A 288358-nucleotide genomic window follows, 5' to 3' on the forward strand; every position below is an offset into this window, starting at 1 on the left:
TTTGCTTCTCATCCAAGAAGCTGAAGAGCTGAAGAAGCTTCTTGGATGAGAAGCGAAACGTCTTCAAACAAGTCCAGTTGCCTCTTGAAAAAGCACCTTTGGGACAACCATGACTTGGATGACTGAGAATCTCCACAGACTTTTATGTCATAGTTCACTAAATAATTCATTGATAGATTGGTCTGATATATATATGTTGAGGCATAAACGTGACTTATCTTTAGTTTTATGTGCTATACAAAATCAGTCACTATTTGTTATTGAATAATGGTTCATACCTTACCATATTGTGTCGGGACTATCATAAACGCTCGCTTTCTCTCTCTCCCCTCTCCATCACTAAACGCCCGTATTTCTTTTAATCCCTATGGAATAAGGGTATTATTTGAAGCTCAAGCAGGCTCCTTTCAGACGCCACTTCTGAGCTTGGGGCTCAGATTAGATCGTCTTCCGACCACCCTCTTGATCCAAAAATCCTCCACCTCCATTACCTAGGAGTTATCATGATTAAACAGGAGCTTACTTTTAGCTAGCCATCGCTAACACAGCCTCCATCGATATTTTTTTTAAAGTGACGTCCACCCTCCATGACAGGACATGCTGTTTGGGACCAAAAGGGAAAAAAAAAAGAGCGAAACTTTTTAAGTAATGGAAAAAACGCAAACGCGGCACAGTCCCCCCACCCCCAACACCGCCTCTACTTAGTTTTCAAACTAATTAACTGTGGACTCTCAGCTCTCACGTGCGTGGGGGGAGGGGAGAGCTTCCCCAACCGGACGCTGTACCGCAAGGCACGACGGGTAGTGTTCATTGGTTACCGTTGCTAGGGCCGGCCTTTTGTCCGCTGGCTTGTTTCTTGGCCACGGAGAACTTGATTCGCGGAGATGGTGAAGCAGACGATCCAGATTTTTGCCCGGGTGAAACCCTTGGGCAAGAGGCAGACCCCCGGGGTAGGTGAAGGACAGAACCCATCAGGCCGGGCCGGACTCGTTGTTGGGGAGAAAACAGTGGGTGAGAGAGCCAGGCCCGAAGCTCCGAAATATTGTCTCAAAGGTGCTTTAAAAGCCATGATCAGGATGGGTGAAAATCTCCATAGACACCCCGAAATACTGAAAAAAACAGAGAGACCGCGCGAGGATTAGAACAGGGTTCTTTAAGCTTGGCATGCTTAAAATGTGTGGACTTCATCTGCCAGAGTTTTCCAACCAGCATGACCTAAGGTGAAATCTGCACGTCAGAATGTCAGGAATACAGTATTTGAGTGGAGTGCACCTTGTGATGGATGAGATGAGGGAAAGCTTTTAACAGATAACAGATGATCAGAGTTGGAAGGGACCTTTCAGGTCATCTAGTCCACACACACCCCGCCCAAGTGGGAGACCTTCACCATTTCTGACAAATGGCAGTCCAGTGTAGAGGGTGGTGGAGAAGATAAACAAGACGCAACACAGGACTTGGGTAGCTCTTCCCCAGGAAGAGGAGGACCTGGCTGTTTTGGAAAAACTAAGTGGCTAAATTTGATGCTGGGCTGCAGGCAAGCTCAGATGCCCCTGTTACTTTAATTATTTTTTACATCCCTCTTTCGACTCTGGTGAGCTCTCAGGGAGGCTTAACAATATGAACCAACTCTAAAAATAATAATTTTTAAAAATCAGCTAAAACTGAGTAAGTGCTACAATAATTTCCCAAGTGAAAGCAACGTGAATGAGGTTATTTAGAAATTGCCTAAATGTTGAGAAGCCAAACACACGTTCCAATTAACTGTTTTTGTCTTGGTATTCTAAAACCTGAATCTCTTAATAGGAAAAAAAAAAGCTTTTATTGCTGCCTGTTCAAATGGTAGGCCCGGAAAAGATTGCTAAATGCAATCAGATATCGCTGCTGTTGTTTTTAATCCATCAAGAGCTTTGTTAAAGGGTTATAAAACATTTCATTTAAAAAAGCATGTTTGGAAATGTGGCTTTTGTTATTTAGTCTTCCCATTTATTTGTGAAATGATAGGAGGAAATAACATCTCTATAGTTATAAATATTCCATCTTTCTTTTCTACCAGTTTTATTATTGCTTACTACCTGGAAAAAAAAGGGGGGGATACAGGACTTAAGTTCATAACAAATACTGAAGGTCATCAAATTAGAAATACTTTAAAGAGACATAGATTCTGTACACATTTTGCTGCTGTGAACCTATGGCTGGGATTCTGAAGTGTGATGAAATGGTATTACTTTGGTTTCTATAACTTCGATAGGTAGGAAGGTTTGTTATTTAACTTTTCTTTAGCCTTACATTCAAAATTGCTTGCCCTACATAAATTAAATTGAGTCTAAATAAAATAAATGTTGGAATCTTATTCATAGTTACTCAAAATTATATACTACTGAAATGCAGTGATTACTTCTAGAAAATATCAAATTTTACTGGAAATGATATGGAATAGTATGCATTTAACTCATTCCTATATTTTAGGCATTATTTTACCTAGAGTTAAATCTCTTGTATACCTGTTATGAGAATTGCTTGCATATCTATTCCTATTAAAAATTATCCAATCTAAACAAGACTAAACCATGGAATGTTTACATTAATTAATAGAAATATTTTCAAAAGGTTACATGTATTTTGTAGATATATTCAGTTGATGAAATTGAGACATCAGCATTTGGTCTGGAGATTATTGTTCCACGAGATTTGTCAGATGGATTTGTCAATAACAAACGAGAAAGCTATAAATTTAAGTAAGTAACTTTAATACTTTGGTTGTTTGCACATTATTATAAAATGCTTAATCATTTTATCATATAGTTCCAACTTTTTGTTTTATTTATTAAATTTGTCACCCATCTCATTTCGAAACTACTTACTGTTTTTATTTATGAATGTTTGAAATATTGTTTTACATTTCTAAAACCTTCAAATGTTATGTAGTTTAAATTTTACTCTATGTACAAAGTTGATATCCCACCAAACCATTTTACATAAAAAGTTTACTGAATATTACTGAATATTACTGAATATTACATATTTATGTTGTTTATAACAAGAAAATCAATTCACATTTCTACTTCTGAATGAATAAAATAGAATAAAATCATTACAAGTAGTCCTCGACTTATGGCTGGACTCCAAAAATAGGACTTATTACCCAGATTTGAAGTTCCAATGCCCACCCACCCATCCTCCCCCATGATCACAATTTGGGCACTTGGCAACCTGTTTGCAGCCCCCCTGCAGTCACTTGATGGCAATTTACATTGTTTTTGCTGAAAGCCAATGTTTACTAATTGTTTCTGTCAAAACCACGCCATAGCAAACAATGGGTTTGCTTAACAACTGTAGCATTTGCTTTGTGTCTCTGGTGTTTGCTTAATAACCAATGCAAAAAAGACCATAAAATTGGGCATGGTCACATGCTGATGTGCTTTATATAACTTACAACTGAAATTATGGACTCCATTTCAGTTGTAAATTAAGGAATACCTATAAACGAAGTCTGCTCAGTAGAGTAGTGTGGCCTCCTGTCAGAAATGGACTGTTTTGTCAATTTTGATACAAATCACAGGAGATACTTCATCTGTGACCAACTGAAAACCATTTTTCTCTTTCATCAATCCATGGTAGCCCTTCAGATATTTGTCAATGGCTAACATCTTACTTGACTTTTCTGAAGACTACTTTCTTCAGAAGTTCAATTCCTTTAATTTTTTTCTTACAGGTCATGCTTCTGATTATGTTGCCTTCCTATAAATATGTTCCAAATAGTGCTACATACCCAACAACAAACTTTTAACATCTTTATTAATAGATATCATAAAGTTCCTTCATAAAGTTTCTGTTACAGCATTTTAAAACTTTCTTAAAGTAACTATATTCAGATTGTTCTTGTTTTTTCTTCCAATTCAATGTCAGTATTATGATTGATGATCATGATGAAGCAACATTATAATGCTTACAGCTTTGACAAAACAGAACAGATTGTGAAAAGCTATCTTTTACTGTCCAATCTAATGTATCTTTATTGGAAAATAAAGTTGATGGATTTGGATATGAAATGTGTTTATGTGTAGCCCGCTTTGTACATCTAACAGTGGTATGGAAATTACTATTGGAACATATTTTTTCTTCAATATGCTACTTTCCTTCCCAGAATTCTCTTGGACAGGGTGTGATGCTCTTTGATGTCCAAGGACTAGAGACACCACAGCATAGGAAATCTGTACAAAATATTTGATTGCAACAATCACCTTTCCCAACAACAGGCTATTTATTATTCTCTAGGCCAACTCCACCCTTTTGGGTTTTGCAAGGTATTGTTGCCACATAAGTATGTCTGTAATACTCCTTTAATACTTATTCTTTTACTATACTTAATTCAAACTAAAGTCTCAAAGTCTTTACAAAATAACACGCAGTTTTTGCCTTTTCCCAAACATTCTTGCATTAATTGGGATGAAGTGCTGTTTCAGTTTGGTTGTTCCTCTTCTAGTTGTTATTGGGCTCCTAGAAAAACACAGGCAGGAATCCCACCAGGATAAGTCTTTTTGCCTTCTTATAATAGCTGCCAATCTCTGCTTCCCAGCCTTCACCTTTCCTGCTACACTGTGCACCCTCTCCTACTCTGTCTTAACATTTACTTTTGTAAGCTCAAAAGACTGAGGCTGCCTCTGGACGTCAATGTGTGTGTTAAAATACCAGGGTGTGGCACAGTTAGCCAGGCAGCTGGAAGACCAGCTTGAATGCCTATGAGTAAAGTTCTGAGGAAATGGAGAAATGGATGAATGCCTGAGGAGAAGTGGGGAGGAGAAGCTTTCTGCATGAGTACAGCTAATTTTGAAAAGAGCAGACAACCCCAATTTCACTCCCTCACAGAGGAGGAGGTAGAAAACATTCAGAGAAAATTTAGGGATAAGGAAGGTGAGTTAAATAAGAGGAAGAACATGTTTCACTGAACAAGCAGAAGTCTGTTTTGTTAATAATATTAAATACTGATTTTTAAAGTATGAGGCATCAATATTAGTAGCTTAGAAATGGACTTCTAACCAGGTAGTGGATAACTTTTTGTATGCATGCATGCACGCATGCACGTATAAATGTATGTATGAATGTATTTATTTATTTATTTAATGTACCCATAAAAATATGGATGACCTATAATTCCTTAATAGGTAATTGGGATGAAAAGCAAACAAAACAGGTGGTATTCAGTAGGTTCTGACCAGTTCTGGAGAATCGGTAGCAGAAATTTTGAGTAGTTTGGAGAACTGGCAAATACCACCTCTGACTGGAGATTTTACAGTATCCTTCCCCTGCCACATCCTCCAAGCCATGACCACAGAACCAGTAGTAAAAAAAAATTGAATCCCACCACTGAAACAGAAATACATTACTTTTACACACACAAACACACACCAGTGAATTTTCACCCACACCAGTGAATTATAATAATACTAAACAGAGGGTCATGATTAAAAACAAAATCAACTCAATATTTGGAATCATAACCCAGCTTTCCTGGCTTGAAAAAAACAATAAAAGAAGTTTCAAGCAGTTTTCTGAAGACTATCAGGACCCATAGCATACCAAGGGAGGGGAGAGATTAAATTTCAGACATAGTTCCATGGCCATGAATATGGCAATTTCTAATTGAAGGAAGGCAATTTCTAATTGAACACCCTGCACAGGGGTCTTCCTGCATAGCCCACATATCTCCAGCCCACAGTGATATTTGTATATTCAGATTCATTCCCCTCATAGCCGCCGCCTCCCCTATTTCACTACAACCATCAGTGAAAATTGAATTATTTTCACCTGGTTCTATGACAGGAAAAAAGAGATATATGGCTCATTCTTTCCTCCTAGAAAATAAAATTAATTTTGATTTTATTTTCATTTGTTTTATATGGAAAGAAAAAGGTTCTGTGAACATCATATTGGTGTTATAATTTTAATATAAGTATTGTCATCTATTCCTCTTTCCCTCTTCTTTCTTACCTTCCCAATTAACTTTAAAAAATTCTTTTTCAGCACTTCTAGTAAAATGGAGTAGGAGCTGCAGGTGCCTAGTGATTAAATAAACGCAGTTAGTCCTTAACGTAGCACAGGACTCTTTTGTCCACTACAGTGGATCAACATAATGCTTTTAAGTCATTTGCACTAGAACAAAATTGGTTCTTTTAATGGTGGGAGAGTAGAGAGAGAGTTAAAACATGTATTTAGAAGAACTGTTTATAGAGGTGCTAAAACATCAATAATTTATTAATGTTAGATTATAGAAATAAGGTATTATGGACTTTGAAAGTATTTGACTTGTTGTTAAAGTAAGTTCCTTAATAGTTGCTTTTCTCTTCCAGAGAAGAAAACTGGAAATAGTTTGCACTGTTTATATATTCTGTTTTATTTTTGTGTTTCTTAAACATGTTCATGTGTGGGCCTTTGGAAATGTTGATCCCCATGACAGTAGTAAAATACAGTTTGCTTTTTCTAAGCAGTAACATTTATCACAATATTTTATTGTACACATTTTGTAAGCAGTAGTGTTTAAAGTCCTTTGTGGATTCAGTAGCACAATAACAGTGTGGAAAAAGCTACAGGAGAAAATTGTTCAGGATTATGTAAAGCAATGATGTAAACATTGATTTATTTTTAATTTTTTTTAAAGAAGGAAATGAATCCAGTATTGTTTTAAGATTTTGCATGACCAATTATTTATAATTTGCAGATTTCAGAAAGTATTTGATCAGGAATCAAAACAAGATGACATTTTTGAAACTATTGCCAAGCCAGTTGCAGAATGGTGAGTTTGATTTTTTTTAATGACCCATTCACCTTTTTAATCAATAAAACCAGTTTGTGTTAATGAACATTTTTTTAAAAAAATTGGATGGTAGAGTTCATTGAATAGTTTCTCTTATTCCTTTTTTAGTAAATATTTGATAGCAAGGGGCAGATGAGATTCAAAATGATATGCATTTTGTTAAAAATAACAATAAATAGTCTGATAGAGTCTAAACTGAATAAAGCAAGATTCACTAGTGAAACAAACTACAATATAGTATAGTGTATTGTAGTACATAAAACAGTAGTATGTACATGAGAGCCAGTTTGGTGTAGTAGAGACTGTGCACAAAACTGGCTGGGAAATTTTGGGCCAGTTATTCTCTCAGCCCTAGGAAGAAGCAATGTTAAACTTCTGAAAATGTTGCTAAGAAATCTACATATATTTGTCCAGACAGTTATCAAGAGTCAAGGCTGACTTGAAAAAAATGTATGTGTTTTAATCAAGTATGGGTTAGTGTTGTAAATTCCGTATTCAAAAAAGGTTTTGAAAATATTAGGTTTATGTATTGGAAGTGTGCAAAAAGATAAATTCACATTTTCAAAGCACACTTACAATTAAAGAAAATGGGTCTTCATACAATGTGCAATTAATGGAAAGTAAGTATATCTATCCATTATGCTTACTTCTCATTTTCAGACAATATTCCCTTGAATACAGATTTTGAGATCAAAAAAGGAAAGTATGTTTAACTTACAGAGTTTGTAGCTAGTTTTGGTCAGATATAAGATTATGTACAAGAATGGACTTTTATCTGTTGATATACATAATTTCTTATAGCATTTTATAATATTTTATCTTTGTACTTTGATAAGCCTGTATAAGTTTATATGGAGTGTCCTGAGCATTGTTTGATCTAGGATGAAACAACTGGTGCATCTTGCAGACCTTAGAACTTTTCTGTAAGGTCTCCAAACTCTTTTCTTTCACTTTTCCTACAGCCTATTTTCTAAAAATTTTAGTCTTTGGATTTGCACTTTTTATTATAGCTGTCACCTCTTTTCATATTGCCATTCGTATAATATGTACGGTAGACCTCAACTTAAAACAGTTCATTTAGTGACTATTCAAAGTTACAGTTGCACTGAAAAATAATCAGGTGTTCTAGTACAGGGGTCGCCAACCTTTTGGACCTCAGGGACCACCAAACTCATAATTTTAGATCCCAGGGACCACTAACTGGTTCTGTGGGCATGGCCTAATTTGTGGGTGTGGCTTGGTGGTCATGTGATTGGCTGGGCATGGCTTGTATGTAAATATTATAAATATTTATATAAATATTGAATTTTTTTATAAAAAAGAGCAACTTTTACCCAAAATCAGGCAAAGCAGGCAGGCAGATTGAGTTTCTCACAGAATCACAGATTCATTCAGAGATCTATCTGCCATTGGCTAGCTCAGTCTGTCACATAAAATTTGCTTGCAAGCAAACTCACAAAATTAACTCACAACATACCATGCATATAAATATTGATTTTTTTATAAAAAAAAGAGCAACTTTTATCCAAAATCAGGCAAAGCAGGCAGATTGAGTTGCTCACAGAATCATTCATTGATCTATCTATCTGCCATCAGCTAGCTCAGTCTCTCAAATTTGCTTGCCCTGAGTCTGCACTGAATTTGCTTGCAAGCAAACCTTCAGTCCTAAAGGAGGTTCAGCTGTGCTTAGCTAGAAAGCAAGAAATCCAACCATTTCCTGCTTCCTAGCTAATCTAAATCTCCCGGCAGAGCAGAACAGATGGTGGTTGGAAAAAGGAAAAATAGCAACTTAGCAGACAAGTTTGCTGGGTAAGGAATGAGTGGGCGGGAAGGGTTCCCACAGGTCATGTGGGCTGAGCAGCCTTGTGTTTCTGTGCAGCCTGGATTAATTGCTTTGGGGGGATGCTCTGAGGATGAGATTTCTCTGTGGCCCACCAAAATTTTCTCATGGCCCACCAGTGGGCCATGGCCCACCGGTTGGCAACCGCTGTTCTAGTACATTTATTAGCTTTTAATATGCTCTTTTTGGCACAATCTAACTGCATATAGCAGGATACAGCCAGGACCTGCTATAGTCAATGAAATAAAGATTAAATTTCTTATATTCTTTTGTTCTCTCCATTATCTATCTTATAAGAACATCAATTCAAGGTTTACCCTATTTCTATTTTTCAGTGGCTAACTAGATGTCTCTGTGCTGCTTATGGACAGGAGATAGAGACATACCTCTCTCCTGCCATTGTTCACATACAACTCATGGGAGGCATGCTGTTCTCAAATCTGCAATAATACTGAGTCTTCAGACCTGTTAATCTAACATTTAAATTGCTTAAATTAGTTTATATCTTGCTTACCTGGTAGTTTCTTTTGACAGCATCCTGAGGAAACCTAAAAAAGCTGTATAAAGTATAAATAGGCACATTAATTATAACTTTTCTGATGACATAAGGATTGTTTATATATGCTCCTCCACCTCTTTGCTTACCCAAATATCTGAGGTAATTTTATCATACAAAGATAGAGCCTTTTTGGTCCAGAACATCCTTGTTGGATGTGGGTACGCTACAGATGTGTGGACTTCAAATCTCAGAATGCTCAGCAATGGTCATTTTGCCATAGAATTCTAAGAATTTAAATTCATAAAACTATAAGATGCCCAAATTAGGGAAAGCAATCTAAGCACATTATTCTTCTCAGTCTATGAAGTAAAAAATGACAGTATGAATAAACTGAATACAAGTTTGGATGTAATTCAGAAACTATTATGCTAAATTTATATTTAGTATAATCTTAATTAAGAATTATACAAATTGCATTTCAAATCACACTGATACCATTAGGATAGAACTAAAATGAATTTTATGATTTTTGCTTTTTATATCAACAGATAACAATTCAAAGACCATGGCCTTCTCTGAAGAGCTTTGAATGCCTAGAGACAGAAATCCCATTTCATTCTATGACATTTGGATATTTTCTATTCTTATGACATATATTTTGTCAAATGAAGGAGATAGAAATCACTGGAATATGCTTCTGATAGTATTTTTTTCCACACGATCATTTGCAAGTGCACTTTGATAAACATCTCTGCCCAATCTTTTTATCATGTGCAGATTACATGTTTCTTGAAGCATAAGCAATTTATATTGCAATCAGAAGTCAAGCTAGTTGTTGATATGGACAGCATTTTCTTTTGTTTTCCTGTGGATTGAGTAAAGCGTATTCAGAACAAAGCTGTTTTGGGCTCAGTAAGAATGATAAATGGATAGCTTAAACTTCATTTGAAATCATTTTAATTTTTCAGTGAAATTCTTTCTTTTGTACAGTGTTCATATTGAGGGATCCTTGGTGCTTTCTGAGGTTGGTTGTTTTCTTGCAAACATTTCATTATTCAAGCTAGGTCTAGCACTGATGATGTTTACCTAGTTTGGGTAATGAAATGTCTGCAAGAAAACAACCAAGCTCAAAAAGCACCCCCTGATTTCAGCCCTGAGCTATAAATATTCTCCTTTATTCATATTTGAGAATGCAAGGATCCTCTTATATCTAATTCTTCCAAATATCACTTTTCACTCTCTTTGGAGATGCAGTAAACGTGAGTTTGATAGTTCAAGAAAGAACACATACTTTATAAGAACAATGTTGCAACAGCTAGTTCTGAAGTTACATTACTTGTTTCCAAGCTTCTTTTTTATTTATAAAATTGCAGGATGTGTTCACTTGATAGTAATTTTAGTTTTATTGCAACATATCTTGTTATCTCAACAATGCTTTGTAACTACTATTTTAAAATAACATCGCGTACACATATAATTTCAAAATATGTTATTTACAATGCCTTCATATTGCAGTGGTGTTTGCTAATAATACATTTTGGTTGTTTTCATTTATATTCAAATGTGCCAAAATTCCTTGTTAAAATTAATTGTTGCTATTTTGGTATTGTTTAGTTCCTCATGAGGGTTTTTAAGATTACAAAAACAAATTCATTATTAATTTGGCAACTCATCAACTGAACATATTCTTAAAGTGAAAAAAGTATCAGTAAGGGAAGGAGGAGCTTTGCTGATCTATTTCCAGGAAAATGACAAAGCAGAAATGTCAGTGAAGTTTCTCGGTAACATTCCAAAGCTATTTCTTGTATGATCACATGGAAAGTAAATTACAGCAAAATAAATCCACAGCAATAGCAGAACAATAAAAGAAGGAACATATGTGACATTAATTATAGATTTACACTGCTGGCATAAGGCGTTCATTTTTCCTCCTTTTTGTATTTCTTTGAACTTTTTTCTCTGTTGTTGTAATCTATAGTTTGTTTTAATGTTTAAAGTTGCAATTTACTCTGGTTGGGAGTTAAATCCCATTGAACTTACTGTTTCTGTTTGGAATTTCTGAGTTATTTCTCACTAGTACAGGGCTTTTAATTTACTGCCTATTTTAGATCACTTAAATTTTACTAGCCACATATAAAAGGATTCACTAAAGATCAAAAATAGCAATAGCATCTATATACCACTTCACAGTGCTTTCTAAGTGGTTTACAGAGTCAGCATATTGCCCCCAACAATCTGAATCCTCATTTTATTGACTTAGGAAGGATAGCTGGTAAGAATTGAACTGCTAAACTGCAGGCAGCCAGAAGTCAGCAGACGTAGCCTGCAGTACTGCATTCTAACCATTGTGCCACCTGAGACATTATAGGCTTTCTTGAGTGTTTTACGTTGTTTTTCGATGTGCTTTTGAAAAAATTGATCACCAGTTTCTATTTTAGTATTAGTAAATTAGTAAATTGTTACATTCTCCAAACTCAAATCCAAGGATCAGAAGTAGGTTTTGTCACATGAACTTGATCAATCACAACTCACTGAAATGTCAGATACATATTTTTATGTAATTTTAACAGAACTTAAGCATTTTGTTCAGTGAGGAAAATGTAGTTGCATGCGATTTTTTCCACTTTTGTAGTGTTATTGTTGGGTTAAATTATATGTGTGATTGGCACATTTGGAATTACCCAATAACCAAAGCTAAAATAAAGACTTGTATAAAAGTATGATTTCATATTTTGATTTATAAATTTGGTGCAGCAAAGCATGGATGACAAAGACATAATCCCACCATATTTATTTATATTTTGAGGGGGGGGTATTAATTTAATTGCTTTTAGTGGAGTAATATTGCTACTCCTTTGAAAGTCCTAAGAATATTATTCTTAAAATGGAGACAAGCCATCCGTATATCTATCAAAATAGAAATAAATCCAATGAATCATTTATTGCAGATACTATAGTAACCTTCAAAGAAGCCAAAAAATATCTATGTACCTGATATAACCAGATGGAGTACATAGAAATCAAATCGAATATATTGTTGATACAATAAGGTAGAATAACTCAGTTATAATAGTAAAGATGTAACAAGGGGATATCTGTGGGACAGTTTACAAAAAGCTTACAAAATCCTTATGTTCACATTTCAAGTCAAGATTGTCAAAATAAGAGTCAAAATCAAAGTGGGGAACAGAACTAACCAGTTTCCATAATACGATTTTGAACATATAACCACAATTTTCAAAGAGAACATAGGAAATTATTTTGAAGTTCTGAATTTTGTTAAATAGAGAACCAGAGGAATTGTGGAATGAAATTTTTAAAATTGTTGAGGAAGAATATGGGAAAAGATTGCCAAAGAACAAGAAGCAGAAAAAATAGATATCAGAACAAATGGTGAATGTTGTCTAGAAGAGAAGCCAAACCAAGAGAGAGATCTTAGAAAAACTTTTAGAGAACTGTTAGAAAAAACAAGCAGTATTGTCATGACATCTGTACCAATATTGAAAATGAAAATAGAAAATCTTCCAAAAGATCTCCAAACTCAAGAGGTTTCAACCTTGAATTTGTATGCTGAAGAATACTAATAAACAAATAATAATAGATTCACAGTAGATCAAACACAGATGAAATGAGTATTCTCATCCACACTGCCTCCAGAGTCCTGAGCTGAGCCAAAAGATATGGCATCAGAAGGAGGAGCTTAACCCATTCCTGGACTCTCTTGCAGTGTAGATAGAAAGGGCGTTCTCAGGAAATTATACCAACATCCATTCTATAGTATAGAATGTTAACATCCATGTTAGAAGGTATTTCCTAGTTACAAAAATTGGAAAGAAACTGGAAGTACCTTTTCAAACTAACACATTTTATTTGTTATCAACAAATAACTTCTGATTTTTGACTAGATTTTTCTATTTATAAGAACTTCTAGTACTAGAAGATGAAGTTATATTTGCTCTCTGGCAAGCAATGGACCCATAATCAGTAATTGTTATAATCTATCTATACCAACAAAACTGGATAATTTAAGAGACTCTGAAAACTATTGTATAATATCCAAAATCTCATATACTAGCAAAATAATGCTTAGGATCATCCTATACAAATTAGAATCCTATGTGGAAAGAAAGATGCTAGATGTTCAAGCCAAGGAATATCACCCATTGTTGTTGACACATACTGGCTGATTGAAAAGGCCAAACAATGTAAAAAAATAAATCTATATGTACTTCGTTGATTATAGAATGACCTTAAATTGTGTTGATCATGTCAAACTATAAAACAGAGGAACTATGCTTAGGAAAATGGGAACCCTAGAACACTTCATTATCCTCGTGCAAAATCTGCACACAAAATAGGAAACCACAATCATACTGAAACAGACTGTTTCCAGATTGAGAAAGGAGTAAAAATAGTGGGGATTTAGCTATTTTAATAGCTAAAAATACAAAGGATTTGGAAGGTCTGAAAATGAAATTTTCAAGGAGCACAATGAAAAGAAGTAGGATTGAAATTAAATATAAAGAAAATCAAACTAATAACAGATAAAGTAACCAGAACTGACAATAAAGATATTGAAGTGGTGGAGATCCTGTGCCTTTTAGGTTTAACTGTCAACAGTCAAGAAAATAGCAGTCAAGAAAAATGCCAAAGTCTAGTGTGGTAGAGCTGCCATGAAGTTCTTGAAACCCAGTTGAGTCAAAAATGTCCAGGCTGAAATTATCCTATTTCAGTCTTCATTATGTGAAGAATTACCTTTCTTGAGAATACTAAAAAGATAGGAAAGGAGGAAGTAATTAGAAGACACCCAGCTGCAAGGTACATGGACTTGATTATAGTAGCAATGGGTGCATCATTGGGAGCTCTGAAAGGGCAAGTTGGGCACAGACCATCCTGGAGAATATGTTTATATATGGTCACTAAAGTTCACATCCACTCATGGCACATTGTCCAACATATCTATTAAGTGTCAGCAGGTGGCAGAGCTTGGCTGACCTAGACTTGAAAATTACAATGGCTTGCTTAGGACTCAAATGGGAGGTACACCAAGCTAGACAATTGGGGAAAAAAGAAAAATCACAGAATAAAGGCAATAGCAACCCACTTATGAGTGTCCAACAAACTGTATATGAAGATTCAAAGGAGATTTCATATCTGTTGGAGCATATATTTGGATATTTAGATAATGCATGAATTTTTTGCTTTTATTATGCATGCTTGTGTAGGAGAAAATGTGTCATTCTTTATTGCCTTTTCCCACAAAGAACAGTTATTTCCCATTATTCTTTGTTCATTGTCCCAGCCATTCAGCTGTGGTGAAGCATATCACATTTTCCATCCTCTTGAGCTTGTTTTGTGGCTCGATTAAGTGCAGCTGTAGCATGTTGATTCTGGATACGTAGGTGCTTTTTGCTAGTATAATAGGTTGCTGGGTGATTTAACAGGCAGACAAAGAGGTTGCCAACACAGTGGCTGCCTGAAAAAAAGGCTCTTGATATATACATGCTACCTGAATAGTGAAAATTTGGAACAAACTGACAAATTTTCAATTTTAGATCTCTTAATGCTTCTGTTGTTTTCCACTGCAAATTTTCCTGAAAAAAGACATAATTTCACATTATGTTTACACAGTATATAAAACAATACATTTGTAACCAGACTTAGATTACTTTGTCTCATATATTCTAAATAGATTTGTGGTTACACATTTATTATAGCACAATTCAACTAGAATAATTGTAACCTAAGCATCTTTTTTTTAAAAAAAATAGCATCTTAAAGCAGGGGTGGCCTTCAAAAATTTTAGCAATAGGTTCTCTGCCTGGTTGCTGGATGGGCATGGCCACGGTGGGCATGGCCTAGACGGCCTCCTGCACCACAGTGAGAGGGCGTTTTTGCCTTCCTCGGGCTCTGGAGGCTTGAGCCTCCGGGAGGGCAAAAACTGCCTCCCTGGACTTCAGAGGTGCTCTGGAAGCCAGAAACAGGCCTGTTTCCAGCCTTCCCGAACTTCTGGGAGGCCCATTTTTTGCCCTCCGCAAGCCTCCACATGCGCCCTGCACTTACCTGCATCCAAAACGGGCCATGTGGGGACTCCTGGGAGTGGAGGGGCAGGGTGGGTGGGGCCAGCTAAGAGTGGGATTTGGGGGTTCTCTGTACTGTGCAGAATCTTAGCTAGAGGATCTCCCAAACCCCTGCGAACCCCAGCCTTAAAGTGGAAACACTGAACATAGGTATTTTATAAATATATAGCCATAGATTAGTTTTCAGTGTCTTATTACACTGGTTTCTTAATTGTATCTTGGTCTATGATTATATATATCAGAGTCACATTGAAGGAAGAAGATTGGTTTGCCAGCTCTCCATCTCGCACAATGGTATGCAAACAAAATTTGCTACTAAATCTCTAGTCCATCTGTACTCTTTTTTTCTTTTTAATCCAACTGGAATTTCCTATACTTTAGATTTGGTTGTGAATTTGGCCTGATGATTTGTCTCAAAATATATTATGACTGGGACAATCCTGAAATAATGGTTCAGATCTCATGTGAGCTTAGCAATTCTCTGCTATTCATTACAGCAAACCATCCTTTTTTCAGATTTCCTTCAGAGCTAAAAAATATACAATTTGCACCCTTTTTCAGGCTTGTTTCTTTAAAATAATTTTCAAAGCACACATGGCTTCAGTGCATACGTAGTCTAGGCTAAAGGAGTTAATCTCACATTAATAACAATTTTATGAAATGTGGAAGAAAAAGAAGTTAGAGTATTATAGATCTTGTGTTTCTGAATTGAAACAAAATATATTCTTGCTTTGAAGCTGCCTGCATTATGTTAATTCTACGCTATGGCTATGGCTGAGGAACAGTGAAATACTGGAAGGAATCATCATTCTTGATCTTTTTATATCTCTTGGTTGACATGGTGAACTGGTGATATTTTATAACAGACAAACATGCATCACATCCTTATTCTTATTAGTATAGGTGGTTTTACATAGAAGTTTGTAGAATCTATTTACAGCATAGTGGAGGAAGAAAATAATGCCCTTTTTTGAATGCCACTTCACATGATTATAGGGTTTTATTTTAGCAAGCTTTAAGTGTTTTTTTTTCTCTTTTTAAATTTTGGCAAAGTAAAGTGTCAGAACTATGGGATTAAAATAGTTATGAACCTGCAGTTACAAATCTACATCAAACACCCGTTTTTATCAAATTTCTATGGTAAGATATCTTTTTTAAACATTTCAGCACAAATGGGACAAATTGCAGGTGCCTCTTCCATTGAAGTTATACAGTGTGACAGGATAGATTTATAAATTATTTGGAAGATACTATTTTATCTCCCATATCACTTTACTTTCTTTACTTTCTCCTCCATCACGTTTAAATGTTTCACACATTTAAAAATAATTTAAATGAGATCTATCTAGGGGAATGTTTATCTACAATTCAAATAAAATAAAATAGAGCCAATGGCATAATGGGTAAGATATTGGAACAGGAAATTGAAGGTCTACCTTCAGCTACAGAAGGTGACTGGATTGTTTTGGGGGAAGTCACTATCTCTCCAGCCAAACTTACTTTACAGATTTATTTGTGGAAAAATAGGAGGGAACACCAAGTGTTCCACTGCGAGCTCTTGAGTGAAAGGCAGGATAAAAATCAAGTAAAGGTGATAAATATTTAAATACAGTTCTTTTCCATATATTTAAGTGGAGTTCTCTACTTGGAAAATTAAATTTGATAATAAATTTTACTTTTGTCATAAACATTACTTTGTGAAAATATCATGCCAAAATCATTGTACGTAGAAGATTGTAGAGATAATGCTGATGAAGGAAGGAACTGTTAGCAGAATTGTTAAAAGATAATAAAGAAGACAGTAAATGATATCTCACAACTAGGAAAGGAGGGACCATGAGAAAGAGTTTCAAAATAAGCCCACCTTGATTCTGGACAGCGGGGGCAGAGGGGAATTCTGCAGGTCTTCAAAACTCTGTTATACCCAACAACAGTATTGTTCCAGCAGTTCTTGTAATATGTTTCTTGATCTGATCTACCCTGAAAGACTGCTATTAAAGTTCCCAAAACTTTCTGTGATGGACTAAATGAAAGTAAAAAGTTGTGAAAAAAATCTTAGGAAGTATTATACTTGGTCTATTTCTTTTATAGAGATTTGCATGCTCATAGCTTTCCAATCTCCCCATTTGCAAGTTTGAAATACTTCTAGATTTGATTACTGATTCATTAAAAGCAAAGTTAAGAAATATCTTTCTTCTTTCTTATTATTATTTCATTTTAATAGTCAGTATAAGTAGTTCAGTTAAAGTTAATAACGTATCAGATGTTTAAAATGTATTTAAAGTAATTCAGTGATTTTAGATATACTGTATTATATGTTTTCCTTTTGTGGCACCCAAGTTATAGAAAATGAGCCCAAGATTGCTCAAATTACACAAAGCCAGCCCAAGGTTGATGACTATATTGATGACTTAATGTGGGGTTGCTAGCCTCTCGTTTTTATTACTTTTGATTCCTGTTTAAAATAGTTTTATTTTAAACGCTTCTACCAGTACTCCCTTATTCCTATAAATGTTTAATGATGGGATCTACTTTGGGGCCCAAATCAGTTAGCCGTGTTCAGAATATTAGATTTTCACTTAAAGCTGTTTAGTCTCTGAATGTATTATACAAGTGAATTAGGTATATGCTATTGAGGAATATTTATTTCTAGACTCTTAGCAAAATTGTATTAGATCTCTGTCATTAGTATAGCCAGGCTCAAATTTATAAACTTTTAAACATAGAATGCTGTAATGTTGCAAATGTTTATTTCAGTTTGTTTTAACAAGGTGTTCTTGGAGGATTGTAGGCATTTGTTATTTTTTTTGTCTGATGTATCATTAATTGAATCTTTTTAAAAGAAAACATTGTGGTTTCTAATTATATCAGTCACAATATAGTGTTTAGAAATTGAACCCATTGTATACACGGGATAGAAATAATATGGTTGATTGGCTCCTGTTTCCAGACTGTCATTTTTTGTTTTGTACACTCTTTCTTTGCCAGTTTAACCAAATGTATGTTAAACAGCTGAAATACCTACCTCTTCCAATTCTCAGAAGAATATGATTATATTTATTAGATTTCCAGTTTCATGCTTTACCGTCATTCATTGCATATTGATGATAACCAACTGAGCTAGATCATATTTCTTCAAAAGATGTATATATATCAGCTTAAAATTTGGTTACCTTTAAATCTTTATTTCAGTGACTAATAAAATCCTTTATTCTATATAATTAAAGAAATAAATGATTTGTCTTGCAAATTATTAAAACAAACATAACCATAAGCAGAAAGAGAGAATGCATTTGGATCCAAAGACGGCACTATTATAGAGAAATAGATTTGTGTTTGAAATACAAAACCATTGGCTAATCTTTCTTACAGGGATTCAATAGGAATCAAATGGAAGTAAGCTATTTCAGATAAATGTGAGAAAGATCTAAATGAAATGAAATACCTTTAGTTTAATTTAAACTGAGTTCATATCTAACATGAAATATGAATTGAGCCAGTGTATTTGTAAAAATAATACATTTCTTGCTATGCTCTTTATGTAAGGAAAACTAGGTTGGGAAGAGAGGAAGGGTCTACTTTTGAACCTGCATTCTCAAAATTGGGAGAATGTTAATGTAACATATTGGCACCAACTTCATTTTTCATAATTCTTTAACCTTTTTCCTGAAATTTAGTATGTTTTTTTTTGTCTTGGAATAGGTCTATGAGATAAACCATTTTCATAAAACTCCCCTTTATAATAGAGGTAATTATAAAGTAAATAATTTCCCCCATCTAAGTATTTGAAGATTGCTCTTATACCAAAAATATTGTGTTCATTTTTTGAAATACCAGCTTTCTCCAGTTACAAAGGCCAGTGGCTTTAGAGTTGGAATCACAAGAAGGACAGATCCCTTATGTAAACATGAAACAGATGTTTACAACTCCCAAGGCTGGAAAGAGAATAGTTAAAATCTGTTGACTCGGAGGGGAAGGAGGCAAAAGTCAGGATTTAAACTCTGGGCTTCACATGAAAAATATTGATTCTTATGTACTTTTTATGTTCTTTTTTAGCAGTAAAGCATGTTATCTAGCCATGTTGAATCTGAAAATTTTGCTTTTACTCAAGGTAGAACTTAGTTTCTAGTAGCTGGTTTTTGTTGTGCCTAGAGTGATGTCTGATACCAGTTAGGTACATCAAGATGGGGAGAGTGGCTCCCAAAATTTCTCAGCCATCATATTTTTATGGAAATTTTTGGGAATACATTTGGAGGGCACAAGTTAGAGAAGACTATACATTGTATCATATTCTACTGTATAATTATCTACTATAGAGTTTAGGTATATGTCACACTTTTTTAGAATGTATAAAACCTGTTTTGGTCACCTCAATATAACCAGGATGTTGAGATTATAGAAAGAGTACAGAAAGTACTACAGTACTGTAGTTTCATTTGTTCCTGATGTATAAACAAGCACTTCCCCAAAAGCTGCCAACCACATGTATCCCAGCTCTGTAACAAGTAACTAGGGTTGATTAGTAAGTCTCCATTCAGTTTGTCTGAAATTGAAAAGACTGTAAGCAGTTACAAGCACACATTCCTGCAGTTGAAAACCTAGTGTTTTTGATACTGGAAATGTAATATTTTGTATGTCTTTTATGTAAGTTCCATATATGTCTGTCTGTCTGGAAAATGTAATCTTTTATCTATATAAATCAGTCAGTCTGCCTGCCTGCCTGCCTGTCCGTCTGTCCATCCATCCATCTATGCCTAATTCTTTTTTCACCAGTTTTTACTGTAATTTTTGTTGCTAATGCCAAGAAAGTTAAATAGTGTGTCCTCCTTTCCCCCTCTACCATTTGTTCTTCTTTCTAATTGTCCATGTCCACCTTTGCCTGTTCAGATATCTGAAAACTCTTTAACTAGCTCAGGTTTAACTTCAGATTTATTTAGATGAGATCATGCTAAGCGATACAGCCCACTAGATTTATCAACTGATGTGGGAAACAATTTTTCTCCTGATTTCTTGTTCAGAGCTTGTGACTAAAAGGATAAAATAACTTGGAGAAAAAAAAATGCCCTGTTCAGTTAATGAAATGCAGTAGTCCAAAAGGTTATGTTCTGATTAAGCCAAAGATATCCAGTGACTATTTCATTCAATATTGCTTGAAAATGTGCAATAGCTTTCTTCCAAACTAAGGTACAATCTTTGCCTGATAATCAGGCAGAAAACAAATGTATTTGAAAATTCTGGTATTTTTTTATAAGTGGTTCTGACTTTCTTTGGAATCTTGTATGTTTTTCTTTGACATTTTGCTATTGTAGATTACATTGAGCCATCTGGCAAATGCTTAGGCTTCCAAATAAATGAGTTGGAGGCCTTTGCCTTTTCCATGGCACCAGACTGGAAAGGCCCCATTCTCCAAGGAACAAATATTTTGTTTTTTAAAGACTGACCTGTTAAAACTGTTCTCATTTGAAGTACAAACATAAATATTACTTTTTCCACTTATACATAACATATGCCTGCTCTGAGCTGAGTAAATCCGGTACATTGTCTGTATAAAATTGGATAAAGTTTTGAACAGTGTAGTTGTTCCTTATTATATTGTCAAACCTATGTTCTTCACTTACAGATGATTGAAAAATATATGTACTAGATAATTTTTCCTAGCTACAGTACGGCTTGCACAGAATTCTATCATTCCTTATAAAGACCTGGAGATTTTATAAATGCTATGTTACAGATGGCCCGTTTTGAGTTTTAGAACTTTTGGTATCTCAGATGTTACTGGACTATATTTTCTAACAAACCCTATTGTTCCACCTAATGGAAATTGTAATTCAGGAATACACCAAGAATCAGAGCTGACCATAGGTATACAATTAGGCAGGGCATATTTTGGAAATAATTTAGAAAGGGTGCTTTATGGTACATGCATTTAATCATGGGTGTAGATTGTGTTTGCAAGTTTTTGACTGGTGTGTTCTTTTCCAAGTTTAATTGTTGTTGCGCCATCTGCAGAGACTCATGATCCTAGAAAAGATTAAGTTGCTTTAAGGAGGTGTAACAGATGCCACATTTGTATGGCCCTGCATATCCAGAGCACATTTTTCAGAACTGAATCTGAAGTACTGTGCAACTCTAATACTCAGCATGCCTGGAATTTAATTGTAAACTGTTTTTGGAATGTTTGCCTGGCTAAAGAAAATATAGTATCGCTTTTCATTTTGCAACAAAAATAATGATTATTTCTTTTTACAAGAGAGTCAGTTTGATGTAGTGGTTAAAGTATAAGACAAGACACTGGGAGAACATGCGGCTGCTGGGTGACTTTTGGCCACTTGTTCTGCCTCTTAAGCCAAATCACCTCACAGGGATTTTGGGGAAAATAGAAGGAGGATGCATTATGTATGCTGCCTTGATTTGTACAAATATAGATGGAATAAAAATCAAAGAAATTGTTAACAGATTGAAAGCGTAAAAATGTATATATATATGCACATTTTGTCTCCATGTTCAGTGCTCTGTCTGGCTATAATGGAACTATATTTGCCTATGGACAAACAGGCAGTGGCAAGACTTTTACAATCACTGGGGGAGCAGAACGTTACAGTGATCGGGGGATAATTCCACGGACCCTGTCTTACATATTTCAGAGGTTGCAAAAGGTACAGGCCATTATTTCTGTTCTTTTATTATTTATTACTTATTTATGGAAATGTACAATTATGTAAATAGATTTCATGTTGTTTTCTGCAGCCTCAAGAAGATTAAAGGTTCTATACTTTTAACAGGAAATCAAAGAACTAAAAATTGTCAAGTTACAACTGTTATTTTAATAGACGAGAATATCTGTAGTGGTGGAGTCCTTTGCCTGTAGATATTTCACTACCTGACTAGATAACAACGACAGTACTAGCTCTCACTAGCACTAATAATGTTACTTAGTTGGGTAATGAAATGTCTACAAGTAAACAACCCAGCTCAGAGAGCACCAAGGACTCTATGGTGTTTTATGTAGGAATGGTATTGTATCACAGAAAGCTGGCTAGAAGTTTTAAGTCAGCCTGGCATCATTCAGTTTGTATGGCCACCTGCTCAAAAGTTTGTTTTAAAAGGTTAATATTTATGTGATATTTCTTTAAAACTGTAGTACAGTTAATGCCCGAGTTTACAATAGCTCAGATCTGAGTCTCCCTTGCTATGAAGAAGCAGATGTGTTTGGATTTCTCCTAGAGTACTCTTGCAAGACAGAAAGCACACCTAGATAAACTAATTTTACCTTACTGTAAGGGTACATTAACAAAATCTTGCAAGTCTGAAAGTACATTTGTTCCCCATCATCTTTACAGCCCAAGAAGTATCCCATACTAACATTCCTTCTGCAGACTAAACTGCTTTTTATCTGGATATTTCTTTGTCAGTGGCTCTTCCCTCTGTGCCCCAAGGTCATTCCCATGTAGAGACTCTGACCAGGTGAGCATTTGGCCAGGAATCTTACTTGGAATTCAAGGACTTCCCAACAGTAACTCATACCCTCATAAAAATTATTGTAAAGCATTCTACATAGGATTGTCTTTGAAGATCACTCAAAAACTGCTGTTGGAACAGAATGTGGCAACCTATGACTTTCAACTTGGCACCTATTACTTGCAGGACTGCGTCCCTAACAAAACTGACCTATATGCAATATTATACTTGTCCCTGGTAAAACTGCTGGTTGTTCCCCACTTCAGTGAAGTGAGGGAATCTGAGGCCACCAGGCATTTCTTTTTGTTCATTGCACCGGTTATAGGGGTTAGGGCCTCTCCTTAGAAATTAGATAGGCTCTACTTTAATAGCTTTATACAATATGATAAAAATGGAGGTTTTCTGGAGAGCATTTGGGAGTTAACTGGTTCATCTGTTATTATAATTATTGAAACTTTTTTTCTTTTGAGACTAATTAGTTGGTTATTGATGATGGCTCAGTCCAATTTATTTTAACATAGTATCAATAGGATGGATTGTATTTTAATGTTTTATCTTGCTCGAATTCCTTAGCACGGGTATTTGTTGATGAAATAGACTGGAGATATCTAGCTAGATAGAAAAGAGATAACCTAATATCAAGTTTATATAGTACTAAAGTAAAAAAATAAATATAGGTAAAATTTAGATTTTATACATTTATTGATCTTTTTTCCTTTTAATTCAGGATAGCAGTAAGGCATATACCACACATATTTCTTACTTAGAAATTTACAATGAGTGTGGTTATGATCTGCTAGATCCACGGCACGAAGCCTCCAAACTGGAAGACTTACCGTGAGTAATGCAATATTTGTAAAAATCAGCACATCTTTTTTTCCTTTTGTCCCAGTTCTAATTCTCTGTGTATGTCTGCCTGCCTGCATATCAAAAGAAGTTAAAATTTAAAATTTATATCAAATTAAAGTTTCTGTGACATTGCTGTGGCAAACAATACTGCTGTTTTTCCCCTTTTTCAAATGTCTTATTCTATACAATGAATCAAAAAAATACCATTAAAATAAATAATCAAAGACTACAATGTAGTTTTCCTAGATTATTCATGGACAAATAATAATAAAAAATTAATCACAGCTATGTGTTGGACAGTGCTTCAACAGTTTTGTAACTATTTGCAGAGAGAGTTTTGGCCTGCAGAGATTTGACCTGCAAATCTAGGTTGCTACTAGACTTGTATATTTGTGTGTATTAATATAAGATATTACTGTATGTGTGTGTGTGTGAATATGAATATTGGAATAGTACAGTAAATACAACATTTTTTCACTGTCACTCTATATTGGTGGAAATACTATTTAAAAGATCTCCTTGTCAACATAGAAACAGAAACATTAACTAGAAATATTAGTACTATCTAATATTTTATCTCTCACATTGCAATTGTATAAACAGTTCTATATCTAATGTTCTGATTCCTTTCTTTACGTAAAAATGTATATATGTTTTAATGCTAATTTGGATCTTGATGTGGAAAAATACTGCTAATTTATTCATAATGACAGAGGAGGCAGAAGCAAGGTTTTTGTTTTCTTTATAAACAAAGAATGTTTTCCATTTGGCTAAGTGGATGGAATTTGTAGATTCTTTTTAAAGCTAAGCGGAATTTGTATAAAACAATATTAGCCAAGTTGAGCTGGATAAATTCATCAGTTACATCAGCCAAGTTGTAGAACTTTAAGAAATGGAACATCTGAGGACTTCTTTTAGAAAAATTGTGGCCTTTACTGTTCCAGGTCCAAAAAAGTACCATAGTTCTCACAATTACTTATTTTAATACTGAAATCAATATCCCAAAGGTGCTTTTCAAAGAGGCAAATGGACTTTCTGGTTTTTCTTTGAAGACATTTTTCTTCTCATCTGAAGAAGCTTCTTGGATGAGAAGCAAAATGTCTTCAAAGAAAAATCAAGAAAGTCCAGTTGCCTCTTGAAAAAACACCTTTGGGACAACCATGATCTGGATGACTGAAAATCTCCATAGACACTGAAATCAACATGCGCTTAGTTTCAGTAATCTGGCCTGTACTTCCTTTTCCCATAAAATTCTTCTTCCAGGCAATCCAATGTTTAAACACGCCTGTGGCAAGCTCATTTTGCTAAATTGTTGAGCAAAGTAGAATTTTATTTAAATTCATTTTCCTGGTTTACTATTATAACAAATAAAGATTTCTCTTCCTAATCTTGTGGAATAGGGCAAGGTAGTATAAAGGAGATTGTTAATGTTACAGTTTTATATTTTTAATTGCTAATGTTACAGTTTCATATCTTTAATATTGAACAATTCAGTTTTCTCCCGCAGTAGAATAAGTAATTCTGAAATATATATTTCATTTACTGGGAAATCTTGCTGTTAGTAGCTAGAGTTACATAAACATTAAAGCATTTGAGATATGTTTATATGATCAAGAAATTAATACATTTACTTACTAGCATTTTTTTTTGAATAAATATTCCTGTATAATTTATAATTAAAAACTCATACATGTTTTCTTTTTTAATTTTTTCATATAGAAAGGTGACAATAATGGAGGATCCTGATCAGAACATTCACCTGAAACATCTCTCTTTGCAGCAAGCAACCAATGAAGAAGAAGCTCTGAATCTGCTTTTCTTAGGTGACACAAACAGGATGATTGCAGAGGTGAACACGTTATCAACATCTCTTATTCTGTCATCACCAACAAGCTTTATAGCAAAATATAAGTTTATTTATTTAAAACATATAAATAATCACCTATTTCATATATTCTGGGTGCTCCTCTTCAGCAATTTCAGTCAATTTTTTTATTTTTTTAAAAAATAAACTTTATTTACAAGAATTAAAAACATACAAATTTAAAAATATAAAACCAATAATGTATATATAACACATTCCTCTTTACATTTGATATCAAATTTGATATGTCCTGATAATCATTACGAATACTTCTCAAATTTCCATTAACTATCAAATCTTAATCACTACGTAACTTGCAATACTCTACTAATCTTCTTGTTGGATTATAACTATCTATTAATTAATAATAAATTCATAATTTTTTTTAAAAAAAAACAAATTTTATTAACTTTACAGAACAATACACAGACAATCAAGGCATAATAACATAAAAGATCTTTTCTGGAAAAACCAGTAGAACATACAAAATATTTCCAAATTGTAATATGTATATTTACATTATCTGCTCAACTTCATATCTTATCCAATTTCTCCTTTTCATTCTATTATCCAAATTATATTTCTTACTAATTAAATTTTTTTGCGTTTCAAAAACAATACACAAACATACAAGACATAAAACATAAAAAACATAAAACATCTTTTCTGAAAGCTGCTTGATCCCAGGTTAAAACTCTTCGCACAGATGCAAATTCAAAAATCATATTTACTTTATATATCATTCCATATCATATTACCATTTTCAATTTTCTATATAGCTTCTTCCCTCTTTTATCTTTCTTAGTTTTATTTTATTTATCTTATCTCAATACAATTCATAATACTTATCATTCTTTGTCTGTTCTTTTCCAGTTATCCATTCATCTTTTCTCTTTAAATATACTTCTCCTGTACACTGCTTTTATTTTGTAATTGTAGTGTTCTTGCTTTTCTTATAAAACTTATTGTGTAATTTTAGAATGTACTAATCAGAATCCCAATATAATGTAAGTGTTATATTAAGTATTATTAAGCTAGGGGAAAGAGTCAAAGGCGTCACTCCAATCAGTGTACAGAATAAATTCATAATTTTTGAATAGTAAATAAAAAGATATAGTGAATATAATGATAATAATATAGAAGAAATGAATATTTAACACCTTTGTTATTCTTGTACATTTCATAAAGACAGTTGCATATAATTTGTTTTTAGGGTTCATTTACGTGTTTTCCCTTTACGGTCTACCCAGTTGTACCATTTGTCCCATATCCTATAATAATCTGTGTCCTCCTTCGCATTGATTTTGAGTGTGAGCCTCTCCAATTGGGCACACTCATGTGTTTTTTGAATAGCAATATGTATCGGTGGTACATTTGGATTCTTCCAATATTGTGCTAATGAAATCCATGCCTCTGTCAATAAGTGGATGGTCAGATATCTTACTTTATGGATATAATCCCCTTTAATCATTCCCAACAAGAACAGTTCAGGTTTCCACTCCAGCCCACACTCTATAATTTCTTCTATCCGCTCTTTTATTTTTAACCAATATTTCTTTGTCTCAGGACAGGTCCATCATAGATGGAAATAAGTACCAAAATTACCTTTGCATTTCCAACAGCATGGGTTTGCTGTCGGAAATATTTTGGCCAATCTAAAGGATGCCAGTTGCCATCTATGCAACATTTTGTACAGATTCTCCTTATGTGCCACTGATTTAGTTAGTACGAGATTGTTTTTGCCAGATTTCTTCCCAGTCATCCAGATCTATACTGTGACCAAATTTTTTTTCCCAGACTAACATAGGTCCTTTCACAATTCTTTCAGCCGTTTCATGTTCTAATATATAATTATATAGTTTAGAAATCAACCCTTTCTCGGGACTTGAGAGTATTTTGTCTAAATGCATATCTTTTGCCTCAATTCCTTATTCATTTACATCTTTATTATATCTCAATTTTACTTGGAAATATGACCAATTATCGATGACTATCCCTAGTGCTTCAAGTTCCTGTATCGTTTTAATTCTTCCCTTTATCTAATATTTGATGGTACTTCAGTTTTTTACTGATATCTATCGTATTTAAGTGGAACATTGCCTCCATCATTGAAAACCACCTCGGAATTTTGGTATAATAATTTCTTCTAAAGTCAGCCCAAATCTTAATTAATGACTTTTGGAATACGTGTTTAGTAAAGTATAGATTGTTTTGGCAGAAATTTCAGTCAAATCTATTGTATCTTTATGAATTTTGTTCTTAAAGTATCATTGTTTTGTTTTTGCTTCTAAATATATTTAAATATTTAAACATTTAATTGAATTTATGAATCCAATGTAAATCGTATTGTACACAACCAGGTACTTTATAGTAGAAGAATTGTACTTTGGCAGAGAAATCATGTCTTCCCAAATGTAGTTTTTCAATGAGTTTCCCAAGTTAGGAATTTGGAGAATCTCAATGAATAACTCTCTTCTACTTGGCCCTTGGAAAGCATAATGTGGGACTTCCATTAAGTGATGGAAAGGGCACTAAAATTGAGCCCAAGACTAGAAACTTTCAGAAACGTCTACTGGAAATCTGTTGGTGGAAACGGCTTCAGTGGTATCGTTACATAATGATTCATTCTTAGTGGTGGTGTGCTGAATTTCTGGGTAGTTTTATTCAAACTGAAGCTAGCCAAAGAGAGCTGAACTGTTGTTTCCCTTGGTTTTTTCCCCCCATGGCAATACTAAATGTAATATCTCTTCTAGTATTTAAAGAATATTGTACTGTTAAATCCATCCACATGAAACTAGATATTTTCATTTTAGTCTCTTCTCATAAATCTTAATTGTCAGTTCCCTAGTTATCTTTACTGCCTTCCTCTGAATTTGTATATGTGTTGCAACACAATTCATATTGATAGATGAACATATGCTTAGGTCTTAATCTCAGTTGAACAAATGTGAAAATCAAAGTAGATAGGGATTAAACTGCTTCATTTTTAATATGACATGATACAATAGTATATGGTGAAAGAAAGGTTTTATGAAGCTAAGTAATGAGGAAGCAATTAATAAGTTGATGTGTCTTTCCTCTGGCATGAATCTGGCCAAGATAAATTTTTGTGGCAGGTTTTCTAGTAATAGTGGGAATTCTTAAAAGATCTGAAATCTTACTATTCAGTAGGGAGAATAACTCATTATTAAATTGTAAGACTTTAGAATGGCAAATAAATATTTTTTTTTATTTTTTCATAAAAGCAGCCCTGTACATATCACTTTGCAAAATGGCAATTCTGAGGATTGACTCTTCCTTCTAAGGAATTGTTATTCCTAGAAAAGAATTCTATTTTCATTTCTTTGATCTTGCCTTACTGTATTTGGCTTTACTAATTAAATTTCAGGCTGATGTAGAGATTCAGAAATAGCAAACTTAGAATAATTTAAGATTTTTTTTAGGTGTAACCAGAAACACCAGACAGGATACAAACTGTATAAAAATAGAGAAATTCTGCTCACAATAGGAAATGGTGGTGGAAGTAAAATATAATTTTAACATGGTACATTGTAATTGTAAAAATTGTGAATCTTTTTTTCTGAAAGCTTAAGAGAAGGCAGACTGTACATCCATTCTGATAGAGTTAATAATCAAGAAATAGACCTTGTTTTTATTTATTTATATTTTATTTATATCCCTTGATTATGATTCAAAGCATACTTTATAATCATGTTTTCTTACTATTACTTCACAACTCAGTGATTTGTTGAGACCGAGAAACTTCCATCACATTGAATACAACCCAATTTCACATTTTTTTAAACATTCAGCCAATAAAAATGAAATGGAACATAAACCAAAGATTATAGTTATTAATCTCTTTACCATACATTCAAAGCAGTGTAAGTCTATCAACATGAAAAACTGTATCATTGGCATCAGCATTATTTTAATGAGACGAAACTTTTCAGTAAAATGTTTTATTGCAGTTCTTCTCTGTTCGTTCAGTTTGGGAAGACATATCTGTGTTGTATTTGTTTAGCTACTTGTGTTTGGAAAGTGCCTAGAGCTAATATTCTTGGCAGTTTTCACATATATTTAATGAATGTAAACATTTTAAATATTTAAAGATGAAAGCAATACTTCTCTTTTATCTACTTTTTCATCTGTGAGTATACTATCTATGTATTCTGCACATTTTAGCATATAAGGTGTTTTACCACCAAAGCCTACAATGTTTTCATAAATATACTGGTTTTAGAGATGATGCATAGGTTATCAGGCTTGTTGGTGATACTAGATTATTTCAAGCAAAATTTTCTCCCAATTGGGGAGTTTACATTGAAAGAGTGAATGCATTTCAGCGTAATCAAATGTTAAAGGGACAAACAAGGGTAAAAAAAGGAAATTAAAGTAAATACTCATTAAAACATGGAGTTTGTATGTAACTATTGAGAAGATAAATTCTGTATAAGGGCTCAGTGAAAAGGAATTGAAGATGAATTTCTTGGTGCTGTAATATTAACACAAATCTGTGACCTATAAATGGTATAACTACACGGTTCTGCTCCTATTCAGGTAGCCCTCAATTTACAAGCATTCAAAATTATAATCACCCCCAAAACTACTTATGACCCGGTTTTTAACATCCAACATCCCCTCATTCGATGGTCATGTGATTGGATTTTGAGCACCTGGACTGCATTTATAGCTATTTGTGCACTACTTTCAGTCATGTTGCACAATTTACAAAGTTTTTATTTTGATTAAGGAACTCTCTTGTACTTTTACAGGGATATGTAGTAGGACAGATTAATCAACCATTTTTTTTCCCTTCCTCCAATCCAGCCCATTGTAAATGGAATTATTTTGGGATGTTTGGGTTAAGCCCAACAAGTTTCAAAGTATCATTGTGCTCTGTTTTATCTTGAACCACTTTTTATTTCTAAATGATCAGTAGCATTTAGACTGAGAATTAAAAAGTAAGGCTTAGGAAATGCTTTCTCTCACAGACTCCAATGAATCAAGCCTCCACACGTTCACATTGCATTTTCACCGTTCATATCTCAAGCAAAGAACCAGGATCAGCAACCATTCGGCGTTCCAAACTACACTTAGTGGACCTGGCTGGTTCAGAGCGTGTTGGGAAGACTGGAGTTGGAGGCCAGCAACTGACAGAGGCCAAATACATAAATCTGTCTCTACATTATTTGGAACAGGTAAAGTTGATCCAGTTTCCATTTTTTCTATTGTTTTATAATGTTCATGATCTCTTGCACTTGGCATTTGAACCACTGAATTTTGGTTTAGACATGGAACACAATGGATCTCAGGTAGCTACTTTGTGGCAAAATGTCTGTATATACTTCAATCTATTTTACCATTTGATAACATTATTTAGAGATCAATTTAATAATAATAATTTTATATATAGGTAGTTTTCACTTAGCTACCATTGTTCAGTGACCCTTCAAAGTTATGCAAGTGATTTGGGGCCAAATGCAATTGGCAGAGATGGCAAAGTACTGGGAAGCCAAAAGGGCAGAGATGGGGAGGGGAAAATAGACAGGAAAGGAGAATGCAGTATGAGACCTTATATGCTTTGTGGCAAGGTAGATGATAATCCATCTTCAGTGAAGATATTTTCCAAATCAAATTATCATAACTTCCAAAGTGCTGGCTCTGGAAGGGAAAGGGACAATCCCAAATGTCCCAAGCACAAAAATTTCATCAATCTAGCAATGCAATTGCATGACTAATCATGCCACCTGTGGTCTTCAGAGACTAAGCAAATATAACAAAGTTATAATTTCTCATCCTGGCCTTCAAATATGGTGTCAAGATTGATGAAGTCTGGAAGATGCATAATTGTGGAAGTAGATGTGCTACAGTACTTCTTTGTTCACTATTATGCTCTTGACAGTCTTTTTAAATCCATTGTCAAACAGAATATGATGCTTCCTGAAAACATTCAGTAAGATTACATAGTCAGAGTAACTTAAAAATTTCCTTTACATAAATAAGTTTAATTTTTTTGATCTACTTTTGTTATAAAACAATGAAATGATTGTGCCTAAACATAATCATCAGCACTAGGATAGAAGGATCTGGGTGTGTAGTATGTGTGTCTTTGCATGTAATTTCTATATTGCCCTTGTTGCTAACATCCTACTCAAATAAACACTGATTAATATTACTCCAAGCATATTGTATAATTATACAGATTATGTTTTGTGCAACTGTATGAAAAACACTAAATTTTAATGTATTTTTTTAATAATAGGAAGATTTGTCTTAAGCAAGATATTAGTGCTTAAGCTTTTCTAATATTACCTATACTGCAGGTAATCATTGCTCTGTCAGAAAAAAACAGAACTCACATCCCCTACAGAAACTCCATGATGACTTCAGTATTAAGAGACAGCCTGGGTGGGAATTGCATGACAACAATGATTGCAACGCTCTCAGTAGAAAAAAGGAACATAGATGTATGTTTTCCCATTTCCCATTTTAATTGTTTTGATATTAATGTAAAAATTTTATGCTAAAATTTCATTGCATAACTGATACAGTATGATTAAATTCTAAGAGGTTTTTTCCTCCATTTTTAAGAACATGGCTATTTATTAGATACTGGAGTACAGAACTAGACCTAAAATAAAAAACAGTAAAAAAGGAAAAATGTTGAAAGCTCGCTAATATATATAGAAGAATATAGAAGCACAAAGCCAAAGACACAAGCACCAAGCCGAAGACACAAGCCTGAAGATGATGAATGAGACTTCATTGAAACGTTGCCTAGATACTTCCAATTTTACGCGGGAAAAAACCTGAATAACCAAAGATCCACATACAAATACCCGCGAAAACCTCAGAAAACACACACGCACGCACACACACACACACACACACACACACATATATGTATATATATATGTGTGTGTGTGTGTTTTCTTAAGTTTTCGCGGGTACTTTCATGTATGGTATTCAGCTTTGTTCGGGTATTTTCCCACATCATTGTAGTTGTGTTTTTAAAGTTGTAGCAACGTTTCGGCAGAATCTCATCTGCCATCGTCAGGCTTCTGTATTGTATCCGTCTGTGAATATATATATACATTCTTATATATTGGATTTGTTTTCTATATATATTGGATTTATTCACTCTCTCAATTCTCTGTCCTCTACCCCACTCCATATATACTCACACAAACTCTCTGTTTTTGTTGATACCACCTTTGTTGTTATCTGAAGTAACTGAAGGATGATAGGGAGCTCTGAATAATGCAATATTTTGCCATATGATTATACTGAACATTCAAAACATTTTGTATTCTTCACTAGAGCCTTATCAGAGGCCTACAGATGAAAGAAAATTTTAAATGGAGGAAAAGTTTATCTTTTTTCTGAAAATTGCTTCAGATTCAGGGATTAGATTTGGATTAAAAATTCTTTTTCATTATGTTTAATATAAGATCAGGTGATAACAAGTAGTAAAAGTCATTGTGTGGATGATTACAATACAGTTCATTTTATAAAATGAATTATATTCAGTACATAGTAACAGTCAGTCTGAATGTATCTTAATTCACATAATAATAAATAATAGTCTTATGGCATTGTTGTTTTTAAAAAATTAACCATGATAGAAGTATAACTAAATTCCTTAGCAACATTGAAGCAGAATAAAATATATTCTAGTGCTGGTTAATAACTTGTTTATAAAAATAGTAGGCAATGTTAGTATAAACCATATGCTAGTGGATCATCAGCAATTTAAAAAGAAAATATGAAATTAAGTTTAAAAAAGTTAATTTGTTTTGAAACTAGAGATAGATACTTAAAGTTAATGGAATTTAAGACTTCATTAGATCTTTTTTAAAATTGAAAATACATCATTAAGGGCTAATGTCTTACATTGCACTGTACATCATTACTGATTTATTATTATTTATAAAATAATTTAGCATCAGTCATGTACATAATTATAATTTTGAAATAATGTTTATAGTGACTAAAAGGGTATAATACCAAATATTGATTTATTCCTGAAAATTGAAAGCTCACCTAGAGGTCCTTTGCTTTTTGCCATTACTCTTTAGTCATTGAAATCTACTGTTTGATCAATTTTATGTTCTACATTAGCATCAACCTATTAATTAATGAATACAAAAAATAAATCTCATAATAATTTAATTTTATGAAGAAATATGGGAGTGGATCTGGGGCTGCTGTTTTTGCTTACAAATGATGCATGACATGTTATCTAATTCAGTCCTAAGATGTAATAGACCGAAAGTATTTTTATCAATATATAATTTGTTTGGTATTAATTTTTGTTAAAGTATATTAAGACCATTTTAAAGATTTTTACTTTAATTCTTCCCTTGTTTACATGGTGATATGTTAAGATATTTTTTTTTCCTTTTAGGAATCTATATCAACCTGTAGATTTGCTCAGCGAGTTGCTATTATTAAGAATGAAGCTGTTCTAAATGAAGAAATTGATCCTGGATTGGTAAGGCTGCTCAGTCACACTTTATGATAACAGTATATAATATACTGTTACTCAAAGAGTCTAAAACATACAATGAATGGTTGCAGGAATTGGGCTTGGCTAGTTTAGTAAAGAGAAGGACCAGGGGAGACATGATAGAGGTCTTCCAATATTTGAGGGGATGCCACAGGGAGGAAGGGGTCAAGCTATTTTCTAAAGCGCCTATAGGCCAGACAAGGAATAATGGATGGAAACTGAACAAGAAGAGATTTAACCTGAAAATAAGGAGAAACTTTCTGACAGTGAGAACAATCAACCAATGGAACAGCTTGCCCTCGGAAGTTGTGGGAGCGCCATCACTTGAGACTTTCAAGGAGAGATTGGACTGCCATTTGTCAGAAATGGTGTAGGGTCTCCCGCTTGGACGGGGGTTGGACTAAATGACCCACAAGGTTCCTTCCAACTCTGATTATCTGTTATCTGTTATACCATGACAGTGATATTCATGTAATAATTATTCCTAATAATTATTATTCTGTCTCCTGAATATGGTAGTGGAGGCCTATTTGTCACAAGTGATTAAAAATGTTGCATACTCAATGCAACTTACATAGGGTAGTATTATTATTATTAACAATAACTAAATTGCACTATTATTAATAATAAATATTTTTTTAATATACAGACTGATCTTATGCATAGTATTTTCAATGACTAATATTAAGCAATCAGTTTGTTTTCATTTCTTGAAGTTCTGTAGTGTAGTTGTATGTAGTGGTGTATGTAGTGTAGCTATATTTAACTTGAAAGTAAGCTCTTGTATTTTCAATAGAATTTTTTCCAGATACATATTCAGAATATTGCCTCATTAGAGAACAAAGATGCTGAAAACATATTGTCCTTGATTAATCCAGAACTATGTAGATATGCTATGAATACAAATTCCAAATGCTTAACCAGTAAAGAATTAAATCTCAATTGTTTACTGCTTACCATCTTTGAAAGGAGTTTCTTTTCCCCCAAATCACTGTTCTTCATTTTTCCAAAGCATGCCGTTATTTTAGTTCACAGAACTATTTCATTTTTATATGAAATGAAAAAAGTTTAATTTTTTTTGGGTGGGGGGAATATAATAATGAACAATTTGGTATATATAGAAAAGAGCCTCACATAACTTCTGAATCAGACATTCATTGTTAATCAGTGTGATCCAATTTATATTTCCAGATGATTATGCGTCTGAAGAAGGAAATCCAGGAATTAAAAAATGAATTGGCAATGGTGACTGGTGAACAAAGGCTTGAAGAACTCTTAAAAGAAGAGCTGCTAGAGTATTGTTTGGTTTTCTTTACATCATCTTATTCTGAAATATATATTTTTTCATTTGCATAATAAGCATGGACATCCTAGTTGAATTTAGTTTCAAATAATGCTTCAAATTAAGAGATATTATAAATTTATCAGAATGAGGAGTGAATTTACAGCAGCTGTAGTATTTTCACTGTAGTATTTTTGCCTTATTAATGGTAAGGGAATGAGAAAAGGTGAAAGTTGTGAGATCTACTGCTATTTTACTATTATGAGACACTGATTTTGGCAATAGAAGTGAATTTCCACATAGATAATTATCTGAAAAGTAATTGGCCGGAGTAAGTGAAGTGCAAGAATAACACTAATGATCTAGCTGCTACATTGAAGCATATGAGAATAATAAATTGATGAGGAACATGAATGGGGCTGAACTATCAATGATTAAATTACCTCTAGGGTGATGTGAATAACATTTAAGGATTATTTTGTTTAATATTGTGAAATAAGTGAATGAATACTGTGAAATAAATGAAGTGAATCATGCTTTCCCCCCCGATATTTCTTTTGAGACATTAATACATACCAGTTGAAGAAAAGGTTCAGAATATGCATAACTTAAAAAAGGATTTAGGGAATATTTGTAGCATTGAGAAATGCTGTATTGCTAATTGTTATCAACGAATTTCTTACATGCTAAATTCCTGTTTATAAAGTTTTTTCCAATATAAGACTGCAGAGAGAATGATCAAAAATAACCCCAAACTTTCTGAATACCATAATCTAGGTACAAGCCAGTAGATTTTATTATTGTTTTGCTTTCTATCTCTAAAAAAATTCAAAATTGGGCAAGGAGCAACAGTATTAAAAATTCTGCTGCAAAGATTTTTTTGCTATAGACAATGAAGCCTATGTTGCAAAATTGAAGACATCAGTCTGTCAGAGGAAGAAAGTCTCCAGACCAATTAGTTGAATTGGATTATTATATTTCAAAAGAAGCTATTGAAGTTTTAGTACATATAACTATGCTGAAATAAAACTGAACAAATTAATCTTTATAAATACCTGAACATAGTTTTTTCCCCAAAGTAACAACGTACAAATTGGAATGTACAAATTAATTCAGAAATATCAAAAGATAGCAATTTTAAAATTTTAAGCAATTTTTCAAAAGGAGGGGGGAGTTACAGTACATTCCATCAGCCTGAAAAGTTTTTAATGCCAAAGTTATAATATAACCAATATGCAGCTCACAAATCTGTCCATATAAAGACTGTCTGGAGACTATAAATTAATTTTTGAATAGGCATGGTTTCTATGCCTTGTTTCACAGTGCTGTGTTTTGAAATAGAGATGATTTCAATCATGACCTAAATACTGATTTTCTATTTTAATTTTTGGTGTAAAATATTTTTTCCTGACAGAAGTCTTTTGTTGGGTGGGTGTGGAACATTTCAGGCTCGGTGATGGAAACCTGTAGAAATTAGAGTTAACAGAGTTACTTCCAGGATGCTGCATACAGTGATGTTATTCAGGGAAACATAACTACTATTTATGCAGATTGTAACTGCATCACATTTTTGACCCATATAGTTTGAGAAGCTAAATTTAATTTAGATCTGAATATACGCTCAACATGATTCAAGGCATCAAGAATTTCTTAGAAACTGATGTGTATAAGTCAGTTGGATAAATGAATGCTTGCTTGCCCTTGCTGGGCAGCTAGCAAGTTGTTTACTTGCTTATTGAGGCAGGCTGGAGAGGGACAAGGGAGAGAAAGGAGCTAGGTGAATTTATGTTTGCTGATGCTTTCAAACAGAGATGAGAGAGGTTTCTGGGGGGTGGGAATTAGAGGTAGTCCCTTACCTTTCTGAGGATCAGGTCTGGGAGGGACCAATCCTGGAGTGGTTTCTATGGATTGAGTACAGCTAGTCCTCGATTTATAGCCATTCATTTAGTGACCATTCAAAGTTACAAGGGCACTAAAAGTGACTTATAACCATTTTTCACACTTATGACCGATGCAGCATTTCCATGGTCACGTGTTCAAAATTTGGATGGTTAGCCACTGGCTCGTATTTATAATGGTTGCAGTGTCATATGATCACTTTTTGCAAACCCCTGACAAGCAAAATCAACGGGGAAGCCAGATTCACTTAACAACTGTGTTCCTAACTTAACATTTGTATTCACTTAACAACTGTGGCAAGAAAGGTTGCAAAATGGGGTGAAACTCACTGAACAACTGTCTCACGACGATAGAAATGTTGGGCTTAATTGTGGTTGTAAATTGAGGACTACCTTTATTCATATATCACTAATTCAGTTAGATCAGAAGTAATAGGGCTTATTCAGAAAGACATTTATTTTTGAGTTCAAGGATTCCAAAAGAAAACATTTTGAATGGAATATCTTACTTTTCTTGCTACATCATAAAATAAATATTTTTTTTTACCAAGCAACCTGAAATATTTCCTAACTATTCATCAGATCTGAAAAACAATATTACAAAATGGCTGTTTTTCAATCCATTATTTTTCTCTCTTTGATGTTTGACTGCGGTGTTTTGAAGGCTATAGCCAATGATAGTGGACATGCAGCAAATACAGTGAACCGTGTACTGTATATAACTCAATGTATCAGGGTTCTGTAATAAAAAAAGGAGGAGCAGCCATAAGTGAATCATAGTTTATATATAAGGTCAAAGTGAGGGCTTCCAAAATTCCTTCATGAGTTAGTTAAGTCTCTTTGCTTCCATCGTATATAATATTGAATGTTTTAAATATAATCTTCCTACATATGGAAAGAAGCAATTTACTATTTTGAGTTACTTTAAAATATTTCACTAAAATATTTTATAAAAGTTTTTATTAAAGCTGGTTGGACAACTTTACAAATATCTAGCAATGAAGAGTGCTCTGTCCTGCAAGGGCGTGTAGGAGAGAAGTTAGTCATATTGAAGGCCAAAAGCCATGTACACTACTACAGCAAACAGTTATTCAAGGCAACCTCCATGGGGGTACGAATCTAAATTTAAGTAAAAATCTAAAATCTACTATACTACTTACAGGAAGAGAGACTAAAAATGTGGTCTTAATGTAGATGAAAGTCAGTATATCCAACAAAATAGTTCAATCACAGGTTCTGCAAAATAGGCTGAGGTGAACATTATTTCTATCAAATATCTTAGTCTCTGATATTGATACTTTATAAAATTTTCAGAAAAAGATCTATTTCCAGATCAATTATGCTCATTATGTTAACTGGCTCCTGAGGGGACCATCTCTTCCAGGAAGGCCTACTTGATAGTCTGACAGCCATCTACAGTGCACATGTTCCTCACTTGGCCCTACATTGATTTTAGAAATCATCAATAAATAACCAAGGAACAAATTGAGTACAAACCAGAGTCCTTCCTTCTAGGAATTTTTGATAAACAAATATCCAAAAAATCGAAGTATATTACAATCCATATCTTAACCGTGGCCAGACTGGCATTTGCCCAGTGCTGGAAACTACCCTCTATCCCCACTGAACTTATGGTTATTCAGAAAATTTTACAATGCGCCGAAATGGACAAACTAACCCAAGCATTAAAAAATAAAGAATCCTCAACCTATTATAGCAATTGGAATCCTTTGTATATTTGGCTAAACCAAAGATAGATCACCTCTAGGAAAATTAAGGCCGAGGGCCTCTGAAGCAGAGATAAAGAAAAGCACCGCCAACGATAGTTTTGAAGAAGAAAGGACCTTACAGACAGTCACAAAAATATGGTTTTATTATAATTGTTTTCCCTACTCTTTCCCCCCCTTCCCTTACCTTTCCCTCTTTCCTCTCTCAAGCCTTCCTCTCTTTCCCTCTTGGCCTATGCCAAGACCTGTTTGTCTTTTTGTTGTATATAATTTGTAGCTGTGTTGTTGTTTTTTTAAAAGTAAAATTAATAAAGTCTTTTCTAAAAAAAAAAAAAATCATCAATAAATGCAAGGCTGTTAAGTAGAATTACTTTCAAGTACTTAAAGATTCAATTCTGTGGACCATTAATTATAAATAAGTCTAATTCAACAAAATATAATTTTATTTTGGTTAAAAATATACTTGGTATATCATATGTTTCTTTGGAGTTAGAATTTATTAGACGGAACACTGCTATTTTAAATATATTCAATTTTGATTTTAAAAAACAACACCTCCTCAATATGTTGTTTGGACATAAACAGTAAATTTGCTTTCTATGTGTTGGAACCAGAGTTTGTTTCCTGCAGATAGAAAGGTTCTTTTCATCCATAGGTGACTTTTGATTCAAAGAAAAAATCCCAGTGATACAAGAAAAATGCAGCTATATTTGTTAACTAACTTCCCCAATCTGCTTTCCGCTGTCATCCTCAAAGTTTATTCCAAAGATCTAGAATCCACAAGAACTGAAATAGCAGGTATAAATTTTAAAATACTGTTTTTCCTGCTTCCTGCATTTTGCTAAAATTCCACTTGCAGAAATTTTATAGTTGTGATAAACTAGCAGGAATCTAGAGTTTAGTATTTATATTTGATTTGTTCTTCTGAAGATCTGTATATTTTCTTCAAGGTAGCTCTTTGTTTTATCATGTATATTTAGATTAGATGAGCAAGTTAAAGAATTTCTGGAAGATCCTGATCCTGAAAGCATTTTGGAAATTGGAGCTGACATGCGGAAGATCAAATACTGTTTCAGCCATTTAAAGGTATGTTGCATTGTGTTTTTAACACATTAACATATGTACCATATTTTGATTTATGAGGCAATTTTAAAAAAGAAGAGGAAGTATGTGTTTCTAATTAGACCCTAATTAGTATATATATTAAATAAATTATGTTTTTCTTGTAGCAGTAATGAAATTTACATATTGTAAATGAGAAAATTATAATTTTCCATGTGAAGTTTGATATAGGAAACTAGAGTTATTAATTTTTGTTCACATGCTCTTCCTTTTTGCATTGATTTTGTTCTTAATATTTTTGAAAGATTTCCTGTTAAGTGTAAAACAGTGAAATGTGATTTGCTTTTTTAATAACCAGTAGCTGAAAAAAAGCTGGAAACTGTAATTTAAAGAATGTGCAAATTATTTATCTCCAAATTGGTGGGTATTGCTTCTTAAATAAACCATTATTTATTTAGACAGGAACTTTTTATAAAAAGAAACTCCACAGTTAGCTTATGTCATATTTTATATTGTTGGACATTGTTTTATAAACTATTCAATTATTTATAAAAAAGTTGTTTCATTCCCCCTCCCCCCCACCAAATAGGAAAAGAAAGTTGGGTGGGGAAATTTCATATGAAGTTTAATTAATTTGCTCGGACTTATATACCATACTAAACAGAATTTAACGAATATATTAACAAAAACAGTAGTTTATAACTATTCTAAAATTTGTGATTGAAGCCTCCTTTGGGGTTTTTGTGTGGTGTTATTTGATTATGAACCATCAGATCAGTATTGCCCCTTAGCATCTACAAGCATACAATATGTTTTTCAATAAACTTTTTAATGCAGATATATGTTTTAAAAATTAAGTAATTAACTGAAGTTAATTTGCTTATTTGCAAATGTTAAAGCTAATGTTGAGGCCAAATGACATAACTGTTTAAAAAAAGATCAGTATATCTTACTTACAGGAACCAAGTAGTGGAACAATTTTAAGTTTAAGAAAGAGGAATTGAATCTTTGAGAGGAAAGAGAGTCAGAATCTTAGGAAGGATGACTGTATAGTTGACCAAAGGAGAGACGGTACATGAAAATTATTCTGATTTTTTAAAGGAGAGGAAGCTATTAAAACAAGATGATCCATAAGGGAAATCTTTACAGTAGCTTGGCATGCCAGCACTACAAGTTTGTGAAATCTCCTTCTTACAGAAAATGAAGAAATGGATTTCTAATTAAAATAACCATATTGTTTTTGATTCAACAGAGACTAGTAAATGATGCAAAACTTCCTGGCAACCAATTACTTGGACCAGATGTTCAGGAAGATAAAAGTTCTAATACTGTAATTGGCAATGAAGAGTTAAAGAAACTGAAGGATCTTTTGCAGCAACGAGATAATGAAATAAATATCCTTTCTGAAATCTTTATTGGATAAAAATCTAGTTGCTATTCCTGTGACAGACCTGTTTCTGTAAGGAACTTGGCAAGATTTCATTCTGTTCTTTGCCTCATGATCCCAGGTCTCTTCCAAAATGTCCTCATAAGCAGATGGGGGGAGCTAGAGGAGGAGTATACTTTATTACAAAATGCTTTAAAATTCATTGTATAATACTTTTGATTTAATAATAACATGGAAAGGTTTCAATATTGTTAAGTGAATGTAATCAAGCTGAATTCATCTATTTTCAGTTACCATCTGCTCACTCTGGAACAGCTTGCCCTCTGAGGTCAGGATGACCCATGCCCTGTTAAAACTCAGGAATGCAGTTAGAAACATTTTGGAGAGGAAAATAGCCAACATCTTATGGAGGGAGGGGTGTGTGTGTGTTGGTTTAGCCAGCATAGGGTATTATGATGATTAATTGATTTTATTGATGTTTTTAGTATTTTGAATTGTAAACTGGTCAGAATTAGTCAAGGAAGCAACATAAATAAATACATTCTTAATAGTCTACTTAAAGTTTGAGTATAACAGTTGTAATTTGTACTTCTGATCAAACTGTATGTTTTAGTTCACATAATCTCAACATGGTACCAAGTTAAACATGACATTCAAATAATGAGCTTCCAGGCTAATTATTTTGACAAAATTGATGTATTAAAGAGCCGTGGTAGCACAGTGGGTAGAATGCAATATTACAGGCTAATCCTGCTGACTGCCGATTGCCAGCACTTCGGAAGTTTGAATCTCACTGGCTGAAGGTTGACTCGGCCTTCCATCCTTTTGAGGTTGATAAAAGGAGGACCTAGACTATTGGGAGCAATATGCTGACTCTGTAAACTGCTTTGAGAGGGCTGTAAAAGCACTATGAAGCGATATATAAGTCCAAGTGCTATTGCTAAATATCACATTTCTGAACATTTGAGTATTTATTATTTATGTGCTGTTCACTGATACACAATACACAAGACAATAGTGTACAGAACTGACACTTTTTCAGTTGTGTAATGAAATGTGGGGATAACCTTGGAAGATGGAGTAAAAAAATAACACCTAGGGAATAATCAGGTAAAAGGAGGAGAAACACATAGCTAAATGGGCAGAAAAAGAACTTTAGAAAGAATCATCCTAACTTGTCAGGAAGTAAAAAAGAGAGATTGGAAGATTTTTATCTGTTTTATTTATTTATTTGGACACCAGCTAGAAGATGAAAGATACAATGATGACTCCTTAATTGTACCACACATGGAACAACTTCATCATAGTTTCAATTGAGAAACTGAGCATCCTCAACCAAGCTAAGTCTAAAAATGCTAGAGAATTCCTAGAAACCTGGCATTCAGACAAATCAGCCATCAACAACCACATAGCATTACAATAAGTAGAATTAGCTCATAATTTTTTGTTAACATAAACTTGTTATTATTAAAGCTGTTAATAACACTGAAAGAAGTAATTCAGTCATTAAGATTACAATTAGGTGAAGACAATTCCATGGCAAATGCTCTGAGCTAACCTTTTATTTTTTAATCTATTATGACTGCTTTCAGCAATTACAGATTCCTTCTGTACTCACCTGCCTGACCATTTGAAAATAAAGATACTTTACTCATATAAGCAGGTGAAAGTTGAAAAAAATGCTTCTAAACACTCTCAACTAGAAATTTCAATAGTGAGAAATATTATTAAGAAATGAAAGTTGCATGGAACTCTTGAAATCAAGGCAAGATCTGGAAGACAAAAATATCAGCTGGAACTGCTGAAAACTGGTTATATTCACAAAACAGAGACCCACAGTACAATGTTTCTGATACAACAATAAATTTGCATGGGAGAAATATCAGAAGACCTTTTCTTGAAACTTAACCACAAAAAGTAATTGTCCAAAATGTTTGATTTAGAACAAAGTGCTTTAGATTGATGAAATGGAAATTGAATAGCTCAGCCACCAGCTACAAAATATAGATTTCAAGAAAAATAATGTGAAACATTTGAAGAAAAAAGCAATATGGCAAAATATTAAACATAGAGATTACTCTATTGGCTCGGTATTGACATTTAGTATTGTGTCACAATCAGTGGCACAAAATATACTGTGCAAGTATGAGGAAGAATATCAACTGAATGTCAACTAAATATCAATATATATTAGAAGATAATATCCTATAATCAGTAAGAATATTGAAGCTGAAACTGATTGGATATTTCAGCAAGTCAAGGATCTTTAAAAAAGACTAAAAAATTTTGGAATGGCCTTAATAGCCCCAACAGTTGAATATTATTGAAAATCCTGGGGAGATGTTAAACATGGACTGGGTGCAAAGATACCGCAGAGAATTCACAAAGAAAGTGTGGAAAAAACTCCCAAACCAAATATCTAATTTCATAAAGATTGGTTGAGAATGAAATATTTTAAAAAATTATTTCAAAATGCTTTCACTTTTTGCTTTCAGTTTGAATAGAATAGAATAGAATAGAATAGAATAGAATAGAATAGAATAGAATAGAATACTTTTATTGGCCAAGTGTGATTGGACACACAAGAAATTTGTCTTGATGTAAATACTCTCAGTTTACATAAAAAAAGATACATTCATCAGGAGTCAAGAATCATAAGGAATGACACTTAATGATAGTCATATGGTAATCAATCATAGTCATAAACAATCATATTAGGAAACAGTCAATATAAATCGTAAGTATACAAGTGACAAAGTTACAGTCATACCGTCACAAGTGGGAGAGGATGGGTGATAAGGAGCGATGACAAGATTTAACAGTAATAGTAGTACTTTGAAATAGTTGAACAGGATTGAGGGAATTATTTGTTTAGCAAAATGATGGCTTTCGGGGGAAAAACTGTTCTTGTATCTAATTGTTCTGGTGTGCAGTGCTCTATAGCGTTGTTTTTGAGGGAAGGAGTTGAAACAATTTATGTCCAGGATGTGAGGGGTGTATAAATATTTTCACAGCCCTCTTTTTGACATGTGCAGTATACAGATCCTTGATGGAAGGCAGGTTGGTAGTAACTGTTTTTTCTGCAGTCCTAATTACTCTCTGAAGTCTGTGTCTGTCCTGTTGGGTTGCAGAACCAAACCAGTTATAGAGGTGCAGATGACAGACTCAATCATTCCTCTGTAGAACTGGATCAGCAGCTCCTTGGGCAGTTTGAGCAGTTTGAGTTGGCGCACAAAGAACATTCTTTGTTGTGCTTTTTTGATGACATTTTTGATGTTAGGTGTCCATTTTAGGTCATGTGATATAGTAGAAACTAGAAATTTGAAGGTCTCTACTGTTGATACGGTTTTTTCTAGTATTGTAAAAGGTGGTAGTATTGTAAGAGGTGGTAGTTTCTTCTAAAGTCTACCACCATTTCTACAGTTTTGAGTTTGTTCAGTTCCAGATTGTTCTGGTTACACCATGAGGCAAGTTGTATAACCTCCTGTCTGTATGCGGATTTTAGAGGTTTTTGTATTACCTCCTATACAAAAGAAACCCAAAGCTGTACATATCTTGATTTTCCTCATACTGTATGGTTTATGCTTGGAATGTGGTTAGAGCAGATACACTGGTTTTCTTAGACACTAACCAACTTTAAAAATAAGTCCATTGTGATACTGTAAGCTAATGACATAAGGAGAGAAAAATGGAGAATCAGTCAATATAATAAAACATACAAAATAATTATTCCTGTTCTGTATAATTAGCAGTGTTTTTACCTAAACATACTTGTGCTAATCATTGTTACAAAGTATTTTAAAGCTTTCCTTAATATAAATATTAGATATTTTAATAAATATGTTAAAGAAAGAAAAAAGGAAAACTCAAGATGCTCTTCATCTCAGTGCTTCATCCAAGGAAATATCAGCAACAGAAAGTTCCTTTGATTTGAAAAACATGGAGACTGAGCAGATGTTGCCTGTCATTTTGGAAACAAAATCTAATTCTCACTCGAAAAGCCAAGGTCAGTCATACAATTTATTCACAAATATTGAATTATTGCATAGTCATCTTTGAGTATACTGTGTGGAATAAGAAGACTGAAAATAGCATATCTATGTAAATTATTTGTTTATACTGTGAATATACAAAAATTGTTGCCTAAGTTTCTCAGTATCATAAATAATTTTCATATTGAGAGAAAAAACATTCTCTAAAAATACATAACTAAGAAATCTGTCTCTGTGAACTTCACTGTCATCAGATAGGCTGCTGTCAACTGCTTCAGTGTCTCCATACAGCCCCCTGATTCTCTGTCATCTTCTTTTACTCTCAATCGTTCCCAGCATTAGGCTTTTCTCCAGTGAGTTTAAATAATAGTATACAAAAACTACAGTTGTGGGAGACCTTCTCTGTATTAGTAAAAAGTGTTATGTGACTGTCCTGACTATCCAAGGAGAAAGAAAAATTGAATAGTTCAAAAACCAATGCTTTAAAACACCCATTATACAAATCCCGTTTGTTTTAATAACCTATTAATGCATTAGTACAATGTTGAAGAACTTACTTGTGTTGCAGAGATGGTTGATTTAGCTTAAATTAAACTACATATTCTAACCAAAGTATGTTGTTTTAATACTTGTTTCTATTGTCCATATGTCATAAAAAGTTCTCTAGCAAAAGTAAATAAGTGCTGCTGCTTTTGTGGATTGCTCTTGAGAGAAGCTGTGTATTGTTATAACTTTCTTTTCTCCTTTCTTCACTCTTGTCCTTATTCTCCAAAAGACAGGCGTTCTTTTTAGAAAATAATATAGGCAAGGTCCCAATGTTTTCCTGTTCTATGGCACTCAATCAGAATAGGGCTGGAAGGGACCTTGCAGGTCTTCTAGTCCTGCCCCCTGCTCAGGCAGGACACCCTATACTAATTTCAGATAAGTGACTGTCTACTCTCTTCTTAAAAACCTCCAGTGATGAAACATCTACAACTTTTGAAAACAAGCTGTTCCACTGGTTCTCACTATTAGGAAATTTCTCTTTAATTCCAAGTTGCTTCTCTCCTTGAGTAGTTTCCAACCATTGTTTCTTGTCCTGCCTTCAGGTGCTGTGGAAAATATGACCCCCTCCTCTTTGTAGCAGCCTCTCAAATACTGGAATATAGCTCTCATGCCCCCGCCCCCACCTAGTCCTTCTTTTCTCTAGACTAGCTATACTCAAATCCTGCAATTGTTCTTCCTATGTTTTAGTCTCCAGGCCTTTAATCATCTTACTTATTCTTCTTTGCACTTTTTCCAAAGTCTCAACATCTTTTTTGCAATGTGATGCACTATTCTAGGTGTGGTCTTATTAAAGTGATACTAATACTTCTTCACATGATTTTGATTCTATGCCTCTGTTTATATAAACAAGGATTGTTATTAGTTTTTTTTGGCTGCTGCCGCACTACTGACTCATGTTTAAGTGATCTTACAAACTCTCATTACTGAACTTTGGGACTATCCTTAAACAGGAGGATTACCTACCTGATCCTATCACAATATTGATCAGAAATGCAATATTTGATTTCTATGGTATTTATTAATGCATGCAGTAAAAAATAGAAAGATACATTCAGCAGCAGCAGCTATTTCAACATACAACATTGTACGTTTTAGCAGGATTTGTGTCTGCAAGCAGTAAGGAGGTATAAATTTGATTTAATTAGGGTTCCTACACTGAGCATGAAGTTGGATTTAATGGCTTCTTCCAACTCCTTGATTCTGTTATTATATTGTGATGTGGTAGTGAATTAGGATAAAGATTATCTCTCCAATAATAAATATTTGTGATGTAAAAATAAATCTGGATGCACAAATATCGGAATTTGTTAGACTCAGAAGTGGAATGTTATAACTTTCTTTGGGAATATAAATATTTTTTGAAATATGGAAAAACTGATGTTAGAGTTGAGGTTTTCTAGACAGAAATCTTTTTGGCTTTTAGCAGGTTTATTTAATTAACCAGATATTGGTTCAGAATTATTTACAGCTGTACGATCTATCTCAGTATGCTTCATGTGAAAAAAACAATTTAAAAGGGTAGAATATTCAGGAGTTTCCATACTGTATTCTGTACCTTTTTTATCTTAACCAAAATAGACAAAAGAATTCAGATAGCAGAGAGATAAGCAGGTATTTGAAAAATAATTATATTTTATTAGTATTAATAAATCTTGATAGTCCATGAGTCCATATCAAAAATAAGTAAAATAAACCCTTGCTAAATGTGCTAAAATGTCATATTTTATTATTCATAATACACTTTCTTATTTTGTCTTTAGGAATTCCCCTCCCCGCTCCCCCCTGAAAATTACCCAGATGCAGGGAAAGAATTGATTTTGTCTAACACGCCAGCAAACTTGGCCAAACCCAAACACACTATGTTATAGTTTAGTATAAGGTTCTTATCGACGACATAGAAATGTGAGCATAAATTTTAAATGTTAGATTTAAATGAATTATTTTATTGATTTGGTAAAAAATATTACAGAATATACATTCTGACATTACAACTCTAAAAATGTTTCAGGGACATTGACATAATATTTAAGCATCCTTAGCATTCTGTTGTTTCATATTCCTTAACACATGTTTTGGGACATTGTTCTTGATATTATTTTATTTTGCTACAATGTCCGCTGAAAATTCTGCAAAAGTAGCTTGAAACTACACACTCAATGGCAAAAAAAATAATTAAAACACAATTGAAATAGTGTAGGATTTTTTTCCTGTTCTCTATGAACTTAAGCTACATTAATTTCTTGAAATGGAGGTCATGAAAAAATATAAATCAAGATGTCATTTCCAGACTTATTCGTGACAATCAGTTTTGCAAGCATGAAGGTTTCTAAATTAGATTAAAACTGCCAGTTTAGGGGAGACCTTAATCTCCCCAAAGCCTTAGGGAATCTAAAGCATTTTAACTTTTTAATTAATTGCTGTAATCTGCTTCAACTGCAACATTCTTTTAGAGTATTCTGTAATGACCAGATGAGTTTAAAGAGAATAGAAAGTTAAAAAGATTCATGGAACCTCATATAATGTTTCATGATTCATCTTGCTTGGCTATTTAAAAAGCAATTGTTTTTCTACAGAAATATTGAAGAATTAGTGAGAAATATTTCTGTTTTTTTTTTTACTGGTATGATTTGATTTACTTCATGACGTTTAATGAAATGAAATGTCTACCTAAACTACCGATAATACATTTTGGAAAAACTGAAGACACTGTTTTCTATATTATCTAACATCCAAAAATCACACTAATAATTTCCACATTTTTAAACATCTACCAATCACCAAAGTCATATTTATTGACCCTTGTTTTTAAATAATGACATAACAATTCAGTTGTACATATAAATTGCTAAAATATGTTCTATTGATTTTAATATATTTCCTTTTCATATAATGAAAGTGGCAGCTTTTTGTATAACCACTTTCAAGAAATATTCTACATACTAGTTCTCATGACCCTTCTGATATGATTAAGTCACTACAAGTTGACTCTATTACACAGCTTGACTCAAATGAAGTAGTTATGAAATAACAAGACATTTCAAAAATGCAAGTTATGACATATATAGCTGAACTTATTTTTTAAAGCCTTTTAATTTTAAGTTGAGTTGTAAATGCATTGTTTGAGGAAGCCATACATGACCTACAGTAAAAGTATTACATGTTATTTAATTTTGCTATATTAAAATACAGTTCAAAGATTCATTCAAGGATTTTTTTTCAACTGACTTTTATGGACATCGAATACACTGTTTTTCACAATAATACTTGTATACATAAATGACAAAAATAAAGAGTTTATAGTAATTCTTATCAGGGGTGGGATTCAAATTTTTTAACAACCAGTTCTGTGGGCATGGATAGGTGGGTGTGGCCATGTGACTGGCTTTTTTTTTTTTGCAGCACCCCCTCATTCTTGGCCTCCTGGGCCTCAGGGAAGCCTCCTGGAGGGGCATTTTTGCTCCCAGAAGGCTTTCCTGGGGCCCAGGAAGGCAAAATGGAGCTCAGGCAGTGCATGCAGCACCTCCCTGTGCTCTGTTTTTGGGTCTCTTGGGCCTCAGGGAAGCCTCCCGGGGGCATGTTCTATTTAGTAGTGCATTAGATGTGCAAATAGTGACCTCTAATTAATTATACCAAAAGGGAATCTATGCATCAGAACCCACACTCCAAAAATGAGCAGGCTGAGACATTTTTTTTACTGAATTAATATTTTATTATTAAAATGAATTGCCCCTAAGAGAAAGTATTTAATTTATATGGTTATTCATTCCCCATCTGAATATACCAATCGTTCTATCTCACAGGCAGAAATCATTTTCATACACATAACACAAGTACACAAACACACAGTATGCCCACCTCATGTCTTCCAACACAAACAGCAAAAAAGAAGAAATACAAAAGAAATGGAGGTATTGAAGGTATTGTTGAGAAAAGTTCAAAATTCATTAGCCAAGCAGCTGCAATGAAGTGCTCCTCATTCAAGTTATACTGTCAGGAAATATAAATGACAATGTTCAAATAATTTGGATGAGAATATCTTCCTATTAGGCACTATATTAATTCAAGGTGGAATATATGTTCAATAATTTGTTAAAAGTTTGTGTTTGTTAAAAGTTAAGAGAGAGACAGGGGGAGCAGGGAGAGTGGGAGAGTGAGAGAGATTTCTGATACAATATAAACACTTTTGGGAGGTTTGGATGTGGTAGCAACACTGGGTGGGGCTCATGAAGTTCTTGTGGCTTTGACTTCAGATTTGCTTCTATCTATTCCTACTAGTTTCTGCCAACTCTGACATGCTTTAATCCAGCCCAACTTTCCTCTTTGTACCTACTAATTTGGGGGCTTTTAAAGTGTGTGTCCATATGCATGAAGTCATTGCTTGAGATTCTAAAATTGGCCAAGACAGCCTATTCTTATTCTTGTTTATTCTGATTATGCTGCAAGTCAAAGATAGGGTTTTATTTTTGTAATTCAGTTTCCATAATAAATAGATTTTCCTCTTTCTGTTATTTTGGCCACCTTATCTTAGAAGATCCTTATTGCTTACCTCTAAAATTATGATCATATGTGAAATTATGATCACATGTGAAGAGAACTAGACAACCCATGATCCCTTAGCCATCATTTCAGAGACATTTCTTTACCAGATTACCTTAATGCCTTCAACAATGGCAGCATTTCTAATATACTGCCTTCACTTTAAAAGTTCTTAAAATTTAGGGTCACATTCAGAGCTGCATCTGCCTTGAAAGTAGTCCATGTTTAATTGTATAGTACAGTCAAACATCAGGAATGAATTATAGGAAATGATTTGTAACATTTTGTATTATGTTATAAATGTTTTATGATAATTTATGTCATAAAAACATTTATAAAATTTGGCAATTTCAATTCCACAGATGCAGGGATTTTGGAGGCATTCTGTAAATTACCCCGAAGTACTTTGGTTCAAAAATTACCCTATGATGCACCATTTCACCCAGTTAAAGTTACAGACGCAAGAGGTTTAGTAGTATTATAGATAGATAATGGCAGAGGTTACTGTACAGTGTCAAAGATGCGATACATTGAATCCCCTCTCTCCAGTGGCAGATTAAGGCTCACCTGTCCCCTAAGCACTGACAAATCTTGGTGCCCCTCTCCTTTGTACATACTGTACAAATAAAGCCAAGCTTAGGCTACATAAAAGTGTTTTTGGTGCTCCCTTTGGGCCTGGTGCCCTAAGCACATGCTTAGTCTGCTTAATGGTTAATACGCCACTGCCTTTCTCTTTGAAGATTTGTGGTAGATTCAAAACTGTCCAATGTAGGTATCCAGATATCTGTATATGTCCCTTATGATAAAGTTTGCTGAAACCTTCAAGAGGAGTGTTATCAATATAGATCCTTTCCTTTTTAAATCTGTATTTTGTTTGGTTTAGTTTCATCTATCTCTGAAATTTTACCATTCCCTTTTTTCAGCAAATGGAGAAGATGATATCAGAAAAACTCTTGCAGAAAGTTGAGTTATTACAAAACAAAGTATTTCATACAAATGTTATTTAGCTGTTTATATAGAATGCTTATCCATGCATGCACAAATATGCCCACACTCATGCATGCGCGCGTGCATGCACATACACACACAGATGGACATGGTAGTACAGGATACAAGATACACACAAATACCATCCAAAGGTGAAATTTTTTAAATTATATACAAACATACCAATAGCTTCCTTAGATTCCTTCAGAGTTTTTAGAATATTATTTATTTATTGCTACTCTAGATTCCTTCTGTCTTTAAATATTACTAATTATTACTGCTATAATTTGACGAATTGACAGTTGAATATCATCTGACACTATCTGAACTCTTAATATTCATAGGAAAAGAATGTATTTAAGATGCATTTATGTCTAAGGACCTCTTCCCAACAACTCTTTTTCTTCCTAAAGAACAGTGGGGAAACATATTCTGACTAAAACATTCTGATTTCACAAAAATTTAGGAGGACAAAAGATAAATATTACAGGTTAACTGAGCTAGGAGGAGTTTTCAGACTGAGAATAGCAAAAAAGAAGAAACAAAATAATGTGTGGGATGAATATGTTCGAAAGTTTTATAAATATCTATTATTAATGAAAATATATCAGCAAGAGAAGAATGTCTTATTACTAGCTCATCAACTTTCCCACATTTCTCAGCATTTTCTTGCATTGCGTTGATTTTGTCATTTATCCCATTTTCTTTGTTACTAATGTGTCTTCAGTATCTAACATTTTCGTGCAAACTGTCTTGGATTGAGAATCTATATAAGTTTTTCTTACAATTCTGATTTGTCTTTTTGATCTGAGATGTCCATCTCCCATGCATATTGTTGTAATATAGGTTTAATGGATCAGGTTAAAAATATTTCTAATAAAAAAGTCATTCATCCTATCCTATTACTATTGATTTAAACATTTTTTTTAATAATGGGCATCTACTGGTCCGTGCGTATAACTTCTAGTTAGTGAGATGTGGATAACACAAAGTTAGTTGCAAGGTAATCTGTAAAGATAACCTTTTTACATAGACTACTTTGGAATACACTGAGTTTTGATTGCACATGTGGCATACTGCCGAAAGTATGCCCGGACTATCATAAATTAATGTTATTAAATAGGTTCTGTCACTTTATGTTTCAAATCAGCCAGATAGAGTTGCTGTGGGTACAAGGGACCTTAGGATTTGATTATTTACCACTGTTGATTCTGGATGGAGTTGCACTACCCCAGACAGACCTGGTGTGCAATTTGGAGGTTCTTCAACCTGCCCGAGGCAGTGATAGCACCCACCCATCCGCGGACAGGGAGGCAAGGCGACGGCCCACGCCGCATCCTCCTCCGAGCTGAGCCCCGCCGAGTGAGCGCTTCTGCCCGATGCCTCGCCTCCCTCTCCACAGATGGGTGGGCGCTATCACTGCCTTGGGCAGCCTCCCCGATGGCCCCTTTGGGATCGGGCTGGAGGGACTTGGGAAGAAAGCCAAGCTCGGGTTGGCCCGGTTCTTTCGCTTGGCAAGTGGCTGCACACTGCTCGCTTTCCCAGCTCTGCCCAGCCCGCCCGGCTCCGGCGTGGCCCTGGTGGGATGAGCGGAGGGCCCGGCAGGGAGGTGCTTGTTGCCTTGGCCAGAGCTCTGCCACCAGGCAGGAGGCCCCACCTGTCAGCTGGGCTGGGCGCCCCAGGTGAAACTCTTCGTGCTCTGCCCAGCCCCAGGCAGGGATGGTAGCTGGGCGCTTCTCCCGAGGTGGGCCCCAGGAGATTCACCTCCCCACGTGGGGTTGGGCTGCCCTCTTGGGCAGGGGAGGCTTTGTCGTACCGGTAGTAGGGCGTCGTTTTTAAAAGAATGGGCTTTGCCTTCAAACGATGCCCGGGAAGGCGGTGACAGGAGAGCCTGAAGCCGAGTGTCTCCGCTGGGCTCTGGTTGCAGGGAGGAGCCCTGGCCGGCCCTGCGTGGCTGTGCCAAATGCCACGTGGCTGCACCAAACGCCACGGCGTTGCTCTAAACGCCATGGCAGTACGGGGAGAAGGGAAAGCAACAGTGGTGGAAGCTCGCCTGATACGAAATGCCCCACCAACACCAAGGTCAATGCAGACAGCACCATATCCGCTTGTGCAACAAAAGTACTTCCTAACGGCAACCCCCCCCGCCATTCCCCCCATTTCACATGTTTTAATATAGGCCTTAATTTGGGGGGAGGGGCTTAATTTCATTTCATGCCTATAAAACATGCTGGGACTTCCTATTGGGGAAGGCCTTTTGTTGGAGAAACATGATAGTTCTGGTTGCAATATAATTTTATAGCTCAGTATAGTGTAATAGTTTTTCAGTATGGTTTTTAAAATCTTAATCTGTGTAGTTTTAATTTTTAAATATTCTAATTACCTTCCTACTTGTTTTATAATTTGTAAGTTGTTTCCCTTGTAAGGAAGAGGAGCAGCATAAAAATTTAATAAATAAACAAACCAATAATCTTTTAACAATTATTACTCCGGAGATATCGATCAATAAGTTCCAATGCTGTAATGCTCAGAACTGCTGTGGGTATGCTCACATTTCATGCTAAACCAGCTTTTATCAATTTGGATATCATCCAGATGTCTGGACATCTAGAGAGTTCTCACGTTAAGTATAAATTGTAGGAATCCAGGTCTCTATATTACAATTGGAGTAAGTTGTAATTTGATTTAACATTTTCTTTGATATAATTGTTGTGATTTATGTGTCTGAACCTACATAGATTTTCCACAAATCATTATTAAAACCAGCATGCAAATGTTCAACACTCTGAAATCTGGCTAAGCTAATTAGAACAAAAAATTACCATCATTTTCTATCACTTTTTGATATGGAATAGACATCATACTTTATAATTTAATGCCATTCATATGTATTTTGTGTCAGATATGTTTTGTTTTTCAGTCAGGTTACCAACTGTAAAAGTGTGTACAGTGCATATAAGGAAGCCCCAAACCAATATATAAAATAGAATAATTTGCTTTTGTCTCTTTTTGTGCTCAATTCAGTAATGGTTTCTGCAGGCATCTTGCAAAATGCATATTTAATTGGGATTTGTATTAAAACTGAAAACATGTTTCGTTTCAAGTTCAGAACAAATAGTCCCCCTCCAACTATTGAATTCACATTCTTCAAATGGTTTTGTTCCCAACTGAATAAAAGTTGACATGGCTCCAGTATCCTAACCATATAAGCTAATGGGAACTTGGAGCTGAGGTAACTACCCTTGTTTCTTCAATTGCTACCAGTGATTTTATTTTATAGTATGATACTGGAAACCAAAATAGTAAATCAAAGAAAAATGTTAGGAAAAAAATCCTTCCTGAAAATATCAGTAATTTTGGAAAAGACAAATTGCTTTGAGTTATGACCCTCAGATTCTAATTAGGGAGACATTAATAGCTGTTTAAGAAGAAACACGCAAACTATTTAGACTCATGAATCTTCAGATGACATGAAATAAACGTGATTCTGTCATTTTAGATATACCATTGAATCTATAAATGACATTTAAGTTTCCATAGACTACAGAAACTGATTAATTTAATATGAAAGTGGTTGCTGTGCTGATTCCAAAAAAGACAGACAGGACCCAGAGTGGTTTGGGGAAAAAAAAATTGGCCAACAGTATAAGTAAATTAGCAAGATGTTCATTTCCACATAATTTTTTCATGTAGTCCAATTTGTATATTTTCTCAGAAATTCTAATTAATCTTGAGGAACGCTTAGTTTATCTTGACTGATCTTGGAAGCTAAAAGTGCTTGGCCCGGATTAGTAGGACTATGTAACTTGTAAAAGAGGTGCTTCAGAATATATGGAGCCAAGTGAAGCAGCTATAATTTTTCCAGAATGTTTTCCTGACTGTCTCTGCATGTATGTCTTTTGCACAGCCAGTTTGCTTCATCAGAAAAAATAAATAAATAAATGCAGCTGTGCATGTGCACATATGCAGAGAGAGATGGGAACATCTGTTAAAGCGGCTATGAAAATCTGGAAAAATAGGTGGTTGCTTTAACAATTCAGAAATAAATGTTTCATAAGTGACCCTCTTTGCACACAAGCATCACTTTGAACTTATTGGTACAGTATATTGATTTGAACATGGATTGGGAAATCACTTGAGAATTCTAAAGTTGTTTTCAAAAGGAGAAGACAAAAATCTCCCAGAAGAGTGCATTGGCAAACCATTCCTGCAATAACCAAGTAGTCTGTTTATTACTAAAGGTTGAACTCCACTTTAACTATTTTTACTTTTAAATATTATTTCTACAAATCAACCCGTTCTGATGTGTTCCTTGAACAGGTGTGGGAAAAGAAATGTCACTTGGACGCCAAGAAGCCTTTGAAATTTTCAAAAGAGATTATGTAGATAGCATAACTATTGAAGACAATAAACAACTCCTTAAACAAAGGTAAGATTTACACTCAACCGTAAAACTCAAAAGTTTTTGTAGGCAAGATGTAGATGATTTAAGCAAATAAGTATACTAACAGCACAGACTGTACTAAAAGGCAAGAATGTATACACCTAAGGGACATTGTTTAGAATAGGGATTACTGTAAAATATATCTCTGTGGAAAACTTTCCACAAATTTGTGAATTACATGACAGAGTAGCAGTGTAGGATCTTTAGTTCTATTCAGTTCTAGAGGATCAGGGATCTTGCAAATTGATCTGATAAGCAGAGATACCAGAATACCAAATATCTATAATAAAAAGTATTCTGGGAAATGTGTTCACATAATTAGTTTTGAATGAATAAAAGATGTATACAAACAAATGTAAAGACACATTTTATCTCTTAGTGGCTTTTTATAAGTAAAAGTAGATACACATTTTATGTTTCAATTTATAAATAAAAACTTGTGCCATAAATATGGATATGTGTGAAGAATTTATTTGCCAATTGGCTAATGTAATTGTGGAAAAATATGAATAAAAGAAAAATATACTGTACCATTTTAAAAATGAGAATATGCTACTCAGAAATCTATCTATGTTTATTAATTTCTTTATAACCTAAGATCATACCATATAATATTCAACTGCAGTCAGTTATGTAGCAAAACTGGGATTATACTATATAAATATTTAAATGTTATGTGTATGGGAATTCTCAGAAACTTCAGAGTAATGTCTTAGGGAATTTCCATGATAGGGTAATGGGAAATAGGGCTTTGAGCATGTTCTGCTATTAGTAAAACGAAATGAAATTCAAGTCACTCATCTTGAAGCTCTGCAAAAACTTTTAGGGTTTTGGAGAAAGGAACAGTAAATGTAGAATTCCAGTTAAAGAACAATAAAGCAATTATTATGAACTTATTTTTCTCCAGTTTTCCAACTCTCCTGTATAAATAAAAATATTTTAATAATACCATGTTTCTCCAACAATACGGCCTCCACCAATAGGAAGGCCCAGCATGATTTCTAGGCATGAGGTGAAATTAAGCCTTGCCCCAAAATTTAGGCCTATTTAAGCCATGCGTTTCCCCACCATTTCTCACATCTTTTGTTAGATCTACACTCGGTGAAGAAAAATGGGGGGGAAGGGCAGAGGGCAAATGGGGAGAAAACTTGCCTTGAGGAGTGCCCTGCAGGTAGCCTAGGTTAGAATACCCCGATAGCCGATAGAAGCTCCCTGAAGGCAGAGTCCCCAGACGCTTCAGGGCATGGCATGGCTGCCCGTGTCCCCTCGCCATTAGGCAGCCTCTTTCGGGCAATGGAAGCTCCCCAAGTGCAGTCACCAGCCACTTCGATCAGCTAGTAGAAGCGGCCTTGGGGTGAGCACACACACACACACTCCTCTTGCCGTGAGGCCGTTTCTATTGGCTGACAAAAGCTCCCTTGAAGGCAGAGTCCCCAGCGGCTTTGGGGCATGGCATGGCTGCCCGTGTCCCCTCGCCTTTAGGCAGTCTCTTTCGGGCAATGGAAGCTCCCCAAGTGCAGTCACCAGCCACTTCGATCGGCCGGTAGAAGCGGCCTCGGGGCGAGCGCACACACACACTCCCCTTGCCCCAAAGCAGCTGGGGACTCTGCCTTCGGGGAGCTTTCGTTGGCCAATAGAAGAGGCCTCACGGTGAGGGGAGTGTGTGTGCTGGTGACTGCACTTGGGGAGCTCCGTCACCTGAAAGAGACTGCCTAAAGGCGAGGGGACACGGGTAGCCATGCCACACTCCAAAGCGGCTGGGGACTCTGCCTTCAGGAAGATTTTGTCAGCCGATAGAAGCAACCTCAGCAACCTCGTGGCGAGGGGAGTATGTGTGTGTGCTCGCCCCAAGGCCGCTTCTACCGGCTGATCGAAGTGGCTGGTGACTGCACTTGGGGAGCTTCCATCGCCCAAAAGAGACTGCCTAATGGCGAGGGGACATGGGCAGCCATGCCTCGCCCCAAAGCAGCTGGGGACTCTGCCTTCGGGAAGCTTTTGTTGGCCGATAGAAGCAGCCTCGTGGCGAGGGAAGTGTGTATGGGCTGCTCTAAGTGGGGGAGGAAATTAAGTCACCCCCCAAAAGACGGCCTAGCCATTTTTTCAGGGGTCTTATTTTGTGAGAAACACGGTAGTACAATAATTAAAATTCTTCAGGGGGCATAACCCAGAATACATTAAAATATTCAGTTAATAGCCCTTAAGGAAGTTTAATCACACTCCAACGAGATTGGCTGACAAACTTTCCACTTCTGTGCAGACATGGCAGAACTTCAGAATTCATAGTCCTCTTAAACTTTAGATTCCTTTAGCTGTCTTGTGCCATCTGTTTTTGATTTTTCTCTTCCTGGTTATACCTTCCATTACTGTATTATTTATTCTGTTACCATCCTCCAACCTTTCTTCTTAAGAATTATCACACAAATGATCAGTCATTATCTTTAGCTAAAGTAATAAATGCTGTGCAATTGTACTTGTAGTTAAATTTTAAATAGAAATACTTTTGCTTTCTGTCCTATTTATTCTTCCAATGTTGTTGTTGTTGTTGTTGTTGTTGTTGTTATTTCTTCTCCTCTTCCTCCTCCCTCCTTCCTCCTCCTCCTCCTCCTCCTGCAGGAAACCCTATACCATTTCAGACAAATGGTTGTCTAATCTCGTCTTAAAAACCTCCTGTGTTTTACTTCTGGAGGCAACTTGTTCCACTGTTTAATTGTTCTGTCAGGGAATTTCTCCTTAGTTTTAGGTTCATTCTCCTCTTGATTAGTTTCCATCCATTGCTTCTTGCAGATAACCTGGTATAGAGAAACAAAATATTTAGGTACTTAGATGTACATCTGAATAATATCATTTTAATATAAGCAGTTTTCCCTGTGTAATTCACATTTTGCTTGTTTTTTATACTGTGTAATCTTTCTAAGTTTTGCAGAATAAATATCCATTTGAATGAATCCAGTATAAAATAAAAGCAGGATTTAAATTTGACCTTTGGCCTGAATCCTAGCATCCACATGGAATAAATCAAATTGGGATGTTTACTGGGTAAACATGCATAGGATTGCATTATTTTTCTGTATTCATGGTAACTGCTGTAGATATTATGATACAAAGAGCACAAGGAGTGCTTTATTGTATGTGAAAATCCATTAGCAAATGACATTGGGAACTTTAGATACATCACATTTGTTTAAAACAAACTCTTCTCAGATCTACTCTGTAATTTGGAATGTAACTGCTGAACCACCACTTATACAAAAACTCAGTGACCAAGCCACTATTCAAATTGCTAGGTAAGATTATATATACAACACATTTCAGAGTTAACAAAACTCCCCTAAATGTAAATCTTTGTTATGCCAATCATATATATGTGATAGGATTACTATCTTTTTCATTTTGTGCTGGAGTTTTGATTCAAAATTACTTTTTCTTTATTGTATGGTTTTTATTTGTTGGCTTTTCCTGTATCCCTAATTGAAATGGTTGCATTCATTTTTCCATAAACCAGTGGTGTAATTCATGCTTTGCACTACTTAAAGATGTCCAGAGAACTGCTTTTTATAGATTTTTCTTAAGTCTTCTGTGGTAGGGTGGCACCATCCTCTCCATGCAACCACACTAGCATTACTTCCTCAGGCACCTTATTTTTCCTTCTCATCCATTTCTAAATTGTTTCCAACTTGTCAGTATTTTTAACCATAAAATCATGGGATTGAAAAGGATCAAAAAGGGATCCAACCCAAGTTTCTGACATAAATTTCATCAATCTGCAAACATTCCCCAACAGTTTATAGGATCCAGATCACAGTCCACCACAAGTAAATACACTGCTCAAAAAAAATAAAGGCAATATTTAAACAACACAATGTAACTCCAAGTCCATCACACTTCTGTGAAATCAAACTGGCCACTTAGGTAGCAACACTGATTGACAATCAATTTCACATGCTGTTGTGCAAATGGAATAGACAACAGGTGGAAAGCATAGGCAGTTAGCAAGACATCCCCAATAAAGGAGTGGTTCTGCAGGTGGTGACCACAGACCACTTCTCAGTTCCTATGCTTTCTGGCCAATGGTTTGGTCACTTTTGAATGCTGGCAGTGCTTTCACTCTAGTGGTAGCATGAGACGGAGTCTACAACCCACACAAGTGGCTCAGGTAGTACAGCTCATCCAGGATGGCATATCAATGCGAGCTGTAGCAAGAAGGTTTGCTGTGTCTGTCAGCGTAGTGTCCAGAGCATGGAGGCACAACCAGGAGACAGGCCGGTACATCAGGAGTCATGGAGGAGGCCGTAGGAGGGCAAAAATCCAGCATCCGGACGTCTACCTCTGCCTTTGTGCAAGGAGGGACAGGAGGAGCACTGCCAGAGCCTTGCAAAATAACCTCCAGCGGGCCACAAATGTGCATGTGGCTGCTCAAATGGTCAAAAACAGACTCCATGAGGGTGGTATGAGGGCCCAACGTCCACAGGTGGGGGTTGTGCTTACAACCCAACACTTTGCAGGATGTTTGGCATTTGCCAGAGAACACCAAGATTGGCAAATTCTCCACTGGCGCCCTGTGCTCTTCACAGATGAAAGCAAGTTCACACTGAGCACATGTGACAGACGTGACAGGGTCTGGAGATGCCGTGGAGAATGTTCTGCTGCCTGTAACATCCTCAGCATGACTGGTTTGGCAGTGGGTCAGTAATGGTGTGGGGTGGCATTTCTTTAGGGGGCTGCATAGCCCTCCATGTGCTCACCAGAGGTAGCCTGACTGCCATTAGGTACCGAGATGAGATCCTCAGACCCTTTGTGAGACCATATGCTGGTGCGGTTGGCCCTGGGTTTCTCCTAATACAAGACAATGTTAGACCTCATGTGGCTGGAGTGTGTCAGCAGTTCCTGCAAGACGAAGGCATTGATGCTATGGATTGGCCCACCCGTTCCCCAGACCTGAATCCAATTGAGCACATCTGGGACATCATGTCTCACTCCATCCACCAATGCCACATTGCACCACAAACTGTCCAGGAGTTGAGGGATGCTTTAGTCCAGGTGTGGGAGGAGATCCCTCAGGAGACCATCTGCCACCTTATCAGGAGCATGCCCAGGTGTAGGGAGGTCATACAGGCACGTGGAGGCCACACACACTACTGAGCCTCATTTTGACTTGTTTTAAGGACATTACATCAAAGTTGGATCAGCCTGTAGTGTTTTTTTTTTTCCACTTTAATTTTGAGTGTAACTCCAAATCCAGACCTCCATGGGTTGCTAAATTTGATTTCTATTGATGATTTTTGTGTGAGTTTGTTGTCAGCACATTCAACTATGTAATGAGCAAAGTATTTAATATTTCATTCATTCAGATCTAGGATGTCTTATTTTTGTGTTCCCTTTATTTTTTTGAGCAGTGTATATTATAAAAGGTGCCAATATTTATCATTCATTCCTGAGTCAAATTAGGTATTTATTCTTAAAGTTCACTGAGGAAAACATGTTTGCCTGTTATCTATTAAATTAACTAATAGATTTTTGTGGCCTAAACTTTAATATCTTGAGCCAATTTCAGGAGTGCACAAAGTATGTACAAATATTCAACAAAGATGATTGAATAGTTATTAGGATAGCAAGAGGCTGCTAAATATGATTGAACAGGACAAGAGTCATTATATCCTTTGAGGAATTGTAGTGAATCTGCAACTTGGGGGTGGCCAGCTAAGGTTTACATGACCATCACACATCCCCTTTCTCCAGTTGCCCTATATGTGCTCAGTAAATGTATGCCGTTCTTTGAGTTCAGTGTGTGTGTGTGTGTGTGTGTGTGTGTGTGTGTGTTCACTCGTTCATTCATTTATTCATTCATTCTTTGGTGGAACTGATTTATTTTGGCTAAGTTTATTCTACTTTTCAAATGAAATCCAAAATTGACGTATACCTCACTTCGATTAATTTACATTTTCCATGCCAGATTTCTTTCATTAAAGCAAAAAAGCATTTATCTTGAGGAAGGGATGCTAGACACCAATGGTGAGAACTTAATGCACTCACAAACCACTGGCTGCCAGAACATAATGCTTGATTATTAGTCCTATAAACTGAACAGAAAATGAGTTCAGAATTTGCCACTAAAATATATATAATTTGACCTTTTTGCAGTATTTCATCATTCATATCTACTCCATTTTCTTTCTGCTGTTTTTAATAGTAGGAATAAATAGCTCTTGCTCCTTCTATTTACTTTATCAGAAGCTAGCAGCCGAAGGGCAGTTATCAAAAGCTTTTCATTTCTTCATTAAATACTAATTTATGGTAAATCTGTAGCTCTGTAGCTCAGAGTGCCAGGTTTACCCATCTATAGAAAAGCTCTGCATTGGAAAAAACTGAATCAAAATATCCAAGAAGTACATTATCTTTTACCACTACTTAAGAGTCCAGAGAAACAAAATAAGACTGATAAGTCTTGAAAACTTAAAAGAAGAGTTGGAGAGAAGAAAACAAAGAAGTTGGTGCACTGCTGAAAGGAATAGCTCTTTTTATCTAGAAACCTCATGACTAGCTAGTATAGGTGAACTTTCCTACTATGCAGGGATGTGTGCCCGTACCAATAAAAGCCTGCAGAAAGGGGGACCTGGAGTTAGGAGAAAGCTGCCCAAAGTTATGCTTGTATTAGAAGCAGAAAAACTGACCAGGGAGGGCCCAAGTATCCAAACTGTGTTAAATGTTTAGAATACTTTAATGTGCATAAAAGTAAAAATGACTTAAAATACTAGGTGCTAAGTGGGTTTTTTTTTTAACTTTGTTCCATGTCCACTGTTGTCAGACAAAATGGAACATATAGCTTTTTCCAATTCTTCATCATAGACAAATTCTTGCCCAGATAATCATGTAATGATGTTGTTGATAATAAGGCTGATTGTACATATATGAGTAACCATAAAAAATTCATGACAAGGAACTTGTCCTAGCCACAAAAATCATAACAGTTCATCCCAAAGATGTTCTTGAATATTGGAATAGTGTTTTCTCTTTCTTTTTATCTTGTAGGTTGCTTTCTATTATTATTTATAAAAGAACAAGCATGATACATGTTTTTCCCAAGTTAAAATCTCAATCCCAAAGGTGCTTTTTCCCCTAGGTGGCAGCTGGACTTTCTGTTTTTTCTTTGAAGACATTTTGCTTCTCATCCAAGAAGCTTCTTCAGTTCTCAAAAAGACCTGAAGAGCTGAAGAAGCTTCTTGGGTGAGAAGTAAAACATCTTCAAAGAAAAAACAGAAAGTCAAGTTGCCACTTAGTGGGGAAAAACACTTTTGGGACAACTATGACCTGGATGACTGAGAATCTCCATAGACATTTAAAATCTCAATAATTCTATAGGCTGACAAAAAGTTGTTAAATACCTTTGCTAGTTCCGGCAGAGTCTGTCATTATAATTTTTATTCAACAGTAAAATAGCTAGATCACTTAAATGCAAAAGGTAAATGCATAGTCTAAAAGATTATTTATTAGGGGAGCACTGAAATATTATGGATCAACAACCTATCATCAGTGATCAGAAATCAGGATCAATGTCCTTTCTTAAGGACATTGTGGAACATGTTACTTATGCTCTAGTCAGGTTCATTTGCTGGAGACAGTTTGTCTAACAGTGGTTATTTGGTTATAACTCTTAGTAAATACTTTTTATAATGCTTTAAAAAAGTATTTTAAAAACTAAAAAAAACATTTTGAAAAAGTGTGTTCAGGGTGAAGAATTTTAATACATATTAACTCCCTGTAATCCCTTAATATAGTAGGGATGCAGTGGCTAAGACACTGAGCTTGTTGATCAGAAAGGTCGGTGGTTTGGTGGTTCGAATCCCTAGCACCACGTAAGTGATGTGTGAGTCCTGTTACTTGTCCCAGCTTCTACCAACCTAGCAGTTCAAAAGCATGTAAAAATGCAAATAGAAAAATAGGGACCACTTTGGTGGGAAGATAACAGTGTTCCATGCGCCTTCGGCATTTTGTCATGCTGGCCACATGACCACGAAGACATCTTCGAACAGTGCTGGCTCTTTAGCTTTGTAACAGAGATGAGCACCGCCCCCTAGAGCTGGAAACAACTAGCATGTATGTGCGAGGGGAATCTTTACCTTTACTTTTAGTCCCTTAATTTGGGGTAGAGTTGTGGCAACTGGATGGAGCTGAGCATTTACTGGCCAGATGCCCTTCCTGATGCCACATAGAGTTTGCAGCAGATATTTGTTTCTTTATACCCTAGGAAAGAAACATCTGTTGATCCTTAGGATTGAACTCTCAATCTTCCCAATAGGAGGCGAGAATCTTTACACTAGACTAGCACACTGTTAAATTTTAGTACGTATTATAACCTGTAACATATCTGCTACCTGTACAGATATCTCTACATCAAGGGTGAATAACATGCAACAAGATCATGTTGGTGAACTTTAGAACAAAAATTAATAGAAATTGATAGCACTGTTTTTAACTCCAGAAAGAGCGAAATATAATAATTTGTACTTGTTCAAAGTCGCAAAAAGTAGATGTTGGAAACTTCATGTATATAAATTGCAATCCATGCAATTAGTTCACTTTGTTATTCGGATGTAATTTCATCTTGTTCATGTGATAAACAAAGTTGTAGACACCTTTAAAGGATGAAATTTTAAAGAACCATAACTCCAAAATCCTGGCAGTGAAATTTGGCATCTTCATTCCAGTCATTACAATTTAGTTTGCTGCAAATTTTATTTTGCTTGTAGAGGAAACAAACAACAAAAATGAAAACAATTTATTCTAAAAGACCATGAGACATTTTTCTAAACTCTTTTCTTGATTGAAGCACCAAATCAGATCAAGGAGTAACTAAAAGTGTAGAAAATAATTTACAGAATTCTGGGTTTTGTTACTCTGAAATAGTTTCATGATTATGCAATCTTACAAATAAAATTTAAAAAAAAACACTGACTGGTCTCTGTATAAAATGTTATTATTTTTAATATACCTGTAAAAATTAAATGGGCTTGCATATATATACAAATGCAATGGTAATCGGACCAGAATTTCAATTGCAAAGCAAGTAAAGTGGTCACAAGACCACATTGCTTAGCAACCACAATCTTGGCACTTCCCATTGCTGTCATTAACTGAATTCCACTGAGCCACCCCATATAATGGAATGTGAAAATGACTTTGAGGAATGAGGGGAAGAGATGCTATTTGAGAAATAATCAGACAAAAGAAAGTGGCGCCTCCATTGCTCAAAGGGCAGAGGAAGAAACTTAGGTGAATCAGGTAATTAAAAGTGGCAGTGGATGTTTTTTCCATTCAGACCTGCCAGATTCTGTTACAATAAAGTAGAATTATTTCATCTAGTCATTTTTCCCATCTACAATTATTTGCCCAGGAGGGCTGACATCTCACTCCAACCCATTCCAGACTTTTCCCTCCCAGTTCCAAGTTCATTTTTCCCCAAAGTAGGGAACTTCAACTTTTCCCAACTGTATATTCCCCCTTCTGTGCCCTCCTCCCCTCTTCTCTGCCTTTTGGTTACCATGGCCCCTGCCTTAAGGAAGTGGCAAGCAGCCCCCAAACTGCATTGCTCTGGGATTACTAGCCATGCTATGGCTCAGGGGCTTCTTGGCATGCTGCGGGTCTGGGGCTGCAAGAAGCTCCTGAGCCATAGCACAAACCCACAGCTGCCCCCAAGAAGTACCACTGCTGAACCTGGCTCAGCATCACAGCATGATGTAAAGCTGCAGCCACCCAGGAAGCCACAACTGCTTCAGTCCAGTCTCAACCACAGCTGTACTCAACTTCCTGTACTCCAAAGCCCATGCTGCTTGAGCCCTGCCATCCTATCTATCCTTCACTGCTGTCTTGCTCCCAATGTCAATGAGGCATGTCCAGCCTGCCCCTTTATAAGAAAGCTGCTGTCCATACGAGGCCAATTTCCCCAAGTCTTGTGGGTGACCATGGGTGATCTGGGGTAGAAAACAAGTTGCTAGCAGCTGCCTCATGAATGACCAGACTGCAGTGGCAGCAAAAGGACAGCAATGATGGGCCAGGGCCAGTGGTATATTAACCATTAAGCAGACTAAGCACGTACTTAGGGCACAAGGCCCAAAGGGAACACCACAAAAACTTTTATGTAGCCTAAGCTTGGCTTCATTTGTACAGTATGTACAAAGGAGGGGGCACCAAGATTTGCTACTGGCCAGGGCAGTAGGGATGAAATAGGCAGGTGGGGGAACTGAAGCACCCCTGCAGTTGTAAGTGCAGGTAGGTTGCCACATGTCCAAATTCTTATCATGCAGTTCTGAAGACACTACAATGACCGTAACTTTGGGAACTCGTCTTAAGTCCCTTTGTTCAGCACTGCCATAACTTCAAACAGTCACAGAATGAATGGTTGATAACCAAGGAACACACACAGAGTGAGACACTGGTCCCTGTAGTTTTCTTAGTAAACAAATAAAAAATAATGATCAAGTACTGTAAAATCATAGACAGGAGTCATCTGCAAAACCAAAATAAAATAACCAGTTTGGGTAAAACTGGAATTGAATATAAAGATGCCTAGTCTATTTTGGAAGCTGCTGAGTAACTACCTCCTTAGAATTGCCCATTAACAAACAACAAAGAGATCCCCTTCCAAGTATCTCCTAGGCTCAGTTATGACATACTAGGGGAAAAATTCACAATCTTTGAACCCAAACAACATAGGATCTTCCAAATCAACATCAAAACCAGCAAATAGGTTTAGCAGTAAATAGGCGGGCTGTACAAATCATAGAGTAGGTGTAATATGACTCTTGCATTGCATGCTGGTCAGTAATTTAGTGGTAGCATTCTGTACCAGCTAAAGCTTCCAAACCATCTTCAAAGGTTGCCTACATAAAACACATAATAATTTAGATGCAAGATTAGTCAGACATGTTTTATTGTCAACAGGTTTCCTAAGCTGCATGGCCCTAACCTGTTTTAAAACTGAATTGGAATTGAAAATAAATAGATTATCAGAACAACTAAGCATTTTGGTAATATGTTTTTTGCAACAGATGATTCTTTGGATTCTGGACCAGTTGAAATCCACATATAGTTTTCACAAACATATTCTATATATAGTTTCATAGAACCATAGAATGTTAAGGATTGAAAGAAACCTTGGAGATTATCAATGCCTGGAATACACTACCTGACTCTGTTGTTACATCCTCTAACCCCCACTCCTTTAACCTCAAACTATCCACAATTGACCTCACCCATTCCTAAGAGGTCTGTAAGGGGCGTGCATAAGTGCACAATTGTGCTTACCGGCCCTGTTCTATTGTCCCCATTTATTTGTATCTATTTCCTGTATTCTTACTCATGTTTATTCTTATACCTACTATCTTGTAAGCAGTTGACAAATAAAATAAAATAAATAAATACATAAATAATCTAGTGTAAGAATTCACTACAATAGCATTGCTGACAGTTGTTACCAAACTTCTGTTTAAAAACATTCAGCAAAATAAAGTGCACCATACTTCTGGTACAATTTGTTCTATGGTTGAACAGTTGTTATTATTGGGAAATTTTCTCAAGGGCCCAAGTAAAATTTTGATATTTGTCCCTGAATTTCTTGTCCAATTATTTCTTGTCCCGTCTTCTAGAATAATTCTAGACCCATTTTCTACATGATATCCCTTCAATTACTTAACATAGATGAGGTATTTCCTTCACCTATAATCCTTCCTCCTAGAATTATCTTTCCAGACCTGTTACCTTGGTTAATCTCTTTTTGGTCCCAGTTTATTATGATCTTCCTAAAACGCAATCCCAGAAATGGATGTAATATTTTGAAATCACTAGTTTGACCAACAGAAATTAGAGAGGAATAGTGGCGTATTTTGATCTTCGTTGATACTGTACTTCCATTGGTGCAGCCTAGAACTGTCTTTCCTTTCCTTCTTTTCTTCTGTGTCAAATTTGTGATCCATCAAGACATGCAGATCTTTTTTGCATATGCTGCTGCTAAATATGATCTCTCCATCACATACTCTCAATATTTATACTTAGTTTTTCTTAACCAAATAATAGGAGTTTTTATTTGTCCCGGAATCTTGATACTGTCCAAAGTGTTCCTGTATCCTCTATTTTTATGTCCATGCAGAATTTATCAACTGTCATTAATTTGTTAAATAGCACAAAGCCCAAAATAGAGACACAACTCATCAGACCTTTAGAGTTGTTAATACTGGATTCAACCCACACTTACCCATCTAATGGTGGAATAGTTAAGCACATATTTTGTGATCTTCTCTACCAAGAATGTAATGGGAAACATTATTGAATGCTTTGCTAAAGTCAAAATACGCTGTGTCCACAACATTTTTGTGGTCAACTAAATTGGTCACACTATCAAAAATGAAGATCAGGTTAGTTTGGCATGATTTATTCTTGACTAAATCCTGCTAACTCCTGCCAAGCAATGCATTCTTTTTTAAATACTCACCAACCGACTGGTTAAAATCTGTGCTAATGTTTTGCCTAGTAGTAAATTAGGGTAGCAGTAAAAGAGTCTATAGTTACCTGAATCCTCTTTTTCCCATTTTGTGAAGATAGGAACAACATTTACTCTACTCCAGTTCCTGGCATTAAGACCATCCTACATGATTTCTTAAAGATCACCAAAAGAGCTACAAGATGACATTCTTGACCTCCCTCAAGATTCTTGCTTGTAGCTACGGTACTTTGTTCTTGAAGATGTAAACTCATTCATATTAGCAGAGTATTATCTACCTACTTCTTAACTCTTGGGGTGGAACGTAAAATATGGTCTCCTGTAAGTACTTTTCCAACTAACAGATACTAGGCATAAGCTTTCATGAGCTGTAGCTCACTTCATCAGACACATAGAGGGGCTAGACTAAGGTAGGGGAGATGTCCTGGAGCAGGGGTGGGATCCTACTGGCATAACAACTGGTTCAGTGAGTGTGTACTTTGCAATGCAATACAAAATATCTGCATTGCAGCGCAATGCAAAATATCTGCAAGGTCTGATAACAAAAGTCAATGAACATAATAAAAACATGGGATTAAAATTAAATATAAAGAAGATCAAACTAATGAAAACAATACAAGGCTGGATGAAATGGGTCCTTATAATTGCAGCTGTCTCAGTGTCCCTACAGGACATGATTGCAATTCTGGCACTTTGGCAACTGGGCTGCAATTACAATATTGCAGTGTCTTGGAATTACCTGATCACCATTTGTGACTTTCACTGCCAGCTTTTGATAAGCAAAGTCTTTGGAGAAGCTGGCAGGAGGTTGCAAGCAGTGATCACATGGCCATGGAACACTGCAACCATGCATAATTCTCCTAGGAACAACTGGGACTGTCAAAACTGCGGTGGTAATTTACCACAGTCACATAATGTCGCACTTTAAAACTGGATCTTACAAACACGTTACTTAGGGATGGAGTTGCTGGTCCTACTTACCATCATTTAGCAAGGGCTAGTTTTATTTGCTGCCATAACTCTTTGGTGACTGTTCCCACCCTCTATTTTCTATATACACTTTGGATTCTAAATTCAGTTAAAACTGAAAAAAGCTAATCATACAGAGGGGTTTCCTCTGGAGCCCTCCTATTTTTCCTTCTCAGAATAGTGTGCATTTATACCTTCAGCATCTTGGTTTTGAGAAGTTCCCAACTTCCCTGTAGCAAATTATGGCTGATGGTGAAAAAAGAATCAGACCTTGTTAGAGCTTGCATGCTAGGCCACCAGGAAATTCCAGAGCTATAGGCTAGACGGGAAATCAAAACACATTCCAGAAGAAGGCAACGGTAGATCACTTCTGTATAATTGACAAGAAAACAATGTAGCTCTGTCCACACAAATATAAGTCAGATTTATCTTCAAAGACATGTTGCCTTCTTTAACTCGATACATACAGAGTTATTGTTATTTAGAAAGCACGTAGAAACCAAATGTAACAAGTAGAAGTGATGTCATGTAGGACATTCTTACCAACAAAGTCTGAATTCACTCACATCCCAGTCTGAGAGATACTTTTTTTAGGCCATGGAGAGATTAGCACCTGTTGGTTTAGAACAGATGTTTGTTTGTTTAATTAATTAATTAATTAATTAAATATGTGACTTGGGTAGCTTGCAAAATTAAAAATGTTTCTTCTTTGTTTTGTTCTAAGAAAAAAAATCAGGGCCTGAAAAAAGAGTAGGACTTGGTCTAAATCATACTTTATGTTAAGAGGCCTGGTAGTGTAGTAGTTAAAGTGTAGTATTACAGGCAAACTGTTCATAGTTTGATGAAGCTCAAGATTGAGTCAGCCTTCCATCCTTCTGAGGTCAGTAAAATGAGGACCCAGATTGTTGGGGAAATTTGCAAATAATGCTTCTACATTGTAAATTTCTCTGAGAATGCTGTAAAGTACTATGGGGCAGTATGTAAGCCTAATTGTTATTGCTAATATTTCTTATCTCTGGCTTAGGATATTTGACTGATTATTTCCTTCCTTCCTTCCTTCCTTCTTCCTTCCTTACTTCCCTCTTTCCTTCCTTCCTCAGAATATTTGTTTTAAAGAAATAACATTAGCAAAATACACGGACAATCAAAACACTTGATTTGGTGAGTGAGGATGCTGAATAATTTTAACAATATCAGAATGTAGAATGAACACAGAGCAAAGTGATTCGCCTCTTTCCTGTAGTAATTCTCTCATATTTTTAAGTTCCATTTTTAATTCCCGAAGAGATATCATCATTACATACTCTTGTATTTTATGATCGTTAAAGTCCACAAAAACAACAACAACACACTTTTACATTCCTTCTTTCTTCTTTCAATTTTCTAAAGTTCTCAATTATTCCAGCCCAGGGTCTATACCAAAACATCAATCAATCCCACAGTCAGTCTTTCCTTGGTTTTTTCTTTATTCTGGTTCTGCTTTCACTTTCTAAGATTCTTACTTTGTTTCAGTATTTCTTTAATGTTATATCCACACAAGTTCATTCAGAAACAGGATGCTTTCCATTTTGTTTGAGCTCAAGTTTTTGTCAAAAGGTGGCACTTTCCATTATACAAAGTCTTCACCTTTTCCCCCTATTTTTGGTTTAGGGTTTTTTGAACCTCAATATTCCAGCCCAGTCCAGTCTCCAATTTATAAACTTTATTATTATTATTATTTGACAATCTTAAGTCCAGCGTTATTTTATGCCTGTTTATTGCCAAAACATTTTAGTCCAATTTAGTTAAATCTTTAGTTCTGGCTTCTTCTTTCCCGGTTCAAAGCCCCGCTTAGCTGTCAAAAATATTTTCTTATTTTTTTCCTGTCCCTTTGTAATTTCGCTGCTCACTTTTCTTTTCTTAAAAATTCCATGTTACCTTAATCCTGAGGTACTTTTGTTTAGTTGTATTGCCCAGTTGTCCCGGTTCAGATGTTATCCATCTCTTTCTTCCCTCCTGCACAAAGCTTAATCCAGCTGAGTCCTCCTCTGCTCTGTGTTAGAAAAAATGGAAATGGTGATTGAAGAACAAGAAGAAAGAGCTTCAGAGGAGGAGGAGTTGACTCAAGGAGAAGACATTTTAAAAAGACAATTAATACAAAGAACACTACAAAGAAGTGGGGAAAGAAGGAAGGCTAAAAAGTTGAGACTTAAGAAGGCAATCAAAAGAGGGAATACTTGTGAAGTCAGGAAAGGCAGAAAGACCCAGCAGAAAAGGGGAAAGGAAGATATTAAGAAAGAGAGGGATATAAACTGGAATGAGAAAAGATATGAGGAAAAGAGGGAGAGGAGAAGCAGTAAGAAACAGGTGCATGAAATAAAGACGTACAGAATTACTAAAATGTTGAAAAGAAATGGTTTTTTCAGAGATAATGGTTGATGAATTAAAATGGGGATTCTGCAGGGTGACATGAGGTAATAAGAACATTTCTACAATTAAAAATATTTAGAAAATAGGGTAATATACATACTGATAACTCTTATTAAAAATCTAGGGGGGAAAATATGCTGCAGAATCCAATTGAAAAGATGTAATTATTATTATTGTAACTTCTTAAAAATAATGGTTTATTGGAAATCAAGATGAGGGAATAAAGGTATATTTTAATCATTGAGGTGTCACACTCAAAACAGTAAAAGGGGGGAAACCTATACTTGTTTTTTTTTTAGTGTTAAAATTTGTATTAATCTAGAATTTACAAAAAGAATGTGTAATGGAAAGGGAATATGACAGACTAAAGAACCAGCTAAATTAATAAGTTAATATAGACTATTAAAAGCAAGGAGAGACATTGGTAACTTTATTATTATTATTATTATTATTATTATTATTATTATTATTAGGCAAACACATATTGTTTATCTTTATTTTTAAAATAAATATTAAAGGATTATATTTGAAATAATTGAAATGAAACAAAAAGAAGTTTCAATTGAGATTAATGAAAGAGGCTAGAATTAATGTGTTTGTTTCTCTCCTTACTGAAAATTTGGAGTGGAAAAGGTAATAATAGAATTAAGTATGCATATATGAATGTATAATTGCTGTCATATTTGTATGTAAGGGTGATGACCCGGAAATATGTTGTCCACTAAAAAGAGATTTTTGTTTTTAATGTGAAAAACTGAATAAAATTTGTTTAAAAAAAAAGAATGCAGAATGCAAAAGATATAATTCAGTAATAGAGCTTGTATGCACCTGCGCCCGCACGTACATATATACATACATACATAAATATTCAATACAAAATATAATGTCATTTGCCACTTTGTCAGTCTAATGTGATTCATCGCCATAGATTCAGCTTAACCTAACGGGCAGGCAAACCACAACTGAAAATAGCACTGAAATGTTGACTAGTTGTACTATTCATTAGTAACAATTCTAAACTCGATTGCTTTTATCAGGTTTGCTGAAGCAAAATCTCTGGGACAAAAAGTAAATGATGTAAGAAATCAAATCAGTAAGTATGAATATTTCCTTTTTTAGTATCCAAATTATATTACATATTACACTGACTAAAAATTATACCTGCCGCTGGAATTAGTTAATCAGATTTTTCCTTATTCTATCAATCAGCAATATTTTATCATGTAGTAATTTTCCTGTTGTTTAGAACAGGGATCACCAACCTTTTGGACCTCAGGACCACCAAACTCATAATTTTAAATTGCGCGGACCAGAGACCCTGGGAAAATCCCCCCAAAAGTCTGCAGGAAAATTCCCCACTCTGTTTTCCTACCGATTGATCATTCTTTATTTGGGATTGCAGGATACTGTCTCCAGCTCCGTTCTCAGGGAGAGAGAGAGAGACTTTTGGCTTCATATAAGGAAAGCAGCAGAAGCAGCAGAAGTCTTTCTTTCTCTCCCCCAAACTCCACCAGAAATGAATCTTTGTGAGACTTGTTGCGCTGGCATAGCCTCTTGGAGCAGGATGCCTTGCAGGGTCCCAAAGACTCATTTCTGGTGGAGTTTGGGGGAGAGAAAGAAAGGTTTTTGCTGCTTTCCTTGCGTGCAGCCAAAAGCAGAAGAAGAAGCAGAAAGAAGCAGCCTGGTGGCCAAGCAAGGCATGTGGGACGAGTGGGGCAAGTTCCCCCACTCCACCCTTTTCCCCCTCCCCTCATTACCTTGTGTTGTTTGCAATGCAAGCAATGCAAGCCTTGTTTTCCCACGGGACATGTGGTCGGCGCAGCCTTGTGTTCCTGCGCAGCCTGGATTAATTGTTTTGGGGGGGGTGACATTTCTCTGCTGACCACCAACATTTTCTCACGGACCACCACTGGTCCCCAGCCCACTGGTTGGCGACCACTGGTTTAGAAGCTTGTTTCTTCAATTTCAGTCCATTCTGTTAATTTTAGTCATACACATCCAATTTATATAAATCTCAAGGTCAAAAGAGTTTTCTGTTTCAGAATTCTTTCTCTTAAATAGTTGGACAATAGAAAAGGTATGACTTGTTTGCCTATATAGAATGTGATTATGTAGAATGTCGTACATCAAATCATACGTGGCTACTTCTCTGGTAGAATTATACTGAAAAATCAGCAAATAAGAATGTGCTTGAAGCTAGATATTTATGTTCCTTGTATTTTTGTTTTGGGTTCCTTCAAGCATTCCTGGCTACACTAGAATGCTCAATGAAGTCCAGATCATATCAGTATTATTTTATATTTGCTAGCCAACACTTAATAATATGTTATTCTTTACCACAAAGGTCATCAGACAACCTTTTGGTGAGCCACTTGACGCAATGTAGAATCTATATTACAGTCTTGATGATTTGTAATAGTCATGACAGACAGTGGTTGACTCTATTTTTAAATTCTGCCAGAAATTTTTTAACATTCTGATTTTCCACTGGACCAATGAGTGTTTCTCAGGTATGGAAAAAATGTAGCCACTTTCCATGATATACACTGGTATGCTATGATGCCTGAAATGGGGTAATCATAGTTAGATATTTTATTTGTTCTCCCAACTTTACAAAGGGATCATAGTGTAGAATTCACAAGTGCAAAATCTACAACTAAGTTGCAATCACCAAAATATACTACTGCAAGATGAATATTTTTCTACTATTGTATGATAGAACAAAAAATGAATTTTGAATATGTTTTGCCACCATGAATATGTTGCTTTGTATCTGAAAAGTGATATTAATCATTATAATGAGAACTGAAGTTGAGACTTGTCTAAAAGCATGTAATAATATACTTATAAAAATTGTAAGACTGATACATATGGATTTCTGTTCTAAATTAAATTAGAAAATATTATCTGAAAGGGGAACTTTTGAAAAGCATGCATTAGTTTCCCAGAAATTAAAGGAAGTTATCATCCATACCTAATCCCAAATGGGAAACGGTGGGAAGGGCTAATGAGGAATGTTAATAGCATAACATACTATGCTAATACATATTATCCAAAGTCTTACAATCTTGGCAAAAGTTATACCTATAGAGAAGGAATCATTAAATCCAAAGAAGATGAAGACAATATTGCCCTCAATGATCAGAAGGTACTATAACTTTTATACACAATAAATTTTTGTGTATACATATAACATTGGTGATGACAGGTAAGGCTCAGTCCCCATGATATTTGTGATGTTTTCAGTTCTTCAGTGCTTTACAGTTCTAGAATGTCAAAGACCAGCAGTGGTTTTCACCAAGTCCACTTATAAACTTTTTTAAAAAAACTACCAAATTCTTTCTTTTAATTGGGACAAGAGTACTGTCATATTAAATTTGGGGAAGGCACTTGATATTCTGGAATGTGGAACATGCTAGAGTACCTTTTACCCATTTTTCATGGCTTGGGAAACTCAATCAATATTATCTTTCTCTGAATGCTCATTCCTTAAAATAAATTGACATTACACTTCCCTTATACCTCTCATGTATAAAATACTTGGTTGCTGGCCAAAATGGTACCATTCTGTTTATTTGTTTGTTTGTATCTTGCCTTTATTATTTTTCCAATGTTCTACAGAGTTTGGTAATAAAAGTCCAATAATAAGTTGATTTTTCCATCAGAAAATATTTTTTTAAAAGCACCACAATTAGAAGAGCCTGATCTGTGGTTCAGGTTGCATAATTTTCTATGGTACAATAATGTTAAGGTTAATTGTGGATTTTAAGAATCTTTAAATTAGTAGTATGTTTTGAGAATATGGAACACATATTAAACATATTGAAAGAAAGAAATTATGATATAACCTTAAAAAATGGATTTAAAAAGTCCTTTATAACCATTGTCAAAAAACCTGGAAGCTTCTTTATATTCTTTTCTTTTTTTTATTTTGTTTCTTACTTATTTTGTATTCTTTTTTAACTTCTTTCCTTTAAATATTTTCATTGTTTTTATCTTATTAAATGTTTCTTCAATAAAAAGTACATTAAAGAAGATATGAAAAAAGTAATGCTTTTCACCGTGGGGCTCAAAATGTAACTTAATATTTTTAGAAATGCACTCTAGACAAAAGCATAAAATTGGACAAATCCAGGCCACAAGATCCTATCTTATTCTTCTTTAGTTACTAAGTAAGATATTTCATTAACTTATTTAGTGCCTCAATATGAACATGAAATTTATTCCTTTAATTGGCCTAAACTTTCCAGAAGTGAAAAAAATCAGTGCCAATAATTTTTAATTAATTAAATTATTTAATTTCCTTAAGGGAAACAGCTGTTCTTGTTATTCTGTGCAAAAAAAAATCAATGAATGCTATAATTGAAGCTGAGTGTAAAAGGAAAGATAAATGATTATTGTTCCAAACTTTCAGTTAAAACAAGATTCCTAGAAATAGGTTTTCCTAATAAGTCAGTAAGAATGTACACCATTTCATTCTTTATTTAATAAATGTTCCTCATTTACATAGAATGCCACTACTACCACATAGTACAATTACATCATTCCATGTGTTATATTAATAGCAATAGTAGAGAAAAAGTGCAAATTCATTGACTAGAAACTTGCTATTTTTCTGTAGCGCTACATAAAACTTAGTCTTTTGTCTACAGGGTTCACAATAAGTATATTTTTCAGTTATCATAAACAATTGGGAACCCACTAAAGGAAAATGTGAACACATTAATTCTTTTCCTTACATTTTTATCTTAATTCCTCATTTTTTCCATTGCATGCCTTTTTCTTCAGTTTTTTAATATGTGGACCCACTCCTTCATCTCCTTATATATACCCTGTTTTGGTCTGCTTTGCTTTGAGAAGCTGATATATTTCAATTTGGTTTGACCGACTACTGATTTAATACTCATTCTCTTACATATCAGTGAAGGAGACTGATGGAAAGAAATAATAAAGAATGAATCACAGGTATCTTCACCTGCTATTAATATCCTGTTTGGGGCTAGTAGGCCTTTTGTATTATTTTTTCAAAATCCACCTGGTATGCAAAACTTCAGCAGAATTTTTTTTTTATTAAAAACTGTGGTTAGTAATATTGTCTTTGCTGAATAACTAAAGTAAGCTCAAATGAAAGCACGAGTTAAAATGAAGCAAAAGAGACATGGGATCATGAAAATAGGATGCAGCTGTTGTAGTAAGTAATGGAATGGAAAGAAACATCAAACAAATGGCAGAGAATAAGAATTTTCAGGTTACAAGGGGAGTCCAGAAGTATATATGGAAATGTATTTTACAGAAATGTCTGGTGGTATAATAAAAGGGATATCTATAGAAAAGAGGGTCCCCATATTTTTATTTGGACTCTTAATTCTGATCTTATAGAAATAAAAAAATGAACTTGTCCATTATAAGAAATAAAGAGAGATTTTCCCTTGTTCTCAGATGTATTGTTTAAGAGCTTTGGAATATTCACTTTAACTAATGTGTTCACTAAACCTCCCTGTATCTACAGCTACAATCACTATTAGATTTCATCTAGCAGAACTCAATGCAATAATAGTGAAACAAGTTGATTTATTTTAGGGGAAATAGAGCCATTATATAATCTTTGTATTATTCAGTATTCATAAATTTAATATCTCAGTTATGATACCTGCCTTTTGGCATGCAATCCCTCACAAAAATCTATGGGGCTCCAATCCTGCTGACATTCTCCAAGATGTTGAAGACCTAGTTGTTCTCCCAGGCCTGGGTTACACTAGATGGATTCCCTAATTTGATATTTTTGCACATGTTTTTGTGTCAAATGATTACACCGCAATCTTCATTACTTAGTTCATATTATATTTTTATTATTTTCAATATTGTGGGTCAGTTTTTAATTGGACAAAATTAAATCATATCCAGTAAAAATATATCATGACAAAAATAAAAATCAATAAACACATAGAAATAAATCATTTACACACCATTCCAAAGAGACATTCAAAAAATACCAGAAAAAAAAACAACACAAAAAATCTAGAATAGGTCCTCTCTAGCAGCCAACTCCCAGATAAACAGGGATTAACACCAGACAAATAATCAAGTAGAAACACAATGCATTAATCAAGGAACTAGATTAGAAAATCACATCTCAACCAACACTGGCAGGGCAAACTATTGTATATAAACAGAAGGCAGTTGGTCAATGAAACATCTGCAAGCAAAAACCAAACTCAGAGTATACCAAGGACTCCACAGTTCAATCCTCAACTACCCTGTTTCTCTGAAAATACAACCTAATCTGAAAGTAAGTCCTAGCTTGATTTTTATACATGCACCCAATATAAGCCCTACCCCCCCCAAAAAATAAGTGCTAATTAAGATCCCGCCCACTCCAGAGTGCATGGGTAAAATTAAGCTAGGGTGGGAATGGGGGGTGGTGGAGCTGCCCTACTACTTACCTTTGGACAGTTGTAGCCAGGAAGATTGCCGCATGCCAGCTGCTGAAGTGACAGGGAGAGTGCAGGATTGCAGGAGGTGAGTCATAAAGCCTCTGCATCTGCATAAAATGCACATTTGGCACAGGGTCATGCAAAAAGCACACCCACAAAGCCACATCCATTGAACTGGTGGTAAACTATTTTGAAATGCACCACTGTTTCATTACCCAACTAAGTAACATCTTCAGTAAAATTGAATTTGGAATTTGTTACCTGTTTATATATAAAACATTGTCTTGCTAATTTTACTGGGAATGTGGTTTCCTCCTAGGTGATTCCTTGATTAGAATGTTGTACTCTCTGTCTGGGGTTGATGCTTACTTATCTCAGTGTTGGCTGATGGAGGGGATCCCAAAGGTGCTTTTTTTCAAGAGGGAATTGGACTTTCTTGTTTTTCTTTGAAGATGTTACGCTTTTCATCCATGAAGCTTCTTCAGCTCTGACTGGATGGTGGGGAATAGAAGGATTTATATTATTTGCAGACAGCTGGTCATTTGCATTCTTTTAGAGAGTGGTTGAGGCCATTTGAAGGTTTATCTATGTCCTCAGGATCACCAGAATAGTGCACAAGGGTGTGGAGCCTTCTTGGAACTGCTGAAAGAACTGTGTTGTAGACTAGAGATAGATGGTGCCGTATCCCTCCCCCTCTGTTGAGAGAAGGCTGTTCAATTTTGACATATATGGACTCTTTAACCCCTCTTTCAAATCAGTGGTCCTCTCTGTCCAAAATGTGAAGTTTGCCTTTGTGTTTTAAATGCAGATGAACTGCTTAAACAAGAAAGTCAGTTGCCTCTTGAAAAAGCATCTTTGGGACAACCATGAACTGGATGACTGAGAATCTCCATAGACAGTGATGGAGGGGATGTGTTCTAATATTTTTTTTTCTTTCCAAGTTTCCTTGCTGTCTGTTTTGAATGGAAGGCAAATGTGGTTTACCTCTCTATGTCTGCTGCTGGATGATTTCTTTGAATTCCCTAGTAGTTTGGATTTGGCTTAATCTGAAATACTAATAGCTTCCCAATTGAAACTGTGGTTGAATCTGTCCATGTGTTATTAGATTAAGAAATGTTTGTCATGCCTTACAATTGCTAGTTCGTGGAAGTGCCCTGCTAGTCTCTTGTCTGTCCTACATAGTAACTGTTACAATCTTTGTATCATATGCTATAAATAGGCAGCAAACCCCTCACTCAAAATCCACTGATGAAGTTACCTAATTAAATAATGAAACATTTGCAGCCAAACACCCAAGGTCAGAGGACACCAACAATTTTACAAAAGCAGTTTTGCTACATGCACTCAGTAGGGAGTGTATGTAATCCTAAATATCTGTTTAGATAAATTAGTCATGAACATCACATGTATTTTTGTTCCATGAGTAAATTTAATTCTGATCTGCTAAGAAAAGCTTTATAATTCTGTGATAGATTGAAATGGACATTGGGGCTCCAGGACTGTAGGTGTTGCAAATGTTCTTCCTCCCCGCCCCCAAGAAATTTAACTCATTTCAATAAGAGGTAATGCAGTTTCTGAAGACTTTGAGACAATACAACTGCAGTGTAGACTCCCAAATTGATTTAGCGGACAAGAATGAAAAATGCCTCTGGGTGAAAAAATGGAAATCCCCTCACAGCTATTTTGCTTTCTTGTATGGACACCCTGTGGCTTTCAGATGCTCAAAAATGTTTTCTAAGGTTCTTAAAAATCCAAAAGGTGATTCTCTTCTGCAGTACTATATGTAGTGCTTGGTTTAACACATCCCACAATGCTTTCTTTTTAAAACATTGGTTAAAGTAATATTTTAAAAACTTGTGGCACAGTGTATAGTTTTAACTCTGTATTCTTCTGATGCTCAGAGTTAGTGCTTTTCTTAATTTCTGACATTCCTTCGAAATGATAAAATAATAAAAATACAAACAGACAACCACATGTTGATTCGTGCAGACTGATTAGTACAGCCTGCAGCATCAGCATGAATACACAATTGACTTAAAGGACAGTGAACCTTCACAATATACAGTCTTGAAGCTATATTGTTTTTGAAGAAATTGTGGTAATGGGCCAATTCTGTATTTAATTCAGAAAGAGACATAATAAACAACTGAAAGCAATGTCCAGATGCACTCCATCTAACTGGGGGAAAAAAGTTATTTACAAGCTTATCATTCATTTGGACCCATACAGAATCACAGAACTGATGGGCTGTGATCCAGTCTATTAGCTGAATCAAAGCAGGACTCAAAGATATAAATAATTGTGCTTTTTCCACAGAGCAACAGGCTTTTTCCACAGAGCAACATGTAGTATAAGAAATTTTGTTGGTCTTGGCAAATGGAATTCTTTAAAGGCTTCGGTAGGTGTTATAGTGTAGTGTTCCAATGCTTAAATAGAGGATAAAATAGTAAAAATGCAACTAATAACTGTCCAAGGCCATGACTTGGATTTTTCTTTGCTTAGGACAGCAAAAATGTAACTTCTAGATACTATGATATATATTACCTTGAGCTACTACCAGGGAAGTGTCATTAGAAGATGCAGAATCTGTCTGCCTTTTATCATTGTTTCTGCAAGGTGAACTATGGCTATTTCCAACATTAATCTGTGTTTTCTCCAAGAAAATCCTTAGAGCATAGTAAATTGGCCCCAGGTAGCCATCACTCTTTGAACGCTTTTTCAAACCCACAGGACAAGGTCTAAAGTGGGTCATAGTTCCCAGGCCAAATAGGGTTTCTGTCCACGGTCTAGACCAGGGGTCGCCAACCTTTTGGATCTCAGGGACCACCAAACTCATAATTTTAAATCCCAGGGACCACTAACCAGTTCTGTGGGTGTTGCCTAATTTGTGGCTGTGGCTTGGTGGTCATGTGACTGGCTGGGCATGGCTTGTATGTAAATATTATAAATATTTATATAAATATTGAATTTTTTTATTTAAAAAAGAGCAACTTTTACCCAAAAGCAGGCAAAGCAGGCAGACAGATTGAGTTGCTCACAGGATCACAGATTGATTCAGATATCTATCTATCTGCCATCGGCTAGCTCAGTCTGTTACATAAAATTTGCTAGCAAGCAAACTCACAAAATTAACTCACAACACACCATGTATGTAAATATTGAATTTTTTATAAAAAAGAGCAACTTTTACCCCAAAATCAAGCAAAGCAGGCAGGCAGATTGAATTGCTCACAGAATCATTCAGTGATCTATCTATCTGTCATTGGCTAGCTCAATCTGTCACATAAAATTTGCTTGCCATGAGTCTGCACTGAATAATAGAACCTTCAGTCCTAAGGGAGGTTTGGCTGTGCTTAAAAGCAGGGCCAAAGATCTAAAGACTAGCTAGAAAGCAAAAGATCCAACCATTTCCTGCTTCCTAGCTAACCTAAATCTCCCAGCACAGTAGAACAGCTGATGGTCGGAAAAATAGCAATTTCGCAGGCAAGTTTGCGGGTAAGGAGTGAGTGGGTGGGGAGGGTTCCCACGGGCCATGTGGGTAGCGCAGCCTTGTGTTTCTGTGCAGCCTGGATTAATTGCTTTGGGTGGGTGCTCTGGGGATGAGATTTCTCTGCGGCCCACCAAAATTTTCTCGCGGCCCATTGGTTGGCGACCGCTGGTCTAGACAGACAATTTTTGATTCTGATGTTGTGGATCAAGCTATATATATATTTTGTATTTCCTTTCATCAATTCCCACCCATTCTTTCCATCCAAGCTCCCATTGCTGCCAACTTCCTTGGTCTGTTTCATATTAAACAGCATAGTGAATATGACTCTTTCTTCACTAATTTGGTAGGACAAATTAGTTTTGCTGTTGTTGTGCCAAATTACTGTAGGTGTCAGAAGTTGATATAATGGCCATATTTAGGGTTATACTCAAAGATTTTCTTTCTCTTATAAGAGGAATGTTCTCTTGATAGAATGAATCTCTGACAAAATTAGGAGAGAAATAAATATATTAAATTAAGTTGTTTGGTAAAGTATCCTAGATATTTTCATTATGTAGTTTCCATTTCACATCTAGCTCTTATATTAATTTTTGTTGATAGCATAGCACAATAAATTAATAATATATAGTATATATATTTTACTGACTTTTGAAAAAAATGTGTTATGCCATAATATGATATGTTTGAATAGAGGTGGGCAAGAAATAAATCTTACTTGTAGTCATTATTTTTTAAAATTATATATCAAAATAATTATAGAATTCTAGCCTTGAATGTGAGCAAATAACTGCCTTGAATATGAGCAAATAACTGGCACTCTCATTCACCAAATCAAGATAAGGAAGAAAGAGTTTCCTTGCCTTAAGTCAGCTTCTTTAAACTGCTCTTAAAATAACCAACAAAACACTGGGAGGCTGTGTTGCTCTTGATTCTTACTCTCCCAGCACGGACACAAAGGTTGAACTGGCAACTCAAATCCCTTCTCCATTATATGGCTGTGGAAGGGTTACACTGTTTTGCATTCCAATTACTTTTAGATCAGGCTCTTCAGAAAGAATTTTTGAGGAAGGGAATCTTTTTGATATTACTTCATTTTGTAAAATATTGGCTTAGGATATGTGAATCCAATCATTTGAATTTCTAAGTTATAGTTTAAGGCAGGTTTCTCAACCTTAGCAACTTTAAGGCATGTGGACTTCAGCTCCCAGAATACTTCGGCCAGCATACCCAAACAAACCAGTCCACTGGTTTAAGGCTTACTATGTTCATATCCAACCAATTATGATGTAAGTAAAAAATTACAGCTGTGCAAAACCTAGCTTAGCATAGCTAAGCTAACATTCGTTGTTGTTGTTTTTTCCTGTCTGTTCCAATACAGTGCCAAGATTTTGCAATTAAACTACAGCAGTGAAATGAACATATATTCACAGTAAACAATGAAGTATGTATTTTCCACTTAGAGATGCCCTGAATTATAAATATATTAATCATATATGAAAAATAGCAGCATGGAATTAGCAATACACATAACATTGACTATAAGAACTAAGAGAATTACACATTGAATATGTAATTACACATTGAAATAACATAAAAGTAGACATCAGATAAGCCTCCCTTTGAATTTTCTAGCCAATGAAATAGTGCGCCTATATAGTATGTTTCACATTGATGAATATATTTTTAATGTTTACCAGACCTTTATCATTATATTTCACAGTATTACTAGGCATAGGCATGAGAAAGAGGAGCTGCAAATCTTTATTTTATTTCAGAAGTTAGTGGATTAAGATGCTCACTAAGGAGTGGTAATAAACATTATGTCTGAATTTTAATTTACATCTTATATGGGTTGTTCAAAGACATTGTTTGATGTTATATATACTTCAGAGCAATTTACTTTATTAACAGACTTTCATTTTGAGCCTAAAAATATTATAGTGTGATGTCATATTTTATTAAAATAATAGTGATAAGTTCTAATCAAATTACCAAATGGTTCATGTAACGGTTATCTTTCATAGGAATTGCTACTTCGAAAGAAGGAAATTGACTCTGGTTTGTACTTATTTTTTTCTGACAATGCCATTGACCTATTCAAACCAGATTTTGTAGCTGAGAAAAATGAAAGCCTTTGCTTTTTCTTCTAGTTGCTAATTAGGGACATGCATTTGAAAGAAAGAGTAATAAATTTAAATTAACCTCATTAATCTAACAAGCAGAGTTCAAAGAAAACAGACTTAGCTCTCCCTTATAATTTTTCTTTCCTCATTTTATCTTCCCTATTCAGGCATGCCTTATGTCTTCTATCAAAAGTGTACAGTTCTTTTGTTAATTTCATCTCCTTTCCATACCTTGGGATGTTAAAAATGTCCAGAAACTGAGGCCAAAGACTACTAGATTAATCACAGTTCCAATGACAGTTCACCGCATGCTAAGTGAATTCCTCAAATCCCCTAAATGATCTTTTTGCCAGAACATGTAGAGCTACAGCATTCAACATTTTATTGGTGCCGTTATCGCCAAACCAAGAATAGCTTTCTTGGAAAAATGGTTTGGTATCTACTGTGGGAATATTTTTAGCAGCTTGTTTGGTGAGATTTCAGAAAATATAATTAGTAATAGAGATGTCAGCTGAGTTCTAAGTTCAATTTTAAGCAAACTCTACTTAAAAGGCACCTTGTCTACAGTTCACATTATCAAGATCAAAAGGTGTATTTCTATAAGAACATACTATTGTTCACTGTTTCTTGGATAAATATTTGTGTTTCTGAAAGTTACAGAAATGGCAGTACTAAATGTTTGAAGCATTTTGTTTGTCTATATAAAAGGTCCCATACATATAACAATTCTGGAAACATTTCCTAATTTGCCTTCGTGCTTTTATTTAGACAGCAGTTTTCTGGGTTCATATCATGCACAAAATTTCAGACTACATTCTCATTATGTATGCTACTACACATGATCAGTAGTGAAAGAAATGCTATGGAAATAATAAGGTAATTTTTTGAACACCTAGTTGTTTACATTGCAACAAAGAAAAAAAAACCACATTAGTATTCTATCAGCTGTTCATGGCACAAGCACATGCTTTTTATTATACAGAGCCTATTTATTTTCTCTTGGTGGTCATGTACAGATGGAAGAAATTACTGTGATTCATACAGTATAAGATGATAGTCCTCAGCCTTTTCCATTCTGAAGCCATTCCCATAACTCTAGTAAAAATGCTTTGTTTTAAGCAAAACTTTCATAGTGATTAGGACAAAATTGGTAATAAAGAATATGTGATATTGAATTGATATTGTAATAGACATTGAACTGAAATGAACAAATGGATCTTGTTCAGTTTGCTTTTGATACCTTGGGTACCTTTAATTTCATTTGAAACTGATATCCCTGGAAGGTGGAAGTTACAAACACCTGTACCATTAAGTCTAATTTAATTGGAAGCTGTAATTCTCTACCTTTGAAGGGGTTTTCTTAATGAATTGACCTGAATATGATTGTGATGTTACAGATATCTTATATTATCTCTGCATTCTTCAAAATTGCTTGACAGTCAGCTGGATTTTGTACTCAACAATGTTTTGTATTTCAACATGTGGATACTCATATGTTTATTGTGATAAACAAGCTTGTAATAGAAACTATAAGCAAAGTTTCAAGGTTTTTGTTAACTAAGAAATAATAGCAATAGCACTTAGACTTACATATCTCTTCACAGTGCTTTATAGCCCTCACTAAGCTGTTTAGAGAGTCAGCATATTGCCCCCAACAATTTGGGTCCTCAGTTTACCCACCTTGAAAGGATGGAAAGCTGAGTCAACTTTGAGCCTGATGAGATTTGAAGTAGCCTGCAGTACTGCACTCTAACCACTGCGCTACTATGGCTAATTAAGAAATCTCTCCATATTTGTACTTATACCTATTCTAAATTCATGTATATCATTATGCCCGCTAATATTCTACAGATTATTGTGTTCATTTCCGTTATACTCTAGCAGCTATATAACAGAAAATGTTGCACTCGGGAAAAATATAATGGTTAGCATCTGTGGTTGGGTAGAAGAGTTGATTGCATTTTTGAGGCATGCAGTTGGCCAGAGGTGTAACCTTTATAATGACCTAATGGTTGAACATCATATTTAAATAGCCCATTAATCTAACTGACCTATATACAACTTTTTTGCAACCATAAATGAAATAAATGGGTTTACCACAGCATAGGTTTAAATGTGTTAAACATTTTTTTAAAATCTTATACTTTCAAGCAGACAGCAGATATTGATATGCAGACATCAACAATTCAACTCTTTTCTGTGCACAAATCCTGAAGAAAGAGTAAATTGCATGTGGTTACAATCATAGTAATCTTGTTACAGAGCAAATATCGTCCAGTGAAGATTGAGGAGCTGTTACATATTGCAAAAACAATTATAATGAATCTTTCTCTGTAGAAATTAACATGACCTTTAAAATGCAATGTAAATGAATTGGGAAGATTCAATGATATATCCAAGAGGGAACTTAACATACACATATTAATGTAGGACAAAGAAAAGGTTCCCCTATTGTTTCAGTAGTTCCTGTTGTCTCACTTGAAGGGCTCTAATAAATGCATCCAATTTCTAATTGAAGATCTCCAGGGAAGAACTTACTTCTTTCACCTGGCAGCCTTTAACCATTCCTCGCAATGCTTGGTTTCTAGATATTTCACAACTGCCTTAACATTCCTCTAACCCAGTGGTTCCCAAACTTTTTCAGTCTACCGCCCCCTTGGTGCTACAAACTCATCCTCGGTGCCCCCCACCCAGTGGCGGGATTCAAATTTCTGTGGGCATGGCCTAATTGGAGGGTGTGGCTTGCTGGTCACATGACTGTGTAGGCGTGGCTCGCTGATCATGTGACTGGGTGGCATAGCTTGCTGGTCACGTGACTGGCTGGCATGACTTGCTGGCTGGGCATGGTTTGCTGATCACATGATGGGGTAGGTGTGATTTGGTGGTCATGTGACTGGGTTGGTGTGGCCAGGTGACTGGCAAACCAAATACAAGTGGTCCTCACTTTATGGCTGGTTGCTTAACAAGTGTTCTAATTTATGACTGGCCTCCCCAGAGATACTTGACCCGTTTTTGGAGTTTTGACAGCCATGCACATACATACATACATACACACTCCCTTCTAACCCTGCTGGAGCAGGTCATTGCACTAGAATTGGCAAAGTATCTCTGATTAAATTCTAGCAGTGAATAAAATCTAATCAGAGATGCTTTGCCGATTCTTGTTGATTTGTTATATTTGTATCTCTTTATTTTATGTTGCTGAATTGCATTTACATGTGTGTCCCTTCTTGTGTACAACCCAGAAGCTTTTGTGATTCTTTGCAGCAAAAATTACCGACCTCTGGCTTTGCTCTACTTTTCAAACACGCTGACACTGCCGCATTCTAGGTGCCAGCCCCACAGGTCTACCCTATTGAGCCCACTGCACAGGAGGGATCTGCCCAAGCAAGTCAACTCAATGGGGTGAGCCTGAGAGAGGGAAAGAGAGAGAAAGAAAGGAGAGAGAGAAGGAAGAAAAGAAAGAGAAAAGGGAAAGAAAGAAAAAGGGACAAAGAAAGAGAGGGGGATGGAAGGAAGGGACAGAAAGAAAAAGAAATAAAGGGGGGAGGGAGGGAGGAGAAAGTTAATGAGATATCTATTCTAGTCCAATCACCTGCTCCAGCAGGGTTAGAAGGGAGTGTGTGTGATCTTGTAATTTACCAGAATTTTGGTTTTGCCTTCTACAGAATTGGCATTGTAATACATTGGGGAAAAGTAATTTTTTAGGGTGGAGATCTGGTTCAATGGATCCTGTTTAAAGCCTCAACAAAATGTGAGAGCTTCCTGATAGTCTTGACCATGTTTTGTCCACAAAACCTTTAATAAAAGCCAAAGATGTTTGCAAAGATGCTGGCAAAGATGTTTCAATGTGGAAAAGGGCCTCAGTCTAAACTAGGCCTCATTTCAATCTGATGCATCAGCTCGCTCGCTCTCTCCCCCTCCCTCCCTCCCAGACTGGCTTTGCTTTACTTTCCCAATGTGCCTATGGGGCTGGCACTTCGAACATGGAGGGATGGATGGAGAGAGAGAGAGACAGACAGATATTTTGGATGGATGGATGGATAGATGGATGGATGGATGGATGGATGGATGGATGGATAGATAGATAGATAGATAGATAGATAGATAGATAGATAGATAGATAGATAGATAGATAGATAGATAGATAGATAGATAGATAGATAGATAGATAAATAGATAGAGAGATAGATAGATAGAGAGATAGATAGATCTATATTGGTAGGTAGGTAGGTAGGTAGGTAGGTAGGTAGGTAGGTAGGTAGGTAGGTAGAAAGAAAGAAAGGCAGGCAGACAGGCAGGCAGACCTTTTGTATGGATGGATGGATGGATGGATGGATGGATGGATGGATGGATGGATGGATGGATGGATGGACGGATGGACGGACAGACAGACAGACAGAACGAATGTGACAGCAGTGGCACTTTGAGGAAGTAGAGCAAAGCCAGAGTGGGAATTGAAGTCCGCACAAGTTGCCAAGGTTGAGAAACACGGGCTGAATATATCAACCTAGCCATTCTGGTTTAGAGTTTAGCATGCTGTTTGATTCCAGCTTAGTCAATGAATAAACCATGGCTAAGATCTTCCTGCTCTTTAATGCAGCTGCCCCTCTGCCCCTTCTGTAGCCCCCTGCAGCTGCCCCTCTGCCCCTTCTCCAGCCCCCTTTGGCATCCAATTTTGCAATGCCAACCTCCCCGGGGCAGCAATGCAGCCAACCTCACCCTCTTTGCTTCAACCCAAAGTCCACTTCCATCGGGCCAAGCAAGGGGAGGTACTCTACACACGCTCAGAAACTCCCAACTTCAGTGAAGCGTTCCGCCCATCTTTATGCTCCGCTCAGGAGGAGGAAGGTGTGCAGAAGCAGACCAGACCAGGGGAGGCGGAGGGAACAATCGCTTGGAAACTAAGCAAGCAAGCGCAGGGCTCGGTCAGAAGAACCCGGCTGCAGAAGGAGGCTAGGTTCTAGGTTCGGGACAGTCACGTAGAGCTGAACTGAACTGAGCCACATGCCTTGGGGAGCCGCAGCTGCACCCACCCGCATCCTGTGCACAAGCCCAGCTGGCTGGAGAGGCGGAGGCCAGGCAGGCGCTGCGCACTCCCTGTTCTCCTCCGGGGAAGGGGGCCCTAACGCCGGATCATCCACCCCTTCCACTGCACGCCTTGGGAGGGTTTTGCTTTCAAGCCTTCTGGCATGCCTCCACCGCTTCCACTGGAGAGGACAGCCTGCAAGCTAAAGCGCCCTCTTTCCACCACTTCCCATCTCTCCCCCCAGGCTTGGCAAGGCTCACCGCGCGTGGGTTCTTTATTCGAGGTGCCGGCTACGGAGCGATGAAACAATCAATGGGCTGCATGGCCAGCAGTCAGTGAGCCTGTGGGGCCAACACCTCGAATGCCCCCTGCCACCTCTTAGCGCCCCCTGCCGGCCCCCTTGTCTCTTACTGCCCCCCTCAGGCATCCCACTCACCCCAGGGGTGGTACTGCCCACTTTGGGAACCACTGCTCTAACTTGCTATACAATTTGGCACTTTTTGAACTGTGGTACCCTATTTCAGAGAAATGTGGTTTGGTAGAGGAAAGTGGAATAATTACTTCCCATAATCTGACTTGGTGCTCCTGTTAATGCATCCTAGATAGCTTTTTTTTTTTTTAGCAGCTGAATAACTCTGCTATCTCCAGCTTACGTATGGTTGACAAGGACACCCAAATCCCTTTCATACCTATCCTTGCCAGGCCAGGTTTCACCACCCTTTACTTAAGCCTTCAGCTCCCAATATTCCCCTTTCCTTTGGATTTTAACTGTTTTGCCTGATTCTTAGAGACACAAAAGCTTGCAATTGTTTTGCAAATCTTCAGCTGGGCTCTAATTGCATCAATATGCCTTTTGGATGCGATGTACCAGTTAATTAAATCTCCAATTACTGGAGAGCCAATATAAGCAGGCTGTTTTTTAAGAGCCATATTTATTACATGTTTTAAAAATGTTCTCAAATCAACTGTTTTCTAAACATTTCAAAATCCTAAATGTAGATGAAACATTAATTTAGCCAGCTCTTTGTTCTTAATTGAGCTAGAACTAAAAACAAAGAATATGAATCAGAGTATATGGGGTTTTTTAATGTTTGCTATTAAACATCTGCTTTATTTATATAATTCTATGCAATATTAAAGGTATAGAAGAGACATACTCAGTCATTTATAAATAATTTTTGTAAAGAAAGCTGCTATTATCATCATACTCTTTCCACTACCTTCACTATTTTGTATCTTTTTCAAATACTTAATTTCAATAAAGTTTACCTAAGAACATCTGTTACATTAAAACTTGGTGGTGACAGGAATTCTTTCTAGCTTATTCACAAAATTGCTACTACTCCCATCTAACACTCCTTCAAGATCAGTGAGCCTCTTGAGGATATTCTGTAGAAGAATACACTGTAATAACAAATTCTATGAGGAACTGTTAAAAAAGTAGGTATATATAGCTTGCGGAAGAGAAGATTGATAAGGTTGTTTAAATATCTGAAGGGCTATCATATTTCAGGGGGTTTGGACTTATTCTCATTTGCTCCAGAGGGTAAGACTAGAACTAATGGGATGGAACATCAAGGATGTTTATATAGATTAGATAATTTGGAAGAACTTCTTGACAGTAAAAACAGACAATCAATGGAATAGATGACTGCAAAGAACCACTTCTTCCCCTTTACTGGAGGTTTTCAAACAGAGGCTGGATACTCAGCTATTGGGTACGGTGTAGTGAATTTGCTATTGTTGGACTTCACCTCTCAGATCTCTTGTGATTCTATGATGCTAAGAATTCTATGAAGTGGACAATACATTTCCACCAGTACTTCTCAGTTCTAACACTAAAATTTCTGAACGTATCTGATAATTTTAATGAAGGAGGTTTTTGTATTAACATTCATTGAGCTCTACAAGATGTTCAAAACTTTCAAACCTTCAAGTTTGAAATACCTTGATTTTGAAACATTCCAGTCCAATCTCACTAAAACTGTTTCAACATTAGAACAGTTTGTTCTAACTTTATCAGTTATGTTCTGACCTCAAAAACAAAAGCATTCAAACCACCAAATTAAGGTCAGAATGGCTCAGGTCAGTGTACTTTTGAAAAGGTAAGGTTAGAAAAAGCTCTTCTGTCATCAAAGAAGATGACATCATTACTTCCATTGATATTGAAACATTCAGTTCCATGGTTGGAACTGGCTGTTTTAGAGGTGTTTCAACCTTGACATGTTTTGTACACTCCTTTATAAAATATGTTGCCAGCAAGTGATAGAATTTGACATATTTGAAGTGGCACAAATTGAAATTGTTATACAAAATTAAACGCCAGTATATTTCCATGCTCCATTTCTCCATTTCATTCAGGGAATATATAATCATAGAAAAGGTTTTATAAAGTCATTAAAAATTGCATGATAGAAAAGCCCAACTGCAATACTAAATGCATATACTGTACTTCTGTCAGCAAATGTGTTAGTGGAATTAATCAGAATAGAATCTACTTTCAGACATCAGTATTATTGTGGGGGACAAATTTGAATCAAGATGATTGCCAGATATTGTTAGTAATAGTTTTCTACCTAATCTCACTGCATATTTGTAATCAATTACCTTGTTTAATTCATAATGAAATCAAAGTTATTCATAAATTTGTTGCAGCTCTCTGGTATTCACCTTTGATATTTTAAGTCCCCATTATAAAGCATTGCATTTGGGATCTGGGTCTAATTTTAGATTTAATTTTATGAGATAACTATATTAAAACATACTCATACACAACATTTTTTAAATATATGCTAGATAATTCTTATCAGTTATAGTTTCCAGTCTTCAATTTCCAGCTGGACATCTTGCAAAATTACATGTGGCAATTACATATTTTTTTAAAAAGTTTTATTACTATTTTTACCCTTCCATGCTTTAAAACTATGTTTGCAATATCTGTGTTTATTTCTAAATAGTAATAGTAAATAAAATAGTTTATTTCTAAATTTCTGAATAGTCTAAATAGTAGTTATTAATGATTCTATTTCAGACATAATTTCATGTTACAAAGTAGTGGCTATTCCCTATTTTATGGGGGAAAGTACACTTATATATCTATAGCAAATGAGATTATGTCAAAATGATAAAGTGCACATATTTGCCCCCGTATGTGTATTGCAAGAGAATCATAACATCATGTTTTCTCATTTGCTCCTCCCTTTCATGGATCCCTATGGAAAAGAATTTTCTTATTTTGGCCTACTTTTGGCCTCTTTTTCCTTGATGAATAAGTTCTCATGAAATCGTTCTCATGTGTACATTATTCATCTTCATGTAACACATAGAATAAAGACATATATTTTAGCCAACACATTTTTTTCCATGAGAATAGCCATAATTATTCTGGAATCTTTTGCGCTCTCACATTTACCATATATGTTGCCCAGGAAGCTAGGATTTAGCATGAATCTTCTAGCACTAACAAAAACATTGTTTACAATGAAATTATCAAGATGATTTCAACACTTATATTGGTATATCTTTTTCTCTTACAGCTATAATCCAATGTAGAATATAAGTATGAAAGCTGTTCTGTATTACAAGCAAACTGGCTTGGGTCTGAATTTTATCTGTTCCTAAAGAAATGCTCTTTTTATTTTTTTTATTAAAAAAAAGATTTGTTAAAAAAAGTTGTGATCAATATAAAAATAATTTATTCAATTATTAACTACTTTAGATGGTGTTTATCAAAAGTTTATTCCTTATAAATGTCTGATATAAGGAAAAATGTGTATAGGAACTATTGCATGGTCAAAAGAAAAGCAGAAGATAAGATTCTTTGCATAGACATTATATGCTTCTTAAGTATATATTGCTAGCAAATTTACAGCTAGGCAAAATTCTGGAGAAGGGACTACCACTCAAATGAGGGGATGCATTATAGCTTACTGGTAGAAAAGATTGAGTCCCAAGCATTTCAGATTAAAAGGAGCGGATACTACACGTTATAGTAGATTTTGGAATATTCTATTATTTAGTAATGGATAAGCAGCTATAAAAAAGGTAATAGAACTCTGCTTTTATTTATGAAAACTGCAGCAAGACTATTATGCTCAGACGTGGAAAGATTCTCACTATCTGCAATAAAGGAATGGTTGGGGAAGATGATAGAATTTTCCAAAACAGTTAAATCAACTTCTTTCATTAGAAAAAAGAAATACATTTATGATTGTCTGGAAAACCTGTATAGACCTTTTGCATGAAACAGAAAAAAATCCACTTATGATTTGTGGTTTGATGACTAAAAAAACAATAAATGGATAATAGAAAAAAATGAGCTTTTTTGTAATCATAGTAATTTGAGTGAGATATGATAGTAGTTTTGAGTGAGAGATAATTTTGTAACTGTAGTTATATTTCTTGCAAAAGAAATAAACTTTCAATTTTTTTATTCTTTCTGCACATTTTGCTTTTTTCTTATTTTTTTTCTTTATTTGTTATGTGTTTTGTAAATCTTGAATAATATATATATAAAAGAATATGTTATTATTTGAGAGTAGTATGAGAGAGAGAGAGAGAGAGAGAGGGAGAGAGATTAAGGAACACCACTGTTGCCATTCTCATGGAGTATTTATTTTCAAAATATGTACCAATGTCTCTAAAGATATTAGTGTCAAAGTAAAGAGAGGAATATTTTTATTAGTAATCTGTTGGGTCAATGTAAGGGAATATGCAAAGTATGAGAGTAAATGGGAATATTGCAAAAAGTATGCAAAGTTATTATTTAAAAATTGAAATCTGAGTCTGAAAATTCTTTAAGTGATTTGGATTCTGTTTTTTGCACAGATCATCTGAAAGAAGAGATAATCCAGCGGCACATGCAAAAGGCAGCACAAGGTATGTATAATATTCCAGGTTAAAGTGTTTTCCCCAATGGTATTTGTTTGTAGAAGTTCACATGGTGTTAATCTTTTGGTGGGGGGAAGGGTTTCTTTCATATTGTTATAGTTCATGCAACAAAATTTTCAGATCTTCTTCCTTCATTGTAGACAAATGTCCCACAATACTCACATTAGCAGCAGCAGCAGATTTAGCTATTTAAATTTCACTAGGGTTACTCTTTACCACAAGTTATGCACTTAATCATCTGAGGCCATTTGGATAATGCTGATTTATGCCTAGGTTTGTTTTTGTTAAACATTATCCTAGAATGAACTGTAACACTACAATCTATGAGAGCAGATAAAAAAAGCAAATGGAATCAAATATTTGCAAGCATCCTTTTAAATACATGGAGCCTTTTCAAATGTTTATGATTCTCATTCTTCTCTGAAACTGATGTGGGAAATACTACATGGAATAAATGTTAAGTAGTCTGTTTCAGGATCATACATAATTGGCAATTTTGAGCAGATATTGACTGTATAATAATTTATATGCCATTAGTATAGTTTGGTAAACTTCCTTTATATATCCTTCATACATTATATTATCAATGGGAGATCACAGTTTCATATGTTAACACCAGACATGTAGTTGTTTTGCTAATTTTGCATCTTCCAAAATTGTTTTTTTAAGCTCATTTATCCTTTTAAATTTATTGTAACACTATTGTGTGATTTAAGTATGGTTATTTGTTTAATGTGCTCTGGGAAATGAAATCAGGTGTCTATTCTTCTGATTTTTCCTGATAACTATAAAAGTATGACATAATAATGAAATAAGCTGTTTTTAGTAAACATAACTATATTTTAAAACCCCAGGATAAAATTCAAGATAATGTTTCCTTGGGGGGTGTTAATGTTGTTAGCTACCTTTTTTTTAATTGAAGTGCCTTTCTTGATGGAGACAAATTATAAACATTTTGAATAATAGCAATCTTTTTTCTCAGTGGGATATCCTTAGGATGCAGAATTCTCATTTAACAATATTCAGCCCTTTCTGTTTTTTAGAAAGATGCTTTATCTCAAGATTCTTCTCATGCCATCTCTGCATGCCAGATGACTGATGGTTAGATAAATGATTAGTATTTCCTAGTAACATATTCCTGAAGAATATTATTCTATATCTACTCCTACTCAGAATACAGAATAAAAAGTATTGTGGTCCCATTCCCAGCCATTTGAAGGGCTAAGAACAAACTACAATTCTATCAGTTACCAAAGGAAAGTTTCCAAAAAATTGTTGTGGATGACAACAATTGCAACTCAGAGGCCAAGGGGAAGTTACTTTGGAGCAGCAATATGGGGAAGGCCAACAATAGGCGAAGTAGTGATGGTGGTGCATGTGAAGATTGAATATGAGTTGGATTTATCTCAGTATTTCATAGTTAATTTCATTTCAGTGCTATAGTACATGTTTCTGAATATTTGTGTTTGAAATTGAAATAATAACAATCCACATTTGTCTGTGTTAGCTAAATATCTACAGCTATTTTTTATCATCACTTTCAATAGTGACTCCTAGAGGCGTGTTAGAGCATTCATCCTATATAAAAAGGGGGGGAAATCCAATATTTCTATAAGCGTAGAATAAAGCAATTGGCATTATTTATTCTTAAGAGTTACTCTTGGAATTCTGAGATTGAAAAAATAGGTTGTTCAGATGATGTTTGTTACGAACATAGATTTTCCATTAATTCTGGAACAAGATTTTGGTAACATATCTGAATATGCACCTCAAAACATTCCATGAATATTTTGCCTTAGGGAAAAAAAGAATTTATTCTGACTGATTTAAATCTTAAAAGCTTCATATTTCTTCAGTGCCATAGCAAATGAGCTTATTGGCAGGAAATCTGTAAAAACAGTGATGCAAGGAAAAATTAAAAGGCATAGAAAATAAATTTTCTTCATTAAAATAATTGCTTGTGTATTAAAGTTGAGTTGAACATATTAATTCATGAGCCAGGGGCGGGGGTGGGGAGCAATATGTTCATCGATCCTGTAAAAACAATTGTAATAATTATGTGCTTCAATTAAATATATGAAAGTAACTGTTAATTAATTATAATTAATAATTATAATTATTAATTAATTATTATTAATTAATTATAATAATTATTAATTATTAAATTTATATGCCATCCATTTTTCAGTTTGCAGGGACTCTGGGCAGCTTACAATATAATTAAATATGTTACCCAATAATTTTGATTTAGTGGAATAGGTCTGAGAAAACTGATATTTTGGGACAAGGTCAATGAGAAGCTAAATTAACAAATATGTTAATGGCTTTAGTTAGTAATAGCATACTTCTAGTCAGTATTCATGTCTATCAATATAGTGTTCACACTGATGTTTTACAGCTATTGGCTTCAACCTGGCATTTTTCACATGTCTTGAGACTGCAGTTCCCAGAAGTTACAGCCAGAATGGCAGGCTTTTTAGAAGTTAAATTTGCATCATATTTGAAGGCATCAGGTTGGGAAAGACTATTATGTACATTAGAATATTTATTAAAATTCTGCTTGTTAGTGGAAATTTTCAATAAATTTAAAATATAAAACAAATTAATTATAAAGACAAAGTAAAGATGAATGATTTTTCTGAATTATATATATATATATAGCTCTACTTTTTGTAGCTCATGTCAAGTTTCAGAGAAAATTATGGCTGCCTTAGCCATTGCTAAGTATATGGCAAGGCTTCCCCACTTGACTGTCATTGGAGATATTGCTTTGGATCCAATGAATAGATACTTTGAGGAAACAAAGATGGTTAAAATTCCTTCCTGTAATTATATTATCAAGTTGTAATATGGCATCTTTCAATAAAGAAGAATTGATTTAATCTTAAATGATATACATGTACAAATTGCATACTTTATAGGTAACGCAGATACTGTGCATTTTAATAGATTTACCAGTTTCATGGGCCACTTCTGATGTAATTGCAGATAAATTCCGATGGCTGGTGTAGATATATAAACATATCAACTACAATCATTTCTCATACATGAATATTTATGTTTAAAAGTTCAGTCTTGAGTAGTGTCTAAACAAGACACATGACTGTATGTTTATTCAAAAAACATAGCTTCACTGTAAATTTAGATTAAAAATGATTATATCTCTCAAGCCCATGAACGTTCCATATAGCTGAGGTAAGCAATGCACATTACGGAGTCGTTTTTAAATTTTTAGCAGTTCAAAATGTCAGTCTCACTATATTAATTTTTGCATTTGTCATAATTTCAGTAATTTGTTGTTTGTTATAATTTTAGCTGAAATGTTTCCTTTCCAATTTATTCTATTTTTTCTTGGCATCTTTGATACATTCTTTCCCAGTCTTCATTTTATGCCCTTCCTTTCCCTTTTCTTTTTTTTTTCTTTTTGTTATCAACCACTTATCACTTCTTCCTTCCCCCCCCTTCTAAATTCTACCAACAATCTGATGTAGTAATGTCCAAACATTGGTTTATTGTGTCATCTATTGTTTAAATTAGGTGGTTGTATCTTCCCTCTCCCTCCGTCTCTCTCTTTCTCATTGCTTTCTACCCATATATCTCTCTGAGCCTCCATTGTTTTTCCTGTCTCTTTCCCCACTACTGTTCTGTTTCTTTTCAATTTCTGTTTCTGTAACTAACTTATATATGTATTTAATTTATTATTTAGTTTAAGTCTGGAGCGATGATTAGAATGTGAAAGAGGTTGGAAAACTGGTACCAACTCCATTACACATGTCTCAGTTTAGAAAAAAAATATAGTAATCTGAGCCTTCTCCCATTCACATTGTATATTTAAGTGGCTGGGTAAACCTCAAGATGTTTCTGTAAAGATGTAGGGAAGGACCATGAACAAATAGTGTTCTTGTAGGATCACAAAGAGATTGAACAGGGCCCCAGCAAAAATGCTGCAGATCTTAGGTTCAGCAGGTCTGATTTATAATACTATTGAAGTTGAAATTTGGTGAGGTTAATGTTATTTTACTGGCATAGTATTCTCTAAATAAATATCCTTTTGAGCTGGTGATTGGCCAAGTTCTAAGAATGTTGCTGCTGTAGTCCTTGAAAAATAGTTGTGATAAAATCTAATAACTATGTTGTGGGGGTTTTTTATTCGGCATAAATGAAAAGCAGAACAGAAAACAACTTAAGAATCTTATATACTATGGACTTGTATATCTTAGGTTTATACAAAATGTTCCTGATGCAGGGAAAGTTAGGCACTTTCCAAATGTGACTTTTTCACACACATGCCCATAAAAATGTCTCAAAACTATTCATTCTTGTTTTTTAACTCTTTGAAAGGTTTTGGGAAAGACACTGTTTCAACCAGATGCAAGATCGTTGTACTAATGGGGCTTTTTTAATCATCTTGAAAGAAGAAGGAACAAAGACTAATTCCTTTGAAAAAAATATTCATATGGAAGACAAACAAAGTCATTTGAAAGACTTTTAGAAAATGCTTGAAAACTAGTGTGGGGCAATTCAGAAAAACAATATGTTGTTAGCATGAAATCAAACTTTATGGTATATAAAGCATAACAATAGGAACAAAACAGCTCTATTACACAAAAATAAAGTAAGAAGCATAAAAAGAACCTTGTTTGCCAACAAGTATGTTTTCAGTTCTGTCTTGTTAGCATAGTGTTATTTTGAATCTAGAAGCAAAGGGTTCCTCATTTTTACTTATATTACTGATTCCCAGTACCTTTTGCAAAGATTTCACAGTGTAACAATGTCCGTAGTTTATTGAAATGTCTTCCAGAAGAATTTCTAATACTGTTAAGCTTGCTTTCCTTTTTCATTTTCTAGTTGTAATAATGTAGTAAAAAATAACATATAAAGTAAATATAGGCCTTTAGTCCTGAAAAAATATCTGAGAAGTTGATATGCTTGCCCCAGATCAGACTATCAGTTGTGAATATTTGATAAACTACTGATAAATTTACATATTTCATCTATATTGATTTCTTCCTCAAGTACATGACACTTAGCAACTAACTAATTAAAATCAAGAAATAAATTACAAATAACATGAATAGCAGCTGAGCAACTGATCTACAACAGCACTAAAAATCTTCCCATAGCCAACACCATCACAACTGCAAAAGCAGGTCTTAAAAGCCTGCAAGGTTGGAGTGAGTCTGAGGGTAGATGACAAACAGAAAAGGCTTTCTTAAACTGTATTTATTGTATTACTGTTGACACCTACAAAGGTCTCTTAGCAGATGCTGAGTGGACACTTGAGTCTAAATTTTGTTTAATATTCCAGACTGAGATATGTTTGTCTCTTGAACTTTTGGCTTTTTTTAAAAAAAAATATCTTTTTCTTTTAAAATTGGTGCCTTTCTTCCAGGAACTCACACAGTATACTTGGCACACCTTCCTAGCCTTTCTCCATAAACATGGAGTAGCTTGAAGTGAGTTAGCTTAGGAACACCAGCAACAGAAGCACGTAGCTTCCCTGTCTGAAGCATGACTTGAATGTACAGTAGGTCTTCACAGTTCTAATCTAACCACATCAACCTGGCTATACACATTGATAGATAAAATGGCATATGGTTTTGCTTACAGCAAAAGCAGATAGATGTTGTCCAAATATGATTTATTGGAATTTGTCAGGTTTTAACCTTCAAATCTTACCTCCTCCATAAGAAACCATCTGACAAATATAAACACATACAAATGCCTTTTAAATATTTTTAATCAGCTGAAATGCTTTATAAGGGCTGTACCTAGAAGTGGTTCATTTCCTCCGGGTCAGAATAGCTGCTTTTATCTGTCACCTTTTGTGTGTGTGTGCGCGTGTGCATACATGGATTTGTGTATTTTAAATTTGAACTGTTTTCAATTATATAATGAAGTTTTACAAATAAGATTAATGTCTGTTACATCACTTATGTTAGGAACAAGTAATTTGTCCTGATTTTTTTAAAAATGTGATTTGTCTGGATTCTGGATACCTCCCCCCCCCCATTCTCTGTAATCCTGCTATTTGAAAGTGAGAAGAAAAGTGAGTGCCTGATGACTATAAGCTGAGCCATACTGTCTGGTTGATCTACTGCCAGTATGGGACAGGAACCACTTTTTGAAGTCAGAAATGGATGCCAGCCTTTATTCTCCTCCCTCTCAACATGAATCCAACTTCCATATACATTTTCCTTTTAAATCTGAAAACAGACACTTATTTTTATGTTACCTTAATTTACCTCTGCTTGTCCATTTGCACTGGAGCATTTTACTTTCTTAAAAGCTAGCTGCAACACTTCAATGGCTATTTGGCAGACGCAGGAAAGACCTTCCAACTGAGCTCACCATTATTTCTAATATTTTCAGAGCTTCTTTTTATCTTTTCTATTGCAAAACTATACCATAGTCAGTATTATTTTGTGAAGCTTTTAAAAATGCTCTTTATTTATTATTTTATTATTATTTATTATTATTATTTTAATAGCTGAAGTCCCATCATTTTCCCAGTCATTTGAGATAAGAGTTTCATTCCCAGCTCCAAAAGGGAATTGTCAATCACTTTCCTGAAAGAAAAAAGTGGAAGTGGGTACTACCATACAGTGATCCACTACTATTTAATGGAGTGGGGAGATATTAAGAAAGATTTCCACAGAAATCAGCAAATTTATGCCTATCAGAGAAAATCCATAAGAATTACAAGCGCATGTGTCTGTTGGTGCACATGCATATGCAACTATGTGTTTGTGTATTTCAATGCTGCAACTTTTTTTTAGTAAATTAAATATTAAGGGTTTACTGAATATCTGTGAGTAAATTTCATTAAAATATGTTAAGGTTGTATATCAGGCCTGTCAAACTGGCGGCCCATGGGCCGGAAACATCATGCACAGGTCACGCCCATCCCAGCTCCACAAAGGCAAAAAAGTCACAGTGTGTCATGATCCATGACACACTGTACATCATTACCAGTGTAGCCAACATTTGAACATCATTAATGTACATCATTACCAGTGTAGCCAACATTTGAACAAATGTACTGGATTGCCCTGTTAAAATTAATTTGGGATTCTAGAAATTAGGAAATTAGTAGGGGAAAATATTGTAGAAAATATAGAAACAATAAAAACAGATAACTAACGGTCATCCAAATATCAGTTGGATATTGAGAATTATTTTTAAAAATAAAGTATCAGAGAGAAACCCAATACATACTAGAGTAGGAACCATGGTAGGTTTACAATAAACCAATAAAGCTTTACATGCAAAATTTCTTCTTGTAATTTACTTCTTGTAGGTTTAGTACGAATCAATCAATGTTTGGAGCTGGGACCAGCTAAGAAACTAACAGTTGATTGTCAGCTTCAGTTCTACTTATAGATGAAAAGCACTAGATTTCAGGATGACCAACCCTGGCAGTTGTAAAAGAAGAAGAATGAATTGGGTTGATGTACTAACTAAACCATAGTATAGTTTTTTAGTTTTGGCTTACCACATATTTCATGCCAACCATTATGGTTAGCTAGTCATGGTTTAAGCTTAGCATGTTAATAGCTAGGTCATTGCATGTTTCATTAAATAGGGAATTATAAGCAGGAGATAAATTTGAAATTTTATTCAGTCCAGAGAGGCACTGAAAAGTAAATTATATTAATAACAATAGATTGTCAGAGAATATTCATAATAAATTCTACAGTGCATTTTGAGGGCATTACTGATCTTTCTTCTGAAGCTATCAACCTTTTTACAATTTACACATTTAAACATGAAATGTATTTGGCTTCCATACCAGTTATAGTTCAAAAGGCATTAAAGGGGATATAAATATAATAAATAAATAAAATAGTTTATTAAAAGATGACATTTCTTCTGTTTACTAAGAAAATATTTCTATACATTTATGAATTATTAATTCAATATCTTCACTTCATCAACTTTGTATGTCTTTGCCAAGAACAGGAAGGATGGAAGAAAATTTTACTGTAAAGGAAATAAAGCACATAGTAAAGGAAATCCCAGGTATTTTCTCAGCAGCATCACTGGGAGAAATGCAAAAGAGTAATATTAAAAGGAAAATAATTTTGTTGAAGACAAGTAAGAGTAGAATATTAAGAGATGAATTGGAACAAATAATCCTTATAGAATTAATATTATATAATGTATTTTCTATTGAAAAAAGGGGAGACCGATACAAGTCCATCATCAGCCATGGAAGTTCAGTGAATGACCTGGGGCCACATTTTGTCTCAGTCTATTTCATAGGCTGGTTGTGGGAAGAAAACTGGAAAAGAGTATTCTGTGCATCACTCTGTGCTTTTTATACCATTTCTTTTTAAGGAAGCGGGGGAGAGAGAATTCCATAACTTAAACTGTGTCCTTTGCCTTTATTTATATAATTGCTAACACTGAGTGATTATAACTTGCAGCTCTAATCAGTCCTCGAGAAATGAATCAGCATGATCCAGTAGAAGAGGCACTTCGAACACAAATTGAACAGAAGAAAATAAGGTTCTTTTACCTATTATATGTTAAAAACTTAAATAACATGTTTCTTGTATACAGTAGGTTGCTGAATAACAACGTGTACATTTTATATACTATAATCTATTGTTAGCTTAATTCCTGTCTATACATGGACCATATTTCAGCAATAGGAAAACATAGATTTGGCTAGATTGTCAATCCATTGAAAAAAGATATTAAATGTACTCATCCCATAATTAGCTAAAGTCCCTTTTCAAAGAGAGTCTCCCCAAACCTTGGTGCCAACTGGTTGCTTTGGGTTTTCTGCTAAACCGGAGCACAAAAATAGTGGAAGCTGGCAAGAGAACAGCTGAACATTGTTCTAAAGGCAAAGACCAAAAGTAGTTCAGGGTCAGAGCAGATGAGAAAATCCAAAGCAGTAGGGTGAGACAAAAATCAAAAAACGATAGAGGAGATCATAATCAGGCAAGCACTTCTATAGAACCGAATAAGCTTGAATTCTGAGTCCTTTCTGAGAATAGACTTGGCAAGTTCCTACTCTCTAAGAGTGTAATTCATCAACATTTATTCAGTGAGAGTTTGGACTCTTTGATGGGCATTTATTTGACAGATGAGTAAGTTGCTAATATTTGGGGAAAGCATTTTCTATTCATATCCTACATGATAAGTTTAACTGACTTTAAATTTTTTTACAAATAAAGAATAAACAAGAGAGAAATATCCAACAAGGAATAAATCAATTTCCCAACTTGCAATGTGTGAGCAGGTAGCAAATGGTGAGAGATGTTCAGTTCTACATAACAGCCTTTTAGTTGCAACATATTTTTGCATCTCCTGTAATAACCTTTTATTTTCCATTTTGCAGTTATAAAACAATGTTTACTCACTTGAAAGGGCTGAAGATAGAGATTGAACACTTGCAGCTCCTCATGGAAAAAGCAAAACTGAAGTTACAAAAAGATTTTGAAGCTTGGTGGTCTGAGGAAACAATAAACTTGCAGGTATTTAGGTGTCTTTATTTTCACTTTCAGAATAACTTTTACATTTATCAGCTGAAAACAAGATTGGGATGTCAGAGTTTGATAAAGTATTGAATGCAGACTCTGCCTCCTTAACTTGACACAAAAGCAGTAATCATTTCACTTCTTCTAATGAAACATTTTAACTTCCCAGATCTGTGTAAAATTCTAAGCCTCTAAGTGACTAATCATCTAATATCAACTGAATGTTTGAAACTTGAGTTTGCCATTTCAGTGCATCAAGATGTAGTGATATAATGAGAGACATAATAGACATAAAATTGTGTGGAAAGTTAAAATTCAAAGTAAGGATTTCAATATTTAGATTTCAACATTAATGAGATGAGAGTTAGCCCCTGATTCATTCCTTATCCTATGGTTTTCTTAGAGCCAAGAAGAAAAGCCACTTTTGCAGAATTCAGCCAGTGTTCTAAAGACTCCTCCCTTGTTTTTTGAAAATCAGCTATATCCAGATACTATCAGGTAAGATGGTTATCTTTCTGCAAGTGTGTCTTCTGATATCTCTGCTTCTCTGAGCGAACAGTAGGTAAACTGATATACCAATTCTACATGGCCATTTTGTAAATCAATACACAATGCAATGCAATGAATCCATGTTGTGAATTCAATTAGAATTATAGAGCTTGAAGATGTCTGCAGCATAAGATGCAACCTGATTTCTCCACTTCTTAAATATCTCTCACTTTATATGTGGCCTGACACAGAATACATTGAAATTATTACCTCTTATAATCTGAATATTATTTTTCTATTAGTCCAGACTAATAGCAGTAGCAATAGCACTTAGAGTTATACACAGCTTCACAGTGCTTTACAGACCTCTCTAAGTGATTTACAGAATCAGTATATTGCCCCCAACAATCTGGGTCCTCACTTTACTGACCTCAGAAGGATGGAAGGCTAAGTCAACCTTGATTCACTTCATTTTTTATCAGCTACATGACATTAATAGATCATACTCAACTATGAGTCTTATATCCAGTGATGGAAATCAAAAGTTTTTACTACCGGTTCTGTGGGCATGGCTTGGTGGGCATGGCAGGGGAAGGATACTGTAAAATCTCCAGTCAGAGGTGGTATTTGCCAGTCCTCTTGAACTACTCAAAATTTCTGCTATCAGTTCTCGAGAACTGGTCAGAACCTGCTGAATACCTTAATATTTTTTTTGTATCTTATTGAAGTAGATTATATTTACCTTTGAATTTCATGTTATTGGTTTCAGGATAGTGTTTCAACTTATATTCTTCCTTGTATTTCTTAACAATTTGTTAACTATAGTTGTAATCTGGTAAATATTTCCTTTATGTTTTTTGTCCAAATAATTTTAAAATGAGCATGGGATTTATGACAAGAGGCCACTCAAGACTTGTGAGGTATGTTGTTCAGTTTATCGTAGATTCAGCTGTGAATAGACCTAACAGCGACAAGGTCTGCCCCATATTTTATAAACTGATAAAGAAGGATTTCATTTTATGTATTTATTAGATTTCTAAGCTGCCACAATCATATGAATCTAAGCCATATCCAAAACAATTATGAATTTAATAAAATGCCATTATGACAGAAAAATTAAAACCAATCTAATTGAAACAATTGAAACATTCCTATGACATTCTGTCAGGTAATTAAAAAAAGCTCTCTAGAACAGGGTCGCCAACATTTTGGATCTCAGGGACCACCAAACTCGTAATTTTAAATCCTGTGGATCAGAGACCCTGAGAAAATCCCCCCAAAAGTCTGCAGGAAAATTCCCCACCCTGTTTTCCTACCGATCAATCATTCTTTATTTGGGATTACAGGAGTCTCCACCTCTGTTCTCAGGGGGACAGAGAAAGAGAGAGAGACTTTTGGCTTCATGCAAGGAAAGCAGCAGAAGCAGAAGTCTTTCTTTCTCTCCCCCAAACTCTGCCAGAAATGAGTCTTTGTGAGATTTGTTGTGCTGGCTAGCCTCTTGGAGCAGGATGCCTTGCAGGGTCCCAAAGACTCATTTCTGGTGGAGTTTGGGGGAGAGAAAGAAAGACTTTTGCTGCTTTCCTTGCATGCAGCCAAAAGCAGAAGAAAAAAGAAGTGGAAGCAGCCCACTGGCCAGGCAAGGCATATGGGGTGAGTGAGGCAAGTTCCACCCTAACACTCGAAAACTGCTAAGGCTAATATAGTTTCTTGGGAAAGGTTGGTTCATAAAATAGGGATCATCATAAAGAAGTTCTTCCATATGGCTTCAGTTTTTCCAACTTCATGGTAATTTTTGAGGAAGCAATTTTTCCCCAAATCTTATCAGGTCATCCTTTTTTTTTTCATATAGAAGGCTGTCTTGAAAATACATTAAGTGTGCTGTACCATACAGGGCTTCTATGCCAAAACCTGTACTCTAAATTGCACATAGAGCTTATGATAAGCCAATGTAGGACCTGCAGCTCAGGCCTGGGCTGTTGCATTTTGAACCAATTGAAGTTTCTGACTAGTCTATAAAGCACACACAAGTATTTAAGTTGTCCACTTCATATAGGTAAAGCCACTTTAGTGTAAGCAATGGTGAGAGGGAAGGAAGGGTCTATTGATTTTTGGAAACTGAAATATAATAGTTAGCACTATCCAATGAACACTCAGTTCCTTGTGGCTGTTAGCCATTGCTGGATGTTATTTCTGACCACATTTTCTGTGGCAGTGCTACCATTCTTTCTCTCACTTTTGTATCAACTTTCTCAGTTTCTGTGATGCACAGTGTTCAGCATATTAATTAATACATTCTGGGATTTGTAGTTTTGATATTACATGCTGTTATCTGAGGATTATAAACCTAATTTGTAAAACTTCCACAGCTCTGAACTGTACAATTAAAACATATCACCAACTAATTTTGTAGGCTTTAATAAATAATGTCAGCATAAGCTGGTCTGTAGCTTTGCTAATGTCAGTTTTCCTGTGACTGTTACATCATCCTTCCATTCCTTTAATTTTTTTCAAAGATAATCATTATAATCAAGATATTTTGTGCTACATTAACTTTTATGTTTAGTCATAGTAAAAAAAGAGTATAATTTTATTTTGCATTAAATGTTTCTAATTAGCACAATCTTAAAGTATATTCTTCCAAAATAATTCTCAGGAACTATAATATACCTTTCTAAGAAGTGCAATGTACATATAAAGCAAAAAGTGTTTCCTTTCTACATATTTAAATCCTTAATGAAGGAGTTCATCATATACTGGGAATATCGGTGTAAACAAGAAAAATCAGAAACTATAGTAGTGATTACTGCTATAAAAGTATGTAGATCAATATATATTATGGACTTCATTCCTGTCTTGAACCAGTTCATGTGACTTTTTTGATATTATAATTGTATGGAATGTCTAGAGATTAGATACTAATTGACATACATATTTTTATGATTATAATTTAAATATATGGAGCAAGCAACACTTATTTTGGCAAATGCATTCATGGCTAGGTATTTTTATTGTTGATTTTAGTCCTCATTTTTGGCTGCTATGTCCCTTAGAAGTTATGATTATGATGCATGTTGAAGATAAGAATCCAAGACCATGAATCAAATGGGAGATTTTGTGAGAGGCAGACTTGGAGTTCTGTTTTTATTTGCAGACATATGATATCCATGTTGTTACACTTATAATTACCTTTTTAAGTTTTCCATGAAAGTTTTCAGATATTTCAAGCATGTTTGTATTATTTTGTGTTATGCCTCATGCCCATTTTTTGCAGCTATGTTCGCTGTATGACAAGCAAATAGAGCTCTTGACATTGTGATAGAGAACAGCAACTTATATCCTACTGTGCTGAAAATTTATTCTAGACCTCTTGAAGCCTGTTTGAGGCATTAACAATTCATAGCAAGGTTTCTGGTTTCCTACATTTAAGGATATAAAATAACAAAACACCCACTTCCTAAAGAGTCCATTGAATCTCAGTGACACAGTGAACTTATTTATTCACTCTTATAATTACATATGATGAGATCTTTGGGCTTTTTATTTTTCTTCAAATCCTTGGACTAAAACACAAAAAGCTTTTTGTTGCTAAATCCATCCAGAAGCAAACTGGTAATTTACTCAATGAACAGGATTTAACTGTAATCTTCTATCTGTCAAATAAATTGTAATAGTAAAAGTTTACACGAAGCATATGGTATGTAAGAGTTACTGTCATTCAATATTTAGTTGAAGGAATTTAGATAGCAGAGAGAATATAAAGGTAGGCCTGATGTAAAAGCCATATGAATATACCTCTACCACTGAAACAAGAATAATATAACTTTTTGTGACAATTTAGTCTCTAAACACTTGTGCTTAAACACTTTTCATTACTCTGAGATATAGAAGATGCTTCAGTGCCTATTACAAACTATGATATATAAGCAAATGGTGACACTTTTAAATATTCTGAAATGTAAATAGAACTTGTACTATTTAATTTGATCTGTATGCAGGTGTTGGCATCTGACAAATAATAATAATGATACTCAAGGAATATAATCACTATAAATTTTTAACCTTATCTTTCCCTTATATTTTAAAAATCTTCCTAACTGTCAAAAGCTAAGTCTATATTCGTATGAGTAATTTCCAATAGAAATATCTAGGTATGTAATTGGAAAGTAAATTTGATGTTTTGGGGCTAATCTGTCAGTATGAATGTATTTTTATGTCTGATGATGTATTGTTTTCAGGGCTTCTTTCAGATCCCCCCGATATTCAATCCCAAAAATACGATGCCATTGATATGATGGTGCTCTCAACCATGATGCATCTGACTCACCATCAATCACATCAGTCTCTCCAATAATAAAACAGTCAATGTGTTTCTTGTTGGCAGCTTAATGCTTTGAGTTCTGAGACCAGAGTATCAGGGCAGTAAGCCAGAGCTGCACCTGTTCTATTTTTTATGACCAACTCTGAAAAAGAAGTACCATCACTACCATACATACTGGACAGCTATGCTCTCAGTTTTCCTCAGGTAGCAATAGCAATAGCACTTAGACTTATACAGGTAGTCCTCAACTTACAACAGTTCATTTAGTGACTATTCAAAGTTACAATGGCACTGAAAAAAGCGACTTAACTGTTTTTCACAGTTACGACCTTTGCAGCATCCCCATGGTCACATGATCAAAATTCAGATGCTTGGCAACTGGTTCCTATTTATGACCACTGCTGTGTCCCAAGGTCATGTGATTACCTTTTGCCACCTTCTGACAAGCAAAGGCAATGGGGAAGCCAGATCCATTTAACATCTGGGTGACTAATTAACAACTGCACTTGACAAATATGGCAAGAAAAGTTGTAAAATGGGACAAAACTCAGTTAACAAATTTCTCACTTAGCAACATAAGTTCTGGGCTCAATTATGGATGTAAGTTGAGGACTACTTGTATACTTCTTCATAGTGCTTTACAGCACTCTCTATGCAACTTACAGAGCCAACATATCACCCCCAAACTGTCTGGGTCCTTGTTTTACCAATTTCAGAAAGATGGAAGCCCTGAGTCGGTCAGGAGCAAATTCCTGGCAGTGAGCTGAATTAGCCTGCAATACTGCATTCTAACCACTGTGCCACCATGGATGGCTCCCGGTACATTTTTTTTTTGAAAGATGGACTAAGATGGCCCTAAACTCCAGGTATTATACATGAATGGATTGTAGAGTCTATCTGCATAGGCAGCCCCACCATGCTCACTTCAGAGTTTCTCACTCTAAAGAACCACCTAGGCTAGACATGATGAATGAGTAAAATGCTAAGGAGCAACAAGAGGTTTTCTTGGCCACCACAGCTCAAAGTTTTTACTGTCATTAAACTTGTCACTGAACTAATTCCTTTAGCAGACATACATGAGCAAAAGTCCAATTAGCAACAAATCAGCTGTTGAAACCTCAATGTTAATCTGAGCAGTGGCTCTCCAATGACCATTTCAAGGGTAGCAATAATAAGCAACACAAATGCTGATACTAAACCACTACATTCTCTCCCAATTGCTGGTATAATCTTCATGGAGATATACCTTCCTTTCAAGGTAAATTGATTAAGCCAGGGCGATTTAAATCAGTGATTTAAGTCAGTAGGAAAAAAGGCCAACTTAAGCAGCCCTTCAGCCATGACCACCCTTGATATTGCTTTATATATTATCTATAGTTGTAGGTCATTATATTCTAGATATATAATGCTATACAAATATCAGGTTATTGGTCACACTTTTTAATTTTTACAACCTGTTCTCATCTACTTTGTCATAATATATTCATTTTTGAGGTTTACCTAAAAGAGGAAAGTGACAAACCTTTCTATGACACATGATTGGAAGTTTAAAGGCATTCTAAATATAAAACATCATAGTTTTATAATTCCTTACAATAGAGTGCTATCGTTTACAGAAAACTATGTAATTTATCTTGCCATTATGGATGAAATTTTCTGTGCCAAGTAACCTGAGTCTTTTGGTGTAACTATTTCACAGTCATCCATTTCTTATCTTTTATTATCCTTAAACTGGAATTAGATAGGCTTGTCTTACAAAATAAATGATGCTTTTAAATCAAGAAGGGTCTTTGACAGCACTTCAAAGAGGCGGCTATCCTCTGAATGCTGAGATATATGGTCGTTCTATTTTTTAAATAGTTTCATATTGTCTTCTCTTCTTTCCAATTGTCTCCTTCTTTGCTTCACTCTACCTCTGGGTACTTCTACATTTTGAGAAATAGCAAACAGAACTAATTACATTTCAGTGATTAATGAGTTGAAATAAATTACTTGCCAGAATAGACAAATCTAATTTTCATCAGGTAAAACTAAAATGTCCCTATTTGATAAATGGTTAAAAAAAACATTGAGAAATTAAATTCTTTCTTCATTTACATAAAAAAACCACTTCAGTGTCTTCTTTCATGTAATATGCTTAACACAGATATCCAATTTGAATTTAGTTATCTTACTGCCAGCACACAATTAACACTAACCAGGTCAAGAGCCATCATTTTAGGAAATATAGAAGTCTCCACATATCTTCCAGTTCTGATTATTATTCAATAAGTCCTTGTACCAGGAGAATATTAAAAAGATTGCAGTAGCCTAATATTCATTCTCCATTGTTCATTCCGACTAGTGTGAGTAAGAAAGGAAATGGGAAAAAGAAGTACTCCAAACCCCGGTTAACCCCAATGTTTAAAATTCAAACCCATTGATTGGTTTTTTTTGTCCTCTCTTTTAACAAGTTATACCTCTCACTGCACACAATCAATTCTTTCATTCTCCAGAGTCAAAGGTAAAATTGCAAGTCACAGTTGTGATATTAAGCAACTGAAGAGGAAGTGAGGTTGTAAGTGCATCATAGACATGTGTTGTGTTGCTTAATGACCACATCCCCTTAGCAACAGAATTGTTGGTCCCACTTGTGGTTATTAAGTGAGGACTACCTGTATTTCATCTTATATCTATCAGAAAGTCACTTAATATCTGTAGGAAACATCCTTTAATTTTTCATTCCACTTAGTTGCTTTATCGCTCCATGTTCTCATGCAGTAAACAAAGCAGACATGCAGCAAGAAATGATGATGGGTTTCAAGTTCTCAGTGCATCTCTACCATATAATTATGGACCCTGGTTCTACCATTCAACTTTTATGACACACTTGACAAACTAATGATAGAGTCTGCACTATATGCATTTTAAAAAGAGACTCCTGTAGGCATTGTGGGGTTAAATCAGTGTTTCCCAAACGTTTTCCTTCATTACCTCAAACTATCAGAAAGTCTTTTTTACCCAAAGTAAGTAAAACATTTTAAGTCAGTTTAAATGTTTTTATTCCTTGCTGTGATTGGGTAATGGGTTTGTGTCATTACCCAAAGAAAAAGCACTTTCACCAAATTTTGGATAACATACCCAAATTTGGGAAGTGCTGGGTTAAAAGCTTGTTCCTGCTTTCTCAGCTGTGCAAGCAGGAAATCTTTGCTTTAGTGGAGTCAAAAGTCTTTGACCCTGTTCTCCAGTTAGGGAGAAATGCTTTCTTGGCTCTTCTGACACTATTAAGAGATGTTATTTTCCATTCCATCTTTATTTATTTTTTTATTTTGGTCAAACTAACTATTTGGAATTCAAAGGGATGAATTTAATTTAAGCACAGAAAAATAAGAATGCCTCAAGTTTGCCATCTAGTGGTTCAATCTTAAAATAGGCATTTACATTTTGAATTGATGTTTAAAATAAGGACATAATGCTCAAACCCAAAGTCACCCTCAGTACTTTGTCACTTTTGTTACTGAGACATGTATAAACAGGAATGTGGATTACAGGCATGAAGAAAAATATGTGAGATCTATTAAAAGATACAGAAGCAATAGTATGCTAAATAGTGTATGCTAAATATTGACATCTGCTTAGAAATTGAAGTGATTTATTGTGGCAATACTGTAGAGTGTATTGGAGTTAATATAGGTGGAGGAATTAATGAAAGCAGTACTGTTATTGGTATCTACTATTGCCAATCAGCCTTGATGATTGCTTTCCACACTCGAATTGCATAAAGTAACTTTCAAATACATATGAAGTAAATGTAACAGGAGAATTAAATTACATGACAACCATAATACTTCCAGGAAATTCCTGGCATATTTTTGCTAAAAAGTTTCTCCTTCAGAGAATAGAGCAATGCATAAACTATCAGCTGTTCTTCAGATCATACTAAATACTAGGAATAAACTGAGGAAACGTGGGGGCAAGTAACCATATAATGCTGATAATCTTCATTGAATAGCAACTAAATTTTATAATGTAGTCAAATGCATAACTTGGACTTAAAAACCCTATTTTAATAAATTCATGTATATATAGGATTCTGTGGCATATCAGAAATGGAAAATAATCCAAATTATAAAGGAAGAATCATCTGGTTTTGTATAAATAATGTTGAAAAAGCTGGAATTCAAGATGGGCTGTTACTGGTAAAAGATGCTAAAAAAGAAACAACAAAAGCTTTCATAGATATATTTAAAGTAAAACAACCTGGAACTAAACATGCTTAAAACTGTACAGATGAGAGTGGATTTTAGGAGGAGCCCTGTCCTATTATACCACCTCTTACTATGTTTGAAGCACAGTATCATCAGTAGAGTCCTTCAAGTTTTTGTGTTCTATACTGTAATCTCTCAGGACTTGAAATGGACAGTTAATATTATAACCATGATTTAAAAAGCACAATAAAGAATGTTCTTCCTGCCTCGACTCAGAAAGTTCAGACTTCCCCAGGAGCTGTTGATACAGTTCTACCCAGAAAATATGAAGTCTGTCATTACTCCTTCTATAAGTGCCTGGATAGGTACAGACTCCAATGGACAGTTAAGACTGTAGAAAGAGCGAGTGCAACCAGCCTGCCTTCCGTAGAAGACTTCTATATTGCTTGGGTCAGAAGGAAGACTGAGAAGATTATCTACAGACCCCTCCCATCCTGAACATAACTGTTTCAATTCCTCCCCTCAGAACGCCACTACAAAGTATTGAATGCCAAAACAACTAGACACAAGGACTTTTCCCCCTCACACTATCAATCTGCTGAACACCTAATTCTCAAAGTGCTGTGTAATGTCTATGTCTATTTACCCATGTAGTATAGCTATATTATTTATCCTTATTATCTTCTTTACTCCCCCATCATATTAGTATTATTATGATTATTATTCTGTTGCTTTGTATTGAAAGCTGCTGCACCAGAGACAAATTCCTTGTGTGTCTAATTACACTTGACCAAATAAAGTATTCTGTCCTGCCTTGTCTTGTCCTGTTGTCCTAACCTATCCTATCCTGTGGGGGGAAAAAAACAGCCTATCAACTTCTTACTGAAGACTTCAAGATATTACTAAACATAAACAGCATCATCTTGCTATCCAATACTACATTCCTGATGTAACTTATGAACTATGGTGTGATAGTAACTTTCAAATCTTACTAGATTAAAATACCTTCATGAAAATATTGTTTTCTGTCAATCAACATTACAACAATACTTTTAAGAAACCATGTCAAGAGAGCATGGGATACATGGTGAAAAATGTTGTGGACTTGGGCAGTCACCATCTGCTGCAACTGTTTCTTCAGCAGCAGACATAGTTGAGTGGACTGCTAATCCTGAATGCAGGTTGTTCATTCAGGTAGCCCCTATGGTCCCTATCTGGGGAATGCATTGCCAAATCAAACATTTGCGTTTGAGAGTTGCAACAAATTCAAAAAGTCATGGAAGCTACTTTGCAATCCTAAAATGACTGTAAATCTCCATCATCAGCGACTTTGCAAATATAGCTACATCACCACAATGATGAATACCAACACTTTCTGCAGCTTGGAAGATGGAAAAAGAATGCACACTGTCTTGCTTCCATATTTTGATTTTTCCTATGGCAGATCACAGACTGTAAAATAGAATGCTGCTAACTTCAATGAAAGAACCCAACTACTACTTTATTCTGAGTTCTTCCAGACTGAATTAGAGTGATGGAACACACTATAGTGTTTTTTAAAAAGAGACTAAATGTTCAGACTGAATTATTATTTAAAACAATGCTAAATATACTGATGAAGTCTCTTTAAGAAATATGTTTAGATGACAAAACTAATTTCTCAGCTGTCAAAATATTTAAGTTTTCACTATCTTTACTTCTCTTCTTCATGAATTTAAATAGTAATTGAGCAGAGTTTGAAATTATTTTCATAATAAAAACTATGGTTAGACTAACAATTATTATATAATTTTAAAGTGAAAATTACAGTAAGAATAGTGTAGAATCTCATGAAAGCAAATGTTTTCTCTAGATATATGGTTGCAGAATGGAATGTTCACACAATGTACATTATAACTTGAAAACAGCATAGGCCCTCATCAGAATAACTATTGTTCAGATACACAAAGAAAACTTCCTTATTGTTCCCTTAGGACAGCATTAGAAAAACAAACAATGTTATTTAATGCATCTCAGTGTCCATTTATTAAGTCTTTAAAAGAAGGATTTGTGATCATAGTGCCTACTGTATCACACCAAATTAATTTTTGAATTGGAATCATTATAAAATTAAATACTATTTTCAATTTTTATAGATTTATTGGGTAGAAAATATCATTTGTAACATATATTTTGTTGTAGCAACCTGAAATGAGTTTAGTACTTTCTCTTCTCAGGGTTCCAAATAACAGCAGAGCCAGCTCCAATGACGAGTCAACTGTGAAGAGCAGTATGAGCAGACTCAGCAACTCAAATTCAGAAATGAGGTATCCAGTAGTTACACCTTTTGAGAATCTAGAATACTCACTGAAGCTGCCTCTGTCACAAGAGAACAGAGGGTTAATGGGGCTGTGCATGCTACCATTGTCATATCTACATCCAGATGTTTATAGATGGTCTAAATTAGGGAAATTATATGCAGTCAGCTGGGGCTTCTGATTACATGGAGAATGATTACATGTAAATTCCTTCTTTAAAACAAGATTATGCCAAGAAAAAACAAGAGAGCTCATAGTCTCCTGCACACTGTTGATCAGTGCTTCAGATTTGAATTCATAAAGGTATTTGGAGGTATATGCGGACAGCTGGAAGAAGATACATATGGAAGAGCATATATGTTGTTTTAAGATGCTCCTAGCATATACACCTATGCTCCAAAGCAATGTTTTAGAATTCAAAATAATAGGTAGCTTCCCTCATTTCAGTGGAACTTGTCAATGAATCTTGTCTTAAGCTAGGTGAAATAAATAAGCAGAATTCAGATAGATGAAATTAATATTCTGCAGAAGAAAGTTCAATATTCAACTCAGTCTGGAACAGCAAAAACAACTGAAAAATGCACTTGGTTATTTCAGGATTTTACCAGATCCAAGTTCTACCATCCCCTTCACAGGAGATCGTCAAACTGATGCTGATATTATAGCTTTTATTAGAGCTAGAAAGAACCTCTTACATAAAAAAGGTAATTCTTATTAAATGTATTAGTTGACCAAGTGATCTGTATAATAAGCTTTAAAAATTCAGTGTTATCCAGATTTATAAAAAGAAATCAGAGAATTACATTTAAATTATTACATATTAGTTATCATTTACAGAGTTTCCTCTCTCTTTTTTCTCTGTGATGGCATTAAGAAAGCAAATTTCCTCTGCCATTGTATTATGTGACTGGATCAGGGGTGTCAAACTCAAGTTGTCATGGCATCACGTGACATATCAGGACTTTTTCCCTTTGCTAAACCCAGCAGGGGTGAGGCCAGCACGTGATGGATCCAGCTTATGGATGTGAGTTTGACACCCCTGTCCTAGATTTTACTTGTGGTGAACCTGGGAAATAGCTGAAAGAAAACCAGATAAGATCTTTCACAAAGAATTTTTCAGAGATGGGGTAAATTGAAAAGGGCTAAGAGATTTGTAAGAAATACATTGTACTGGAATCTAAAAGCATGAGAACAATCAGTAGGAAGTCAAGATGAAATTAGATAGTTTTGAAGTATTGAAGGCATACAGTTACCAGAGTGATTCAAGACCACTTCACAGGAGTTGATGTAGAAATCATTTTACAGAGAAGAAAACATAGTGTGCAATTTGTCTACTCAATAACTGGTAGAAGACAATGACCCAATACTGTCTACTAAATTCAGAATTTACTTCCTCAGAGGAAGTTTTTTTTAATTGTCTATTTTGGATGGTGTGTAAATGTGGTTTATCTCTATGTTGATGGCTGATTTATCTTGAATGCTAAGCTTCTAGGAATTCTCTGGGACTTTGGGATTTAGCTTGGTCTAGAACGCCAGTTGAATCCCAGTTGAAACTATGGTTGAGGCTGCCCATGTGTTGTGAAATTGGGGAGTTTCCATCATGTCTTCTGACTAGTTGAAAGTTAGCTAGTTGGCTGAAATGTATGAAAAGCTGATTTCACATTGTGAAAACAATTTAAAATATTCTTGAAACCAGAGAGAAAAGGTATATTTTAATATCTTGCATCTCTGATAATGCCTCTATAGACTTTAATATATTGTAGAATATTGAATTAATAAGGAAACAATAATATTCTCTCTAGACCATTTGATACTATCTGGATATGCTAATATGGAGAATGACAAGTAAATATTGGAAACTATGTTTGTGGGTAGAAGCTCTATCAGACAAGCTATCTCTATAAGACAAGCTATCTTTTTGAATATTAATGAAAAGTAGCAAATTGAGTGCTCCATCAGGATTTTCTGCCATACTGCATTCCTTAGAATAAACCAAAATCATTTTGTTTTGAGAAAAAAGAAATTAACATTCATATTCATATTGTGAACCATCGATACTTCTCAAATCTAATCTCAAAGCAGGATGAGATAATACTATAAAAATGGAGAAAATGATGAGTATAAATCAATACAAACATATTCATATCAACCAAATTTAACTTTTATAGTGTACTTTTCTATATAGCCTTGCAAACAGTATTTAGATTATGCTCATACAAACTATTTCAGTCTCTTAGATTATATTCTGAATTGAATTTTAATATAAATTGATTCCTATGACTGTCCCTATTTCTACAGGTAAGTAAGTAATTGTAAGTAGGACCTAACTGCATAGGCATCAACATATTTAGTTACAACTTATATTATTTGCGTAGTGTAGAATGATCCCTGGTCCTGGATTAACTCTGCAAGATTTGTCACATTCCAAATATGCCTTTGTTCCTAGATGACAAAAACATCCATTTCATTCTGGTCATTAAAAGCTAGGAAACATACTCAATATCAGAGACAATAGTATCACCTAATGGTAAAAAAGGGAACTATTAATAAAGCAATAGAAGATGACTTTTAATAGAGGTTTGTAATGACAAGAACAAATTATACTGAATATCTAAAAGCAGCCTAATTACTGAAGCAATAGCTTTCCATCTACTCTTGAGTGCTGATGACAGCATTATTCATCAAGCTAGTAGCTAGCACCTGACTTGACAGATGGTGTTAGCATTATCCCACAGTAGTGTTTTAATCTATCTCTTTGGTTATCAGCAATAATTGTTGGGTGTAAATAGAAAGGTTACAAAACTCTTCTCTATCCAGAGCAAATATTCTGCTCACTTAAGCTTAAAGTGTCATATGTCTCAGTTTAATGAATTTCTCATGAAGTTCTTTCTGAGTGTATTATTAATGTTGAATTAATGAATTTTGAATTAATGTTTATTCCCCAGCGATCATGGAATAATTAGAAATTCTCTTGTTTTTGAAACTACCCCATTTTTAGCTCACAAAATTCCAGAAAATTTAACAATATGCTAGTGAGCTCTAGCATATCTCTGTCATGGACTGACCCACATAGTTGAAAAGGATCCCTATTCCATTCATAAAGTTTTTCAGTAGGAAGGACGAATCTTCTTCCATGAATTTAAAATAGTTAATTTACAAGACCTAATTGCCCACTAGCAGGTTTCAGTCCATCAACCATGGATGAAATTCCATCAACTACAGTGTTTTTCATAATAAATGTTGAAATATGCAATTATTATAAGTTCCACTCCTACCTGGATGGTTGCTTCCAAAGTGTATCTCTATTCTGGTCCATTGCACCATGCTTATTATTTGTAATAAGTTTTATCTTTTTCTTATGCTATTTAATGTAATGTTTCGGAGTGCAATCATTCAGGGATTGAATTGAGATTCCATCTGTCTGCCAGTGCCAGCTCCACTCTGTGTTGAATCATTCCATTACAGTCCACTTCTCAGTTGTATTACCATCTGAGATAAACAGGCCGTAGTCAGAGATATCATTTTATTGGATATGTTATATGCATGTTAAATGCCATTCTCAGAATTCTCAGAATTCTGAATATTATTTAGAGTGCAGTAAGAAATCTTGTCTATGTCTTTCTCAGAATGTGGTTTCTTCAAAATAAATATTGAAAGAAAAATGGTTTTGATTAATTTAGACATTAAACATTAAAATTTGATTAATTTAGACATAGATTAATACTAGATCAGGGGTGTCAAACTAGTGGCCCACAGACCAGATGCGTCATGCACAGACCATGGCTACCCTGCTCTGTGAAGGGAAAAACTGCCATGGTATGTCATGTGACATGACGAGTTTGACACCCGTGTACTAGACTGTAACTTATTATTTTATTCCTACATCTCAACAATTCAATAATGCTACCTTAGGAGCCAAAATAGAACCCTATTATACTATGCAGTGGTATACAAAAAATTAGGTCCATATTTATGTTAAATTTATATTAATTACATATTCAAATTGGTTGTCATTTTCTACTAAACACAACTTTATTCATTCAACTCATGACCTTTGAATATTCCTAAATACAGTAACATTTTTTCTGATATTTGTCATCTCTTGGCCTATGGGGGGCTGAATTTGGTGTATCCTAGAAAGAAACTTCATAAACAGGAAAGAAGCATAGTCTGGGGATGCATAGGTTAGTGGAAATAATGTCTTCTACAAATGGTCCAAAAAAGAAGTTGAGGAACACCAAATCTCATTTTGTAGCTTTCTAAAACTATGTGCAGACCAGAGTGATTAAAATAGGAAGATAGTTGTGTGATTATAGTCTTAGAGTATCCTACTGCATCGGTAGCATTTCCTCTTTTGGGAGGAAAAATAAACTGGAGTTTTAGCTATCAGTTTTCAGTAACTTTACATTCTAATATATTTGCTGTCCTGATATATTATTATGTTGTTAGTAAATAATTTTATCTTCACAATTCTATTATCATTACAGGAGCCCTTTATAATCAACTTTCAGTCTCTAAAATCTCTCTCTGGGTGGCAGTAATACTATTCTAAAAAAGACCAGATTTCAGATGAGCTCTGAAGATTTATGGTCATTAAACTATCAATGTGTATAATATGATTCATGCCTGACAGCCTTTTCTTCTCTTTTCAGGATTGGGAGACAAGTAAACCCTGATTTATGCAGCAAGGCCTCATTTTAAAATTAGACAAAGTAACTGTAACATTAGGACAAATGGGATTGCATCTGTATTTATGAGGGAGGGAGGGTAGGAAACGAGAAAATGACTTTCTGCAAGGAAGAACATTCAACCTTTGTCTTCGTTATTTTCATAATATAAAAAAAATGAAACAAGCTCTAACTTGGAACATCAAGAACAAAAAAGCCCAATTTTTTTTGATAGGAATCATAAATGCACTTTATTGGAGCTTTATTGGTTTTCAAATGTCATCGCTTCCGAGCCCCATTTCTGTATCTAACACAGAAGACTTTTATGTGATAATTTTGGACTGGAGTCTGGAATGCTTTATTAGACTTGGAGGTTGGGAAGGGTTCAGATTGTATGTCATGTCTCACTGAGAACTGCAGGTATAGCAATACCCTTTTTTTCCTTACTGTAAGTTAGTATTATTAACTAAGCTAGCATTTTTAAAATAACATACTTGGGGATCATGTACTGAATTGTGTTTCCTTATGTTGGTTCCCCTCCCCCAAGATTTCTATAATTGCCTTTCAGGTGTGGAATCTTGCATCTTTACGGAACGACTTTTCTTCTATGCACAGTTATTGTCCAAGAATATTGTGCTCAAAGTTTGCCTCTGTGTGTCATTTGAATAACAATTATTCCCTTTTATTAAATATAAAAACTACTAGAACATTCCATTGCCTAATATATGTCAAATTGAACCAAGGGAAAAATATGTTTATTCCCTTTTTTCCCTCTTGAATCTATGGCCTAAAACTACTAGGAAAGATACTTTATTAAGGTGCTTTTAATATTTGTAACTGTTGGCCTTCTGGTATGTTGGTTGTATAGAACATCTTCATTTAATAAGACTAAAGCAAAATAATGACAGTCACTTAAGAGATACAGATCTTGTTTGCTGAATCATAAAATGTGAACTTGTACCTTGAAAATTACATTGAAGGCACCCACCTTTAACCACAGTATAACCATGGGTTATACTGTGGTTAAAGGTGCATGCCTTGAGTGTAATTTTAAAACATGATTTCTAGCAATAGGATTAGAGTAACTGATTTTAATCATGATTCCATTTGTCATCTAAAAGTGATTGAGATAGCCTGTCTTATATTTTTTTGTCTGTCTTTTGAATGTAAAATCAGTGAAAGAAATTGCCACAAATGGGGCTGCTCCTCCGCTGTTCCCAGCTCCATTTTCACCCTCAATGTTCCTTCAGGGGAGAGCTTATAAAATGGATACCATAAGATGGAGATTGAGCATTAGGCTGTTTTACCTTTCTCTGAACTCATTATAAATCACCGTGTCTTCCTTCAAATGCAGTGACCAGAACTAGACTAATAAAGCAGAATTATTATTTTCCGTAACCAGGAAACTATAGCTCGATTAATAGCTCTCCACTACATTAGCCTTTTCTGCTACCGATCATATAACAGATGTTTAAATAATTCCTCTTAGGAAAATTTAGGATTCAATTAGGCTGAATGTGCACAACTAGTTTTCAGAACAATGACTTTCTGCCTCAGAATTGTAATCAGGCAACATCTTTAAAGGCAGTCAATCAGTGCAGAAACCACAGACAGGAAGAGGAAGAGATAAATCATGCCAAGTTTCCTACAAAATCAAATAATGAGCATTTAAATTTCATTCTAATTTATCTATTGTTTTTTCTCCCCATTCAAGACGAACATTTGAACCCTGTTCTCCAAAGGCACAGAATTTATTTATGTATTTGGTTTCTATTCCACCAGTCTACTTAATTTGAGCACACAATTCATTAATGATCAAGAAAAACTAGACCAGGACTGTGCAAAGCATTTGAAAAGTATGAATTTGGCAAGTGCACTGGTATGGATAACCAAGGAAGGCCCAAAAAGCAACCATGCCAAGCCTTTCAGAAGCTGCAGGTACTTCCCATTTTGAAGTGAGATGCTTTGCTTACATTTTGCAGAGAACTTCCTTTTGAGAGTTTTATCTAAACACAAAAAAAACAAATAAAATTCAGACAAATACATTAACACCAGTGCAATTGTTCATTCATTAATAAAAGCCTAGTGAAAGAGATGTGTCCTAGTTATTCTTCAAAATAGTGAAGGAGCCAAATACATAAGAGTATATTCCACAGCCTGGAAGCTGATGATCCTCCCCTACATCCCAGAAAGATAGCCTTTAACAAATGGGACATCAGAAAGGCATCTACTGCAATTTGGCAGGTTTATAAAGATATATGTTGGCTTTTGATAGTCTTAGGCATTTATAGTTCTAAAAGTCAATAATACTATTTTAAATTGTGCCTATTAGACAATTGGCTGTGCAGATCCTTCAACAGGGCATCATATAATCCTTGTAGTTGGCACCAGTTGAAGTAGCTACATGTCGCTCCACATTTAATTTTCAGATTTGTTTTCAATGTAGTTCCATTTAGAGTACATTGCAGCAATCTACACAAAATCTAATCTAGGCATGGATAATTATAACTAAATCTGACCAGAAATAGTTGCAACTGACATACTACCTCTAATTATACAAAAGTGGCCCTTGCTATAAAAATCCCAAAACAGCTGAGAATTGATGAGAATTTCCAGATGATAAATCTTTTAACTCCGTCCAAATCAGGCTGAATCTCCAGTTTCCTATTAACCAACAGGAAACTTCCACTTTTCCTGAATTCAGTTTCAGCTTGTTCTTTTTCATCCCACCCATTAATGGAGGAGGAGGAGGAGGAGGCATATGAAACAGTTTTAGATTTCTCCCTATATTTTCTATATAAATATACTATAGTTCCACATACTCCTGAGGGATGTTTACAGTTCAGTACATTTACTTAGAAGAAAATGCCATAGTTTAAAAAGGGTAACTGCTAAATGTGTAAGGATCTTTCATCATGGAGCAGAGACATATGTTGACTTAGTAATGTCCCACGATGCTTAATTGAGCCTACACCCTGGCAACATGCATAGGATTGCATTTTTCAATGTACATACAAAAATGACTTCAATTATTCCCCTACTCCTTGGAAAAACCATTCAGTGCTTACAGAGCAGAAGCTGCAATTCTAAGCATAGGCTTATATTTGTGTTTCAGTCAGCTTAATTGCCAGTGGAAAAGTTTTCCTAGTAAATAATCTCTCATGCATGCTGAATACTAACCAGCATCTATGATATCTAACCAATGGCTGTTTAAACTTGTCAATATAGTAAACACTATTTATCGTTTCCAGCCAGAGCAAATTGCTGTTTTGTTTGCAGAGAAACCCTGGATGAAAAGACACAGAGTGCTGAGATGAACAAGGATTATAAAGGTCACACTCACCTTTCCCTTCTGAGATTCTTATCGGCAAGAGGAGCAAAAGGAAAGCAGAAAGGGAATGCATATGGCTATAATTTCAGACTAATATATTGAAATCATTAATAAAGATCTGAATTACTTGTAGTTTATAAGTAAGTATATATATTGTGTTGACCAAAGCAGGGAGTTCTTGAGGCATTTGGTGATTCTCTAGTGCCATTAAATATGCAAGAGCTACTATGTTTGCTGGTTGGTTTCTATTTCAAGATATGCCTTTGTTAAATCAGAAATCGAGGTTATATTTCTAGCAGAACTAATTTTTTTTTAAAGAAAAACATCCCCGTTGGTCCTGTGTAAAGAATTTAAAAAGAATGCAGGTTTTGTCCCCCAAGCTTCCATTGTTGTTATTGTTATTATCTTCATGTAATACTGATATTATCTTCATTATAGTTATATTAATATTAATACTATAGAATGCTCTTAATTGTTCAAGTTTTGTGGAAATATTAATTTTACAGATCAATCATATTTGAAATCATTTATATATTGGGAAGAATCTCAAATCCCAAAATTACAATGATATGAATTTGTTTAATGAAATATACTTTTGACATCTTAGCCAAATACTCTTCTGCAACTGGATCAGCCAAAATGTGCCTTGCGGAGTATATTATATTTATTCCTTGTCATAATTTTGTAGCATTTACTATTGTTTTCTTTTCCTGATTACCTTATGTTCTTCCGAAATTCCCATCTGTGACATAATTACTTGTATGTCTTAAAAATACTTAATTTTACATTTTAAAATCAGCATTATGATTCCACCTCCCACGTTCTTCAAATGAAGAATTCAAATAGTTCAAATTCATTCTCAGTTAAATTTAGTAAACACGGTGATACATCTAATGGAGCTACTCCTTGAATCAAAGCAATTCACTAACACATTTGGTAGTCTGAGTGTGAGTAATCCTGTGCATATAGCCACTCCTAAATTAGTGACTATTCTATTAAATATGGCTATAGTAAACAGTAATATTTTAAAAAAATCATCTTCTCACAATATGTATATTTCCACCAAATTTCATGGCCTCACAACAGGCACACCTTCAGCGTGAAACTGATTAAGGTGGGATCAGTTTCACATAGCCACTGAAAGAGGACAGACCTAATGAAGGTCACGCTGCAAAGAAAAGCAGCTCATGGTTGTGCAATCTCTCCGTGGGGTGTGTGGGAGACAGGAGAAGAACCAAAGAAAAAAGGGCCAGGCACAGAACTAGGGAATTTCATCTAAAGGTGATGACAGCAACTAGTGATCTTCACATTCTGTCTCATGCACATTTGCAACCATTTTGCTTAATGACTAAGATGCTAGAATAAATTGCAATTGCTAAACAAAGGGAGGGTATGGTTATCATTTTTAGTCAGCAGCTGGAATTGCACAAAGTGAAGCTCTGTTTTCACTGGCAGAGGATTTCAGGAAACTGTTGCAACTGAAAATGGAGCTCACAAGGGTCGTGGGCAGCCCTTCTGAGCTCCGTTTTTGCTGTCAGAGTGCTCAGGCCACCCCAGGTGTCCCCCACATGAATGATGTCAAAATGGCCATGCCTACCCTGGCCAAGCCCACTCCAGCGCCCCCCCACCAGGTCAAACACAACCCTGATGTGGCCCTCAATGAAATCGAATTTGACATTCCTGCCCTAGATGGTAGAATGTTCCAAAAGACTTACAACACAATTTCCATTGGCAATGCCAAACCTAAACAGAAAAGAGCCCTGACATAGTGAATTGAATTGTTAGAAAGTGTTGAGCAGAGTTTCATTAGTTACAGCTTCACATGAAATTCTGTGCAACATAAGAGTCCAGCTTCCCAGTCCAGGCTGTGGCTGTAGCTTCCTTCCTTATATCTGCAAGCCTTGTCCTACTTCAACAAAAGCCACTCACATGGTATATTTTGCTGTTATAACATGGTTCATAGCTTTATCCTTTCTTTCCTTTTCTAATAGCTTAACCATGGCAGCCCAAAGGACACAGTCTAAGCATATCATCGGGGTGGGGTGGGGTGTGCTTTTTTATATGGGGAGGTGCCTGTTTTTTATATTTCACTGGAAATAAATACAAAATGTTCCTGTTTTTTTCTATAGCAACCTTTTTTGATGTTGAAATGAAGTACAATCCAGCAAAGGCTCCATCTAACAGTTAAAGTTTCTCTTTCATTCCTTGCTGGGGTTTCCTTACAACTTTGGTTGTCCTCATTTTTAGTAGATAAGTATCCTGCTTCAGTGTTGAATAAATACAAATCAGTAATTAAGCTTCCCTCCATCAAGTCACCAGAAACTGATAGTAGGCTAGTCCTTTGGGGAAAGCAAATCTGACAAACCCTCAGTATGTGTAGGGTGGAGGCTGCAAAAACAGACTGAAGATCCCAGGCCCTCTTCCAGTTCCTTGCTATGCTTCCAACTCAACAGAAATATATCTAATTGCTTCCAATGGAGATGTATTATTTAAAAACCACCTCCAGAAGAAAACATTTTCCATTTTTCATTCCAACCTGCACACTTAAAATATTTCCAAAGGGCTTCAGTTGCAATGTCTGATGCCAATCAACAAACAATTAACTAGTCTGCAGTTATTCCTAATGAAGAATTTCAAAATTGATTCTCTTAAAAGAATTTTAGGAGATTTAAAATGAGAAATCATCGGTCTCTCTGTGCTGAAATAGAAAGTATGGCAAATCTGTTACAAAAATAAAACAATTGGATCTGAAGACATAGGACAACACTGAGTCAATGAAACTCCAATGAACTGAGAGCAGCTATTCTGGGTTCACAGACGTTGTCCAAACTAATGATTACTAGCTTTATCCAGTCATTGTCTATCCCAGAATGAAGATGCTTAGACAAACAATGTTACTATATAGTCCCAGAGCTCTAACAGAGAAATATGCTTTTATTTTGTACCTGTGTAGGTTTCTGTTTTCATTGTAGATGCAGCACAACTGAGACAAGAGGGGAACTTTCAGTTTCCTTATTGATAATTCAGCAGAAGAATGAAAAGTCTAATCAAAGCTGCAACTCTAATGTCTAGGCTCTGTTTTCATTCCAGTCCATCTTCTTTAGACTTTAGGCTATAGGAAGCATACATTTGGCAAGAACAGCCTTTGCGGGGTGGGGGGGGCGGGGGGGTGTCACATACTGGTGTTTGAACTTTAGATGTAAATGGAGATGTCAGTCTTTGTTGGTGCTCAATTGTTTGTCCAAATGGCTAATCAAGATATGGTACCATGAGGGACTGGAGAGAAAAATAGACTGAAGAAGAGGTGAGAGAAAAGGTACCTGCCTTTTCTAAGATGTTTCCAGATGATTCTTTTTTTCCCTAAAAATACACCAGAACTAAAATAATTCTGTGTATGCAGTTATATGTTCCAATGGACTAGTGGTATACAAATATATCACTTTTCAATCCAGTTGACAGGCAGTTTACACTCCAATGTATTTAGTACTTAAAAGCTACATGTTTAATGTGATTACTGGATTAATCTGTTCCTGAAATCAGACAATACACTCAACCATAATCTAGAGAAACCAGATGAAGGAACAACACACCAGCAGTTTTATTCTATTCAAGACTTACCAGACCTACATACTGAATTAAAATCCTCTACTAGGAATTGAACTTGGGGACATTGTTCTTTAGACAATTATATAGTTTACAGTACATTAGCTTTAGGAGCTATCCAAATCCTGCTCTGGCAAAGTTGTAGGAGGAATGCATAGATTTATATTTAAAATGATATATGCTGTCTGCTGTCTACTAAACTCCACCTCTCTGGTTTCAAAGTTTAAGGGGAAAAAAAGGTTGGTTATATGCATCGGTGTAAAGGCAAATGCCCCAAGAAAAGATCCCAGTTTCTGGCCAGCAATACAAGTAGGAGGCTTGTCTTGTGTGAGCAATATTTCAGGAAAGTGTGTTGGTGCTTTCCACTCATCATGTCTGTGTAAGGAGGCTGAATGAGCAACTGCAGCAGAAGACACAGGAATCAGAAATGCCAGCAGGTGGTCATACTGTTTTGATACTGCCTGGTTTTCCTCTTTCACTCAGGTTTCTTATAACAGGATGGAAGATGGGTATGAAGAAAAGATCTATATTCTACTTTCTAGACTGGCTGATTGATTCTAGGATCCAATGTTTGTTAGTCATCCATCTGCTTGATTAGACCAGGAAATGATTTTTGCACACAATTTAAGAACACAATTGGGAACAGAAAGTCTTTGGAACTACTGAAAGCTGCCTTATTACAGAGGAACCCTTTCAAACATTAACTACACGTTTTTCAAATGAAAGTACAGTGGTAAAATTATTTGCTCTCTGAGATTTTTTGGTGGCATGCATGCCAAATGTGGGCAGGAAAGGGGATAGAAACAATGTAAATTTTATAATTAAATGACATGTATTAGTAATTAAAATGAATTTAATTCAGTGGACTTTGGATACAATGGAAACATTTTTGTTCCGATTTTACACACATCGTGTCAAATTTTTATTTCAAATGAAGCTGTTTATGTTAATTATATATGATTATGTTGATTGTAAAATAAAAAAAATGATGGATGCAAAAGGTAAAATCAGATTCAACAGACCTACAGAAGTTAAAAGAATTCCCTTCTTTTGAATGGTCCATGAACTTGAGAATTTACTGGTATATATCAAGAAAAGGTTGGATAACCATTTGTCCAGGATCAAATTAGGACTCCTGCCTCCAAGGTCTCTCCCAGCTCTGATTTTATGTTCTATATATATTCGCTATATTTATGATTATTATCTAATGTCTCGTATATAATAACCAGCAGAAAAAATGATAAGAATGTCTTCTGAACAAGCTCTATTCAAATGAATGGGACTTATACAAATTGCAATCTTCTGAGATTTGCATTCATTTTATTCCCATGTAGAAAAAACTCCAGTGGAAATGATATTGCAATTTTTTTTCTTTGCTTTCATACAATAATATTTACTAGGATGCAATAATTTGTGCCTGTACTTCCAGATCATTGTGCTTGGTGAGTAGCCTTTGGAATTTGCTATTTACTACTAACATCTATAGCAAATAGGATAATGCAGAAAGAAATATAAGCAACAGGAATCCATCTGAGAAAAAAAAATGTTTCAAAATCAAAATTCTTTGTTTATGCATAGATAGTACAGAGTGGTGCAATTCAAACAGTGTAACGCCTGGTTTGGTGAGCACGCGAGCTATAAGTCACAATGAAAAACCATGTTAAATTGGTGATTTTAAAAACATTTGGTTATACTGAAGGAACAACTATAATCTCAGCTGAGTTGGAGCTATACTCTTAAAAAACAAGTTATCCTTGTGATTTCTTGTGGTGAGCTGCTATCCTCTAATGAAAATACTGAAATAAATCCAATGAATGAAAAAAAAAAAATAACTGCATAGCATAAAGCAGAAACGTCAAGGTCTGAAGGTCAAGGAATGGATTAATGTAGATGCTGAGTACTTAAATGGTGAAAAATAGCATATTCACCTTGTTGGGATCAATTTATGTGTGAAAGTATGGTATATGGTCCCTAAAAATTCTCCTGCACAGCCTTTTGAGATAAAATTGACTTGTACAAGAAGTCAAAACCAAGAGCAGACACCAAAAGGCTATGTGATGTTCACCAAGCCAAGCCAATCACCATAAAGCTGATCTGGGATGACATCCATGGTACGAGCATGCAAACTGCCCAGTTATTAAGATGGGCAGCCATAGAAATTGAATTAATGAATGAATGAATGAATGAATGAATGAATGAATGAATGAATGAAAGAAAGAAATGTCTTGCATTAACAGAACTGAAGAAGCATCAGCCAAGCCAAGAAAACATCATGACTGTTATGATAATGAACAAATATGAAGGAGCAAGCATGCAGATTCCAAAGGCAGTTATTAATCCTTCCTCCTTGAGCAAAATATTTGTATTCCTCCTCCTTATAATATTTTATACCCAGAAAGTGGGTTTAACATTGAAGGACAAGGGCTACTTGAATGAATGAATGAATAAATTATGAATGAATGAATGAATACTTAGTGGAAACCTATGCAAAAAGGAAAAGTATCACATACTGGAGGACTGAGGTTTTTCCAAAATTTTCTTGGAGATATTTGTATTAAAAGAAACAATCCCTATGTTAACCATATATTAGAATTAGAACTTAATGTCTATTATTATTACAAAGCAGTTTTGATGGCTGTAAAAATGGAATTCCATAGCTACACATTTTCTTCCCAATTCAAAGTGCTCATTCACTCTTCCTGTCAAAGCTTCACCAGGGCAAAGCAACTACTCTCTAGAAACCCAGACAATATTACAAGTTGCTTTCTTCCATATATGCTACAGTTCCACGAGCTGACCTAATAGACATTGACCTTCAGTGCCCTCATGACATTGGTCAATTTATGCTCTGCAGTAAATTCCTCTCTAGGAACTAAAACCAGTATTCAGCAGTCAAGGATAATACTTGGAAAGGCATATAGTTGTTATTGTTGATCCAAGAATCCTAATTGTGTAGAAAATTAGGCATTGCAGAATCAAGTGATCACGTCCTTTTACAACAGCCCCAAGTTTTAATTTGTGTATCCTTCTTCTACCCCTGTATGATAATTGAATTTTGCCACTTATTTTTCACCTTGAACATAGACAGCACTTGTCCTATATTTTGGTAAGTTTTGTCTCAACAACTTTGGCACTCAAACTTTCCCATGTTCATTAAATTTATATGCCACCTAAGGACATCAGAGGACATTTGCCCCTTGCAGCTAGGATATATGAAATGCTTTGGGGTACAATGTGAATTTTTACTTTTGTTTAATCTTTATCTTTCTTGACTAAATCTAAAAATCTAAATCATTAGCAATAAATGACAAGAGAATATCAGGAACTCCACATTGAGAATGAAATTTGGCATTTAGATTGCACTTTTATACCCCATTTATTTGAGATGAAGCCCCATTAATTTTAGAATTAGTTAGGCTCTTCTGAATAAACATTTAGGGCTGTGTGGTTTACTTTAATCCTCAAGTCTTTCTGTGACATATTTTCTCTGTTGCCTGGACAATAGTTTTCTTAAAAATAAATATTTCTCCTTGTCTGCTTTCAATCAAAACCTAATGGTAAAACCATCTTCTGACATGTCTTATGTAGGAGTCTTTGTTATTTTTATAAAATACCTCTATTTTATTTCCCATTGATTGATTAGCAGTGCATGCTACTTTAACATTCTTTTAACTTATTACTTCATTCCTACCATTAGAGATAATAATCCTGTCAAAACACATTAGAAATCTCTGCCATTCACCTGACTAAATGGGTTTGTTTCTACACCAGTAATCAGACTTTGGTTTTAACTACAAAATTCTGACTAATGCAATTTGCAGACCTTGAATGAAAAAGTGCCAGTCATTCAAGGAATGATCTCAGATGTTTTTTAATAGCCACTGAGAGCTGGATTTCACTAAATAAAGCTGCTCTGGTACTAGTCATATCACTGAGGCTGACTGCCATGATTTCTCTATCCCTTCCTCCCTCGTAGTAAACTTACATACTACCTTTCCATTCAAACACTTCCAAATGACTAACAAAATTAATTACAATGAATATATAGATTGGTGGTGAAAACATCCACATTGCACTGCTTCCTGATTTGCTTCCTCCTGTTTCTTTTAGGCCACTGGAGCTGCTTCTTAAAAATTTTAAATGTATTTTATAACAATTGCCCAGGACAAGGAATTGTGTGATTCTTTGGAGATTCCCTGGAGAACATCTATCAATGAACGTACAATTGACAATTTATCAGGGTCCCCTAAAGCAGAGTACTTGAAGAATAAGGGCCTCTCAAGTCAGAGAAGAACCCCACTGACAAACCAGACCATCAAGATCTGGGCCCCTAAAGAGTTGGCCAGTGGTGGGATTAAAAAAAAATTACTACCAGTTCTGTGGGCGTGGCTTGGTGGGCGTGGCAGGGGAAGGATACTGTAAAATCTCCAGTCAGAGGTAGGGTTTGCCGATTGTCCAAACTACTCAAAATTTCCGCTACCGGTTCTCCAGAACTGGTCAGAACCTGCTGAATACCACCTTTGGAGCTGACCCTATATCATCTTTTAAGCCTACATGTTATGGCTTCTTGGGTATTGAAACAACTGGAGTATCTCCCTCCATAATATCAGTCAACATAATGTTGAACTAGTTTGTTTATTTAAGAGTCATTGATACTTGGGCAACACACAATTTTATTACATATGATTCTTGTTAATCCATAAAATTGCCAGGGCCATTCAAGTATTAAACAGTTTTACATTCACTCATGCTTTCAACCCCATGTGGAGGAGGAGCATGGAGAGCTTTAAGGCTGCAGCCTAGTTAAATTATTAGAAATTATTCATCCAGATCATACTAACTTGGTTAGGCACATGAAGAAACTGTATTCACCTCAATGTTTTGAAAAAGTGTTGTTGTAATGCTTATTATTTTGTGCTTTATATGTTTTTGCATGTTAAGGTATTTTCCAGTTTTACGTGCCATTTGGAGATGTATTACATGGCAGGTAATCCATTAAAATTTAAATTAATAACAATAATCATTCCCATCCAGCATCATCTGGAGTAGAAAAAAAAATCCCATTGTCCACTAGGCACTGTGTAGATTGAAGTATACAGTGATGTCACTCCTTGAGTGAAGAGTTTGGCCTAAGCTACACCAAGAAGCTGTGTCTGTGTATATGATATGCGGAGAGCCCTTTCCCACAGCAACCACATGTGTAGATGGTAACAAAGCACTTCTATCATAGGTGATAACAGAGGACACATTGCTACTGTACTTTGGCACTAGGACACATATTGCTTATTTAGCTTTTTGCTCTCTCATGTGTGCTCAGAACAGGTGGGAGAGGAATAGAGTAGGTTACCTGAACCTCTCTTGTGAACCCAGTGCAGGGAAGGATTTCAGTTCCTCTTCAGGTTTTCCATTTCCACAGGTCTTGGATCTGATGGCAAGATACCTTATCTGTGAGTTTTAGCAACACTTAAGTGACTTAAACATGGTTGCCCTAAATTACTTTTATGTCAGCTTTTCCTATTTGCATGTGACTTTTCAAATGCACATTTTGGAAGGATACTTGGTTTCTAATTCTGATATCGCCAGGAGTTGCTGTGCCCTGTTCCTGCCCAGTGCTATATAACTGCTATTTGATATGATGTTCCAAATTGCTAATACTGTAGAAATGGCAAACAAGCAAACAAAAGAAAATATGCATCATTCAGCACTGAAGCTAGGAATTATAGAAGTTAAGGTTCAACATATCTGGGAAGGCATGAAGCTGGAGATTGCTACTGTAGCTTATCCTATTGTTTGTCACTGGCAGGACAGAAACTTCCAATGATGCTAGTTAAGTCCATTTATAGGTCTTTTAGCCCAATTTGCTAATTCTCAAATGTGAGAAATACTTTGTCTGTCTTTTGTTAACAAAAATGCATCACTCTTACCAGAAATTCAGCCACAAACCAGTGTGATTTTACCCCCAACTGAAGAAAAGAGGTGGGAGTTAAATCTGTTTGCTTTAGTCTCATGTTGTCTAGACCTGATGCTCACAAGCTGTTTAAACAAGATCTTAGCTGTGTATGCTGAAAAGACAGCTGTGCAATTCTTCTATGCCTTTTGGAGGAAGAACATTAACCCATGGAATAACGCTTGGCTCTACTAGGTCAGGTCTGCCTGCCCACCAACAACCATGCCCTACTTCATTGTGTGTAACCGGCAGCTTAGCTGGACTCTGACACTGGTGCTTGGGTATCTCTTTTACCTCCTCCTGGGAGCCATGATGTTCCAACTACTAGAGAAGCAGGCAGAAGCTCAGAGTCGAAACCGGTTCCAAATGAAGAAGCTTATGTTCCTGCAAAACTATACATGCCTGGATCGTCAAGCTCTGGAACAGTTTGTGCAGGTAAGGACAACCTTTTACTATCAGCGTCTATCCACACAGCCAATATTAACATGGAGTTGCATCTCAGGAATGGATGGCTAATGCATAGAGTGTGCTGGCCTTGACTTGGCCCATCATTTTAAAGAGAATTTGTCTTTTAAAGATTATCAAACCTAACCCCAAATGGTCAGAGAGTTGGAGAAAGTTTGTCCATTTAATATGCATTCCTGATTGTCAATATCAGTTGTTTAATTTTCTGTGTGGTCTAGCCAGAGCATCTCTGTTGAGAAATAATTCAATCTTCATAAGTATCTTCCCTTTATCCAATGAAAGTGCAACAGAAATACTCTTCTATTATAAGGCCTCCTTCTACAGTCTGATTAACAAATAAGTGCTTATCTGTATGGACTTTTTCCTGGCTGTATATTATAATTTCCCATCATTCCAATTGAAATTATATTTCCTTTTTTCCCTTCCTATTAAGGCCAAGCAGTGCATGTAGTTTTCTTGAGAACACTCTGCCATGCTACTGTGCCATTTATGAATATTTATATTCTATTTGGTGATTAGGCTGAGTTGGTTGCATATTCTTTTTTTATTAACATGATTTTTATTGGTTTATCAAAATGCAAAGAGAAATTCAAAAAAAAGTAATGAAAAACTAGGAAGAGAGGGAAGGAAAAGAAAAGAAATATGGTTTAAAGAGGGAAAAGGTGAAGAAAAAGGCATCAACTTCCAACTCTCTTTAGTCCAGTAGAAGATAACATTACAACTGCAACTTCTTTATGCGTAACTGTAAGACATAAACCCTGGTTTACAAACCACAATGCATATTGACAGAACCAAAGCAGACCCATTATGGCTAATATGTGTGAATTTGATCTAGACATATGAACATTATGCATTCTGTTAACAATTCATGATGCAGTAATTCAAAGGAAGCTTTTTCCTTCCATTTAGCTTGGCAAAAAAAATCTGCTATCTTTTCTATCCCCATTGTGATTCTTCCCATCATATTGTAAGGTCTTAGAGCTGCATTAATCTCTTTTCTCAAACAGATTGTAGGTGTTGGGGAAGGTCAACTGACACACCTCTAATCATAATGCACCTCCCATCTCTGCAATTTTGCAAGTAATAACAAGGGCATAGAGTTTTTCTAATTTTGCCTTCTAGCTTAGTTACTAAAGAGCTTACAGGTTTCCATTTTCTTTCCTCTGTGGCTACTATGAGTTAAATCCATGAAGGAATTGTCATCTCCTTTGTTTTACAAACTCTAAATTGAAGGGTTCATTTATTCTGTCTTCCAATCAGACATCTACTATTCCTGAACATCTCTATTCAAAAAAATCAGTTAAGATGAAATGACAGAAAATAGAAATAAATGCTGTTTAATTAACAAAAAACATCAACATAAAAATGTCAGTTCCAAATTCCCGAATATCCATCCCACAATCAATTTTCCATTTCTTTACTGATCCTCAATGTTGGAGAGCATTAATCTAGACATGGAAGAATGTAGGAAATATTTGCAGATGAAACAGTAAATATCATATGATATAATTAACTCCTAAGTGCAATTTTTAAAAATACATATTTTACACTGATTACCATTTTCAAGAATGGTAGTTTCTGAGGAAATATAAAAGTTTCATATTTTGTTTTTTATATATATTTTATTTTGAATACAAATAATACAAACATAATACATTTTGTTTCCTTTCTCATATTTTGGGGGGTTTTTTGGCTCTTGCTTTAAACATTTTAACATTTGATTGAAGTGATAACGATTTACGGCAACAAAATGTTTTTAATTACAGCATTTATAATAAAAGATAAACTATATAGCTTGTCCTCTGAAAAAACTGAGCATTTTGTTCTCCACAATATAAGCAGAAATTAAGAAAATGCCACATATTTGCTGTTGTTGTTAAAAGAAAACTCAATGTTCTGAGGTAAGCGTGTTTCATCTTGGAGCATTATTTTTTGGTTAATACTGTACAAAAACACTAGAGGGCACTGATATTTCATTTATAGCATAAATCTTGATAAATATAATGCATTTGCCAAATATCGGCATTCCAATTTGAATATTTGTTATTATATTCAACTTAGTATTATTGTATTTTGCCCAATACCCTTACTCAATGTGGCTCATTCTCTGCTTACACCAACCATTGCATGGGAATTTATGTGCTGGCACTTCTCTAATTTCTAATGAGATTCAACAAAGGCTAGATCATTAGATAGTATTGGAGGATTTAATCAGAAGCATCATAAAGAAGATCAAAACTGCAGTTAGCATCATTGGCCCATGAAAGTACATTCAGCACTATGCATATGAAAGTATTTTATTGCATTTTAAAGGATACAAAAAATTAAGTGAATACTTTTGAAGCACTGCAATCATAATAATAAATTAATACCAGGCAGATGCATTATGGACTGCCATAATTTCTAAACCTAATGACAGTATTTAGACAATGAGAAATGCAGGCAATTAAGAATGGAACTCAGCTTCTTATGGGAGGCTGGAAAGCTTCCTTATCAACAACTGGCCTTATGTGTTCTCACTACTTTCTTTCAAGACACTGCTGAATGTGAAGTCCTTCAGGATTAGTCTGATAAGCATGCATCTTTATCTTCCTTGAAATGCTGCCAACAACTAAATTTCCAATTAGTTATACAAGGCCAACCAAAGCACAAATTCAACACAGAGCTTCAGGTTTCAAACCGACCAGTATGAACAAAGTTGCTTCCTGCAAAGGTTCCTGTCCCTTTGCTCCTCCTTTATGTCTTATGGGAGGGCCAATCACCTCCAAGACTTACTCCTGAGTCACCCCTTTTGTCTTAACTGTTCTTGACTTCTGGCAGCTCTGCACACACATGCACTGGGAACAGGCTCCCCTTGTTCCTGTCTTGCTGATGTCAGATTCTGGAGGCTCCAGAATCAGCACATAACTCCCAGATGGCCCTGGCCCCATCTCTGTAAGACCCTTGTCCAAGTCCTCCCCAGACTCCCGGACTGGCCCATGTTCCTCCCCACTGTCCAACTTTGCTGCTTCCTCCACAGGCTGTCGGTGGAGCACAACAACATTAAAGTTTATTGTAACTATAACTGACCCTATTTATTTAATCAAATTTAAACAGTACCCATCATACTATCGAAGTCAGTCTGGGTGGATTACAGACAAAAACCATAAAATGATTTAAAAGGGACAGAATTAAAAACATAATAAAGATCAACATATACGAAGTCTAAGAATCTCTCTTTCTACATACCTATGTCACAAGAGTTTAAACCATTTCTCCTGCTTAACATTGTAGGGGCCTAGTAATTACTCCTTAATTAAACTTTTAAAGATACTTATACACCTCTAAATTGTTTACAAATACCCTATTTGCAGTCACCCATTTCCCACAGTTCCAGTCTTTTCTTAAACCCTTTATTGCATTATTCTGATATTAAACAAGTACTGCATCCCTCTTATTGCCCCACTATAGCTGATCCACAACCAGTGGATTCCAGCGAAAGAGTCCCCTCAAGATCTTGCTACACGTACCATGTTTCTCATAAAATAAGTCCAGGTCTTATATTTTTTTGAGCCCCGAAAAAACGGCTAGGCCGTCTTTTTGGGGGTGACTTAATTCCCCCCCTTGCATCCTCATCTAGAGTGCCCCGTGGGCAGCCTTGCCACCAGCTGCTCCTAATGGGTGATCATGGCAGAGCGCGGAGATCTCCCTACTCCCACCAAACACCTTTGCTACAGACCCAAGACCTTTGGCACCCGCCACTGTTGCTTTCCCTTCTGCCAATTCCACTGCCATGTTTGGAGCTGCCGCTTCCATGTTTGGAGTGCCGCTGCCATTTGGAGTGATGACACCATTTGGAGCACCGCCATCACTTTGGGAGCTGCCACTTCCACGTTTGGAGCTGCAGCTGTGTTTGGAGTGGTGGTGGCGCTCCAAATGGCAGTGGTGCTCCAAACAGCAGCAGTGCTCCAAATGCAGAAACGGCAGCTCCAAACACAGCGGCAGCTCCAAACACGGCGACATGGCAACCCCAAACAGCAGCAGTGCTCCAAACAGCGGTGGTGTTCCAAACACGGAAGCGGCAGCTCCAAACACGGCGGCAGCTCCAAAGGTGGAAGCGGCAGCTCCAAACGGAGCAGCGGCATGGGCAGAAGGGAAATCAACAGCAGTGGGCACTGAAGGTCTTGGGTCCTCAGCAAAGGTGTTTGGCAGGAGTAGGGAGCTCTCCACGCTCTGCCATGATCACCCATTAGGAGCAGCTGGTGGCGAGGAATTGCTGCCCGCGGGGCGCTCCTAATGGCAAGTCCTCCCGCCCTTCCCCCCATTTCGCATGTTTTAAAATAGGCCTAAATTTGGGGGGGAGGGCCTTAATTTCATTTTATGCCTGGAAAACATGCTGGGTCTTCCTATTGGGGGAGGTCGTATTGTTGGAGAAACACGGTACTAAGGATAGTTAAATCTTTTATTTATTTTGTCAAACATATACAAAATAGCAGCTAAAAGTATAAACCTAAACATAAACAAAGGAAGTAAATACAGATTAATGGGGATAGTAAGATAGGGATGGTAGGCACGCTGGTGAACTTATGCACACCCCCTTTATGGACCGCTTAGGAATGGGTGAGGTCCAGGGTAGAGAGTTTGAGGTTGAAACTGTAAGGGTTTGAGGCTGTAACAACAGAGTTGGGTAGAGCATTCCAGGCATTGACCACTTTGTTGCTGAAGTCATATTTTCTGCAATCTAGTTTGAAATGGTTTACCTTGTATTGATATCAATTGTTTGCCCATGTATTATTGTGGTTGAAGCTGAAGAAGTTGTTAATAGGTAATATGTTCTAGCAGACAGTTTTGTGTACTATGCTTAGATTGGACCACAGGCGGCGCAGTTCACATTGTCCAAGTCCAAAATTTCAAGCCTGGTGGCATAAGGGATTCTATTGTGAGTAAAGGAGTGGAGTACTCTTCTCGTGAAATACCTCTGAACCTGTTCAATTGTGTTAATATCTGATATACAGTGTGGATTCCAGGCAGATGACCTGTATTCAAGAATTGGTCTAGCAAAGGTTTTGTATGCCCAAGTTAGCAATACAATGTTACCGGAGAAGAAGCTTCGCAAAAATAGGTTAGCAACTCTTAATGCCTTTTTGGCATTGCTGTTACATTGAGGTCTAGGGCAGTGATGGCTAACCTTTTTGTCATTACATGCCGAAAGTGTGTGCATGTGTGGGAGGTTGCGCACTCCCCCTGCCCCCTGTACATGTGTAAGCAACACCCCTGCACTTCCCTCACCCCTGCACTTCCCTCACCCCTTTGTGCATGCGCATGCGACCCTCCGGGCTACCGACACCCCCTGCACATGCTCGTGCATCTCCCGCATGCACCCCATCCCCCACGCATGCATGGCAAATACCCGATAATCAGCTGGCTGGAGGGAGGCATGCATGCATGCACAGTGGAATTTTGCTGGGGTGACAGCTCATGTGCTTCAATATGCATTTTTCCTTAATCTACCTAGTTTTTATAGATTATACAGATTTATATATTAACCATTTGTAGATTAATACTTATCTGATTACTTTTTTAAAGGTACAAACTACACAGCAGAATTTGGTAGAACAATTCAGAATTACACTATTTTGCTTTCATTCATGTATACATTTGAGAAGTATGAACTCTCTACAAGCTCTAAATACAATTTTAATTGTTCTCACTGAAAGAGTGTAGTGACTTGTGTACAACTCTTACTGCATCCAGTAGTGTCAGGCACACACTACTTCAGTTCAATGCATTGAAGAGTTTATTATTGCTATATTTACAGAATCTGAAATATTAACAATCAAAACTAAATTGGCACTAAATAGAAGTTAACAGAATTGATGAACAGTTAGACTTGGATCTCTTGTGGCTACACAATTATTCTGAACTGATGACAAGTTTAACTCCATCTTCCAGCTCAGCCTACTCATCTCCTACAAGCAGTTCCATTTCACTGGTAGAGTAATATGAGTGCTCTCATCATTACTACAGAAGAAACTATCAATAGTGAATATTGGAACTGAATGCATTTTACTACTTAGTTACTATAATCTCCCAGTCTTAAACAATCCATTTGTTCCCCTTCTTTTACAAATGTTTCCATGACAGGTCATTATGGAAGCCTGGGAAAAAGGAGTCAACCCTGAAGGAAATTCAACCAATCCTAGTAACTGGGACTTTAGCAATAGTTTCTTCTTTGCTGGGGCTGTAGTCACTACTATAGGTAATGTAAGTTATTTTTTTCCCCTGGAAATCTTTCTTCTTTAGATTTCCATAATACTTTAGGTTGAATCATGTGTGACTGATGATACTAAGCTGCTTGCAAATCTGCATCAGAAAATTTTCAGACTTTGAAGTATTTTAAAAGCCATTATATTCAACTACACCCATTTTTATGTGATTTTTTTCCCCCTATGATTAATTGTCTTGTCTACAGAATATACAGTATCAGTTGTGTATTTGTAAAATCTGCTTTTGGGCATTCATTACATCAAAAAGTGCATGAACCAGCCAAAGTTCCGTGTTAAAATCCCCATAATTTTAATCATAGAAACAATAAAGATTCTGCAAGCGTTTAGTTTTGGCTGGATCAAAATGATCAAAATAGGATGAGATACGAAAGAAGAATAAACAGAATTCTCTTAATAAAATAATTTTTGCACATAAATTGAGACTTATTAAGAGTTTTGATTTCTTTTTTTTTCCTGTAGGTTATGGGAACTTGTCCCCCAGTACAGTAGCTGGACAGGTCTTCTGTGTATTTTATGCTTTGTTTGGGGTCCCTCTTAATTTGGCATTTCTTAATCGGTTGGGGAAAGGACTCAGCACACACCTGATTGACCTGGACGGATGGGTCCACAAGTCAGGGCGAGCTCAGGTACAATTGCTCATTTATTACTATAACACATTACAGAGGTGATTTTCATATATTCATAGGACACATGAGAGTAACTTGGACAGATGCCCATCCAGGACAACAGAAGACTTTGTTGATTTGAACTTCTGAAGGTTATATCAAGTTATACATTCTTGATAAAAGCTCAGAAGACACAATATGTTGATACAATCTAAAACTATGGGATGCTAAGAAAAGTACAAGTAGTCTTCACTTAATAACCAGTTGCTCAGCAAGTGTTTAAAGTTATGATGGAGTTCCCAAGAGATTCTGACACCCTAATTGTACAGTTCCAACATCTGAGCGCACACACAGTCACATGACTGTATTTCAGGAGCTTGGCAAACTGCTCACCAATATGGCCAACTGCAGTATTCCATGGTCATGTGACCATAATTTATGACATTTTTTGACAGTCACATTCACTTAACAGCCACTGTGTTCATTTAACAATGGTGGTACTTACTTAATGTCTGCCACAAAAAAAGGCATAAAATTGGGTCCAGTCACAGGGTTGTCTCAACTTATAGCCATCACGAATTCTAGGCTCCAGGATGATCTTAAGTTGAGGATTCCCTATATCAATTGGAGAAGTGGAGTCATTACAAAGAGCTAAGTTGCAGCAACCAAGGATACAAGCAGGGGTAGGATTCTACCAGTTCGCACCTATTCGCTAGAACCAGTTGTTAACATTCTAAGCAGTTCAGAGAACCGGTTGTTAGAAGAAATTACTGGCCTAATCCTGTCAGGAAGGCAGGAAGGAAACATTGTGGTGTTGCTTACAGAAACTGCCTCTCCGTTAACCCTTATTACATTCTTGACAGGACTAGACTTCCTGTCTCAGGAACATCTCTGGAGGTTTTTTTTTCCCCCTCCTTTGCTGGTACTTTGCTTATGTGGAGTGACCATTCAAAGTTACAATGGCACTGAAAAAAGTGACTTATGACCATTTTTCACACTTACGGCTGTTGCAGCATCCCCACAGTCATGAGAGGCCAGGCGAGGAGATGCGTGCCTCAATGTGAGTGATGTTGAGTTGGGCACACCCAGCCATTCACATGACCACAAAGCCACACCCACCAACTAAGCCACGCCCACAGAACTGTTTGTTAAAAAAATTGAATCCCACTCCTGGATACAAGCAATATAAGGAGGTAACACAGAAACCCTAGATGGCCAGGCCAGCATTTAACCCAAAGAAGAATATCACTTTCTCAATTTCTTTTGAACACCTTCATCTCTGTTTTCCCTATACTTTGCTCTGCAGTGGTGCATACTACTTAGTCCTGAATGCTTGATAGACTTTTTTGTCATGTATAATTTTGAAGATGTGTAATATGATTTTCAGATATCATAGATGTGGAATAAAGAGAGGGTATGTACATATCATTCTTTCTTCATTCCACATAACTACAGTAATTTGAACACAAAAAATTGGGAGTGGGCATTTGAAGATAGCAATTCAAAAATATAGTAACAATGTATTTCAATCAGTGGTGGGATTCAAAAAAATTTACAACCAGTTCGGTGGGTGGGTGGGTGGCTTGGTGGGCGCGCTTTGCACGCGTGCACACATTTTGTGTGTGCACACTGCCAAACATGCACTTTGTGCAGGCGCAGAGGCATTCCAACTCACCTCCTGCAAACCTGCACTATCCTGGTCATTTTAGCAGCTGCCGTGCAGCACTCTGCTGTGCCATACAAAGCAGTTGTGCTTCAAAAGCAGAGGATAATGGTGAATATGGGAGCCTGGCGGGTGGGTGGGTGGGCCCAACAGCAGAGCAGTGGAGAGAACTGGTTCAATCTCTGCTGCTCATCATTGCTAATGGCTCGGCAAAACAGGGCCGAACCAATAGAATACCACCACTGGTTTCAATACTCTCATCAGCCATAATATTAAGAGCGAACTGTGCATTGACTCATTTATCACCTCATCTGTGACTCTGGAGGTCAACAGACATCTTACTTCTTTTAACTGACATTATGGATAGGACTTTATAGTCCTTTGAAGCCTGAGAAAAGGCTCAAGAATAAAATTTACACAGGAGTTTATTTGTGGGTTTTCACTACTTCAGTTGTTCCAACTCCTCATAAATGGCATAACAACTACCATATCTTAAATGTTGTAGGACTCCAGGTTGGAAAACTCTGTGCTACTTCCTAATACTTTCAAATTTCAATGGGGTATCAGAGACAATAAAGTTATCTTACATCTTAAACTGGCAGCCTAGATAAGAGACTGTGGCAATTTGGCTAGTTAAATATATGGATATTTCCATGAGCCATATGACTAAAGCTATATAGTTACAAATATGGAAAATCAGCATTATTAAGTTAGTGGATTGTGGAGGAGGATAAACAGCTTTAACCAACCCAGCACCTTGGCATAATCTGCTGGAGCCCATATGCAAATAGGACACTGAAGCAAGAAGCTGACAAAGACATAACCAAGGATACTGAGGGCCACTCATGCTGTCCTTCTTTAGCCTTGATATCCATTTCCATGTCATTTCATGTTTCTGAGTATATAATATGCCTCTGAATTCTTGTTTTTGTAAAAAAATAATTGCAGCAGAGTACTGATAGTCCTCGACTTACAACCATTTGTTTAAAAACCATTCAAAGTTAAAGTGCTGAAAAGTCACTTATCCTCAATCCTCACACAAACAACCGTTTCAATGTCATTGCAATCACCTAATCAAAATTCAGGCACTTGGCAACCCATATGTATTTATGATAGCTGTAGTGTCCTGTTTGATCGCAATGTGCAATCTTCCCTGGGAGGCTTCCCACAAGTAAACTCAATGAGAAAGCCAGCTTCACTTAACAACCATGATTCACTTATTGACCATGGCAAAAAAATATTGTAAAAATCAGGTGCAATTCACTTAACAACTGCATTGCTTAGCAACAGAAGTTCCGGTCTCAATTGTGCTTGTACGTTAAGGGCTATTTATAATATATGCCCAGATAATCAAACTATTTCTGTTTCATAGCAATGAAATAAAATGTAATAAGGGAGCCTATAAGCTTTAGGGTAACCTGTGTCTTTCTCCCTTCACATATAGAGCTATGAAAGAATCCACCATGTATTTATCAGCAGCAAACCTGGACATTCAACTCCCGTCAAAAAAAGGACACCCCCCCAACACACATCTCTCCCTGGCAGCCTTTGAAAAATGGTTCTCTGTTAAAAATTGTGTCCAAACATTGATAATTACTTTTACACGAATAAGAGGATGATTCCATGTGTTTTAAAAGGACTTGCCAGGCAATTTACATGAGTTACAGTACATAAATTGGGCAAGATGCACAGCAAAATTCCTTATGTTGCAAGATGTAAACATTACAAGATTTATTACAATTTTTCTTAATACCGGTACTTAAGAGAAAGAAATGCCAGATCAGAAAGCTAGCCTAATCCAGATAGAGTGTTTCGTAAGTTATACATTTCCCCACCAGAAATCAGGGAACATGGAAGAGGCATTATAAATATTCTGCTAATGATGGTATAAAGCTTGGCTGAATTCCTAAACAGGTGAAGACAAAATTGTTACACAACTCTTTGGGCCTCTGCCTTTGACTGAGGGATGTACTTGCCTGGGAGAATAGTCATAGATAGCAATGTCCATTATGCTTTCTGTACATTTCAACAAGAAAAAAAATTCATATTACATCATTTTTAAAATGTAGATGATTCATGATATTTCCTTCTATAAAATGCTTTTTACATTTAAGGACATAATTTAGAGGGAAGGGCAGTTTCCTATATTTCCTAAAAACTGGATTTTCTTCTATTTGATTTAGGAGAACAAAATTCCTAGCGATCCAGAATCTTGGTAGGTAGAAATCTTGCATGGTGTTGTTACCTTGCAGAAAATGAGTTCAAAAGGAGTTCAAAGGAAAAGCAGTTCTTGAATATTTAGCATTGGTACTGAATAACAGTTTTCTGTTGCTGTACCTTTTGGGAGAGTGGTGTTGAGAATTATTTCCTCTTTTCTGGAAATATATGGAAAGAAGCCATATTCAAGAAGTTCTGTTTTGTTTTGCAAAGCTACACAATATACAAATCAGAAATTTCACCCACATTTTCATGAAAACATCATACAAAGTGACTGGTATTCAACATTGCAACTATCATATTCTAGGAATGCTCCATTCAATGCTTTCTGATGAGAGGCTGTCTACTAATCAATCAATCTTCTCTACTGTCAAGAATCTTTCCAAGCTGTTCCACAGTTCCCACTGATTCCTAATTTTTGCTTTTACCTTAATAACTTATGGACGCATTTCTTCAACCCTACCCCTTTGAACCAGAGACATTTCATGTTGGTATCAATTTCATGTTTTGATTTTAAAATTATCTCAATTTTTTTTTTACTTTGTGACACAAAGAGGCTATGACTTGAGTTGCCTATACAACTACTATGCATCGTGTGGATAGAGGGCCTCCACCTTCTGTAGAAATGAACAGAAATGGGACCATAAACTCATACATGTTAAGGTTTGGGTTAACTTTTCTACCCCAAATGTTTTTGCAGTGCTTCAATATATAGAAAATTCTAAGTAATAGAGTTGACAGCTATCAATTCTCTCCATGAAGGCTACTTTCCCTCACTTTTGGACTGTAAGTTTAAAGGTTTGCAAATTCCACTAATTTATATAGTATCCTTCAGAAGTGGCTTTTAAATTCAATAAGGTTGGCTCCCACAAATGATCAGGTATCAACCCACACCTTTAAATTACTTCTAAGTCTACTCTTCCTCAAATGTATTGCCAATGTCAGAAATGTAACTGAATATATCCAATTGTGGCTTCTCCTTGATATGTCTAATCATCATGTCAAAGATAGCCCAGCTAATCTCCAGTGTGATTTGGGCTTTCATGTGGATGAATGTAATATTCTGTTATACTTACTTCTACTCTTTGATAACCAAATAGAAAAAGCACTGCATTCTGAAATAATAGGCATGCCAATAATTTAAAATAACTATGCAGGCCAGGTGTGAGGGTATCTCACTGAACTCAGCTAAACACCATTTGGGGACTATTGAAAATAGCTGTCTTGTTTGCATAGCACTGTTGAACAACCATCCCATCCTTATGTTTCTCAGGTGATGCAGACATTAACCATGCTATTATTTCTGATGGCTGGGACTTTACTCTTCCTGGTTTTTCCACCAATGATCTTCAGTTATGTTGAAGGCTGGAGTTATGGAGAAGGCTTCTACTTCACCTTTATCACCCTCAGCACCATTGGATTTGGAGATTATGTAGTAGGTAATAATAAAAGTAGTAGTTAAGTGCTGTAAGTAAGCCCACACAGCCCATCACACAGCATTGATTAGAAAGAATTCTAGAGAAATCTGTGACACTTATAACAACTTATAACATGGCCATGGCATGTAAATTATATTTATAATGTACTTTTTTGTTCACTTATTCAATCACTCCATTAGGAGTCAAGAATACAGGTTCTTACTTTTTTTTAAGAAAGATTAAAAAAGAAATCAGATGCACATGGCAAGTATCTCTGCATGTAAAGAATTCAAACACATTTTAAAATCGCTCCATATTCAGCAGTAACACACTTTATATTTGGGCAAATGTATCTCTGGTATCTTGTGAGTTCTCTCACAAGGAAACTGACTTTAGATTTTAGCTTTTAAAAAACTTACTTTTCTTTAAATGGCAAGTTCCCCATTGTGGCTGCCATTTTTCTACAAACACTTCACTGACAGACTAGACTTTAAAATAATTTATTATTATTAAGTGATATTAATCTACATAGTGAGGAGATAGTTGTACAAAACACCAGGCTCCAAACATGCCACACACAAGAGTGCTTTAATGTGGACAAAGTGCTTTTAAAAGGACCAGAATCCGTTACTGACTGCAGCTGAGTAAGAAATAAAAATGCTGACAAACATCGGTGGTTTATTTGCTTCTTCTCTATAGATAAACAAAACTGTTTAGAATTACATTTATTTTGAAGGAAAAGGAATGTATTTTCTATTCCAGCAGTATTTCCTGCAGTAAATCAAGTTGCAACTCATTGGGCAGCATCAATTTGACATTCATTTTTACCTGAAATTTGACATTGCAATTCCGACTGACGTAAAAACTCACAAATTACATGGTATAGACACAAATAAGGGGTGTTTTTTTTAAAAAAAAATTATACATTTCCTCTTTTTTCCCTAAGTCATACTTCCTGCATTTCTGGTTTGCATGATGTGAAACTATTCTATAGACAAATGTTCTTCTCCAACAAGCACTATAAAGGATGAGGCTGAGATGCTACGCAATTCCATACTAGTCTCTTCTTCCTTCAGCTCATGGGGAAGAGAGATAATTCAATGGCAGTATTTGTGCAGAAGAGACCTTATGATCTTCCACTGACAGAAGCAAAGGGCAGGGGAGTGCAGAGTAGAGAACTCCAGAGTGGAGAACTCCAGATTCAAGTCTTGCCAAAAATTTGCAGCTCATCAGGTGATTTCAGGCAAGTCACTCCAACCAAACTCACAGGAATGTTAAAAGAATGAAATCCAGGCAAACCCTCACGTACACTACTTTTATCTCAAGAAAAAAAAGGTGGAAGCAAATGCACTGAATAAATTCTTTTTCCTGCCCTAGATCCTGAAACAATTCTGCCTGTGGGATGAGGAAGTGGTGGGCTGGATGGAGTGAACTGAAGGGAGGCAGCTTCTGATGCTGAGGTCAATAGAATAAGAAGGTCCTAGGACAATCAAGGGCTATGAAGAAGGAAGATTCCATGTGGATTGAAACATAGCCAGTTGCAATATTTAAGAGGCTAAGCGACCGCCTTATAAAATGAATAGAAGTTGCAAATCAAGATGTACATAGGAAACAGCTTGTATTCATTTTTTAATATCTCCCTTAAGATGTGGGGGGGGGGGGCACAGGCAATCCACCAAGTTTGTTCTATCTATATGTGCAAAAGGGAAATAGTGGTAAGAGGTATTTTGAATAACTGGAACCTACACATTTTTAATACAGCAATATATTTTTCAGGCTTCCATGCAAAGATGAAATAAGACTCAGCTGCTTTAATGCAATAGCTCATTAAAACAGCGGTCATTGATATGAATGATTTAAGGAACTGCACTTTTTGAAAGCTCCTGCAGAAGTCTGAAAAAATATGTTACTGCTCTGAACAGGAGCTGCATTCACTTCCCTTGTATGTTCCAAAGCAATTCCACTTCTGAAGTATGCTTGTATATGTGTGCACCATATTCAGCTTATTAGAATACTTTTCCAGGTATTCAGCTCTGAGAAATTAAGTTTCCCTTTCTCTTTTTGTTTCCATAGGCACTGATCCTAGCAAGCACTATATTTCAGTGTACCGAAGCTTGGCAGCAATTTGGATTGTTTTTGGTTTAGCCTGGCTTGCTCTGATATTCAACCTAGGAGCAAACCTAATGGAAAAATTCCTACAATTTAATAAGCAAAAGCCAGATCCAGGGATAACAGAAGTTACTATTTCCAAAGTAGAAGATAATCTTGACCAGCCCAGGATCCACATTCCCAGCTGAGTGTCTCTCATGGGTAGGCAGCTTAGAAGAAGTTTTGTGTGCATTCAAGGTGTGTGGATAGGATATACTGCTTTCCACCCATAATGAGTGAGCAATTTCATAAAGGATAGAGGGATTTTTTTCCCCTGAAGAATAAAAACTTTATATCTGCAAGAAGCAGCTGAATGAAAAGCATGAAGGAAAATTCTGAGAGCATAATTTATTACTTTCCATTCAGCTAATTATCTCTCATTGAACTAATTATTAGAACAGGCCTATTGGATGGCTTGTGGGCATTGGGTTCCCAAATTACTTTTTACATTTTTACTGGAGGCAATGAAGGATTATTTTCTTCCAAGAGAACCCTGTCATTTATCTCCACTTCCTGATTTCCCGTAAGCAAGTAGTGAAATCTGTTGAACAGGTTTTCTGGCAGAAAAATGCACAAAATTTTATTAGTTCCATCTATGAAGGAAATTTCCAAAAAGGCATGGTTGCAAGCTACTGAATCTCAATGACAAGATCCTTTCTTCTAGCCTTCTTCTATTATTAGACTATAAAAAGACAAAGAAAAAACAACAACCCCGGAACTTATTTTCCTCAGTACCTTCACTCCAATTTGTAGACTCTGATTAATACTTTTTCCAAGCCATATGGACCTTTGAACATTCTCAGTATTTTCTCCTTGAATATGTCCCAAGGCAGATATTAAAGTTCTCAAAGTTCAGAATGCCAAATTTTAAAAAAGGCTTGGTGCTTACTCTGGAGGGAAAGCAATACAATGCACCCAACTAGGAAATTTTAATTTACATGTTCAAATTGTTATACTAGTAGCTGAAATAATTGGAGGAAAAATAGAATTACAACTTGTGCATCCTCCAGGTCTGGGGCCCAGGCATTTTGCTGCTTAATACAAGTAGGTGTCCCATGTACTAATGCTAGCTGGACTAGCAGTCGAAGGTAAAAAAATATTCTCTACCCCATCAAAAGGAACTTTCTAAATTAGGCAGTCCATAGCAGGTTCTGTGACAGAACTCCATCCAGTATCACCAACTGGAAACAGAGATTAAAAGTAAAGTTCCTTCTCATGTTAAAAGAAAGAACCACCATCCTGATATTTTGCAGAGTAAAACTTGCATTTTTGAACTGCATTATTAAGCTTCATAAGATGAAGCTATGGCCACAAGTGTACATTGCTGAGGAGGAAAGAAAGAAAAAAGTTTGAAGAATGAAACCACTTTGATGGATTTCCTAGGTGGATTGAGCCAATTTGAAAGAATTTCTACAAGTACAATAAGGTAGAACTTTTTTCATCTCTTTCCAAGCAACGCGCTTCGACAAGTGCTGACAAGCAAGATCCAAGAAATTACAGAATACTCCTTGGAAGACCTACTAATTATTACTAGGCAGGTTGAGGCATTTGTCTATGTGCAATGACCAAGAATTAATCTCAATTAATAACTAACTAATGCAAGGCATTCAACCTGTGACATTTCAGCTGATCTGTAGAGAAGAGTCTCTTGATAACACTTCTCCTAACTCTATTTCAAAATAAGCAAGAAGAAGCAATATCTGGCCTTTACAACCTTCGTCTTCTGATCTAAATATCTAATTCAGATTAAAGAGAAAGGAGTTCCCTTGAGGGTCAGATGACCACTTCAATAATAATCACACGCTGATCATCACAGGAGATTTGGGACCTATAGTTTAAGATACATTTTCATATGGTAGAAAGGAACATTATTTAGTATATATTTAATGCCAGAATGGGCATTAAATGCCTGAATTAATGCCTGCACTTAATTTTGTGATTTGCCTTGGGGAATCCTCAGAGTTGTCCATGGGTTATTAAGGGTTTTCCACTACTGATTTACTGTAATCTTAATTAAATGTAAATATAAATTGTATTTATATTTTTGTGTAAAAAATACATTAAAAATACACATGGGGGGGAGTGCAGACCACAGCACATTATTCAAAGACTACAGAAGCCTTTCGTCTGTTAAAAAATTGTGCACTCCTACTTTAAAACCACATTATGAAGTTCAATGCATTAATTTGTAGGTATTATTTCTATAAGAAGGTCCCTTTGGGCTCATTATGAAGTTGTGTTACTGCATCTGATATATTTTTGATGGATGGCTTGTCATCACTCGTTTAGTATACCAGATTCTTTTAAGAATATAAGAATAGCTTTGCCAAGCAATAGCTAATCAGATCCAGGTTTCTTTGTCACATTTTGGCTAACCAAGTACCTTCTGAATGGCAGGGGGTAGAATTCCCTTTGGTTGTTACTCTCTAGAAACTGCTCTAATATCAATATGCTCAATCACATATTAATATATTTTATTGTGATACAGGATATACAACACTAGACAAGAAGCCATTGAAATAGGCATTGCCTTTCACCAACTGTAGAATTCCACCACCATATTTTCATTCAGCTAGACTATAATATTTTAGAGTTGCTGAATATTATGCATGGTCTAACACCACATAAAATATTCTTCTCAAAATATATATTATTGGTATACAGAGGAATAATATCTTCCTTGAAGGATACATACCTGATCTTACAGCTTACCAGAAGCTTTGAACTGACTTGTTTTCTTAGTTACATAAGTCAACTGGGTAGCATGCATGGTAACAATCTTGTTGATTCTTCTTTTGGGATCCCTATTTTGAATATTGTCATCAGGGATACCTAACAAAGTATGTAGAAAACAAGTTACCCCTCACTCATTCTTTTCTTTTGCAGTATAAACAACAAAACTGACTTTATGCAATTTGAGACCAGGAAGCTATGTTACTAATTCTGCAATAGTCCATAATAGTGTCATTCCTGGAATTTAATATTTGCCATTAATTCTTTGAACACTTGCCAATATCAGCAAAAGGGAATGGAGTTCCTATGTTAATATCCTCCTGTAAATTATGAAGACCCCCATATAACAGTCTTCATGGAAAGCTCAGGGCAATTTTCTAGTTCACACATAAATTTAGTGCCGTAATGTGAAGTACTAATTATAGCTTAATGTTATATATGATCCATGCCACAATAGTTTCCTCAACTATGATTTCCTTTTTAAAAAAAAATTGGGCTTAGCAAAATGTGTGAATAAAACCAGCATTGCACCAGTTCACCTTGAGTCCCATTCTTCTCCTAAAAGAATGCTTATGGAGATTTAAAGACAAAAAAAACATCATTCAGTAATTCTCAATAGAATCACTCATGTTTGTTCTAAAAGCCCTCAACACTGTTATAGAACTAGCTATTTTCAGTTTTGGCTTCTGGAGCATACCTGGAACAGCTTCCTGTTCAGAAAATTAAGTTGTGGCAAACTGACAGAACTGACTCTCAAAATAGCTACACAATAGCTTCTAGGATAGTTGGTTTTGCAGAAAGTTTTCTTGCCCAGTGGAAAACATCCTAGATAGCTAATTCTCCTCCAGTAAATGAATTTTCACAACCAGCTATGGTTCTTGTACCAGCCTTTTTGTAAATTAACACACATTTTTAAAATTGCTAATAAGTTGCATCCCCAATTTTACATTATGGTTTAGTATGTTATAACAACTAAGTCATTTTCAAAATAAGTCATAATTTGGAACAATATGCAGACCACAAGAACAAGTTATGATCAGAGGAAGACAAGCCTTGGCCAAAAAACCCATTCTGGCTAATTTCATTGTAGAAAAGCATATAACATTGGAACCGCACTAGTACTTAGTTTTCAAAAGGAGAGGAGTTATGGCCTGCTCCCTTTTAAAATTCTTTATTTCCTGTTTTCATAAAATGTATTAAGCAATGGTTAATTGAAACTTTTTTTCCTAAATTTAATTCATTTGCTTAAATTAAATCAACACATTGAGCCATGGGTGCCCAATCTTTTGACTTGCCTGGGACACATTAAGTGAAGAGGAATTGTTTTGGGCCACATATAAAATATATGATTTTTATAATATAAAATCATATATTAAAATTTCACAATCTTGTGAAGCCACATTATTAGCTGTCTACGGATGCATGTGGCCCATTGACCACAAGTTGAACATGTCTGCGCTAAACAAACCATTTTGGCTGAATCTGCATAACCTATTCAACCACAAGTCAGCCAAGCATCTTTTAGCCTAGCATGTTATAAAAGCTCAGATATCAGTGGCAATTAGTACACAAATTCATCTGCATACATTTTAGGATCCTCTATTTAAGCCACAAGACTCTGAATAACTTTTGGAAGAGAAAATTATTGCAAGAAACGGTAAGTTTGGTGTCACTTAATGTTGACTAGACTTTGGTAGTCCAGCCATGCTCCACCAGCTTAAGGCTGTGTTAACACAAAACTTGTGTGTGTGTGTGTGTGTGTGTGTACAGGCGGTGACCTGTGTGTCAGTATTAACACCTGTTGATTGCTGAGACAAACTTCTGCAGTTTCTTAGCATGGTTTTCAAAAGTGGTTTGCTGTTGCTTCTTCCCCAGAACGTTTGACTGGCCTAAGCGGCTACCAAACTAGCTTTGTGCCCAAGGTGGGACTATAATTCTCAGTCTCTTGGTTTCTGGGATAGGGCTGTAGCGATTATTCCAAACTGACTGGCATCCACACTTCAATTCAAGGTAAACCTACTATAAAGTAAATGCTAAGTAAAGCCCAAAAAGCCAGCGCCGCCTCCGGACACAGCTGTTGTTGTTCTTATGGGACTGAGCCCTGCCAAGCCTTGGCTCGGAAGTTCAAAGCCAAATGGCACATTCAACACAGGTGGTTTACTTACTAAAACGTCCTGGGCCCAAGAACAAGCATTCTCTCCGCGTAAGGCAAGGGTCCTCAACTTGGCAAGTTTAAGACTTGTGGACTTCAACTCTCAGAACTCCTGAGCTAACATGACTGGAGAAGAAGTTCTGGGAGTTGAAGTCCACAAGTCTTAAAGCTGTCAAGTTTGAAGGCCCCTGGCGTAAGGTTTCTACACACCCGAGAGTCAAAGTTAAGCTTAGAGTTAGCCGCTCAAACTGACCCGTTCCCTCCGTCGGGAAAAGCACCGGGGATGCTTCTGCTTTGGCCCCGCCCAGGGAGAGGAATCCGGGCGGAGAAGCGCCGCTGCTGCACGGAACCTTTGGAAGCAGGTGGCGGGCACAACTCCTCGCGGCTGCGCTTCTCCCCGGCGTTTCTGCACCGCCACCGTCTCTTCCACCGCCTCTGACTACATCGACGGCCAGAGTATGGAGCCACCGGAGGCTACCCCGACGGAGTGCCGCTGCGGGCTTCCCTCCACGATGCTGCTGCTGTTCCTCTACCTGAGCTACCTGCTGCTGGGCAGCGCCGCATTCTGGGCGCTGGAGTCGCCCCGGGAACGCGACATGACGGACCTGCTCCTGAAAGAGAAGTGGGAGCTGCTGTTGAACTTTACTTGCCTGGAACGGGAGGCTCTGGAGCGGCTCTCGGAGGTACCGGCGAAACCGAGGTGGCTGGGGCGGGCTGGAAGGGAAAGGAAATGAGGAGTCCGGCCAGTTTAACTTCAAAGGCGCTCCACGTGTAGCCCTGGAGGCAGCCTTTCCTTCACGTGTTCCAGAATAGAATAGAATAGAATAGAATAGAATAGAATAGAATAGAATAGAATAGAATAGAATAGAATATTGGCCAGGTGTGATTGGACACACAAGGAATTTGTCTTGGTGTTAATACTCTCAGTATACATAAAAGAAAAGATACATTTGTCAAGAATCGAGAATCTTAAGGTACGACAATTAATGATAGTCATAGGGTGCAATCAACAATCAAATCATACTAGGAAACAGGCAATATAAATTGTAAGGATACAAGCGACAAAGTTACAGTCCTACGGTTACAAGTGGGAGGGGATGGGTGATAAGGAGTGTTGAGAAGATTAACAGTAATAGTAGTGCAGACTTTGTAATAGTTGAACAGGGTTGAGGGAATTATTTGTTTAGCAGAGTGATGGCTTTCGGGAAAAACTGTTCTTGTGTCTAGTTGTTCTGGTTTACCTGTTCTGGCCTTGAAATCGGGCTGGGGATCAGCTCTGGTGGGAAGGGAAGGATCTTAGGAGAACTGGTTTGTCTAATGTAGAAATGAGGAATTTTCTGAGAGAACGATCAACTGATGAACAGCTTGCCTTCAGAAGTTGTGGGAGCTTCATCACTGGAAGCTTTCAAGAAGAGACTGGACTGCTATCAGAAGTAGTGTAGGGTCTCCTGCTTGGGTGGCGCATTGGACTAGATGACCTACAAGGTCCCTTTCAATTCTGTTATTCTGTTAATGTGATCCTAGAAATGTTCTTTCTTTCCTTTAGATTAGAAACAGGTGTCCAGATCTAGAGCCCAAATGTAGAGTACAGTAGGAGATGAGAGATCCTTTTCAGATCATGATAGATCTTTTTCTGAGAAACTGTCAAATGTTGCCAGTGCACTGACCTACAAAGCATCCAACCAAATTTCAGCCAGGTGCATTGTGCAAACCCAGCCTGTATGTGATTATAATGGAATATGTTAATGTGAACCCAGGCAATTCAGCTATGGAGCAAACCATAGTTTAGTTAGTAAGCACATCCCAAAAGAGCAAACCATAGTTTAGTTAGTAAGCACATCCCAAAAGTGCTACCTTTATTCGTATCAGCTTTTCACTGAAGTAATTAAGTGCTTGAAGGAAGTAAGCAGAATTAGATATTTCTTTCACTTCTTTAAAAGTGGAGTTTGTACTTTGACCTAATACTTGGAATAGAAAAGTTTTGCAGGACTGTTTCCTTTATTTAACAGTTCTTTAATTGTAAGGCTTAATCTGTTTTACAAGTTGGGTATGAGACAGATGGAAATACCACCAAATTCAGTGGAGTTTAAACTGGGGTAACTATGCACAGGATTGAAGTTACACCCCATAAATGTTTCAATGAGATTTTATGAGTGGTTGTTTGTTTGTTTGTTTGTTTTTGGATTTTATGTTTCACTATGATTTAACAAGAGTTAAAAATAATATAGTAAAAAAGGAAAATTTATGACGTAGATGAGGTTTCTTGACAAGGAGGTAGAAGAAAATGTAAGACCCTCTCCAGAAAGAAAAAGAAAAAAAGAAAAAGAGAGAGAAAGAAAGAAACAAGAAAAGGGAAATTAACTCATTGGAAATAATTTTATTTATTAATTTGTTTTTATTTATCAAATTTCAAGAGCATCCAACTCCTTGACAATTCTATGCAGCTTATAAATAAGAAGATAATACATTTTTAAGAAGAACACAGCTGACTAGAGGAACAGGATATCAACTCTAAACCAATTATAATTAAAGGGGGCTCCCTGGAAGAATAATTAAATCTTTAAAAATTTCCTAAACAACAAAAGGGCATACAAATCTCTATACAGCCAACTCCAAGCTAAGGCCAAGTAGGCACTGGCTAAGGACACTAAATTTTAAATTTTTTACCAAAACTAGAAAAAAAACGTGAATAACAACGAAAGTGAAAAATAGTAATGGAGTACTTCCTAAGTCAACATGCTCACTCCAGGGGTAAATACAGGTAATCCTTGACTAATCCTTGACAATTCAGGCCAACATTTCTGTTGTCAAATGCCATTAATAAATATCTATTTATTAAGTGAATTTTGCCCCGTTTTATGACCTTGCCACTGTTAAGTGAATCACTGCAGATATTAAGTTGTTAACCCAGTTGTTAAATGAATCTGGCCTTGTCAGAAGATTGAAAAGGCAATCACATGACCTAGGGACACTGCAGCCATCATAAATATGAATCGGTTGCCAAGTATCTGAATTTTGATCACATGGCCATGGGGATGCTGCAGCAGTCATAAGTGTGAAAAACAGTCATAGGTCCCTTTTTTAGGTGCTATAATTTGAATGGTCCCTAAAAAATTTTTGATAAGTTGAGGACTGCCTGTATAATTTTGCAATGTAAATAGATGAGAGTGTTCAAGCAAAGAAAAAAGAATTGTCTGTGGCTGAAAATCATAAGTGTAAAGCTCAAAAATTAGAAGAATAAAACAAGAGGTGGCCATTTTGAAATTTCTAACAAATCAGAATATGAGTCAAATCATAGGGATGCCAGAATATGACTTTGGCTCAATGCCAAAATATCTATACCTACTCGTGAAGGAGAAAGGGCAGTCATTGCAAAAGATTAGGAGTTCTTCCTGGGTCCTGCAAGATGACCTAGTTTAATCAATGGGACCTTGATTGTGCTTTGCTTGGTTGATGATACCAGATGAATGGACACTACTGAAGATAAGCGGTCCTTCAGAAATCTAAACCCCTAGGCCATGAAGGACTTTAAAGGTGATTATCAGCATTTTGAATTGCATCCAACCAATACAAAGCAGCAGAGTCTCAGGCACGTAACAGTGTTTCTGCCACAGTTCTCTCACTACTGCCTGGTTTGCCACATTCTGGAACAGCTGCAGGGCAGATGACTAAGCATGAGTAACTGTCTCTGAAGGGCCTCCCAGTCCAGGAAGGATGCAATTGGCTCATTAGATGCCCTTGTGCAATGAGTGACCTCTGCTCTTCAAGTAAGAAACTCCAATAGGACCTTAGCTTGTACAAAGCTATCAAACAAGAGTCTGTGATGGAGTATTCTTCTATCTGAGGAGCCCAAATAGATATAACCATTTGAATTTATCAGGACTGAATCCAAGAATGTCCTCTTAAGAAAAGAGCATACTACATCCTCCTTCAAGACTGAGGAAACAACTGCATCAAAACCCACTGCATGGACCCAACCATAGGTTGGATCTAGCAAACAGATATCCAAGCTTATAGATTGGAGAACTGTGGCCTACACATATTTTGGATGACAATTATCCCCTTCCCATGACTGTCTGTACTGTTTGAAGACATATTTGCCTTCATTGCCCTTACTGTTACTTCTACTACTATTAACTAACTGGAGTAATGGGCCACTCTCTGTGATTATATAATTAACTAAGCCAAAAGCTCATCTTTACCCTGGCTAATTGAATTGTGTGCGAACACTAACATTTGAGTTTTAAAGCTGAGAAATCTTCCCTGGAAAAGATTATATAGGATTGAGTGATTTTTCTTTCTTTTTTTTAACCATGGAATTATTGGTGAAAGATATAAATCTGAACTTAATAGGGAATAACTCTAAATTGTAGAGGCCAACATCAGGCTGAAGGTACATTGTTCAATTTTACATTGGATTACTTCATAGCACTGCATTAAAGTTTAGTTTAGCTATTTGATTTGAAGCCATTTTTCCTGAATCATTGAACTGCAGTGTGAAATTGAATGCCTTTGGATTTATTTGATGTCTTTTTTCCCAAATTGATCTGGAAAATGAATCAATATGATTTTCTGAATCATCAAATCAGAAAGGCATAGATCCATATATCTCTTCTCCAGCATTTTTAATCCTTTTTATTGTTGTTGTATAGGCCATAGTGTCTGGGCCTTCAACAAATCATAATAGAACCTGTTACACGATGTACTATCTATGGCTACGCCAATACCTTACTCTCACTTTTTCTCAATGGCTAATGTGGAAACAGCCATTAGAGGGTTCGTCTGTCTGATGTTAATTCCAGTTTATCTCTGTGTAGGCTGCTGAAGGGGATGGGTTCTGATATTTTTATTTCCTTCTTACTTTTTTATGGTCTCTTTTGAATAGTGTATAAAGGCCATGAACAGACATAGACATAGACATTCAAAAGAAAATTTCTTAGTATTACTGTATGACTTTGAGGCCACTGTAAATTATTAAGAGACTAAATATATTTTCAGATGATCGTTGGATTTCTCAAGTTTGTTATTGTCAACATGGGAAAGATCTTGTATAATCTCTGTGATAAGCAATTAACATTTATGGCCTTTTTTCTGTGTTCTTAAACATACATTTAAGATTAATATTTACCTTGTATATTGTTACCAGTATTTTATGTTTTTATAAGATAAGATTAAGAAATCAGAATTTCACTTAGAAAAGGCAAAGGCCATTTGCTTTCAAAACAATAGCATGCTTGACACACCCCATTCTCAACTTTACAGATTTCTTTAAAAAAACACACTTTGATTCAAATGTTACTTACAACATCCTTAGATAAGCCATATTTGGTCTTCTGTTTGTCTTTATAGTCATGTAAATGAAAAATGATTATGATTGCATATGTTGGCTGGGCTCCCTAAATCTTGTATGCACAGCTTCTATTCTCTATTTCATATTCGGCTGAATGTAACTAAAGTTCCATTTTACATATTAGGCAGAGGCAGCGAATAGATGGGGGCGGGGCCAGTTAGAGATGGTATTCCGAACTACTCAAATTTTTTTGCTACTGGTTCTCCAAACTACTCAAAATTTCTGCTACCGGTTCTCCAAACTACTCAAAATTTCTGCTACCAGTTCTCCAAACTACTCAAAATTTTTGCTACTGGTTCTCCAAACTACTCACAATTTCTGCTACCGGTTCTCCAAACTACTCAAAATTTCTGCTACCGGTTCTCTAAACTATTCAAAATTTCTGCTACCGGTCCTCCAAACTACTCAAAATTTCTGCTACCGGTTCTCCAGAATTGGTCAGAACCTGCTGAATCCCACCTCTGAGCTGGGTGCCTTTACTCTCTCTCAGCCTAACCCATCTCACAGGCCTGTTATGGGGGAAATACAAGAAGGAAGAAGTATTGTGTGTATTTGCCATCTTGAATTGTTTATAAAAATAATGAGGGATATAAATATAAAACATAAAAACAGGAGTAAAATACTAACTTGGTAAAAGATAGTCACATACAGGAATGAAACCATTCTAACTGAAGAAATTTTGTGAGTTTTTTTTTTAATATTAGCCAGATATTCCACTACAGCATTCATAATTATCACTACAGAGCCTGGAAAGAGATAGAAGCATTCAATTGCAATATATGCAAGGAAAAATGCCATGTAAGGAATAAATGAAAGTGTTCATTTCAGGTTTCCATATACCTGATTGTTTTAGATATCTTCACGTATGTTTATGTTTGAAAGGTGGTGATAAATTGGTAGGTAGTTTAGAGACCATCTATTCTATCCTCTGCTTGCAGCAACTCCTGCCATTGTGAAATGATCTGTATCAAACGAGAACTCACTATTCCATTTGATTCCCAAGTATAACTCCTGGATAGAAACTAATGAGGAATTGAAGCTAATCAAGGACAGACGCAACCTAGAACTCAGGAGAAATTTCCTGACAATCGGGTTTCCTGCCTGAGCAGTGGGATGGACTAAAGGATCTCCAAGATCCCTTCCAACTCTGTTATTCCTCTTTCAAGTTTTTGCAACTTAGTTTTCTCAAATTAGTCTCTTTGTTCGTCTGATCCATTATCTACTGTGCTATGATATAGAATTATATCAGAAATTCTTATTTGTGTTGTTCCTAAATATTGTTAGTATGATTGTAAAACTACTGAAACTCGTATCATTCATGTAGTTAGTCTAATGTCTGTGGAATAAGGGTCATAGTCTTGGTGGCCATTTTATGTGACTATTTAGATAGAAAGGACTAGAATTCTACAAGCCAGGAATGGAAATTGGGGACAATTAAATGGTCCATATTATCAATAACTATCAGAAATTCTAACAAAATCACAACTGGTCTTACAGATTGTACTGTAGAATATCCACTTGCTCTTTAGCGGTTACATATCTCTAAAGTCACAGTACGAGTTAACATGTTTGCATTATGCCAGCTCTGTCTCAGCCACCAGGGAGTCCCAACAGGAAAATAATTTAGTAGCTAAATTAATTCTAACCTTAATTGAACTGTTTTTTTATTACTATATTTATATTTCAATGTAACTTAAGAGAATCTAAGTGTACTGTTTTCTTACTTTACCTTATTTTTATCCCTATAGCAACCCTTGAAGTTAGATGTAGGTGACAGGTCTTTGTCTTTTTGTGTTACCAAAGGATATGTGAATCAAGAAGAAGTCTTATTTTTAAATGTCCTAATACATCTTTGTAAAATAACCTTTATCACGCATGTTTTTATCTTTATAGAGAACATAAATGCTGCATTTAAAACTTAGGTGGCATGAGGGCTGCGTTTCTTTGGAAGAAAATATCTGGTTTCTGCCAGCCCTCTCATTAATTAAGATAATAGAAGATATCATTTTCTGAAGATTTTTTGAAGGAGAAGACCATTCTGGTCAGGGACTTCGTTTCTTCATCTGCTAATTAAGGGTTTTTTCCTTATCTGCACATTGTAATTGCTTTTTAACTCTGATTGCAGTGGTTTCATTCTTTGTTTTTATCTTTTATTTTCTGTAAATGCTGCCTTGAAAACTGTTTCTCTGAGGGATGGGCAATACGGAATGCTTTAAAATAAAGTCTATTCTCTTAAGGGTTAGTTGTCCATCAAAGTTATAATTTCTTATATTCATTGTTACAAAATTATATAGCAGGGATTCTGCTAAATCTTTAAAGGAGAATTGGGGCAAGATATTAAATTCCTGTCAAGCCAGCTAAACATAGAAGATGAACTAATTTACAAAGGAAACTACATGTCTTGATTCAGAATGAAGTTTGTGTTCAGTGGAATTTATTCGAGGAAAGTGTGAATAAAAATGCAACTTTGGACTACCTTGTGGACAGAAATTCTCATCCATGACTTCTCTTTTTTTAATCTTTTTCACAGAATATCATCTATGCCTACAAGAGTGGACTTTATCTTAAAGAAAATACAAGTCTGGGCAGATGGGACTTTGTCGGCTCCTTCTTTTTCTCTGTTTCTACAGTAACAACTATCGGTAGGAGTCATGGAATACTAATTTGGAGGAAATAATGTGAAATAATTATAGCACAAAACTAAGCCTTTTTATCCCATTCTGTAGCAAAGAGAGGTACAGCTGAAGAAGAAAAGTTGGGATGTATCTTAGATTATTCTTGTAGTCTTTCTCCTGCTGCTTTGTTTTGCATTTGATGGAAAATTTTATAAAAAGCAGATGTGACTCTAAAGATATCTTTGCTTTAAGCTGCACACTTTAGCCATGTTCATAGCATCAGTAGAGTGAGCCAAATAGTACCAGCAGGGGGCAATAAAGATTTCACTCAAAGCAAATGCCACTTATAGATGACTTTCACAGGACTACACCCCCAGTAATTAGGAACATGCACTGAATCATACCAAAAGCTGTTTGAATCCAGTTCTTTTTTGTAATAAATTTTAAAGAAAGCAACATGCTAAAAGATCTTGGCTTTGAGAGTTTATGATCCAAATCCACAGCATGCCAGCAACCGGCTACGCAAACAAGCGAAATTCCATCCACAGGATACAGACAGCATGCAAAACCACATCCCCTCCAATCCATGGATTTTTTTTCTCCATGGAACTGGTCCCTGGTGCCCAAAAGATTGGGGGAGCCACTGGCCTAGATAGAGCAAAATATGCTGCTCACACTCAGATCCTTGATTGTGGTTGTTTGATCTTTGTTCATAGCCTTGGACTTCTTTAGAAGCAGTGGTGGGATTCAAATTTTTTTACTACCAGTTCTGTGGGTATGGCTTGGCGGGCGTGGCAGGGGAAGGATACTGTAAAACCTCCATTCCCTCCCCATCCCACTAACCTGCTTTCCAGCTCCGTTCTCCTGTGCAGGGCAACAAAAGAAGACCCAGCCAATCAGCTGGGATTTAAGAGGCAGAGAACAGATGGGAGTGGGGCCAGTCAGAGGTGGTATTTGCCAGTTCTCTGAACTACTCAAAATTTCTGCTACCGGTTCTCCAGAAGTGGTCAGAACCTGCTGAATACCACATCTCTGTTTAGAACACATGGGATGAAGTGTTCATTTCATAAATTAAAAAGCCAACTCTGTTTATAACCAAAGTGCTTTTGTCTCTGGGTTTTCAAATATTATCTTGGACACTCTGTCTCCTTTGAATACATGAATAGCCTCAATGTAGGCTACAGATGACAAACCATTCACCAAAGGCATGGCTTAGGGTGGTAATGCATTCCTCTCTTTGTGTCATATTGCTCTGTCCTTTTTTCAGTTTGGATGCAAATACAGGCACACGCATACAGTTTCTCTGATTGTGAACAGCATAAGTAATGTATTTCAGGCTACAGGTATCTGATGGGCTATATATTTTTGTATCACTCCACTGCTTGCTCTTTTTATGCTGTTGGGTCTCTTTCCCATTTGGAATCCAGGCATGTAGATACAATAAAGAGCAAAAGAGTGAAGAAGAATCACCCTGCAGATCTTATGCCTCTTCCCTTCCTATATTGTAAAAGGAAAAGCAGGTTGTATCCAGGCTTGCCTGCGTTCTCATGGTAATGTCTGTGTCAACCTACAAAGATCTATTTTAAGGTGTGTGAACTGAGCCTCAAAGGCCTATTGTGCAGCAGGTTTTTAAAAAATCAGCAAAATGCATAGCATTTTAACTCTGGGCTGTGTATTTAATGAGTCACAAGATGGCAGTGTTATCTTACTCTGCAGCTGTATTCCGCTTAAATGGGCACTTGATGATTAATCATCATTTAAGCAGCACATTTGTCTCAAATAAGACTAAATTAGAGACTTGAGGCCTATCATGGGCCATATTCCATGCTTCCACAAATTAATGCTTTTTTCCATGCACAATTGCTTGGGGATATATGCAGAAAACATTTTTTTCCGAAAACTTGTGGAATATATAAACTGAAAGCTATAATATTACAGCTCTCACAGTGTTTTAAAAATCTATCAACTCCCAATTAAGCACAGAAATCCTTAAAAAGGTTAGCAGCAATCATTTTTCAAGCATTTGAAGGGGAAATTTTAAATAAAGACATGTGGAAAATGGGAACATTTAAATGTAGCCAGTTCACTTCTGAGAGAAGAGGTGTGGCATCTGGAGCCCTTCTGAAAAAATTTAGCATCTAATTAAATGCTTTTACTATAAGAGAAAGGAGAAATTATTATATGCATGGAGATTCAACTGGTTAAATTAATGGATTTAATTAACAAATTGCATTTAGCTTTGATTGTGTACCTGATGATTCCATTGTCCTGGTCCCATCCACTTGTTGGAGTCACACATCATAATTAAAGCTCTGTACAATGCTTGGTCCTACATAAGAATATAGTTTTTTTAGATTCCTAACTTGAGGGATGGAGCAATGCCTGATTCCTCATACTAGTACAGCCTAGCCCCTTCCCTGAAGCACAGTCCAAACCAAAATAGAGGAGAAAGAGATAAGAAAGCTGCTAAGACTTTTCCATATTCCTACTTCCATGGAACAGTCCCAAAGGTGCTTTTTCAAGAGGCAACTTGGACTGTCGTATATCTCATACGAACAAAGGACACGAGTCGGTGACTTGGTTCAGCTCATTTATTAGGGTAAGACACAAGTGGGGCGAGTGGGGAAGAAGCGCGGCTTAAAAGCACTTCTGCTGAGTGCTGCGGCCAATCGGGTCGTTTTGAATCGCCCGCGATCGGCTCAGCCAATCGCGGTCGATTCCGAACGACCAATCAGTGCCGCGCACTCAGCCAATCCGGTGGCCGTGCGCTTTAGCCAATCCGGGCTGCCGGATTTCGAGTATTCAAATGTCTGTACAGAACACCCCTCCCCTCTTGGTTTGGTCCTACGTGACGTAGTCCCATAAGTAGGCGGGGCTCCGTATTTTCCGACTTGACTTGCACTGGTCAGTTGTCTCCTGGCTGTCGGTCGGTTCGGGTGGGACTCCTGTCGCTCTCCGTCTCGTTGATGGAACCGCCTGGAAGGGTGAGTCAGGCCTCTCGCCGCGGCTCCCTCCTGGTCTCCCCGGGTTGGTCGAGCTGCTGGCTTCGCTGCTCCCGCTCGGCTTTTCCGGGCTGGTTGAGCTGGCTTGGCTGCTCCCGCTCGGGCTTCCGGGGTCGGTTGAGCTGGCTCGGCTGCTCCTTCCAGGTGAGGCTTCGAGTGGGTCGCTCTCCGGTTCTTCAGGTGGTGAGTACTGCTGGTTTCTTTTTGGGTGGGTTTGTTCTTTTTGTTCTTTGGGGGCTTCCCTCCCTCTTGGTTGGTGTTTTGCGGTTCCTTTCAGTGTCTGGTATTTGCGTGTCGGTTGTATTTCCCGCGGTGGTTCTTGCTCTCAATTGGTCGATGTGGCGTTTCCACGCTCGTCCGTCGGTAGTTTGAAGGCGGTACAAGTGTGGGCCTGTTGCTTGGGTGATCGTTGCCGGTATCCAGAGGGGGTCCCCGGTAAGGTTTTTTTGCGTAGACCCTGTCTCCCGGTGCGAATGTTCTGCGTTTGCTGGTGGAGTCAGGGGGTCTTTCTGGGTTGTATGTGGGGTGCAAACGGTCGAGCGGTGATCGCAATTTTCTCCCCATTAGCTCCGCTGGGCTCTTGTTCGTCGTAGTGCTCGGGGTTATGTGCTGAATTAGTAGCATCCGGTTTATTTTGTCTTGTATGTCCCCGGTTTCGATCTTTTGGATGGTCTTTTTTGTGAATTGGACCATTTTCTCCGCCCTTCCGTTCGCCGCCGGGTGCGCCGGTGCCATTAATGCGTGTCGGATCCCTCGTTCTGCCAAGAATTTCTCGAAGGGTAGCGCAGTGAACTGGGGGCCGTTGTCTGACATGATGACATCGGGAAGGCCGTGGGTAGCGAAGAGCTTGCTGAGTTCTCTGATGACGGCGTCTGTGGTAGTTGTCTTCATGTTGCTTACCTCCAGCCAGTTGGAGTAAGCGTCTACGGTTACCAGGAAGGTGTGTCCTCTGGTTGGTCCCGCGAAATCTACGTGGATTCGGGACCATGGCCCCCGAGGGGTTTCCCATTCCAGGATCGGGGCGGCGGGGGGATTTGGTCTTGATTCCTGGCACTGCTTGCAGGAGGCCACCCAGGCTTCGATCTCCTTGTCCATCCCTGGCCACCAGGCGTGACTTCTGGCCAGGGCTTTTGTCCTAACGATGCCGGGGTGCCCTTCGTGCAGCATGCTCAGGACTTCTTTTTGCAATTTTTCTGGGACTATGACTCTGTCCCCCCACAGTAGACAGCCTTTCTGCGTTGATAGCTCTGTTTGTCGGTTCCGGTAAGCTTTGAACTCGTTGTCCACGTCCTTCTCCGGCCACCCTTTTCCCACCCATCTTAGGACCTGCGCCAGACGTTTGTCTTTATTGGTTGCTAGGGCAATGTCTGACGCGGTCAGGGGTAGGTTGGGTAAGGTCTTGATGCTCAGGGTGGATTTGGTGGGTGCTGGGTCAGCGTCCAGGGTGGGCAATGGTGTGCGGCTGAGGGCATCCGCGTGCGGGATTGACTTACCGGGGCGGTGGATTAGCCGGTAATTGTAGGCGGCGAGAAATTCGGACCACCTTGTCATCCTTGGGGAGAGGATGATTGGGGTGGCCCGGTCTCCCGCCAGTATTCCCAGCAGCGGTTTGTGGTCCGTGATTATGGAGAAGGTCCTGCCGTAAAGGTATTCGTGGAATTTCTTTACGGCTGCGACGATTGCTAGAACCTCTTTGTCCAATTGGCTGTAGTTTCTTTCGGGTTTTGAAAGGGTCCTTGAGAAAAAGGCGATGGGTGCTTCTTTCCGGTCGGCGAGGGTGTGGCTGAGGACGGCTCCTACGCCCGAAGGGTGATGCGTCGCACGTTACCGTGATGGGGAGTGTCTCGCTGTACTGGATGAGGACAGCGTCCGATGTGAGAAGGTCCTTGGTTTTGTTGAAAGCGTCCTCTTCTCGTCTCCCCCACGTCCAGGTGGCTGCCTTGTCGAGCAGCCTATGCAACGGTTCCGCCACGGTCGCCTTTTGGGGCAGGAAAACATTGTAGAAATTAATCAACCCCAGGAATGCTTGTAACTCAGTTTTGTTTCTGGGTTTGGGCTTCTTTGACGGCTTTTATTTTGCCCTCGGTGGGGTGGATTCCGTGCTGATCTAGTAGGTACCCCAGGAATTCGACCCGTGCCGTGCGCAGTTGGCATTTCTCCTCTTAACTTTTAGTCCTGCACTTTGGAATCTTTGCAGTACTTCCCTTAGGCGGCCCTCCAATTGTTTCTGGTCGGCCGCGGCTACCAACACGTCGTCAAAATAGGGTACTACCCCTTTTATGCCCCGGAGGAGCCTCTCCATTAGGCTTTGAAATACTCCCGGGGCTACGCTGACTCCGAATTGGAGCCTCTTGCAGCGGAATGCCACTCGGTGTGTGACTATAGTCTGCGCTTCTGCGGTTTCCTCGTCGACCGGCAGTTGCTGATAGGCTTGGGCCAGGTCGAGTTTGGCGAAAACCCTGCCCCCCCCAGTGAGTGTAGAAGGTGTTGCACTACTGGGACGGGGTAGGCGCTTTGTTGTAGCGCACGGTTCAGGGTGGCCTTATAGTCTCCGCAGATTCTCACCGACCTGTCTGGCTTTATCGGGGTGACTATAGGGGTCTCCCATCGGGCATGGTCCGTTGGCTCGAGGACTCCCTGCTCGACGAGCTTATTTAATTGCTCATCGATTTTGGGGCGGAGGGCAAAAGGCACTCGCCGGGGTTTGAGGCGGATAGGGGCAATGGTGGGGTCAAGGCTGAACGATATTGGGGGCCCCCGGTACTTGCCTAGGTTTCCGTCGAAGACCTCTTGGAACTCGCGCACGAGCTGCTCCTCCCAGTCCGCCTCGGCGACGTGGTTGGTGCCGGTCACTTCTAGTCCCAACGGCGCGAACCATTGAAGTCCCAGGAGGCTGGGGCGGTCTCGCTCGACGATGGTTAGGGGTAGTATTTCGGTGCGCCCTTTAAATGTGACCTTGAAGTGCCCGGTCCCTACCACGGGGATGCGATTCCCCTGGTAGTCTTTGAGGATGAGCTTCTGGCTCTCCAGCTCGTGCCGTTCATGGAGGTACTAGCAATTTCCCGCCACGCGACCATGGATAGGTAAGATCCGGAGTCGACTTCCATTTTGCAGGGGCGGTCTTCGATGGCGACCTCCACGTGGACCTTCTGGCCATCCCAGTTGGAGGAATGGCCAACGATGACCGTCTGGTGCGTTTCCTCGCGCTGGCGGTTTTCGTTGAAATGGCGGCTCCTCGCTTCCCGGCTCCAACGGCTCTCGCTATCCCGGTCGCGGTTCCTTGGGGGGGGTGTTGTCGCGTCTGGCGTTGTCGCGTCTCCGTGGGCTGCCGTCTCGGTGGCGGGGGCTGTGGTTCCGTTTGAAACGGCGGACCTTGGCGATGTGGCCCCGCTTGTCGCAATGCCGGCATATTGCGTCAAAGAACCGGCATTCCGACCGCGGGTGTTCGCCGCCGCAGCCGGCGCACTGGAACTTTGATTTTCGGTTCCGTTGCTCGCGCCGGTCGCGTCCCGTCTGCAGCCGGTGGATGTCCTCCTCGTCATCTTCTGAGTCGGAGGGGGATTCGAGGTCGCCGTGATGTGTGGAGGCGGCTGCTCGATGGTCGAATCCTGACTGGTTCTCGGGGGTCGCGGTCGCTTCGGTCATGGCGGGTCGCTCCGCGGTGCCGGCTTGCCGCAATTGGGCCGCTGATTTCCGGATCGCTTCTGCTGCGGTGGCTTCGGCAAGGGCATCGGCGAGGGAAATGCCGCCCTTTGCCATGATCCGGCTCTGCAGGACGGGGTCCCGGAGGCCGAGGACGACGCGGTCCCGCAGGGCTTCATCGAGATCGGTGAACCCGCACAGGCCCCCGAGGTCTCTGAGGTCGGCCACAAAGTTGCTGACGCTCTCCCCTTGCTTCTGATCGCGGTGGTAGAATTCGTGCCGGCGGATGAGGGTGGGCACGGCGGGTGCGTAGTGGCTCCTCAGCAGCGGTTCGAGATCAGCCCAGTCCATGGCCTTTACGTCGAGCGGCTTGGCGAGGGCTTTTGCCATTTTAAATACTGCGGGCCCGCAGTGTGTGAGGAAAACGGCCCTTTTCCTCTGCCCGTTCACGTCCTTGAGGTTGCTACTCTCCAGGAACATGAGGAATCGGTCTGTGTACGATTCCCAGTCCTCCTTAGCTTGGTTGAAGGGAGCGGGTGGCACGTTGCCGCTGGCCATGCTGCCGGTTGCGGTTCCGTGGGCCACGTGTGGTGTGGGACTTGTTTTAAAATCCCACCTTCGTCGCCAGTGTCGTATATCTCATACGAACAAAGGACGCGAGTCGGTGACTTGGTTCAGCTCATTTATTAGGGTAAGACACAAGTGGGGCGAGTGGGGAAGAAGCGCGGCTTAAAAGCACTTCTGCTGAGTGCTGCGGCCAATCAGGTCGTTTTGAATCGCCTGCGATCGGCTCAGCCAATCGCGGTCGATTCCGAACGACCAATCAGTGCCGCGCACTCAGCCAATCCGGTGGCCGTGCGCTTTAGCCAATCCGGGCTGCCGGATTTCGAGTATTCAAATGTCTGTACAGAACATGGACTGTGTTTTTTTTTAAGACGTTTCATTTCGTTTCTCATCCAAGAAGCTTATTCAGCTGAAATGCAAAATGTCTTCAACCCCCTCCAAAGCCCAGTTTCCTCTTGAAAAAGCACTAGAATTCAACATAACACAAACACAAGCAACAGAACATAATGACACCAGAGTCTTGGATTTTAAAAGAGCTGATTTCAATAAACTCAGAGAGAACTTGGGAAAGATTCCATGGATGAAAATCCTAAAGGGGAAAACAACTCAAGAATCTTGGGAAACTCTAAAAAGTATGATCATAGAAGCCCAGACCAGCGCAATACCACTGAATAGGAAAAAAAAGAAATCCCAGAAGAAACCAGCATGGCTGCACAAAGATCTCTCTGGCAAATTGAAAGAAAAAAAAAGGACAAGTACAAAAAATTGAAAGAAGGACATACAACTAAGGCAGAATATCAGCAGATAGCCAGAATCTGCAAAGACGAAGTCAGGATAGCAAAGGCTCAGAACGAACAAAGACTTGCAACAAAAGTAAAAGATAATAAAAAAGTTTCCTCCAACATATAAATAACAAGAAAAAATCAAGGAAACAGTCAGTCCACTAAAGAGAGAAGATGGCAAGGACGTAACAGGCAACAGAGAGAAAGCAGAACTGCTTAACTTATTCTTTGCATCCGTCTTCACGCAAAAAGAAACTATAGCTCCACCCACCAAAAATCTAACTGTAAAAGACAGACCATAAATGTTATGTCTGTGGAACTGGTTGGGGTCCCCAACCAGGTCCGCTGTTTGAGCGGGAGCACCAGCAGCTCCCATTGGTTGGCTCCGTTTGACAGCCGGCTATATAAGCCAGCTGTCGAGCAGAGCCAGCCGTTGTCGCCCGCTGGTCTGCAAGTTAGCAAGCAGACGCGACAACCCTTTATTCTTTGCAATAAAGCCTGTTAGTTGTACGATCTGGTCTCATGCCTCTTCCTTACCATCGCTCTACAACACTGGCGATGAGGATGGGATGGTCGAAGGCTAACCAGACGCATTTATTCAAAGAGCTGTAAGTCACGGAGAGTGAAGCCACGGGCGCTGTAGCCACAGCCGCCCCACGCTTGCAAAGAGCGCGAAATTCAAACTGATATTGTTTGAGCTGATTCGCTGAAACGAGCCACAGGCGCCGCAGCCGAGGCCGCCCACGCTCACCAAGAGCGCGATTTTCAAAAAGAGCTACGCAGCCCAGAGAGACAGCCGCAGCCGCGTTCTTTTAAGAGCGCAAATTCAAATAGCGATTGAAGAAGACGAACCTGTTCTTTTCTCCACGATGAGTACTAATTCAGCATTCCCTCCATTCAAACCAAACGAGGAAACATGGGACTCCTACAAAAATCGATTCAGCCATTTTCTTGACGCCATCGGTTTAGCCGACGCTGCGGAGCATAGGAAGAAGTCCTATTTCCTGAGTTACTGCGGAGCCGCCGTCTTCGACACCGCTACAGCGTTAGTCGCACCCCGCGCCATCAGAAGCGTCCCATGGGACGAGCTACAGGAAATACTTTCAAATCACTATTCGCCCAAACCGTCCCAAATAGCCAGAAGGTATGCCTTCAGGGTCAGGAAACAGGCAGAGGGGGAGTCGATCAACGAATACATGGCCGCCCTGAGAACAGCCGCTTTACAGTGCGGATTCAAAGAATATTTGGAAGACATGCTGTTGGACAAGATCGTCTGTGGGGTGAGAGACCTGAGACTCCAGAGGCGTTTACTGGCAAAGAAGGACTTGACTCTAGCCTTAGCCATGGAGGAAGCCCTGGCTGCTGAGCTCTCGGCCCAGTCAGCAGCTGAAATTCAGGGCACTCAATCTAAACCCAGCACGCCAACTGTCCATTCTGAAGAAGTAATCAGCGAAGATGACCCCACAGACACATCTGACATTAACCGCCTTAAACATCAGAAGCCTTCACAGGTAGGAGCGGGGCAGAAAAACAACTTCACCCCCAAACAACCTCCCATGTGCCTAACCTGTGGAGGCTCCCACCCTAGGGCATCCTGCAGGTTCAGAAACGCCATCTGCCTGAACTGCCAAAAGAAGGGTCACATCGCTAGAGTCTGCCAAGCAGGGAGATCTTTACCTCAAAGGCCTCCACCACCTCCTAACTCCCAAAGGCAAGTGGAGGACTGCTATACCTGCTACCACGCTAACCATACTTCCCAAACCCCTGATAAAATTAAAATTTCTGTTTTCCTAGAAGGTAAACCCTGCAGGATGGAGGTGGACATGGGATCCGCGCTCTCAATCATCTCCTGGGATACCCTGAAGAGGATCCAGCCCAGACTGTCAAGGAAACAGCTACAGAGATGCCACTTGACGCTGCGGGACTACCAGGGCAAGAACATTCCTGTCCTCGGGAAAGGCAAGTTCCTTGTTCAATTCCAAGCCTTTAAAGGCCATCTGCCTCTAGTGGTTGTTAATGGTACCCTCCCTAGTCTATTGGGACTTGATTGGTTTCCTTCTCTCGGCCTTAGTGTAACCGGGATCCATGCTGTCTCAACTTCTGATGTAGATACACTATTTTCTGATTTTTCCGATGTATTTAGCAATGAGCGGGTTGCTATTCGGGCACCCCCATATCATTTTCAGTAGACCCCCAGGCAACCCCTCTTCGTTTAAAACCACGTAGGGTACCTTTTGCCATCCGTCCCAAATTGGACGCAGAACTAGACAAACTACTTAAGCAAGGGGTGCTAGAACCCACTGATTTCGCTAAATGGGAGACCCCCATAGTCACCCCACTTAAGAAAGATGGCAATTTGAGAATCTGTGCGGATTACAAAACCACGCTCAACCGCTATCTGCAGGTCAGCGCATACCCTGTCCCCGTTATTCAGCATCTGTTACACACTTTCGAACCCGGCACCATTTTCACCAAGTTAGACATGTCCCAGGCATACCAACAGTTCCCTGTCGATGAGCAGACAGCGGAATTACAAACCATAGTCACGCACAGGGGGGCATTCAAGTGTAGGCTCCTCCAATTCGGGGTCAGCGTGGCCCCAGGCATTTTCCAGTCACTCATGGAGAGGATTCTCCAGGGTCTCCCAGGAATGGTCCCCTACTTCGATGACATCTTAGTCTCAGCCACGAACCGACCCCAGCTCATTCAGAGAGTCAGGACAGGTGGAGAGGTTTAGACAGCATGGCCTTAAACTTAAGAGGGAGAAGTGTGCCATCGCCACTAGGCAGGTGGACTTTCTGGGTTATAGAATAGACGCCTCTGGCATCCACCCCGTTGAGTCCAAGGTGAAGGCCATCCATGAGGCACCCACACCCACCAACAAGACTGAACTTCAAGCTTTCCTGGGACTCCTGAACTTTTCGCCTCATTCCTCCCACAAGGCATCGGTCGCTGAACCATTACATAGGCTACTAGATAAAGACTCGCCCTGGCACTGGGGACCCAAGGAAACCCATGCTTTCAAGTCAGTCAAATCCTTACTCACATCAGAAGCGGTTCTAGTTCAATTCGATCAACGTCTTCCCCTGGTCCTGGCTGCTGACGCATCCCCTTTTGGCATTGGAGCTGTCCTGAGCCACAGACTCCCCAACGGTTCCGAGGCACCAATTGCTTTCTTTTCTAGGACCCTTTCTCCAACTGAGAGGAACTACAGCCAAATCGATAAAGAGGCCTTGGCTGCAGTGGCTGCAGTTAAGAAGTTCCACGAATTCTTGTTTGGCCACCACTTTGAGTTAGTGACTGACCACAAACCTCTTTTAGGACTTCTGTCTGGTGATAAGCAAACCCCGCAGGTACTTTCACCCAGAATGACCAGATAGACCCTGTTTCTGGCCGCTTACTCATTCAAGTTAGTGCATCGTCCCAGTAAGAACTTGAGCCACGCCGATGCCCTTAGTCACTGCCCCCTGCCAGTCCCAGTCGAAGACCCAGCGCCTATCCACGCCATTTTTGAGGTCAACGAACTCAAGCTCCCAGTGACAGCCGAGGACATCGCGGCGCACTCAAAGAAGGACAAAATCATCGCCCAGGTTCTGGACTGGGTGGGAAGGGGTGGCCGAAACTCAATGTACAACTGATTTTGTCCCTTTAAAACCCGCCAGCAGGAACTGTCAAAGTTGCAAGGTTGTCTATTGTGGGGAACAAGAGTGGTCATCCCAGCCTCCCTTCGAGTGCCCATCCTGAAGGTGCTTCACGAGGTCATCCGGCATTGTAAGAATGAAGGCCCTGGCCCGCAGCTACGCCTGGTGGCCCGGCATGGACGCTCAAATCGCCAACTGGGTAAGCTCTTGCCAGCCTTGCCAACAAACCAGGGCTGCCCCTCCAGCTGCCATGCCCACCAGATGGGAGAGTGCAAACGCCCCTTGGTCCCGCTTGCACGTCGACCTGGCTGGGCCTGTACATGGCAGGACCTTCTTGGTGGTCGTGGATTCATACTCCAAGTGGATTGATGTAGCCTTACTTCCCACAACCACCACCAGGGCGATAGTTAAGGCCCTAACCCGTCTATTTGTCACCCACGGGCTTCCTGACACGCTGGTTTCAGACAATGGCCCACAGTTCACATCGTGTGAATTCAGCATGTACACTGCTAACTTGGGCATCAGACACGTCCTTACAGCACCATTCCATCCCGCTAGCAACGGGATGGCAGAGAGAGCAGTTAGGTCAGCCAAGGAGGCACTCGCCAGGTTTGGCCAGGAGGATTGGCACTCTAAACTGTCTCGTTATTAAAGTTCCTGGAAACTTAGATTCTCTCAACTACGTGTCTTCTACTCAACAGGATCCCTTAAAACCAGGGGTAGAATGGGATGCTAAGCTGCAGATAAAAAAAATGAAATCTTTTGCTTGAGCCAGTTCGAAGAGAAGAAAGGTAACAGGAGTGTTGGGATCATCCTTTCAGCCAGATTTGTAAAACTAAGATTTTGAAAATGCACAGCAAGGGTGCAGTTGAGGGCAAGTTTCACAAGCCTCATGCACCCAGGAATCTTTGTGAGAAATACTTGCTGAGTGTCTGTTGAAGGTGACTCCAAGGTTTAGATCCACTTCCTGCACTGGAACTGTCTTTGTCCAAGGCTGAGCAAATCTATTCCTACTTGGTTGAGACGTTAACAAAATTGGAGAAAAACATTACACAGAAGAAAAATGCCTGACTCTTCCCAGGTGTTTCATGAAAGTTTTTTTTAAAAAATCCATTTGGGAACATAAACTTGAAAGAAAGATTGGACCATAATATATATAAAATGATGTTTCAGATTTGGGTCTGACACAACTATTATCACTTTGAAGGCACTAGATGGCAGCACAGGATCAATGGGAATGCTTATAGTATTCCAGGAATCAGATCGATAATCATACACCCTCTTTCCAGTAGTGGGATTCAGATTTTTTTACTACCAGTTCTGTGGGCGTGGCTTGGTGAGCATGGCATAATTTGGTGGGTGTGGCTTGGTAGGCATGGCAGGGGAAGGATACTGTTAGATCTCCATTCTGTCAGCTTTGGAAGCCATATTGAGATCAGATGTTCCTACGCTGCCACATCTCAGCCTGGGAACGTGGGAGGGGGGAATATATTGGAGTATATCTAGTTAGACATAATAACTTTCTTTTTCTGATTCAAGGTCAGGTTGTGTTGTGCATAATGGAGAAGAAGTCTTAAGTTGGGATGGATGGTGATTGGGGCATTTGATGTGATGATGGGTGCAGGGGATGGATTTTGTAGTTTTTACTTTCAGATTCTGGATTCTGGATTCCACAGTTGTGCCAGTTTACTATCCAAAATAAAAGGAACCTTCAAGAGATGTCTGTCTCGGAGTCATTGGGCGGAACGCTAACACCTTCCCTCCCCACTCCTGGGGGAAGGTTACCACTGGTTCTCTGTACTACTCAAAATTTCCATTACCAGTTGTCCAGAACTGTTCAGAACCTGTTGAATACCACCTCTGCCTCTTTCCTATGTCCGCTGAGTTTGAACAGTTGGAGCTACTGGGGTAAATGAAAGCTTTATACTAAACCTACCAATTGCATCTTTAAATAAGGTTGAAGTTGAGTTGTTTATGTATGTAGAAAGTTGTAAAAATGTTTTCCTGATCCCAGCCTACAGGGCTATCCAATCTAGCAATGCCCTTGCTGGTTAGCAGACATTCTGGGAAACTTATACAAATGGCATCAGCCATCACTCTCAGTTTTCCACCAGCTGCCTTTGGCCCTGAAGAAAAAAAGCCGAAAGCTCTTACAGTTGATTATCATCGATATAATTATTTTCCAATGCAAGCGTTTAGATTCAAGAAGGAAATTCTTTTTAATTTTGGGGTGCAATGTAACATAACTCTTGTTGGGATATGATTTTCAGTAACTTCAGTTATATTCTTTATTCATAATTGAATTAAAGTTTATCATACAATGTGTGACAAAATAATTTAGCCAATTTTAATCTGTCAAATTAATGTAATACATGAGCTGTGTTGAAAACTGAGGTATTTTTCCCCCCCAAGAATTCTGCAAATTTCAGAAATAAATGGGTAGATACCTTTAAAGTTATTTTATCTTCCCTACATTTTCACATCCATATCAAGTTGGGGTAGCGGGAGAGAAAGGAAGGGAAACTAGCTGATAAAAGGAAAGGTACATAGGCTACTACTTAAGTGTTTGTCACCCTCTGTAATGTGCTTGGTGTATCCTGCCAACAGAAATGGTAGGAAGGTTTTTCCTTACATATGCATTTTTTCTAACAAACTAATCAAAGAAGTAATCAGCACAGAAACTATTTCAACAGGTATTCTTTTCTAATGTGTGTGTGTGTGTGTGTGTTAGGGCCACTGCATCTGGGCTACCAAAAAAAAATGGATGACCACTAGATGGACACAAAGAAATACTGAATATTAGAAGGGTTTTTGTTTTTGTTTTTGTTTTGCTCTGCTTGTCACCTTATAGCCCAGATATGATAGCTTTAGTGCATACAAACACCATGATTCTCTTGAACATTTTATGGGCCTATAATTAGTCCCACAACAATATATAATCTTTATTCCTTGTTGACTTACAAAAGATTGTTGCATTATTCAATTGCAATCTGTTGTTAAATATTAGAAATATTTGGAGCTGAGTTGGAGAGACATTTTAGAACATTTAGACATTTTAGTCTGCTGAGAGTAGCTGTGCTTGCACCAGCAATAGCAGGAACCAGAATTGGTATTGTGTAAGGATGGGAGAACTGGAGAAAGGATAAGATCATTCTTATAAGACTGCTTATAGCATTTGGTTTAGTGACAAGTAGGAACAGACCAGTCAGATGAAAAATTCGAGGATACAATACATTGTGGCTTAGTTCACATAACAGATTAAGCCCCAAATAAATTACATTAGATCTTTTTGATTGCTGTGTGAACCATATAAATTTATTAAATAAAATAAAGCTTTGTAAAATAAGAATTGTGACTTAATGTAGTATTTCTTAAAAATTTCAAGACCAAACAATGCTAATTTGTACATTTTGTAAAAAAAAATACTAAGGAGGTTATATGACTGTTTTTTTAAAGGAAATACAAGAATTATTGAAATAAAACCTCTTCAAATAATATTTAAATGTATTTTCCTTTACATTTAATATATTAATTAGAAATCTTAATGGGATGCATGAACTAGAATATGATTATTTCAAAATTTTAGCAGTGCCATTGTTAAATAAACATAGGCTTCGTGTTACACTTTGTTTCAGTATGGATCCTTGGTTGCAGAAACTTTGTCAACCCTACTTATAATCCATTTTTCACAAAAAGATTCTGAAGAAAATAGTAAAGCCTAAAGTGACTCTGAAGTTGCTTGAATGTTGGTGTTCCTTAAAATTTAGTTTAGCTTAAAATTAGTTTAGTGTGTTGTGCAGACCCAGTCAATTGTAGCATATCTGATAAGCCTTTGTTAAACAAACCATGGTTTAGCATATATGAATCTAGTTTGTGCCCTGGCTTACTTTTCAAAAATGGTTCATTAGTATGCTCTGTTCTCTGCCATATTTTAACATGTTCAAACATTTGCTGCCTTGGTTTGTAGCCCTAATGGATGATCAGACATAGCCTCTTTTTTCATGGTGTGTATTCACTAAAGTAATATATCAGAAACAAAAATGCACTATGTAGTTGGCTTATATTTGTCTTGCAAATCACCACAACCACCTTGTAGATCCAGTCTTACTGGATAAACACTTTATTCTTTCAGAATCATCTGATACCATGTGTTAATGTTATGGAAGAATAGGTTGTAAAAACAACGAGTCCAAAATACCGTATTGAATACTTCATTGAGCAAATTGGAAAAGCTTTCAGTTACTCAGTTACCTAACTAGGATTTATGCAATTGACTAGAAAGTTATTATTTTTTGCATCCCTTTGTAGTGCCTAAAGATCATTTTTCAGTTTTTTTGTTCAGATTTTGTTTTGATCTCTATATATCTGAATTCACAGTTATTTCCAAGTTCATCATGCCACAAGCTTCCCATTCCATGACCATAAGCCAAACAGTCTTGCAGAATGAAAATTGAGTCATTCTTGATAACAGAGGCAAATAATTGATCTCAAAAGGAAAATAATTGAAGTAGGGCAGACTGTGACAATTACATTTGAACTGGTAGTGGAGAAAATCTAAAGGTAGAATAATTGCTTTTTCTAAATAGTGTACTGTTTCTGGTGGCAGAACAGAAAGGAAGATATAATTCTTCTTGCCTTTCCATTTGTTTGCTTGTTTTGGGCCGTGCAAGCAAATTAATATATGTATTAGAATAAATGTTTCATTTCATTGATACAAACTACAAGTAACACAACTGAACACTTTAATAAAATTGGAATTCAATAATTTAATACTCTTTACCAAGAAGTGAATATCTGCAAAAGTTCCAAAACAACCATTTCTTTTTTTTTTTAGAAAAGACTTTATTAATTTTACTTTAAAAAAAACAACAACACAGCTACAAATTATATACAACAAAAAGACAAACAGGTCTTGGAATAGGCCAAGAGGGAAAGAGAGGAAGGCTTGAGAGAGGAAAGAGGGAAAGGTAAGGGAAGGGGGGGAAAGAGTAGGGAAAACAATTATAATAAAACCATATTTTTGTGACTGTCTGTAAGGTCCTTTCTTCTTCAAAACTATCGTTGGCGGTGCTTTTCTTTATCTCTGCTTCAGAGGCCCTCGGCCTTAATTGTCCTAGAGGTGATCTATCTTTGGTTTAGCCAAATATACAAAGGATTCCAATTGCTATAATAGGTTGAGGATTCTTTATTTTTTAATGCTTGGGTTAGTTTGCCCATTTCACCGCATTGTAAAATTTTCTGAATAACCATAAATTTAGTGGAGATAGAGGGTAGTTTCCAGCACTGGGCAAATGCCAGTCTGGCCGCGGTTAAGATATGGATTGTAATATACTTCGATTTTTTGGATATTTGTTTATCAAAAATTCCTAGAAGGAAGGACTCTGGTTTGTACTCAATTTGTTCCTTGGTTATTTCCTCTAGCCAGTGCCTAATTTTTTGCCAGTACTTCTGGGTTTCCTTGCATGACCACCACATGTGGAAGAAGGTACCTTCTATGTTTTGACATTTCCAACATTTGGGGCTCGTGTTGGGGTGCATCTTCATCAATCTTGAAGGGGGCAGGTGCCATCTATAAAACATTTTATATGAGTTTTCTTTATAAGCTGCTGATTTCGTGATCTTAATGTTCCTGTTCCAGATCTTTTCCCATTCTGCTAGGGTAATGCTCCGACCCACGTTTCTGCTCCATGCAATCATATTTCCTTTGACAATTTCTTGTTCTAGTTCTGTTTCTAATAAATGTTTGTAAAATTTAGATATATTTTTCTTACTCGGTCCTAATAGAATTTTGTCTAAAGTCTGTAATTTATTGTAGATTCCAAATTCCTTAATGTCTTGTTTGTATCTACTATGAATTTGAAGATACACCCATTGATCAATTATAAATCCTCGCTCTTGTAATTCTTGTCGTGTTTTCAGCTTTCCTTGTGGGTCTAATAAATTTTCGTACTTAATCATTTTGGTTATGTCCAAATTATTAGGGTGTACTATCGCTTCCATTGGAGATAGCCAAATCGGTATTTTTAGATAAAGTTTTTTACGTACTTTTTTCCAATTAGTTAATAAAGAATCCCTGATAAGATGCCTATGGAAATATGATTGCCTGGGTTTCCCAGTTTCCCACAGAAAGGCATGCCATCCTTTCTGCATATCGTGGCCTTCTAATACTAGTGTTCTTTTGTTGGTTAGATTCATCCAATCCTTTATCCATAGTAGGGTGGCTGCCGTATGATATATTTCCCAGTTTGGCAAGGCTAACCCTCCTCTGCTTTTCGAATCTTGTAGGGCTTTTACATTAATCCTAGCTTTTTTCCCCTGCCAAATAAATTTCAACGTTATCTTGTTTGGTTCCATAAAAAATTTTTTATTTAATTTGATTGGAATTGTCTGGAATAAATATAGAAATTTTGGCAGAATATTCATCTTAATCAAAGCAATCCTGCCCAATAAGGAAAGTTGTAATTTACTCCAGGAATCTAAGTCTTTCTTGGATTGTTGGAGAAGTTTGTCATAGTTGTTTTCTTTTAACGATTTGCTTTGTGGAGTTAGCCAAATTCCTAAGTATTTAATTTTTTTTGTCACCTGTATTCCCATTGTTGTCTCTAGCTCTTTATTCTGGTCTCCTGTTAAATTTTTAGTCATTAATTTCGTTTTCCCCCTGTTTATTTTAAATCCTGCGACTTCTCCAAATCGTTCTAGTTCTTCTAATAAGTTGTGTCCTTTTTCTATGGGCTCCTCCAGAAAAAAAACCAAATCATCAGCGAAAGCTTGTACTTTATACTCTTCTGATTTGATCCTCAGTCCTCTAATTCTCAAATTTTGCCTAATGTACGTCAGAAGAGATTCTAGGGCGAATATGAAAAGCAGAGGGGAGAGAGGGCAACCCTGTCTTACCCCTTTTTCTATTTTTATTGGGCCAGTTTGTTCCCCATTTATTAGAATATTTGCCTGTTGAGTGTGGTAAATTGTAGTGACGATGTTTTCGAATCTGGTGCCGAGGTTCATATTATATATTTTTTGAATTAAGAAATGCCAATTTAAATTGTCAAATGCTTTTTCAGCATCCAAAAACATAAATGCAAATTGTTTTTCCGGATGGGCTTCATAGTATTCTGAAATGTCTATCACTGTTCTTAAATTATTCTTAATTTGTAGAAATGGGAGAAATCCATTTTGATCTTCATGGATATAAGTATTTAAAACCTGTTTTAATCTATTGGCTATTATAGAAGAGAATAGTTTGTAATCTGCATTCAGGAGCGAAATTGGTCTATAATTATTAATAAGTCTGTGGTCTAGGTCCTCCTTCGGGATCAGCGAAATTAAGGCTCCCCTCCACGAGTCCAGCATCTTGGCTGCTAAGAGTACCTCATTAAATACTTCCAGCATCAGTGGTCCAATTTGTTCTATGATTGTTTTGTAAAGTTCTACCGGTATCCCGTCCGGTCCTGGTGCTTTATTGTTACTTTGCTTCTCTATTGCTGACTTCAGTTCAGACCATGTTATATTTGGTTTAATAATTCTATCTCTTCCTCTCCAATTGCTTTATCATTCGCTTCCTCCAGGTATTTCATTATTTTATCCTCACAGACTTCTTCTTTTTTGTATAATTTCCCGAAGTATTTAAAAGTGATCTCTTTTTTCTTCTCTATCTCCTCTTGCATATTGCCCCCCTCATCCATTAATTGGTGTATCAATCTTTTTTCTTTCGTTTTCTTAAGTTTGTGGGCTAACCATCTCCCTGGCTTGTTTGCATGCTCAAAGTAGATTTGTTTAGTCATTTTCAGACTAATCTCCAATTTTTCTTGTTCCAGTAAATTTAGTTTGTGTTTAGTTGTTGTTAACTGGTTCTGTATTCTTTGGTTTTTGGGGTTCTTTTGTAGTTGGGTTTCTAAATCCTTAATTTCTTGTTGTAGGTTACTTTGTTGGGCATACTTTCTTTTATTTCTCATAGCATTGTAAGAGATTGTTATTCCTCTTATAAATGCCTTTAATGTGTCCCATATATTTTGTTTTGAAGTTAGATCATTATTATTTTCCTTTAAGAAGAAGTTCAGTTCTTCTTTCAGTTTGTTAGTATATTCTTCTTCTTTTATTAAATGAGTGTTAAGAGTCCATCTTTTCTTTGGTTTTCTTCTACCTCTCCAGGTTATTTGAATTGGGTTGTGGTCAGCCCAGTCATTTGGTAAGATTTCGCTATCTTTGATTTCATTAATTAATTCACCGTTTATCCAAGCCATATCTATTCTTGTCCAAATTTTGTGTGGGTTAGAATAATAAGTAAACTGTTCTTTTTTGGGGTTTAATTTTCTCCAGATATCTACCAGATTCATTTCATTCATCATATCCTTACATGGCTTAGAGAATTCTCTTTTTCCTTTTTTGTTCTTACTCCTGTTACTATGATCCTTCCGGTAGTCAGCAATAGAGTTAAAATTGCCAATCAGGAAAATATTGCCATTTTCAAAATCTATTATTTTTTGGTGGAGATGTTTAAAAAATTTACCTTGATCATCATTTGGGGCATAGATTACTACCAGTAAAAATGTAATGCCATTAATCGAGATTTGTACCACCAGAGTTCTTCCTTCAGGGTCCGCCCAGATTAACTCCGCTTTTAAATCATCTCTCACATAGATTGCAATACCTTTCTTTTTGTGTTTATCTGCTGGTGCTGTAAATAATTTTCCCAGTTTTGGACAATCTAGGAATTTCTCCTCACTTTTCCTAATGTGTGTTTCTTGTATGCAAATTATATCAACATTTTGTTTTATTAGTTTGGTTAGAATCCTTTTCCTTTTAGCTCTTGAATTTAGGCCGTTTATATTGATGGAAAGAATTTTCCTTCCTTCGTCCATTTACTTAAGTCTGCCTCGCTTTTTGTCTCGTAACTATACGGCTCTCTTCTTGTGGTTGATATGGGGTTGTTTCTTCTCTTTCTCATTGTAAGTTGTCTTTCCCTTGAGTTTGGACAGATCTTTCTTCTTTGTTCCTATGGCAGTTACGATCTTCCTGCATGTTCCTTTGGGTTTCCTCTCTAGTGTGTTGATCCTCCGTGGTTGTTAGCTGTTCTAGGAAGTCTTGTGCTTGTTCTATTGAATCTATTTTAATTTTTCTTCCCTTCCACGATATTAGCATCCCTTTTGGGATTAGCCATTTGAATGAGATTTCGTTTTTATTTAAGTAATTGGCTAAAAATTTATATTCTTGCCTTATGGCCCTCACTTTTCTTGGAATCTGCTTAAGAACTATGATCTCTTTGCCCTTGTATAAAATTCTCTCATCTCTGGCCTTTCTAAGTATTAGGTCTCTCACGCATCTTCTTGAAAAGCGGATATGGATCTCCCTTGGGCAATTGTGACGCCTTGCATAACTGGTGTTCACCCTATAGATTTCATCTAATTCTTTGAGTAAGTCATCTTTCTCTTTTTCAACTAGTTCAGCCAACAAACCTGCCATTAATTGCTCTAGTTCTTCATTTTTGGATTCCTCCACGTTTTGGAACCTTAGGTATGCAGCTGCTCTGTCCATCTCAAGTTGGACCAAGGAATCTTCCATTTCTCTATTAACATTTTTAAAGTCTTCCTCAGTCCTTTCTAGGTTCCCCTCCGCTTGTTCTGTCCTCCTCTCTATTTCTTTTATTTTTAATTCAGTTCTTTCCATGGCCAATTGCATTGTCCCAACCTTATCTTCAACTCTCTGTATATCTGCTCTCATCTCCTCTTTTAATTTACCCATTTCTTCCTCCAGTTCGCTAATATCGGCTCTGGTCTCATTGTGATTCCTAATCATAATCTCCTGCATTCTAGACATTGATTCTTGCAGGGATAATAATGTTGCTTGTAGATTGGCATTAGTGACAGTCGGTTGTTTTTCTCCTGTCAAGGTCTCTTCTATAGTTTTCTGCGTTGTTGGGGAGGCAGTTGCAGTACCATTTCAAGTACTGCATTTTCAGTACTATTACCATCCCAGTGAGATGGGAATAAAACATTGGTAGATATTGTCTAGCCTAATTTTTAAGAGCTTTTTGCTAAAAAAAAAGATACCAAATTAGATCACTAGTTTTGTGTAAGCGTAGGACAGTAGTGAGATCCTACGTTAGTTTCTACCAGTTCGGTGGGTGATTGTATGTGCATGCTCACACCCCTAACAAGCCAATCAGCCGAGAGGATGAAGAAAAACTAGGAGCGACCCTCCCACCCACCCACCCACACATGTGCTTTTTGGTCTTTTATCCTCTCAGCTCATTGTCTTTTATTCCCTCAGCTGATCAAGGCTTCTTCTTTTTTTAACTACAGGTTGGGTGAACCAGTCCGAACCGGTAGCATACCACCACTGATGTAGGCCATTGCTCTATTCTCTGCCTTACTCTTAAAACTGGAGATAAATGGAACGGAAAAGATATTTAGGATTTTTTGTGTCATTCTAATCTCTTGTTTGTAAGAAAATCAAAGTTGTGATTGAAGTGTCATTGGATTATAACAGAACTGGAAGGGACCTAGAAGCCTGCTGCTGAGGCAGGAGACCCCATGCCATTTCAGAAAAATGGCCTTCTAATCTCTTCTTTAAAATCTCCAGTGTTGGAGCACCTACAACTTTGGGAGGCAAGTTGTTCCACTGACTAATTGTTCTGTCAGGAAATTTCTCCTTAGTTCTAGGTTGATTCACTCCTTGATTAATTTCTATCCATGGCTTCTTGTCCTGCCCTCAGGTGCTTTGGAAAATAGGTCACTGAGTTACCTTCTTTTTGAATCCATAGGCTGCTTTTAAAACTATTTCCTTTCCCCACATAATTCAATTTTAGAACAGGTTCTATTTGTGCATTGTGGATTGATGTCATAATTGTGCTTTTAGTACAGACCTTGCTATCTTCACCCCTTGTGCTAACAAAACTGCATGCCAATATAAATGAAACTGATCAAAGAAAATCATACTTGTGGTTGTAGTAGTACTGATCTTCTGAATTTCACCCTTCCACAGAGCTTCATTTAAAATTCTTTCAGGATGTTAAAAATGGAACTAAATGTTATTGGTCCACAGGCGGAAATTGGTAGTAAATTTTGTTTAGACTGTATTGCTTCACGATACAAGTAAATCTAGCAACTTGGATGAGGCTAAGCTATAACCCAGCACAATTTTTCCACTTCCACATGGAGTCTGCTTAAAGGAAATCTGTTTTAAAAAATGGAAGCCCCTTCAGTGATTTTATGAACATCTGGCAAATACTGCCTGACCAATTCATAAGTGCATGTTCCGGTTGTAATAATTTTCAGAACTGATAAGAAGAAACAGCATGCCATTAAGTCAAATGGTTTAGATTGTCAGTAATAATTAGGATTATATTGCATATTGTGGTTTCTGGGCCTTTGCTTTACCTTCAGTTTCTGCCCTAAATGCGTTACATATAACTTGTCATTTACTGGAGACCTTTGGGAAAAAATAGTAGCTGAGGGCAAACTACACAATGATTTTCAGTAGGCTACTTCTTTCAAATTTAATATCAATTTATACAGAATCTGTGGAAACCTGTTTATTTTATTTATTTATTATTAAACTTCTATGCCATGCATCTCACTGAGTTGAGTCAAGGTGGCTCACAGTCATACAATTAAGATACTATATAAAGCATTAAAACAAATAAGAATCATACATTTAAAATCACTTAAAATTTCAATTAACCAAGATGGAGAGGAAGGGAGCAAAGTGCACATGGGAAAGAGGTAGATCTGCAAAGTCTTCCTGCAAAGCTTACAGATAACATTTATCTGTAATTTATCCAAATATCATTATTATGTTAATTCCTAGTATATCAATGATCAAACCTTATCCTTCTCTTTTCAGGCTATGGCAACTTGAGTCCCAATTCGGTGGTTTCACAAGTGTTCTGCATCTTCTTTGCCCTCTTTGGGATTCCCTTAAACCTCATTCTTCTGAATAGGATAGGACAGCTGATGCTCTCTGGGGTGCATCTATGTGCCTTCTATATGGGTGTGAAATTCCAGTGGCAGGTAAGAGAACTAGGTATTCTTACTTATTTGTTTATTTAATCTAAGCCACCCATTCCACAAGCAAGTAATTCTGAGCATTGTACAACAAGATTAAAATAATAAATTCTTATGAGTCACTTTGGCCAGCATGGACAATTTACTCATGGCATTTTCTAAAAAAGCAAGAATGTCAATGAAAATGCCATTGACTTAACTGGTTTAGCTTAAATTTGTTGTAGCCAGAGCTATGGCGTAGCAACAAAAGCTATCTAGATAATCATATCATTCTGTTGTATTGTTCCTCTTGATAAAGCTTTCAAACTTCAGATGTAAATCTTTACTTGTCTTCATGTTTAAGTGGCCTATTTCAGTGTGTTTACTTGAAACAAATTTCTATTGAATTAAATTAGGCTGACTTATCTCTCTATATATGTTTATTTAGGTTTATAGACCTAGAAAGCCCCAGGGAGTTACTGGGTCTGCAATCCTACACAGCAGGAAGACCATAACAAACTTTGTGTAAGAGAGATGAATAAGCACAATAAGCGCACACTTTAAAAAAGTGTTTTAAGCCTTGGGAGTACATTTTTTTAAATGAAGAATAAGAAGAGACTTTGTAGACTGTTTCCACAATAACCAGTTGCATGCCTCTAGGGTGTACATAACAAGGGCATGAGGGTGAAAGTATCCTTTAACTCCTGTTTTGCTAGCTAGCAGAGTGGAACAGAGATGGAAAAAGATTTTTCTTTCCAGATATTTTGGAACATTTTGGAGCTGCTGTTAAATTGTAGTGATTAACCATTATGCAAAACTTGTCAGTTTTGTGCAGAAATGTCTCCCATCTTAAGAGTAAAACACATTTGGTGAGGCAAAAAAATATAGTACAAGCATTTGGCTGTAATTTCACTAACAAGTCAATATTAAAAAGCAGGTTTTACTTTCGGTTTTATGTTTTCTGTCAGCAAAACGTTGGTTCGTCATCACTTGCCTTCCCCCTTCTATGTTTTGTCTGGACAAGCCTTACACTCCTCAGGTTATCTACCGCTATCTCTAGCTTCAAGTATCTAGAAAATATGACGCACATGCACAGTCCTGTTCCCTCCCTGAATATAGCAATGGTAAAATAGCATTTTTAGTATTGTTGAAAAATTGTGCAACTCTAGGCCTTGCTTGGGCCTGACTACTGCATTAACATCAGCTTCCACAGAGACATAGCAGATACCGCCCAATTTCAAGCTTTTTCTCTGTACCAATGACTGCCTCTAGGTGTGAATCATAATTCTGAACTTTAACATTTACATATGCTTACTGAAAATGTATGAAGTTAATGGAAAACATGTTTTGGACAAGGATCTTTTCTTCCCAACTTACAAATGTGTAGACATTTGTAAGCTCAGAAAAATTCCAGAAGGAATTTTTATCTTGATGGAAAAGAAATGGATAGTCTGTACATATCCATTTTTGATGCTAAATGTGGTTTTGCTAATGCAAGTAGAAGCAAGAGAATTTTAAACATTTCTGCTCTAAAACTGGTAGTGGTGTTTCATTTGTGAGAATTTTCTTTCAAAGCATTTTTGTGGTCCTATCTTATTAAATCACCTTCTTTTAAACTTAGCTTAAGCAGCTTTTAATTTCCCTGGAAAAACTCTGAGGAGGAGGAGAATATTCAGCTTCTTGTCTGTAAAATTGAGGTTGAGTCAAAGACTGATCAAATCCAAACCTAGAGAATTTGAAGGGATCAAAGGGCTTCTTTTAAACCCAGACAATGCATCACGAGCTCTTCTCCATAGGTTACACAAATAGTCCCAGCAATCATGGAAACACAGGCAAAAGGTTGCTCTGCTGACACAAGAGAACATGGCTTTATGAAGAAGGCTGAATGTTAACATCTTCACATGACAGGTTTTAGAATGGGCCTTCCCAAATGCTCTGATGTTTTTAGCAGAAAGATGCTCAGACCTAAAAAGTTCAACCTTTTTGCAACTATTTGTCATTATAGTCATTATAGTTTTTGTAGCCCTAGTTAGGCTAAACATTAGATACTCTGAAAATCTGATTGAGTCTTGAGTTCATACTGTTATGTCCCTGGAACTTGCCAAAGTCCCCACCCAGGTCCGTTCATGCTGCGGGGGCGTTTGCTGCCCCTCATTGGCTGGCCTCCCTCGACAGCCGGCTATAAAAGCCAGCTGCAGGGTCCGGCCAGCCGCTGATCGCTGGAAGCCTGCTCCAGGCAGGGCTAACACGTTCAGTCCTTTATTGTTCCAATAAAGTCTTGTTGCACTCAAGCCCTGGTCTAGCCTCTCATTGCTCAACTACAACACTGGCGACGAGGATGGGATGGCTACCAGAGGCAATTCGCAACAGCTGAAATCACTAAAATAACCGCTGAGCCGCAGCTGCGCCGCCGGAGAGCTCGGTCAGCAAGAGCGAAAGTAATAGCGTCTGTAGCCGCTTGTTAGCAAGCTACAGAGGAAAGTGAAGCGCTGCGAGGCGCAGCCGCTCAGCACAAAAAGAGCGCGAAATTCAAACGGCTGTCGTTTGGATTTCTAGCCGGAATACAGCGCGGTGCTGTTATTCCGAGCTACTGACACTCACGCAGGCGCGATTTTCAAAGCGCTATCAGAGGCGGCAAGCCAGCACCGCCTACGCTCTCCAGGAGCGCGAATTTCAAAACGCTGCCAACAGTCGTTGCAGCTCAGCACAATTGTAGCCCAGAGAGAGAGCAGAGAGGTCTATGAAGCCTCTCCAGAGCTGAAGTCACTAGACTAATGAGAGCACAAGTGCCATTTGTGTCCCAGAGAGATTTCTCAACAGCATATCACGCAGGAGTCCTCATCATGAACTCCAACCCAGCCTTCCCACCGTTCAAACCGGAAGAAGAAAAATGGGAGTCATACAAGAATCGTTTTAACCACTACATCGACGCTATCAGTCTGGCTGATGCTGGGGAGCACAGAAAAAAGTCATTCTTCCTCAGCTATTGTGGAGCCATCTATCCAGAAACCAGCTCCAGAAGTGCCAGATCTCCTTGAGAGATTACCAGGGAAAAGACATTCCAGTGCTCGGCAAAGGCAAGTTCCTTGTTAATTTTAAAGCTTTTAAAGGCCACCTGCCTCTAGTGGTAGTTAACGGCAACCTCCCCAGTCTTCTGGGGCTTGATTGGTTCCCCTACCTCGGCCTAGGGTTAACAGGAGTCCATGCTGTCTCAGCTTCTGACACTGACTCCTTATTCACTGACTACTCAGACGTATTCAGCAATGAGTTGGGGTGCTATAAGGGGACCCCCATCTCATTTACAGTTGACCCCCAAGCGGTTCCAGTCCGGCTGAAACCGCGTAGAGTCCCATTCGCCATTCGGCCTAAACTGGACGCAGAGCTCGATAAATTATTAAAGCAAGGGGTCATCAAGCCGACAGACTTCGCCAAATGGGAGACGCCAATTGTCACACCCCTAAAAAAGGATGGCAGTCTGAGAATTTGTTCTGATTACAAAACAACAATCAACCGCTTTCTACAAGTTAGCGCGTACCCAATCCCGGTCATTCAACATTTACTGCATACCTTTGAGCCTGGCAACATTTTTGCCAAATTGGACATGTCGCAAGCATATCAGCAGTTCCCCGTTGACAACCAAACGGCGGAACTGCAGACCATTGTGACTCACAGGGGTGCCTTCCGGTGCAAGCGTCTCCAGTTTGGCGTAAGTGTTGCCCCAGGGATTTTCCAATCCCTCATGGAGCGTATACTACAGGGCCTCCCTGGCGTAGTACCCTACTTCGACGACATATTGGTCTCGGCCAGGGACAGACCCCAACTTTTCCAGAGAGTCAGAGCAGTGTTAGACAGGTTCAGACAGCATGGCCTCAAATTAAAAAAGGAAAAATGTGCCATTGCCACTAGACAGGTGGACTTTCTGGGCTATAAGATTGACGCCTCAGGCATCCACCCCCTAGAGTCCAAGGTCAAGGCAATTCATGAGGCACCCACGCCAACCACTAAAGCCGAGCTACAAGCCTTTTTGGGATTATTGAACTTTTATGCATCATTTCTACCTCACAAAGCATCAGTAGCAGAGCCTCTACACAGGCTCTTAGATAAAAAAGCACCTTGGCACTGGGGACACAAGGAAGACACCGCTTTTCGGGCAGTCAAATCACTGCTCACATCTGACGCGGTCCTCATTCAATTCGACCCACACCTTCCACTGGTACTAGCCGCGGATGCTTCCCCTTTTGGGATTGGCGCCGTATTAAGCCATAGACTACCCAACGGCTCTGAGGCACCGATTGCCTTCTTTTCCAGAACGCTCTCAGCAACAGAGCGTAACTATAGTCAGATCGACAAGGAGGCTTTAGCCGCAGTGGCCGCGGTTAAGAAATTTCATGAATTCCTGTTTGGCCACAACTTTGAGCTAATCACGGACCATAAGCCTCTCCTGGGTCTTCTTTCCGGGGACAAGCAGACTCCCCAAGTGTTGTCTCCCAGAATGACAAGGTGGACTCTGTTCCTGGCGGCCTATTCGTACAAGCTCATCCACCGCCCAGGAAAAACGTTAAGTCACGCAGACGCCCTCAGCCGCTGCCCCCTGCCAGCTCCAGCAGAAGACCCGGCCCTGGTCCACGCCATCTTCGATGTCACCGAGCTCGACCTCCCTGTCACCGCTCTCGACATCGCCACCAAATCCAAGACGGACAAAACCATCGCCCAGGTACTGGACTGGGTGAGGAGGGGGTGGCCGGGTTCAAACCTCTCAGCCGAATTCACACCTTTTAAGACCCGTCAACAGGAGCTGTCTAGCATACAGGGCTGCCTGCTGTGGGGCACCCGGGTGGTTATTCCGGCCTCACTCCGCACACCAGTCTTAGAGGCACTACACGAGGGCCACCCGGGCATCGTCCGGATGAAGGCGTTGGCACGAAGCTACGTCTGGTGGCCGGGCCTGGACGACGACATCGTCAAGTGGGTAAGCTCATGCCAACCCTGCCAGGAATCCAGACCATCCCCTCCAGTCACCACCCCCACAAAGTGGGAGAGCGCCAACGCACCTTGGTCAAGGCTACACATTGACTTAGCGGGTCCGATTCATGGCAAGACCTTCTTGGTGGTCGTAGATTCATACTCAAAATGGATCGATGTGGCCCAACTATCCACAACCACCACGCTAGCAGTTACCAAGGCTCTAACTCGCCTATTCGTAACACACGGGTTACCAGACACCATTGTTTCAGATAACGGCCCCCAGTTTGCCTCAACAGAATTTAGCCGTTTTGCCACAAATCTTGGCATCCGTCATATCTTCACGGCTCCCTTCCATCCTGCCAGCAACGGATTGGCAGAACGAGCCGTTAGATCCACAAAAGAAGCATTAGCCAGATTCAGCAAAGAAGATTGGCATCACAGGCTCTCCCGTTTCTTGCGGAGCCAACACTCGACCCCTTGCATGGTCACCAACAAGTCCCCTGCAGAACTTCTAATGGGTAGGCGCCTAAGAACTGTGTTGGATAGGCTCCACCCTCACTATTGTCCTGACACCCCTCTTGCTTCAATGACGGGGGTCAGAGATTTTGTCTTGCAGGAACTCGTATTTGCGAGGAACTATGCCGGAGACCCGCTGTGGATCCCAGGAGTGATAGTAGCCATCACCGGCCCCCGGTCGTACCGAGTCCAGCTGGACGACGGCCGCATCTGGAGAAGACACCTGGATCAGCTAAGGAAACGACAGGGTACCCTCGCCAGTGTCGGATCATGGGCTCAGGTCGACCCCCAGGTGCCACACCAAGCTCCCATCAAAGACCATGCCAGAGCCACTGCACCACCTACACCCGGACCAGGAGAGTTGGCAGTAGACCGGGACTGCCAGATGGATCCGCCTCCGGCACCAGTAGATGGGACCACAACATCACCAACCAGAAGCACCACACCGGTGCCAGTGCAAACCCCAGAGCGGGGCTGCACCCCATCACCAACCCTACCGGGTTCCTCGGACTCTGAGACACTGGGTAACTCACTGGAGTTACGACGCTCGGGGCGCCAGCACAGACCGCCCGCTTATTTAAGTGACTATGCGTGTTCGCAGCTGGGGGGAAGGGGTGTTATGTCCCTGGAACTTGCCAAAGTCCCCACCCAGGTCCGTTCATGCTGCGGGGGCGTTTGCTGCCCCTCATTGGCTGGCCTCCCTCGACAGCCGGCTATAAAAGCCAGCTGCAGGGTCCGGCCAGCCGCTGATCGCTGGAAGCCTGCTCCAGGCAGGGCTAACACGTTCAGTCCTTTATTGTTCCAATAAAGTCTTGTTGCACTCAAGCCCTGGTCTAGCCTCTCATTGCTCAACTACAACACATACCAGATCTAAAGTCAAGATCCAGAGTACCCCAATAAGTCTAAATATATAAAATAAGCAACGAAAGTTAAGGCAATTGGCCTCTTCCTGCTCTTTCCCATGGATTCATGATCTTTCACTATGTGTGAAATTGAAATCTATGGACTAATATTGGTTTCCTCAGCAGATTCAAATTAAAGTCTAGTGTTTGCATGAATAAACCAATATCAACCACTTTCCTGTTTGGGCCAGCATGTGAAACCGATTTTACAAGCCTAGGGAAACTGAACTGCCAGGATAAAAACATATCAGTACTGTACTTAATTCAGATCTCCATTTTAGCTGATCTAAATAATCATCTAGGAAATTGGAATGTTGCGTCAAAAAAATATCAGTAAGTTCAGATGGTACACATTGAACTTGAATCAAAATGTTCTTTGGCCCATGTTGAATGGGCTAAGCACAGTATTATGCAAGGACTTTAATGCAATGAGCCTTTCTCCTCCAAATGTCTCCCAAATCTGTTCAGGAAAATTTTCCCTGGAAGAAGGAATATTTCAGCACTATACTGGGTGATCAAAGAAGAATGAATCTGTCCTGAATAATTTTTCTCTGTCATCAGAAGGCAGATTTTTCTCTTGACCTCTTCAGAAATTTAATAGGATTACATGCCTGGGCTGCACATTCTCCCAGGATCTTTTTTAATGAAAGTTGTAATCTAGATCCTGCTTCTTGTCTGATCTAACCTATATTTTCTGTTTCTTTATTGCTTGCTAGAGGGGAGCAGTTGTCTTGACCTGGACCTGTGCCCTGGGTGCTGGCCTTTTATTATTTCTTTTGCTACCACCTTTGTTGTTTACTGCCATAGAAGGCTGGACTTATGAAGAAGGATTCTACTATTCCTTCATAACTTTAAGTACAATAGGCTTTGGAGATTATGTCATTGGTAAGTATCATATACCTGTTAAAACTTTATTTGTTTGAGGGGTGGAGTAGGGGGTAGATTTACAAGTTCCCTAGTAGCTCAAAGGAAAACATACTCATGGACAAAACATGCCTTCTCAAGTTTAAGTTCAGTAAATAAAATCACAGTTCATTCTATTTTAAGGCTGAAGTGCAAACATTTGCTGCTTTTCCAATGGAAAGGTATGTTGTTCTTGAATGGGAAATTCTCAAGCAAAGGATCCTTTATGTGCTTCTTTATACAGTTCACTTAGGAGATCATGTTTTTCATTTTTCCAGATAAGTTGCTTGGTGGAGGTACCCTTCCTTTTTGAGTGAAGTTCTTAATTCTCTGGTCAGTTGTGGGAAAACAAGTGCCTTCTTCATGCAACAGGAAATAAATGTTTTTTTAAAAAAATTCTGATATTTGAGGTGTTTTACATTGATTCAATTTGGGATGCATTTATGTTGATAGCAAAGCAGCTTGGTTTAATGGATGTTTAAGTTGGAAGATATGCATAAAATTCTAGAATGAGGACTTGGTTGGTAGCCATTTTAATTCCAATCTAATAGCAACTGTGCAACAAAAACTGATATAGATAGTTGCACCCTCAGGGAACAAGTAAAACATAGTAAGCACTGCATGAAAATCTCATTTATCAGACTCTTCTAAAAAGCACTTTCAACTTTTACTCTCATTTTCACAACTGTGTGGAAGAAAAATAATCTTAAATTGGAATTATGTAGGCTGGAACATGATTGATCTGCAATGATAAGGTCACCAAGAACTTACTTTAAGCTTCACTTCAGCAGTGTTCCTTACTTTCTCCAAGTTATTTAAATGGTTGTAATCTTGTTTCTGGAGAAGGGATGTGAGAAGAGTCATTCTTTATACTAAACCATTATATTATTAATGATGACTTGTCATTAAGCTACAAATGGCACTGATTACCTGTTCTGTATTATAAACTATGTTTTGTAAAGCACAGTAGCTAGATTCACTGCATGCTAAACCAGAACCAAATAAATCACATGATGACAGTATAAAATGTAAATGTAGTCACTATTGTAGTAAAAAAAAACGTATGCTGCCCAACTCTCAATCACTCTGGATGGTTATTATGATGACAGCAAGAATATATTTTTGCAATAGTGGCAAATATCTGTAGCTTGGGTGCAGGATGAGGATGGAGGTTTGTTCTCCCAAATTTGTGGGTTAGTTTCCAAATATTTCATTATCAGGCTAGTTCAGTGGTGGCTAACCTTTTTGGGCTCCTGTGCCAAAAATTGTGTTCGCGTTTGCATGCTTGCGCTCACGTGCCAGCACCCAGAAGGCAATGCGTGCCCTCCCACACCCCCTAAGCATGAGTGCACAATCCCACCCACCCACCGCACTTCCGCCACCCCCTTACCTGCACTATACCTCACAGCTGATTTTCGGCCAGTTTGAGGCCTTTTTTGGCCCCCCAAAGGCTTGAGGAAGACTTCTGCAGGGTTCTACAAGTTTTGTAGGCTGAAATCTAGCCCCGTTTCATCACTTCCTGTTTTTCCAAAAATACCAGAAGTGATGAAATGGGCCTAGATTTCATCCTACAAAGCTTGTAGAAGCCTGCAGAAGCTTTCCTCAAGCCTTTGGGAGGCCCAAAAAGGCCTCAAACTGGATGAAAATCAGCTGTGAGGCACGCACATGCACAGTGAGGTAAGTTTGCCTGCAGCACACGTGCTGGCATAAATGGCTCTGCGTGCCACCTGTGGCACATAGGTTCACCATCACAGGGCTAGGTAACATGTTCAGTGGAGTTTAGGAGATGTCAGGGTCCATATAAGGGCTTCAGGTGTGGGGTTCAGAGGCTGGTTGTCCCCCCTGTTCAGAATCCAAATCAACCACATAGCCAACCAGAGACAACACCAACTCTCAACCAACCCATGCAACCCCCACCACCAGCAATTCACCTCCCAATGACCCTGATCCGATGGAATCTCCTTATCACAAGTCTTACTGATGACTCACAGGTGACCCATCATAAGACCTGTCAAAGCTCTTCACTTGATACACCCACACTTGAAGCCCTTATAAACAGAAGAACACCAACACCTCCTAAACTCTGCTGAAGGTGTTACCTGGCCTGGTAATGAAACATTTGGAAACTAACCCATAAGCTCAGAGAAAGAACTCTCAACCAAAATGTATCCCTAGTCATGGTACTATCTTCCCGTCCACCCAAACAGAGAGAGCATTAGGAGAAAAGAAGAGAATGCATCAGTGGTGGGATTCAATTTTTTTTACTACCAGTTCTGTGGCCATGGCTTGGTGGGCATGGCAGGGGAAGGATACTGTAAAATCTCCAGTCTGAGGTGGTATTTGCCGGTTCTCTGAACTACTCAAAATTTCCTCTGCCGGTTCTCCAGAATTGGTCAGAACCTGCTGAATACCACCTCTGGAATGCATGTTTTTTATCTAGAACATATGAGGATTTTGGTGTTCAATTCTGCTGTACCTTGCAGGGCTAACACAATGGGATGCCTGTTACTTATTTTAATACTAATGTGTACAAAAATTTGAACCAGCAGCAATACTTCTCAGCTGCAGTTGTTTCAGGGTTTATTTTGTACTCACAAGACAACTTATTCTTTGGCTTGGTTGCCTGAGACAACTGCAGCTGAGGTGGTGACCTGTCCAGTCTTGAGTTTTCCATAGCTTAAGCACATGCATGCAACTTTCGTTTTCTTGTTATCCAAGAATCTTTGAAATTGCACTCTATGTTTCTTTCTGTCTCTGTTAAGACTCTGACATGCTTCTTCCTTGCAGGCATGAACCCTACACGTACTTACCCAGGCTGGTATAAGAATGTGGTATCTCTGTGGATCCTCTTTGGGTTGGCCTGGTTAGCCTTGCTCATTAATCTCTGCATCAGCTTAGTAGAAAATTCTAAAAGACTTTGCCAATGCTGTAAGAGAAAAAGTCACAACATAGCACATGAGTTAATGAATGGCAACTCAAACATTAATTTGGACCCAGGAGATCAGCAGAAATGTGGTGTGAAAGACATAAAACCTGTGAGGCTGGACTGAATTTGGAATCTGCATTCTTTTAGATATTTTTCTATTGAAGAAGGGAAGCATCCGCAAGCATTGGTAAATGTTTTGCTTTGCCACTAGCAGACATTTTGCTGCCTGGGAGGTCATCTAAATGGAGTTGACTTGATACTTGGATAACATTGGATATATACATGTATTTCCTTGAAATGGTCTAGAACTGCTTTTTCATGTGATACCTTTTCAGTATGGGAATAAATTGCTTTTTAAAAACAGTGAAAGAATACATGTAACAGAATAAACTCAATTGTGAGCGTCCGAGTTGAGAATCCGAGACCATCACAGCCCCACTGATGTATGTGCAGTTGCTGTATGCATGCAATAGTCTTCCACTCCTAAGGACCTCCATGTTTACTGGAAATTAGTAAAGACAAATACTTGTGAAAGGCATTAGCTTATAGAAGATGAATTACAATATTCTGTCCGTTACCACTTCAGCAGCTCAAAAATCAAGATTATTTCTCTACAGGATAGAAATCAGTACTTAGTAGGGAAAGTATGCAGAAGATAGCTTCTGGAATTCCTCCAGATCTCTTTATAGGATATCTCTGCATTTTCTGTGTAACAAAATTAATACACTGCATCTGTGTCCATTTATATGTATATGTTCTGGAAAGCACAAGGTGAATTATCTATTCTGGGTCATGTCACATGGCTTAGAATGGAAGATACCGCAGGATTCTGAGTTATTGACCAAGAAATGTTTAGGGATCACTTTGAGGAATTTTTTCTGCATTTTTTTTTTTTCATTCTGGATGATTTGGTCCATTTTTAGCCCTGAATGTCTTTTGCCAGTTTTTCCTGCTCCTCTCTGGTCCCATTTTGCTCAGGTTTTGGAGCATTATTCTTCTGATAAACAGAAAACCAGGCAGACGTAGTATTAAGCCCTAGGAGATAATATATTTCCAACATTCCATAAGGTTGAAAAGAACAGAAGAACTGCCTGTATTGTCACTTGTTATATATGGAGGGGGGGAGTTAATTGTATAATTGTATTATGTTCTAACTTTGTACAGATGCCACTCTTTTGTTTAATATATCATGCTTATGCTTTCCCATGGAATCCCTATGAGGGATATGATATAAACCATTTTTAAAAAATAATTGTGATAGTAAATAAGATAGCATTGTTGTTTATTAGGCATATTGTCCATATTTTCTTTAAAATGAAAACATGGAGAAAACATGGAGGGAAAACATGTTTTCTTTAAAATGAAAACATACATCTCTCAAATAGAGATATAGATTAACACCTTTCACAATGAGGAGGCAGAACCTAGCTGGAGTCCCTTCCTGTAGCCCCGATAAAGGGAATTAATAGGGATATGTTCCATGAATGTCCCTGGTGTACCTTAAACCAATTCCAGCTGATTGCCATCCCAGCATTTTGTGAGGTATAAATTAGTTCCACCCAACTTCTTTTCTACGCACACACTGGTGAAGGTTCTTCCATGGTGATAATTTTTGAATATCTGGAATATCCACAATCTATGCCATTTAAGTCAGTCTTGTTCAATTTGGCATTCTTCAGTATCGATTCCAGATAGGAACTCTAAAAGCTGCAGTTCCAACATGCTTGAAGAAAACTAGATGGTGGAGGACAAGTTTCTCACCTTATATTTTATACCATTATAACCTGACACTTGATGGTTCTCCAATGCTCTGTCTTTGTAGCTGGATAATGTAGCCATAGGAGAAGTTTATCACTTTGATTAAAAAAAATGAACACCATCGCCCGCAAAAGTGTTATGTGACAGAAATATAGGTCACTCATTCAAGGGTGACGAGAGAGAGAGAGAGAAAGAGCATGAAGGGGAGAGAGAGATACTCGAATTGTCATTGCTGACCTGAATTCTTTCACAATCTGCACTGGAAAATTATTGGAAATGATTTGTTAAAAGCTTTTTTAAACATTTTTAAAAGTTAAAGTTGTTAAAAACTTTCCTGTATATTTGCCTGTGCACTTCTTTTAAAATATATATTTAATAATGTTGTTATTGAAAGTTCAGTAAGTCCATGTAATAAATTTATACCCTACCAATATGTGTAATGTTCAAAACAATACTTTTTAACAAAATTCAAATACATTTCTCATTCTCTTGAGTCTTTAAAAATGAACTATGTGTGTGTATATGTTTATTTCTGTCTCCAGATGCAATATTGCATTAGGTTGCATTAACAAAAGGATAAAAAATTCAAGACATGCCAACTCCCCACCCCCATGCCTCAGTGGTGGGATTCAAATTTTTTTTACTACTGGTTCTGTGGGCGTAGCAGGGGAAGGATACTGTAAAATCTCCAGTCAGAGGTGGCATTTGCCAGTTCTCTGAACTACTCAAAATTTCCACTACCGGTTCTCCAGAACTGGTCAGAACCTGCTGAATACCACCTCTGCCATGCTCTATTATAGTTCCTAGTATCCTTATCACACACCATTTTGCTTGGCACATATCTTGACTGTCTAAATCCAAACAGCAAGTTTTAAAATGCAGAGTTTCAGTTAGCCACCTGAACTCCTGGAATATACAGTTCCATTCTGCTTTGTCTCTGCTTTTCTGTTGCTGCCCTAGAAAGTTATATTCATGAAAAAAATGACATCCATCCATATTGGGCATTGATGATTCTTTTTTTATGATGTATGGCCCATTCTTAGAAAATGAGCATATCATTAGCTTTAAAATGTTTACTTTATATACAGAAATGGAAGGTCACCTTGATCCCCACAATGGATGAATTGCTGCTAAAACTGATGGAATTAGCAGAGATGGCTCAATTTGACTGTTTTGATTAAAGAAAAAAACATAAATACCTTCTACCTTGCTTGAGGTGGAAAGAAAATGAAACTTTGATTTTGGGTTTTACCAATTAGATAGATTTGTTGTTATAAAAATGGCTAGATTATATTATGAAAAAGTAAAACATTGAGGGTAGATGTTAATGTCTTATTTTACTTCACCAAAGGAGTCAAAAGTCAATGCCTTTTTTTTCTTTTTCCCTTGCTTTCCCTCACTATCCACTTCCGTTTTTCATTCCCTAATTTCCCTAATATGTACTTTTGTATTCTTTTTGTATGTCACATCCCCTTAGCAGAACCATATAATTGTTTAGCTTAAGCTTCCCAGATGTGTTCCTCCTGGCCTCAATCCAGCTGTTTGTATCTGAGCCAGAAGTGAGGAACAAGATTCCTTTTGGTCCTCAATTATTAAGCAAGCAACTTTCTCCATAAGTCTAAAGCCATTTTTGTTACTTTCATACCCTCAAAATTGTGGCTATTGTTTTCCAAAACATTTATATATGGATGTGCAATACATGGTTGCATGTGCCCATCAGAACCATTTTTGTGGGACCCAGTTCACATACATTCCTAAAATGTGATAGCAAAATTTTGATGGAAGGCTTAGCATACCCATTCCCTCCAACCTTACACAAAAGATTGACCTTCTCTCTACACCAGAGTTGATTTCCATAGCCAAAATATAACAAATCCAGCCCCAAACAGGAGAAAAATTGGTTGCCTTTTTTTTTTTCACTTACACCAGTCTCTTAAGACACTGGGCGTTTTCTCAGCCTCTCCCCAGTATGTATGCATTGGTATGTGTGTGTATCTTCCTTTTTGATGGGACAAATCTTGCTTTGGAGTGTCTGTCCTGGTACTTCTAGACAAGGGGTGTAAAACTGGTGGTCCACGGGCCAGATGCATCATGTGTAGCCATACCCACTTCAGTTCTGCGAAGGAAAAAAAGTCACAAAACATCATGTGAGGGCAATGTGACACCGTGAGTTTGACACCCATGGTCTGGACCATTTTCTACAGTTTCAGTAACGTTATTCAATACTTAGCCTGAGAAAATACAATTAAGAATGCCTCATATGCTCCAGAGACATAAACAGCAGACCTTGCAATGCTTCTATATTTTAATAGCTGCACAAGATGAGGATATTTGATCATAAAACATGCTTACCCTGCAATTATTAATTGTGTTGGTGCTTGAGGGGAGTGATGAACAATGCTTGTAAAATAGCCCCCTAAATGTTCCAAAAATGCTGCTTACTTCATTAATTTTTGAGTTTATATATGTTTGAATTGCACTTTTTTAAAAAAACTGAGTTGAGAATCCTCATATTCAATTCTGCTATCAAATTTATGGTCTCACTCTTTTTTCTTCCTAATTTTGTTGTTTGGAACATTTTTAAAACTTCAGACAAAGCATGAATGAATAAAATTCTTCATAAACTTTTATTTAAATCTCTTTTTTTTCATTTCTTAGATAAAATGTCCAGCTTTCCATAGCTTAGTACTCAAATATTATGTAAAACATATTCAGAAATGGACAGTGGATATTTATTCACTTGTTTAGAAAAGAGAAAGTGAAGTGCATAGCTCCAGGGCTTTTAAATGCCAAGATAATTGATTAATTTGCTTTTCTTTGGCAAGTGAAAAGTATAACACATTTTCAATGTTTCTAATGACTGACTGGCATCACCTCCAGAGAATATTAAAGCAAAGGCTCGGTATGACCACATTTTCATGGAATTCTTACATCACAATAATTTAAATTATTGTTTGCAGTTCTAATAAAAAAATTAATTGTTCCATTTTCATTTACTGAAGATATTTGAGGAGATTCTCCTGCTTTTCTACTAATAGATGCAGAACACTTTCATAGTTTAATATTGGATAAAGAAGAGCAAAGATCAAACACAGGAAAATATGTCCAGCTTTGTATAATCAGGTACTCTGATTAGGTGTATATTGGGAGAGGTGAGATGATGACATGACTACGAGACAAAATATTTTCCTTACCAAGATATCTGGGATAGAATTGATTCATAACAAATATGCGTACCTCAATCTTAGGATCAATGGGAAATAATGTATCACCTTGTTTGTGCCTTTGACTCAGTCTTGGTTTTTCGCAACTGTATTCTTGTATTCTGTATTCTCTACAATATTCTTGGAAATATATATTTCACTGGAAAGACATTGGCTTTTATTCCTGCTTGCTTCCGTTACAGAATCCTCTTCAATTATGTGGTTTTCAGAGGCTTATAATAACATTTTCTCATGTTCAGTCCAATCTGGATGCCACTATTGTGGTGTAGAGTCAATTATCAAATTGTCTGATAACATCTCTCACATAATTAGCCTATATCAATTTCAGTCTCTGACATCCAAGAAGCAGATTTAAGTCATTTATCATCTGGATCCTTGCCCAACATTGTAAGTTTTGCCTGGATGGTTTTAGAGATACCTTAGTCAGTATAATAAATGTTTTTTTCAAAGTGAAGATAAAATTCCATCTTATTTAAAGGAGACAAAAATTAGATCTTTTCTTTCCTTGATGATCCTAATAGATGATATTTAGGTAACCATGTTTTTCCTTCCTGACCCTCAGGAAGTTTTCAGTAATATTTACCAAGATAGCTTTCTGGATTCTATGAATTGGGAACGGAAGGCTCCATTTTGCAAATATTCATTTCTTGCATGTCTGGTAAGCGGCAGAGGGCATTGCTTAATAATAGTTGCTCTTATATACACTCATAAGGAATCTTCAAAGAACTAATCTGTCTCTAGTCTCTGTGGCGCCACTTGGTAAGATCATCAGGGGGACTGGAGCAGGGGGCTAAAAAGTTTATGTACCGGAGACAAATTCCTAGTGTGTCTAGTCAAGAATATTATAAGGTAAAGGTTCACCTTGCACATACGTGCTAGTTACAAAGCCGAAGAGCCAGCGCTGTCTGAAGACACCTCTGTGGTTATGTGGCCGGCATGGAACGCTGCTACCTTCCCACTAAAGTGGTCCCTGTTTTTCTACTTGCATTTTGTACATGCTTTTGAACTGCTAGGTTAGCAGAAGCTTTGGCAAGTAACAGGAGCTCACTCCGATACGTGGTGCTAGGGATTCAAACTGCTGACCTTTCTGATTGACAAGCTCAGTGTCTTAGCCACTGAGCCACCACGTCCCTCAAGAATATTATATATTGTATTATTTTGTAAAAGAACTGATGAAATATAGTTCTTGTTAGGGTTAGTTTTAACTTTAATTTTCTGTAACATTTTCAAGTAAGGTTATGTCTCTCATGAATACCTGCCTGGTATTGGATGAGGAAAAAATATAACAATATAATGTGATTATATTCTGCAAGAAAGAGCAGGTACGCAATTTAGAAGTGCTTTGAAGATCTTGATCTCCCTAGTTTCCCACATCAAAAAATAGCCAGGAGAAACATATTACCTACTTTATTTTTTGGAAACAAAAAACTAAACTAAAATAGCCAGGAGAACTTTTTACGACTTTGGTCTGATACTTTGTAGTTGGCTTTCCTTTATGAAGAATCAGTGTTAAAATTAGTGTGTGAATGTGCTAGTGTAGTGCAAGATTGTTTACTGCAGTTGTACCAGAGCAATGTTTGTCTCTAGTTCTGAAAGTTTTTCTTAGCTCAGAACTCAATAGCCAGATTAGTCTTTGGAAGAATTGAAAGTAACTATTTTAATGTGTTAAAAGGCTGGAAAATGCCTTTCTTCTGAGGATTCAGTTTTCCTGCTGGGACACAGACAACTGCTTGGAAGCGGGTTTATTTTCCAGGAAGGCAAGAGATAGCAAGAAGTCTGCGTTCCTGGGGCTAGCCATCTTTATGTAATAAACTCCTGATTTTTATACCTTTTCTCCTTTTGTGTGTGAGTGCTTGTGTTTGTACTTCTTAATGTTTTAAATCCTGTCAGGGGGTTGTCTTCATTTCCGCCAGAGGGTAAACTCTGCGGGGTGGTTTGATTGGATTATCAGTTTCATCCTAATGTTTTCTTATATTTGTTTGGTGGCAATCTCCTGTCTGCTATGGGATTTATTTCGTATCTTTTTGTCTATTTGTTTTGCTGATTTGGCATGACCTTTTGTTTGTAAGGGATTTCTTTTTCTTGTTTCCCTAGCTTTCTTAATTACTTGGCTTTTGTCTAGGGGGCTTCTTTCAATACCTTTTATCAAATCTCTTTTCCTATGCAAGTTTGTTTTATGGCTGGCCTGATGTTCCCTTTGGGCTTTTCCTGCTTGGGTATCACCACTGTCCTCATGAAGTTCCCTTTCCACAATCCTTCATTTTTTTTTTTTTTTAAAGGGTGGTCTCTGATTGAATGTCTGGGTATACTTGTTATTTGTGATCAATCTGGATCATTATCATAGCTGCCTGTCTCCCCTTTAATTTTCTCTTCTGAGAGGGAATACAGGCCTTTAGGCAGCTAAGGCAGGGTGGTATGCATCAACAGAGACAACACATGAGGTCTCCAAAGACACAAATGGTGACTGGTTGTTATAAGGATTTTGAGCCAATGGAAATCTGGCATCCATGAGAAGAGCCATGAAAAGTCCAGGAATGATTGCTCCTGACCAATATTCTGAGATAGCTCTTTCAGGTGGTGGATGTCCCTCCCTACGAGTTCTGAGGTTTCGTCCAGATTGAGGCAACACATCCCTTGGAATGTTTCGCAGCCATAGTTATGCTTCAAGAGAAGGAAGCCTATTGCTGCCCAATTCTCCAAGGTGGCTTCTCTGACCTCCCTCAGTTCTCTGTTAAGGGCATCCAGGGCATGGGAGGTCGAATTCAAGCTTTTTTTTTTTGCCAGGGTACATGCTAGTCTATTCAAATTTTTAGAATTTCGCACTGCCAATCCAGGTACCCCTACCAAGGATATTGCCAATGAGATGTATTCTGTTTTTTTGTGGGAAGGGAGACTTTGGAATCACAGTCTGAGTCTAGGGTTTGGAAGGCTCTCCTGTGTCGCCTCTGTAAGGATGGCATAAGAATGGTTAACCTTCCCAAGGTGCAGGGGCCATTTGTGGCATTTGCAGGAAGGTATGAGTAGGCTTTTAAGCCACAAAGGAAAAACCATCCTGGTGGGAGCTTCAGGTAACTCTATGAAAATGATATGGTCTCTGTATAGTTGCATTTTAGTTCTGTGTTGCTAAGACTGGTGCATTCTGTGACCCTAGGTGTGCTGCACCCAGTGACATTATGATTTCCCTCCTGCTAAGCAAAAGTTCTCTTGCTAAACATTCCCATATGTTTTCCTTTCTCTGGGATAAGCTTTGGTTCCAGGAACGCAGTTTCTTGTGTTACAAATGTTACAATTATTACAGATAATAATACATAGAATATATTGCATTTCATTTTCCCCATTGCTAGATTTCTTTTCTTCCCTTCCTCCCCCCTCCTCTTTTTTTTTTTTTAAATAGCAATGTAAAAAAAATGTAGAAGGTCAAGTATCAAAAAATTATGAGTAAGGTATGGTTAAAGTCCTTTTTTGTTAAAAAAAAATACAATGAAAAAAGGTTTTAAAAAAAGGAAAAAATGGAGAAGGTGAGACAAAAAATTAAAAAAAACCAATAGTTTATAACTCAGCACCCGGGAGTCCAGTTTTGTGTAATGCAACATTTGCACTTGGTTCCTCACAGTGGTGTGGTTCAACAGTGTTGAAGAATGCTGCAAGCGTCCATTGATCTGTGTCCCGATCTTTCTTGAGTTTGATGGGTGGGATTGATTGTGGTGGAGTTTGGCTATGGTCTATGACTGCTGGCTTTGCATGTGTCCACTGTAGCCAAAAGTCTCATTCTGCAAACCTTTATGGCGGTGTGTGTAGTCAGTAAAACTTGGTAGGGTCCTTTCCACCTGGGTTGTAGAGGGGAGGTTCTGGTGAATAACTTGATCCACACCCAATCTCCTGGCTCATATGGATGCAGGGCTTCTTCCAGGGGTAAGGTCTGTGTCAGTGCACTCTGGGTCCAGAGGGTCTGTAGTCTCTTTTGCAGGGCTGTAAGATAAGAAGAGAGAACCCTATCCCCCCTATCTAAGCAAAGGGAATGAGGATCTAGGCTGAGAATGAGGATCCTAGTAGGGTATGGGGGGGGGTGACCAAAAAGGATCTCAAAGGGGAGGGGGGAAATACCCATATATTGTCTTGGTCTGGTTCTGAAATAAAAGAGGGCAATTGGGAGCACTTGTGGCCAGGAGAGGTGTGTCTCCTGACAGAGTTTGCCCAGTAGGGTCTTCACCTCTTTGTTTGCTCTCTCCATGGCTCCTTTAAGTAGCCCCACTTCTGATGCATCCCAGCCTCATAAGGAGGGTGGCAGGCTTTTTAAATCTTCATGAAGCCCTGTCTTGCTGGTTATCAGCATGATTGTCTTGTGTGTGCCTTTTCCTGGGATTTCCAATTGCAGCCCCTGTTTTCCACATGTTATGGTAACTCCCATTTTACACAGGAGATCCCTTCCTAGTAGAGACAGTGGGGACTGGGGGGAAATAATAAATGCATGGTCTACTGTGAAAGGTCCTAGTTCTACTGGTACATTGTGGGTAAATTCTACAGGGATTATTCCTCCCCCTCCCATTATGCTATCCCGAGCCCCTTCAGCCACTGAAGCTTTATATGGTGGTTCAGTAATGAGGAGGTGGCTCTAGTATCAACTAAGCAATTGTATTTCTTTCCTCCTATAAGAATGGTTACGATGGGTTCCCCTTCTGGGCCATTTTTTTAGGGGGATAGCCAGCCTGTTAAAGGTAGCCATGAATTCAGTGCTTTCATTGTCATGTTCTAGTCAAGAAGGGGGTAAATCTTGTTCTCTCCTTTGCTCCCATTGATGTCTATTGTTATTATTTTTTTGGAGGAAAGGGAGCGCTGGGTGGTGCCTGATGACTGAAACTTTGTTGCTCAGTGTAATGGGCTGGATTATTGGCTGACCTCATGTTCCTAGGTGGTGGGTGATACCGGTTGCAGGGGGGGGTGTTGCCTACATTGCTTGCTGAAATGACCTTCCTGTCTGCACCTATAACAATGCTGACATTTGCCTTGCGACCATCCTGCTTTATCGCAATGCTAGCATTTCTTTGAATTATAGGGGGTTTTACCTGCCGTTTGTCTGGCATCATACTTCATTACAGTAAATATTTTAAAGTCTTCCTGTCTTTCTATTCATCTCTTTCTATCTTTCCCTTCCTCTTTCAATTTGTCTCTTTGATCATAGACAAAATTAGCAATCCTGCGCAACTCTGCTATGTCTAAGGTTAGGCCAGTTAGAGATGAAGATGTTCTTTAATATCTAAGGTGGATTGATCCATGAAGGCTGAAGTTAAAATCCTTTGGTCCTTCAGGCAGCTAAAGTCTAGGTGGGCATATGCAGTAGCTGCTTCTGACAGGCGGACCCAAAAGGCATCAGGGTTTTCCTTTTCCCTTTGTGTTGTTTCTTTTGAAATTCAGACTAGTTTAAAAGTTTTTTTTTCTTATTTCCTCTAGAGCTTCTAGTAAGTTATCTTTTGCTCTAGTGTATTTGTCCCATTGATTGGTATCATTATAATCCCAGTCAGGGCGATGTATTGGCCCTGCGATGTGGGCTGGGGCTGCCTGACCAGGGATAGTTGGTGGTTTGGCTATTTGGACTGTTTTTTTTTTTCAAACAGTTTTAATAGTTCGTCTTTCATTAGGAAGACTTGTAACAGCTGAGTCATGTCACCCCAGGATGGATTATAGCTGTCTATGATAGATTTCAGGGTTTTAATAACTGTTTGAGGATCAGCCCTGAAAGCTGGGGTATCCTTTTTCCAGATGACTAGGTCAGAGGCAGAGGAGGGAGTGTGGGTAAAAACATATTCTAGTTGTCCCCTATTTCTGCCTGGTACTGGCTTGCTTAAAGGGGGAGCCATAATCCGTGCCTCAGTATTCTCTTCACTGAAATGGGTTTCAGGCTTTTCTTTCTTTCTTTTTTTTATTTTTCTCAGTCAGGTCTTTGGTCCTAACAATTTCAGCCCAGCAGTACCAATAGGGTATTTGGCTGGGCTTAATGCATGTTCTAAGTGCTTTCAGGGTTTTATAATCTAAAGTACCACTATCAGGCCAAATTTGTCTACCCATGTCATCTCGCAATAAAGCCCACTTTTTGCTAGCGCACTTTTTGCAAATTCTTTTCACTTCCTTTCTATTCATTCCAGTTAAGACAGGCACTTGCCTTTCGTCCCAAGCCTCAAGTAATTTATCCAAGGGGGTCTCTTCCATTGCCCTCGAGCTACAACTTCCCATATTCCCTACCTGATGTGGGGATTACTTTGGTTTAGCCGGGCTTCCGCCATCAGTTTTCAGACAAAAAAGGTCTGGAAAGGACTCCGGTTTCCCTACACACGGAGTACGGGCCCCTTTCTCATAGGGAAACTCCGCCGTCAGTTTTAAGACCCCCCTAAAAAACGGGATCTTGGAGGACCGTCTGCCCCCTAGCAGCACGGTACGGGCCCCTTCCTACACTCCGCCGTCAGTTTTCAGATCTCCCTTAAAGGTGGGGATCTGGAAGGACCTGCTCTGCTTTGTAAGGCAAACTATTTCCAATTTTGTTTGCCAGCAGCCGGTACGGGCCCCTTCTAAATGCACAGGGCTTTACTTGCGGGATGCACTGGGACTATTTATTCTGCTTTCTATTTATTTCCCAACACCAGTTCCTTTCTCAGCCCACTCGGTTTTCTTCGTCCTTCAGAAGGACTCACACTCTGTGATTACCCCTTGCGTTCCCAAATCCAGCCGGTCACGGCTTGTTGGAGCTAGCAGCTGGCTGGGGTGCGGCTGGCAATCACAGAGGAGGTGAGGTCCCACTGTTTCAGCAGAGAAAACCCACAATCACACACCTGGTACACTCACGCTTCCACTCCCCTCCCTAGTAAGATTATAAATTTGAAGTGGTACTCACCTGCTTTCAAGCAGCTGTTGAGCAGAAAAGCCCAAGGACTCCCTTTACTACCCTTATGCCTTCCGGGCTGGGTCCGTGGATGTTTTCCCTGGACAAAGAAGGTCCATGCCGGCTGGGTTTGGGTCTGCGGGCCCGGTCCGGTGGCAGGGTTGGCTGGAAAACCTTCATGGTCGCCAATTGCCTTTCTTCTGAGGATTCAGTTTTCCTGCTGGGACACAGACAACTGCTTGGAAGCGGGTTTATTTTCCAGGAAGGCAAGAGATAGCAAGAAGTCTGCGTTCCTGGGGCTAGCCATCTTTGTGTAATAAACTCCTGATTTTTATACCTTTTCTCCTTTTGTGTGTGAGTGCTTGTGTTTGTATTTCTTAATGTTTTAAATCCTGTCAGGGGGTTGTCTTCATTTCCGCCAGAGGGTAAACTCTGCGGGGTGGTTTGATTGGATTATCAGTTTCATCCTAATGTTTTCTTATATTTGTTTGGTGGCAATCTCCTGTCTGCTATGGGATTTATTTCGTATCTTTTTGTCTATTTGTTTTGCTGATTTGGCATGACCTTTTGTTTGTAAGGGATTTCTTTTTCTTGTTTCCCTAGCTTTCTTAATTACTTGGCTTTTGTCTAGGGGGCTTCTTTCAATACCTTTTATCAAATCTCTTTTCCTATGCAAGTTTGTTTTATGGCTGGCCTGATGTTCCCTTTGGGCTTTTCCTGCTTGGGTATCACCACTGTCCTCATGAAGTTCCCTTTCCACAAATGCCTGTGCTAAAAGCATTGCATTGGTGGCTTATTTGTTCCTGAGGGGAATACAAAATGCTCCTCTAAGCCCACATAATACTTGGATCTGACCTTCTTAAAAAAATCTCTTCCTATATAACCCCCATCCCCACTATTATTCACAGAGATCTTATAAGGAGAGTTCCCTACAGTTGCCATAGGATTATGAGGATGCAGCTTTCTCTTTAATCTCTGCTATACTGAGCGGTTAACCTCTTTCCCCTCTTTCGATAAGGCTCTAAAACCAATAAAACAAAGTTTTTTAATCGATTTTAATATCTCTGGCTTTATGATAAAGCACAGAGGATTCTTGGCCATCAACAGTATAATAACTTTAATAAAAATTATTTACTTCCAGCTAAAAGTTTGGGTTTTTTTTTTGCTGCTAAGAAAAGGAGGGAGGGAGGAGGGAAGGAGTTAGTATTAGAGGTTAAATCTTTTTGGCCCAACATCTCTCACTATTTTATGGGATCTCCAGTTTGAAATGCATGAATACAGATGGGGATGTCAGCAAAACTCTCTCACTGACAATAGAGACTCCAGTTTGCAGGAAAGTTTTGACTGTTCCACCCAATGTATTTTACAAGTATAATTGGGCATTTGTGTATGTATCTGAGTCTACATATGTCTTTGGGATATCTTTGGAAATCTCCTTTGGGGGTGGTTCTAAAAACGGATTTGATGAGCTTCTGTTCTTTAAAAAGAAACTCCCACAACATTGCAGGTTATTTTCAATGTGTGAGTACAATCAGGAAACTGGTTTGTAATTGCTAGTTACCTAGAGCTCAAGTGAAGGAGAGCTTTTCCAAATAAAGCAGCAAATGTCATCCAGGACTTCAAAGGAATATACCTAATACTTTGCATTCCCAAAACAGACCATTTTGCCTACTATAATTGTACGGATGTAAAATCCAGAATCTGATACAGACTTTTGGTATTTGTTCTTTTTCTTTCCTTTTTTAAACAGTCCTCATAGGAAGAGAAATGGATGCCCTTCAAAGTCCCCAGTCATTTCCATGTTGCTTTTTTGGAAATACAGCAATAATTCATTGTACCTTCTTTTCATGACATACCTTAAGTTTCTGCTTAAGATGGTCTTTGGTAGAGTTGGCAGCAAATAATGATAAAGTTCATTGTAAATTTGGGACAGTACTACCATTACAGCGGACAGGAAGAGAAAGGACTTAGGAGAAGGGTGGAAAGAGATAAAAAGGAAAACAGAGTGCTAAAAACTGTTAATAATGAGTTCTAAGTTACTGCTTACTCTGGACTCTTTCCTATGAACATCACAGTGAGACGTACTATCAGTCCCTACAGAAAGCTTTGGGTTGTGGTACAGGAAACACCCTTCCTACTAAGAGTCAGGAGTGAAGACAAGGGGACCTTTAATTAATGCAGGGAAAGGAAATGATAATAAGGGTAGCCAGTTAGTCATACCCCACCCAATATATTATAGTAAAGCCAAGATTTTTTTTTAAATGTCATCATTCTTAGTCATCCTCTAGTGGCATCTAGTGACTTACTCTGGAGAGAAGGTGGGAAGGAAGGAAGAATAACATACGGTATAATGAACAAAGCATGTAGTTTGACTCTCAGTGCAATTAGTACATTATATTTATCAATACATATCAGGGGTAGGAAAATAGGAAAGGAAATATTTTTGGGCTAGTAGGAGATGTGGAATTGGGAAATTTCTGTCTAGTTCAAGGGGAATATATAGAATAAGTAATACATTACTAATCGTTCTTGTGGCAAAATGCTGGAGGATGTGTGGGAATGCTTCTATGATCAAAGGTTATTTCCCACCACCGGTGGAGAAGAATCACCCGTAGATATTATAATAACCTGGTCAATTCCGTACTTTAAAAAACTTCTCAAAAGGTATCCCTACATCTTGATAAAATTGAACGTCAAGATTTAATTGAGTTTTAATTGTGTTTTTCTTCCCTCTTCTCCGTTTTTAATTGTGGACCTATTTAGCTTTGATTTCCATCTGTTGCAATAAAAATGATCAAGAATATTTGAACATTTTAAGATTAGCAAGTCCATTGGAGGTGAGTGACTTACACATTCATGCAACAAACAAACAATGGATTTTTGAAACAGATTGTAGTCTAGGAACTCTTATGGTATATTAAATCTGTTAGCCTTTAAGGAAGGAACCTTGTGCTTATTGCTTAATCATAACAAATTGTGATATTCTTCTATGTTTTTCAAATATGGAACAATATCTCAATATGATTTTAGGTGCTCAAGAAAGAATAAGTGATGTTCATTTGCCTCCACTTTTATGGAAATGTAATAAACAATATATTTTATTCAAAATGATGCCATGCTCTTTGATTATATGTTTTCAGTGATGGGTTAGAAAGAAGAAAGGGCATTTTTAATTTTGAGCAAATCATTTACTTGACAGATGAACAAATCATGTAATCTCCAAAAGATTGTGTGAAACCCACAGAACTTCTCCAAAATGCCCACTGCAATCTCTCTAAATATGCTGCAAATGTATGTAGAACCGCAAAAGAACTTCATGCTTGATTCCTCCTGCCACATAGCCATATGAATAACAGAAATAACAGAGTTGGAGGTAACAGATAACAGATAATCAGAGATGGAAGGGACTTTGTAGGTCATCTAGTCCAACCCCCCACCCAAGCAGGAGACCCTACACCATTTCTGACAAATGGAAGTCCAATCTCTTCTTGAAAGTCTTAAGTGATGGTGCTCCCACAACTTCCGATTGGTTGATTGTTCTCACTGTCAGAAAGTTTCTCCTTATTTCCAGGTTAAATCTCTCCTTGTTCAGTTTCCATCCATTATTCCTGGTCTGGCCTACAGGTGCTTTAGAAAATAGCTTGACCCCTTCCTCCCTGTGGCAGCCCCTCAAATATTGGAAGACTGCTATCATGTCTCCCCTGGTCCTTCTCTTCACTAGACTAGCCAAGCCTAGTTCCTGTAACCATTCTTCATATGCCTCAGTTTCCAATCCCCTAATCATCCTGGTTGCTTTTCTCTGTACTTTTTCTAGAGTCTTAACATCTTTTTTATAATGTGGTGACCAAAACTGGATGCAGTACTCTAGGTGTGGTCTTATTAAGGCTTTATAGAGTGGTATTAGTACTTTCCTTGATCTTGATTATATCCCTCATGTTAATGCAAGTTAGGATTGCATTAGCTTTCTGGGCCACTGCTGCACACTGCTGGCTCATATTTAGCTGGTTGTCCACTAAGACTCCAAAGTCCCTCTCACGGTTACTGCTATTGAGCCTGGTTCCACCCAGTCTGTATGTGTACTTTTGGTTTTTCTTGCCTAAGTGTAGGACTTTACTTTTCTCTACATTGAATTTCATTTTGTTAGATATGGCTTAGTGTTCTAGTCTGTCAAGATCCATCTGGATCTTGAGCCTATCTTCTTGGATGTTAGCTATTCCTGCCAGCTTAGTATCATCTGCAAATCTGGTAAGTTCCCCTTCTATTCCCTCATCTAAGTCATTAATGAAGATATTGAAGAGTACTGGGCCTAAGACAGAACATTGTGGCACCCCACTGCTTACTTCCCTAAGATCCATTAAGGACAACTCATTGAGTATGGTTTGTCAGCCAGTTGCGAATCCATCTAGTGGTGGTGCTATCTATTCCACTTTTTTCTAGCTTACCAAGAAGTAGGTTGTGGTCTACTTTGTCGAATGCCTTGCTGAAATCTACATTATGTCCACAGTATTTGGCTTGTCTACTAATTTAGTCACTGTGTTGAAGAATGAAATAACATTGGTTTGGCATGATCTGTTTTTAACAAACCCATGCACAACCCATGCTAGTTATTACTTTACTTGTTTCTAGATGTTGGCAGATCTGTTTTTTTATTATCTTTTCCAGTATCTTCCCAGGCATTGATGTTAGGCTGATTGGTCTATAGTTTCCTCCATCTCCCTGCTCAGGCAGGAAACCCTATACCATTTCAGACAAATGGTTGTCCAACCTCTTCTTAAACCTCCACTATTGGAGCATTCATAACTTCTCTAGGCAAGTTTTTCCACTGATTAATTGTTCTAACTGTCTGGAAATGTCTCCTTAGTTCTAGGTTTCTTCCCTCCTTCATTAGTTTCCATCCATTGTTTCTTGTCCTGCCTTCAGGTGCTTTGGAGAATAGGATAAAACTCTTCTTTGTGGCAATCCAGGGTTGGGTTTCTACTGGTTCTGTCCACCTCTGTAGAACCGGTAGCTCTGAAGAGCAGCAGACATAGAACCAGTTCTATGTCTGCTGATGTTTTTGTCCACCCGCCCACCCGGGCTCTTACCTGATCTTTATTTCCTGATTTTTTAACTTCAGCTGCCGAACGAGGCACAGCTGCAATTAAAAAAGCAGGAAAAGAGGGCTGCTTCTTGGCACACAGTGTGCTGATAATGATTTACAGGTGCGCGGCTCCCGGCATGCAGGGAAGCTCATAAATCCCAAACCAGTAGTTAACCCTGTCGTATCCCACCCCTGTAGCAACCCCTTAGATATTAGATATTGGAACACTACTATCACGTCAACCCTAGTTCTTCTTTTCATTAAAATAGACATGTCCAATTCTTTGCATTGTTTAGCTGCCAATCCCCTTGTTTCTGTAAGAGTAAACCTCTGCCAATTGATGGCAAGATATTGCAAAATACTGGAGTTTTCCTTGAATGAGACTTCACCGCATACTGGTATGCAATTCAGGTTGAATTGCAAAAATCTTAAAAGACTACTGGAGGGCAGCAAAGAGTTGCAAGTTCTAATCTCCAGTTGAAGTTAATAGCTATGAATCATATCTTTTTGTTCTTTTTGTTTTCATTTTTTCCTGAGAATAAAGATATGATTTGCATACCTTTAACATATTAAATCTTTTAAATATTAGTGTCATATAAGCTGGCTGTGTCTGGGTTGTTTTTCCTGTGTTTTCTGCCCATATGGAAATATTTCAAACTCCAAGTTTCTACCATCCACAGACAACCTCAATTAATTTGATTAGTGTAATCTCAGTAACCACAACGCCAAGTACTGTACTTTGGAGAACACTTAAAAAATAAAGTACTTCTCACATTCTTGAGATGATATCATTGAAGAGGGGGATAGATTACCTGATTGGATATCAATAGCAATTAAATAAAGTAGGGGCAACTTGGAGATGGAGATGTTGAGGAACATCATTACAATCTCCCTGCCTCCAATTAAATTGAATTAATTAGTCTTTCTGTCCAGAATATGTTTGTGTTAGTTTTCTGGCAATAACACAGAAAGACCCTGGGCTTTGCATAGGAATTCATGCCATTTACCCCAGTGGATTCCCAGGCTTTGAGGTATATCTCTAGAGAAATACTTATAAGGAGAATAGCAGAGGAGATTTAACAAATAAGGAAGATTCCAAATCTGTTTTATTGTTGTTTCTAATACTGATGATTTGTATGCATAGTTCCTTACCTACAAACCAAGTAACATAAACAAAATGATAGGACTGTGCCCCAAGAAATGTATATAATAAAAAATACAGAATTTTGACATAGTATTCCCATTCTGTTTTATGTATTTATGTATTTATGTATTTATCTTTTAGTAACAAATGTGTCATGTTTAAAACATATTCAATATGCCTGTTCAATTACACAAAACATAACCTTGATCAGGAACATGGAGTGGTATCTTTGTTTTCACAACCAGCCTCAGTGAATCAACAAAATTCTTGAAGTTGAAGCTTCAAATAATGAACTATTTCACTATTTGGGGGGAAACAGTCTCTAGAAGGTATCACACACAGATTTATGCTAATTTTTACAGATTTTAAGTAACCTAGAAAAACTGTTATTTTCATGCCACATTCTTAGCTCAGATGACAGCCTATCCTGGTGGCCTCTATTTAGGCAAGAACAACAACGAACAGAATACAAAGTTCAATGGTTGGTTGAAATTATTTGATACTAGAATTCTAGGCCATTGAAATTGAAGGTAGTCAAAAGTCTATTTTGAGTTTTACAAAATCTGGTTTTAATAAATTGAGGATTTCATATAGAAGGATAAGCTCATAGTAGGATGGGCGTTTCTTAAGGAAGATATACTGCAGGCACAATGACAAAAGAGTTGTGGCTAAAAAAGCATGGAAGGTAGCAGAAAAAAATCAATGAGGCTGTTCAAAAAGCTTAATGAAGATCTGAAAATAAAAATTAATACATATAGGAAACCAAGTGATTAAGAAGTAGTACAAACACGAGGCCCAGAATCTCCAATGATTTGGAAGAATTATTACAGATTTGTGTGAGTATTTGGTTATTCATTAAAAAAAACCCTCTTCTTCCAGGGTTACAGGCAGGTGTGTCTCAGAAAAGGGTGTTGCTTTAAGAGTTGAAAGAATGTGCTTTATCAGGAAGATCTGAATTAGTCCAGTTAGAGTGACATCAATACTAGGGAGGATTGTAAAACAGATAATAAAGAGACTGGTTTGTAAGCCCTTTAATACACTCAAAATACATTTATCAAGAACAACTATTTTCAAATTAAATCAGATAGCTTTTATTGCTGTAATTGACAGCAATAAAAACTGAGGAACATTTTAAAATATAGCACTAACAAACTCTTACAAGGAGACTCCTAAAAGCCAGATAAATAGTTGGACCTATTCCACTTTAATAATACTTGAATCCTGAAGTATTTTTATGTGAATTTGGCTGTACGAAGTGTAATTCTACAGTTCTTGTCCGACAATAGGTGATGCACATAAACTTTATCTGGCCACCTAGAAAATAGCTTAAGAGGTACTAAAAAGTATGCAAGTTCTGTACAAATCAGAAAAGAGCAGGATATAAGCCAGCTGTCGCTGTACCTCAGGGCTCTTTATGCGTTTGCCATCAAGAACTGCTGATGGTAAGATATGAAACCAGTAGAAGATAATATATGTCAGTCAAGGTTGACCTGTGGAGTACCTAGGGCTCTCTGAGCTTGGTTGTTTTTTTGCAGATAGATCATTACTGAACTAAAAACATCATCAGTACAAGTTTAGAGAGCACCACGAACTTCATATAAAACCACATTAGCATGAAAGCCCTGTGGTAGTATATATGAACCACGTTTCACAAAATATTTAGCAAGTTCATAATGGCTTTTTCATATTCCTTTATAAAAATTATGTTAAATGCAACCTGATTCCCAATCCAGAATTCTTTGCTTCATCTTTGCCATAGCCTGTTTGTAATATAAGGCCAGCCACACTCAAAAAAAACAACAACCCATAATCCATTGGCCAGTACTAAAAGGGCTAGAATCTTTAACTTCAGTCAGTAATTGAAGGTATTTGTTCATATTTTGTTTTTAATTAACTTTCTTAACAGATTATACAAATGCTTTAGGCTTTTTTGTCTGTGTGCACCTTTGAGTGCTTTGGAAGACTGGGCTTGGCTAGTCTAGTGAAGAGAAGGACCAGGGGAGACATGATAGCAGTCTTCCAATATTTGAGGGGCTGCCACAGAGAGGAAGGGGTCAATCTATTTTCTAAAGCACCCAAAGGCCAGGCAAGGAATAATGGATGGAAACTGAACAAGGAGAGATTTAACCTGGAAATAAGGAGAAACTTTCTGACAGTGAGAATTTGTCATCAAGTGGGTACCAATGTTTAGTGAATGTATAGGTAGGGTTTTCCCCCACCCCAGGATGATCTGCCCCAGCCTGGTCTTTCAGTTCTTCTGACATTACAACTATTGCCACTACAACTCAGTCCTTCCATTTTGCTGCTGATCTTGCTCCTTTCATTTTTCTTTCCAACTTTATGTATCCAAAGTATGATAATTTAAGCTTGATTATTTGCCCCGTGAGAGAAACCTGGATTGATTTCTTCTATGACCTTTTGTTTCTTTTCTTGGCTGCGTATAGTATTCTGACAAGTATTCTGGAATAGTACCAATTCAAACGTTCCAATATTCTTCTATTCTGCTTCTCCAAAATCTAAATTCTGCTTCTAGGCAGTGGAAGAGAACACCACTGTCTTCATGATTCTGACCTTACATAATATCCTACAGGATCCCACATTTCTATCCTACAGGATAGAAATAAAATGCAAATTGCTCTTGTTCAGTAACATAAATGGGCTGAATGTAATTGAATTAGACTTAATCAAGACAAGTGAAATGTTTTCCATTTCAGATGCTTCAAATGCATCGGTTAAGTAATGGGATACTGATTTGATATTAATATTTGAGGAAAAGACCTTATATAAATAATGGGTTACAGATTAAATATGAGTTATGCAGCTGCAAGAAAGGAGACAAATGTAATTCTAGACTGTATCAACAGAATCATATTTCCCAAAATGAAGGAAATAATAGCACCACTTTATCACTCCCTCAGGTGTCATCTACTGTTCTGGGTCTTATACTGAAAGAAGGACGGAAAGAAGTTGGACTGGGATCAGACAAAGGCAACAACGATGATAGAAGCAAACTCCTGTGAAGGATATGTTTAGCTTTGAAAAAAATGGACTGAAGGAGTGTGATAGCACTCTTCAAATATCTGAAAAGGGACAAAAAGTTTAAGACCTGCACTCTCATTCCAGAAAACAAAGCATGCAAAAATGGATTGAATGTTATAAAACATTTCTTAACCATAGCATTTGACATTGGAACAATTGCTTAGAAAGGTGACTGGCTATCCAGTATTAGATGTATTCAAGGACATCCATTTATCAGGCATGGTGTAATTTAGATTCCTGCAGTGAACAGAGGGTGGACTTAAATGGCCCTTTCAATTCTATGATTCTCTGATCTGATTTCAGAAATGAATAGGATTCAGTGTAGTTGAGGAATTGTGTGCAATTAATCATAATGCCAAATCTCTATTTGTTGGATCACTTTCAGTGTTCATCTATTATATCATTTTTGTTATATTATATGCTCTTTCCAATTAAGTTCTGTTTGGAAATGATTAAGAATATAATTCATGAATAAATTACAAAATAGTGGGCTTTATTGCAGCCCAAACCCTCAAAATATAAAATAACATTGACCTCTATGATTCCATGATTGAAATCAACCTAATTTGATCCTACATGTAAAAATAACATTCTTTATATTCTTTGCTGATGTAATCTAACTATTTAAACTAAATTTATCTCTGCCTTTCTATTTATGTAAATATTTAGCAGTTAAAAATGCAACATGCACAATAAAATATAATGATTATGGTATATCAATACAATTAACATTAAAATAAGTCTAATTAAAAAGTTCCCTTTATATACTCCAGCAATATAATTGTCCCACCCATTGTAACAAAGGAATGAATATCAATAAACCAACATTGCAAAATCTGGCCAACCTTACCACAACATTTGATGCTTCAGTGCCACAACCAGTGCAATCAATTAAATCACTACTAATAAACTAATATACATACATTAAATAACAGATTCATAAGATCAAAGCAAGCTAAACTTGAAGATGTGACCAAATTCTGTCCTAAATCATATGCAACCTTGGTTTTTTTTCATACTTTACTAGCTCATTTATACGTCCTTCAATATTTCACAGATGAAAAGTAAGACTGCTGCAGATATTAAGACTGATATTAAGATAAGACTGCTGCCCATTGTATTAAAAGTATTTCTCCACATTCTCAGATTTTCACACACTGCAGGTGGAGGAATAATATCACTCAGTACTTTTACCTGCATTAGGTCTTAAAGTGTTATGTGTTAATAACTCGATAATGCTTTTCATTCCATGACAATTTGTTTATAATGCTTATTGAATGGTTGTGTTAGATTCTATTAGACTCTATCTCTCTGTGTATATGCTACAAAGAATGTTGTGCCTTACATACAATCACACAGAAATGATTATTGAGCATCCTGGGGTTTGATTGTAGCAATAGCTAACATACATCAATTCACTTCCTGTTCTTCTGCAATTTAACAATCTATCCCAAAGGTACTTTATTAAGGAGGCAACTGGATGTTTTTTCTTTGAAGATGTTTCGCTCCTCATCCAAGAAGCTTCTTCAGCTCTGACAGGATAGTGGGAATGGAAGGATTTATATTCCTTGTAGACAGCTGGTCATTTGCAACCTGTTAGAGGGTTGTTGAAGCACTTGGAGCTTTGTCTGTGTCCTCAGGGTCATCTGAGTAGCACACATAGCTCCTGTACTCTGCAATTTTTCCTCTGGATATCTATACCTACTCCCACACCATTCAAAGGGTGTTCATCCCAAATTGTATAGCTAAAAGTCTGTAGAGGTTCACAGTCATCCAGCAATCATGACCTGGATGACTGAGAATCTCTACAGACTAACAATCTATCCAACAGATTAGGACTGAAGTGGGCTGTTGTGTCCGATCTGTTTATCTTCAAATCCAGTACTCCTCATAGATTTTGAGCAAGCACCCAAAATTCGAGCCTACATAATATTGATTTTCAGATGTCCTTTCTCCTCCAGGATGGTAGCAAAATTAAAGTTTATTTATTAATTGAAAACATTTATATAGCTACTCATTGTATAAACAACTCTGGGTGTCCCCCCAATGTAAAATTAAAACAGCATACCATGCCATGCCATGTTAAAACTATAAAATTAAACACGTTAAAACATTAAAAATAAAAGCATCAAAATTTGGTGCTAAATCAAATTTATAATGTGCAATCCTCTACTCTTATCCCAGCACCTGAAGGAAAAGGCAGATCTCTGAGGGTTTATGAAAGTCTAGGAAAGTAGAAGCCCGCCAAACTTCAGGGGACAGAGTATTCCCCAAAGCAGGGGCTGCCACAGAAAAAGCATGCTTCCTAGCTCCCATCAGGGGGCAGTACTTAGAAGAAGGGACTAGGAGTGTGCCTACATTGTCTGACTTGGGAGGGTGGGTATACATCCATAAGGAAAAACAGTCCCACAAATAACCTGATAACCCATATAATATAAAGTTTTATATATTTCATATAAGTTATTTTGTTTCAAACCCTATCACTCTCTCCACTTTTTAAGACACCATACTGCTAAATTAGGTAGGACAGGCTAGATAATTTCATTGTACTTCAAGTCGTTATTTAAAAAAAAAAAACTCTCCAGTTTACCACATTATGCATCATTGCTTTGTGAAATAAATAATCCTACCCCTTCTGATGAGATGACTAGGGTTGATAATTTCAACCAACATGGTGCAGAATTGGTACAAGTTCAAGGGAGCATAATTGTTCCTGGACTTGTATCTTTATTAATTGGCTTTTGCTGGTGAGCAGCTAATTTAGATTTGTCATAGGGCTTATTTGTTAGCAACAGTATCTACCGCCTCATGTTCTAAGATGGAAGAATAGACTGGGCTATAGAGATTTCAGCTGAACATTTCTGGGAGATATTCTGCAGCAAGAGATAAAGAAGCTTCTGCCCTAATAAATTATTGTTGATGCAAGCAAAGATATTAACCATGACAAACCCTACAAAAAAGTATACAGAGTTGCCATTGGAGAAGCATTTCAAGAAAGCCTTAAGCAAACTCTTCCCCGTTCCTAAAAGTATCACCTGTACTGAAACCATGCCAATTTAATTCAAGGGAGGACTATTTCTCAGAAATGTTATCAGAGCACACGTCTTATTTTAGTATGACTAGCAGTACGTGCTTAGCACATGATTAGAAAAATAAAACTTCCTTGAAGTTAATAATCATTGACAGCACAAAGTCCACTGTTTTCATGCCCTTGATAGCTCGTTTATTTTTTTCTTTCTTTTTTTAGGTAACTCCATTTTTTGCTATCGAGTTGGAAGAAAAGAAGGGCTGAAAACAAGCTAAATGTAGATTTAGAGTAGAAAATGGAATATCCTTTGGCTAGGAATCACATCTGATCTGTGAATGATGTCCTTTGGCTAACATTCCACATATTCATTCTTGCCCAGGAAAATGATGAGGAATGCACCGCTAAGGATCCTTTTTTTCTTGTATGTAATATACTGTTTTATTTTAAAACCATGAGTGAATGCTCTTTTATTACGTTTACATAATCTTGCTGTGTGTATCTGTGGACTTGGGCTTTGACCTATTGTCAATTTCATTTATAACACCCAATATCTCACAATCATCAAGTTGTTGATCCATTTGGAAAGACAATAAGAGATAATTTCTTATCTTTAATTCTGTTTTTGAAATAATGTCTGATCCCATTGGCCAACAGCATTGCACAGAAGATGAGAGCATTGCCCTTTCATATGAGAATTACCACATCTCATCTGAAGTAAATATCCATCACTGAATTAGTACTAAACCCATATTCATAACATGAAGCAGGAACTTGAACAAGAGCCAAAATGTTGAGGGAAAATAACTAAGGTTTCCTCATTCTTTTCAATTCATAGTACTGTTTTCTCCTTCCCTGCTTCCAATACTGGGTTTTTAGTGGTCAATCAATGTTTAATCTCTCAAATTCCTGTGCAAGGAATGCACTCACAGAAAAAGTTAACCTCTCAAGGAGGAAGTGATTAAGGGGGGCTGATGGCAGGAACCAAGCTATGTTTCAGAGTTGTGCTCCCAGCATGGCCCTTAAAGGCTAAAATGTGGTCCTTGGCTTGATTTTTTTTAAAAAAGCATTACTCATCAAGGTGCTAAAGCTTCCCAACTCCTAAGCACAGTAAATGTCTATGGAGATTCTCAATCATCCAGTCATGGTTGTCTCAAAGGTGCCTTTATCAAGAGGCAACTGGACTTTCTGGTTTTTCTTCGAAGATGTTTCTTTTCTCATCCAAGAAGCTTCTTCAGCTCTCAGAAAATCCAGCTGCCTCATGAAAAAAGCACCTTTGGGACTTAAGCACAGCACCTATACCTTCTTAAAAAGATGCAGATCGTTGTCGACTTACAACAATTCATTTAGTGACCATTCAAGTTACAAAGGCACTGAAAAAAGTGACTTATGTCCATTTTTCACACTTGCGACATTTGTAGCATCCCCCTGATCATGTGATCCAATACTTGGCACCTGACTCATACTTACGACCGTTGCTGTGTCGTAAAGTCATGTGATCACCTTTTGCGACCTTTTGACAAGCAGAGTCAAAGGGAATGCCAGATTCACACAACAACTGTGTCACTAACTTATCAACTGCAGTGATTCACTTAACAACCGTGGTAATTACGTTCGTAAAACTCACTGAACAAATGTTTCACTTAACAACAGAAATGTTTGACTCAATAGTGGTCATAAGTCAAGGACCACCTGTACTGCTGAGAACATCTAGGGGCAACAACTCTAGATATCTCACCAGGTTTCTTTCGGAAGCTGATTCCACAATGGGCTCGTTTTCTCCACAGAGAAGCAAGCAGAGAAAAAGAAATCTGTAAAAGATGTCAAGACAATTTCACTGAGGTAAATAAATTCTTGACCTGGGAACATTCTCTTTCTGATTAAGACATGACTAATTTGTTAGAGTTATAACTACACATGTTACATTTTGGTTTGTAATCATTTGCATCACCATTATGTGAATTCTGCTGGGGAATGTTTTTAAATTCTTGGCTGTGGCAAGCTTTACCACTTTGTTCCTTTTCCCAGAAAAACAATCACTGAACTTCCAAAGCTGAATAACGGATTCGAATCATGGAACCAGAAATTTTTAAGTATCTTTAATAAGAAACATAATAATTTGAAATAATAATTTGAAACATAATAATTTTAATTATATTGAATCCATGCCTGCATTAGATCAACTGAAAGTTTCTGTCAGGCTTCTAAGGTTTCAGGTTTTCAAATCTTTTAGGCATGATATTTTAAATGTAATTTATTTATTTATTAGACTTTGTCAAACAAAAATGAAAACAAAAATAAAAAAAAGAAAATATGGATAGCAAATTCTTAGAAATTATCCAGACAAATTGGATCCTGTCAGATACAGAGGTGAAGTGAGATTGCACCAGGCACTCCCTCAAAATGTGTTCCCTCCCTCTAAAATAGGGGCATAAAATTGTTTTAAAATTCTACTCCTTACATAATTGCAAGTGACATCATGCTGGAACTATGGAAGAGCAGAGGTAGTATCACGACATCACAAAGCATATTTACCATAGGTGTCATTATGGCTAGCTCCACATGCTTCTGTCCCCAGCCCTTGCAATTTGTACTAGGTCTAAAAATTGCTATTGTGGGATTGTTTCTCTGTGAGAAACAATGCATGCTCCATTCTTATATCACAGAGTGATATAACAGATATTTGTTGTAACAGCCACTTTTCTGTTATGTTATTCTAGTATATCATACCATTTAAGTGAAGTCATTTGTATGAGGTGCCAAAACAGTCCTGCATAACGCCTAATGCTGGTCTCACTAATACCAGCTTCATAATTTTCAGTGAGAAGCTCTGGACTGTGCTGTAATTAAAGCTTCCCGTTATGAGCAAAGTAGTTGGCTTATTATTTTTATTTGTAACTTTTTTGACTCTTGAGCTGTAAATGCTAACAGGTTTATCTGACACCAAATACCATTTGGATGACTTTATCTAAAGAAGGGATAGGCAGAAAGTACATCGGGCTCCTCTATAAGATCTCTGGAACTTGTCTAAATATCTCCCCCTCTCTCTCTCTCTCTCTCTCTCTCTCTTTCTCTCTCTCTCTCTCACACACACACACACACACACACACTCCCCAGTGAGCTTAAACCTTCTAGAAACTGGGGAAGATGCCATTTTATTTAATTTAGGAAAGAATATAAAACAGAAAGTATGTAGGGTCTAGCTCAGGTGTTTAATTCTGGAACCTGTAGGCTTCTGGATACTCTTAAATTGGAAATTTCACCATCCTTTATCACTGTCCATTATAGCTTTGGATATGGAAACTAGGAATTTGGCATCATGCTGGAAAATCTAGCAGGCCTCAGTTTCACCACTTCTGTTTCTGAATACATATCTTTATATAAGATGGAGACTGAATCAGATACCATACAAGTGACATAATACATTACTATTATTGTGATTTTAACATACATGTAGTCCTGGATGCACAACTTTAAGTGAGATGGGCGATTAAAAAGTGTGATAAACAAACAAACAAACACATACATACATTACATACATACATACATACATACACACACACACGTACATACATACCACAACTGAGCTTGAAATTTTAGTCATAAGTCATTGTCCTCATGAGCTGAATCATCATGTGACCAGACTCAATTCCATAATCATTTTTACAAGAGCTACTAAGCAAGTGGTCATAATCATGTGGTCATAAGTCAGAATCCTGCTTATCCAATGAGTGTTGTTTTCTAGAAAACAGCAAACAAAGTGGTCCATGGTCACATGACCAGGGAACACTGCAATTGGTTGTAAACACATGCTCGTTGTCAAGCTCTAGCAATGCAATCCTAGCATCATAGGGTTAATGCGGCAATTGTAACTTTGAGGACAACTCATAAGTAATTTTTTTCCAGTCTGCCATATCTTCAAATGGTCATTAAATGAGCAGTTGTTAAGTTGAGGACTACCTGTATATCCAGTTTGTCAGTTTCTTGTGAATTCCAGTACAGGTAGTCCTTGACTTACATCAGTCTGTTTAGTGACCATTCCAAGTTACAATGTAACTTTGAAAGTGACTTAGGATCATTTTTCACACTTATGACCATTGCAACGTTCCCATGATCACGTGATTTACATTTTGATACTTTATGATGGTTGCAGGGTTCCCTGGTCATGAGACCATCTTTTGCAACCTTCGACAAACAAGTCACTAGGGAAACTAGATTCACTTAACTACCACGTTACTAATTTAACAACTGTAGTGATTCATTTATCAAATATGGCAAGAAAAATCATAAAATGGGACAAAATTTAATAAATTAGCAATTTAAATTCTGGATTCAATTGTGTCTGTAAGTTGATAAGCTGCAGCAAAGCAATACAGAAAACTCCTTGATTCCATCTAATTGTTGCTTGAATATTTGCAGGCCAAATCTGATAGAATTACTTACGTAGGCTCAACATTATGCCTATTGATGTACTGAGGATAATACATAAGTTAAATATCACAACTCGCATTACCTATATGTGAAGAATGATGTGTTTTATGTTTTCTTTCCAAGCCTCTTTTGACAGAATAAGTAGCTGGCGGAACATCTGTGATTTCATAAGCTAATGAGTAAAGATTATGGAAGCCAATTATTAGCAGTTGTTGGAAATGTTAGTTATCAAGCACCTACCAGGAGGGCTAATATCTCATTTTTAATTTTGTTCTGAGCTGAGCATTATTTCCTTCTACAAAACATTTAATTTTAGCTTCAAAATAGCCTAAATAGCCTCAAGTTAGCAAGCCTTAAAATATTCACTTCTTTTTTGTGACACTTGGCTGAATCAATTTTTGAAAAGGCTCACATATAAAATGCAGTCTTTATTATACAGCCACCCTTAAATGCAATATTACATAATACGTAATAGTCAAAAAAACATACGTAATGATCAAAAATCACAAGATTAAGTTAATTATCCTAAATCCAGTCTGAACATCTGTCTGACTGTGCAACAAACCATATAACTAGAAAGCTGTATGAGTCATGGCATAGTCATATAATGTTGGATTATATTAAAACATCACTGTCTGCTAAAATTTAAAGAAGATTTCCATAATGGGGGGACCATCACTAAATGAATTCAGATTACAAATCCCAGCATTCATAATGCCTGAAGTTGCTGTACTTTCTGGTTAGAAGGATGGGCTCTGTAGTCTTTGCAAAGTCTGACAGTTTTTCCTTAAGGGAAAGTTTATGTTGATGTGTTTAACGTGTGTCCAGGAGGTCTTATCAATAGCACATTTTGCAGCCAAATTTCAAATGAAAGCAACAGAACAAATCATTTATTAAACATGGTGATAGAAATGAATAATGGTTGAAAAGGAATATGAAAAGAGGATCCACATAGCAGCAAGAGGTTAAAACATCCATTTACAGCCTCCTTCTTGTTCTCCTCCTCCTCCTCCACCTCCTCCTCCTCCTCTGCCTTCTTTGATCTTAAAGTCTCTTTATTATTATTAGTGGCTGGGTTAGTTTGCTTCCTTTGATATGAATGGCAGCTCATCAGACCAGACACTACTATAGGCACTATAAACTCCTGAGTTCTGGAACTCAGGAGCAGGCATTTTTAAAGTCTTAACATTGTTAATGGTGATGGGCAGTGGAAAATAACTCCCAGAAAGTGTCTCCGAGAAGCTTAAAGAAGAGATCTATGAGGGAGGCAAGGGAAATCTTTGAAGTTTGGGCCAACTGCCTTTAAATACATGGGTTGTTGTTTTTCTCAAACTCTGCCAGTTTTCTTTAGCACCAAACATGTCACCAAGGAAGAGTTTTTCATACACACATACTGCATTAATTGCACGAGGTGCTTTATGAATGCTTCTATTTCTCACTGCATCAGACTATTATCCTGAACCTAAGAATATTCAGTATTGACTTCTATTGGATGGTCTTGTAATGTAACATAAATTGGAGTGTAGCTCTTAATCCCGTTCCTAAAATTGAGCAGGCTGTGAGAAAGATGCTTTGGGTGAAAATGAATAGGCACTCATAATCATTCCATATGTATCCCTGTCTTTCTGCCCTAGCGCCCACCCTTTTCCCATGTTTTACTTCTTATTTTCTTCACTCTTTCTCTAAGCATGCCCTGCCAGGAAATGGCACTGATAGTCACTCATTCTCTGCTTATATTGTAGAAATATTGTAGAAATGCTTTCAAAACTATTACAAGCAACTACAGGTCCTATGAGAGTAGGCAACATATAGCAATAGAAATAGCACTTATATATCCCCCACGTTAGTGCTTTACGGCATTCTCTGAGTGGTTTATAATGTCAGTATATTGCCTCCAACAATTTGGGTTCTCATTTTACCAACCTCAGGAGGACGGAAGGCTAAGTCAACCTCTAGACCAGGGGTGTCCAACCTTGGCAACTTTAATTCTGGGAGTTGAAGTCCACAAGTCTTAAAGTTGCCAAGGTTGGACACCCCTGCTCTAGACTCATCAGGATCAAAGTCCAGATTGTGAGCAGAGTTTGCCTGCAATACTACATTCTAACCATTGTGCTACTAGGCTTGTATATACTGTATAGGTTGCAATAAATAGAGTACACTGCATTAAAAATGTTGTAGTCCTTCACAGAGAGCTGGAAGTATAGGACAGAATACAATCACTGTTTTTTTCAGAGTTGACAGACATAGCTCTAAATTTAGGGCCTTTCAATCTATATTCTCTGTCTGTTCCAAGGCATTCTTCTTTCTGGGGCAATGCTGATTTGTATCAATTTCATGCTAATATAGTTTTGGTAAATTTCCTACTAAGCAAGGAGTATGAAAAATGATCATAAGTCACTTTTTTCAGTGCCATTGTACCTTTGAATGGTCACTCCACACAAGCAAAGTACCAACGAAGGAGGGGAAACTCCAGGGATGTTCCTGGGACAGGAAGTCTAGTCCTGCCAAGAATGTAATAAGGGTTAACGGAGAGGCAGTTTCTGTAAGCAACACCAGAATGCTGCCGTCCTTACAGGATTAGGCCAGTAATTTCTTCTAACAACTGGTTCTCCGAACTGCTTAGAATGTTAACAACTGGTTCTAGTGAATTGGTGCAAACTGATAGAATCCCACCCCGGAAACAACTTAGAACTAAGGAGAAATTTCCTAATGGTGAGAGCAATCAATCAGTGGAATAGCTTGCCCTCAGATGTTGTGAGTGCTCCATTATTAGAGACTTTTAAGAAGAGCCTGGACTACCATTTGTCTGATATGATGTAGAGCCTCCTGCTCGAGCAGGGAGTTGGCTAGAAGATTTCCAAGGTCCCTTCCAACTCTGTTATTCTATGTTCTATGTTCAAAATCAATCTGGCACAGTTGCTAAGATGTTGGACAACCACTGGAAGACCCAAATGTTATAGGAAAAATTGGAGGAGGGAGTGCTACATAATTTGCTGATGAAGGAAAGATGGGCTGTCAATCAACCAAACAATATTAGCAAAATAATGCAGAAAGTTCTAATTCCATTCTAAAATCTAGTGGTGGTCCCGAGTTTTAGAGGCAACTTGGGGTTGCCTTAGTTTGGACTATTTACATCTGGATTTTATATCCTTATTTGGAGGGGGCTAAAATTTCTTAGATAAGCACTCTATTGCTATACTGATATCTCAGTCCAGATATCTTCTGTCAAAGTGATCAGATAGTAACAATGAGAACAATCTTTCAATGTTTTATGCTGCTAGATAGTGCAAAACAATGGCTTTTTCAGCTTCCCAGTCCAGTTAGCTTTGTTTTAAAAAGTATTCCTATCCTACACAAAGAGCAGACATTAACATTTTGCCTTGTTTGTAAGCCCCCCGACCAGATTAAATAGGGCTACCGTATCTGGGCTGGAAAAATCTGGATAACTATTGAATGACAACAAAGAGATGGATTGTCTGTATTGTTTTCCTATCATGTAATGATTATCCAGATTTTTGCAGTCCAGATAAGATATCCCTAAATTTGGGCTATAGACTGTGAAAAAAACACTGTTCTCTCTAGAACCATCCCATTCTTAAGTAACATTTGTTTGGGTATCTCACTAAAGGGTGTTGGAAACTTCAGACAGATGTCAGATTATATTATAATTTCATGATATTATTTTACATGCTGTTGTATCTGAATGTATATAGGCTGTGGTTAACAAGACATATAGCAATGTGGGTGAACTGCAGTAGTAGACAGAGTAAAAAGATATAGACAAGACTTTGTGACTTGAGGAAGGCATTTGCTAATGATTACTCATTGCTTTTAAAATGGGAAAATATGTATAACGCTGCACTACCATATAAAAAAAAGGGAAGTGTTCAGGTGCCTGAGAGGAAGAACATGCAAATTTTGATTAAAAGGTAAGTTTAAGGGAAATATATGTGGGTTGAGTGTGCGTGTTAATGAAAAGAATAAATGAAGCATTACAACAGGCCTATGCAAGTCAAACAAAATTAGCTTAAAGTGGCACTAATTTCACACAGTGCCCTTGTTGTAGATTCAACAATGAGATAAGCAAATGAACAACAACAACAATAACAACAACAACAGAAGAGTATTAGAAGATGGAGAAAGTAGCTTACTACAAATAGCTGAACTTCCTATTTAACTAAACAACCTGTCCAAAATACATTCAGGTCATTTGTTTAGCAGGATTCCTATCAAAAATACTCCCAACATTAAGAGTGAGGGCTTGAAATTCATACTGATCTGAGCAGAGGCATACACCTGATTCCCAACAGGGTTTCATTCTGCTTCACTAGATATGAAGGTGCCTTGCCAATGCTTCCGAATTCACTGTTTTCTATGGAAATAAAAAAATATTGAGACAATATTTTTATGAGCTTTGCAGTTTGCCAGCTGGGGCTTTATTTAGAGTGGAGAAAAATGCTTTTGAAAAACATGTCTTGATTATATGTAGTCTAGATTACTGAAATACTTCAGCACCAAGCTGGCCTTACAAGCAATCATGAAATCAATTAGGAGAGACAGCAGTTGTAATAATTGAACAGACCCAAGCAAGATCCTTTGCCTAGAGCAAGGGTCTTCAAACTTGGCAAGTTTAAGACTTGTGGACTTCAACTCCCAGAATTCCTGAGCTAACATGACTGGAGGAAGAATTCTGGAAGTTGAAGTCCACAAGTCTTAAAGCTGTCAAATTTGAAGAACCCTGGCTGAGATGGTGCCTTGAAACTCAACTATTATTTTCTTTAACGAGAAGTGACTAATATTGGCAATCCCCTTTGTGTATGCTGATAGAAGGAAATCGGGGATTTCCAGGGATGAATATTCTGGTTAGATACTTTTCTTTATCAAAAGGTATAGGATTAGCATAATATTATGCAAAAGTAGAATACATAAATTTCATTTGTTCCATGGTTTTTTTTAATCTGCTATTCTTTTGCAACAAATATTGCCTTCTAATAACCTTGGTACAGTTTGGCTGGTTTTCATTTATTTATTCATTTAGTTCATGTGTTTTCTTGTAGCAGCCTTGTATATCAGGTTGGTATGACAAGTCCATACAGATAGGTTGATGTATTTGATTTGTTGCTAGTTGAAGTAACCTGGGTCGACAAAGGCTCTGACTTCTGGCATTCAATCAGAAAATTAGAATATAGGTCAATAAATTGTGAAAGTAAGACAATCAAGGAAGTATACTTCTTTTTTTAATGTATCCAAAGTTACCCTTTCCTTCTTTTAAAGGGGAGATTGAAATAATGCAGCCACATTTCATGTCCATTTACAGAACATGCCTGTGTATTTTTACTGCACATTATTAGTCTGTTGATATCTATGCCAATACATTTTCTATTTGTAGGCAAGGAAGAGATAATTGGGAAAGTGAAGTTAAGAAAAGAGAAGTCAACATAATAGAGGTCACAGAAAAGTGCGTGCTTCTCTGGTTGCCCTCAACTATCAGTTCTTGTATTACTCCACAGCTTCACAAACCCCTTTACTCTGGAAAAAGGGGATTTACCATTTTGAGAGCCAGAAAGAAGAGAACAGCCCCTGATTAAAATGCTCTTTTCTTTTAACCAGATACTGGATCCATTCAGAGCTCTCCCTCTTCCTTGTCATGGAGATAAGTTGCTGGAACCCAGATTGTGTTCTTTCTTTCCAAATAAGCAGTCAGTGAAGAATGGGGTTTGTCTTTCTTTCTTTATAAATAAATTGCATCAGGCTACAGCTTTTTAAAGACCACCTTACTTTAAAGCAAAGGAAGCAGTCACTTTGACAGCAGATAGTGATAAGTGGTGGCAGGAACAAATGAGTCCATGGTCTTCAACTCAGTGGATAATGGTCCCAAAAAGAATTTTAACTGAGAGGGAGGAAAAAAGAGATGAATTACATTTTTGGCTATGGAGGAGTGCTCTGTAAAAATGGATGAAACCGGATGTCCTGAAAAACTACAGCCAACCTAGATTTGATGTGAATTATGGGATGGTGTGATGCAATACCTACCCAGAGAAGGAGTGGAGGGAGAGGAATTCCAGAAAGAGCACTGCAGTTTCTCAGGAAGAAGCCCAAATTAAGAGACTGCCTAGACCTGAGAAGAAGTATGCCAGTAGTTGTGATTGAGAGATGGCAGCCCAAAGAAGGAGATAGAAGAGATGGGGAAAGACCAAATTTTGTTTGTGCTCAGCAAATGGGAAAGAAAGAGGGGTGACATCAGATAGATGGCACAGCCAATAACAAGAAGACAGAAATCACAAAGTGCTTTCAAACCTTCATATGTGTGGGGGGGCAAGGAAACAGGAAGTCTCAAACCATCCGCTCCCATTGCCTTGAACTGAACAGCTACTCTTGACTGATGTTTGAATTTCAAAAGAAGCTGATATCTACATGTTTATCAATCACACTTTTAGACTGCTTAAATGTTTCTGGCATGCAAGAAAACTAGTAGCTACACTGCCAAGATTTTATTAGGTTAGTTATTTGATTCCACTTTCATTTTTTAAAAAATTATGTAAGTGGATTAAAACAGAACAAATTTAAAGCTGCCATAATAAACAACACATTAGGACAGCTTGGCCAGATAAATATTTTGTTAAGCTTTCAGCACTCAATGAAGATCCACATGTTCTCCCAGACTTGGGGTTGAACTAAGGCTAAGTTTTTCAATATGATGCAATTTTGCTTTGAAATGTTAGCGTTTGTGCTTCTATATGGCTTTATTGGACTGCATTATCACATCCTGTTTTGGGACTACTTTTAATCAAAAACAGGCTAAAACAATATAAACAAGTCACATCTGAAAGTGGTAAGTAAGTAGAAAGGATTGGTGCCACAAAGATGGTAAACTTTGTTTAGGAAAAAAAAAGTTTTCTTCAGAAAAGTTCCTTCTTAGTAGTTGCATGTCCAGGTGAGTCAGCAGAAGAAACAGGTTCCCTTTTGAAGCATCTACCTGTATGACTAATTGGCCTGCCCTATCTCCTCTAGAGGCAGAACACAATGGTATTTACATGGATTATTCATAATTCTAGGTTAAACTTTTGTTTCTTTTGTTAATTCTGAATTCACTCTGTGTTTTCCCCAGTGACTTACTATGACATTTATTGCTTGGCCCTGAATTTTTTGGACCATAATTAAACCACTGTGATTTTGCATTTACTATTTGTTGATTTGTGTGTGTGTGATTTCTTTAATGCTCTTCCTCTTGATGAGTTTAGTTATGCCTTCAAAATCAAATGGAAAGCAGCCATCCCATACATAGAATTCCAAATAAAATCAACACAACTAATCTAGTTAAACTATTTAATATATTGTCTTCTTGAATAAACTCTTTGGTTTCAGTGCAGGTTCAAGTGTAAAGAATAGTTTAATAAATCACCTGCTTGGATGTTTATAGCCTGATTTCCCCCCTTGTTTCTGTTACTTCTTGTTCTATTGCCAGAACAAAGCAGACTTGAGCCCGGAGTTGAGTTCAGCTCTTTACTGAACTACCAGTAACTTCAACTAAAGTTGAGCCGCGGCAGCCCTTTTTATAGCGGCTGCTTGCGGCTCACAACCAATGGCATTTATTCAAAACTCCCGCTGCTTAGGTGGCCAATCGGAACTGTTGTTATCCACCAATCGCTCGGCGGCAGTATCTGTCCAATAGGAATGCAGTATTGCAAGTATGCAAAACAAGTACATAACACCCCTCCCCCTACTTGGTTTGATCCATGGTTACGTGATGTAGTTGCATAAGTAGGCGGGGCTTTTGTGGGTCCTAGTTGACCTGCGCAGTTCAGTCTCTGCATTGCCTTCGGTCAGTTCGGACAGGCTCGCCGTCTCTCCTGTTCTTCTCCCTGGAACCTCCTGGAAGGGTGAGTCGGACTTGCCACTCCCGCCGTGCCTTGTTGGGTTGGTTGAGCGGGCGCCATCGCTCCTTTCTGGCATGCTTGGGCAGGTAGCGTCAGCTTGGCTGTTCCTTCCCTGGTTCTCCTTCAGCTCTCTTCTTTGGAATTCATCAAGTTGTAAGTAGTTTTTATTTCTTTTGGGGTTTTTGGTTTCTGGTTGGTAGTTTGCTAATGGAGGGTTTTCCATTACTTTATTATTTAATGGTTGCCCCCCCCCTCTGGTTTTATTATTATTGTCTATTGGGTTTTGTGGATGTGTTTGCTCCATATTCTGGGGTGTGTCGGTGTTGCATTCGATGTGCCACGACAGGAGTTGGTCGATGTGTCTTTTCCATGTTCTGCCGTTGGTTGTCTCTAGCTGATACGATCAGGGCCCTGTGACTTGCGTTATTGTGGCTGGTAACCACAACGGGTCTCCGGTAAGAATTTTTGCGCATGCCAGGTCACCTGGTATGAATGTGCGGTACTTACTGGAGGAGTCTGGTGGTTTCTCGGGGTTGTAGGTAGGGTGTAATCTGTCCAGATGAGTGCGCAATTTTCTGCCCATTAAAAGTTCAACTGGGCTCTTGTTTGTTGATGTGCATGGAGTTATATGTTGAATGGTGAGCTTGGTGTTGATTTTGTCTTACATGTCGCCTCCTTCAATTTTTTCTAATGCTTCTTTTGTGTAACAAACTATGCGTTCCGCCCTTCTGTTCACTGCCAGGTGAGCTGGCGCTGTCAGAGCATGTCGTATACCTTGCTCTGCGAGGAATTGTTCAAAAGCTAAAGCTGTGAACTGTGGGCCATTGTCCAATACTACTACATCTGGTAGACCATGAGTGGCAAAGAGTTTCTTTAGTTGTTTAGTGACAGCCTCAGTCATTGTTGAATTCATGATGCTGACCTCTAACCAGTTCGAGTAGGCATCAACGATGATTAAAAATGTATATCCCTTTGTGGGTCTGGCGAAGTCTATGTGGATCCTTGACCAGGGGCCTCTGGGTGTCTCCTAGTCAAGGACCGGTGCTAAAGGGGGGGTAGGTCTGGATGACTGACATATATGACATGTTCTTACCCAGGTTTCTATGTCTTTGTCAATTCCTGGCCACCAGACGTAGCTTCTGGCCAGGGACTTCATTTTTACCATGCCTGGATGTCCCTCATGTAACATGTTCAGTACATCTTCTTGTAATTTTCGTGGAACAACAACCTATCCCCCCACAAAAGGCATCCTTTTTCAATTGACAGCTCAGTTTGGCAGTTTTTGAACGATTTAAAAGTCTCATTTTTGTCGTTTTCCGGCCAGCCCCTCCCTACCCAGTTTAGGATCTGGGCCATTAGTGCATCTTTAGCGGTTTCCTTTGCAATTTCTGATGCGGTGATAGGCACGTTTGATATTGTTTCAATTGGCAGGGTGCTTGTTGTGGGAGCTGGGTCATCGTCATGGTCTGGTAGGAGTGAGCGGATTAATGCGTTGGCATGGGGTATGGCTTTTCCTGGCCGATAGATGAGCTTGTAATTGTAGGCTGCAAGAAATTCCAACCATCTTTTCATTCTTGGAGACAGGATGTTGGGAGTGGCCCTGTCTCCTGCCAGGATTCCTAGCAGTGGCTTGTAGTTGGTAATTAAAGAAAATGTCCTACCATAAAGGTATTCGTGAAAATGTTTTACCCCCAAGATGGCAGCCAAGGCTTCTCTATCCAGTTGACTGTAGTTTCTTTCAGCTTTGGATAGCGTTTTGGAATAAAAGGCGATCGGTGCCTCTCTGCTGTCAGGTAGTGTGTGGCTAAGAATTGCGCCTACACCGAATGGTGAAGCGTCGCAGGTGACAGTCAGTGGTAGCGTATCACTGTATTGGATTAATACAGATTTAGATGTAATTAAGTCCTTAATTCTTTGGAATGCAGCTTCTTCTTGTCGGCCCCATTTCCAGATGGCTTTTTTATCGAGTAGTCTATGCAGTGGTTCCGCTATTGTTGCCTTCTGCAGCAAAAAGACATTATAAAAATTAATGAGTCCTAAGAATGCCTGCAAATCTGTTTTGGTTTTGGGTCTGGGTGCTTCTTTTATTGCTCGTATTTTTGGGGGGGTGGGGTGGATTCCTGCTTCATCAATAAGATATCCTAGAAACTCGACCTGATTTGTGGCGAGTTGGCATTTTTCTTTTTTGACCTTTAGTCCTGCTTCTCTAAACTTTTGCAAGACTGCCCGTAGCCGGTCCTTTAGTTGTTTTATATTTCCGGCTGATATCAATACATCATCAAAACAGGGAACCACCCCTTTTAGTCCTTGGAGGAGGCGTTCCATCAGGCTTTGGAAAACGCCGGGGCCACGCTGACACCGAATTGTAATCTGTTGCATTTAAAAGCCCCCCTATGTGTTACGATAGTTGGTGCCTCTGCCGTCTTGGAATCAACCGGCAATTGTTGATATGCCTGCGCGAGATCGAGCTTTTCTGCCCCCCAACAAATGCAAAAGGTGCTGGATTACTGGAACGGGGTATGAGCTCTGCTGCAATGCGTGGTTCAGGGTGGCCTTATAGTCACCACAGATGCGCACGGACCCATCTGGTTTCATGGGAGTCACAATTGGGGTTTCCCATCTTGCATGGTCGATTGGCTCTAACACCCCTTGTGTGATGAGTTTGTTCAGATGCTCATTGATTTTTGGCTTTATCGCAAAGGGGACATGTCTGGCCTTTAACCTGATGGGGCTATGTTCGGGTTTAGGCTAAATGAGATAGGGGTCCCACGGTACTTGCCTAAGGTCCCATCAAATACGTCTTGGAATTCCTCCATCAGATCTTTTTCCCAGTCTGTTTCTGTGACGCTGTTGATTCCTGTCATTTCGATTCCCAGAGGCGCGAACCATTCTAAACCAAGCAGGCTGGGGCGGTCTCACTCAACGATGGTCAATGGAAGAATTTCAGTGTGTTTCTTGAAATTTACCTTGAAATGTCCCAATCCGACTACCGGAATCCTGCTTCCTTGGTAGTCTTTTAAGGTCAGGCTTTGCTCTTCGAGTTCTTTTCGTCGTATATCTGGTATCAAGTTTTTTATTGCATTCCATGATACCATTGACAGATATGAGCTGGAGTCTACTTCCATTTCGTATGGCTCTCCTTCTATCTTGACATTTATTCAAATCTTCTTAGTGGCAGTTGCTCTGGTGTTCCCGATAATAAGCGTCTGATATGTTTCTTCCTTCTCATTGAGTCGCTGACTTCTATTTTCCCAGCTCCAGTGACTTCTGGTTGGCTTCTCCTTGGTTTGGGGGGGGGGTAACTGCCTCGCCTCTTTGGACTATAGCTCTTTTTGTTTTGGCAGACCCTTGCAACGTGCCCCCGTTTTTTGCAGTGTCTGCAGATGGCATCCAGAAAACAGCACTCAGAACGCGGGTGATTTCCTCCACATCCGGCACTTTGGAAATCAGGTTTCCTCCCTTTTCTTTCTCACTGGTTTCGCTCTGATTGGAGTATGTTTACCTCCTCGTCTTCTTCCTCGGAGTCAGTTGATGACTCGATGTCTTCATGGTGGGTGGTTGCGGTAGTGTGTTTCTGGGTACCTTCCACTTTCTTTTCTCTGCTCTGGTTTGGACTGTTGGCTGTATTCATTTGCTTCATTTTCGCCATGGATTTTTTTGCTGCCTCAGCTGCGGTTGCTTCAGTGATGGCTTCATTTACGGTAATGTTGGGTCGATTAAGTAGTTTGCTTTGTAGGGTAGCGTCTCTCAGTCCAAGGACTATGTGATCCCTCATGGCTTCATCCATGTTGAGGAACTCACATGCCCCTCCAACATCGCTTAGTGCTGCTACAAAGTCTCCAATACCCTCGCCTTCTTGTTGATCCCGTTTATAAAATTCATGTCTTCGAATGAGCTTGGACACAACAGGTGCATAATGGTTTCTCAGCATTCGGTTCAGGTCGGGCCATGCCATCTGTTTGACATCATTTGGTTTCGCCAGTGCCTTTGCCATCTTAAAAATGCATCAGGAATACGGCTCTCTTCCTCTGGTCAGTGATTCCTTGTAGTCCATTGCTTTCCAGGAACATCAGGAACCTGTCAATATATGATTCCCAGTCTTCTTCGGCTGGGTTGAACAGTGCGGGTGGCGAGTTGTTGCCAGCCATCTCATTGATTTTTCGGCTTCCCTTGCCATGTGCTTACGGTCTTTGTTCCTTCGATCCCACCTTCATTGCCAGTGTTCTATCGCCAGAACAAAGCAGACTCAAGACTGGAGTTGAGTTCAGCTCTTTATTGAACTACCAGTAACTTCAACTAAAGTCGAGCTGCGGCAGCCCTTTTAATAGCGGCTGCTTGCGGCTCGCAACCAATGGCACTTATTTAAAACTCCAGCCGCTTAGGCGGCCAATTGGAACTGTTGTTATCCACCAATCGCTCAGTGGCAGTATCTGTCCAATAGGAATGCAGTATTACGAGTATGCAAAACAAGTACATAACACTTCTCATCCTTCTTTCCTCTGAAAGTCTGATTGTTGTTTTGCCCAGCTATTATGTCTGAGATCGGAAAGCATCCAGGCCCTCAATTCATCTTTCTAATGACCCCTGGAGGAATTACATAAACACACTATTTTCACTGGTTGGGCTTTTTTCATCAATGTGGTTATATGGGAGAAGTGTTCTTGGAAAAGGAAAATTAATTCTATCTATTCAGGTGTTATAGCACATTATGATAGACTGTCAAGCCTGGAAGGGACTTTGCTCCTCATCTAGACGAGTCTCTTGCCCTGAGTAGAAATCCACTGCTACGCCATCCCTGACCATCAGCTTCCATTTAATTGAGTCAATTTATCAGCTGCCTTAGCATGCCAAAGCTATGGGCCTGTCATAGCATGCAAATTAAATGATCATAGTAGTGCAATGCTGCATTTAATGGATGTCGCTCCCTAATAAGCAGGAAGCAGTTGAAAAGGCCTGGCTTGCTTTGTTGGGACTTGCTCAAGCTTCTACTGTTTGCTAGGTAACAGGAAGGATAAAATTATTGGACGTTGACAAAACTTCAATAGCCAGAGAATATTTTGCTAACTTGTAGAACAAAAGTTAACTCCTCCTAGCATCAGGATTCACTCCCCCCCCCCCCCCGATCTAGGTCTGGAGCTACACTCCACAAAGTGAATTTAAACTAGAGTTAAAGATTATAACCCATCAATTTATTTTTATCCAAAGTGGAAATTTTTGAAGGGACTCTAGAAACACTGAATGTCTTGGGGAGTCACACCTGCTTTGTGAAAGCATACATTCCTGATTTTAGTGCAAAGGTACAAAGTATATGTGTTCATTATAGTGTTATGTATATTCACATGGCAAATCTAAAGAGGAGAAACAATTGCATGCATTAATACAGAAAGCCTAATGGGCTTTCTAATTAAAATAGGAAATATGTTCTCGAAAGTGTTTTTCTTACTGAATTAGAGGATAACTTGCGTTTAACTGTTGCAGCAAAATCCATACCACATGCACACCCAACTTTAGAGGCTATAAAACAATCTTCCTCCAATCTGTACCTTCTGAGTGTAATAGGAATGCAGTTGTTTCCAGACATTCCAACATAGCTTAGAAGGACGATAGAACCAGAGCTGGTGAGAAGTTTTACAGACCACATAAGAAGGACGTTGTGCTTACAATAAGCAAGCAGAAAGGTTTTGTTTCTAATTACTGGATTTTGTTATCAATGTATTCAACAATTGCATGCTAACAGTGTGACTCAGGGATTTTTTTTCACACAGCAAAGCCAACATCCTGATACAACTGATGTATCACATTGTAAAACAACAATAGGTGCTTTTTTTAAAAAAGTCTACAATCTATAGTTGGATTAGATCAGCTTTTCTCAGTCTGATGTTCTCAAGATGTTCCGGAATTATTATCTCCTAGAATTCAAGCAATTGCTGACTGGCAGTTTGAGGAATTTAATCCCCACAGATCTGAAGGCATTAGGTCAGAAAAAGCCCTGTGATGTCTTTCGTTCTTGGGTCAGGGCCAGTTATAGTACATAAAGATTTTAATGCAGCCCCATTTCTTCACCTTTATCAAAGTTATTGTTGTTAGCCAGAATAAGTGGGAACAGATTGAGGAGGAAAATCAATTATGAAGAAAAGTAGAGAAACTTATGAACAATTGGTACTGTTTTGTTATCTTATTGCTTTAGTCTTAATATTAAAGGCTTGGTGTCAAACTTGTCTTTCTTCCTTGGCTCATCTACATCCAGCTTTTGATTCATTCTCCAAAACTTCCATGTCGAGGTAGACTTTGGCGTACAATCATAATGAATGTTATAGTCGTAAGTCATGACACTTGTAAAATGGGTCACCAGGTGACCAATCCAATTTAAACAATCTGTTTTTGTAGCATTGTTAAAGCAAATCACCATGGCTGTGAAATGAATCTCCTGTCATTTAGTAAATTCTGCAGTTGGTAAGTGAACCCATTGTTCATTATGGGGCATTTTTGCTGAAAACTGGAAATAAATGCCTATTTTCGGCAAAAACATAAATCACAGCTATGTGAGCACAAACTGTTACAAATGTAGACCAGTTACTGAGAGCCTGAAATGTGATTGAAGTGTAATGCGGGGCTGTGGGGAGGGCAGCAGTTGTTGACAACTTCAAAACTGGATTTTAAGTATTTTTGGGGGAGTCCATTATAACTTTGAACAGTTGCTAAGTGATTGGTCATAAGTTGAAGACTCTCTGTATACCTCTCTATAGACCTCTCTCTGTAGACCTCTCTGTGCTTGATATGTTGTATAATCATGTTTTCATGTATCAACAAAGATATTACAAAATGAGAAGGGCTCCACAATTCTTAATCTTGTTGAGTGCTATGCAAAGCAGTGGGTGGAAGAATAAAAAAAGTGATAGAAGGAAACCAGCTGATGTAACTATTTCCCTGCCAGTGGCTTAGTGTCTCCCTCTGAACTACATTAAAACCAATGACATAAGGGGGAAAAAAAGAAATCCATACAGGGGTGTGTGAAAAGAACACAAACAAAATGCTTCTAGGAGTAAAGTCATTTTCTCACGAAATATTATCTAGAGCAGGGGTGTTAAACTCAAGGCCCGCAGGCCGGATTCAGTGCTTAGATTTGGCCCATGGAAACAGCAAAGGACCAGCCCAAGGAGCCACTGCTAGTGAAAATGGATCTCTGGAGGCTTCATGTGGTCCTCCCCGACTCCGTTTTTGTTGGCAGAGAGTTGCAGGAGGCTGTCGCAGCTGAAAACAGAGGTCAGGAGCCCATTTCACTGGTAGACAACACGGGCCACCATAGGCACCTGAAGACATGAGTGATGTCAAGCTGGCCATGCCCACCTAGGCCACCCTCCCCCGGCACAGCCCTGATGTGGCCCTCAATGAAATTGAGTTTGATAACCCTGCTCTAGAGTCTTCTATCATTATGCCAAAGCAACAGTAATAAAGATAGGCTTGATATTGCTTTAGTAATGGCTGGGTCACTAATGGAGAAATAGCCATAGCCATCTAGGGTTGCAACTGCCTCTCAGCCAAAACATTCAGAAATGTATTAAAATATAATAAACTGGAATGTAGCCCCCTAATTGTGCTAATGAGCCGGACATCTTTTATAATGAGACACTACTTGATTTAATTGGGAGTAATTAGCACATCTCTGATGATTGTATAGGTGGTCTTCCATTTAATTAACACTTTGCTTCTTCCTTCCCCTTTTCCATGAATTAACCAGGAGGACAAACCAACCTGCCAATTGTTTAAAAAGAGAAGAAAATTGCCTGACCTGAAGACAGAATTGAGTGGCTGACCTTGAAAAACTAGCCTGTGTATTTGTCTTCATGGTGAAAATATGACTCTGCAGGAGTCATTTGAAAGAAGAATTTCTGTCTCCTAAGGGTATATCTGAACTGTGGTTTACATCAAATGGAACATTATCCTCTCAAAGGCCACTTTGAACCTAACACAGGTTGCCTGTAAACTATGTCACTGGTTGACCTCAAAGTAAGGAGCCACAGATAACCTATCTTGAGAAAAACAAAACAAAACAGCTTTGGGGACAAATCTTTGGGAGGTCAAAGTTACATTCATTTAACCCACCTAAGAAATACTAGAAGCTGCAGAACAAACTGTCCTTTGTTAATTACAGATCCACATTTGCATTTCAGGTGAACGGCAGCTGCTTGAAATGTTATAATTGGATACCAGAATCAGGTTATATCAAGTTTGATGTATGAAGTTAGCAATTAGGGCAGAACGGCTTAAAGTCACTGTGAGTTGCTGAAAGATACGCAGCATCCAATGGCTCCAGTGTTCTAGAAACAGACTTTGGGCTTTACGTGTGAGCATTTAAAGGAGGCTCTGTTATAAATGAATGCTTAAAAGAATAATACAAGTGGAAAAAATTGTTTTAATTGTCCCACACTAGCTGAAGTGTCCTGGGTTTGGTCACCTACCCTGTTACCCATCCTATTTGAGTCACAAAGAAACCATTTTTTTTAAATCAGGGGTTTAAATGGCATTGTGCATATCAGAGAAAGAATATGGTGAAATAGCTGAGTCTCTTTCCTAGTGTCATCCTGCAATTAGAATCATCAGCACTAAATGAAACATTAGATATGTCAGACTGCCAATAATGGTAATAGAAGATTATATATGTATACAAGATAGGAGAGCCATCCCTTTCACATTAATACCCAGTTAATTATTTCACTTTCATGTTTCTTTGAAATACATTTTATGGAAATGTTCATATGCCTGCACAAAATATGATCACTGAAAAGTGAGGCAGTGGAACACATTGAAAGTGCCTTTTAAAAGCAAGCTATACTTGATGATGCCAACTGCAATATGAATATTGTGGTATGTAAACCGCAATGGGTATAATTTATTTCTCAGCAATTGTAGTTTGGTAACATGATTTATTTTAATGAGATGAAGTCTATTAAAAGAAGACTTTATAAAGCAATTGTCAAGAGATGTAATTTTCCTCCCTTATAGTTCAATGCTATGTATACTTGGAATTATTCCTAAGGCATTTGGGATGTCCACTAGTTAAATTGAATGTGGGATATGGAATCATTGCCCAGAGTCCACTGGAATTGGGTGACCATAAAATTTATATTTAAATAAATAGATAATGTTATGAAATTGTTCAGTTCTTCCTCCACTTGGTATGTAGCTTGAAATTTTGTTTTAATTATTTTGCTTTTTTAATTCTTGTAACGATCCAGAGATTTGTAGAAATGTGTGGTTGCCAACACTGAAGAACATATAAATTAATATATAACTGTTAAAATTGTATCTTGTAACTTTCACTGAGGTTTATTCCTATTTATAATTATTATATTATATTATTAGATGGTAATATTAGACTGTATCCCCCATACAGTTTCTAATCAGTTTAATCCTCTTGAGTGTACCTTTTGAGTAATCATAAGTGGTATAAATTTGGAGATTTGGTAACAACTCCTATCCATTTTTATGTCTGTGATTATTCCTGATTATATAGTCCTAAAATTCATACATATTCTTACAACAAGGCATTTTCCTATTCATGTCAGGAATTTTATACAAAAGCTATAAAGGTTCCTCCTATAATAAACCTCTTCAGCTTTATGTATATAAAATATACCAGTTATAATGCTAATCTTAGGGGAAATATTGTTTATTTAAGTAAAAAAATACCATAGTTTTCTTGTTATCATATTATCATATTATTTCTTGTTACTGGGCTGGGTTCCAAGAAGGGATATAAGCAAGGAGGTCACCTTTACTCTTTTCAGTTCTACCAAATAAACAACATTCCTTATTCTTTCTTGCTACTTTTTGAAAAGAAGTGATCTGTTTTTCTTCCTGATTGTGATGACTTCCCAAATATGATAACTAATCAACAAGGGAAGGCTAGTAGATTGGTAGAAAGCTGGTGAAGTAAATAAAAAATTCAGGTTAGATTACTACACTTCAGTGATACAACTTTTCATGCTTCCTGCTTAAAAACATGGTTACATTAAAAAAAAAAAAAAACCTCTGAGCCAATTTTCTCCCTATTTTTTCCCAGATGGAGAAGCATTTTTAAATACTATACAAAATGTGATTACTTATGTACAGCAAGATTCATTCTTCCATTAAGGGAACAAAGAAGTATTTCTTTAACAGTGCCCACATAAGATGGTATCTCTTCCCCAAATATTGGGATCAACACTAATTTTGGCAGGTGATAAATTTAGACAAATTTATAGAAAAGAAACAGACTTCAGGGCATAGTTTTAGTTGCTGAATATCATTAGTTGGAAAAGGTTGCTGCTCTCATTTTGCTTGTGAGATTTCCCTAGGGAATCATTTGACCAATGTTAGAAACAGATGTTCTAGCTAGTCTGGTATCATCCATCAAAATTATCTCTAGATTTTTTAATAGTGTGACTCACATATTTGGAAGCAATTTCTAGTTTAGTTAATAAAATTAGTTAGACTACATCTGTACTAACTGAGAGCACATCAACTCCTTGTTGAGGTAATTGAAAGAAATGCTACTTTTCTCTTTGTTTAATTCAACTACATTATTCTTACAGTGAGACAAGCAAAGAGCAAAATATGTGGGCGCTGAAAGTATTATGAATGATAATCTAATTAGTTCCATTTTAATATAGTTGCAACACAGAGGTATTTTTACTTTATTTAAAAGTTGTTCAACATATGAAGGGTGTATTAAAATATCTTGACTTTGAAAACAGAAGAAAATAATTGAATCTGGGATGGAAAATACTTCAGGTAAAAAGCAATGTTACAGAACAAGGCTAATTTTTATCTGCAGAAATTGCTTTATTGGCACCAACTTCAGATTCTTAAGAGGCTTGGGCAGATTTCACACGTTTCTAATACGCTACATCTTTGTGGTATGAAAGCTGCAGTAGTTGTATAAATGTATAAAATGTGGATGATATCTGTACATAGTAAACTATACTCAAAGTTATGCATGCATACTATTCAGGGTGGATAATATTTACATTTTTCCTGAACTGTTATATTGTCCTAATGATATCTTAATCTACTAATCTGTCTCCATCATTGTTGCTGCCTTTAATAGGGAAATAAATGAAGATCAAAAGAACATGAGACATAATAGCGCATGCAACCTCCAGCAATTAGTTTAATGCTATTTTAAAATTTGCCGAAATTAATAACGATCACTGCGTCCTGTTGTAATAAGATCCACAACTTTATTTTATTTTATTTTAAATTTGTTTGTTTGTTTGTTTGTTTGTTTATTTATTTATTTATTTATTTATTTATTTATCTATCAAGATAATAAACAGAAACATAAACACAGGAAATGGGTATGAAAAATTAAGGACCATAGGCACGATTGTGCACTTATGCACGCCCCTTACAGACTATTTAGGAAAGGGGTGAGGTCAATAGTAGTTAGTTTGAGGAAAAAGGAGTGTGGGTTTGGGGATGTGACAACAGAGTCAGGTAGTATGTTCCAGACATTGACTACTCTGTTGCTGAAGTCGTAGTTGCTGAAGTTGTACTTTAGAGTGGTGTACATTAAGTTTATATCTGTTGTGTGCTCTTGTATTGTTGCAGTTGAAGGTGAAAAAGTCATTGATTGGTAGTACATTAAAGCAGATTATTTTATAAACTATACTTAAGTCAAACTGCAGATGGCATAGTTCTAGGTTGTCCAAATTCAAAATCTCAAGCCTGGTGGTGTAGGGTATTCTGTTGCGAACAGAGGAGTGTAGTACTCTTCTTGTGAAATGCTTCTGGACACACTCAATTATATTAATATCCAATATACAGTGCGGATTCAAGTATTGGTCTAGCAAAGGTTCTGTATGCCCTAGTTAGTAATTCAGTATTACCAGAAGAGAAACTTTTTAAGATTAGATTTACAACATTTGAAGCTTTTTTGGCAATGCTGTTGCAGTGAGCTCTTGCACTCAGGTTGTTATATATGAGTACTCCAAGATTCTTAACAGAGTGAGGGTTGTCAGCGACATCATATCCGCATAGATTGTATTTGGTGTACTGATTTTTTTCCCCAATGTGTACCATTTGTTGATTGAGATTTGGAGTTGCCAACTGTTTGACCATTCAGACACATAATCAACGTCACTTTGAAAGATGGTAGCATTGTCAGTGGTATTGAATAGTTTTATATCTTCAGTAAAGAGGACACCGTTGCTTATAAGTTGATTGCAAAGGTCATTTATATAGAGTATAAAGAGTCTGGGTCCTAGAATGCTGTCTTGAGGGACATCACTGTTAACTGGTGCAGGGTTTGATATAGTGCTCCCTATTTTTACTATTTGTTGCCTGTTTGACAGAAATGCAGTAATCCACTTATGAAGGGATCCAGAAATGCCATAAGAGTTTAGTTTTAACAGTAGTTTGTCGTGTACCACTGAGTCGAAGGCTTTGCAGAAGTCTATGTAAATTGCATATATTGCTTTACCCTGGTCTAGTAATGTAGTCCATATGTTTTTGCAATGTAGGAGTTGCAGATTGCAGGACAATTTTTTTCTGAAACTAAATTGTTTTTTGGGAGAGTAGGTTGTTTGACTCTAGGTGGAAGGTAATGCATTAGTGGATGATTGATTCCATGTTGTACAAACTATTTTCTTTTTGACACTTTTATTGCCCACCAATATCTTTCTGCCAAAGTGATGTGTTCAGAGTATGAAAATAGCTTCATTTATCTTGATCCTATTCTGTTCTCAACTGTGACTTAGCAAGAAGAAAATTTAAAATTTGAGTGTTCTTGTTCAATGATTGAGCTAGACAGCTTGTTACTCTCCTACTCATTCCCAACATTGTGAAAGGGCTTTAAATCTCTTGGTTGCTAAAGATAATTCAGTTGAAAATCTTGTGAGAATCTTTTATCCAGCAGCTGACCAGTTTCACCTGCATCTTATGACTTCAGAGAACACAATGTCTATTCATAAGCTACATTTTTGTTTTCTTTTGGCCAGTGCCCTCAGGATAGTTCACAATTTAAAAGAATGAAATGGATATTACTAAAAAGCAATTGGAAAAACAAAGAGCAATCAGTAATTTCAGGAGTCTAATCATGGGATGGAATTCTTAAAAAGAGCCAGGAAGAATCATTGGATATGATAATGACGGAACTACTGATACTCTAATTTTCCACATGGACATAACCCTTTTTTTTCTCCAGGTTCTATAAAACAACTAAGCAAGACTTCCTTTTTCTGCCCTAAGTGTTAGCACCCGTTGATACGTATGTGTCAGCAGACCTTTCCTAAAGCACAATGCATTTAATCTTGTGTGGGTTGTGAGACAATTTATTTTACTCCATGTGAGCAATTCCTCATATCTCCTATTTACTTCACTTAGGAGATAATATATGATTCATGCTTAAATTCAATTACTAACACCATTGTATTGGTCTATACCAGGCAGTTTAATAAATAGATAACAGCACTTCAACTGTCTTCTCAACTGATACTTTCAGGTCACTCACATTCATAAAGCTGCCATATATACAATAATCTCCATTGGTATTTGGCTTCAGTTGACATTGGTAAACAACTCTTGCTAAACAAGTTGTTATTCTTCTGATGACTGTTTTTAAAGCATGGGACATTTGGCAATACAAAAAGAACATGTAGCAGGATTATGAAGCTTGGTCTGAAATGAAGCCACAAATTGTCCTTTAATTGCCTCTGTTCCATAGGCTTTCCAAGATCATCAGTTATGGTGATGAAAGAAACTATCAATTCAGAATTTTGATGAATGATACATAATTCATTGAATAATACAATCCTGTTGGGATAGGCAGTGTCCTCTATTCCATTATTTCTTTGATTTATAATTGCCCTATTTACGCGTAGGACACTAAGTAATCAATGAAATGGATCCAGATATTTAACAAGATATATATATATAAGTATCCTCTGTTTCAAAAAAATTAAACAGTTTTCCTGGATATATTGCCTGCTTTTTAAATAAATGAGGGAATGGAATGCTTTCACTTTTTAAATTGTAAAGATAATTAAATTATTGCTTTCTTTGACATCATCCAAGTTACTTACAATGCCTTCAAAGAATACCTTTGCACTGAGTTAATAATTGTATCACTTTTGACAGTTTGACACAATTGGTTCAGAGTTCATAATGTAAAAATATAAATTAACATAATGTGAATAATGATGCAAAAGCAAATGCTTTCACAATTATTTCACAATTTTGGTCATTTTATAATGGGGTTGTTAAATGCCTAATTTTAGCTGGATGATATGTCAATTATTCTACTACTCTAAAAATGTATGAACAGTAATCACCAATTAGAAATAGAGATTTGGGGATGAAGTAATCAAGAAGAGCCTCTGATGCTCACAAAAGATAATTGGAATGCACACATGCTACAAAATTTTTAAATGGCTTAATAAGCATTTATTTAAAGAACCAAGTATCCTCTACAGCAGGGGTGTCAATCTTCTTTCATTCTTCAACACAGTGACTAAATTAGTAGACCAGCAAAATACTGTGGACATAATATATTTAGATTTCAGCAAGGCATTCGACAAAATAGACCACAACCTACTTCTTAGTAAGCTAGAAAAAAATGGAATAGATAGGACCATCACTAGACGGACTCGCAACTGGCTGGCAAACTGTACTCAACGAGTAGTTCTTAATGGATCTAAGTCTACATGGAGGGAAGTAAGCAGTTGGGTGCCACAAGATTCAGTCTTAGGCCCAGTACTCTTCAATGTCTTCATTAACAACTTAGATGAGGGAATAGAAGGGGAACTTACCAAATTTACAGATGATACTAAGCTGGCAGGAATAGCTAACACCCAAGAAGATAGGCTCAAGATCCAGATGGATCTTAACAGACTAGAACACTAAGCCATATTTAACAAAATGAAATTCAATGTAGAGAAAAGTAAAGTCCTACACTTAGGCAAGAAAAACCAAAAGTACACATATAGACTGGGTGAAACCAGGCTCAATAGCAGTAACTGTGAGAGGGATCTTAGTGGACAACCAGCCAGCAGTGTGCAGCAGCAGCAGCCAAAAAGCTAATGCAATCCTAAGTTGTGTTAACAGAGGGATACAATCAAGATCAAGGGAAGTACTAATACCACTCTATAAAGCCTTAGTAATACCACACCTAGAGTACTGCATCCAGTTTTTTTCACTACATTATAAAAAAAATGTTGAGACTCTAGAAAAAGTACAGAGAAGAGCAACCAGGATGATTAGGGGACTGGAGGCTAAAACATACAACAAACGGTTGCAGGAACTGGGCTTGGTTAGTCTAATAAAGAGAAGGACCAGGGGAGACATGATAGCAGTCTTCCAATATTTGAGGGGCTGCCACAGGGAGGAAGGGGCCAAGCTACTTTCTAAAGCACCTATAGGCCAGACAAGGAATAATGGATGGAAACTGAACAAGGAGAGATTTAACCTGGAAATAAGGAGAAGCTTTTTGACAGTGAGAATAATCAACCAATGGAACAACTTGCCCCTGGAAGTTGTGGGAGCGCCATCACTTGAGACTTTCAAAAAGAGATTGGACTGCCATTTGTCAAAAATGGTGTAGGGTCTCCGGCTTGGGCAGGGGGTTGGACTAGATGACCTACAAAATCCCTTCCAACTCTGATTATCTTTTTGATCTGTTTGAACTGTGGTCCATGGGCCAAATGCATCACATGCTGGCCATGCCTACTGCTGGTTTAGTGAAGGAGCAAAAAGTCGTGATACATCATGTGATGATGTGATATTGCGAGTTTGACACCTGTGCCCTACAATATTTCTGAATGTATGGAGTTCATTAAAGACTCAGCTCAGGATTTCCTTAGTGGATTAAATGAAGGACTTTGAAGATCTTTTCTGTGGTGGCTTTCCTGTGAACTTCCCTGTTTCCCCAACTGGTAAGATGGGTCTTCACACTTTTATTATTCAGATGATATTAAGATTTCTGATTGTCCAACATTGTAAACTTCTTTTTTTTGTAGGACCCTGTTTTGGGGGTTTGATATTACTCTATATATTTATCCCCATTGTTTTGAATGTAGGAATGCTAGTTACTATCTGCACTGATACTTGTTCTTTAGATAGTTACATTATTCTTCATGACATTTTAGATATAATTTTAATAGAAAAGCATCTACAAATACTTTAAACCATGGGTGTCAAACTGACCATGTCACATTGTCATGTGACATTTAGTGATGTTTTCCCATTTGCAGAGCTGGGGTGAGCATGGCCTGTGCATGACACATCCGGTCCTCCAGTTTGACACCCCTGCTTTAAACAAATAGTAATAAATTCAAAGCTTATAAAACTTCAGAACAAAGTATCAATAATTGCATCATTTGACAGATGTAAAAATACAGGCAGATAAAAAACGTCTGTAAAGTTCCCTTGGACAAGATTCAACCTCTATTTCATCAAATGTGACATCTTCCAATGTTCCATCTATCATGGTTTCTTCTTATAGGTGAGCTCTTGCACCCTAGTTATTACATAAATGTGAACGTATGGGAATTTTTTTTTTAAAGCAATTCACTTTTCACATATTATGCAACTAATTCTAACTGAATATAAGAATTCTTCCTTTTACCAGGAATCATAAGTTAGAATCAATTAACTACTATTTTTATAGAATACAGCAAGTGCAAGAATTGAAAATGATATCTTTTCCTAATCAATGTGGTGACTCAAGAAAAACATGAGCTCTTATTTTGACTTATTTTTGACTTATGCGGGAGTCAAGGAGTTCACACAAATTGCATTGTATAGAAATCTTGTTCGACTAAAATGTAGATATAATTGGGCTATGGCATGAGGACTGGGTAGGACATGCTGTACTAGACAATCTGCAACCAGACAGAGTATTAGACTTCAGCTGGAGGTCAAGAAATACCTGAAACAAAACAGATTAAACGTGCAGGCCACCTGACTAATGTTCTTCAGTTGTATTTGACATAATTTCCATAATCTTAACACCAATTAAGATTTTTTTTTAAGTCAAAGTCGAACATGGCTTTCACTTCAAGAAAGGTCAAATAGTCTATCAATTTTTTTTTAAAAAACACCTGGTGCTAAAATCAGTTCCCTTCTTTAATGGAAGTTTGCTCTGAGCTAGAAAGATGTGATGGGATACCAGAACACAAAATTTGTTAAAGTGGTTATCCTCAAATCTTCAGTAGTCATGCAAATAGCAACTAAGATATCCCTTTGGTTTAAATGAAGAAAATCAATATTTAGGGCAGGCTTGTCCAACCCGCGGCCCATGGGCCGCATGCGGCCCAGGTCGCCTCGTAATGCGGCCCAGTGCCCACCCCAACCTTTGTGCCAGAGCCAGTGAGGAGGAGGAGGAGAGGGAGGCGCGAGGCGGGGTGAAGCAAGCGCCAGGCCAAGCAGCAACAGAAAAGGTGGGCGCTGTCAGAGCGCCACCTCCTGCTATTGTCGCTGCCACAGCCGCCGCTTCTGCCCCTGCTGCCGCTGCCCCCACCGCCGCTTCTGCCCCCGCCGCCCCCACTGCCGCTTCTGCCCTCGCTGCCACTTCTGTCCCTGCTGTCGCTGCCACTTCTGCCCCAGCCATCACTGCCACTTCTGCCCCCGCCATTGCTGCCGCTTCTGCCCCCGTGGCTGCTGTTGCTTCTGCCGCCGCCACTTCTTCCCCCGCCACTGCTGCTGCTTCTGCCCCCGCTGCCGCTTCTTCCCCTGCCACCGCTGCTGCTTCTGCTCCTGCCGCCTCTGCCCCGCCGCCGCTTCTACCCCCACTGCCGCCACCGCATCTGCCCCTGCCGCCGCTTCTTCCCCTGCTACCGCTGCTGCTTCTGCCCCCGCCGCCACTGCCCCTGCCGCTGCTTCTGCTGCTGCTGCCCCCACTGCCGCTTCTGCCCCCGCCGCCGCCGCTTCTTCCCCCACCACCGCTGCTGCTTCTGCCCCGCCGCCGCTGCCCCCGCCGCCGCCGCCGCTGCCCCGCCACCGCTTCTGCCAGCGCTTCTTCCCCTGCCACCGCTGCTGCTTCTGCCCCTGCCGCCACTTCCCCCACCGCCGCTTCTGCCGCCGCTGCCCCGCCGCCGCTTCTGCCCCGCCGCCCCCACTGCTTCTTCCCCCACCACCGCTGCTGCTTCTGCCACTGCCGCCACTGCCCCTGCCACTGCTTCTGTCCCCACCGCCACTGCCACTGCTTCTGCCCCCGCCACTGCTGCTGCTTCTGCCACCGCTGCCGCCCCCACTGCCGCTGCTGCTTCTGCCTACCAGTCCTGCCTCATCCAGCCAGGCCATTTGCAGGAGGAGAGGTAGGCGCGAGGCGGGCGAGCTTTCTCCCCCCCCGCAAAATTTGGCCGGAAAATAAACCATGATTAAAAAAATGTGATAAAAAACCATGATAAAAAATAAATAATTTTTAATAAAAAATTAATAATAAATAATAAAAACATCCCACTAACTTCATTTCCAAATAAATTTAATATGTTAACTATGTTTTCTATGGTTTTTTTGGATGATCAGGTATCGTTACTGTTATTTTATTTTATGTGTGGCCCAAACCAAATTTTCATCTTCTAATGTGGCCCAGGAAAGGTAAAAGGTTGGACACCCCTGATTTAGAGCATCATAAAGATTTAGTGATAAAACTTGCAGTTATCCACAGGTGTAAGGGATGTGTGAATTACCTTAGGGGAATGAGAGAAAGGAGGTACTATCTAGGACAGGAGTCTCCAACCTTGGCAACTTTAAGCCTGGAGGACTTCAACTCCCAGAATTCCCCAGCCAGAATTCTGGGAGTTGAAGTCCTCCTGGCTTAAAGTTGCCAAGGTTGGAGGCCCCTGATCTAGGAAATAACCTGGCAAGAGAGGCAGGAGCCTCCATTGCCTTAAGGTCAGAGAAAAAAAATTAGGAAGGACCTGCCCTTATTGATCAGACATTTAAAAGTGGCAGGAGGAAGTTTCATCAGCAAGAAACTTCAGACTTGCAAGTTTCTGTTAATGTAGCCTTAGAATAAAGTAGCTCATTCAACATTTTTTCCTGTCTGGTTTACAGAAGGTCTGACAGTAAATGCTCTGCACTGCATTTCCTTCGCTTTTTGTGACATTCTTTTGCTAACCAGTTTTATTCTGGGTCACTATTTGTCTTTGCCTCCCTCTGGAGAAGAATCTCATGCCCTATCATTGTCACAATTGTCAATAGGGGTTGTCTTAGGGCAACTGGAGTTCATTGGCTAAATTGGAAAGCATCATGATTACTTCTATAGCAATGTTTCTCAACCTAAGCATTTTTGAGATATGTGGACCTCAGCTCCCAGAATTCCATGACTAACATTGTGGAATTTATAAAAAAGTACTTTATTTTATTGATTATGAACCACTCAAGAAATCATTTTAGAGGTTAATCTCACATTCTAACACAGAAAATTAGAAAAACTTCCCCTCACTCACATTTTCTTTAGTGAGTGTCATGTTTACTCTTGCTCATCTTTGCTGTTACTTAAAAGAAAACCCACAACTCTGCAATTTATCTGGGAGTTGCTCTAACCCAAGGCTGTCAAACTCCCAGTCCACTGGCCAATGCGTCACCCACTGGCTACACCCATGCCTGGTTTAGAGAAGGGGAAAAATGTCCCAACACATCAAGTAATGTCTCTTTGACGACATGAGTTTGACACCCCTGCTCTAATCTCTTAATCATGTTAGCTGCTCTTTACTTTTCTAGCTCTGCAATATCTTTTTCCAGATGTGGTGGTAAACTGCAGTCAAACTGAATTCTCATCATAAGAGGTAGTTACAACAGAATTGCTAGATTGGCTGTTGATGATTTTTTAAAAAATTCTAACAATTCCCCAAATATGGAATTTGCCTTTCTTTTACAGCTGCTATACATTACTGACATTTTCATTGAGTTATCTAGCATGAATCCAATCTTTTGTTTCTTATTATTACCACTTCAAATTCCATTAATGCATATGCAAAACTTGGGGCGAGAGGAGCTCGGGGCAAGACAGCTACAAATATTGCTTTTTTATTTACAAGTATTTGTCATTTATAGACCCATGTCTCCAGTTTGCAGAGAGTCTTTAACAGTTTTGCAATTCCTTTTTGAACTTACTAGCCTCAAGGGTTTAGAAATCAAGAAATCTATTTTATTCCTCAATCCAATTACCAATAATTTATAAATTAATGAAATCGTGTTGTTCTCCTTTCCAGTTGTAGGGGAACCTCACTATGAGTACCAGTGGTGGGATTCAATTTTTTTTACTACTGGTTCTGTGGGCGTGGCTTGGTGGGCATGGCAGGGGAAGAATAAAATCTCCAGTCAGAGGCAATATTTGCCAGTTCTCCAAACTACTCAAAATTTCCATTACCGGTTCTCCAGAACTGGTCAGAACCTGCTGAATTCCACCTCTGATGAGTACCCTTCTAACTGAAAAATTTCCCATTTATTCCTGTTTTCTGCTTTCTGTATTCTAGCCAATTATCAAAAATAAAAGCACCCATCATCACCTTATTCTTGTCTGCTGAATTTGCTGAGGAGTTTCAAAGGGAGACTTTTTTGACAGAGTTTTTGAAAAACAAAGTACATACCAGTAATATTTATTCTATCAGTCCTAGCTATCAGATTAAGGAGTAAAATAGATGGGCTTCTTGATTTCCAAACCCTTGAAGTTAATGGACACTTGCACAAGAGTTTATAAGACCTCCCCCTCCCATTTTTAAGAGAATGATAGATTTAGGGTATAAACTAAAATTATATTGATTTTTTAAAAAATGAAGTTTCACTGCTGTGTTTTGGATTAAATTTTGGCTTATAAACAAACCAATTGCCTTATTAAATTATTTGTATTATTTTTCTTTTTTGTGCAGGTCTTTCTGTTCTCTTTTTTGAACATGCATAGTAGAGTCAATCAACACCTTCCAGCCCTATGATTCTATGTTTAAAACAATGTTTCTTACTTATTGTGTTGTGTGAATTCAGCCACCGTGCAAATTCTCATTTCTGATTCAGCATGATGTATGTTATCATAGATAACAAACAATGGTTAAAAATGGATTCATCATGATTTCTAGAAAAAAACATTGAAAGTAAGTAGTTAATATTAAAAATGTTGATATGTGTTTCTATAATACTTTTGTAGTTTACACTATGAAGATTCTTAAAATGCTTATGCATTGGAAAAAGGTGTATGAGCCTAGGATCATGCTGACCCATTATAAACAACCTATTTGGCAAATATATAAATAATGGGTGTTCATATGCAGATGAACATACACAAGAATTGGAGAAAACAGCCATTACACTTTCATGATGCTGGAATCTTAGTCTAATTATGTCATGCATATATAGAATTCCTTCATATGGCAACTGATACAGTCAGAATAGAACATAGAAAAGTGAGAGAAAAGCTTTGGATTAATTTACATTTTAATAAAAATATTGTGTTTGTGTGTGTGTGTGTGTGTGTGTGTGTATTTGTTTTCTGAGGTTTTCGCGGGTATTTATATGTGGATCTTTGGTTATTCAGGTTTTGGTTATTTGGGTTTTCTCTGTGCTGGGTGGTGGTGTGAGAGTGCATGTAGATAGCGGATATGTAGATGACACCTTCATAATCTGGCCACACAGGAAAGAAAAGCTGAACAACTTCCTCACACAACTCAACAGCCTACACCCCAAAATACAATTCACCATGGAAACAGAAGCTAACAATCAACTTCCCTTCCTAGATGTCTTAGTATACAAAAAATCCAATGGATCCCTGGGACACACCATCTACCAGAAGAAAACACATACAAATCGCTATCTACATGCACTCTCACCCAGCACAGATCAATTCCATAGCCAAGACACTCATCTCCAGAACAAACTGCTTAGCTGACGAACAACACCTAAAAACCAAACTACACACTCTCACTAATGTACTAACAGCCAATGGATTCCAAAGAAGGATTACCCACCTAATCCAAAAAGAAACCCCAACCAAAATCCAAGACAAGAGAACAAGAGAACGGCAAAGCCCTCCTCCCATATATTAAAGGCACTACAGACAAAATTAGCAAGATCCTCCAAAAATACAGCATTAAAACAGCATTCTGCACAAACAGAAAAATATCCACCATCCTAAGAAACCCTAAGGACAGAATCAAGTTAGAAAACCAAGGAGTATATGAAATCCCATGCACCACCTGCACCACCACATACATCAGACAAACCAACAGAAGAATAAGGGCACACATTGAAGAACACAATAACTCAATCAAAAAAGAAGAACCGATCTCTTCCCTGGTCCAATACCTCAAAGCCACAGAACATGAGGTTGACTTGAAAAATACCAGAACAATTGCCAAAATTGAACACTTCAACAACAGAATAATCAGAGAAGCCATAGAGATAGAAAAACGCCCACACAACATGAATAAATGAGATGATACCTCCCACCTACCAGCCATTTGGAAACCCACCCTCACTAACAAACGAGTACCTAGCATGAAGAATGACAGCGGACCGACACCCATGAGGGCCACACAAGATGCTACCACCACACCTCCACATAGAAAGCAGACCCACACCCACACAGATGATGAGACATGACCACGGACCAGAAGCCATACCACAGCTGCATCACTACCCACTTCAAACCCCTCCGACCCATACATGAAGCGAATGGACGCCCACCATGAAGATGTGGCATGACCACGGACGTGAAGCCAAACAACAGGATCACAGCTCACCAGCTCAAATCCCCCGGCAACTAAGACTAACCTGAGCACAACAAAGCCCCCACCTGAACAGAACACACCCCCAACCAATCAGAACACAGCCAAAACCCCACCCAATCAAGTCACACCCCCACTAGCAGTTCAAAGAAAGAAGCAGCTGCAAGCTCACATTACTCCGAGAAGCACAAAGCCAAAGACACAAGCCTGAAGATGACAAATGAGATTTCATCGAAACGTCTCCAGGATACTTCCAATTTTACGTAGGAGAAAACCCGAATAACCAAAGATCGATCGATCTATCTATCTATCTATCTATCTATCTATCTATCTATCTATCTATCTGTATGGTATTTGGCTTTGTTCGGGTATTTTCCCACGTCATTATAGTTGTGCTTTTGAAGTTGTAGCAATGTTTTGGCAGAATCTCATAGCTGACCCAGAGTCAGCTCCAAAGGAGCACCACTACAAAACCTAGCTAAACACTTAGCAAAACAGCTACAGCCCCATGCTGAAACAGCAGCTTCACATGTACAAACTCATACCACTTCTTGGAAATGATCAAAGATCTACACGTGGAACAAGAAGATCTGCTTGTAAGTTTCGACATGGTTTCACTATTCACTCAAGTCCTGATAAAAGAAATTCTTGAAATCATCAAAAATAAATACCAACCAGCTAAACACCTCATGGAACTAACAGAACACTGCTTAACCAACACATATTTCATATACAAAGGACAAAGATACAAGCAAATTCAAGGAGCCCCTATGGCTCCACTGTCATAGAGATTGAAAAAAGACCTGAAAGCATAGAAGAGATTATTCCACCAGACTGTCAATCATTTGGAAGCCTGCCACTGTCACCCATCATTGCAAACCTGTTCATGGAAGAATTCGAATCCCGAGCCCTGGCTAATGCCACCCCAAACCCAAATTATGATTAAGATACATCGATGACACAGTTGTGATTTGGCCCCATGGAAAAGAAAACTTAAACAATTTCCTAACACACCTAAACAGCACACACCCCAAAATCAAGTTTACCATGGAAACGGAAACAAACAAACAACTACCATTCCTAGATGTACTAATCTACAAAAAAACAGATGGCACACTAGGACACACCATATACCAGAAGAAAACACACACCAACCGTTACCTCAATGCCTAATCCCACCACCACCCAGCACAGATAAACTCCATGGCCAAAACACTAATTGCTAGAACCAAACGCCTGGCAGACAAGACAACGTAAAGACTGAACTATACACCCTGACTAAAGTACTGACAGCCAATGGCTTCCACAAAAGCAAAATAACCGGCTTGTTCCACAAAAACACACTGAGACATAATGAAGGCCTAGAAGATGAACAGACCTATGGAACAGCTGTCCTGCCCTACATAAGAGGTACTACAGACAAAATCAGTAAGATACTACACAGGCATCACATCAAGACTGCCTTCAAAACAGACAGAAAAATAACAGCCATCCTTAGAAACCCCAAAGATAAAATTGACCTGGAAAACCAAAGCATATATGAACTCCCCTGTGCATCATGCCCTGCCACATACATTGAACAGACCAATTGAAGAATAAGTACCCACCTGGATGAACACAAAAATGCAGTAAAAAAGCTGGAATACACTTCCTCACTACATGAACGACACAGGTCATAGCATCAACTTCAATGGCACCCAAACCCTAGCCACTATAGAAAACCCCACGTAATCTTATGCGGGAGAAAACCCGAACAACCAAAGATCCACATACAAATACCCGCGAGAACCTCAGAAAACAAATATTGCACCTCTACGGGGAGGAAACCCACCATCTGACCAGGACTTATGAAAAACTTGAAGTCCAAAAAGCTTCCATTTTATGTGACCTTGCATTCCTATGCAACTGCTGAGATCAAAATTTAATTCCCACAAGCTTCCAATTGAAAATCCACACCAACACAGCAGCCACCAAATGCATCCTAAAAAGAACAGAATTGGCCCTAATTAGAAATGAACTTCACACAAAAAGGTTTCTCCTAGACCAAATCAACAAAGATCTCCTCACACTCCACCTCAGACTCAGCAACAAGATTTGTCCCTACTTTGGGACAAATCCAAACAACTCGCTGTCTGGAGAGCTGAAACACAGACCACCCTCAAGACAGACACACACACCAACAAACTCAGAAAACTACAACAACGCCAGAAACCAACTCCTCCCCGCCCCCCAGCCACACATGAAACAAACAGTGCACAACATCTCAGACAAGATCCTCACCAAAGCTGAAACCAAGGTCCTTTCAAAAGGATTCAACTTTGCTGTCGCTCCCAAACACATCCCCACAGAAACCATCATATGCGGAGTTGAAACCAGCCTGACCAAAACCAACCCTGATGATGCTAACAAAATCAGACTCGAAATCACCAACATCCTCTGCACTAGCAAACCACCCAAAAGCAACTTATCCAAAGAAGAACAAACTGAACTACTTAACCTGAAAGAAGACACCAGCATAATAATCCTACCAGCAGACAAGGGCAACGCGACAGTAGTTATGAACACATCTGACTACCAAACCAAGTTAACCAACCTACTCCAAGACCCCACATACAAACCCCTAAAGACAGACCCCACCACCTACCTAGAAAAAACTACCAAATCCAAAATAAAAGCCTCCCCCATCAGTGAAGAAATCCAGCAAAGAATCATACCCAGAGAGAAATCATCCAGATGCCCTAAGCTTTATGGTCTCCCCAAGATACACAAAGAAGGAACCCCACTCAGACCAATAGTCAGCTCCATAGGCTCACCTCTACAAAACCTGGCCAAATTTCTCGCCAAACAACTACAACCCTATGCAGAATCCATCAACTCACATGTAAGAAACTCATTCCAGTTCATCGAGATCATAAAGAAACAAAACTTACAACCCAGCGACCTACTAGTAAGCTTCTGATGTCATATCCCTCTTCACCCAAGTGCCAATAAAAGAAGCCTTGACAGCCATCCAAAACAAATACAACCCCCCCAAGCACATCCTAGATCTGACCAACCACTGCCTATCCAATACATACTTCACCTACAATGGACAAAAATACAAACAAATAGAAGGAGCACCCATGGGATCACCCCTCTCACCTGTCATTGCAAACCTCTACATGGAACACTTTGAAACACAAGCTCTAGAAAAATACGACCACAAACCCAAACTCTGGCTCAGATACGTAGATGACACCTTCATAATCTGGCCACACGGGAAAGAAAAACTGAACAACTTCCTCACACACCTCAACAGCCTACACCCCAAAATACAATTCACCATGGAAACAGAAGCCAACAATCAACTTCCCTTCCCAGATGTCTTGGTATACAAAAATCCAATGGCTCCCTAGGACACACCATCTACCAGAAGAAAACACATACAAACCACTATCTACATGCACTCTCACACCACCACCCAGCACAGATCAATTCTGTAGCCGAGACACTCATCTCCAGAACAAAATGCTTAGCCGATGAACAACACCAAAAAACCGAACTACACACTCTCACCAATGTACTAACAGCCAATGGATTCCAAAGAAAGAAGATTACCCACCTAATCCAAAAAGAAACCCCAACCAAAATCCAAGACAGAGAACAAGAAAACGGCAAAGCCCTCCTCCCATATATAAAAGGCACTACAGACAAAATCAGCAAGATCCTCCAAAAACACAACATTAAAACAGCATTCTGCACAAACAGAAAAATATCCACCATCCTAAGAAACCCCAAAGACAAAATCGAATTAGAAAACCAAGGAGTATACGAAATCCCCTGCACTGCCTGCCCCACCACATACATTGGACAAACTAACAGAAGAATAAGTGCACGCATTGAAGAACATAAGAACTCAATCAAAAAGAAGAAACGACCTCTTCCCTGGTCCAACACCTCAAAACCACAGGACATGAGATTGACTTTAAAAATACCAGAACCATCGCCAAAACCGAACACTTCAACAGCAGAATAATCAGAGAAGCCATAGAGATAGAAAACGCCCACACAGCATGAACAAACGAGATGACACCTCCCGCCTTCCAGCCATTTGGAAACCCGCCCTCATGAACAGACGAGTACCTAACATGAAGAATGACACCAGACCCACACCCATGAGAGCCACACAAGATGCCACCACCACACTTCCATGTAGAAAACAGACTCACACCCACTCAGAAGATGAGACACGACCACGGACCAGAAGCCGCACTGCAGCTGCATCACTACCCACTTCAAACCCCTCCGAGCCATACATGAAGCAAACCGACACCCACTATGAAGATGCAGCACGACCACGAACTCAAAGCCAAACAGCAAGATCACAGCTCACCAACTCAAATCCCCCAGCAACTAAGACTAACCTGAGCACAACCAAGCCCCCACCTGAACAGAACACGCCTCCAGCCAATCAGAACACGACCAACCCCCCAACCAATCAGAACACAGCCAAACCCCCTACCAATGAGAACACACCCCCACCCAATCAGAACACAGCCAAGCCCCCATCCAATCAAGTCACACCCCCACTAGCAGTTAAAAGGAAGAAGCAGCTGCAATCTCACATCACTCTGAGAAGCCCAGAGCCGAAGACAGAAGCCTGAAGATGATGAATGAGACTTCATCGAAACGTTGCCTAGATACTTCGAATCTTATGCGGGAGAAAACCCGAACAACCAAAGATCCACATACAAATACCCGCGAGAACCTCAGAAAATATATATATATGATTTAATCATATTGCATATATATATCTACATTAGCATTCTTAAGCATTTACCATGATTTTTTTTTAAAGTATGTATCTTATTTAGTTATGCATATCACCCTATCAAAATAGCTCAAAGAAAAGTACACACAAAAATGCTAAAACAAAGCAATAAACATGTCTTCCATAAAGAAAGCTTGACCAAAGAAGTTAACAATAAAAGAAGCTCACATAAAGAAACACTAAAACAGAAGTACCTTTTTAAATGCAATTCAATTAAAAGAGAAATTCAACCTAATTAAATCCTCCAAATAAGTTGGGGGAAAGGGTAATAAACAAAAAATGGCTTATTAGAGGAAAAAAGTTGCATGACTATTTGTACAATTTGGTATCAACACACACAAACTGAGGTTAAAATGGAAAAATGACAGTTACAAATAAGAAAAATTGGACAAAGTTTCAGATTTGAAGTTTCATCTATTTCTGTTAGATGCAATTTTCCTCACATGGAAAAAATGCAAAGGGGAATTTGAGTGAATGTCCAGGTGATACTCTTACCAGATATACACCAACAATTAAAAAAAAATGAATGTAACAGAATGATCTGCATACAAGGCCAGTGGCCTTGGGACTCTTCTGCACATGCTAAGAATTTAATGTACCATTTCCAGTCAGGAATGTACTCCTCAAGACATGGCACTTGATTTATACTATTAGTGATGAACTAGAAAAAATTGTTTACAATCTAATAATAATCTAATAATGTTGGTACCATCACTAAATCTATCAGGTCATGGCCAGGTTCAAGAAAAAAATGTCATTTCTTGATGTTTACTGACTTTTTAAATCCTTTTAAATATTGGCAACTTATCAAAAGCCAGTTTTACTAGCTGGGCTACTTACGTAATAGATTATTGGAAACTCCCTAAGGGGAAAGACATACATTTCTGTGGGAACTGCAACAAAGGAAAACATTTAGTGAGTTTAAATAACTGTCTCTACTTTTCATTTGCATAAGCATCCTATAAACAGAATTATATGCAAGAAAATGATTGTTATCCATCAAAGTATACAATAAGAATTGATTTATTAGACAGCCTATAAATACATGGGTGTTTCAAGTTCAGTGCAGTTTTTCATAATTGCAACTTCAAGACCGCAGGTGATCAAATCAAAAACAAAGTAGGTTTTTACTTACAACATACAATTTATTTTTATATTGAATTAATATGATGGGCACTGAATTTGATATAAATCATTACAGAGTTAGGAGTGCATAAATCCAGCGATCTTCACAAATAAGTCTTGTTGGATTGTGAGTTATGACTAAACATTAGTGACATCCTGGCCAAAATATGTGTACACTGATTATAAAATCCATACCATTAGTAGAAAATATTCTGTAGTAAAGGCTCCACTCCACATATTTTCTATGTTATTAAAAAGCATTATGTGAAATTGACCAAGTCCATGATGGTCTATCAAGGTCAATATCTTTTAGACAATTTCATGAAGACATGGCCTGTGGAAGATTGGGACTCAAATATAAAATGTTCAAATGGTAAGGTAAGGAACATGAATTAATGGACAGGGGGAAAAAAAAGAAAAACATCTACTGTTGACTGACCAACAATGACAAAGGAGGAGGATTTAACAGACCTGAATGAGGTTGCTCTGATATTGTGTAGAATGGTTGATAAATGTACAAATAAAGGAAATACGTAGGTTTTGTTAGAACTAGAATATATGCCCCATAGTATAAATGGGAACACTAGATTGTTATAGATCCCTGGTGGTGAACCTACAATATGGCATGTGTGCCAGAAGCGGCATGCGGAGCCCTCTCTGTGGGGACTCACGCCACCGCCCAGCACAGAATATGCCATAGGGCAGGAGTAGGCAAGCTGCGGGCTCTTTCATCCCACTGCTGTGGCTCCCCATCAGGTGGTCCCACCACTGGCTGGCCCTACCCATCGCCCTACCCTCCCAAGCACCCCAAAGGAGACTTTGAAGGCTGAATGCCTTCTGAGTTCCCACCCCACACTGAAGCAAACCAATTAGACAATTAGAATTCTTTTATTGGCCAAGTGTGATTGGACACACAAGGAATTTGTCTTGGTGGAAATGCTCTCAGTGTACATAAAAGAAAAGATACATGCGTCAAGAGTCAAGAATCATAAGATACAACACTTAATGATAGTCATAGGGTACAACAAGCAATCAAATCATACTAGGAAACAGTCAATATAAATCGTAAGGATACAAGGGACAAAGTTACAGTCATACAGTCACAAGTGGGAGGGGATGGGTGATAAGGGATAAAGATTAATAGTAATAGTAGTGCAGACTTTGTAAATAGTTGGACAATGTTGAGGGAATTATTATTGTATTTAATTATTAATTAAGCCATGGTCAATGTTGGACACAAGTATTAGACATAGCCCCAGATTTATTCTCCTTGTTTTGCTGAACTCTGTTTTCTTGCTATTTTGATATAAGAAATGCATGCAAACTGGAGTGTAAGCTTAAAATAAACATACCATATTTTTTAAAAGCTAAGACAAATATTCCCTCCAAAAAGTAAGAGAAAAAAATCCAAATCTCATACAAACTATTTGATGCGGTCCTGCTATCTTTATATCACCCTCCCGATGGCTCCTTTTTTCCAACACACCTGTTAAATTATCAAAATATTGCCCTGAGCTAAATTAATGATCTTAATAATCCTAATGTGAGATAATTATGTCCTTGATGATGAACTTTTAATTTCAATTCTTAGGCTCCACTTCTACGCAGGCACATTCTGTACCAATAGAATTTACTTTTAAGTATACTTCTGAATACATTTGCAGTGCCCATTTGCAAAAAGTAAAGTCAAGCAACAACAAGAAGGATGGTGTTTTTGTCTAATTTACTTCTAAATTCACGGAATGGCTATTTTTGTCAACAAGATTAGATTGCTGCATTCTAAAAGCACAGCTTGATTCAAAATGCATCAGCTAATAAGGCAGTGATTGCAGGCAGGACTCTAACTTGTCTCCAAGATGAAGTTCAGTCATTATTATGTCTGCATGTAACACTGTGTTCTTTAGTATATTTTGTTCACTCCAAAAACCAAAATCTACGCATCTTCTTTGCACTATTCCAACTCCATGCTGTTTTTCCATTAACTGTGAAGACATTTGATCACAAGAAATTAACCCTTAAGGAAAGAAGTGTTGATAAATAGGTGGCATTACTAATATGGTTATGAGTTTTTCTTCTTCTTCCTTCTACTAAAAGGAAGAGCCATAAAAATTATTTGTGAAAAAAGAATTAATAGAACTACAATTAAGTTTTATCAGTACATAAAACATCAAATGAATGTTCTTTATTTGTAATTTCTTAGTTATCCAGATTTAAACTTAGTAGTTAATTCTTTTTTTAAAAAAGTGGTGTAGAAATTGATAGTTATTTGATGAATATACAATTTTCTGTACCAATGAGGGTACCAGAGCTGTCCAATTCTGCCCAAATGGTTCACTCTTGTGTGCATGTGTGTATTTGTGCGTGTATGGGTGGAGGGTGGGAGGGAAGGAAGAAGGGAGGGGGGGGAGGGAGACAGAAGAGAAGAGAGAGAGAGAGAGAGAGATCCAGTAGAAGAAAATATATGTAGTTCAAGGTTGAACTATGGACATTCTGTTGTTTGTTGTTTGCTTATAAATATTGTGTTTCCCAACTAGGTAACATCAGTAGTATTTACAAGTGTGGGGTTTGCTTTCTGTTGAAATACACTAGTTTGCCCTGCCAGTTTTCATGGGGATATAGTTTACTCCTTGGTAGTTTCTTGATTATGGTATTATTTTGTCCCTGACTGTTTGACTAATTTTAGTCCCTGCTTACTTGGGTATTAGTTTTTTAGCAGGTTAACAGCATTGGAAGGGACCTTGTAGGTCTTTTAATCGAACCCCCCACCCACCCAAGCAGGAGACCCTACACCATTTCTGACACATAGGAGTCCATTCTGTTCTTGAAAGCTTCCAGTGATGAAGCTCCCACAACTTCTGAAGGCAAGCTGTTCCATTGGTTGATTGTTTTCACTGTCAGAAAAGTTCTTTATTTTTAAGTTGAATCTCTCCTTGATCAGTTTCCACCCATTATTCCTTGTCTGGCCTTCTGGTGCTTTGGAAAATAACTTGACCTCCTCCTCTCTGTGGCAGCCTCTCAAATATTGGAAAACTACTATCATGAGACTCCTGGTCCTTCTATTCACTAGACTAGCCATGCTGAGTATTTGCAACCGTTCATTGTATATTTTAGCCTCCAGTCCCCTAATAATCTTTGTTGCTCTTCTTGCACTTTTTCTAGAATCTCAACATCTTTTTATAGTATGATGACCAAAACTGGATACAGTACTCTAGGTATGGTCTTACTAAGGCGTTATAGAGTGGTATTAGTACCTCACTTGAATGTGATTATATCCCTCTCTTAATGCAATTTAGGATTGCACTGGCTTTTTTTGGCTACCACTGTACACTGTTGGTTCATATGTAATTGGTTGTCCACTAGGACTCCAAAATTTCTGGCACAGTTACTACTATTAAGTCTGGTTTCACCAGTCTATATGTGTAATTGGTTTTTCTTGCCTAAGTGTAAAACTTTACTTTTCTCTACATTGAATTTCATTTTGTTAGGTAGGGCCCAGTGTTCAAGTCTGTCAAGATCCATCTGGATCTTGTTGTTTTGTTCCTTCTTTGTTTTCTTCTAAGCTTTTTTATTGTCTCTTTAGAATGGTGTAAAAATGTGGTGTATGTGTCTCTGTGTATCTATTGATGACTGATTTGTTTGAATTCCAAGCTTCCAGGAATTCTGTAGCATGATGTTATACATGATGTTTCCTAGTGTTCATGGTGTTGTTTAGTTGGGTAATTAAACATTAGCAAACAAACATTTGCAAAAAAAAACCAAGCTCAGAAAAATAAAGGGCTCTAAGTAATGTAGTGTAATGAATAATGTACTGTAAATATTATATGCATTTTTATTAAAAAAAATAATCTAACCCTAGTCTCAATCCTTGAGCAAAATAATGGCATCCATGCTTATAATATGAAAGCACAGTATGAAGACAAGCATCTCTCGGGCAAAATCAACTGCTGCATTTTGAAGATCTTTGCCTTGATCAGTTTAGAAACTCAGGGCAATACAGACTATGCAAAATTACAGAGAGCCATTTGGTGCAGTACTTAAAATACCAGATAGGAACCAGGAAATTGTGAGTTCTGAGGCATAGTTTGCCAAGCATCCCAATTTGGTCAGTTAGAAAACAAAGATTCTCATAGTAAGCCAAAGATATACTTTACTAAAGCCAAGTGGTTACAGAAGAAACAAAGCTGGATCTAAGCTTTTTGCACCCAAAGCATATGGTTAACTTTCCCTTGTTCCCCTGGTTATCAAAGAGTGCCCAATTAGATGCTAACAAATTGTTTGGGTTATCCTAACCCTAGGGAGAAAGCAATGACAACCACTTCTGAACTCTTGGCCAAGGAAAACTGCAGGGATTAGTGTAAAATCACTCTCTCCTCCCTTTCTTTCTCCACCCCCTCCCTCACACACACATATTTTGTATTAATTTATTTGCCTGCTTGTTTTCAATGTATACTTTATAGATTATATGGATTAAAGAACTGTCGTGAAACTGTTTTCTTAGTTTAAAACTAAAGATCTGTAAGTAGAAAAAAACAGATTGCTCATCAACTACTAATATCTAGACAGCAGGCTGAGTAGTCCTGCAGATTAATCCAGTAGTGGGATTCAATATTTTTTTTTAACTACTGGTTCTGTGGGCATGGCTTGGTGGGCGTGGCATGGCTTGGTGGGTGTGGCTTAGTGGGTATGGCAGGGGAAGGATACTGCAAAATCCCCATTCCCTCCCCACCCCACTAACCTGCTTTCCAGGTCCGTTCGCCTGTGCAGGACAACAAAAGAAGACCCAGCCGATCAGCTGGAACTTGGGAGGCAGAGATTAGATAGGGGTGGGGCCAGTCAGAGGTGGTATTCCGAACTATTCAAAATTTCCGCTACCGGTTCTCCAGAACTGGTCAGAACCTGCTGAATACCACTTCTGGATCAATTACAGTCTTTCCACTATGGGGATGATATATAGCATAATTAATGTTAAAAGTTAATTAATGTTAAAAGTGTGTGAGAGAAAAAAATGAGAGGGGGTAGAGAGAGAAGTGGTTTAAAAATCTAACAATTAAATTAAAAAACACACACACTAGTATAAACATTTTAAAATATTTAATGGGTGTCAGAAGAGCTCAGTAACTAACTTAGGTTCTGCCAGACCTACTAACAGGAGAACATTCCACAGAGAAGGAAATGCTTTCAAGAATCCTATTTGTACAGCTTTATCAAATATAACACTCTAATTATTCTTGCATTTGGCAGGTTCCAAAATTTCTTGGGATGGTTTGAAGCAAAGTCCAATGTAGCTCTCAAACTGACAATACTTAGGCATCCCTGACCTAGGCTGTGGGTCCTCTAAATAAATACCTTGTGTTTCAGTTCCCATAAATCCCAGGCAACACAGTTAATCCATTTTTACCCATGCAGAATTATGGCCCAGAGATTTTAAGGATACTAGCTAAAAATATAATTAAAAAGTAGAGTTACTGTAGCTTTCTAGATACAGAGAAGAACTAAGGTATTATTCTTTTGTTTTAATACAGCCTGGTATCAGTTTGACTGCATAAATCCATTTTCTGGTTTTAAAGAAACTCTGTCACTGAACATCGATCACTGGTAATTTACAGAGATTAAAATACTGTGAATCCAGTAATCTTTTCTGAGCTATTGGATAAAAGAAACATCTGGGCAGGCTGAAAGCTCAGTCAGCCAAAATAAAGAATTTAAGTTGTTTGCTTTAGGGATCCCTGCCTAAAATTCACTCTATTGGAAAGGTGCTGTACTTTTAAGGCACTATTCTGTGCAAATATGATGGCACCAGCAGTTTTACATATTATGTTAGTGAATTGTGAATATCACGCTGCTCAAAAATGGTCATATTTTGCATGGAAATAAATGATTTCACACAGCATGCTGGTACAGATGAAAAAAGGTCCAAGTAGTCTATGAACTTTGAATATCACATTAAGTCATATTCCCCACAGTTATTCCCCACTGCAATTCTATTGTGATTTACTTTAGTTAGGCTTAAATATTTTATCAATCCAATCATTGTCTTAAGTGCAATGATTAACCTGGTAGAATTAATAATTAAAGGCGTGAAAATTGAAAATTAAAAATTTGGAGAATAAAAGTGGACAAATTACTTTATTACTACTGATGATTCCCCCCTTGAATAAAACTTCATTTTCTTTAATTGGTACCAGTAATTGGTCAAATTAAATTGTATTAGTATTAATTTTTATTTTCTCTGTATCATAATTAGATTTTGAATTATTTGCTAGCAGGCTTAATTGCTACTTTTATTCATTTGTTTGCTTAATGTTTGGCAATTAAAATAAAATATTAAATATTTCTATTTTCATTTATTGTATTCCATTCCTCTCCCGGTTTCTTGTTTATTAGTCAGAACTCAATCTCCCAGCGATTCATCTTTATATTGTTTTCACTGATATACCTTATGAATAATAGTAAACCATTCTGATCAAATGAAATTTACCTGATTTGTGACTAAGATAATTTGAGGTAAGTGATAGTAAGGTAAGCAATAGGTCCATCAGAGTTTTATATCAAGTACCAGTATCTTTAATCAGGTGAAAAATATTTTAAAAGCCAATTCAAAATAGAGGAAATGAGTGTGCATGTTTGTTTTTAAATTGAACAGTACCTTATACAAAGAAAAGAAGAAAGAAAGGATTAAGAAAGGTGTATACTGTAATATGAGTAATATAAAAAAGAGTATGAGTTAATAAAAAATAAAGTATACCACTAACAGAAAACTCTTCCTGTTGCTATTAGCATAATGAATGAAATCTTCTCAAACTTGATAAAAATATGTTTCTTACCTTTGAAAATTAATTACTTTAACAGTAATTTCCCCCCTAATAACTGGAAGAGCTTTTAATTTACAAATGAATTGTTACACTTTCAAGAAATTTCCAATGTGACACAACAGTTTTCCTGCCAAAAGTAGAGAACTTCTTATTTTTAAGAGAAGGGTCAAGTTGCATGAACAAGTCTAGTTCTGGAGATCATTTTATTCTTTGTTTTGTAATGATACTAATTTCACTAAAAAGTTTACATCAGAAAAATACTTTCTTTTCACATATCCACCATGTATGTGTGTACAGCCTCTCTAACATTTTGAAGAATAATTATGTAAGCTGTATGCTAAGCTAGTAGAGGTTAAATGCCATCAATGGAAAACCTTCAACTGCAACTTTTGGACAGACACATTATTCCTTTTGATGTGCCAAATAATTTGATATTAAATTCTCAAAGATAGCATATGAGCAAGTTAAGGAATTTCTAACTTGTTCCCTACCCAGTACAGTGATAAGCTAGTGCCAGAGAAATGAAGATAATCAGCAACCTCTTGTTCAATCTCTTATTACATGTTCGAGGATTGGTATAAAAATCAGTTGTACTATAAAAGACATAATTCTTCAATAATTTTAATTGAATTAATCCATATTAGTTCTCCCTCCCCAAAGAGATCATCAGTTGAATATGAAGAGTTGAAAATTATCTTGTTGGATTTGGTCCAATATTCAAATGTCAAAGAAATGTTGTCCTCTAAGATACTCATCAGCTTTTTGTTGTCTAGAATTCTGAGAAATATCCCTCCCATCCCATCATTTTGGCCACATTTCAAGTTGTTTAATAACAATGCCCAAAAGATAAAATCCCAAGAGGCTATTCAATATTTCTCTCCAAGATTATGCAGAGCCACAGATGAGTATTTTCTGGATATAGTTGTCCATTCCAATCAGTTGCTAATCACTAGGCCACCATATTCTGTAACCCACATGTATCCTTTCAAATATTTTAGGAGGTCAAGGTATACTATATCTTCAGAATTCCCACAATCTACCAAACCAGTCCAATTTATTGCTAATTTTATGTACGCACTTCAAGTAATGGTAGCTTTCTTTTCTTAGTGCTAAGAACCATATTCTTTAGTCATCTGTCCTAGTACCTTGCATAGGGTAGACATTAAGCTAATTCTTTGTAGGTTTTCAGATCCACCTCTTTCATTTATTGAATACTGCAGTTTTTATTTGTTCCTCTCTAGCCTTTTAACTTCTTTCTAGTACTTTGAAATGCTCACTCAATGGAACTGAGATGACCTTTGCCAGTTCCTTAACCAACCTGGAAGGGGAATTCTGCAATTTAAAAATCTTGCAGTTATAAACCTCTTACAGTTAGACTCTGAGATCATTCTTTTGGCAATCAGCTACCAAAAAGAGAAAGAGAAGAAAGAGAAAGAGAATATATATTTTAATTGGCAATTTAGAAAAAAAAATAGGATTAACATCAACAAACAAATGATTATAATCTGGCTAAACTATTATGCTCAAATGAGCAAAAGTCAGAGATACCTGATGTTTATTTGTTTTATCAGTATATTATAAAATAAAACAGACCCAGAAATTAAAGGATTTAGATTTGCATGGGTATTTTCCTGTAAGCTATTATAGAAATCACAGACTAATTGTGGTGCTGTTTGCCTTAGCTTTAATCACAGTCCTCCAGGCATCAGATGAATCATTCATTTCAGAGTTCAGGTGCTGTGTGATTGGTTGATACCATTTTATCAGGATCAGCTACTAGAGATCTGATTATCCACTGTCTTCTTAAACTTTAGTCTTTGATAAGTGAGATTAGAACAGTGTTTCTCAACCTTGGAAACTTGAAGTTCTGTTCACTTCACCTTCCAGAATACCCTAGCCAGCATAGATTAGACCAGGGGTGTCAAACTCAATTTCACTGAGGGCCGTATCAGGGCTGTGGTTGACCTTGGGGGGCCAGGGGATGTGGCTAACTGGGGGTGTGTGGCCAAGTAGGTGGACATGGCCAGCTTGATGCCACTCCCCAAACTGCTGGCATGTTTTCTCTTCGCAATCAGTAGACCAGGCCGAAGCCACATCAAATAGACTGGGCCAAAGCTGCTCTGGCTTTCCTCTTCCTCTTCACACCAGGTAGACCAGGCCAAATCATCGCTGGCCTAATCTTTCCTCTCTGCATTGGGTAGACTGGGGCAAAGCGATATGAGTAGACCAGGTTGAAGCAATGTGGGTAGACTGGGGTGGCCCATTGGTCAGATCCAACCACATCACGGGCTGGATGCAGCCTGCAAGCCTTGAGTTTGACACCCCTGGATTAGACAGAAGAACTGAAGTTTTTGAATACATGTAACTTAGAAACAACCAGTCTGTACTTGATAGCTCCTTCACTCAGATAATAGTTTCATTTCTCCAGCTTCATGTTGAGAAATGCAATTGTAGCTAACAATTTCTCTTTAGTTGGATACCAAGATCAGATATATGTACTGATTTAACAGAACTCTAAAACATTCAAGTAGGATAAGTGGTTACAAAACGTTTTGCTGTCATGCAAAACTTGAAGTTTTGAAGAGTCCTTTTGCATTTTTTGCCTGCTTGTACATTTCAAAGGATTAGCATTTTGATGTTGATAATCTTTAACCTTTATCTCTGAGAGCAATTCAGTCAGTTACCTTGTAAAAATTTTCTGTATTTTCTAAGTGTCATGAATATGAGAAAAAAGACATTTGAGGAAGATAAACAGCATGCAAGGAAAGGGGAATAACCTCCACATTCTCTCTCTCTCTCTCTCTCTCTCTCCCCTCCCTTCCTCTCACACACACACCTTAACACTTACAGTACTGACAAAATAGCTCGGGGAGAAAATATATTGGAAAAGAGGTGAGAAGGGGACATACTGATCCTTGTTCACAAACACTTGCCCCATATTTGTCTAACAAATAAAGGGAATACTGGTGCCCTCTGAAGTGTAACTCTGTCCTGAAACTAACAACTTTGAGATTCAAGAAATTAAGTCCTTCTGATTTTCATGGAATATAAATGTTAGTGCTATGCAACTTTTTTTTAAAAAGTGGCTTTGCAAACCACATAAGAAAACGATTTGTTCAAGTGTTAAAGTATCTCATTTTTGAAAGGCTTAGCAGCTCCTCTGACTACACCCCTTGTCTGGATGTGCGTGTTACACGAAGACAAAAACTTTCATTCAAATGGAACTATTGAAGCACTTCCACACATGAAACAGTGGGCACCTTTTAAGGCATCACAACACCACAACAAGGGATGTCAGCAAGGTCTGCCCCCTTTTTGGCACACATGTGATTTTCACTGCATGTAGAAAATGGGCAGGGCTTGCACTGCAACACTGCTTGTATCACTTTAACCCTTCTTATTCCCCAATGTAGACATCGATGACAACAACCCTCATAAATATCATTCAAATAAAAATGTTATCCCATCCATCATCTTAATTCCTAGAGCACAAGCAGGGGCTGGGAGCAATAGCAAACTCTGGCTTTCCAAAATCAGAGCATCTTCTGTATGTCACTATGACATTAAAACCTGCTGGAAATCAAACAAACCCTCCCATTCCCCACCCCCGCTTCTTCCAGATTCTCCACCACCTTCTTCCTCCTACTAGGCCATGTTCTTAGTTCACCATTAGCTGATGGTTTGCAGAGCTTTGTCTTCTGTAAATTAAGACAAAACCTATAAATGGACCTTAGCTTCTGGTGACTTCAAGGAAAAATCATGTAGTTTTCTTAACAATTACAGAACAGATTTGTATTGTCTTCTTCTGTGACCTTTTTCTAACTTCCCACTCTAGGGTACATCTCTAGATTTTTGGGTGGTCTCCTTTCCAAGTACTAATTACTGTGTTGTAGTAGTTAAATGTTGGACTGGAACACTAGGTCCAAATCCAGCTTCAGCCATGGTAGTTCATTGGGTGACTTTAGCCAGTGACACATTGCCAATAGCACCTTCTATACCAACTATTTAAATTACCTTAACTACAACTAACATTTATCTAAAATATATTTTAATAGAAACAATTGAATGTACATTAGAAACCGTAATAATACTGTTTTAAAAAGGGTTTCATCCTAATCCTTCCCTTTCCAAAAAAAAATGAAAATCAAAATTTTCCTGTTAAGTGTTAGGTAAGAGGACCTTGTTAAACAGAAGTTTAAACAAATACAAACAAAAAACCCTTATGAAGTTTTTTTTTTAAGTAATGGCAAACTTCCATGTTATTATCCATAAGGAGAAGTAGTATCATTGACTTCTTCACATACATGAGTGGTTGTTTTAAATTAAAACTGTGTTAACTGCCAATAGTACATGGCAGACTGTTTATTGTTACAGATTGTGAGCCTTTTAATGTTATTATTCATCATGTGTATACAACATTCCAGAATGACACTATCATTTTTAAATTCAGAGATTTCAGTGAATAGTTTTAGAAATATCTCCCCCTGAGATCAATGGGATTTTAAAATAAATAATTTTGATTAGAATTCTATTGCATAAAGCTGGTAAAATTTATGTTACTTCAAATATAAATATTTCAAAGCAGAAACAATCCATATTTTTATAAATATGTTAAAAATAATATAAATCACAGTTAATGAGTATAACAACCAGGTATTGAACATATTTACTATGCTTTTAAGAGAATGATGCACAAACTCTGTCCAGGAGGCTTGGGAGAATGCACTTATTTCAATAAGGACTTGAAAATTTTATGTGTCTTCTTGTTGCACCTTTTACACATATTGGTAAATGCATGTAAATTAACACTATTGTGTACAACGGTCAGTCAATAATCACATTTAAAATCAGTAGAAATATAGAGATGCCCAAGGCATTCAGACTATGATCAGGGAATGCATGTTATTTAACATGATACATATTTGCACACTAAAAAGATTAGAGTCAACCGATATAAAGTCTATGCAGGAAAGGCCCTGAAGGAGCAAGCAAAACAGTGGGAAATGTTATTTGAATTCACATTCTTTCAAATTGGTGATAGGAATACCAGAAATATGCATATCAATTTTTGTCGGAATGTATTGATATCTTAAAAATTGAAAAACAAAAACCTAAATTTTGAAAACCTATAACCTATAAACCCATATTTTGAATATATGCTACATTAAAAAAAAACTTTGTTTTTGTTAAATGATATCTGAGAAAAAGATGATGCCCTTGATGGTCACAGATTTTAGCCATTTAAAAACGTCTTCCTATATACTTTGAAGTAACAAAGGAATTAATTTTCTTATAATAAGTAGTACAATGTCCCTTCACAAATAAGAGTGAAAATGCCTTAAAGAATTGGCCTTCTTTGTGTTCCATAATCATGCAATTTTATTCATTGCATTAGAAATATTGTATGAAATGTTAAATATCTTATTCTAATTCCCTAAGAGAAGTAAAATCGTAGATGATAGGTAGCTGGATGACAGACAGACAGACAGACAGACAAATGTTTAGTAGCAGAAATAATTATACAAATAGTCCAATATGTTAGCAATTATTCTCTTTGCAATTAGAAGTGATTCCTTAGAAATATCCTCAACATCGCAAAGATTTGGCATTTTGTTTTTAGGTACTCCTTGACTTATTACCATAATTGGGACTGAAACATTCATCACTAAGTGAATTACAGCTGATTTTATGACCTGCAATTGTTAAATGAATCAATTTTGCTCATTAGGTGAATCATGCAGTGACTTTGCTTGTTGGAAGATGCCTGGTGAGTCACATATAACAATCATTTGACCCCAGGATGCTGAAACTCTTCTAAATACATGGTGATTGATAAGCAGACTTTGATCATATGGCCTCAGGGATGTGGTGACAATCGTAAGTGTGAGAACCAGTAATAAGTCACTTTTCTTCAGCACTGTCATAATTTCAAATAGTCCTTAAAGAAATGGTCATAAGTCAAGGATTATCTGTATAATATTTCTCAACATTTTTAATGCTGAAACAATAAAGCCATGTCTGTTTTTATTTTCCTGTTTGTAATGAATGTAGGCACGTTCTCATATTTCCTGGAAGTTAAATTTATATTTATTAATATTACCCCTAGGTTCCAGCTTGCGTTTCTAATGGGAATTATTTCTAATTGCTTAACACTGTATCTTGAAACTTTGAAAAGTTCACAGCTACTGTAGATAAAAACCTTAAAGTTTCTTGGAGACCTTTCAGATAGACTGGAAGAGATGTAGATATTGCCAATAAATAATGGTATGAATAATTTCCCCCAAACTGAGCACTTTGCCTTTGAATTTCAGCAGCAATTACAGGCAAATGTTGGGAAATTGGGAGATGTTCCTATTAGATTCATTTCTTAGTGCTGCTCAGTGATGCCGTAGAATCTCTTTGTGACTTTCTTCTATTAATTACGCAGTAAAATTTACTTCATCCCCCAGAATGTTTTAAAATGAAATTAACTCTGAATGACTCACAATAACCTTTCTGAAGTTATTTGCTCCTCTACCCTATTGTTTTCAATAAAGGAGAATATTTGTAGCTCACGGTTGAAATCAGTGGTCCTCGGTACTCTCTGACCTTGCTTGTTTTCTTGTACTATATCTAGACTTAGACTTAAAATAACTTTATTGTCACTTTGAATGTACACTAATCAGCATACATTAAAATGAAATTTTGTTGTATACAGCTCTCAAAGGGTCACCACCTCCAATATACACTACATAAACATGACAAAATAAATAAATACAAAATTAGGCATATACCTACATACTGTATATTATACAACATGAAAGAACAACACAGTCTGGATGTATACATGTACATGGCAAGAAAAACGAATCTTTCAAGTTTACCAGACGATAAACTTTACCAGATCTAGCACTGATGATGTAACCTAACTGTTACCTAGTTTGGGTAATGAAATGTCTGTGAGAAAAAAATCATGCTCAATTAATTCCAGAAAGAATATTTTTTTTCTAATTGAGTGTAATATTAATTTCTAGTCTAAAAATTCTTGGTAATCTGTCTCTTTCATAGAGCTTATCTAAGAACCACATATTTTGCTTTTTGGAAGTAACACCAAGTGCCTTAAAATCAAACAAAAAGTTGCAAACTATGCTAAACCTTATTTCTATTGCTGCTGCAACTTAACACTTTGAATAAGATCAAAGTTCATGCCAAGATTCATCTTAGTAACATGATTCTATTTCTTCTGATCTGAAAATTGAACATAATGTCATGTACTCAGAGAACATAATTTCTAGTACATGTGAGTTTATTACACAATAAGTCTTTGAGGTTGCCAAAGGATTTAGATTTTTGTGGTTGTAACAGATAAATGCAGCTGCCCTCTGGAAACAACTCTTTATTTATTCTACAGGAAAATGAATAAATATATAGATCATATGTTCATCATATTGTGTCTTCATTAGTTATTTAACTGCCAGAATTAGCAACAATACTGCTTTCTACCGTACACACTGTTTATTTGAGTTCATCATGAATTTAGTCCTTTCAGAGTAAGTCCTTTCAGGGTAATGTAAGTAGTTCTCACAATGTTACTAGTGCTATATAATTGCCTTTAGAGTTTTGGCTTTACCTATCTTTAATTAATAATAATCCACTATCACAGTGGCCACCAACCTTTTGGGTGCCACGTACCAGTTCCAAGAAGAGCAGCTTTTTCGTGGACAAGGTGAGTGTGATTTTGCACACTGCCTATATCCCTCACATGCATGGATGGGGCTTCACTCATTTGTGCAGACTGATTCCTGACAGGCTTTCTGGTGCCAGTCTGAAGCCTGGGGGTTGGGGACCCCTGCACTATTGCATCAACAGGAAATATATTTTAATCCACAAAACCTTTATCATTGCATCCTAATATTGCAGTTAATTATGGAAGACTTTGAATCAAGCTAGACAAAGATGTGGTTGGACTTTGGATTAATTTTAGGCCCAACAGATCCTGAAACAATTCAAAAAGGAGGACATTTTTATTAGCAATAGCACTTGGACTTATATACTGCTCCATAATGCTTTACAGCACTCTCTGAGTGGTTTACAATGTCAACATATTGACTCCAACAATCTGGATCCTCATTTTACCAACTTTGGAAGAATGGAAGGCCAATCCTTGAGTTAGTCAGGGTTGAACTCCTGCTCTGGGCAGAGTTTGCTTGCAATACTGCATTTTAACCACTGCACCACCACAGCTCTAACAAGGATTCTATTAGATCCTTCCATGCTACCTAGCATATTGAGCAGCTAGGGATCTCCAGTGTTTTTGGTCTTGGGCAACTCCACCATTGCTGGTGCCAAGACCAGATGAGAAAGGAGGAGGGGTGGGCATTGGACTAGCAACCCATCCCTGTAAAAAAATGTAACTGCTACAGAAAAACAAGAAGAGTCTAAAGAAAATTTAGCCAAGAAATTGGATATGAATAGGAACTAAATAAATGCGTAACTAATCCACAAACCAAAGAAATTGAAAGATTGCCAGATGGGCTGATAGCTTAACATTACGAAGAGTTATTGGAAGAACTGTAAAAACCATTGACAGAAATAAAAAATATAAAGGCAGTACCACAAACAGGGAAGAGATGTACATAACCTTGATTCAAAAAGAAAGGAATTATCTTAAGACTCAGCGTGTTCCAGGAATAAAGCATATAGACTGAAACTCAGAAAATTCAATAGTACAGCAGATTAAATGTAATAGAATATAGAAAGAAGAACAAGAAAGCAACAGTAATCTTTTCAGAAAAAGCCTTTGGCAACCTGAAGTGGCCATTTGTACTAGCAATATTAAATTAAATGAATCCTGGAGAAGAATTCAAAATCTGGTTAGAAAACATAAACAAATGTTCATAGTTAATGAAACACTTTAGCATTTTTTTTTCCATGAGCCAAAGGGCTATTCTCCCTTAGACCTGTCTACTTTCCCTTTTACTATATATACTAATGTGCTTTATAAGTATTAGCAAATGAGATTTAAAAATGCAAATATGTGTCAGGTAGCAAGATTCAAGTTGAGGAATATAATATTTATAGATGGTGTAGTATTAATTGTCACGCAATGAAAAAGTGTGTAAGACAGCTGATGAAAATAATTAAAGATTTTGATGAATGTTCTGGATACAAAATTAATAAAAAAAATAACACAGAGATAATAACAAGATATTTAGCTCAAGAAGATGATTTGGTGCAGAAAGAGTCTGATTTCTGCTTAACAAAAGACTTAGTGAAATATCTGAGTTTGTACCCAATAGGTAGCAATAAACACAAATTTCAAAATAATTATGATAATTTGGGTAGAGAAATTTTAAAAAAAAATCTTGAAAGGTGGAAAAATTTAAAACTCTCCTGTTGGGATCCTGTTGGTTTTTTTAAAAATGCAAATGGTGCCTACCTGAATTTGTGATAAAAAATCTGCAAGATTGGCAAAGAAAAGTCAACGCAGCCATATGGGAGGTGGGGTTAAAAGTAAAAAATTTACAAGGTTCAAAAGATAGAGATGGGATTACAATTATATTAATATGCAAGCTATCTCTCATTGATTACACAAAGAATAAAAATCCCCCAAAAGCAGACTGCCATACCTCTCCAGTAGCTGGTCACTGCTCTGTACAGTCACTTTTGTCCTGGACTGCCAAGCTGCTATTGCTTGGAAGTTTATTTATTTATTTATTTGGTTTGTCAATTGCTTACAAGATAATAGGTATAAGTAAAAACATAGTTATGAATACATGGATACATATAAGAAAAATAAAAGAAACAGTAAGATAGGAACAGTAGGTACATTGGTGCTCTTATGCACACCCCCTACAGACCTCTTAGGAAAGGGGTGAGGTCAATAGTAGAAAGTCTAAGGTTAAAGTTTTTGGGGTTTGGGGTTGTTGGTTTTGTTGTTTGTTTTGTTTTATGTTTTTAAATCATGTGATTTAGTCAATAAACTATCCCATGCTTCATCTTTCAATAGCTATATTTTCTGTTCTGGCTTGACTGGGTGAAGTATTGTGTTATGTCCTCGGGACTGACACAAGTTCCCCCTCAGGTCCGTTCATACTGCGGGGGCATTTGCAGTCCCCATTGGCTGGCTCCCTTCGACAGCCGGCTATAAAAGCCGGCTGCTAGGTCGAGCCAGCCGCTGTTCGCTGGTAGGTCTGCCTGGTTAGAAGCAGACGCGACAGCCCCCTTTATTCCTCTGAATAAAGTGTGTTATTGGAATGCTCTGGTGTGGCCTCCCCTTCTTTCCGAACTTAACATTGGCGACGAGGGTGGGATGTGGCCAGCCAGCAGCAATAGCAAAGAGCTGAATCACACACCAAACGCTGAACCGTAGCCGCGCCGTGAGAACTTGGTCAGTTGTGGATTGCAGAAGTGAAAGCGGAGCGTGTAGCCGCTCCGTGTTAAAAAAAAAAAAAAAGAAAGCTACGTGAAGAGCAGGGCGCTGAGAGCCTCAGTCGCCGACACTGAGCACAGAATTCAACTGCTGTTTTCGAATTCTGCTGTTAGCAAGCTTGGCGCTGTACTCGCAGCCGCCAGAACGCATTGGGCGCGCGATTTGAATAGCTGCCAGCACGACGCTACAGCTATAGCCGCCTACGCCTTGGGGAAGGCGCGAAATTCAAACGGAAGTCAGTTACGGGCTACAGCCATAGCCGACAGAGTCACATAGAGCGTGAAACACAGAGAGAACCTCTAAGAGCTGAAACACTAAGCTGGGGCAGATCTGCAAGCTACTGCTGCCACGCTTATCAGGGCCATTGTATTCCCAGTGAGATTGGCCAGTCTACCAATAGACTGAAAGCCACACTTATCAGGGCCATTGTATTCCCAGTGAGATTGGTCAGTCTACCAACAGACTGAAAACCCAATATGAATTCAAATCCGGCGTTCCCGCCATTTAAGCCAGATGAAGACAAGTGGGACTCTTACAGAAACCGCTTCAATCACTACCTTGATGCCATCGGTCTGGCCGCGCTACAGAGAACAGGAAGAAATCGTACTTCCTGGGTTACTGCGGAGCCACAGTATTCGATACCGCCACAGCGCTACTCGCCCCCAGGGAGTTAAAGAACGTTCCGTGGTCTGAGCTGTTGGAGACCCTCTCTAACCATTATTCTCCAAAGCCATCACAGATAGCGAGACGTTTTGCCTTTCGCATAAGAAAACAAACAGATGGAGAATCTATCAATCAATATATGGCCGCCCTGAGAACCGCAGCTCTCCACTGCGAATTTAAAAACTACCTTGATGACATGCTCCTGGATCAGCTCGTTTGTGGAGTCAGAGATGTAAGGTTGCAGAGGCAGCTGCTGGCTAGAAAGGATCTCAACCTCACCCAGGCCATCGAGGAAGCCTTGGCCGCTGAACTAGCGACACAATCGGCCGCTGAAATACAAGGCAGCACAGCCAAACCCAGTCCGGTCACTGTCCATTCCGAAGAAACAGTGAGTGAAGAAGACTCCACCGAACACTTAGAAATACATCGCCTCAAACCTTTCAAACAGCGACAGGTAGGAATTAGACCAAAGAACGGCAACGTGCCCAAACACATCTTGTTGTGCCTCTCCTGCGGGGGGTCCCATGCCAGATCGACTTGCAGGTTCAGGAACGCCACCTGCAACAATTGCGACAAGAAAGGCCACATCGCCAGGGCCTGCCAGGCAACGCACGCGGCTCCACAAAAGTCATCATCCCCTTACTCCCCTCCGGGGCCACCCAGGCAAGTAGAAAATTGTTATACGTGCTACCAAGCTAACCACACTTTTTTGACTCCTAATAAAATTACCCTCTCTATTCATTTAGAAGGTAAACCCTGCCTTATGGAAGTCGATACTGGATCGGCATTATCAATCATCTCTTGGAGCACACTCAAGAAAATACGACCCAACCTCTCCAGGAAGCAACTCCAGAAGAGTCGTCTTACCTTGAGGGATTACCAGGGGAAGAATATTCCAGTACTCGGAACAGGCAAGTTCCTCGTTAGATTTAAATCCTTTAAAGGCCATCTGCCTTTAGTGGTAGTAGATGGTGCCCTCCCTAGCCTTTTGGGGTTGGATTGGTTCCCCTGTCTTGGCCTTAGCTTAACGGGAGTACATGCTGTCTCACCTTCCGATATCGACTCACTATTTTCAGACTATGCTGATGTGTTCAGCAATGAATTGGGTTGTTATAATGGTACACCCATTTCCTTTTCGGTGGACCCCCAAGCAGTTCCCGTCCGTTTAAAACCACGCAGAGTACCATTTGCTCTGCGCGCTAAGCTGGATGCAGAACTGGACAAATTGCTCCAACAAGGGGTGATCGAGCCCACGGATTTTGCTAAATGGGAGACTCCAATTGTCACACCCCTTAAAAAGATGGTAGCATCAGAATGTGTTCTGACTATAAAACCACAATTAACCGCTATTTACAGACTAGCGCATACCCAGTCCCAGTAATCCAACATTTACTACACACATTTGAACCGGGAACCATATTCGCCAAATTGGATATGTCACAGGCTTATCAGCAATTTCCTGTGGATAACCAAACGGCCGAACTGCAAACTATTGTCACCCACAGAGGGCGTTTGATGCAAGCGCCTCCAATTTGGCGTTAGCGTCGCCCCAGGAATCTTCCAGTCATTAATGGAACGGATACTGCAAGGCCTCCCTGGCGTAGTTCCGTACTTTGATGACATTTTGATTTCAGCCAGGGACAGGTCCCAACTTTTTCTCAGAGTCAGAGCGGTATTGGATAGGTTCCGGCAGCATGGCCTCAAATTAAAAAGGGAGAAGTGTGCCATCGCCACCAGGCAGGTGGACTTTCTTGGGTATAAAATAGATGCCTCTGGCATCCACCCCGTGAGAGTCTAAAGTCAAAGCCATTCACGAGGCACCCACTCCATCTTCCAAGTCAGAATTACAAGCTTTCCTGGGTCTGCTAAACTTCTATGCGTCATTCCTACCCCACAAAGCCTCAGTAGCTGAACCGTTGCATAGACTTCTAGACAAAAACACGCCGTGGCATTGGGGTCCCAAAGAGGAATATGCCTTTAAAGCAGTCAAATCGCTACTCACTTGGACGCTGTCCTAATACAATTTGACCAGCGCCTTCCTCTAGTCTTAGCTGCAGATGCCTCACCTTTCGGGATCGGGGCTGTTTTAAGCCACAGACTTCCCAATGGTTCAGAAGCACCAATCGCATTCTTTTCTAGGACCTTGTCAACAACCAAGCGTAATTATAGCCAAATTGACAAAGAGGCCCTAGCCGCCGTTGCTGCGGTCAAAAAATTTCATGAATTTCTTTTTGGTCACAATTTTGGACTTGTCACAGACCACAAAGCACTGTTGGGGCTCCTGTCAGGAGAAAAACAAACACCTCAAGTCTTGTCCCCCAGAATGACTAGGTGGACCCTATTCCTGGTGGCCTACTCGTACAAACTGGTTCACCGCCCAGGAAAAAACCTCAGCCACGCTGATGCCCTCAGCCGCTGCCCGTTGCCAGCACCCGTGGAGGACCCGGCCCCGGTCCATGCCATTTTCGATGCCAGCGAGTTCGACATCCCAGTCACCGCTGGCGACATGCCTCTCCACTCCAAAAAGATAAACTTATCGCCCAGGTGCTGGACTGGGTGCGGAGGGGTGGCCGGGCGGCAATCTCTCAACTGAATTCTCCCGTTCAAAACCCGCCAGCAAGAACTTTCCAGTTTGCAGGGCTGCCTGCTATGGGGACCAGAATTGTCATTCCGAAACCTCTGCACACACCCGTCCTGAAGGCGTTACACGAGGGGCACCCTGGCATCGTCCGGATGAAGGCGTTGGCCCGGAGTTATGTCTGGTGGCTGGGCATGGACGACGAGATCACGAAATGGGTAAGCTCCTGCCACCCCTGTCAACAATCCAGACCAGCACCTCCGATCACCACCCCAACCAAATGGGAAAGTACCAACGCACCGTGGTCACGGTTGCATATTGACTTGGCCGGACCATTCCACGGCAAGACCTTCCTGGTGGTTGTGGATTCATTCTCCAAATGGATTGATGTAGCTCTCCTACCCACAACCACCACCCGAGCAGTTGCCCAGGCTCTGACCTGTTTATTCGTTATGCACGGTCTGCCTGACACCATAGTCTCAGACAATGGGCCCCAATTTACGTCCACAGAATTCAGCCGATATGCCACCAACCTGGGCATCCGGCATATCCTAACGGCTCCTTTCCACCCCGCTAGCAATGGGTTGGCGGAGAGACCCGTTAGGTCAGCAAAAGAGGCGTTGGCAAGATTCACTCAAGACGACTGGCAATCCAGACTCTCTCGTTTTCTCTTAAGCCAACACTCGACCCCATGTACTGTCACAAACAAGTCCCCAGCCGAATTACTGATGGGCAGATGGCTAAGGACAGTGCTGGATAGACTGCATCCCCACTATTGCCCAGACACGCCATTGGGTTCTAACACTAGGGTCAGGAGTTTTGTATTACAGGACCAAGTTTTCGTCAGGAATTACGCAGGCGACCCCCTGTGGGTAACAGGGAAGATCGTGGCCATCACTGGGCCAAGATCATACCGCATCCAGCTGGAGGACGGGCGTATCTGGCGGAGGCATCTGGACCAGATAAGAAGTCGCCAGGGCGAGCATACCGACGCTGATCCAGGGACTTCAGTGACCCTCCAATCGCCGCACCCGAATCCTAGCTGGGACCTCCAGAGTGACCAGTCGCCTCCAGCCGAATCGAGGAACGGACGGTGAGCCGGGACCGTCCTGCGGAGTCATCAGCCGTACCAGCCGACGACACCACCGAGTTGCGGGACAATGACTATCCAACAGTCCAACCCGAGGGCTGTGACCACTCCCAGACTCCAATCCGGACTCCTGACCGACCCTGTTGCCCGGCAAGGCTGATTACAGACTCCCAGAACTCTATGCCGCTTGGGGCATCGCCAGAATTGCGCCGGTCGGGGCACACACACAAACCACCAGCTTACTTAAAGGACTATTCGTGTTCGTATCTGGGGGGAAGGGGTGTTATGTCCTCGGGACTGACACAAGTTCCCCCTCAGGTCCGTTCATACTGCGGGGGCGTTTGCAGTCCCCATTGGCTGGCTCCCTTCGACAGCCGGCTATAAAAGCCAGCTGCTAGGTCGAGCCAGCCGCTGTTCGCTGGTAGGTCTGCCTGGTTAGAAGCAGACGCGACAGCCCCCTTTATTCCTCTGAATAAAGTGTGTTATTGGAATGCTCTGGTGTGGCCTCCCCTTCTTTCCGAACTTAACATATTGTATGCTTCCTGTGCCTCCTGAAAAAAGCACCTTTTGGAACAACCATGACCTGATGATTGAGAATCCCTATAGACTTTTAGCTATACAATTTGGGATGAATGTGCTTCATCTTTCAATAACTATATTTTCTATTCAGGCTGAGTGAAGTATGTTTTACTTTATTTATATTACATTTAAACTTGTCTCCATTAAATTCTCACAGATTGAAGTGTTGCAATTTAATCTATCTTGCAATACAAGAACCATTCCGAAAGTTATGAGGCTGTCCCACACTTCTCTCATACGGCTTCAAGTGTTCATTTCTCTTAGTCTTTGCACAATAACAATTAAAGCTGAGTATTATTATCATATTAATTTCTTCTAAATTTTATTGTATTTTGACTTAATGTACACCACCCAAGCATATAATGGATTGGAGCAATTTATAAATACTTCTAAACAACAAACAAAAAGTAACAGAAACAGATCATTATCAATAATGAGTCATGGGAAAATCTAATTTTATTTGAAATGAGAAGCCATATTACCACACACATACTCTAACCCAACAGCTCGAAGGTATCTGGCAAGATTGCCCTTGGAAGATATCTGGCAAGATCACCCCATCTTTAAGGAAAACAAACAACTACTTCAGAAGCTGAGTAAACAGTTGTAATCCTTGGCTTTTTCACCATTGTTCCAATATAGATTTATTTATCCCCCATGGCCTTTGCCTGGGCATCTTTCTGATGTAGGAGAAAATTCTGTTCCTTAACTCCTGTTATATTTACTGTTATATTCACAAGTAATATTCACTGTCTGTTCAGCAGGTTTTTCAACATGGAATGAGAAGAGGGCCTCCAGCCTTTGCCTCCAGTTTAAATAGCAAAAGATCTTGACTTAGCCATGGATAGGAACACCAAGCCAATTGTCTTAACTTTTTATTATTTGTCTATAGCTTATTTTAACATTTTCATAACAAAACAGTGAAGTCTAGTTGCTTAACATAAAGGTCATCTTCATGTCCACCATTCAGCAACCATTTAACCATACAATGGCACTAAATTAATTATAGTTATGAGTGGTCCTCAAAGTTCCAGCTGGCGCAGCAGCACTACAATCATGATATCATGATCTAGGAGGTGCTTGATAACTGGCCCAAGTTTCTAACCACAGCAGCATCCTGTGATCACATGGCCTCCATTGGTTCCTACAAGCAAAGTCAATGGGGAAGATGGCAGGAAGTCATGATCACATATGGTCCTCACTTTACAATGATAACTGGGCACTTCTGGACCTGCTATTGCTAAGCGGCATGGTCATATGACTGCATTGCTTAGCGATGGAAATTCCAGCCCCAATGATCATTATTAACTGTGATGACCCGGAGTATATCAGAAATATAACAAAATCCAAAACATAACTAAAAGTCCTTTAATGCCTTCAACTTGGCTTCATTGTTTAATTGTTCACAGTGGAGGAGTAAACTATTTTCAAAATAACATTTCAAAAACAAGAAACACAGTTCACATTCAAAGAACCAATAATGAAGCAAAAATCAAAAACAAACTGCATTGAATAAAGTTCCTCAACAGACTGGGATAGATAATTGCCAACTTCAGGAAGATAACCAAGGACAGACTGTTGGAAGAATGGCAACCAAGATAAACCTTCTTTAGAAATAAAATACTACTTTGTCTCCAGCGTCTGTTAGCACACAGGTCCAACCTTTTATGCAGATCTCACACCTGCAACCCGTGAAGAGGATCATGGCCCTCTCCTCCCAAGTAGACCACGTTTTACCCTGATCCTCTCCTCCCTGCATGCCTTAGGATGGATAAGGGATGGGCCTGGGTCCTCCTCTGACTGCTCAGCCAGGCTCTGCCCTTCCCCAGCCGCCTCCACCACCTCTGGAGCTGCACTCCCACTCCCTGTTGGCTGTTCCTTCTCTTCCTCAGAGTCAGTCTCCACCAGGGGCATGACAATTAACTGAGCATTAAACAATGACATCAATCCAGAATTATATATATTAAAGATAAAAACTGATTGTGGATCAACTTTTTTTCACATTAGGTCATCTGGTTCAATCATTTACTGCTTTCAGGTGAAAGGCACTCAGTAGGCGTTTTTATTAACTGGTCAGTCCAGATTGTGGAGAACATGATGGTAAGTGAACAAAACCAGGGAAGTGGCATGATGTAGAAAGCAAAGAGATGCAGGAGATAAAGGAAATGAGCCATCCACCCACCCACCTGCCCCCCCAAATTAGTGATTCTTTCCTACATGCAGGCTGCCTGCATTCTATACTTCAGATTAGATTGATAACATTTTCTAAAGTCATTTAAACCTCTTCTAGTTTCTTTTGAACTGTTTGGAAAGAAACATAGTACCTGAACAACCTTTTGCTTAAGAATAAAATACACCGGAAGAGAAAAAAATATTATTCTGATATACAAAATAAGATAAAATGGTAACCCTTTCTATAAATATATTTTAGAAATTGTGTAGGAATAGCTTTTCACTTACTTGTTCCCTCATCTCATTTATATTTCTTCATCAAAAACAATGATAGTTCCTTTTCTTTTATAAAACTAAGGCAGTTAAAAACAAACTGAAATTTGAAATTCTTCTCTGCCAAGAATTTACCCCAGACTTCTTTTATAAAATTGAAGTCTAGAGATGGAATAATAATTTATTCCATGTTGCTGATATAATCAGTGATATGATGAGTATGTGCTTAAAAGAATTCAAAGAAGAAGTTACTGACAACATCTGGGCTAACAATGTTCCATCAAGTTGCAAAGACTCAGAAGCAAATTAATAACTGCAACAATAATTACAATCCTTTCAATGATTACTAATGTTTTTACCAGAAACTTCAATGTTTGCAATAGATCTTGGCCTATTTACAGTGAATTGATTCACAAAGCATTGATTAATTATTATAAACACATCTGCCCACATATATTCAAAATACCTTGGAAAGCCTTTTGAGAGGACATGCCAAGTTTTGGGGAGGATGAAACACATTGACATTTAAATGTACACTCTTCCAAGTGGCGTGCACAGCCCTAAATATTAGGATCTAGTCTAACAGTGCTCAGATGCCAGCAGGCACAGAAACAGGGATTCAGTTGTTTATTCCAATTATGTTCTTTTGCATATATTTCTATGATGAATCATCTAAGGGAACAGAGATACTGGGTTTATTTAATTAGCCATGGCTTTGGGACTGATGGGCAAGCCATCAAAGATTCTAAATTCACTCCGTGATATGGAAGTTTGAAAACAGTCAGTTGAACAATGAAGTACCTAGGAAGTTTCACTCTGTGTAGATTGCATCAGACTTCCACAGAACCAAAATATCAAACTGTGCTTAATTGTGACAATCAATCAGGTATATCTTTGAATTCCATCAAGCCAAGTTCTAGATAATGTACAATTTAGACTGAAGATCTAATTCTGGTCTAGAACTGTGGAGATAAAGATTCAGGTTTTCCCCTCAGCCACAGAGCTAATGGGGTAACTTTGAACCATTCTCACCTTTTCAGCCAAATCTGTCTCATAGGATCACTGTTCTGGGAATAAAAGAGGAGGGCTTTGGACTATTTCTTCCACTTCCAGCTCCTAGAGTTAAATTGTGTTATAAAAATCTTAAAAATCATCATTATCATATTTTTGTGCAAAGTGATCCTAAAGGGCTTAGATACCTATTGAGATTGAGTATGTGCGTCCCCAAAATTGTGCTGCAAAAACATAACAGATACCCATCCTTTGACGGCACAATATTTCAAGACTTCTTTTTTTTTTTCCAAAGTAAATTGGAAGGCCTGAAAGACCCGTGTGAAGCAACGCACTACCATTTAAACCCTTAGTACCCTCATATACCTCAGTCTGGGCTTGAGTAGTGTAGCCAATCATTTTGCTGTCAAAATATCAGTGGCACAAGTTTCAACAGTTTAGGAACACGTTGAGGGATTGGAGAAATTTGCTTCCCAGTCATACCCATCACTATATACTCTTTCAAATTGGTCCAACTACTTGGTCACTGTAATGCCAAAAAGCATCCTGTACTCTTTCTACAGTCAGGAGGATAAAGTGGTGCTTTTGTTTTGAAATCACATTGCTCATTTCTCTCTTAATGTATCATTTCTATTTTCACAACAGCTTTAAAAGCATCTTTGGGATCATGGAAACTGATCATAAAATACATTCCCCTCTCTTAATGTGTCAAATAAACTGAATTAATTTGGTTATTTTGCATCTTGCTGTATATAAATGGTTATTACACACTTAATAAACTTGGATTGGATATAAAATAATAAAAGAAGCAGAATAAGCAACATAAAAAACTAATCCAGACAATCATTAAAATAATTTTATCCATTTCTAGCAAGTCAAAATGATTCTATAAAGAGAAACCTCACATTTCTCAAAGACTTATGTGAGGATTTCAGTGTTGTAGATTAGATTGAAAAGTTAATAGAAAATTTCTGAAGCAGCAGTGGTGAAACACTTTTCTATTCTTGCCAAAAAAAATTGTACTGTTATATTCATATTGTCATGACAAGTTATGTCTGACTTGAGGATTTCTTTTCTTTTTAACCTCCAGCATCATGTACATAGCTGGACCAATCTTGAATACTTTTCTCATTAATTAATTAAAAATTTTTCCCAAACACCATCACTCTGTTAAACAAATAATTCCCTCAACACTGTCAAACTATTTACTAAGTCTGCATTACTATTACTATTAATCCTCCCATCCTTCCTTTCACCCATCTCCTCCCACTTATGACTGTATGACTGTAACCTTGTTGCTTGTATCCTAACAATTTTTATTGACTGTTTCCTAGTATGATTTGATTGTTTATTGGACCCTATGATTATTACTAAGTGTTGTACCTTATGATTCTTGACTCTTGATGAATGTATCTTTTCTTTTATGTATATTGAGAGCATTTGCACCAAGACAAATTCCTTGTGTGTCCAATCACACTTGTTCAATAAAATAAATCTATTCTATTCTATTTTTCAAACCAAGACTAAGTGAAAACCATCAAATGACAAGGGCTGCCTAAATTTAGAGTTCATCTTAAGATTTGCAAAATCATGGTAGTTAATCATGGTAGCCTCATTCATAAATAACACAAGATTAAAAACTATGGGTTCATATTAAGCCCTCCCTATCCAAACAACAACAATAACCCCACAGTGAACATATAGGCTTTTATTTATTTTTATATTCTACTGTGATCCTAAAGTGTTATGTACACACTGGCCTTTGCTATTTCAATAAACCATTGTTAAACGAAGTGTGCAATTATGCATAACCTCTACCACATTATGTCAGGTATTTGAGCATTACAATAGCAATGTAAAATATGTCCCCAGTAAAACACATTTCATGCTGAAGTACAAACATATGTCATCCAGTAAATATAAAGGATTTTTTTTTCAGGCAGAAATTACAGTAAATGTGTTCCATCCCATATGATTTTCCTTTTCACTTCCAGGAATTGTATTTAGGATTATAGGTGGTAATTATACCCTGACAAGTTCAGACAATTAATATCCTTGCAATTACTGTAAAATTCCTTCCCTGTACCAACTACATAAAACATCCTTCTCTTCAGTAGTGGGATTCATTTTTTTTAACTACGTGGCTTGGTGGGCGTGGCAGGGGAAGGATACTGTAAAATCTCCAGTCGGAGGAGGTATTTGCCGGTTCTTCTAACTATTCAAAATTTCCGTTACGGGTTCTCCAGAACTGGTCAGAGCCTGCTGAATACCACCTCTGCTTCTCTTCCTCCATTTGTCCATGTTCACACTCAAGTTACTACAAGCCTATGTTGGGTAGGTTGATTTTTCAGGCCATTCTTTTATTCCAGCAGACATCAACAATGTCTTTTGTTTTTGATCACGGGTGTCAAACTCATGGCATCATGTTGCTTTCACATGATATTTTGTGATGTTTTTTCCTTTGTGGAGCTGGGGAGGGCATGGCCTATGTGTGACACACCTAGTATGTGGGCCGCCAGTTTGACATCCCTGATTTGGTTTGATTCAATATCTACAAATTTCACAGTAATAAATAATTAAATTTGAATGCTATGTATGGATTATTTTTTCTGATACAAGTCCTTTTCCTCTGGACTGCTCTGTTACTTCTTCAATTAAGTTAAAGCAGGAAGGGCTACCCCACTTCTATTTTGCTTTATATCTTTTCTTACTCCCTTTCTGCCACTCTCTTTCCCTTTTCTTCCTATCTTACATCCTTTTTCTATCCGTCCAGCCAATGTTGCAAAGAAGCAGATAGCTCCTGACAGAAATCTATACTAATGACTTGCAGAAGATGGCCTAACTTCTATGGTTCCATTCATTCTCTATATTTCTCTCACCAGACTGAAAGTCTGCATTAAGCTTTGTAGCTCACCTCTCTATCACCACCCATATGTTCATTTCAGGTCTTCATTCCCATTTTCACCAGCTACTTTCTTCTATCTCACCGGGCTAATTTACTATATGAAATCATGAAAATGTTTTGAATAAGTTGCCCTCATTTATTGTATGCGGTATTTTTGTAGTTTGAACATGATGTTTATTGATGGACGAAAATAAATAATCATGTGTTCTGATTTAAATGCTGCAAAGCACTTCCTATGTTAGTTTTACTTCTGCTCACACTATTGAGTCTAAAATGAGTCCCTTCATTGGCAAAATGGCAGAACAAATGTTTTAAAAACCCAGTAGTCTAGAGACATACAATACATGACGGTTAGTATTGTATATGGCATGTGAAAACTTTGCATACATCACCAGATCTCTATAAAAATTGCTGCTAAGTTGTAACATTTTGCTACATTTATGATAGTTTATTATAAATAAATTCTGATGGAATGAAGCTTTTGTCCTGACTGTAGTGACTGTTTTTGAAATGCAATTTTTAATCCACCTCTCAAAGACAATGAGCAGCCTTTGGTCCAGAAAAAGGTTGAGCATCCCTGATTTAGTTCTATTATACCAGAATGTTGTCTCCAGTGTTAGCCTAGTAATTTTTCTATCTCCTGATTAGATTAAGTATAAACAGCCATTCCCACTGCATGCCTTGGTGAAGAACAATGAAATCATTGATCGGGACTGAATTTAGAGAAAGAATCCAAAATTGTGAACTGTAGAGAAATTATCTGTACCAATGATTATCAACAAATGTTACAATAAATGGCAAAGGCCCTCATTTCACGAGTTTCTTCTTCCTGCTGGAATCAGATAACCCACCAATTTTGTCGGTGGATTATCACTGCAATTCCTATTTTCTTGTGATTTCTAAAATGTGAGGGAGTGGAAAGCCCAGAGGATATTCCCAATCCTTTTTATGACTTTGATTACCATGCCCATGAGGACCAGTAAAAAAACACAACTGAATGGCTGAATGTTTTAGCCATTCTATCAGCAGTTGTCTATGTTATCTAAATCAGTAACCAGCTGGGGTCTAATAAATGACAAAACTGGACCACATATTAAAGTTATTAAACTATAATAGGAAAGCTAATTAGGAAAGCTAATCTACATAAAGTCAGAGTTATGGACTGAAGTTGTTAGGCATACTGCCTTAATCACAAACTGACCCTTGGCCTGGTTTCTGTTAATCAGTTAAGCCAAATCACAATATGATGCCAAAAATGTCTACTTATATTAATATTATATTTATTTCTGATTACAAATTAACATGTCTACTTTTCCACAGAGGAAAGAAAAAAAACCCTTGCTCTGTTGTCGTTTTTCCAGCTTCTTACTTCAATATCTATCTACA

At 37.8% G+C, this 288358-nt stretch overlaps 3 protein-coding genes across 3 annotated transcripts; all 3 read left to right on the plus strand.

Moving 5' to 3' along the window:
• Positions 1-822: 822 nt before the first annotated feature.
• Positions 823-121106, plus strand: KIF6 (kinesin family member 6). Its single transcript, XM_026695363.2, has 22 exons — positions 823-950; positions 2626-2735; positions 6716-6790; positions 21739-21886; positions 23416-23525; positions 25257-25386; positions 30396-30602; positions 31728-31871; positions 33812-33898; positions 35105-35208; positions 39801-39906; positions 41135-41276; positions 45096-45275; positions 55651-55759; positions 72680-72735; positions 93546-93596; positions 102038-102119; positions 102961-103096; positions 103503-103597; positions 114310-114399; positions 114988-115094; positions 119043-121106. Exons 1-22 carry the CDS (start codon positions 885-887, stop codon positions 119057-119059), a joined length of 2352 nt encoding a protein of 783 aa, XP_026551148.1. The 5' UTR covers positions 823-884; the 3' UTR covers positions 119060-121106.
• An 11054-nt stretch (positions 121107-132160) lies between these two features.
• Positions 132161-146869, plus strand: KCNK16 (potassium two pore domain channel subfamily K member 16). The gene is made up of 5 exons (XM_026695362.1): positions 132161-132373; positions 138527-138641; positions 139129-139295; positions 144428-144593; positions 146646-146869. The coding sequence occupies exons 1-5, from the start codon at positions 132161-132163 to the stop codon at positions 146867-146869; spliced, it is 885 nt and encodes a 294-aa protein (XP_026551147.1).
• A 5194-nt stretch (positions 146870-152063) lies between these two features.
• Positions 152064-194313, plus strand: KCNK17 (potassium two pore domain channel subfamily K member 17). Its single transcript, XM_026695406.2, has 5 exons — positions 152064-152288; positions 159486-159597; positions 183043-183209; positions 190282-190450; positions 193256-194313. Exons 1-5 carry the CDS (start codon positions 152064-152066, stop codon positions 193516-193518), a joined length of 936 nt encoding a protein of 311 aa, XP_026551191.1. The 3' UTR covers positions 193519-194313.
• The last annotated feature ends 94045 nt before the right edge of the window (positions 194314-288358 follow it).

This window comes from Pseudonaja textilis, chromosome 1, assembly GCF_049901715.1.
Source record: "Pseudonaja textilis isolate UNSWEBS1 chromosome 1, rPseTex1.2, whole genome shotgun sequence".
Lineage (NCBI taxonomy): Eukaryota > Metazoa > Chordata > Lepidosauria > Squamata > Elapidae > Pseudonaja > Pseudonaja textilis.

What these genes read in the sequence shown, in the direction of transcription:
- KIF6 (XM_026695363.2), top strand. Translation starts at nt 885, where the DNA reads ATGGTGAAGCAGACGATCCAGATTTTTGCCCGGGTGAAACCCTTGGGC. An exon ending in TATTTCAGAGGTTGCAAAAG is followed by an intron (nt 21,887 to 23,415) that starts GTACAGGCCATT and finishes CTTTTAATTCAG; the next exon opens with GATAGCAGTAAGGCATATAC. An exon ending in TTAAAAGAAGAGCTGCTAGA is followed by an intron (nt 35,209 to 39,800) that starts GTATTGTTTGGT and finishes ATGTATATTTAG; the next exon opens with ATTAGATGAGCAAGTTAAAG.
- KCNK16 (XM_026695362.1), top strand. Translation starts at nt 132,161, where the DNA reads ATGCCCTACTTCATTGTGTGTAACCGGCAGCTTAGCTGGACTCTGACA. An exon ending in CTCTGGAACAGTTTGTGCAG is followed by an intron (nt 132,374 to 138,526) that starts GTAAGGACAACC and finishes TTTCCATGACAG; the next exon opens with GTCATTATGGAAGCCTGGGA. An exon ending in GGCTGTAGTCACTACTATAG is followed by an intron (nt 138,642 to 139,128) that starts GTAATGTAAGTT and finishes TTTTTCCTGTAG; the next exon opens with GTTATGGGAACTTGTCCCCC.
- KCNK17 (XM_026695406.2), top strand. Translation starts at nt 152,064, where the DNA reads ATGGAGCCACCGGAGGCTACCCCGACGGAGTGCCGCTGCGGGCTTCCC. An exon ending in GTGTGAAATTCCAGTGGCAG is followed by an intron (nt 183,210 to 190,281) that starts GTAAGAGAACTA and finishes ATTGCTTGCTAG; the next exon opens with AGGGGAGCAGTTGTCTTGAC. An exon ending in CTTTGGAGATTATGTCATTG is followed by an intron (nt 190,451 to 193,255) that starts GTAAGTATCATA and finishes TCTTCCTTGCAG; the next exon opens with GCATGAACCCTACACGTACT.